The 248,694-nt window shown below is 40.9% G+C and overlaps 3 protein-coding genes, 2 non-coding genes and 3 pseudogenes across 9 annotated transcripts; 2 read left to right on the top strand and 6 right to left on the bottom strand.

Moving 5' to 3' along the window:
• The first annotated feature begins 11,671 nt into the window (after positions 1-11,671).
• On the top strand, positions 11,672-12,808 carry LOC127184970 (dnaJ homolog subfamily B member 1-like). The gene has a single exon (XM_051141457.1). The coding sequence runs from the start codon at positions 11,675-11,677 to the stop codon at positions 12,698-12,700; it is 1,026 nt and encodes a 341-aa protein (XP_050997414.1). The 5' UTR covers positions 11,672-11,674; the 3' UTR covers positions 12,701-12,808.
• A 22,670-nt stretch (positions 12,809-35,478) lies between these two features.
• Positions 35,479-177,725, top strand: Atrx (ATRX chromatin remodeler). 5 transcript variants are annotated; one of them, XM_051141285.1, is made up of 35 exons: positions 35,479-35,749; positions 62,658-62,770; positions 73,364-73,416; positions 75,042-75,094; positions 75,905-76,029; positions 78,869-78,982; positions 83,717-83,826; positions 85,666-85,733; positions 86,552-89,580; positions 95,784-95,856; positions 108,334-108,467; positions 108,908-109,081; positions 110,188-110,281; positions 111,989-112,091; positions 114,049-114,273; positions 117,320-117,461; positions 118,407-118,516; positions 119,212-119,358; positions 119,481-119,658; positions 125,021-125,158; positions 126,612-126,787; positions 129,027-129,144; positions 136,772-136,902; positions 138,475-138,563; positions 138,713-138,885; positions 147,293-147,446; positions 149,292-149,398; positions 152,721-152,829; positions 154,111-154,288; positions 155,356-155,550; positions 171,803-171,952; positions 173,028-173,153; positions 174,102-174,197; positions 174,680-174,808; positions 175,655-177,725. In XM_051141285.1, the coding sequence occupies exons 1-35, from the start codon at positions 35,730-35,732 to the stop codon at positions 175,931-175,933; spliced, it is 7,413 nt and encodes a 2,470-aa protein (XP_050997242.1). In that variant the 5' UTR covers positions 35,479-35,729; the 3' UTR covers positions 175,934-177,725. The 5 variants fall into 5 exon arrangements, with proteins under 5 accessions (XP_050997242.1, XP_050997238.1, XP_050997239.1 ...); XM_051141281.1 differs by lacking the exons at positions 35,479-35,749; positions 62,658-62,770; positions 73,364-73,416 and having other exon boundaries at positions 74,977-75,094; positions 83,720-83,826; XM_051141283.1 differs by lacking the exons at positions 35,479-35,749; positions 62,658-62,770; positions 73,364-73,416; positions 75,042-75,094 and adding an exon at positions 77,539-77,589.
• On the bottom strand, positions 43,784-44,131 carry LOC127184861 (small ubiquitin-related modifier 2-like; annotated as a pseudogene).
• Positions 90,288-90,371, bottom strand: LOC127186002 (uncharacterized; annotated as a pseudogene).
• LOC127186090 (U2 spliceosomal RNA) lies at positions 153,556-153,739 on the bottom strand. The gene has a single exon (XR_007830328.1). It is a non-coding gene; the product is annotated as a U2 spliceosomal RNA (small nuclear RNA).
• On the bottom strand, positions 166,383-166,489 carry LOC127186128 (U6 spliceosomal RNA). Its single transcript, XR_007830357.1, has one exon. It is a non-coding gene; the product is annotated as a U6 spliceosomal RNA (small nuclear RNA).
• A 17,156-nt stretch (positions 177,726-194,881) lies between the features above and the next one.
• Fgf16 (fibroblast growth factor 16) lies at positions 194,882-204,619 on the bottom strand. The gene is made up of 3 exons (XM_051142021.1): positions 204,272-204,619; positions 196,488-196,591; positions 194,882-195,127 (listed from the first exon to the last, which is right to left on the bottom strand). Exons 1-3 carry the CDS (start codon positions 204,543-204,545, stop codon positions 194,882-194,884), a joined length of 624 nt encoding a protein of 207 aa, XP_050997978.1. The 5' UTR covers positions 204,546-204,619.
• Positions 204,620-248,420: 43,801 nt separating this feature from the next.
• LOC127185288 (mitogen-activated protein kinase 3-like) overlaps positions 248,421-248,694 on the bottom strand; it is a 1,845-nt pseudogene continuing 1,571 nt past the window's right edge.

The raw sequence follows: 248,694 nt of genomic DNA, 5'->3' as shown, positions 1-248,694 counted from the left end.
CCTTTAATCCCAGCACTCAGGAGGCAGAGGCAGGGAAGATCTCTGTGAGTTCGAGACCAGCCTGGTTTATATAGAGTCCAGAACAGCCAGGGCTCTGTTACATAGAGAAATCCTGTTGCAACACCCACCCCCAAAGTCTTGCGTGCTGGCACTGTAGGTGACTGAAACCTAGACAAAACTGTATCTCCTGAAACCTCACTTGTGGTGCCCTGGTGATAAGCATCAGCGCCTTGTGTGTGTTAGGCAAGTGCTCTGTAAGCTAGACCTCAGGTATGCCTTCTGCCTTTCAAAACAGAAAGTAAAAAAAAAGAGTGTGAGGGGGCAGGGGAGGCAATGATAGGGCTGATTCAGATTGTCTGTAAGCTTTTTAACCTCTACTTTATTTGGGGTTCCTTAAGCCTCAACCTCCCTTCCAACACCCCAACCCTAGGTAGAAGAGAAAGAAGGTTAAAGGGAAAAGGGGACATAGGTCTCTTAGTTACTTTCTGCTAGTTAGGGTCGTTGGGGGGTCTTTGGGAAAATACCAACCTCAGTTTTTAGAATACCCAGCAGTCCAGCAACAGCAAATGGCAAACACAGAAGCAGGAAGAACCAGCAGCCTTCTTCCTCCTCCATCCCTCCATCCTCTCACCCCTGTGCTCACTGGGCTCTCATATTTTGACCCTCTCTGAGTCCTCAGAATTAAAATATCTCCATCTGGCAAAGACCATGCCTTGCAGGAGGCTGTGGATAAACTAAGGCAGTCTCATATCCCACATTTGGGATTAAAACAAAAACATGTTTACATAACCTAACTGACTTTTTATGGTTTTTTGTTTGTTTGTTTGTTTGTTTTTTGGTTTTTTGAGACAGGGTTTCTCTGTGTAGCCTTGACCATCCTGGACTCACTTTGTAGACCAGGCTGGCCTTGAACTCACAACGATCCGCCTGCCTCTGCCTCCCGAGTGCTGGGATTAAAGGCGTGCGCCACCACGCCCGGCCTAACTGACTTTTTAATGACACCAAAGCTTCCCCTGCATTACATATATTTTAAAATTAGATTTAAAAAAAATTATCTGGGGGGCTGGAGAGATGGCTCAGTGGTTAAGAGTGTCGCCTGCTCTTCCAGAGGTCCTGAGTTCAATTCTCAGCAACCACATGGTGGCTCGAAACCATCTATGATGTGATCTGATTCCCTCTTCTGCAGATAAAGCACTCATATACAATAAATAAATAAATCTTTAAAAAAATTATCTGTACTATTTTTAATTATGTTTACGTGGGGTGCGGTCTGTGTTGTATCTTCTTGGAGCTGGAGTTACAAGTGGTTGTGAACCGTCTGATGTGGGTGCTGAAAATTGAACTTGGGTCCTCTAGAAGACTAATATGTATTCATAACTCCTGAGCCATTTCTACAGCCCCTAAAATTAGACCAATAAAATAAGTGTAATTTAATTAAAGAACAAAAACAGACTTCAATGGAAAGAGTTCCAGTTTTTGGTTTTTCTTTTCTGCTTCTTTGGCTTTGATTTTTTTTTTTTTTTTTTTTTGAGAGCCAGTCTCCTGTAGCCCATACTGGCCTTCAGTTCCTGACTCTACCTCCCATAAACACACATGCTGGAGTTACAGACATGGCCACCATGGCCAGTTTATTTAGTGGTGTGGTTTGCAACAGGATTTCATGCATTGTAGACAAGTACTCTACTAACTGAATTAAATCTGTACCACAGGAAACATTAAGCTCTGTGACCATTGTCATCCATGTGAGTATATTTTAGAAATATTTTGCCATCTTCTGATTTTTTAAACTTATTTTATTTATTTATTTATCTATCTGTGTGCTTGTTTTTGTTTTTGAATTTACAGACAGGGTTTCTCTGTGTAGCCCTGGCTGTCCTGCACTCACTTTGTAGACCAGGCTGGGTCAAACTCAGAGAGATCTCCCTGCCTCTGCCTCCCAAGTGCTGGGATTAAATTGGTGTGCCACCACACCCAGCTTTGTATTGTTATTTATTTATTTATTTATTTATTTATTTATTTATTTTGAGACAGGGTCTCTCTGTATTAGCCTTGGCTGTCTTGGACTCACTTTGTAGACTAGGCTGGCCTCGAACTCACAGAGATCCGCCTGCCTCTGCCTCTGCCTCCCGAGTGCTGGGATTAAAGGCATGTGCCACCATGCTTGGCGTATTGTTTTTAAAATATATTTAATTTCAGTATCTGTATTCTGACTATCTTGCCTCCCCCTCTCCAGCACTGGATTACAGGTGTGTGCTCCCATGCCCAGTTTATATAGTGCTGGGAATCAAACCTAGGGCTTTGTGCATGGCAGGTAAGAACTCTACCAACTAAGATACATCCCTAGTCCCCAGCCCTATTTGCTATTTTAATTTTAAGATAATCAATCTGGATTGTCCAGGAAGGATTTGAACTTTCTCAGCATCCCAAATATTTGGAATTGCAGGCCTGTGTCACCAGGCCTAAGTAAAAAAGAAATTTTCTAAATACTAGTGCCTGGGTCACAAACCAATATTGGTTCATTTTTATTGCCATGATTTCGTGTTTGGCCTTCTGTTTACTTATTTAATTTCAGGGTGTTGTTGTTGTTATTGTTGTTGTTTTGAGTTATTCACTAATCTATAATGTAGACAGTGTTCTGCCTGCATATACACCAGTAGGCCACCAGAGGGCACCAGAGCTCATAGATGGTTATGAACCACTACGTGGTTGCTGGGAATTGAACTCAGGACCTCTGAAAGAGCAGCCAGTGCTCTTAACCTTTGAGCCATCTCTCTAGCCCTCGTTGTTTTTTTTTTTTAACAAGTTTTCATATGGTCCAGGTTGATCTCAGTCTCAATACCTAGCTAAGGATGACCTTCAACTCTTTTTTTTTTTTGGTTTTTCGAGACAAGGTTTCTCTGTGTAGCCTTGGCCATCCTGGACTCACTTTGTAGACCAGGCTGGCCTCGAACTCACAGCAATCTGCCTGCCTCTGCCTCCCGAGTGCTGGGATTAAAGGCGTGCGCAACCACGCCCAGCTGACCTTCAACTCTTGATACTTCTTCCTCTGTTGTTTTTTGTTTGTTTGTTTTTGTTTTGTTTTGGTTTGGTTTGGTTTTGGTTTTTTGGTTTTTCGAGACAAGGTTTCTCTGTGATAGCTTTGGCTGTACTAGACTCACTTTGTAGACCAGGCTGGCCTCGAACTCACAGTGACCCACCTGCCTCTGCCTCCCAAGTACTGGGGTTAAAGGCGCGCGCCACCACGCCCGGCCCTCCTCTGTTGTTAAAAAGAAAGAAAATCCCAAATTTTTCGATTTTACCAATGAAGACTCAGGAACCAGATGCTGGGGTGAAAACCTGCTAGCTCAGAAAGGCAGAGAAAGCACCCAGCTAATCTTCCTGAAGGAAATGTAGGGGCAAAACTAATGCCATATCCTATATGTAATTTATATTCTACAGTTAATGATGGTCTGTATGAGAACTTGTCTTCCAGGTCCCCTTCCCCCTGCATTCTAGGAATGACACCTGCCAGCACTCTCTAGAAACTGCACCGGACAATTAACGTCCGATTATCCTCTGAGATAAAACAACTTTCCTGGAGATTCAGCCTCCTGGACCCGACCTGCCTGAAGGTCTACATTCCTGAGACTTATAAAGTTCCTTGGAGAGCCCGCCTCCATCTAACCTGCCTGAAGGTCTACATTCCAGAGACTCACAAATTTCCCTCGAAGTCCGGCCTCCACCCAACCTGCCTGAAGGACTGCATTCCTGAGACTCACGACCTCCCACCCCTAATTACAGTTTTTCCTTATAAACCCGTTACCCTTGAAGCTCCGAGATCACTCTCCTATCCTCCTGCGTCAGAAAGGATTGTGATCCGAAGCTCTGAGCCGGTAACGCAGGACTCTGTTTGTTGCATTGGTATCGCGTCCTGGTGGTCTTTTGGGGGGGATGTTTCACCATCTGGCTAATCTCGGCATAACATTTGGGGGCTCGCCGGGATCCCCCAGACCCCCGGACCCTGAACCGAGGGTCCTAGACTGGCCGGTAAGAGGTGTGTGTGTGTGTGTGTGTGTGTGTGTGTCTATCCGTGCTGCGGCTCTGTGTTTTCAGACTTCTGTATCTGTGGCAGCTAGGAGTGACTTAGCGGACGCGCTGTATAGTCAGCGCTGCGGGAGCCTATGAAGACGTTCCAGGTCCCAGGAGGAGCGGGGTCTCTGACCTCCGTCAGGGAGGCCTTAGAGCCTCATGGGGGGGGGCTTCTGTCCCCATCAGGAGGGGGGTCTCTGACCCCCGTCAGGGAGGGCTCAGAGGCTCATATCTGTTTAGTACTAAATCCGGCCACTGAAAAGCTCTCCTGGGTGACCGAGCTGGTAGGTTCGTTTCCTATCAAATCAGCGAGCTGAACGTGTTTGTGTGTCTGACAACTGTTGTGTATGTGTGTAGTGGTGAGCATAGCTGCCTTCCAAGCAGTTGATCTGGGAAATGAAGCTTCATTTGAGAGTCTCGGAAGCTCCGGCTCGGAGGACTGCTTGAGCACCGATCAGGTACCATGGTTTGTCTTTGTTCTGTCAGGTCTTCTCTGTGCCAGCGCCTCTGTCTTGTGTGTCTTTTGGTTTGTTCGCGAACATCTGGGAGGGTTAGAGCCCTTCTGCCTGAAGTCAGGGTAGGGGTTCCCACCCGGGTTAGAGTCCCTGCCTGGGCAGCCGAGAGAGGCTGCAATGTCCTGGGGGGTGCTCCAGGATCGTCGCTGGGAGTGGCGGGCTACGAGGCCTCCTCCTGGTAAGTGGGTACCTTGTGTCTGGAGAGATTTGGGGCCTCTGCGCACTGGTCTGGTATTTTCCTTGCCAGTGGCCGTGGAGAATCTGTCTTTGTCTCTTTGAGTGGTTGGTTGATCCCGGGTTCGAGTCAGGACGGCCACCCCGTTTTCTGTTACTCCCTCACCAGTGGCAGCGGCGAGTTGTTCTGTGTCTGTTTTCTGTGTTTGGACTGAGCCTGTAATGCAGGACCCTGTGTTTGTTGCATTGGTATCGAGTCCTGGGAGTCTCGCGATCTGGGTAATCTTGACATAACAGAAAAAGCCAAAAACCAAATGCTCAAAGCTAAAAACCCCAAAAACCAAAAGGCCAAGCCTAAAAGCTCAATTGACAGCCCAGGAGGAAAAGGCCAAAAGCCGCTCGTTCTTCTCCATGCTGTATTAAATAATCTTCAACTCAAAGTCTCCCTTTTCTGTTTAATCCCTGTCATCTGGTTACTTGATCCACCTCTTTTTTTTTTTTTTTTTTTTTTTTTTTGAGATTAGATTTCTCTGTGTAGCCCTGGACTCATTCTGTAGACCAAGCTGGCCTCGAACTCACAGAGGCCTGCCTCTGCCTCCATGAGTGATGGGATTAAAGGTGTGTGCTGCCATGCAACTTCTGGCACCACCTCTTGACCTAGTGTTGACTTTAGTAAATCCTGTGTACAGAAAGCTGTTGGATTAAAGGTGTGTGCTAGGCTGAGCCCCACCATAATCACCTGTTTACAGTAAACAGAAAGTTTGAATCTGTTACACAGAGAAACCCTGTCTCAAAAAAAAAAAAAAAAAAAAAAAAAACACAAAAAAAAAAAGAAAAGAAAAGAAAAAAGAAAGAAGAAGAAAGAAAAAAAAAAAAGAAGCAAGGTCTCAATATATAGATAGCCCTGACTAGCTTGGCCTCAGACTTGTAGAGCTGCTCTTGTATCTGCCTCCACAGTACTGGAATTAAAGACACACACCACTGTTCCCAGCCCCTTCATGTTATTTAAACAAAAGTGAAATATTGGGGCCAGGAGAGATGGATCAGCAGTTAAGAGCACTAGCTGCTCTTCCAGAGGTTTTGAGTTCAATTCTCAGCCACCATACATTGGCTAACAACCATCTATAATGTGATCTGATGTCCTCTTCTGGAGTGCATGTGTAGCACAGGCAGAGCATTGTATACATAATGATAAATAAATAAATCTTTTAAGGTTTTTGTTTTGTTTTGTTTGAGACAGGGTCTCTTTGTCTAACAGCTCTGGCTGTTCTGCACTCACTTTGTAGACAAGGATGGCCTCAAATTCATAGAGATCTGACTGCCTCTGCATCCTGAGTGTTAAGATTTTGTTTATTTATTACATATACTGTGTTCTGCCTGCATGTACTCCTGCACACCAAAAGAGGGCAGGGCACTAAATCTCATTGTAGATGGTTGTGAGCCACCATGTGGTTGCTGGGAATTGAACTCAGGACCTCTGGAAGAAGACACAGTGCTGTTAACCGCTAAGCCATCTCTCCAGCCCTGAAATAAACCTTATTTTTTAAAATGAGATATTGTTTTCCCTAAGCTCAAATGTAGAAAGCTTTCCTGACTTCCCACTTTGAGTTCTATATGCTTCCTCTGTTCTTTTTTTTTTTTTGGTTTTTCGAGACAGGGTTTCTCTGTGTAGCCTTGGCCATCCGGGACTCACTTTGTAGACCAGGCTGGCCTCGAACTCACAGCGATCCGCCTGCCTCTGCCTCCCGAGTGCTGGGATTAAAGGTGTGCGCCACCACGCCCAGCTCTTCCTCTGTTCTTAAGTGCACACTGAAGTAATAGGGGGGATGCAGTTTGTGGTACAGAAGGCAGAGTTCTCTTGCCAATCTGATGCTCCTCTAGTAGGTTGGGCTGTATAAAATGTCAATTCAGGCGGACAGTGATGGCGCACACCTTTAATCCCAGCACTCAGGAGGCAGAGGCAAGCGGATCACTGTGAGTTCAAGGCCAGCCTGGTCTACAAAGATTAGGACAGTCAAGGCTACACAGAGAAACCCTGTCCCAAAAAACCAAAAAATACAAAAAAAAAAAAATCAATTCAGACTTTTCTGGCAAGAGATCACATCCAAAGACATAGGTCTGTGTGATCTGGCTAGAAAACACACATGGCTTTAATCCAGGAGACAGAGGCAAACGGATCTGAGTTCAAGGCCAGCCTGGTATAGAGCAAGTATCAGGTAATAAATAAATAAATAAATAAATAAATAAATAAACAAACAGACAGACAGACAGACAGACAGACAGACAGAAAAGGCTTGCGTCCCCGTGTGATGGTACATGCCTTTAATTCCAAATGAAGGTAAGGTTAGTTTGTAGAAGGAAGCACCCATGTTTGAAAGTGATTTTTAATTGAGTGGCAGAAAAGGTGACAAATCAGAGAAGATTTGACAGAATAGGATACACCCAACTCTCATGAGAAGAGAGAAGAAAGGGAAGCTATTTAAGAGGCAGTTTTACCAGGACAGTAATAGATTGGTTGCAGAGAGGGAACTCAAGTGAAGACAGAATGAGCCAGAAAATGTGAAGAAGCCAGAAGATTAGAGCAGATTGCTGAGTTAGTTTGAGGCCAAGCAGAGCAATTCCCAGTCAAAAGAGAAGTCAGATTAAATTAGTCATCTGGGAGAGGAGTTTGGGCCAGAACAGTTAAGGTGAACCAGCCAGCCCAGAGCTCAGAAAGAATAAGGGTGAGCTTATTACATCTCAGAGGCCAGGGGGCTGGAGAGATGGCTCAGAGGTTAAGGGAACTGGCTGCTCTTCCAAAGGTCCTGAGTTCAGGTCCCAGCAACCATTTAGTGGCTCACAAGCATCTATAATGAGACGTGATGCCTTCTTCTGGTGGGCAGGCCTACATGGAGGCAGAACACTGTATACATAATAAATAAATAATCTTTTTAAAAAAGTCTCAGAAGCTGAAAACATTCTAGGCCTAGTTTAGATTGTACGGAGGCTAGAAACTTCCAAAACTAGGCCTAGGCCTGCAGAAGGAGGCAGTAAGCCTTCCAGACAACAATTGAACCAGGAAAATAAAAGATATTTTTATAGTGTTGGCTGTCTAGCAAGCCTAAGGAACTCATCTGTCTCTGCTTCCACAGTGCTGGAACTACATCAATCACAGTCACTCATCCCCAGTTTTTGTTTGTTTGTTTGTTGCCATGGATTCTGGGAAATCAAACTCAGGCTTGTGCCCTTCACTGACTGAATCTTCTCCCCAGGCCTCAAGGCTCTAGCATTTGTCCTATCCCCATGAAACTGTAAAGCCAGTGCTATAGAGAGAGCTCATGTTTATTTTGTCTTGGTTTTTTTTTGTTTGTTTGTTTTTCAAGACAGCGTTTCTCTGTGTAGCCTTGGCCGTCCTGGACTCGCTTTGTAGACCAGGTTGGCCTCGAACTCACAGAGATCCGCCTGCCTCTGCCTCCCGAGTGCTGGGATTAAAGGTGTGTGCCACCGAGCCCAGCTGAGAGCTCATGTTTAAAAACCCTTGCTGCTCTTTCAGAGGACTGGAGTTGGTTTCTAGCACTCATATCACATAGCTAACAGCCATCTGTAATGCCAAAATAAAGACTAATCATAGAAGCTGTAACATATTTGAGAGAAATTAAATATTAGAGAAATAAAACTGCCAGTCAAGAAGTGGGCAAATGAAATTCATAAACAGTCTTTGAAAAAAAAGAAATTTAAAAAAATAAAAATTAAAAAATAAAAAACATAAAAAAAAAAGAAATACAAATAGTCAATAACTTTTTTAAAGATTTATTTGTTTGTTTGTTTAATGTATTTGAATTCTCTATCTATATGGCCACCTGCATTACAGAAGAGAGCATCAGATCATATTATAGATGGTTGTGAACCAACTTGTGGTTCCTGGGAATTGAACTCAGGACCTCTGGAAGCACAGCCAATGCTCTTAACCACAGAGCCATCTCTCCAGCTTGCCAATAACCATTTTAAACCAGTTCAATTCAATAGTTCTACTATCATGGAAATGAACATTAAAAACTACTTTAACAGCCTGGTCTACAAAGTGAATCCAGGATGGCCAAGGCTACACAGAGAAACCCTGTCTTGAAAAACCAAAAAAAAAAAAAAAAAACTACTTTAAAGTCTGGGCATAGTGGCACACACCTTTAATCTCAGCACTTGGGAGGCAGAGGCAGGCATATCGCTGTGAGTTCGAGGCCAGCTTGGTCTACAAAGTGAGTCTAGGACAGCCGAGGCTACACAGAGAAACCCTGTCTCGAAAAACCAAAAAAGAAAAAGAAAAAAAAACCACAACAACAAAAAGAAAGGATGTAGAAAGATAGAAAGACAGGAACCCTTATTCACTGTTAACAAGGTACAAATTAATAATACAACCATTGTAGAAATATATTTCTATATTTCTTTTGTTGTTGTTGTTGTTGTTTTGTTTTGTTTTTTGAGACAGGGTTTCTCTGTGTAGCCTTGGCTGTCCAGGCCTCACTCTGTAGACCAGGATGGCCCCAAACTCACTGAGATCTACCTGCCTCTGCCTCCCATGTGCTGGGATTAAAGGTGTGTGCCACCACAGCATTTTCTCAAGGTTCTTCTTCCTAGAGTAGTCTAGCTTGTATCTGTTGAATAAAAGAAGAACAAGAAGGCAGAAGGAAGAAAGAAAGAAAGAAAAAACAACCAGCACATGTTTTGAATGAAAATCCCTGCCGGGCATGGTGGTCCACAACTCTAATCCCAGTACTTGGGAGGCAGAGGCAGGAGGATATCTGTGAGTTTGAGGCCAGCCTGGTATACAAAATGAGTCCAGGACAACCAAGGCCACACAGAGGGAGCCTGTCTGGCAGGGCAGGGGTTGGAGGTGGGGAGATAAGAAAAAAAGAAAAAAATCCCCGGAAGTTGGAGAGATGGCTCAGAGGTTAAGGGCACCGACTGCTCCCTCTAAAGGTCATGAGTTCAATTCCCAGCAACCACATGGTGGGTTGGCCCACAACCATCTATAACGAAATCTGGTACTCTCTTCTAGCCTGTAGGCAGAATGCTGTATACATAATAAATAAATAAATATTTAAAAAAAAAGAGAGAGAGAGGAAAATCCTGCTGAGTGTGGTGGCGCATGCCTGGTCTATAAAGTGAGTCCAGGACAGTCAAGGCTACACAGAGAAACCCTGTCTTGAAAAAAGAAAAAAGAAAGCCCCAAACATTCTATTTTACCAATAAAGACTCACTAGCCAGATGCTGGGGTGAAAACCTGCTACCTCAGAGACACAGAGAAAGTACTCAGTTGATCTTCCTACTCAGCTCACCTCTGATGGAGAAGGCCCAAAAGACTCACTAGCTCAGCTGACAGCCCAGGAGAAAAAGGCCAAAGCCCAAGGCCAAAGGCTTGCTAGCTCAATGCTCAAAAAGGCAAAGGCCAAGGAGCTGAAAAGATAAAGAGCTAAAAGCCAAAGACCCCTTCTACTTCTACAGGCTGTCTTAAATACCCCTCAATTCAAAGGACCTCCTACTCTTTAATCTCCGTCAGCTGGTTTCTTGCTCCACCTCTTGACCTAGAGTTAACTTTATTAACTCCTGTGTGCAGATAACTCTTGGATTAAAGGCGTATAAGGCTGGCTGAACCATACTTTAATCACCTGTTTACAATAAAAAAGAAGTTCTTAGATTAAAGGTGTATGTTAGGGCTCAACCACAAGAAACAGGGATTTACAGTTCACAATCTGAAGGATCATGTTTTTTTCTAACATCAATAAATTATAGACTATTTGGTAAAAAAGTGCATTCATAATTTCTAGTCCGTTAGTATTTAGCAACCTTGAAGAATGTATTCTACAATCTATCCTATCTTGGTTAGCCCAAAGTTCTGTACCTAAATCATTTGTATGAAAACTTGCATTAACAATTAAAAACCATCTTTAAACCTAAAATATCTTCTTAAATCCTAAACAACTAAGTCTAATTGTAAGACTATAACTATTTAGGTTTCAACCCCATCAGAGACCTGAGGAGTATAAATATATCTGAATAAACAGGAAATACAAGCACCTTCCAAAACTATAGAAATGACAGAGACTGCTGGCCACCTGGACAGTCACTCAAGATTTCTCTATAATATTTGAGCATAATCTTCAGCCTTCTGGCTCAGAATATCTGACCAATTTTTGGTTGTATTTGGCAGTTTTAGGATTAAGTATTTTTTTAGTTCCTGTGCTCAGTTTGTCCAGTCTGAACCATATGCTGTCTGCAATTGAAATAAGGCAATTTTCTTGTGCAGTAGCTAGCTTGTCACATATGAAGCAAACCCCATTTAGAGCTTCTTCAATGCTCATCAATGCTCGAAACCCCCAATACACACACACACACACACACACACACACACACACACACACATATAATCTCCTAACTGTGTTTTTTTGTTTGTTTGTTTGTTTTTCGAGACAGAGTTTCTCTGTGTAGCCTTGGCCATCCTGGACTCACTTTGTAGACCAGGCTGGCCTCGAACTCACAGCGATCCGCCTGCCTCTGCCTCCCGAGTGCTGGGATTAAAGGCGTGCGCCACCACGCCCAGCTTCTAACTATGTTTTTAATAGCAAACAACACAAGTATCATTTTTTGTTTTATTTTTTGAGACAGGGTATCTCTGTGTAGCCTTGGCTGTCCTGGACTCACTTTGTAGACCAGGCTGACCTCAAACTCCCAGAGATCTGCCTGCCTCTGCCTCCCAAGTGCTGGGATTAAAAGCCCAAAATATCCTTTTTATTTACAAAGAAAACTCAGAAGCTCATCACCAAGATACCATGGGGCATATGGCATTCTACAGTGTAACATTCTAATATGGAATTAAGACGTGTGTTTTGAGAGACCGAGGCAGGGACAGCTGAGCAGCGGTGGTGGCGGCGGCGGCGGTGGCCATGGGCAAGGATTACTACCAGACGCTGGGCCTGGCCCACGGCGCTTCCGATGATGAGATCAAGCGGGCCTACCGCCGCCAGGCGCTGCGCTACCACCCTGACAAGAACAAGTTGCCCGGCTCGGAAGAAAAGTTCAAGGAGATCGCCGAGGCCTACGATGTGCTCAGTGACCCACTCAAGCGCGAGATCTTTGACTGCTATGGAGAAGAAGGCCTGAAGGGCTGTGGCCCCAGTGGTGGTGGCAGTGGTGGTACTAATAGTCCCTCTTTCAGCTACACATTCCATGGAGACCCTCATGCCATGTTTGCCGAACTCTTCAGTGGCAGAAACCCATTTGAAAGCTTTTTTGGTCAATGCAACGGGGAGGAAGACATGGACATCGATGACGACCCGTTCTCTGGCTTTCCAACGGACATGGGTGGCTTCACCAATGTGAACTTTGGACGTGCCTGCCATGTTCAAGGGCCCACTTGGAAGAGGCAAGATCCCCCAATCACCCACGACCTTCGGGTCTCCCTTGAAGATATCTACAGAGGCTGTACCAAGAAGATGAAAATCTCCCACAAGCGGCTGAACCCTGATGGCAAGAGCATTCGAAATGAAGATAAGATCCTGACCATCGAAGTGAAGAGGGGCTGGAAAGAAGGGACCAAAATCACCTTTCCCAAAGAAGGGGACCAGACCTATAACAACATTCCAGCTGACATCGTCTTTGTTTTAAAGGACAAGCCACACAATATCTTCAAGAGAGATGGTTCTGATGTCATTTATCCAGCCAGGATCAGCCTTCGAGAAGCTCTCTGTGGCTGCACTGTGAAAATCCCGACTCTAGATGGCAGGATCATCCCTGCTGTGTTCAAAGACGTCATCAGGCCTGGCATGCGGCAGAGAGTTCCTGGAGAAGGCCTCCCTCTCCCCAAAACACCTGAGAGGCGCGGGGACCTTGTTATCGAATTTGAAGTCATCTTCCCGGAAAGGGTTTCCGTGACATCCAAAGTCATCCTGGAGCAGGTTCTTCCCCAGTAGCTGCCTGCATTCCCCAAGGACTGAGCCAGGGACCTTTCCAGACCTGCAAGTTTCCGGACTGTTCCACTGGTTGCACACTGTGGGAGGGCACAGGGAGGGCTTTGGCTCTGCCAAATGTTTTCCGCAGAATATAATAAAATCTTTCAAAGATGCACACCAGACTCCAGTGGTTTTTCGAGCGATAGGCAGGCGGTGGGAACAGCAGCCCTCCTGGAACGGACCTACCTTCTGCACCCCAGCTCCTGCCCAAGGGTGTAAAGGCAGCCCTGCAGCTGGACTCACCCCCTTTACTGTCCCTTAGTTTCTGGCTGTCATGTGGCAGTGGCCCACCATCTTGGTTGCCCAACCCTGTGCACTAGTCAGTCTCCACTGTATGAGAGGTTCTTGTTTTGTTTGTTTGTTTGTTTTTGTTTTTTCCAGACAGAGTTTCTCTATGTAGCCTTGGCTGTCCTGGACTCACTCTGTAGACCAGACTGGCCTCGAACTCACAACGATTCTCCTGCCTCTGCCTCACGAGTGCTGGGATTAAAGGCTTGCACCACCACACCTGGCTGAAGTTCTTGTTTTATTCTGTATTTATCCCATGCCTTGTTCCTCCTCCCCAAAAGAATCCTGTCTTGTCTTGACCATCTCAAATTGAGACCGATTCTGTAGGACTGCCAGGCCAGCATCACAAGCAACACCTGGTTGCAGGACCACAGGGCCAGCCTCCCTCCAGGTTCTGGTGTCTGGCCAGCCAGGAGATCCCCTGGATCTCTGACTATTGGAGTCAGATGACTGGCTTACAGTCACAGTATTTGATGGTCCAAAGGTAGTCCTTGGCCACACCTGGGATTTCTCAGAGGCACAGGTGATTTGTGTGTGTGTGTGTGTGTGTGTGTGTGTGTGTGTAATGGACTTTGAACTCTCTCAAAATCCTTTTGAATTTTTCACAGCCTTAGATATAATCCCTTTTGATAAAAGGAACTTTGCTTCTGATGAAAGGAGCACTGTGGAACATCTGTAAATATGTTTTTGTTTTTCAAGGCAGGGTTCCTCTGTGTAGCCTTGGCTATCCTGGACTCACTTTGTAGACCAGGCTGGCCTCAAACTCACAGCAATCACCTGCCTCTGCCTCCCAAGTGCTGGGACTAAAGGGCTGTGCCACCACGCCCAGCTTGTAAATATGTTTTTATAACTCCTTTGAAGCTGGTATGCACTCAGATGAAAGCAGTCCCTGTCAGCTACTCCTGTTTATCTGACGCTTCCTGGAGTCAAACCTTGGGAGTGAAGGTGTCTGTCCTTTGAAGCTAACCTGGTGCTCTGGCCATTGGACTCATTGTAAGCTGCTACTACTAACACAAGACCAAAGTGTGTGACTTGTTATTTTGCAGTGTGACTACATTAAAGACTGATGCTAACTAAAAAAAAAAAAAAAAGCTATTTAAGAAAACCCATTTTTCATTTCATGACAGTAAGGAAGGTGTGCCTTTGGTAAATGATCAATTGAAATATTATTTTTTAGGCCGGGCGGTGGTGGCACACGCCTTTAATCCCAGCACTCGGGAGGCAAAGGCAGGCGGATTGCTGTGAGTTCGAGGCCAGCCTGGTCTACAAAGCGAATCCAGGACAGCCAAGGCTACACAGAGAAACCCTGTCTCGAAAAACAAAAACAAAACAACAAAAAAAGAAATATTGTTTTTTTTATTTTTATTGTTCATGCCTAGTTAACCATTTTAAAGTTAGGGCGGTTTAGCTAGGCATGATGACATGTGCCTTTAATCCCAGCACTTGGGAGGCAGAGGCAGGTAGATCTCTGTGAGTTTAAGGCCAGCCTGGTCTAAAAAGCCAGTCTAGGACAGCCAGGGCTGCTAAACAGAGAAACCCAGTCTCAAAAAGAAAAAAGAAAAAAATAGTTAGGGCAGTTGGTACATTTTTATTTTACTGATTTGTTTGTTTGTTTGTTTGTTGCTTTTTCAAGACAGGGTTTCTCTGAGTGGCCTTGGCTGTCCTAGACTCACTTTGTAGACCAGGCTGGCCTAGCTGCCTCTGCCTCCCAAGTGCTGGGATTAAAGGTGGGTTCCACCATTCCTAGACCGACATATTTATTTTTTGTTTTGTTGTTTCTTGTTTTTTCAAGACAGGGTTCTCTGTGTAACCTTTGGCTGTCCTGAACTCGCTCTATAGACAATGCTGGCCTCAAACTCACAGAGATCTACCTCCCTCTGCCTCCCAAGTGCTGGGATTACAGGTGTGTTACCAGTACTGCCTGGCCATTTTAATTTTTCTTAAAACTTTTAGAAATTAGTTTTCCTATCAGAGTATCATCAAAAACATGAGATCCAATATCAGCTATATTTCTAATCAATTCATGTATTGGACCTGATCTTGCCTTTAAGGGACTAATCAACCTATTGAATTCTGAATTAGCATTTTCTGTCTTTTTTTTTTTTGAATTAGCATTTTCAAAAGCCAAAGATTCGGTTAATATTTGTCTGACTTCTAAATCTGATATTATTTTATTTGCAACTGAAGTCAATCTTTGCAAAAAAAAATCATCATTGTCTCACTCATTTAAAGCTGCTAAATGACATAGCACCAAGGTTTGATCATTAAATTCAAGCTTCAGGAGCTGGAGAGATGGCTCAGAGGTTAAGATCACTGACTGTTCTTCCAGAGGTCATGAGTTCAATTCCCAGCAACCACATAGTGGCTCACAACCATCTATGATGTGATCTGGGGCCCTCTTCTGGCCTGCAGGTGTACATACATGCAGAGCACTGTATATATAATTAATTAATTAATTAATTAATTAATTAATTCAAGCTGCAGAAGCCAGGCATGGTGGTGCATACCTTTAATCCCAGCACTAGGGAGGCAGAGGTTGGCCTGGTCTACAAAGCAAGTACAGGATAGCCAAGGCTACACAGAGAAACCCTGTCTCAAAAACAAAACAAAAAATAAATTCAAGCTGCTTTTTTTTTTTTTTTTAGTTTTTGAGACAGGGTTTCTCTGTGTAGCCTTGGCTGTCCTGGACTCACTTTGTAGACCAGGCTGGCCTTGAACTCACAGCGATCCGCCTGCCTCTGCCTCCCGAGTGCTGGGATTAAAGGCGTGCGCCACCACGCCCGGTTGTCAAGCTGCCTTTTTAACTCAATATGTTAATGTTTACCTAGCATGTTATCTTGGGGAATATTAATACCTCTAGCACTGTTTTGTTGTCTTATGGCCCTAGCTTCCTCTTTCCACCATGTTTTCCATCGCAAATGAGGACCAACTTCCAATATTGCTGTTGCCCAATCTCTCCACTCTTGGGGAGCATAATTCTGTTCTGAGTTTCCCATGAATTTAATATCTGTTTCACATAGGGTGAGTGCACACCATACAAAATGATTCCTTCCCTAAATCTCCTCAAATCTAATATTTCTGTAGGATTCCATTTACCTTCCCCATAAGCTTGGGGATACCTATCATCTGCTGGTAAGTACTGTATAGTAAGTAGATAAACTAAGATTGATTTTCTTTTTGGGGGGGTTGAGACAGGGTTTCTCTGTGTAGCCTTGGCTGTCCTCGACTCGCTTTGTAGACCAGGCTGACCTCAAACTCCCAGAGATCTGCCTGCCTCTGCCTCCCAAGTGCTGGGATTAAAGGCATGCACTACCACACCCGGCTGATTTTCTTTCTTTCTTTTTTTCCTTCTGTGTTTCTTTCTTTCTTTCTTTCTTTTTCTTTTCGAAACAGGGTTTTTCTGTAGCCTTGGCTGTCCTGGTCTAGCTTTGTAGACCAGGCTGGCCTTGAACTCACAGCTACACAGCTGTCTGCCTGACTCTGCCTCCCTGAGTGCTGGGATTAAAGGCATACACCACCATGCCCAGATTAAGGTTGGTTTTCTAACAACCTTGGGCCACCCCTCTTCACTTTCATCAAACAGTGGCTCAGGAGGTTCTTGTCTAAATTCCTCTCTCTGTGACTGAGTATTATTCTTATTTTCATTTATAAGTCTTTCTAAAGCTTGTATCTTATCAATCCGCTTTTCATATTTGGCACAAAAAAACACTATGGCAATTAAGGATAAAATAAGAATTATCGAGCCGGGTGTGGTGGCGCACGTCTTTAATCCCAGCACTTGGGAGGCAGAGGCAGGTGGATCGCTGTGTGTTCGAGGCCAGCCTGGTCTACAAAGTGAGTTCCAGGACAGCCAAGGCTACACAAAGAGACCCCGTCTCAAAAAAAAAAATTACCAGACTGATAGTAATTATAATAGGCATTGTGTCAATCTCAGTTAAGTCATTTAATTTTTATTTTTTTAATAACATTTAAATGTTGCAGTGTTTTGTCTGCATGTACACATACATGCCAGAAGAGGGCATCATATCCTTTTATAGATGGCCTTGAACCACCATGCTGTTGCTAGGAATTGAACTCAGGACCTCTGGAAAAGCAGCTGGTGTTCTTAACCCCTGATCCAGCCCTCTGCTTCTATTTTCAAGCCACCTAAAGTAGTACCATACAGGGTCCTCTTAGCACCTTGTATTATGGTATTTCCCATCCTTAAGGGCTTTCCCTCCTTGAGGGTGTCACAGGTGACTTACCGAATCTGATGGCTTCTCAGTTTGTCCACAACTGGCATGGTTTCTCTGTCCTTGTGGTCATGCCACATGCAGGAGCACCAAATACTGGTTTTTATTAAAATCTCTTGTTCAGCTTTACCAATGAAGACCCAGAAGCCAGATGCTAGGGTGAACGCCTACTAGCTCAGAGAGGCAGAGAGAATACCCAGCTGACCTTCCTCCTCAGTTGATGTACTAAAAGAAAGACCTCCTGCCGGGCATGGTGGCGCACGCCTTTAATCCCAGCACTCGGGAGGCAGAGGCAGGCGGATCGCTGTGAGTTCGAGGCCAGCCTGGTCTAAAAAGTGAGTCCAGGATGGCCAAGGCTACACAGAGAAACCCTGTCTCGAAAAACAAACAAACAAACAAAAAACGCAAAAAAAAGAAAGACCTCCTTCCCTATGCCATCTCTAAAAATCCCTCAAACTGAATAGCCTTTATTTTTCTATTTCCTGTGTGTCTGTCTCTCTATCGATCCTCCTGACTTCCTCTTCCTCTCTCTGTTTTTTTCCTATCTCCATTTCCTGTCAACTGGTTGCTTGCTCTCCCTCTTGACCAATGGTTGACTTTATTTAATCATGTTTACAATATTCAAGCAGAAAGCTCTTGGAGTAAAGCTATGTGCTAGAGCTGAGCCACACTACAACTAGAAATGGGTTTTTTCAGTAAACAACACAATCTTGGGTTTCACAGTGTGATCAAGTATCTTACAACAACCACCAGGCAAATTATCTAGTTTTTAACAAAATTGATGAGGCATGCAAAGAAACAAGAAAGATGGATCAGTTATTAAAAGCATGTCCTTCTCTTGCAGAGGACCCAGGTGAGTTCCCATCACCCAAGATGGCTGCTCACAATGCCTGTGACCGCACCTCTGAACCTTAAAGGAACTTTTGCCCTCTTCTGGCATCCACACATAATTAAAAATAAAAATTAGCTGGGTGGTAGTGGCCCACACCTGTAGACCCAGCATTCACAGAGGCAGAGGCAGGTGGATCTCTGTGAGTTCAAGGCCAGCCTAGTGTATAGAGTGAGTTCTAGGATAGCCAGGGCTACACAGAGAAACACTGTTTTGAAAAACCAAAATAAATAAATTATAGAATTTTTTTTTTCTTTTCGACAGGGTTTCTCAGTGTAGCCTTAACTATCCTGGACTTGCTTTGTAGACCAGGGTGGCCTTGAATTCACAGCGATCTGCCTGCCTCTGCCTCCCAAGTGCATTGATGTTTTTTCCCTGTTTGTCTTTCTGTTTGTGTGAAGGTGACAGATCCTATGGAACTGTAGTTATAGACAGTTGTCAGCTGTCATATGGGTGCTGGGAATCAAATTCCAGTCCTTTGGAAGGATAGCCAGTGCTCTTATCCACTGAGCCATCTCTCCAGCCTAGCCCCCCTTATTTTTTCTGAGCCAGAATCTGGCTATTCTGGGGCTCATTATGTAGACCAGGCTAGCCTCAAACTCAAAAAGATCTGCCTGAGTCTGCCTCTCAAGTGTGAGTTTGCCTAGGTACAAACTCATTATCTTGAACTCCTTAAAAGGAAGGCCCAAATGGTAGGGGGGGGGGCGCTTCAGTATTTCCACCTATGATCCACCTCGCCCTTGGAGCCATTCTGATCGTTTTTATTGCTTTGTTTTAAATAAGGTTCCCTTGCTACTTCTGCAAATATGTGTGGAGTTTTCTTTCTTTCTTTCATTTTTCTTTTTCTTTTTTTCCGAGACAGGGTCTCTCTGTGTTAGCCTTGGCTGTCCTAGACTGGTTTGTAGACCAGGCTGTCCTCAAACTCACAGCAATCTGCCTGCCTCTCCCTCTCGAGCGCTGGGATTAAAGGTGTGCGCCACCACGCCTGGCTGTGTTTGTTTGTTTTTCTTTTCTTTCTTCTTCTTCTTCTTCTTCTTCTTCTTTTTTTTTTTTTTTTTTTTTTTTTTTTAGTTTTCGAGACAGGGTTTCTCTGTGTAGCCTTGGCTGTCCTGGACTCACTCTGTAGACCAGGCTGGCCTCAAACTCACAGCGATCCACCTGCCTCTGCCTCCCAAGTGCTGGGTTTGTTTGTTTTTCAAGACAGGGTTTCTCTGTGTAATCGCCTTGGCAGTCCTGGACTCATTTTGTAGACCAGGCTGGCCTCAATCTCACTGAGATCTGCCTGCCTCTGCCTCCTGGGTGCTGGAATTAAAGGCCTGCACCTTCGGTTTTCTTTTCTTTCTTTCTTTTTTTTTTTTTTTTTTGGTTTTTCGAGACAGGGTTTCTCTGTGTAGCCTTGGCCGTCTTGGACTCACTTTGTAGACCAGGCTGGCCTCGAACTCACAGCGATCCGCCTGCCTCTGCCTCCCTAGTGCTGGGATTAAAGGCGTGTGCCACCACGCCCGGCTCTTCGGTTTTCTTTTATTCTTGAATAAGAGACCAGAAATCTGAAAACATCTGACCCCAAACACTGGTAACTGCATTGTGTTAGACTAGGCAATAGAAAGCAGCCACCATTCCTTCTCAACCTCCACTGGCTCAGGTAGTCGCAAGACTCCACCCACTGAGGGGCAGGGAGAAAAAGGAGCACAGGATTTTTGCCTAGGATCTAAGAGCCAGAAATGAGATTAAATTGTGGGCCCCTCGGGACAAAGGGAAAAAGAGGTAGAGAGAGATGTGTCTCCATCTCTCCTTCTCTGCTTTAAGCTGCTCTTCTCTTGCTACCTCTCTCACAGTTATTATAACACTAAAAATGGGGGGGGGGTTGTTAAGGGCGAGAGGCTGCTTTTCTACCTGTGAGGTCTGCAACCCTTAGCAATGCAAGCCTTACCTGTAAAACATGTACATTTTGCAGAGCTGCCTTCCTGTCTTTTAAGTCATTAAGTGGTGGATTATTGGGCAACAATTTCCTCTCATTGAAACATTCCAAACTGCAGGGAAGCGCCTTGAATGGGTAGCAAAGAAATCAAAATGGCTTCGGGAAGTTCCTGAAGCTGACTAGATTCACTAGGCCCCTCTGTCCCCGAAAGTAAATAATAAAGACTGCTAAGAGTTGCTCTCAGCCAAGCCAAGCTACCTGGAAGAAGCAGAGACTAGCCAAACAGCTTGAAAAAGAAGCCAAGACCAAACTAGCCAAGCTGCAAAGAAGACGCTGAGACCAGCCAAGCTGCGTGAAAGAAGTAGAAATGAGCCAAGCGGCCTAGGGGGAAAAAAAAAAGCAGAGAGCAGCCAAGCTGCCTGGAAGAGGGTTAGACCAGCTGAGCCATCTGGAAAGGACATTCTCCAACCTGTTGAGTCGCTTGCAGTGTACCACAGTTGTGCTGCCTGCAGTGTGTGCCAGGTTCCCAGCTTTTGTGAGTTTTCAGCCAAGATCGGGTGGGCGGTAGTAATGCAATCGGTCTTTGAATAATTTCTGCTTCTGTAAGTAATCTCTCACCCATATTTCTATAAGTATTCCAGTAAAACCCATTGGTTCACCAAGTGGGATTTTGATGGTATCTGGATTTTGGAGTGTCACTGGTTCCCTATCTGGACCAAGGAGAGATATGTCTGTTCAGTCTCTCCATGAAGTTTGCCACACAACATGGAAAGAAAGGATGGTAAGACTTGATGCCTAGGAAAAACAGAAGGCCCAGTATGTAGGCCAGACACCTCAGATGGAACCTACAGACTGCTCCTTGCATTCGGTAGAGGTCAATGTGCCTCTTGGGGTGACTGCCTAGAAGTCTTGAGTGACTGTCCAGGGCCAAGAAGAATCCTGCAATACCTGGACCACAATTTGTAACTTTGGATAAGGCATTTGGACCAGGAACAGGCTTGTTGGGCCGGATTCCTCCCCCCTCATATATATGTGTGTGTGCGTAGGTGTGCAGACATGTTGGCTTTTGCAGAAGTATGTAGAGAGCCCAGGGTTGGCTTCAGCCCCATTTTTTGTTTTGTTTTGTTTTTAAGACAGGGTTTCTCAGCTGTATATGGTGGCGCATGCCTGTAATCGCAGCACTTGGGAGGCAAAGGCTGATGGATCACTGTGAGTTCAAGGCCAGCCCGATCTACAAAACCAGTCTAGGACAGCTAATGCTACACAGAGAATCCCTGTCCCGAAAAACAACAACAACAACAAAGACAGGGTTTCTCTGTGTAGCTCTAGCTGTTCTGGACTTCCATCTATAGACCAGACTGGCCTCGATTTGACAAAGTTCCACCTGCCTCAGCCTCCTGAGTGCTGGGATTTAAGGTAGGCACCACCATTGCCTGGCTTTCTCCCTACTTTCTTGAGACAGTCTCTCACTGCACATGGGGCCCACTGTTCCAGCTGGACTGACTGCTAGGAAGATTTGTATTTCTCTTCTCCCAGTGTTGGATTTACAGACACATGCCACCTCTACATCATTATTATTATTATTATTATTATTATTATTATTATTATTATTATTATTATTATTATTATGTTTTTCGAGACAGGATTTCTCTGTGTAGCTTTGGCTGTCCTGGACTCACTTTGTAGATCAGGCTGGCCTGGTACTCATAGCGATCCGCCTGCCTCTGCCTCTTGAGTGCTGGGATTAAAAGCGTGCGCCACCACACCCAGCTTCTACATGGTTTTTACATTGTTTGGACTCATACTGTATGGATTCTGCCTTCAACTCACTTTATAGCCTAGATGAACTTGAACTACTAGCTCTCCTGCCTCCTCCTCTTCCTCCACACTGGGATTTCAGGTGTGTCCCACTCTCTTTCACTGTTTTCTTTTAAACAATGTGTCAATAGTACAGTCAGACTAACTTGGGTTTTTATTGCTACAAGTGCTGAAATAGTAGCAACAAATTGGCATCCTGCTCCTGAGAAAATTGGAGGTGGTGCTAAAGTATGGGAGGTGACTATAGGCCCGAAGAAAACAAGTCCTGCTCAGAATTCCTGGAGACAGGCACAAAGCTAGATTAGGAAAGCCAGAATACCTAATTAATTATTCAATTCCTAAAGAATGTGTTACACCAAGAAGATATCAAGAGGCGCTAGAAGTTGGAGGATTTCTGTGAGTTGGAGGCCAGCCTAATCTATACAGCAAGTTGCAAGTTAGTCAGGATTACGCAGGGAAGTTTGTGTAGAAAAATAAAGCCACCCGTGGTGGCGCAGGCCTTTAATCCCAGTACTCAGGAGGCAGAGGCAGGAGGAGCTCTGTAAATTCGAGACCAGCCTGATTTACAAAGCTAGTCCAGGACAGCCAAGATTCCACAGAGAAATTCTGCCTGGAAAAACCAAAATAAATAAATAAATAAATAGGGGGCTGGAGAGATGGCTCAGTGGTTAAGAGCACTGGCTGCTCTTCCAGAGGTCCTGAGTTCAATTCCCAGCAACCACATGGTGGCTCAGAACCATCTATAATGAGATCTGGCGCCCGCTTCTGGTGTGCATGTAGACAAAGCACTCATATATGTAAAAGAAATAGTCTTAGTACTATGTAGGCTGAAACTGGAGGATCAAGGAAGTTCAAGTCCAGCCTGGCCTACATCCAGCAGGGCTGAGCTATGTAGGCATGAGGACTTGAATTTGGGTCCCCAGCAGCCTTACAGCTAGGTAAAGTGCTGTATGTCTGCAGCCCCAGCTCTTAGGGACTGCAGATGGGCATCCCTGGAGCTAAGTCAGCCAGCCTAGGCAAATTGATGAGCTCCAGTTTCAGTGAGAGAGCCTGCTCAAAAAATAAGAAGAGTGACTGAGGAAGACATTCTGCATCAACCTCTTGGCTTCATAGGTATGTGCACACAAGTGCACAAGCAACTGTATATGCACATATGTACCTACCCACATAGACACGTAAGCATACCTTACACACATACACACAACTACATTGAAATTCCACTTTGCCACCTCTTTAGAGTGCCTGGCACGAAGAAAATGAGCTACAGCAAATGCTAGAGTGAGTTCCCTGAAAAAAAAAAAAAAAAAAAAAAGCTATGTCTGGATTATATGGTACCTACATCTTTTTTAAAGCATTTAAAGTATTTATTTATTTATCATGTATATAGTGCTTTTGCCTGCATGTACACTTGTAGGTCAGAAGAGGGCACCAGATCTCATTATAGATGGTTGTGAGCCACCATGTGGTTGCTGGGAATTGAACTCAGGACCTCTGGGAGAACAGGCAGTGCTCTTAACCTCTGAGCCATCTCTCCAGCTCCTATCCCAAAGAATCTTAAGTCAGCAAAGCACAGAGCTACTTGCAGAGTCAGGTTGGGCCACCATGCCCACCTGGCTTTTATGTGGGTGCTTGGGATTCAAACTCTGGGCCTCATGCATGCACATCAAGCACTCCCCATTGCTTGCGCCTACCCCCACAGCTATATATTTAATTAGCCACAAACCATGAAAGTCTGTCTTAGGCAAGACTATGGATGGAACTGGGAATCTTTATTTTAAATAAAGTAAACCAGGCACAGAAAGACAAGTTCTACATGATGTCAGACTCCTCGTGCATTCAACAAAACCTGATGTTACAGAGAATGAACCTAGGATGGGTTGCCAGAGCTGAGGAATGTAATGAGGATGTATGCCTGGGGAAAGGTCAATCAATCAAAGTTCTGGAGTCAGTACAATGACTCGGTGGGTAACAGTGCTTTAATGTGTAATGCTGACAACCTCAATTTGACTCCTAGAACGCATGTAAAAGTGAAAGGAAAAAACTGATGCCATAAAGTTGTCTTCTGACCACCACATTTGTACTTTGGCATTTGTGTATCCTTGCATCCTTTCTCTCTCTCTCTCTCTCTCTCTCTCTCTCTCTCTCTCTCTCTCTCTCTCTCTCTCTCTCCTCCCCCTCCCTCCCTCCCTCTCTCCTTTTTAAAAAAATTTTTTTCGAGACAGGGTTTCTCTGTGTAGCCTTGGCTGTCCTGGACTCACTTTGTAGACCAGGCTGGCCTCGAACTCACAGAGATCCACCTGCCTCTGCCTCCAGAGCACTGGGATTAAAGGCGTGCACCACTGTGCCCATCTCATGTGACTGTCTCAAAAACTGAAAGCAAAGGAGCTGGAGAGATGGATCAGTGCCAAAAGCACTTGCTGTTCCTTCAGCGGACCTCAGTTTCTCACAACTGCCTGTAACTCCAGCTCCAGCAGAATCGCACATCTTCTGTCCTCTGAAAGTTCTCCACTTATGTGCGCATGTATACACATACACAAAGCAAATGTACGCACACATACACTGAAATAAAATTAATAAAATAAGGGTCAAGAGAGATGGCTCTGTGGTTAAGATCACTTCCTGCTCTTGCAGAGGACCCAGCATTCACATCAGGCAACTCACAATTGTTTATGACTCCAGTTCCAGGGCACCAAATGCCCTGTTGTATCTTTCACAAGCAAGCATGCAGTGCACATCCTTATAGTCCAGAACACATGCATACATATGAAATAAATAAATAATCTTTCTGAGATTAGACTTATTTATTTTATGTATCTGAATATTTTCTTCGCATGCATTAGGAGTTCAAAGGCAGTCTTGACTACATTGTGAGTTCAAGGCCAATGTTGGCTGCATGAAACCCTGTGTCAGAATAGCAGCAACAACAAAATTTCTGGAGAGCTGAAAAATACAATAACATAAAATATGCTATAGGGTGCCCAAAGCATATTGGGACATACAGTGGCACATGCTCCTGAGTCCAGCAATTAGAATCTAATTCGGATGCTCTCAACCACATAATGAGGCCTTTTCTTAAAAGTTTTTAAAAAATTAGCATATTTGGCAAGCAGAAAATTAAATAGCAAAGATGAATAGAAAGCAATCTATTGAAAGGACGTATTCAAGACTGGAAATGTAGCTTAGCTTTGTGGCATATGGTTGTACAGTGTGTGGTGGCACACGTCTTTAATCCCAGTACTCGGGAGGCAAGCAGATCTCTATGAGTTCATGGTCAGCCTGGTCTACAAAGGTAGTCCAGGACAGTCAAGGCTTTCTCAAAAAACAAAACAAGGGGGCTGGAGAGTTGGCTCAGTGGTTAAGTGCACAGTCTGCTCTTCCAAAGGTCCCGGGTTCAATTCCCAGTGCCCACACGGCAGCTCACAACTGTCTGTAACTCCATGATCTGACACCCTCACCAATGCACATAAATTTAAAAATTAAATAAAAATATTTTTAAAAAAAAGCAGTAGATGCTTTTAAAAATGCCGGGTGTGGTGGCGCACGCCTTTAGTCCCAGCACTCGGGAGGCAGAGGCAGGCGGATTGCTGTGAGTTTGAGGCCAGCCTGGTCTACAAAGTGAGTCCAGGATGGCCAAGGCTACACAGAGAAACCCTGTCTCGAAAAACCAAAAAAAAAAAAAAAAATATTATTGGTATATTTCAGCTATTCATGATAAAGGTCCTGGAGAGACTACAGATATAAAGGACATACATCCACATAATAAATACAATTTACAGCAAGCCTATAGCCAATATCAAATTAAATGGAGAAAAACCCATAGCAATTCCACTAAAACCAGGAGCAAGACAAGGCTGTCTACTCTCTCCATATCTATTCAGTATAGTACTTGAAGTAGCTACTGAAATAGCTGAAAGAGCTGGACAGTGGTGGCGCACGCCTTTAATCCCAGCACTCGGGAGGCAGAGGCAGGCGGATCGCTGTGAGTTCGAGGCCAGCCTGTTCTACAGAGTGAGTCCAGGACAGCCAAGGCTACACAGAGAATCCCTGTCTCAATAACAAAACAAAGAAAAAACCTAAAGTACTTGCAAAAACATTTGCATTCCTTGTCTTTTTAATTTTTTTATTTTTACATATACATTTATATGATTACACATATATAAAATAAACTATACACAGCAAGAATCACGAAACAGCATTTCTTGTCTTAAACACCAGTCTTCTTAATGTGTTTAATAGAAAATCAATAACTAATGTTTCTTATAATTGTTGTTTTTTTGTTTTGTTTTGTTTTGTTTTTTCGAGACAGGGTTTCTCTGTGTATCCTTGGCTGTGTTAGACTCACTTTGTAGACCAGGCTGGCCTTGAACTCACAATCTGCCTGCCTCTGCCTCCTGAGTGCTGGGATTAAAGTCCTGCGCCACCTCGCCCAGGTCAGTTTCTTATAATTAATACAACAAAATTCATGTTTTCTCATGTGCTTATCTAACTTAGACTCCACCATAAATTAGGTCACTGCTTTAAACCAGTTTCCTGGGAACTGAAACAGGTTCTGTAGGAAGGGGAGGGTTTTGAGACCAAAGAGGTAAACAAAAGGTTAAATGCCTGAGAAAGCAGAAACTTCCTTCAACAATTCTTGAAGGCCTCCCCACAGCTTTATAAAAAGAGTAAAAACAACTGCTAGGGGAGGGGACTGCTCTCCTGGGAGAGTCTTGGCGCCTTAGTTTCCTGTTAAGTCTTGTGGTAAACTGCAGGGATGCCTTTTTCCTGAGTCCTCCTCTGTATCCAAGTGGACTTTTTCGTGGCGCAATACAATGTGTTAGCAACCTCAATAATAATTCTGCTTCACCAAGGTAGGCATTGATGCAATCAGTACTTCATTTAGTCCTGGGTCCCTTTCAGGGGATGGTAGATGTGGTTGTGTTGTGTTTCCCTAAGAAAAGCCTCTGCCATGACAGTCACGAACAAGGCTCAATAAATAAAAAAGATGAAAATCCTATGTTGTGTTGCCCTCTGAGCACGACTGAATAAAACTAGCAGGATCTAAAGGGAATTCCCAAGTATATGGTAATTAAACTTCATATTCCTCCTCTTTTTAAAAAAAATTTGCAGCAGCAGCTCATGTAGCCCAGAGAAGCAAGGTAGCTGAGGGTGACCTTGACCTCCTGATCAGGTGTTCAAGGCTACCTTTTATTAATATCTAAAAAATAAGATGCCAGGCAACAGATATTATATGGAGAAATTTATTAAATGAGCATGAGGGGAGAAGGAAGGGGGTAGGGGTACCCCAGAGAGAGAGAGACAGAGACAGAGACAAAAGAAGAGAGGAGGAGGGAGAGAAGTGGTAAGTTGTAAAAGGGGAGAGGGGGAAAGAGGGGGAGGGGGAGGGGAGAGAGGGAGGGGGCCCGTTCTTTTATAGACTGAGCAGGGCCAAGCCCAGGTAGGCTATGACATCACAGGTAGGCAAACTGGGGGAGAATTCTAACAGAGATAGCACTCGCTGGTCGCTGGTCTTAAACTTGTGACAATTTTCCTGCCTCAGCAGATGCTGGTATTAAAGCATGGGTTGCCACATCCAGTAAACCCATTATTTTATATGCTAACTTTAAAAAGTAAAAGAAGTTAACAAAATAAAAATACAAGTCAACAAAAGTATTAAAATGTTACATCAAAGCCGGGCGTAGTGGCGCACGCCTTTAATCCCAGCACTCGGGAGGCAGAGGCAGGTGGATCGCTGTGAGTTCGAGGCCAGCCTGGTCTACAAAGTGAGTCCAGGACGGCCAAGACTACACAGAGAAACCCTGTCTCAAAAAAAAAAATGTTACATCAAAACATGTGGCTATTTTGCCAATTGACTAGTAAAGAGGGCTGGCTGGCTGTCGTGGCTATGGTAATAGTAGAAAACAAAAACTTCGAAACAGGACAGAAAAACCAAGAGGCACATTTTACAAAGAAGCTTGTCAATATAAATGGCAAGATACGGGCTGGAGAGGTGGCTCAGAGGTTAAGAGCACTGACTGCTCTTCCAGAGGTCCTGAGTTCAATTCCCAGCAACTGCATGGTGGCTCACAACTATCTATAATGAGATCTAATGCCCTCTTCTGGCCTGCAGGTATACATGCAGGCAGAGCACTGAGTACATAATAAATAAATAAATCTTCAAAAAAAATGGCAAGATACAATTCTAAATTCCTACACAAAACTGGGCATATAGCTCAATTGGTAGAGTGATTGATTGTCTAGTATGTACTAGGCTCTCAAACCAGTACTAACGAGAAGTAACAGTCATTACAGCAGGTATGTAAGACTGTTTAAAAACAAAAGACTTTCAATTCTTCTTCCCTATGAATGCCCAACCCACCTCAGCGACCAAAACAAAACTGTTAAGTTTTCAAACCTGGAACAAATGGCTGAGGTGTCTAATTAACATGCCAAAGCTGATGCTGGGGGACCCGGTTCTCCAGGCATCCCTCAGGCCCTAAGTGTTCAGGGCTCTGTTGGCTGGCATACCACACCTTCTACCCTGAACTCTACAGCCCAGGGGTGGGTTGCTGTTCCCTATATAATCCAACCATTTTGGTTATGGGATCTTTTCTTTTTGTACCTTTGGGCCTTCTGGCAGCTGGACCTGGCTCCTCCCTTCCCCTTCCCCCCCCCTGCCCCCTCCCCCATTCCTGACTTCCCCCACGGGGCGTGGCTGAGTCTGCTCAAAAGCACTCCGGGTGCTCTTCCTTTTATCTAAAATAAACCTTCTCCTACAACGGTACCTACAAGCATTCATGTTCCACCCCCTTCTGTCTCTCGTTTATTTGGTGCCCTAACTACCTATTTTCTATACAAACAACAAACATGATATCCCTAAGAGAAAACAAGTTACCAATAAATAAATGGTAGATGATCTGCCAACTGAATAGTAAAGACAACTGGAGTGGCTATTTTAATATTAGGAAACATAGACTTCGGTTATTTTTTATTTTTTATTTTTTGAGACAGGGTTTCTTTGTGTAGCCTTGGCTGTCCTGGACTCGCTGTGTAGATCAGGCTGGCCTCGAACTCACAGCGATCTGCCTGCCTCTGCCTCCCGAGTGCTGGGATTAAAGACGTGTGCCCACCACCACCACCAGGCTAGACTTTGTTTTTAAAACCTAAAATAAACCGGGTGGATACAGCGAGTCCAGGCCAGAGAAACCCTGTCTTGAAAAACACCAACAAGAGCCGGGCGTGGTGGCACACGCCTTTAATCCCAGCACTTGGGAGGCAGAGGCGGGCAGATCTCTGTGATTTCGAGGCCAGCCTGGTCTACAAAGTGAGTCCAGGATGGCCAAGGCTACACAGAGAAACCCTGTCTGAAAAAACCAAAAACCAAACCAAAACAAAACAAAACAAAAACCAACAAAACAAAACAAAAAACCCTAAACTAAAACGGAAATGTAAAAGAAACAAAGAAAGCACTCGGGAGGCAGAGGCAGGCGGATTGCTGTGAGTTCGAGGCCAGCCTGGTCTACAAAGTGAGTCCACGATGGCCAAGGCTACACAGAGAAACCCTGTCTTGAAAAACCAAAAAAAAAAAAAAAAAAAAAAAAAAAAGAAACAAAGAAAAGAAAACATTGCTATTTTGTGGTATTGGGGATGGAATCCAGCAACACTGAACTTTTAACCTTTATAGTTTCGGTTGTGCCTTCCAAGCTTTTTTGTTGTTGTTGTTGGTTTTCCAAGACAAGGTAGCCTTGATTGTCCTGGACTTGCTTTGTAGACCAGGCTGGCCTCGAACTCACAGCAATCCCCCTGCCACTGCCTCCCCAAGTGCTGGGATTAAAGGCGTATGCCACTACATCTCTTGAATTGTTTAAATATAATTTTTCTTTCTTTCCCTTTTGTATTGATTTTTAGGTTAACATACAAACTAACAAATGGATGTCACCATAGAATCTTCATACATATATGTCATTATATTTTGCTTTCACTCATTCCCATTCAACTGCCCTCCTAAGTTTTTCCTCTCACATTTTTTGGAGACAGGATCTCTCTTTTATGTAGCTCTTGCTAGCTTGGAACACCCTGTGTAGATCAGGCTATTGAGCTCATAGAGATCTACCTGTCTCCGTGTCTTCTCCAGTGATGGCCATTACATCCAGATACTCATTAGTTTCATTAGGGGTCTTGTGACATTTTGGCAAAGAATGTGGGTCCTTTTTGTCTTTTTCCTAAATATTTGCATAAGAATAAATTGAAGAGTTTCGGATCAATGCCAATTGCAGAGGACTTTTCAAGATAGCCTAGGATTGACCCCTATTGACCCAGTGTTGTGATTAGTAATCACTCTTATGCGTATCTATAATCAAAAGGAGCATTTCCAGCCCCAGCAAGCAGCAGAACTTGGCAGCTCTGGTCACATGGTTCTGGCTTTAGAGTCAAGGTTAGAAGAAAGAGGTTGAGGACTCTTCCTCCATGGCTAAGGAAAGCCACTAGGGCCAGGCACGTGTCAGGGGTGTCTCTGCATGGAAGTCCAGAGAGGCCATAGTGTGATGCTATGAAGGTGAAGCCTGGATTTTGTTAAAGATCCTGTGGTGGTTTAAATAGGTATGGCCCTCACAGACTCATGTGTTTGAAGGCTTGACCCATAGAGGAGTGGTGCTGTTAGGAGGTGTGGCCTTGTTAGAGTAGGGGTGGCCTTGTCTGAGGAAGTATGTCACTGTGGAGGTGGCCTTTGAGGTTTTATAAGCCCAAGTCTGGCCAGTGTATGCCAGTCTCCTTCTGCTACCTGCCATCAAGATGTAGAACTCTCAGCTCCTTCTGCAGCACCAGGGCACCATGTCTATCTGGATGCTGCCATGCTTCCTGTTATGATGGTAATGGACTGAGTATGAGGACTTTGGAAGTTGAATTGAATGCATTTTTGCATTATAATATGGCTACGAGCCTCTAGGGGTTAAAAATGGAATGTGGTGGTTTGAATACAAATGATGCCCACAGGGCTGGAGAGATGACTCAGAGGTTAAGGGCACTGGCTGTTCTTCCAGAGGAGCCCCAGCACTCGGGAGGCAGTGGCAGGTGGATCTCTGTGAGTTCGAGGCCAGCCTGGTCTACAAAGGGAGTCCAGGACAGCCAAGGCTACACAGAGAAACCCTTTCTTGAAAAACCAACCAACCAACCAACAAACAAAAAGATGCCCATAGGCTCATATATTTGAACGTTTAGTCACCAAGGAGTGGTACTATTTGAAAGGATTACCAGGATCAGAATGTGTGGCCTTGTTGGAGTAGGTGTGACTTTGTTGGAGGAAGTGTGTCACTTGAGCTTTGAGGTTTCAAAAGCCCCAGCCAGGCTCAGTGTCATGTCTCTCTGCCTAAGATATGGCCCCCACATACCTTAGGGCCCCCACATACCTTTCAGCTACTGTTCCAGGGTCTGCCTGGATACCGCCATAATGATAATGGACTAAACCTCTGATAATGTAAGCAGGCTCCCAGTCAAATGCTTTTTCTTATAATAGTTGCTTTGATCATAGTATCACTTCACAGAAATTAGAATAGTGTATGAGTAAGACAGAATGTGCCCTTGAGACTTAATAGAAGCTAAATTTCTGGGTTAAAAGCAATATTTTCACATGGAATAGAGTTTGTGAAGGTGCATATTAAAAACTACAAATACAGCTGGGTGGTGGTGGTGCCCTTTAATCCCAGCATGTGGGAGGCAGAGGCAGGCAGATCTCTATTTTTTTTATTTTTATTTATTTATTTATTTATTTTTGGTTTTTTGAGACAAGGTCTCTCTGTGTGTAGCCTTGGCTGTCCTGGACTCACTTTGTAGACCAGGCTGGCCTCGAACTCACAGTGATCTGCCTGCCTCTGCCTCTCAAGTGCTGGGATTAAAGGCGTGCGCCACCACTGCCTGGCTGCAGATCTCTATGACTTCAAAGCCAGCCTGGTCTACAAAGCGAGTCCAGGACAGTTGGGGCTGCTACACAGAGAAACCTTGTCTTGAAGAAAAACCAAAACCAAACCAAACCAAAGTGACAAAAACTACGAATACCTATCTGTTTATTTTACTTTTATTTTTGTTTTATAGGTAATTTACTTTGTGTTTTCCCGAAAATAAATAAATAAAAACTGACAAGTTTCCCATTTATGGATAAGCATCTGAGATAGATTTATGTGCTGATTTTTGTGGCTATTTGAAGGCAGTTATCAAGGAGTTATATACTGATAATTTTTTCTCTGAAGCACTGTGGTTGGAAAACTGTAGATAAGCATGGCTCAATGATAAGATTTACAAGTATATCAATAAAATTTTGTTAGCCATCTTTTAATAGAAAGGAAATGTTAGTTCTTTTTTTTTTCACTTTTTCATTTTTTGGTTTTTTGAGACAGGGTTTCTCTGTGTAGCCTTGGCTGTCCTGGACTTGCTTTATAGAATTCACGGCCATCTGCCTGGCCCTGCCTCCCTGAGTGCTGGGAGTAAAGGGACTGGTTTACACTTTCAGATGTTTAGTCCATTATCATTGTGGAGGGGAGCACGGCAGTGCCCAGGCAGGCATGGTGCTGGAGAAGACACCTAGAGTTCTACATCTTGATCCAAATTCAGTGGGAGACTGTGCCACACTGGGTGGAGTTTGAGCATAGCAGACCTCAAAGCCCACCTCCGCAGTGCACAGTGACACACTTCCTCCAATAAGGTCACACATACTCCACAAGGCCACACTTCTTTTATGATGATGATGATGTTTTTCGATACAGGGTTTTGCTGTGTAAAAGCTCTGGCTGTCCTGGACTCACTTTGTAGACCAGGCTGGCCTCGAACTCACAGCGATCCGCCTGCCTCTGCCTCCCGAGTGCTGGGATTAAAGGTGTGTGCCACCATGCCCAGCTCAAGGCCACGCCATATGGGCCAAGCATTCAAACACAGGTTTACGGGGGCCATATCTACTAAAACCACACACTGAACTATAGAGTAAAATCCTGTTTAAACAAAACAAAAAAACAAACAAACAAAAAAAAAGCAAAGGCCCCAAACAACACAGATTGTGGCAAATGCTGGGAATCCCTGTGCTCTTGTGTCTCAGCCATAGGATCAGGAGTTCGTGACCATCCTTTACAACTGTTTCAGTTCCTTTTCCAGTTGTTGCAATAAAGTACCTGGACAAAAGCAACTTAAACAAGAAAGGGTTTATTTGGTTCACAATTCTGGCCTACACAGTCCACCGTTGGTGGGCAGTCTAAGTGGCAGGAACTTGAGACAATTGGTCACATCACATCCTGCAGTCATGTGCAGAGAGAAATGCATGCATGAGTGCCAGTATTTCTTCATTCTTACATAGTTTACAATCCCCAGCTTTGGAAAATATGCTATCCACAGTACTTCCCATGTCAATTACCCCAATCAAGATAATTCCCTACACATGTCCTTAGAGGCCCTTCCCCCAGGTGCTATTAGATTGCATCAAGGTGATAATTAAAGCTAACCTTACAAGCCAGGCGTGGTGGCGCATGCCTTTAATCCCAGCACGGAGAGAAGCAGAGGCAAGCGGATCTCTGTGAGTTAGAGGCCAGCCTAGTCTACAACGCTAGGGCTACACAGAAAAATCCTGTCTCGAAAACAAAACAAAACAAAACAAAAAACAAAAAAGCCATCAAAAAAGTATGCTATCGAAGAGAACTCTAAAATTGTGTAAGGATGCTGAAGTAGGTCTCCAGAATTGATGGTTTCTGAGAGGGGTTCAGGTGGGTGGCTTAAACTCATGCTTTTTTTTTCTTGTGGGGGGAGGTCATAAGAGTACTGGGGGCAGACCTGGGAGGACCGGGAAGTGAGTGTGGTAGGAGTTCATCATGTGAAGTTTCTAAGTAATCAGTAAAAATATTATGAAAAGAGAACATTATGTTAGAGGCTGAGGAGATGGCTTATTGGTTATGAGCACTCTGTTGTCCACACCCACATCAGACAGCTCACAGCTACTTGTAACTCCAATTCCAGGGATCCAATAATCTTTTTTTTTTTTTTTTTTTTTTTTTTTTTTAGTTTTCGAGACAGGGTTTCTCTGTGTAGCCTTGGCTGTCCTGGACTCGCTTTGTAGACCAGGCTGGCCTTGAACTAGGATCCAATAATCTGTTCTGGAATATGAGAACTTTTTTTTGTTTGTTTTGTTTTTGAGACAAGGTTTCTCTGTGTAGTCTTGGCTGTCCTGGACTTGCTTTGTAGACCAGGCTGGCCTGGAACTCACAGAGATTTGCCTGTCTCTGCTTCTTGAGTGCTGGGATTACAAATGTGCAACACCGTGCCCAGTGACAAGTGTGAGAACTTGTGCACATACATACATACATACAGGCTCTAAACATACATACAAAAAAACAAAAAACAAAAAAACCTCCCCCAAACCCAAATCTTTAGAAAGGTATGTTAGTAAGCTGGGTGTGGTGGCATGAAAAAAAAAAGCTAGTCCAATTGTCAGAACGCATTACTAATACAAATGCCGTTCTAGTACAAAACTGCAACCCTAACATCTAAGCATGACCAAAGCTGTTGCATAGTTCAGAAACAATAAAAAGAACAAACAAAAATAAAACAATGAACACGTTGCAGAATAGATGGGGGCACAAAATTGAAAACGTCAAATCTAGAAAACTGATTTGTGATTTGTAGAGATTATGAATGAAGAATGCAATCAGGGAAAAAAAAAAAAACAGTTTTAGATCAGTTGGTTTGTGAAATATACCCCCGCCTCCCATCACATTAGACTGAAGTAATGACTGATCTCTGTGTGATAAATTCAGATTAGTTCAACATCAAAAGAATTGTATGCCAATGTCTGGCTGAACATACACATGTAAGTATCCATAAGTATGATTGGGTGCACTTGTGTTCTAAGCACTTGGAAGGCAGCAAGGTCACTGCAAGTTTGAGGCCAGCCTAGTCTTCAAGGTGAGCTGCAGCCTAGGCAGAACTGTATAGCTAGACTCCCTTCTACAAAAGGCAAAAATGCACGTACATGTAAGCATGTTGGCAAGCTGAGTATTACACATGAAATATTTAGGAGAAAAATCGAGGGCATTACAAAATAGGAAGGAAAATACTTATTTTGGATAGCTATAGGTATTAATGATTCAGAGTGTGGGTTTAAGGATATAGCTCACAATACAGGATTTACCTAACATGCACAAAGCCTTGGGTTCACCACATCACAAGGGTGTGTGTTTGCCCCAGCTCCCAAGGATGGATGCTCGGTTTAATGTGGATTTTGTACTTTGGCTTCCTCACCCAGAAAATGTTAGATCTGCCTACTTTGGAGGGTGCAAGCATTGAATGAGACAATTCAGATAAAGAATCTATATTGTGGTTGACATATAGTAAATTCTCAATAATGTAAATGGGGTGCTATTGTTTCACCAATTATATGGAAGAGGGTTGAACTAAGAGAGCATTTTCAGGATAAAGTCAAGATACACTTAGAGGCCTGCAGGGGCTGAAGTGGACCCTCTATGAAAAGGTGGAGGGGATCAAATGACGTCGGCCGCCTTAGCAACAGGCCCCCAAAGAAGGTGAATTTCCGTAGCCAATAAGACACTGAGCTCTGGCAGAGGTAGCCAATAGATGACGGAAAGAGGAAGAGGGAGGACGCGCCAATTCTCCTGCCTGAGCCTCGGCCCAACAAAATGGCGGCGGCGGCGGCGTCGCTTTGTTTCCGCGGCTCCTGCGGCGGCGGCAGCGGCAGCGGCCTTTGAGCGGTGGGGAGGATCCAGCACCAGCTGTGGTGACTACTAAGCTTCCAGTACTTTTCGTTCGGTAACGGGCGCTGGGGAACGCGGAACGGTACCCAAAGGTTGCCGAAGCCAAGCGGGCGTCCGAGCCAAAAACATGACCGCTGAGCCCATGAGGTAAAACGCAAGCCCTTGTCACGGGCCCCGGCGTTCTGCTCCCGGGCGCCTTCCCCTCGAGTGGGGTGTTTGCAAAGACGTGCGCTAGGTGCCCTAGGCCTGCGCGCGGCTTCGCGGTCAGCTGCATCGTTTCCCCTCTAGGTGAGCGGGGCTGGGGGAGCGCGGTGGGTAGCTCCAGTCGGGGCTAGGGGTGTGTGTCGGGGGCGGCCTGCGTCCTGCCGGGGCCTCCTCCACCTCCCGCCGCTGCGGACTCCGGAGCCCCTACTCGGCTTGTGCCTCCGTGCCTGCGGCGTCGTGGCGGAGGAGCCGGGGGGTGGGGGTGGGCCGCTGGGAGCTGGGCGCTTGCGGTCATTCTTCCCAATGTTGGGGCCTAGCGACTGCTTCGGGGGGAAGGAGGCGGGGGGGGGGGGAAGAGGGAGCGTGAAGGGGGAGGGGCGGCGGGAGGAAGTGAGATTCTGGGACCAGCCAGCTATTGCTAGAACGCTTGCTACCTTGGGAAGTCTTAGGGCTTCTTGCGACTCCCGGAGGAGAGCTTTCGAATTTGGGGGTGGAGGGGGTCTTTCTTTCTTTTTAATTTATTTAATTTTATATGCACTGGTATGAGAGTGTCAGATCTCTTAGAACTGGAGTTACAGACAGTTGTGAGGTGCCCTGTGGTTGCTGTGAATTGAACCCAGGTCCTTTGGAAGAGCAGACGGTGCTCTTAACCCCCGAGCCATATCTCTCCAGCCGCTAGTTTCTTTTTCCGCTACAACTCCCGGAGGGTATCTTGGGAATTCTTCCCGGCGGCGGTGGGGAAGGGGGGGGGGGCGGTGAGGCTAATGCCGGCTTTTGCTTTCTGAGAATCCCGGCATACTACTTTTGGCCAAGTCCAGTTTTTAATGGGACATAAGTTGTTTTTTTCCCCGCGTTTGGGGCACATTTCGTAAAGTACCTAGACCAGGTTTTTATTTATTTGTTCCACGAGGAATGGAGAGATTCGTCAGAAGATTTATTGCAAAGGTAGCTGTGTCCAGGCCCTAGCTTACCAATGGTTTATTAGATTGACGTTTTTCAAGGATCTCTGATTTGCTTTTTGACAGTTTAGGGTAGTTAATATGAAATGTATACCGCTTTTATGTAGAAACATTGCTTTTTTGGGGGGGGCAGTTTGGTATTTGACTTTTCATTCCAAGAGTAATTAAGTGATTTTTCTACTCAGATGAGATGCATGCTTGGTGTCTAGTGGCAAAACAAAATCAAAGACAGATAGCGTAGATCATAATTGCATTTGTAGTTGGCAAAATGGGCCGTTGAGTTACTACTAGGACCGCATGGTTTTAGAGCACTTTAGACTAAAATTTTGGAACGAGCCGGTCAGTTTATTTTTCTAGGTTAACAACACATAGATGCTCTCTTAGGGAAAATAAACTTTAGTTCTTTAAATATAGGCCCTTAGTTGTGTAAAGATCATTGCTTTGCTTTATGAGTTTGTGTTAATTGGCTCAAGTTAAAAAAAAATCTTAGCCCGGCTTGGTGGTGAACGCCTTTAATCCCAGCACCCGGGGGGCAGAGGCAGAGAGGCAGGGAGGCAGGGAGGCAGGGAGGCAGAGAGGCAGAGAGGCAGAGAGGCAGAGAGGCAGAGAGGCAGAGAGGCAGAGAGGCGCAGGGGCAGGGGCAGGTGTAGGTGTATCGCTGTGAGTTCGAGGCCAGCCTGGTCTACAGAGTGATTCTAGGACAGCCAGGGCTATTACACAGAGAAACCCTGTCCTGAAAAACAAAACAAAACAAAAATCTTTATGTGTGTGGTATTTGGTGGTATTGGTTGGTTAGTCATGTTCATTTATTTGAGTGGTCTACATTACCGTTCAATCTGACCTCTAGATTTTACTTGGTTCCTTATTTAGTTGTCTGTATTTAAAACCATAGTTGCAGCCGGGCCTGGTGGCGCACGCCTTTAATCCCAGCACTCGGGAGGCAGAGGCAGGTGGATCTCTGTGAGTTTAAGGACAGCCTGGTCTACAAAGGAAGTCCAGGACAGCCAGGGCTACACATGGAAACCCTGTCTTGAAAAACCAAACCAACCAACCAACCAACCAACCAAACAAAAAAACCACACAAAAAAAACAAAAACAAAAACCAAACCAAAACAAAAAACCATAGTAGCTCCTTTGTGAATGGTGAAGCTGGAGCCTCAAAGATTTGAAGCCAGCCTGAGTCCAAACTAAAAATCTTCAAACAGGAAACATAGGTGTTGCTGTAGCCTCTACCTGTCAGAAGGCAGAGGCAGAACAATCCAGGATCTCACAAATTCAAGATCAGCCTGGTCAACATCCTAAGACTGTCTCGAAAGGAAAAATACATAGGTTACACTTGGCTTTTCATCTTTTCTCCCCTCCCCGCCCCCCTTTTCTTTTCTGAGACAGGATCTCATGTAAACCAAACAGGCTTTGTACTGTGTAGGAAAGGATGATCATAAACTTACCAGCAGTCGCTTTACAGGTGCCAGTATTCTGGGCTTTGCTGGGCTGGAGACTGAACCCAGGACTTCTGTGCATGTTAGGCAAGCGTGCTTCCAGCTGAGTTATTCTCTAGCCCTTCTCGGTGCAGGACTGGGGATTGGAGCCAGAGCTTTGAGCATGCTGCTCTCTAACTGAGCTGCACCCCCAGCCCTGCCCTCTTTTTGCATTTTATGTTGAAACAGTTTCACTAAACTGACCAGGCTAGTCATTAATTCCTGTCTCAGGTTTTCCAGTATCTGGGACTGCTATACATAGTATTTGACACAGCCATCTCAGGAAACTCCTCTTCCTTTCTTTGGGATGAAGAAATGCATATTTATACATAGTTTATTTATTACTGGTCTTGTTTTTTTGGGGGGGTCTGGTTTTTAAAAAATTTTAATTTTTATTTAATTTTTTTTAAAGATCCTGGTGATGACTGATAATAATAACTAAAATTGAGTACTTACTGCCTTTGCATAATGAACAAAAATTTTTTAATGAACAAATTTTTAGATACGTTAGTGTGCATGTGTGTGCGTGCGTGCGTGCATGCATGCATGAGATGCGTGAGCTACAGGGGTCTGAGTGTTCTTCCCTTCTACCTTGTGGGTGCTGGGAATAGAACTCAGGTTCTCAGTATTGGCAACAAACACTTTTTCCCATTGAGCCAACCTCCCAGGTCACTTGTATACTTTATTACTTTTAAAGGTGCATCTTACTTCTGTTTATGTGTTTGTATGTGTGTATACATAGAAACTGTGCTGGAGGAGGCCTGTCTTAGTCACTTGTTCCATTACTGTGAAGAGAACCCATGACCACAGCAGCTCTTCTGATGTAAACGTTTGATTGGGAGCTTGCTTACAGTTTTAGAGGTTTAGTTCATCAGCACCTTCCTATCTCTAAGTCCTTTCAGCTTTGTTAACTGCGACACCCTTTTCTCTAATGGGCTGGTTCCACACGTGCTCTGCAGCTTTTCTTCACAGGTGTCCCACAACTCTGGCATTTCCAGCATCTTGGGGTCTCCAAGGCTTTCATCTTCACAGCTTCGTGCAGTTGCCTGTCTAGGTCTCCACGTAGGGACACCTCTGCCTCCTGCCTGGCTTCAGTGGCTTTCCCTAGTCATTGGACGAGATTCTATAACCTCTTTCTTGTATCCTTGACTCTGAAGCCAGAACCACTTACATGGCTAGTGCTGCCAACTTTTGCAGCTTTGCTGGAGCTGGAACTTGGTCCCCTGATTCAATTACATTTGCATCTGCTTTCTGTTGTTGATGTTTTCCTTCACTCCTAAGCTTTACAATTCTTTTTCACAAGTTGGAAGCTTATCAGGGTGAGGGTTTTGCCCTGAGAGCACCATTCCCTTTATTCCATTTAGCATCAGGGTTTTTTTTTTTTTCGAGATAGGGTCTCTCTGTGTAGCCTTGGCTGTCCTGGACTCACTTTGTAGACCAAGCTGGCCTCGAACTCACAGCGATCCGTCTGCTTCTGCCTCCCGAGTGCTGGGATTAAAGGCGTGAGCCACCACCGCCTGGCTAGCATCAGTTTTTAAAAAAAACTTTTTCCCACCTTGAACACTGGAGGACCGCTATTATACTTCCTGGTGCTCCCTTTCTCCTCAAACTGTACATTTTGTGTTTCTCTTTTTCCAGCTTGCTCCTTTTCATTACAGATCTGCTTAAGAATGATCACTAATAACCACACTAATTCAAAGCCCCAAAGTTAGTCTTCCACATTCCTCTAACAAGTAGCCTGGTCAGGTCTGTCACAGCAATAACTCAGTCTCAGGGACTAACTTCCTTTTTAAAAATTTTATTTACATTTCATGTGCATTGGTGTTTTACCTGTATGTAAGTCTCTGTGAGGGTGTCATTTCCCCTGGAACTGGACTTACAGACAGTTGTGAGATGTCATATGAGTGCTGGCAATTGAACCTAGGTCCTCTGGAAGAAAAGGCAGTGCTCTTAACTGCTGAGCTAACTCTCCATCTCCCTGGTACCAACTTCTGTCTTAGTCATTGTTCTGTTGCTGTGAAGAGACACTATGACCACAGAATCTCTTATAAAAGAAAACCTTTAATAGGAGCTTGTTTATACTTTCAGAGACTTAGCCCATTATCATGGTGGGAGCATGTCTGCTCTCATGGTGCTAGAGCAGTAGCAGAGCTGAAAGATATTATCTTGACCTGGAGGGAGGGAGGGAGGGAGGGAGAGAGTCATTTCCTAATTTAACAATCCAATATATGAGCCTTTGTGGGCCATTCTTATTCAAACCACAAGGCCACAAGAGGGTGTTGGGTCCCTTGAAATTGGAGTTGCAAGCAGTTGGGAACCACCTGGCTATGGGTGCTGCTGGTAACCACGCTCCGGTTTGTTTCAAGAGCTTTAATTGCTGAGCCATCTCTGCAGACTCAACTTGTATAGTTGGGATTAATTTTCAGAATACTACTCCTCTTCCCCATTTTGCAGATGAGGAAACATACATAATGTGATTGAAGTTTTATAACTTGTAATGGATGGAGCTGGGAATCTACCCAGCCTTGACTTAAGCTTGTATTCTGTTTTAATTTTTGGTTGAGACAGTCTCAGTATGTGGCCTGTGATAGCCTTAAACTCAGTTGGTAGTCCTGATTCAGCCTCCCAAGTGCTGGGACTATAGGTATGGGCCACCACTCTTGACTTCAGGGATTGAGCTCCTTTAATTAATTAATTAATACTTAATAATAATTATTATTTTTGGTTTTTCGATGAGTAGCTTTGGCTGTCCTGGACTGACCTTGTAGAACAGGCTGGCTTCAAACTCACAGAGACCCACCTGCCTTTGCCTCCTGAGTGCTGAGATTAAAGGCCTATGCCATCACCCCTGGCCCTTTAATTAGTTTAAAATTGTGTGTCTGTGTCTGTCTGGGTGCCTATGGAAGTCAGAAGAGGGTGATAGGTCTCTTGGAATTGGAGTTATAGGTAATGGTAAGCTGCGACAAAGGTACTGGGGATAGCAAGTAAGGCACCCTTGACTGCTGAGCCATCTCCAACCCCAGGAACTTTAACCACAAGACATTAATGCCTTTGTTTGCTTGTTTGTTTTGGTGTAGCCCTGGCTGTCCTGGAACTTGCTCTGTAGACCAGGCTGGCCTTGAACTCATAGAGATGGACCTGCCTCTGCCTCCCAAAGTGCTGAGATTAAAGGTGTGTGCCACCACACCCCTCTAACCATTTTTAAAAAATTTTATTGTTTTGGTTGTTGTTTTTCGTCTTTTTTCTTTCTTTCTTTTTTTTTTTTTTTTTTTTGAGACAAACGGGTTTCTCTGTGTAACAGAGCTCTGGGTGTCGTGGACTCTGTAGATCAGACTAGCCTCCAACTCACAGAGATCTGCCTGCCCCTGCCTCCTCAGTGCTGGGATTAAAGACATACCTGCCTCATCTCCATGTTTTATTTTAAAACATTGAATTGTTTCACGTTTTTGGCATTATGGAAAATGAACATCTGACCAACTAATAAACTTGTATATAAATATTGTGGTATTGAGAATTGATGGTGGAGAGTTGTTTTTTTTTTTTTTTCGTTTTTCGAGACAGGGTTTCTCTGTGTAGCCTTGGCCATCCTGGACTCACTTTGTAGACCAGGCTGGCCTCGAACTCACAGCGATCTGCCTGCCTCTGCCTCCCGAGTGCTGGGATTAAAGGCGTGTGCCACCACGCCCGGCTGGTAGAGAGGTTTGATGGAACTTGTCAGTCTAATCCTTAGAGCAGTTGATTATTTGAAGTGCTGACTGTTGAGTAATGTGTTATCCCCTCCATCTAGTCTTGGGGACCCAGCCCAGGGCCTTGTGTATGCTAGGCAAGCATTCTATCACTTAAATACATCCCCAGTGATAATAGCCTTTTCTTTTCTGTTTTATTCTTTTCTACTTTTTCCTTCCTTCCTTCCTTCCTTCCTTCCTTCCTTCCTTCCTTCCTTTGTTTGTTTCTTTATTATTTCAACATGAAGCTTATTTAAAGAAGATGCTTGAATCTAAAGGAAAACTGTCTTGGATTCATTTTTTTCTTTGTTATTTTGTCTTTTTTCTCTTTTGTAGCTGAGGACTGAACCTAGGGCCTTGCACTTGGCTAGCAAGTGCTCTACTGAGCTGAATCTCCAACCCTGATTTATTTTTTCGAGAACAGTTTACCACTACTAGAAGATAGATTACCATACATGTAACAGCTATATTTTAAAAAGTTATAAATTTGTCCTTGATTTGACAATGGCAAAGAAGAACATCAGCCCGGCTGTGGTGGTGCATACCTTTAATCCCAGCACTTGGGAGGTAGAGGCAGGTTGATGTCTGTGAGTTCCAGGCCAGCTTGGTCTACAGAGCTTGTTCTAGGAGAGCCAGGGCTACACACACACACACACACACACACACACACACACACACACACACACACACACACACACACACACACACACACACACACACACTCACACACCCCTACACACACCTGTCTTGTGTGTTTTTTTTATTTGTATTTTTGTAGTTTTTTGAGACAGGCTTTCTCTGTGTTATCTTGACTGTCCTGGACTCACTTTGTAGACCAGGCTGGCTTTAAACTCATTGATCCACCTGCCTCTTGTCTCCCAAGTACTGGGATTATAGGTGTGCACCACCACGCCCGTTGTACACACTCCTGTCTTGAAAACAACAAAATTTTTTTCTCCTATTGAACAAGGAGGTTTTTTTTTTTTGCTTGTTTGTTTTTTGAGATAGGGTTTCTCTGTGTAGCCCTGACTGTTCTGGACTCACACACAAGGAATTTAAAAAAAATTTTTTTTATTAATTTATTCTTGTTACATCTCAATGGTTATCCCATCCCTTGTATCCTCCCATTCTTCCCTCCCTCCCATTTTCCCCTTATTCCCCTCCCCTATGACTGTTCCTGAGGGGGATTACCGCCCCCCTGTATATGCTCATAGGGTATCAAGTCTCTTCTTGGTAACCTGCTGTCCTTCCTCTGAGTGCCACCAGGTCTCCCCCCTCCAGGGGACATGGTCAAATGTGAGGCACCAGAGTATGACGCACAAGGAATTTTAAGTTGCTGGTTTCATTTATTTTATGTATATGAGTGCTTTTTCTCCATGTACACCTACATGCCAGAAGAGGGCACCAGAACACATTATAGATGGTCATGAGCCACCATGTTGTTCCTGGGAATTGAACTCAGGACCTTTGGAAGAACAGCTAGTGCTCTTAACCTCTCAGCCACCTCCCCAGCCCTGCTGGATTCACTTGTTACTGGAATATAAAGATAAGAGCCTGCCACTGATGGATCAATGGGATATTTTCCTAGAGCCAGTACCTTCTTCCAGACTATCTCCATTTGACGTCAGCCAGCCAAAACAGAACATTGGCAGTTTATTATGCTTGTACACACACAGCAATTACTTTATGTACAATAAAGGAATGGGCATGGGGAATGAAATAATAGAGGAAATTGCTGTCAGAACGTGGTGGGGCCAAATTTTGGCTTTCTGTTGGAGAGTATATTCTGGAATAAATAAAGTAGCAGGTTCCTTTTTAGTAGACAGCTCCTGTCTGCTGCTGGAATGAGTCAATCCTATGTTCATCCTCTATTTCCAACTGTGCAGTTCTGTCTGTTTCATTGATTGATTATTCATTAGACCAGAAGCCGCTCTGCCACACTTATAAACTCTGCTGTTGATGAGAGGTGTAGGCCTCTTAATTTCTCACTGTACCACAGAACCACACTGCCCCAGACCACCTTCAGGTTAATATAATTGTTCTTCTCAGGCTTGACTCCTTCCATGGCTTTCTCGTCTGCCATGGGGAGAACCACCTCACAGAAAAGGCTCAGGTCCACACTGAAGTAACACACAAGCAGCATCAGCACTAGCAGAAGGAGGTGGTACCAGCAGACCACCAAACCTAACTTTTTGTTATTATCGTTTTATTTATTTATTTATTTTGGCTCTCAGCACTGAAGCCTTCTGTGTTAGCATAGGCCTTAATTACCTCTTCGCTAGAATCTTAAACTGTGGTTCTCATTCAATGTCTTGTTCCCCTCTAATCCATTCCAGGATGAAGTTGTCATGGTGACAGCACAGCTGCATTGTGCTAAAGCCCAGACCTAGCGTGGTACTTGATACCTCCAGTAGCATCCACCTTTCATGACTTCCTTTCTTCACTGGGCCAGGACTCACTTTCAAGGCCTGGAGGGTCAGTAGTTACTCAGAGAGGCTTTCGGAACCTTCTGCCTCCCGAGGGCTGGGATTAAAGGTATATGCCACCACCTCCCAGCCTATATTTATTTTTAATAATGTGCATTTGTGTGTATGACAGTGGGTGTTTGCTATGTTGGGACCTACATAGGCCAGAGGTGTTGGATCACAGTGAAACTGAAGTTAGAAGTGACTATGGGCCACCGGCTGTGGGTGCTGGGATTTGAAGTGAGGTCTTCTGAAAAAATATATGATGATGCTTTTAATCAATGAGCCACCTCTCTAACCCCATCCCCATTTTAGACAAGGTGTGTAACCCTGGATGGCTTGAAACTTGATCGAAAAAGGCTGGATTTAAAGTCACAGAGATCCGCCTCTTGCCTTCCAAATGCTGGGATTAAATGCATGTGCCACCATACTGGCTAGTCTTAAAAGTAGAAGTTGTCTGAATTGAGAGATGTTAGTTAATGCCTTAGAAAGTGTCTGGTAAGGTGATGGTTACCAAACAGGTGGATAAATTGAATGGTAACTCATTATCTGGGCAGTGTTTGTATTTCAACTGTGTGTTTATATTTCAACTGAGTGAACGCTGTCAAAATGATAGGGTAGTGGGGAGAGTGCGGAGAGAGGGAGGGAGGAGGTGGGGTGTGGGCAGGGAGAAGTTGGGGCGAGGGCAGACAAGGGCGGAGAGAAGGCAGGGCGAGGGCGGGGCGAGGGCAAGGAGAAGTCGGAGGGTGGGGAGATGGGGAGAGGGAGGGGAGAGGGCGGAGAGAAGGAAGGAGAGGGAGGAGAAAGAATAGCCAGCGCTCTTAACCTCTGAGCCATCTCTTCAATCCTACAGCTACTTTCTTGCTATGTGTTATGTATACATACAAGTGCAGCCACTTATTGGGAAGAACAAGCATTTTGCTGAAGATTTGGCCTGTAGCTTCTGTTTTCACATTCTGACTTGAGAAGTCAGTTTTGGCTTAAAATAGCTAGTCCTGTTCCTGTTCCTGGTATCTATAGTCCAGCTATTTTTTTTTTTTGTTCCTCATAAGTTTTGTTTAGGGTATTATTGGTATGATAGTAGTGTTGGCATATCAGTAAACTACCCTATATTTTGGGAGAATGCTCTGTTAGTTGCCCTAATATTTGAGTGTCAATGAACACAGCTGAGCACTGTTAGTGTGTGTAAAAGGTGACAAAATTGATGTGTTTCTATTCCCCCCCCAACCCCTCACACTTCACCTTTACTCAGCAAGATGGCTCAGCAGGTAAAGGTGTTTATTGCCATGTATGAGATTTGTCCCTGAGACACACATGGTGGGAAGGAGAGAACTGGCCCACAAGCCTCCCCGTGTACTGTAGCACATGCTGCCTCCCAGATAAATGTAAAAACAAAACCATTGCTGCCCTGGTAGATATTCTTGAGGGAGACAGGTGAGTATGGAATCCATTCCAGAGGATCACTGAAAGAGTGACAGTATTGGCTCTGCTAGGGATCAGAAATGGAGGGAATGCTGATTTTGGAGATGTCTAGTAAAGTTTCACAGACTAGACGGGGTTGCCATTGAGTCTAATAAGTCAGAATCTCATATCTAGGTTGGCCTTGAACTTGTAGAGGTTGGCTTTTAACTCCTGATGGATTCCAGGCATGGGCCACGAATCTAGCTTTCTGTTGAGTTTTGAATGTGTTGACATCTAAGATTTGACTGTGAGAGAGCAATCTAGGTGGAAAGATTAGTACGATTAACAATTAGTCTTATTTTACACATAGTAGAAGAAGTATAACATACATAAATATTTGGAGCAAGTTAAAAAAGGGGATCAAGGCTGGGCGTGGTAGCACACGCCTTTAATCCCAGCACTCGGGAGGCAAAGGCAGGCGGATAGTTGTGAGTTCAGGGCCAGCCTGGTCTACAAAGTGAGTCCAGGACAGCCAAGGCTACACAGAGAAACCCTGTCTCGAAAAAAAAAAAACCAAAAAACAAAAAAGGGGATCAAAATGCTATACAAGGGCTGGAGAAATGGCTCAGTGGTTAAAAGCACTAGCTGCTCTTCCAGAGGTCCCAAGTTCAATTCCCAGCCAAGACATGGTGGCTTACAACCATCTGTAAAGGGATCTGATTGCCTTTTCTGATGTGCATGTAGACAGATTACTCATGTACATAAAAAATTAAATATTTTAAAATGCTGTACAAGTGTTACTGTGGAAGTAGGGAGCTCCCCCACTCCCAGTTTTTGTAGTGCTGTGGCTATGCTAAGTATGCACCCTATGTTGGACTAACAAACACTTCAAGCCCAAGAAGGCATTTTATTCCCTGCACCCTTTTTTCTGCTACTCCTGTTGCTGCCTATTTCTCTCCCTTTTCTCTTCTTTTGGGATAGGGTGTTACTTTGTAGCTGACCTCTAATTTGCAGTAATTTTGCCTCAGCCTCTTGAGTGCTGGATTATAGGTGTGCATCACTACACCAACCTACTGGAAAGACATTTCTGATGGGAAGCAAGAAATATAGATAGATACTTCAATCTGGTCCTTAGAGGAGGGGCACAATTTTGACAAGACTGAGACTGTGAGAGCAGTTCAGATAGGCAGAATGTCAGTTTGAGCAAAGTAAAATCAGAACTGAACCAAACCAAATCAAACCACCACCACCGCTACCAGCAGATGTATATGTTTGAATTTTCTATTTGGAAGAAGGTCACCTTAGACTTTCTTTAACTTATGGGCAAATATTGTTGAACTGGTGTACAGTCTGCATCTTAGTTTTTTTTTTTTTATCGTTTTTTGAGACAGGGTTTCTCTGTGTAGCCTTGGCTGTCCTGGACTCACTTTGTAGACCAGGCTGGCCTCAAACTCACATGATCCACCTGCCTCTGCCTCTCGAGTGCTGGGATTAAAGGTGCGCGCCACCACTGCCCGGCTGCATCTTAGTTTTGTGGCTTGTGATTTTATAAACATTCTGCTCTTGTGAATGGGTCGGATGATCTCATTTCACAGCTACTAAAAGAAGTATTACCTTTTTCAAAACATCAGCATAGGTTTTAATCAACTATGATTCAAATATAGCACTAGTTGTCTTTATTGTGATCATTTGAAGTGACCACTTGACTCATGGGTAATTTTGGACTTCTAAACGATAGAGGCATGGAAGTTGTTTCCAGCATATTTAAGTAAGGTCTTGGGCTGGACCCAACACGACAAAGTAATGTAAAATAAAAACTAGTTTCAAGCCGGGCGTGGTGGCGCACGCCTTTAATCCCAGCACTCGGGAGGCAGAGGCAGGTGTATCACTGTGCGTTCGAGGCCAGCCTAGTCTACAAAGTGAGTCCAGGATGGCCAAGGCTACACAGAGAAACTCTGTCTCAAAAAACCAAAAAAAAAAAAAAAACCAAAAAAACCAAAAAACAAAACTAGTTCCAAGGGGCTGGAGAGATGGCTCAGAGGTTAAGAGGTCTGGCTGCTCTTCCAAAGGTCCTGAGTTCAATTCCCAGCAACCACATGGTGGCTCACAGCCATCTATAATGGGATCTGGTGCTCTCTCTGGCCTGCAGGTGAAACACTGTGTACACAATAATAAATAAATAAATCTTAAAAAAAAAAACTAGTTTCAAGCTGGGCATGGTGGCACCCGCTTTTATTCCTAGCGCTTAGGAGGCAGAGGTAAGTGGATCTCTGTGAGTTCGAGGCCAGCCTGGTGTACAAAGTGGATTCCATGAGAGCCAAGGCTACACAGAGAAACCCTGTTTCCAAAAACAAAACCAAGAAAAAAAAAAAAAAAGAAAAGAAAAAAATTCAAAGTAATACCAGCTGTTTTGTTTATATTAAACCTGTTCTGATTTATTTGATAGGTTCCAAATTTAATTTTGATGCTTGTTTTGAAAATGTGCCTCTTAATTTTCTTCAAAAGATTGATACATCAAAGAACTGTTTGAGCATAAAGCAGAATTTGAAATTTGACATTTGCTTATTCAGGATTTCCTCTGCAGACTCAGGGGTCAACAAAATTGTGATCTAGCTACCAGTTTGGAGCCCTTTTTTTGTAAAGTTTTACTGTAACACCCAAGCCCATTTGTGAATGCCACCTGGCTGCTTTGGTAGCAAACTACCAACTGTTGCAGAGTTGAATAGTTGCCCCTTCTGGTTTACAAAGCCTAAAGGAAGTGTTCTCTGGCCTTTATAGAAAGTCCACTGATTTCTACACTAGGTAAATGCAGGAAAACCACACCCAGCTGAGGAGAGTTGCATAAAAAAGGCTTGTATAAACATGTATTCATGCCAAACATTTATCTGCTACCTTGGTTCACCATGATAGGAGCCACACCTAACTGCATTGGTTAACAGTTTCCATTCAAATTCCATAGCCTGCCTTCTATCATTTCACAATAATTCATAAGCTGCAGATGTTTGAGACTGTCTTTGTAGGGCAAAAAGGCCTGAATCTCCCCTTGGAAAGCCTGTTCTGGCCTTACACTCAATACTACCCTCTTGTATTAGCTTCTTGTGAGTGCTAAGATGGCATATGCTGCCACACCGGGCTTCGGAAAGCAGCTTTTCTGAAGCCCACTTCCACAAGCAAATTCCAGGTCTCTTTTCAAGGCAAAGTGTCATGTGTACTGTGTTTGTGCATTTCTGGATCATGTGTAAATTGTGTTAAATTGCTATTATTTGGAGGCTGGAGTGATGGATCTGTTGTTAAGAGCACTGGCTGTTTTTCCAGAGGAGCCAGGTTCAATTCCCAGCACCCACATCCCAACTCATTGTAACCCCTGGTTTGCCATCTTCTGGCTTTTTTTTTTTTTTTTTTTTTGAGACAGGGTTTCTCTGTGTAGCCTTGGCCATCCTGGACTCACTTTGTAGACCAGGCTGGCCTCGAACTCACAGCGATCCGATCCGCCTGCCTCTGCCTCCCGAGTGCTGGAATTAAAGGTGTGCGCCACTACGCCCGGCTCATCTTCTGGCTTCTGCAGCATTGCTCAAGTGTGGTGCCTAGACATACAAATAGGCAAAACACTATATACAAAAGATAAAGGAAAAAAACTGCTATTGTCTGTCCATTCTATAGTCCCTCCCTCCCTCCCTTCCTGTGTCACTGTGTAGTCCAGCCTCCCTTCTTCATCACCTTTCACTCCTAGATTGTTTGTTTATTTAGACAGGTTCTCACTCTGTTGTCCAGGCTACCTGCTTTATCATCTTCCACTCCCAGTGCTGAGATTATAGGCATAAGCCTCCACATACCGTATTTTCTTGTAATTTTTCTTTTGGTTTTGATACAGGGTTTTAGGTGGCCAAGGCTGGCCTTGATCTTGCATGTAGTAAAGAATAGCTCTGGGCATATTGTTCTCTTCCTCAGTTTTCTGAGTGTCAGGGTTGCAGGTGTGCACTAATATGCTTGACTCTCTGGTAGGTGTTTTTGAGTGTTGTACTTTTAATCTCACTGTTTCTTATGAGTTCTGATGTTGATTGCACACATTTTCATGGACTGCTAATTTTGTTTTATTTTACTTTTTATACAGGATCTCATTATAATCCTGGCTGGCTTGGAACTTGCTTTGTAGACCAGGCTGGCCCCTTGGAGCTCTGCCTGCCTCTTCCTCCTAAGTGCTAGGATTAAGGGTTTGTTTCGCACCTGGTAGTTGGATGTGAACTCTTTACTGGCACACAGGCAACTTACTAGTAGCTCTATCACTGAAGAAAATGACACCTCCAATCTTTTGTTGGTTGTTATTTTTTTATTTTATTTTATTTTTGGTTTTATGAGACAGGATTTCTCTTGTGTAGCCTTGGCCTTGGTTGTCCTGGACTTGCTTTGTAGACCAGGCTGGCCTCAACTCAAGAACTCGTAGAGATCCGCCTGCCTTTGCCTCCAAGTGCTGGAATTAAAGGTGTGTGCTGCCATACTCGGCTCACTTGTTCAATTTTTGGGCTTACTGTGATTTTTATCCTGTCAAAAGTACTGATTCATCAGATATTTTAGGAGTATTGTAAAAGTCAAAAAATTTAATGGCTGTAAAGCAGATTAGTGTCGGACTTAATTTCTTGTATTAGTACTGATTATTATCTAAATGCCAGAAAATGTTCTAAGTACACTGAACAAGATGGATAGGAGCACGGTCCCAGAGTTCACATTGTGCTTGTACAAATCTCTTAGGATGTGCCCATTAAATTGCCATCTGAATAATTATGTTTAATACCCACAGATTAGTGCTCATGCCAGACGCCCCCACCTTTTCACAGTGAGTGATGCTAACTGTATACTCATGAATTTTCAAAAGTGCTGAAAATATGTGAATGTTGAGAGCACAGCCTACACGGGACTTGTGTATCACTTCCTGTAAGTTTTAGAGAATATCAGGGCAGACACAATGTAAGAACTAGAAGTAGGAGAATGCACACACACACATATGCACTTACACAGGCAAACACTCAGACACATACAAAGATGTTTAACAATTCGGCCTTGGTGGCCCACACCTACAATCCCAGCACCCGGGGCAGAAGGAGATGGATTTCCTTCTGTGTGATGAAAACTCAGAGGCAGAGGCAGGCAGATCACTGAGTTTGAGGCCAGCCTGGTGTACAAATACAAAGTGAGTCTAAGACAGCTAAAGCTCTACAGAGAAACAATGTCTCGAAAAACAAAAACAAAACGAAATAAAACAAAATCTTAAAATTCTCTGGAAGAAATGAAGTGAGATAGAACTGTCGTCAGAAAATAACATCACTGTTGTAGTTTTAGAAAAAGATTTGTTGTCGGGCATGGTGGCGCATGCCTTTAATCCCAGCACTTGGGAGGCAGAGGCAGGCAGATCTCTGTGATTTCGAGGCCAGCCTGGTCTACAAAGGGAGTCCAGGACAGCCAAGTTTACACAGAGAAACCCTGTCTTGAAAAACCAAAAAGAAAGGAAAAGATTCATTTTTACTTCTGTGTATGTTGTTCTTCAGTGGTGTGTAGCCATTGGTAAGATGGCTGCACTGCTATAAATAATCTTTCACCTAGGATCCTGTAAATAACCGTAATGAAACGGACTTGGCAGAGGAGAGAGAGGAGGAGGAATGGGAGGGGGGCTGGAAAGTAGAACAGGGACTAGGTTGGAGGATGAAGGGTATCGGTGGGAACTGAAAGGGAACAGGAGCTGTAGTGGAGATGAATATGATAAAAATATGTATATATGAAAAGGTCATAGAGTTGGAGAGATGGCTCAGTGGTTAAGAGCATGGACTGCTTTTCCAGAGGTCCTGAGTTCAATTCCCAGCAACCACATGGTAGCTCACAGCTATAATGTGATCTGATGCCCTCTTCTGGCGGGCAGCTGTACATGCAAGCAGAGCATTGTATACATAATAATAAATAAAGGTTAGAAAAAGATCTACAAGTAGCCAAGGCTACTCAGAGAAACCCTATCTTGTAAAACCAAAAAATAAAAATAAATTAAATAAAAAATAAATTTACTTCAAATGAGTGTTTTTGTTGGCATTGGTGGCACATGCCTGTAATCGAAGCTCTTGGGTGGTAGAGGCTGGAACACCAAGAGTTTAAGTTCAGTGTCTTGTTGACTTCATGCAATATTGTGTGTGTGTGTGTGTGTGTTTGCGCGCGTGCACGCACACACGTGTACACACTAGGGATTGAACCTTGGCCAGGGTGCCAGGGCTTTGTGCTAACCAGTGGCTGACCTGTCAGTATAGAGAACAATATTTTCGTACATATTGTTTCTCTCTCTCTCTCTCTCTCTCTCTCTCTCTCTCTCTCTCTCTCTCTCTCTCTCTCTTTATTTTTACATGTATGAGTGTGTGTTCATGTGTGTGGGAGGGTGGTAGATGCCTGCAGTGGCCAGGAGAGAGTGAAGCTGGAGGTAACAGGGGTTTGTGAGCTGCCTGCTGTGAGGGCAGGGAATCTAATTCTGGTTCTCTGGAAGAGCAGCAAGTACTCTTTTCATTTCTTTATTCTTGGTTTTTTTGTTTTGTTTTGTTTTGTTTTTTTTTTTTTGGTTTTTCGAGACAGGGTTTCTCTGTGTAGCCTTGGCTGTCCTGGACTCACTTTGTAGAGCAGGCTGGCCTCAAACTCACAGCGATCTGCCTGCTTCTGCCTCCCGAGTGCTGGGATTAAAGGCGTGCACCACCGCGCCCGGCTTATTTCTTTATTCTTAGAGTTTGGTTTATTTTTATTTTTATTTTTTTTATTTTTTTGAGACAAGGTTTCTCTGTGTAGCCTTGGCTGTCCGTGACTCCCTTTTTTTTTTTTTTTTTGTTTTTTCGAGACAGGGTTTCTCTGCGTAGCCTTGGCCATCTTGTACTCATTTTGTAGACCAAGCTGGCCTTGAGCTCACAGAGATCTGCCTGCCTCGCCCCCCCCCCCCCCCCAGTGCTGGGACTAAAGGCGTGTACCACCACGCCTGGCTCTTTTGTTTTTATATATGGCTCTATTTTGAGTGTATGCTACATGTGTGCTCATGTGTACAGAAACTAGAAGAGGGTTGGGTACCCTAGAACTGGAATTGCAAGTTGTTGTAAGATAGTGGATGTGGATGCTAGGGATTAAACTCAGGTCCTCTGGAAGAGCAGCCAATGTTCTTAACCACAGCAAGTACTCTTACCTGCTGAGCCATCATCTCATGTGTAGCCCTTTAAAACACTTTTTCCCCCTGAGGCAGGGTTTCTCTTTGTAGTGCTGGCTGTCTAGAACTTGTTTTGTATTTATTACTGTGCATATGTATGTATGTGTGTACCTCTTTCTCTGTGTGTGGGGTCTAGGGGAGCACATGCATCCTACTGTGTGCCTATGGAGGTCAGACAACAGCTTGGTGTTACTGGTTCTCTCCTGCTTTTACGTGTACCCTAGGAATTGAACTTGTTGAGTAGCCTTGTTGCTCTTCTCTTGTTTTTCTGAATGTTTCAGACTAAATGTGTTGCTCAAGCTGAGCTTGAATTTTTTTTTTTGAGACAGGGTTTCTCTGTGTAGTCTTGGCTGTCCTGGACTCACTTTGTAGACCAGGGTGGCCTCAAACCCAGAGATCTGCCTGTCTCTGCCTCCCAAAGTGCTGGGATTATAGGTGTGTGCTCGCCCCCTCCCCAGGTAAACTGAGCTCTTTTATAAAAATTATTTATTTTTAACTGGGTGTGATGGCACATGCCTGTAATCCCAGTGCTCACAGAGGCAGATGGATCTCTGTGATTTCGTGTCCAGCCTGATCTACAAAGCAAGTCCAGGACTGCCAAGGCTACACAGAGAAACCCTGTTTCAAAAAAAAATTACTTAATTTTATGTGCATTTGTGTTTTGCCTGCATATACATCTGTGTGAGGGTGCTGGATTCTGGAGTTACAGACAGTTGTAAGCTGCTATGTTGGTTCTGGGAATTGAACCCAGGTCCTCTGCAAGAGCAGTCCGTGCTCTTAACCCCTGAGCCATCTCTCCAGCTCCTGAACTTAGGTCTTCAGACTGGTGGCAAATGCCTTTATCTGCTGAGCCCTCTCATTGGTCCTTGTACTGTTTATTTAAGCGGGGTGATAGCTGTGGGAACTCAGATTGGAATGCTTTGAAGGGTTACTGAGAAGTGAGGAAAACAGACAACTTATGTGCAGATTTAATAAGTTTTGCCAGATAAACATCTGTACTTCCATCTGCTCTGGAGGCTGAGGCAAGAGGATATGAGTTTAAGAGCAGCCAGAGTTAAAATACCCAGGCCTTGTTTCAAAAACACATACATACACTCACCCTCACACTCACCACCTAAAAGAGAGAGTAACTATGAAGGTAAGTACAGAGAAATAGGGACTATAGAGAGGGACCTGGGTAACATGGGGTGAAGTAAACCCCTTGATTTTCTCAGATTTAGCAGTGCCAGTGTGGGGCATTTGCATTTAATTCTAAGTGTAAGTAGAGAGGACAGTAGAACACCTGCTTAAGTGGGTTGTTTTTTTTTTTCCCCTGAAATGTTAGGGGTGGAACCCAGCCTTGCTTCAGTAAGGTAATTACTCTGTCACTGAGTTACAGCCACATCCCAGAAAAGCAAACTCCCTCTGCTTTTGAGATAGGGCCTTATGTAACCCAGGCCAGGCTCACTCTTGCTCTGCAGCCAAGATTGGCTTTGAATTCCTCATCCTCTTGCTTTATCCTCCCAAGTTCTGAAACTATAGGTGTGCACTAGTGTGGCTCGTTCCAGAAAGCCTCTTTGAAGGGAAAGAAGGATGTAACCACGGGCCCATATAGAAGGAGGAATAAGGTTTTTTGTTTCTTTTGTTTTGTTTTGAGACAGGGTTTCTCTGTGTAGCCCTGGCTGTCCTGGACTCCCTTTGTAGACCAGGCTGGCCTCGAACTCACAGAGATCCACCTGCCTCTGCCTCCCGAGGGCTGGAATTAAAGGTCTGCACCACCATGCCCGGCTGGAGGAATAGTTTTTAATAAAGGGTTATTATTTAGGCAAAGCCAGCTAAGAGTGAGTGGTCAGAGAACTGCAGTTGTAAGATATTGGAGAGAAAATTATATGGAATAGTCATGTGAGGAATGGAAAAGAAAAAATCCAAGAGTTTTAAGGTTGCCAGGGAATGAGTGTGCCCCCTTTGAGGCAAAACTTCCTTTAGCCAGTAGTAGTAATAGTAGCTATCCTTTCACAATATTACCCTCCCTCCCTGAAATAATACTACTTCCAAGTCTATACCATATAATACAAATATGTAAAAAGTGTGAAAGGCGTCCAGGCTGTGGTAGCATACGCCTTTAATCCCAGCACTTGGGAGGTAGAGGCAGGCGGATCTCTCAAGTTTGAGGCCAGCCTGGTCTACAGAGCAAGTCCACGATAGCCAGAGCTACACAAAGAAACCCTGTCTCACTCCCCCAAACCCCCAATTTGGAGACAAAGTAGGCATGGCAGTGCTCAGTGCTAGTCTCAACATTCATGTGGTGGGAACAGGAGGGTCAGAGGTTCTAGGTTGTCCTCACCTACATAGTTGAGTTTGAGACCAACCTGGAGTATACTACTCTGTGTCTTAAAAACAGTGGTGACAATAATACCACCACAATCACCACAAAATAAAACAAACAAAAAGTCCCTTAAGCAAAACCCACAGACGATTTTGAATCAGTATGCTTTGTTAACTAGGGATGTGCTTGTCTCACTGTATCTTTAGTCTTTTTAAGCATGTAAGTATTGGGAGTTTTGAGGATTATCTATTAGCATAACTGCATTTTCACTTTTTTTTGTTTTGTTTTTTCGAGACAGGGTTTCTCTGTGTAGCCTTGGCTGCCCTAGACTCACTTTGTAGTCCAGGCTGGCCTCGAACTCACAGTGATCCGCCTGCCTCTGCCTCCCAAATGCTGGGATTAAAAGTGTGTGCCTCCATGCCCGGCTTTTTTTTTTTTTTTTAAAGATTTATCTATTTTATTTATTGCATATGAGTGCTTTGTCTGCAGAAGAGGGTATCAGATTACATTATAGATGGTTGTGAGCCACCATGTGGTTGCTGGGAATTGAACTCAGGACCTCTGGAAGAGCAGGCGGCGCTCTTAACCACTGAGCCATTTCTCCAGCCCATGCTTTTTCACTCTTTAAGAAAACATAGCCAGGCGTGGTGGCGCACGTCTTTAATCTCAGCACTCGGGAGGCAGAGGCAGGCGGATCGCTGTGAGTTCAAGGCCAGCCTGGTCTACAAAGCGAGTCCAGGACAGCCAGGGCTACACAGAGAAACCCTGTCTCGAAAACTAAAAAAACAAAAAAACAAACAAACAAACAACAACAACAACAACAACAACAAAAAAAAAGAAAACATATTTTGTGTAGTTAGTGGATTGAGCCCAGGGCCTTGTACATGTTAGGCATGCGCTCTGCTGGCTCTACTACTGAGCTTCATCCGCAGCCCTATTACTCATTAATATTTTAAAGATTTATTTATTTATTATGTATACAATGTTCTGCCTGCATATGTGCCTGAATGCCAGAAGAGAGCACCAGATCTCAATATAGATGGTTGTGAACTACCATGTGGTTGCTGGGAATTGAACTCCTCAGGACCTTTGGAAGAGCAGATGGGGCTCTTAACCTCTGAGTCATCTCTCCAGCCCTACTCATTAATTTTTATTAGTGACTGTTTTAAGGTTTTCTGAAGGGTACAGTACAGGATTGGATTTGTTTGGAGTTGTACATCCTGATTTTTTTCCCATTGAGTAATTAAAATTCGAAACTATAATTCTCTCAGTGCATTTTGTAAATAAGGATCTCTCTGAGTCTTAGTTTTCTGTAATAAGATTCTTTTTTTTTTTTGAGATAGGGTTTCTCTGTGTAGCCTTGGCTGTCCTGGACTTGCTTTGTAGACAAGGCTGGCCTTGAACTCACAGAGATCCACCTGCCTCTGCCTCCCTGAGTGCTGGGATAACAGGTGTGCATCACCACACCTGGCTATGATTCTTTTGGATTTAAAATCTGGTCAGTAGGTATAAAATTCACGTTAAATTTTGGCAAGGGGTTGGGAAGAACAATCTCCTGCATTTATCCTTTTTTTGTTTTGTTTTTCGAGACATGGTTTGTCTGCGTAGCCTTGGCTCTGTAGACCAGGCTGTTTTCAAACTCTGTCTTCTGAGTCCTGGGATTACAGGTGTGTGTCACCATGGCTGCCTGGGTAGCAGCTACTTGTTCAGTGGTTGGTATTCAGTGCTATAGAGAAAACCTGCATGGGCATCTGCCTTATTTGGTAGGAAAAATCAAAGCATTAGAAAATGTCTACAGATGGGTATGTATGTGTGTGGCTGGAGAAAAAAGTCTCAGCAGTTAAGAGCACTTACTCCCTGCTCTTGCAGAGGACACAGACTCACTTCCCAGCACCCACATTGCAGCTCACAACCTGTAACTCCAGTTCCAGGGGATTTGATGCCTCTTCTGACCTCCATGAGCTCCTGAATGCACATGTGTAAAATAAATATATTTGTAAAAATTAAAGGCTGGTTGAATGGCTAGGTGATTATGAGCACTTGTTCCTTCTGCAGAGGACTCAGGTTATAGTCCCATCACCCACATGGTGGCTCTTCTCTTTTGTTTTGTTTTATTATTTTTTAACTTTTCCTGAGACAGGGTTTCTGTGTGTAATAGCCCTGGCTGTTGTGGAACTGGCTTTGTAGACTGGGGTGGCCCCAAACTCAGATCTCCTTGCTTCTGCCTCCACCTGCACCTTCACACGAGGCCAATCTAATACTTCTTGATTCCTAGTAAAAACCTACAGTGTAAGAACATGGAAAAGTTGCTTTCTAAAAAGGCACCCCCCTCCCCCAAAGAAAGGGAGCAAATGCAGAAGTTAAGCCATACAGAGCCAGGTTTGGTGGTTTACACCTTTAATCCCAGCACTTGAGAGGCATAGGAAAGCGAATCTCTTGATTTTGACATCAGCTTAGTGTACAAAGTGAGTTCTAGGACCATTAGGGCTACACAAAGAAACCCAGCCTTGGGAAACCAAAACAAAGGAGTTGGGGAGATGGCTCAGTGGTTGAGCGCACTTGCTGCTCTTCCAGAGTTCCTGAGTTCAATTCCCAGCAACCATATGGTGGCTCACAACCATCTGTAATATGATCTGGTGTTTTCTTCTGGTGCGCATGTTCTCATATAGATAAAACAAATAAATCTTCTAAAAAACAAAAAACCAAAACCAACCACATAAAGTATGCAAGTTGTGCTTTTTAAAAAAATATTTATTTATTATGTATACAGTGTTTTTGACTTCATGTACTCTTGCATGCCAGAAGAGGGCACCAGTTCTCATTATGGATGGCTCTGAGCCACCATGTGTTTGCTGAGAATTGAACTTAGGATCTCTGGAAGAGTAGCCAGTGCTTGTAACCTCTGAGCCGTCTCTCCAGCCCGCTAGTTGTGCTTTTCAAATGGTTGTTAACTACATTGTCACTCTGCACGCTAATACAACACACCATCATTTATGGGACTGTTTTACAGTTACGAGTTTGACTAGGTTTGAAGGGCTCCCTTTATGTTCTGTCCTTTGTATCCTTTGATGGCTTGAAACTCATTATTTAGACCAGGTTGGTTTCCACCTGCTTCTGTTTCTCAACTGCTGATATTAAAGGCATATGATCCCCTGAAGCTGGAATGGTTGTGAGTTGCCTTACATGGATGCTAGGAACTGAGTTTCAATTCTCTGCAAGATCAGTAAGGACCCTTAACCACTGAGTCATTTCTGTAGCCCCATTCCCTATTTTCAATCAGTTCCACCTTCTTATCAAGAGGTTTGGGTTTCTTTTCCATTATTGATGGCTCTCTAGTGGCCCTATGACCTCTGAATACATTTTCCCCATGATTTATTTTTTTTCTGTGTGTACACGTGTGTTGTGTATACATGTGTTTGTGGGTGCCCTCAGAGGACAGAAGAGGGTGCCAGATTCCTTGGAACTGGAAATGCAAGCTGTTGTAAGCCACCTGCAGTGGGTGTCAGGAACTGAATGGGTCTTTTGCAAAATTAGTACAGACAGGTACACATGCTTCAATCACCGACCCACACCTTCAGTCCCTGGTTGCACACTTTGGTGCTGAATATGATTACAGGCTTACAGGCCCCGAGAAGGTGGCTGTGTGGTTATAGTATAAGTGAGGACAAGCACTGCTTCAAATCACTTGAGCTTCTAGTCCACAGCCCCAATCCTATCACTTTCTTTTTGTTTGTTTGGTTTTTTTTTTTTTTTTTTTTGAGACAGGGTTTTGCTGTGTAGCCCTGATGGTCCTGAAATTCTCTCTGTTGACCAGGCAGATTTTAAACTCACATGCATGCTAGGCAAGAGCCCTAGGAGTTCTTTTTTGGCCTGGTACTTAAATGTTTATATTTTTATGTAAAAATTTTATTTATTTAATTTTTTTTTGTAAAATTTTTAAAAAGATTTATTTATTATTATGTACACAGTGCTCTGCCTGCACATGACACCTGCAGGCCAGAAGAGGGGATCAGATCACATTATAGATGGTTGTGAGCCACCATGTGGTTGCTGGGAATTGAACTCAAGACCTTTGAAGAGGACAGATTTCTTTTTTCAAGACAGGGTTTCTCTGTGTCACCCTGGCTGTCCTGAACTTGCTTTGTAGACCAGGCTGGACTCAAACTCACAGTGATCCACCAGCCTCTGCCTCCCAAGTGCTGGGATTAAATGTGTGTGCCACCACTGCCTGGTTCCTTTACAAATTTTTGATGGATTAGCGTGTGGTTTCATTTCTCTTTGGGTGTATTTCTGGAAGTAAGATTGTTGGCTCATTTTGTTACTCTGCTTTCTTTTTTTCAGTGTGAGAGAACAAGCCCAGGGCCTTGTATATAACAGGCCAATTTTTTCGCATAGTGCCTGTACCATTTTGCATTCCTTTTAGTTTTTTGACACAAGGTCTCATAGCTCTGGCTGTCCTTGAGCTCCTTGAGCTTCTGATCTTCCTGCCTATACCTTTCCAGTGCTGGGATTATAAATCTGTGCCATTTTGCCCAATTTGTGTGATGCTAATGATCTAGCTAGGCAAGCACTTTACCAACTGAGCTATACCCCAGTCCCATTTCCAGGCAATGCGTAAGGATTCTAGTTTTTTTTGTAGTATCACCAGCAGTTGAAAAACGTTATTTTACTCATTTTTATTGAGCATCAAATGGTTTCTTGTGGCTGAGCATGGTGGTGCACCCCTTTAATCCCAGCATAGGGGAAGTAGGGACAGGCAGATCTCTGTAAGTTTGAGGACAGCCTGGTCTATAGAGAGAGTCCAGGACAGCCAGGGCTCTGTGTAACAGAGAAATCCTGTCTCAGAAAAACAAAAAACAAAACAACTCCCCCCAAAACAGAAAAAAACCCAAAAAACCTAAAACAACAACAAAAACAAAAAAGCCCCACAAAACCAAAAAAAGAACAAATGATTTCTTCTGTGATTTTGATTTGTGTTGTTACTTGTATATTATTTGTTAAGTTTTTTTACATTTGTGTTTCTTTTTGTCTTTTAGACATGGTTTCTCTGTGTAGTCCTTTCTGTCCTGGAACTTGCTTTGTAGACCAGGCCAATCTCAAACTCATGGAGACCTGCCTGCCTCTGCCTGCTGAATGCTGGAATTGCTGGGATTAAAGGCGTGCACTACCACGCCTGACCTACAAACCAAATTTTTAAGAGAGGGGTGTGTGTGTGTGGGCTCACATGAGAGAGAGAGAGAGAGAGAGAGAGAGAGAGAGGCAGAGACACAGAGACAGAGACACAGAGACAGAGACACACAGAGAGAGAATGAGAATATGAGAATATATGTATGTCACATGTGTGTCAGTACCCAAAGAAACCAGAATAGCGTGTCAGACCCCCTGGAGCTGGAGCTATAAACTGCCTGATGTCTGTGCTTGGAACTGTGTTGCGGAAGTCTAGAAGAACAGCAGGTGCTCCTTTTTTTTTTTTTTTTTAAAAGATAGTTTTTCGAATATCCTCTGTATTTAATAACAACTACTACTACTTCTTCCTCCTGCTCCTCCTCCTCTTCATTGTCTTCCTCTTCTTTTTCTTTAAAAAAAATTTATTTACTTAGTAAGTATACAGTATCCTACCTTCTTGTATACCAAAACACGGCATCAGATCTCATTATAGATGGTTGTGAGCCATCATGTGGTTGTTGGGAATTGAACTCAGAACCTTTGAAGAATAGCCAGTCTGCTTAGCCTCTGAGCCATCTCTCCAGCTCTGTGTTCTTCCTTGTCTCTTTCTTCTAATACTTTTTTTCTTGAAGCAGGGTTTCTCTGTGTAGCCCTGACTGTCCTGTACTTGCTTTGTAGACCAGGCTGGTTTTGAACTCACAGAGATCCGGTTGCCTCTGCCTCACGAATTCTGGGATTACAGCCATGCGCCACCATGCCCAGCTCTCTTCCTCCTCCTCCTCTTTGTCTTCTTCATTGTCTTCATCTTCATCTTCTTCTTCCTTCTTTGTTGTCTTCTTTTTCTTCATCTTCTTTCTTCATCTCCTCCTCCTCTGGTTTTTGAGACAGAGTCTTCCTATGTACCCTTGGCTGTTCTGGAACTTGCTCTGTTGACCAGGCTGGCCTCACCTAGATCTGCCTGCCTCTGTTTCCAGGCTGTGATTAAAGTGATATGACACTGTGTTTGGTAACCCTAGTCAGTTATTAAACAGCTTAATAGTTTATCCTGTAAATTATTATTCTATTATTGGTTTCCTAAAAGTTAGCATTCTTTCAAATCCTGTTCTATGTTTATTCATCTTGGTATCAGTCTGTTATACAAGTATTCTATGCCAAGCAGAAGATAGAATAATTACAAACTCATGAGATAGTTATGATAGTTGCTAAGTTATGATCTTCTTGTGTAAAGGAAGAAAAAATGGTCGGTATTTTGCATGTTGGAATGTTTTAGCTTTCTTGCAAAGGTGATCTACCAGTGTTCCAATTTCAGAGGCCAGTATTGATATAGTTTATGTATAAGAAGATAGTTAATAAAGTTGTTGATGATAGCAAGATAATATATGCAAAGATCAGCTAGACATTATGAAATAAAGGTGTATACATTTTTGTTTGTTTTTCGAGACAGGGTTTTTCTGTGTAGCACTAGTTGTCCTGGCTGGAACTAACTATGTAGACCGGGGCTGGTCTCAAACTCGCCTTTGCCTCCCGAGTCCTGGGATGAGAGATGGGGAGTGTTGAGAATTAAACTTGGTGCCTTGTGCATGCAAGGTAAATATTTTTGATGCCCAGCTCCGTTCCCAGTGGCTATGATGAGTTTTACTATGTGTTAAATTATTTTAAAATGTACCTTCTGTTTAAACTTACATATTCAGCACATCAAAAGTTTTATTTATTTTATTTATTTATTTATTTATTTTTTTTTTTGGTTTTTCGAGACTGGGTTTCTCTGTGTAGCCTTGGCTGTCCTGGACTCACTTTGTAGACCAGGCTGGCCTCGAACTCACAGCAATCCGCCTGCCTCTGCCTCCCGAGTGCTGGGATTAAAGGCGTGCACCACCACGCCTGGGTAAAAGTTTTAAATATCTTCGAAATGCTTAGTGGAGAGTATCAGCATTTTACTTAAGTGATATTTTGAGCCTATCCATGCACATGTGGGTAGATTGTGTTATTTGTATATTTATATGCTCAGCAAATTAAAATCATTGGCTTTAATTTTGTCTTTCAGCATGTATATCTTCATAAGACTCTTAAGATAGACTTTACAGTTTGTTAGAGATTTACATTTGTTATAAGGACATTGTTAACATTTTGTTTTGATAGTGAAAGCAAGTTAAATACATTGGTGCAGAAGCTTCATGACTTCCTAGCACATTCATCAGAAGAATCTGAGGAAACGTGTTCTTCTCCACGACTTACAATGAGCCAAAGCACAGGTGAGTCGAAGCTGACTACTGTGCGGTCTGTAGTCCTTTTTTGTTTATTTCTAGTCATGTGTTTTAAAGACTGCTTATTTTTATTTATGTGTGTGAGGCTGCATGAGTTTAAGTATGCTGTTGTCTAACAGGCCTGAGGCCTGGATTCCTCTGTAACATAGTTCCAGATTCCCTGGAACTGGACTTGGAGGTGGTTGTATGCTACTTGATGAAGGTGCTGGGAACTGAATCTGCAAGAACAGCCAGCATTCTTAATTGCTGAGACATCTCTGTAGTCCCTCATTTATTATTTTGGTATGGAGCAGCTACTTATTTTGTAGAAAATTTGATTACCAAGTTTATAGAAGTCCTTATTGAGCATGTTTGCTAGTATCTGCTTTGAGATTTTAATTTTGGAAGGAAAAATGTAAATTTGTAAACTAATGGATGCTTAGAGAGTGAAACTGTTATACTGTTTGATAGATACTGAAAGTTTCTGTTGGAGGACATGATAGATAAAATTTAGAGGTATGGGGCTGGAGAGATGGCTCAGAGGTTAAGAGCACTGGCTGCTCTTCCAAAGGTCCTGAGTTCAATTCCCAGCAACCACATGGTGGCTTACAACCATCTATAGTGAGATATGGTTCCCTCTTCTGGCTTGCAGGAGTACATGCAAGCAGAACACTGTGTACATAATAATAAATAAATAATCATTAAAAAAGAGAGTTCGAGGTATGAGTAGGAACATAGGATGTTAAGCAGGCTGGGCAAGTGCTCTACAACTCTCTCTCTCTAACCAAGTGTAGAAATGTTTTATTCCATGGCCACTTGTGCATTAGAATTTAAATTGTTATGTTGTTTAATAATGTCACTCACTGAAGCTGAACATGGTGCCTCACACCTAAAATTCCAGTTCTCAGTAGGCAAGTAGGCTATGACAGGAGGATGGCTTTGAATTCAAGGCCAACGTGGATTACACAGTAAGCTGTAGCCAGACTAGCTACAGTCAAACTCTCAAAAACAAGAAGAAAACCCAAACCAAAACAAAAACTCTAAATGGATTTGGTGAATAATATATTTTTATAAAACATTGATTGATATTTGTTCTTTTCCTCTTTTACTTACTTTTTTTTTTTTTTTTTGAGACAGGGACTCACTTTTTAGACCAGGCGTGGAACACACAAAGATCCACCTGCTACTTTTTTCGACCAGGCTGGCTTGGAACTCACAAAAATTCACCTGCTTTTGCCTCCCTGAGTGCTGGGATTAGAGGCATGTGCCACCACGCCTGGCTCTTAAGAAATGTGTTTTTAGACAGGATGTTGCTATATATCCCAGGCTCTCTTTGAACTTGTGATCATTCTACCTACCTAAGCCTCTTGAATGCTGACATTATACTAAACTCCTTGAAAAATAATCCTATATCCTATGTTTGCTGACTTAGGTAACTACATATATATAGCAAGCATAACACATGTATGTATATGCACATATATAATATAAATAATAATGTGAGGTAATAGTGAAAGACTTAACCATATATGCAGTTAGAATATTGTAAGTCACTGGCTAAGCATTTCCAAAAAACTTAGACTATCAAGCCATAGATTCATGCGGTTCTGATAGGATTCCTAGATACACCAGAAGACCTATACTAGAGCCAAACAGGTTGCTATTGCTGTGAAAACTTTATACCCTGAATTTGATCCCTGGAACTTCGGAAAATGGGAGGGTAAGAACCAATTCCACAGAGTTGCCCTCTGACCTTCATGTACATGTGTTCTGGGGTACATGTGACCACCCATGCACTCCACCCCCACCCCATGAAGACATTTTTAAAAAATATTTTTGAGACAGGGTCTCATTGTGTAACCCTGGCAGGCTTAGAACTTGCTATTGTAGACTAGGGTTGAAGTTTGGCCTACTATTTGCCTCCGGAGTGTTGAGACTAGAGGCACAGGCTATTAGCCAATAATCAAACTTTATTAAAGAGCAAAAATTGAAGAGAAAATTTCTAATCTTTCCAGAAGAAAAATGATATACCTTCCAAAGGAACAACAGTAGTACTGTAGTCCTCTTCCCAGATGGCCATAGCTTGTGTCAAGTTGACCTCCCCCTCAAAAAAAATCTAACCAGGAGAATTTGCTTCTGTGAATTTTATCACAAGGCATGTGGTTTCATTTGCCTCTTTAGTGATGATGTTAAATTTGGTTATTTGGTTATGTTGTAATGTTTGTAGTTGTTGATAACTCTAAAAGCAGGATTTATTTTTTTGTAGCTAGTAATGACACCAGGAAGGTTTTGAGATTATACTTTTTTGTCATAAAAATTTAGCTTCATGTGCCTTTTATTCCAAATGATGATGTTAGGTGCCTCAGACAACCTGTATTTGTTATCTCATAGTTCCTTTGGTCAGGGATCTGGTGGGCTCTGCTGAGCTTTCCTCAGGATAGCACAAGGCAAAGTCAAGGTGTCAGCAGCACAGTGTTCATTTATGGTATCTCTGTGGAAGACTGTTTCTAGATTTCTTTAAGGTTTGGGCAGAATTCAGTTCTCTATGATCATAAAAATGAGATCCTCCCTCTTCACTTCTTGTTGGCCAGGATCATTTCCCTAAGCTCCTCTTACCTGTCTGCGTTTCTTTTTGGCAAGGCCAGCATAGCACATGGTGTCTTTGTCATGTCTTGAAACTTTTTTTTAAAACCTCTTTTTGTTGTTGTTGTTGTTTTAAACAGGGTCTCTCTGTGTAGCTTTGGCTGTCCTGAACTCACTTTGTAGACCAGGCTGGCCTTGAACTCACAGAGATCCACCTGCCTCCCAAGTGCTGGGATTAAAGTGTGCAGTGCCACCACCTCCTTCCCCACCCCCCTCTTGTTTTTCAAGATAGGGGTTCTCTTTAAAGAGATCTGCCTGCCTTTGGTTCCCAAGTGCTGGGATTATAGGTGTGTGCCACAATGCCAGGCTTACCTCCCATTTTTAAAGTTAACTGTACCAACTTACATAAACAGCTGTGGCAGTGAAACCATAATCACAGATTGGGGAACTGTGGTTATTTAATCTTGTTTGCCATTTCTAGAAAGTCTGTGTATCACATGGTAATTTATTGCTGCCTTTATCGGTTGAAATATTACTAAGGTAGGGCTTTTTGAGTTATCTTCTATGCATTTATTAGTGTATACAATTCTGTTTCCAAAAAAAGGCCTGTTTCCTATGAATAGTTACTATCATTCACTTAAATTTATTATGTTTATTTAGTTTTCAAATGTGCATGTGCATACTTGTTTGCCAAAGCATACCTGTGGAGGTTCAGAGGACAACTTGTAGGAGTCAGTTTTCTCTTTCCTCTATTTGCTACCTGGATGCTTCCATTGCCATTTAAAAAAAATCTCCCGATCATTCCTTGGATGTTTCCTTGTTTTCTGTCTCTACAAGATGTTCAGGGCTTACTACAAATATCAGTGTGGGGCTGGAGAGATAGCTCAGTGCTTAAGAGCACTGTCTGCTCTATTAGAGGTCCTGAGTTCAATCCCCAGCAACCACATGGTGGCTCACAGTCATTTATACTGGGATCTGATGCCTCTTCGGGCATGCAGGTGACCTCCAAATAGAGTATTCATATAAGTAAAATAAATAAATTAATCTTAAAAACAAAATAAAACAAAACAAACACATATCAGTGTGCATTATATGCTCATTGTTACCAGGAAGGTATTGCTTTCTTTTACAGGGAAAGCTCATATGTATGTGTTAAATTTTTATGAGTTGCCATCAGCACTTGTAATTTGATACCGCACTTCTCAGTCTTCTCCTTTTTGTATTTGGAGCTAATGGGAACCCATTGTCTTTATTTTGTATAGTCATTTGCCTAGTCTTCTTTGTAGTCATATAGTTTCATTACAGTTGCTAAACACAGAAAAGAAATGAAATTGGAGGTTAGTGTTTGTTTGAAATTATCCACCCATCCAATTTTGTTTTAAGATAAGGCTTCTCTAGGTAGCCCTGGCTATCCTGAACTCACTCAGTAGGCCAAGCTGGACTTAAAGTCAGAGATCTGCTTGTCTCTGTCTCCTGAGTGCTGAGATTAAAGGTATGTACCGTTACTATGACAAGTTCCCCTCTAGCCCTGATGGTTTTGAATTGGTGAGCAGTCTTCATGCTTCAGTTTCCTAAATGATGGGATTATAGGCACGAACCATCATGGTCGACTCTTTATTCATTTAATTGCTGTGTTTTTGAGACAGGGTCTCTACTTACAGATCTGAACTATAATACCCAGCTAATTCCTTTGTTTTTGTTTTTTTCTCGAGACAGGGTTTCGCTGTGTAGCCTTAACTGTTCTGGACTTGCTTTGTAGACTAGGCTGGCCTTGAACTCACAGAGATCTGCCTGCGTCTGCTGGGATTAAAGGCATATGCTAACCCTGCCTCCTCCTCTTCCTCTTCCCTCTCTTTCTTTCTTTCTTTCTTTCTTTCTTTCTTTCTTTCTTTCTTTCTTTCTTTCTTTCTTCTTTCTTCTTGTTCTTTTTTAACAATGAAATTTATTGTCAGAGTCCAGTGTTGACTATTGGCTTGAGTTGGACACGTTAAGAGTCTGCTCCTTGTAGTGGCAGTGTGTGGCTTTGTTTGAATGAATCCTATTGCTCATAGGTACCAAATATATAGATTGCAGGCAGTACAAATAAGGAGGTAGAGGTAGATGGAAGGGGAGTCAAAGTCTAGAAAGGAAATGCCACTCACTGGCTTAATTCCCCATTGTTGAAGCTTATTTGCCTCAGAAAAGGTTGCAGTTAGCTTTTGTCTGATAAGACTTAAATAAAACCTGTAGTCTTAATTGGATACAGTGTCAAGGTAAAACTTGAAGAGCACAAGTAATTATAAAGTGAGCTACCACGTGGAAGCTCAAATTTTGCATAAAATAAAACCCTCAAGCAGGAAAACACACCTATCCACTTATCCTTCTGACTGAGTTGCCTAACTGTAGACAGTGTGGACAGTGGGAGTGGGACTGAAAGGACAGAACAAATCTCTGCCGTCTCCTTTGTGTAGAGTTTGGTTTTGGTTTCAGGTGAGTTAACTGTTTTTAGCTACCCATCCAGCAACTCTTTTCAAGAACGTAATAGAAGTATCTTGACTGACACTTTCACTGTGTCCAGTCCCGAATTTGAAATATTAGATAGACTGAAAGAGGAAATGTGACTCATCAACGGAAAGGGGATCATTAGAAACTAACTTACGTGCTGAAGTGAATAGATGAGTATTGTAACCATGTTCAAATACCCAAAGGCAGGTATACCTATGTAGAATGGACAGATAATCAAGTCCAGTAAGAAAGGAAAAAAACTGTAAAAAGAAAACCAATTTGAAGTTCTGCAGCTGAGAATTTATGAACAACAAAATAATATTTGACAGGATAGGATATTAGAGATACAATAGAAGTACTGATGAATTTGATGATACATTAATAGTAATTGTTTACCCCATAGTAGATATTAAAGACCATGGACAACAACTTGCTCATCATAGTTTTTTTTAAAGATTTATTTATTTATTATTATACAGTGCTCTGCATGCATGTACACCGGCACACTAGAAGAGGACATCAGATCACATTATAGATGGTTGTAAGGCACCATGTGGTTGCTGGGAGTTGAACTCAGGACCTTTAGAAGAGCAGGCGGCACTCCTAACCTCTGAACCATCTCTCCAGCCCCCTCATCATAGTTTTTATTAAAGAGAAAACTATAAAACTGCACAGTGCTGGGCGTGGTGGCGCATACCTTTAATCCCAGCACTTGGGACACAGATCTCTGTGAGTTCTAGGCCAGCCTGGTCTATACAGTGAGTCCAGGACAGCCAGTGCTCTGTTATACAGAGAAAACATGTCTCAAACAAACAAACAAAAACCAAACTGGACAGTTTTCATATACAGAATAAGAATGTTAGGCTGACTGGGTGTGGTGGTGCATGCCTTTAATCCCAGCACTCCGGGGGCAGAGGCAGGCAGATTGCTGTGAGTTGGAGGTCAGCCTGGTCTACAAAGCTAGTCTGGGACAGCCAAGGCTACACAGAGAAACGCTGTCTCCAAAAACCGAAAACCAAAACCAAACCAAACCAAAACAAACCAAAACAAAAGTTAGGCTGGCAATATAGCTTAGGAGAAGAGTGTTAGCCCTGGATTCAAGAACCAGCCTGGCAAGTGGGATGGTGGTAGTGGCTTTGGGTGGCAGCAGTGGTGGGTAGTCAGCCAAGTGTGGTAGGTGATGAAATCAAAGCTCTTGGGAGGTGGAGGCAGGAAGTTCTTGTTGGTTTGTTTTTATTTTTGAGACTGGCTCTCTTTGTAGCTCAGGCTTGAACTTGCTGTGTATTGGAGGATGACCCTAAATGCTTGCCTCTATTTCCTGTGTGTTGGAATTACAGATGTGGTGCCATGCCTGACCGAAAAAAGACAATGGCTGCACAGGGAGTCCCTTTAAAAAAACAAATAAGAATGTTTAATTAATAGGACATCTGTAGACATTCTTAGCTTTGTGTTTTTCAGAAACACATTCTGATTGTGTTTGTGGTGTGTGTGTGTGTATGTGTGTGTGTATTGTGATAACTGTGTTATCAGAATACTAATATATATTCTTAGCTAAATATGTCATGAGCTTTAATTTACAAATTCCTTTGTTTTTGAGATAAGGTCTCGGTCCCTCCCTCCCTCCCTCCCTCCCCCTCTGTCTCCTTCTCTCTCTAGCCATGGCTATCCTGGAACTTGCTCTTTAGTCCAGGCTGGCCTCAAACTCAGAGATTTATTTGCCTCTGATTGGGATTGTACTGGGTGTGGGAGTACTGGGATTGATGGTGTGGGCCATAATTGCTCGCTTAACTTTTTCTTATAATTTATTTCATTTCATTTCATTTCGTGTGCATTGGTGTAAGGGCATCAGATCCCCTGGAACTGGAGATACAGACAGTTGTGAGGTGCCATGTGGATGCTGGGGATTGAACCCTGGTCCTCTGGTAGAGCAGCAGCCAATGCTCTCAACCACCGAGCTATTTCTCCAGCCCTGCTCGAGTAGTTTTCTTTAAATTAGATTTAATTCATTTTTAAAATGTAAATATTTAGCTTGCATGTATGGGGAAGTCATAAGACAGTGTCATATATCCTAGAACTGGAGATACAGATGGTTGTTAACAACCATGTGGATGCTGAGACTCTTTTTTTTTTTTTTTTATTAATTTATTCTTGTTACATCTCAATGTTTATCCCATCCCTTGTATCCTCCCATTCCTCCCCCCCCCCCATTTTCCCATTATTCCCCTCCCCTATGACTGTTCCTGAGGGGGATTACGTCCCCCTATATATTCTCATAGGGTATCAAGTCTCTTCTTGGCTACTTGCTGTCCTTCCTCTGAGTGCCACCAGGTCTCCCCCTCCAGGGGACATGGTCAAATGTGAGGCACCAGAGTACGTGAGAAAGTCGTATCACACTCTCCACTCAACTGTGGAGAATATTCTGACTATTGGCTAGATCTGGGAAGGGGTTTAAAGTTTACCTCCTGTATTGTCCTTGGCTGGTGCCTTAGTTTGAGCGGGACCCCTGGGCCCAAATCTGCCTATCATATTGTTCTACTTGTAGATTTCTAGGACCCTCTGTATCCTTTTATTTTGCTATTCTCCCATGCGTCTCTCATTTAGAGTCCCAATAGGATGCCTTCCCCTCTGTCCCAGTTTCCTGGTAAGTGAAGACTTTCGTGGGACATGCCCCTTGGGCTAGTATGCAGATATAAGTGAGTATATACCATTTGATTCTTTCTGCTTCTGGGTTAACTCACTCATTATGATCATTTCTAGCTCAATCCATTTATCCACAAATTTCGGGAATTCCTTGTTTTTAATAGTTGAGTAGTATTCCATAGTGTATATGTACCACAGTTTCTTTATCCACTCTTCTACTGAGGGACACTTAGGCTGTTTCCATGTTCTGGCTATTATGAATAAGGCTGCTATGAACATGGTTGAACAAATTTTCTTGTTGTGTGCTGGAGCATCTTCTGGGTATATTCCAAGGAGTGGAATAGCTGGGTCTTGAGGAAGCCCTATTCCCATTTTTCTGAGATAGCACCAGATAGATTTCCAAAGTGGCTGTACTAGTTTGCATTCCCACCAGCAATGAAGGAGTGTACCTCTCTCCCCACATCCTTGCCAGCATGTGGTGTCGCTTGAGTTTTTGATCTTAGCCATTCTGATGGGTGTAAGATGGAATCTCAGAGTTGTTTTGATTTGCATTTCCCTGATGACTAAGGAGGGTGAGCATGATGCTGAGACTCTTAAAGCAACAAATGTGCTTTAACTGCTGAGCCTGGGCTAGCTATTGCCTGATCCTCCAGTTTTAGTTTCCCAAGTTTGACATTCTCCGCTTAGTTTTACACATAAAAACCTATTGTTTTGAAATGTTTAGGAACTCAACATTTCTATGTGGGATTTATATCCTCTGAACTCGTTAAAGTTGTTATAGTAATCCTTTACCCATGTTTTTGTAGATTCTTTGGAATATTCTACTTAAGACTGTCTAACTATGCAAACAAAGCTGATCTTAAATTCTCAGAGACCCCTCTTCCTCTGTTTCTCAAGTGCTGCTATTGAAGGCGAATGTTATCACTCCAGATCCTCTTGCCTCTATGTTCTTAGTGCTAGAATTATAGACATGTGCTACCAAATCTGCTTTATTCATGGGGTGCTGGGGAAAGAACTCAGGGCTTTGTTCATGCTAGTCAAGTACTCTGCCTACCAGTTGAGCTATGTACACTCCCAGCCCTGGACTTTGTTTTGTTATATTGAGTTTTCTAGTATTTTGCTAAAAAGCGTTTACATCACTATTCATAAGTAATAATAGTCTGTAGTTTTCACTTTTGCGATCTCTTACATTGATTTGATATCAGGGTAATAATGGCCTCATAAAATGTCTTGAGAAGTAGCCTCTCCTATTTTTAGAGAAGCTCTCAAAGAACTTAGCATTCCTTTTTTAAAAACCATGTTTGTTATAATTAGTGGTTAAACATCTGGATTTTTCTTTTGTGGGTCATTTTTGATGACTAATGTCTTCCTATTCCATGTTGTGTTCATTTTTCAAGAGTCAGTTTCATTAGTTTGCCTGCCACATGTCTCCCTTTTTTGGTGTTTGGTTCATAGAATTTCTTTATACTTTTTTTATTTTGTTAAGGTTGGTAGTAAGAATCCTCTCTTTTATTTCTAGATCAGTCTAGCTTAAAGTTTTCCCATTTTTTTGAACAATTACTTTTTTTTTTGAGACAGGATCTCTCTGGGTAGCCTTGGCTGTCCTGGACTCACTCTGTAGACCAGGCTGGCCTCAAACTCATAGTGATCTGCCTGCCTCTGCCTCCTGAGTGCTGGGATTAAAGGTGTGCACCACCACTGCCCGGCCTGAATAATTACTTCTGGCTTCTTTTCTTTTTCATTTCCTGTTTTATTAATCTCTTATCCGTCTATTTACTTTTGTTTAAATTTACTCTTACATCTTCAGTATTTTGATTTTAATTTATGTGTGTGGGTATTTTGCCTTATATGGCTATGTATCACTTGCCTGCTCAATTAGTGCCCACAGGCATTCGTTCACCAGGAACTATAGCTGTGGCTGGTTGTAAGGTGCCTTGTGGGTGTTGGGAGTTACCTGGGTTCTCTTACAAGAGCAGTGAATGTGCTTGCCAACTTTTTTTTGTGTATGTGTTTTGAGATGTGGTTTCTCTGTAGCTGTGGCTGTCCTGGAACTCACTATGTAGACCAGGCTGTCCTGGAACTCACAGAGATCTACCTGCCTCTGCCTCCTGAGTGCTGGGATTAAAGGTGTGCTGGCAAAATTTATTTATGCATTATTTTAATGTATAAGTGCTTTGTCTGCATGCCTACTTGCATGACAGAAGAGGACATCAGATCCTATTATAGATTACTGTGAGCTGCCATGTGGTTGCTGAGAATTGAACTCAGGACCTCTGGAAGGGTAGCCAGTGCTCGGCCATCTCTCCAGCTCCCCACTAACATTTTATAATGAGATGAAATATAGCTTGTTAATAGTCATCATATATATGAATATCTATATGTATAATATGCAGAGGTAGATGCAGGTGGATCTCTGTGAGTTCAAGACCACCTTGGTTTGTATAGTGGGTTCCATGACAACCAGAGCTACACAGAAAAACCCTGTCTCAAAAACCAAAACAAACAAACAAACAAACAAAACAAACAAACAAACAACAACAAAAAACAAAAACCACAAAACCTTTTAGTGTTATATTACCAATATCTCTATGTTTCATAATGTGCTTGGAAGATTATAGGTATTTGTATTCTCCTATTGGTTTTTGTTCTTGTTGTGTTTTTTGTTTTTGTTTTTTTGAGACAGGATCTTTCTCTGTATCCCTTGCTAACCTTTGACCTGCTCTGTAGGCCAGGTTGACCATAAATTTGTATTACGCCTTCTGCCGCCGCCTCAGATGTACTTGAATTATAGGCATGTGCCACACTTCCACTTTGGTGTTGTTTGATAATACATTGAAGAAATGGTGACTATTCATTCATTCATTCATTCATTCATTCATTCTTTTCTTTCTTTAGATAAAAACAGTGGTTCTGGAATTAATTCTGATACAATGGAAAATAAGGAAGAGGTAAGTAGAATTTGAAGCATTTTAAGGATTATTAATTATTAACAATCAACTTGAGTATTTGTCTTTAGTGCTTCCAGTTTTAATATGTACCAGCATTTAAAGCTACTGTTCTATGCCCTTACTGTTGTGAAGCTTTAGTTTGTTTGTTGTCCAGTTGGTGAATGTGTTCATTCAGAAAAGGCTTGCCAGTTAATAAGATTTAACCATCGTTATAGTGTAACATCTTGAGATACACATTGCCTAAATGGCTCTAGAACTTTTATATTCTTTTCCCTTTTTCTTAGGTTCTCTGTGTAGCCCTGGCTGTCCTGGAAATTCTCAGAGACCCACCTGCCTCTGCTCTCTGAGTGCTGTCACTAAGGGCTTGTACCACCATGCCCTACTGGGTTTAAGATTTTCTAAAGCACGATTGCTAGTATTCCCAATCACTATCTTAGTAATACATAGTAAGTACTGGGTCCCTTCATCTGTCATGCAGGCCTGTGCTTTTTTCTTTCCCAATTTTTAATTTAAAATTTTAAAATTAAAAATTTTTTTTTTGACAAAAGACAGGGTTTCTCTATGTAGCCTTGGCTGTCTTGGACTTGCTTTGTAGGCCAGGCTGGCCTCTGTCTCCCTGATTGCTGGGATTAAATGTGTGTAATGTCATGCTGGGCTCAGGCCTGCATTTTAAGAGAAATTATTTTGTGCCATTTATTAGAGAAGAATAATAACCTTTTTAAAAATTCCTAAAAACTCCTGGCTCTCATTAGTCTGATTAGTTCTGCCCCTTTGTTTTGTGTTTGTTGGATGAGAAAGAGATCATGGTAAGTATTGTGTTTTTCCTCATATCCTTACCTTGTAATTGTAATTATTTCAAGAGAATTAGCTCAGTGTTAAGAGTACTCTCATTTATACACATGCACACACACATGCACACACACACCCACACACCCAAAACCATGGACAAAAAATTCAGAAGGATCAGGCATGGTGGCAGGCCCAGTACTCAGGAGCTAGAGGTAGGCAAGTTCCAGGCCAAGTTTCCTTGAGACTCTGTCTCAAAGGAAAACAAAACTCAACATCAGTAAAAAGAAAAAGGAAAAGCCGGGGTGTAGGTCAATGTCAGAAGACATGCTGAAGCAGGTGGAGCCTCAGGATCTACTCCCCTGTCACTGCTGGGATTGATTTGTTAGATGGGTCCTGTGTTGGTGATCACAGATTTTGTGTGAGTTATTTAATATATGAAATTATTACATGTTTGAAACGTTCAACGAATAAAACAAACAGAAATAGAAAAACAATTGTCAGATGTCTTGAGTTAAATCTCCCCATGCCCCCCAGGAGACAAATTTTAATCTTTAGCCAGGGAAACTCACGAATGATGAGTGTGTGTGCGTCCCTGTATGCGTGAAGGTGCGCGTGAGTGTGTGTCAGCATGGTGGTGTTATGGCTGAATCCAGGACTTCTCAGTGTTACTACTGAGGTACATTCTCAACCTCAGATTTTGTTCTTGATGTTTTGTGAAAGAAAGATTTCAGGCATACAAAATAGTATCTCATTATACTACTGTATGAAAGTTCTTCTTTCCTATAGTGATTTTGGGAAGATCTCACCTTTGTGTTTTTGTCTTTTCTCATGTTTAGGGAACTAGCACCTCAGAAAAATCCAAGTCTTCAGGATCATCACGATCAAAGAGGTGGGTTGATGGTTAAAGGAATAAAATATTTTGTCTTTTTTTCTGGTTATTTGGTTTACTGTTTCTAAAAAATAGTCTTTTTCTGAGTTTACCTCATGTACCATTGTCTTAAATAGACCATTCTATGCAAATTGAAGTACTCAGAGATGAGTACTACAATGTAATGAATTCCACTAGATGTGCTGTGGTGTGCTGTTTCAATTGAAAGGCAATTTTAGAGAATGATTTATATAGCGACTCTTGTAATATATGGTTCTTTACAAAGAAAAGAAAGGAGAAGGGTTGGATTTCTTGTGCAGCAATGTGGGTTTTTTAAGAGTTATGTGATATAAGAATGGGAAGAAGGCTTGTATGTTATAACAAGTGCGAAGAGTGGGAAGATGACTTTTTTTCGTTTGAGTTGTCAAACTATCCATATAGACAGGAATTATTTTCCAGGTATACACAAGACCCAACATTCCGTGGGTGGGCAGTCCTTTCTTGAAAATTTGAATGTAGAACTACTTGCTTTTGCAGTCATTATACAGTAGAACTGCATCTTACTAAAAACAATTTACTTATTATTGATTTATTCTCTAAAGTAGTAATTTTTAAGAATTTCCGTAAAAATCCACTTACTACCAGAATACGTGAGTGTTCAGTCACCCTCTTTAGTGACATGATAAAGATATACTTGTTTCCATCAGTGACTCTGACGGCATCCTTGTGTGGGAGCCACTACTATATAGCTAAACATATTATTTATGGTCTTGCTGTATTATTCCAATTGTCAGAAATGTCCATAACTCTATGAACTTAACTCTTCCATAGGAAACCTTCAGTTGTGACAAAATATGTAGAATCTGATGATGAAAAACCCATGAATGAGAATGTAAATGAAAAAGCTGCTAATGAGAATTCAGAAAATGACATTACTATGCAAAGCTTGCCAAAAGGTAATCTGTGTTAATTTTTCACATGAGGTTAAATTGAAATGTATTTTGATATGATCATTGTTATACATTGCTAGTGGTCTGGGAATGTATTCGTTTGGAAATGGTATTATTCAGTTATGTGAGATAATTGTTATTTAGTTATGTGAGTTAGTTCACTTAGTTTAGAAAAGAACAGAATCAAACTTAAAATTTCCCATTGGGTTTTTAATAAGGGGTTGACAAACTTTCTAAATTCCATTTGAGTATAGAAGTAGGTTTTAAGGTTTAAGATTAAAAGTTAAAGTTTTGACTTAATAAATGACAGTGATGTTGCTAATTTAAAAATGTAATGGCTGTTCATGAAAACATAAAGAATTTTGTAGTCTACTGTAGTCTTACTGAATTTGTATTGTGTAATGCTGAGCATTAGGCCTTTCACATGCCAGGCAATTAATGCTGCCTATTGTCCTACATACCTTGTCCTATGTACTCTGATGATCCCTAAAAATGTTAACCATTCAATAGGGTTAGATAGATTTCTTGAAGTTATTCTTTAAACAAACCTTGTCACAGACCTTTGGACTGTTTGTAATCCTATCTGTGAAGCATCATTGATTAGATTGGAGAGAAAAAAAATGCCAGCTGGAAACTCTGGCCTGTTCATTGTTGAAAGAGCCAGAGTAGTGTGATTAGATGATAAGAGAATGATAAAGAAAGGTCTTGGTGATTTTTTTTTTTTCTGGTCTTTCAATTGGCAACTTTTTATAGTTTGTTTCCTTTGTTAAATAATATGTTATAGTCTCTGAGCAGATCTCTTATAACAGTATTTACTAAACCTGTTTATATTTATGGTTTATGACTTCTCAATTATGGAAGTTTGTTGAATGTGGGTATGACAGATTGGGCTTCACTTAACTAGGCTAAGTTAGGATAATTAGGCATTATAAAATAGGTAAAATGAAATGAGAATGATGGGAAGAAGAAAAGTAGGAGAAGAAATTGAGGACGACTATCGTTTACCTGGCTTTTACACATTATCTTTAGCAATCTTACATGTTAGTTTTGGTGGCTAACAGCAGAAACAACTAATGTGGGAACTTTAGTCTTAGTGGCAGTTACTTTTGATTCTTGACACTGGAGTGCTTCTGGTGTAAGAACTCGGAATCTAAATCTCTCTTTTAATGGTACTATACATGGAAGTTGATATATGATGTTACCAACTTGAGCTAAGCTTAATTCTCAAATTCAAACAACAAGAACTATCTCATAAGCTTATATCTGGGTGACTATTTTCATTGTTACAGTACTATTATCAAATACACATAGGTAGGCGACTGTCAGTGAATTACCTCATTTAATCCTCTAATCTAGTGCTTCTCAACCTTCCTAATGTTGTGACCTTTTAATACAGTTCCTCCTGTTGTGGTGACCCCAAACATAATTTTACTTTTGTTACTCCTTCATCACTGTAATTTTCCTACTGTTATGAATTGTAATGTCTATATAGCTTATGTTTTCTGATGGCCTTAGGTGACCCCTGTGAAGGTGTCGTTCGATCCCCAAAGGAGTGGTGACTCACAGGTTTGAGAACCGCTGTTCTAAACAAAGTGCAATATACTGTTAGAAGTTTACGAGCAAATTCAGGGCTCAAGGGGTTTTCTATGTATTAGGTTCAGAAGCACAGATTGCAGCTCAGGCCTGCCTTAATCCAGTGCTAGTGGGTAATCTTTCTACCACTACCTTGCTTTCACTTAGAATAATCTTCAGGAAGGAACACTTGAGTTATTTTTGAGTCTTGAGAGCTCCTTTTAAATGCTGGGGCATCTCTGAAAGTATATATATGAGACGATTGTTATTTATAACTAACAGTTTTGGGAATGCGAGTATTTAAATTTACTGCAGTCTGCTGTAAACTCTTCAATCTTCTGTGCCCTCCCATTCTTTTTACACCTTCCCCCATTAAATATTCACTTACCAACTAGATGGAAATAACTTGCCAACATCTGCTTGTTGAGTTACATATTCCTGTGTTTCAGGGGGAGCTCTGAGGGCTCCCTCTTTGACTTCCTTAATTGTTGTCAGTAATAGCCACTTTAGTGTTAAGCCCAGTAATGTAAGTAAATACTGAGGCTTGGACCTTTTTTATGAAGCTCTGCTTTATTTGTTCTCTCCTCAGCCTCGAAGTTGTAGAGTTATGGAGGGGTAGTCTTTCAAAAACATTTTAATAGACACCAACAAATGATCTCATTCTACAGTTTATTGGTTGACTACTTTAGTTTAAGTGTCTTAAAGTGACCTTCAGTTTAAAATTCTTGAAGGCCTTTGGAAGCTAGTGAAGCTTTGCTGTTCTGTGGGGCAAGTTGTGTAAACTAGTAATAGAATGAGTTTCATTGTTCCCTATTCTCCACAAGCCCCTCCCCACAAAGCAATGCAAGAGAACTCTTAACAACCTTTAAAATTTCTTTTCTTATTTAGACTATGAGAAAAATTGGATGTCCTCTCCTTCTGCCAGTTACTGTAGACTTTTTAGGGAACTTAGCTAGAACGTTTATTTCATAACACTGTTTGATAGGCACTATAAACATTGTGAACTGGGCTGAGGCTTTCTAGTTGAATGACACATTTCTTTTAGTTCATAATACCTCCCCCTCCTGTTTTTATGAACTAAAATTCAACAAGTAACTTGATTGTTGACACCTGGCTGGCCCTTTTACTAGTATCTTGTGGTCCTTATACAATTACTAAAGCTTGACAGAAACAAAGTATGTACCAGCAATGTTGGCTTTATCTGAACTGAAGTCTTGCACTTCACCTGCACATTTAATATGTGTAATTGGTTTTTTAAATGAAATCATTCTAGGTACAGTGATTGTACAACCAGAGCCAGTGCTGAATGAAGACAAAGATGATTTTAAAGGGCCTGAATTTAGAAGCAGAAGTAAAATGAAAACTGAAAATCTCAAAAAACGCGGAGGTAAATACAAGTGAAACTGAAACATGAGTTTAAATTGCTGTCTATGACCATATTGGAAAATCTGATATGCTTACTAAAAATACCTCCACTTTTCTGCCCATTGTTTATTAAAAGCACTACTTAAAAATAACTTCTGTTTCTCTTTGCGCTCTGAAGCAGAGAAGGTTAAAGTCCATTTTTTAAAAACACCTTTGCCTTCAGTGGCTACTAATTATTGCAAGAAGCTTAGTACTTCCTCTTCACATACTGGTTCTAGAGTACATATATGCCTGAAAAGCACGAGTGTGCTGTCCAGTGGAAGCAATTTCAGATTTGTGCACAAATTTGCCTGTGGCTTTCAGGTAACTTCATGCATACTCAGAACAATGCTATGCACAGTGATAGAGCACTACATTAGGTACCACCCTTTATTCATGGAAAGTTAGAATTTCTGGATGAGGTCAAGGATGTGCTCCAGTTAGTTCTTCATGGGCACCACAGTTGCATTGCAACAATAAGTAGAAGAGATGGGAGCTAGAGTTAATGTACCTCCTTCCATCTGTCGGTTGCTTCACTCTTTGTTCTTCCTCTTGTACACATCCAGATTGTCTGGCCCTCTACAGAAAGAGCATCAGGCGAATTGAGTTAGAAATCTATTACAGTTGAGTTTGTGTCCCACTTTTTGTGTGTGATTTTTAAATAGTGCCAATATATACTTTCTGGGCAGAATAACAGTCAGAATCTGCAGTTATAAAAGGAATGAATCTCACAGAAGTAGAACATGACACTAAATTTCCAAGTAGAAGTGTTATGGAAGTATCTCTTTAATATTGTTTATAGTATATAATTGTGAAGTAATATTGAAATACTTGAAGAAATTTTTTAGCTTTTCATTTTAGTGGTATGATTATCTCCATAGAACTAGTAAATATTCTCTGTTCTTAAATATTTTATTAAATAATTTGTTAGGTTGCAGGTGAGATCAAGGGATTGTTGTCTTTTGTCCACAAGAGGGTCATCAACCCCTTTTGAGCATAAAAATAATATTCTGAGATTCTTCAGAATCTTAGTAGGGAGCCTGCCTGCCATTTTAGTAGCATAGGTTAACAAAGCTAAGGTACTATTCTTCAGTCTTAATCATCACATAAAAAGTAATGGTAAGGATCAGTAATAGTTTATTTCTTTTGCTCATTCATCCTGTAGTGAAGACAGATAACGCTTACAGCATTGTATTAAGACTAGTGTTTGGTGGTGTCTTTTGGGAAGAGACTTTAGCGCAGTCAGTGTCTGAAGTGTGGATACAGCCTGAAAGCAGACTAAAGGAAGGAGCCACTGTTGCTGGGGAGGGGATTCCTAGTGCTATTTTTGTATGCTGCTGGTACTCGAGTTTAGCAGACATGTTGCTGGGATTTTTATTGGATACTTTGTCAAAGAATATTTATATCATGCTTAAGGGTCTATGTATTTTTGCAGTGATATGGTAGTACCTGGATATTTCATATTTATTTGCATCTCAGTGATTTGCATGTCTAAACTGTCAGAAATCTCATAGGAAATATAATTTTAGGATTACTAATATGTATAGTGTGAATAAACTAGTGGTTTGAGATAAAGAATGGCTATAGTTAGTATTCAGACAGTTTAGCAGATTAGTTATAAAATGGAACGTGACTTTAGAAAACTGTGAGGAATGTAAACTTTATATATAAAATAATCTTAAATTAATTTGCAGTAAAATTGTGGCATACTAACAACGCAAAAGTACAATAAAGGAATTTAAACAATTATAGCCTGTTTTGATATACTTTGTCTAGTTAAATTGTTTAAAATATTTATTACACAATTTTTCTACATGGCAAAAATAATTTTATTATCCTTAAAAACCACTAAAATATTTTGAGCTAATAAATGAAAATGCATCTTTTACATTTACACAGCTACATTCTTTAAGATGCTTCATAACTAAAAACAAAATTTAAACCGATATGTACAGAAACAAGTACATTAGTAAAGTAACGTTTCAACATTTTACCATATGTGCTTCAGATCTCCCTTAAATAAAATACTGACTCAGTCCTACTCTCATCCATTCCCCCTTCTTCCTACCCCACAGGTAATGATTATCTTAACGTTTTTATGCATGTGCATGTATATGCATGGTTTTCTATAACTATGTGAGTCAAAAACATTTTTCACTTAAAAATGTATAAAAAAATAGTATACTGTTTATATGCTTTGGAAGCCTTGGTTTTTGAAGTTTATCCATGGCAGTAAATGCATGGGTTTAGTCTCACTGCTCCATGCGATGTTGTACTAGTATAATAGGAAGTAGTGCTTATCCTCATGAATTCTTTTGCGTATGTCAGAAAAAAGTCTCCAAAGGCCCACCAAGTTTAAAAAACTGAAGTCATGTGTAATATACACACAAGAGCACATGGATGATTAATAAGTAGAATTTAACATTAGATGAATTTTTTTAGATAAACTGTAGCTTTTGTTTATCTTCTTTATCTTAAACTATTATTTAAAATGAGCAAGCACTTTGTATGCTTGTTCCTTAACATATAACAGATTACAAATATCTAAGATGAAAACTGTTGACATAGGACACTGATTTCATGTGAAATATTAGCAGCATATATAGTAAATTCTCATTTTCTGTAAAAGTGTGATTATGTCCTTCTACTCTTCCCCCACCCCCACCCACCCCCGAGACAGGGTTTCTTGTGTAATAGTCTTGGCTGTCCTGGACTCACTCTGTAGACCAGGCTGGCATTGGACTCACAGAGATCTGCCTGCCTCTGCCTCTCGAGTGCTGGGACTACAGGCATGCACCACTATGTCTGGCTTACTTTATTTTTTATTTTTTTATTTTTTTTGGGTTTGGAGACAGGGTTTCTCTGTGTAGCCTTGGCTGTACTAGACTCACTTTGTAGACAAGGCTGGCCTTGAACTCACAGCAATCCGCTTGCCTCTGCCTCCCGAGAGCTGGGATTAAAGGTGTGTGCCACTATGCCCGGTTCACTTTTAAAAACCTACAAATATATAGTAATATTTGGGCACTTTGGACCTTATACTAACAAAAATACACAATACAGGTTAAATAATGAGAAATATACATGACGTTTTATCTTTTGTTTAGGGAGAGAGACAGTCGCAACTATTTTTCGTTGTCATTTTTGAGTGTACACATTTGCACTGATTTACTTTGAAGGATAGTCTTACTATGTGATTTGGTTCAAGGTCTTGATTTCATATCAGGATCATCTGTAAAAATTGTCTTAGATTTAAATTTAGTGTTTAGAGATGGGAATTGCTGTCTATTGTCTGACTCTCTGTTTCTTAACTATCTCTGTTTATGTCTCTGTCTCCTTCCCCTCTGTCCCTCACCCCCTCCCTCCTTTCCCCCTCCCCCTCCCTCCCTTCCTCCTTGTCTGTCTCTCTCTCTCTCTTTTTCTCTTTGTTTCTTTGTTTCCTTTCTTGAGACAGGGAATCACTATGTAGCTCAGGTTAAACTCAACTTCCTGGGCTCAAGTGATCCTCCTGTCTCAGCCACCCAAGTTGCTGCATTCAGGTCTGTGCCTGCTTTTTTTTTTTTAATTCTTCCAATGATTAGATATTCTCAGCATGAGAACTGCCTTGGCATAACTAGGGATTAAGAATAAAGCAGGGGGGAGCGGGGAGATGGTTCAGTGATTAAAAGCACTGGTTGATCTTCCAGAGGACCTGAATTCAATTCCCAGTACCCATGTGGTTCACAACTATCTTCACCCCAGTTCTGAGGGATTTGATGTCCTCTTTTGGCCTTTGAGAGTACCAGATGAAGTACAGGCAAAACTCCTATACACATAAATAATAATAGAAAATTTATAAGGCGATAAAGTTTTCTGCTCAGTTTTTCCTTGAATAAGTAGTCTTCAACCCATTTTCCTGCAGTAAATACAAAATAGAGCCCACCTGCCTGCCCTCTACATCTTGCTTGCTTGCTGCTAAGAAGATGTCTTATTTGTATTTGTCCTAACGTCTTATTTGCAAACAGTAGACCTTATTGATAAGGAACAGGTTATCAAGTAAACAAGGTAATTGGTGGTTAATAACCTCGAAGTAAATGTTGCGAAGTGGTAACACCGTAAGTTACCCAGTTTTGCGTACCATATGTTAGGATCTGTGCCAAACCTTTATGGCATGTCTAGCTTAAGTGTAGAATTGAAGAAGAATCTGTTCCACCTTTGCCATTTACTTTTCCTTTCCTTAAGAACTGTTACTAAATTTGTTTGCACAGCAGTAACAAATGAAGGAGCTCTTGAATCTGGGTGTGATGATGTATGCCTATACCCCCAGCCTTGGGGAGATGGAGGCAGGAGGGTTGCTGTGAGTTTGAGACCAGCATGGGCTAAATTTCAAGTACCAGACCAGCCGGGCTACATAGCAAGAACCTGTCTCAAAAACAAAGAGTGGCTGAATTTCAAGGACTTTTTGATGATATCTATTTAGGTTATGTCAGCTTGTAATAGGCAGGTTTTACATCTGTATGATGAATGTAGTTAGCATTTATGTGTGAGAATCTGTCAAGTTTGTTATGGTCTTTTTAAAGGTCAATAAAATTAATCTTTTTAACCTGTGTCCAAACATCCTTTTCTCAAGGATTATGAAATACATTATTTCTAATACAAAGGTTGCAAAATTCTTGCTAAGGCAAATATCTTTTTCTCTATGGGTGTAAATATGTGAGCAATAATCACTCTTTCCTCCTAGAAGATGGACTCCATGGGATCGTGAGTTGCACAGCTTGTGGACAACAGGTCAATCATTTTCAAAAAGATTCCATTTATAGACATCCTTCACTGAAAGTCCTTATTTGTAAGGTATGTATAGATTTGGCGATAAGGCTTTGCCCTTTGGAGGGCTCAAAGGGTGTGAGGAACATAGACATATAGACATCCTGAAAGTGACCATTGTGTGAGAGATACTGTGCTTGTAGGCACACCGGGAGATAGTGTCATTACTAGATATACAGTGGTACCTACAATATGAATAAGAATTAGATTGGGTAAGTGGGGTTAGTTTCCCGTGTTATTCAGAGGTGGGGAGGTGAAGGCTGCAGTAGCCAGCCAGATGGTGGTGGTGCATGCCTTTAATCCGAACACTCTTTAACCCAGCACTCAAGAGGCAGAGGCAGGAGGCTCTCTGTGAGTTCGAGGCCAGCTTGGTCTACAGAGTGATTTCATGACAGCCGGGGCTACACAGGGAAACCCTGCCTCGAGCAAAACTAAACAAAAATCTTGGAGTTCCCTGTGTGGGCATATGTGCGGTTTATAACTTTGTCTCTTGTATATCCTACTTCTCCAAATCTCTGTTAAACATGGCTTTAATACATGATTAAGATATAAAAGATTTTAAAGTGTTTTATATATGTTATAGCTTTAACACTCTTTGTGTACTTTTTAAAATTGGGGAAACCCTGGACTTAATTTCAAATATCTATGATACTACGGTTAAAGGTTCTCCAGTTCATGTTAGATTAAGAATAATTTTGTGTTAACTTGTTTCCCAACAAAAAGCTACTTCAAGCAGGAGTGGTAGTGTACACCTTCATCTCAACACTTAGGAGGCAGAGGCAGCTAGATCTCTGTGGAATCTAGCCCAGACTGATTTACATAGTGAGTTCCAGGACAGCCAGAGGTCTACAGGCAGACCCTGTCTTTTTTTTTTTTTTCCTTCGAGACAGGATTTATCTGTGTTGCCTTGACTGTCCTGTCCTGGACTCACTTTGTAGACCAGGCTGGCCTCGAATTTACAATGATCAGCCTGCCTCTGCCTCCTGAGTACTGGGATTAAAGGCGTGCGCCACAGACCCTGCCTGTCTTTAAAAAAAAAAAAAAAGCCACCTTTAAAACGCAGAGGCACGCCATATTTCCCTTGATATGCTAGGTGTTTTTTGGTGTGCATGTTTGATAGATTCTCACTTTCTCAACTCTGCTTAACTGAATTTTGTTCCTTACAAGTTTTCTCCTTTTCTGGAATTCATTTGACCTGTTTGGCCTATCAGAGGCCTATCGTTCAGTTTTAAGTACGGACAGTCAAATCTTTCATCACTGGCTTCGCTACTTACTCTCTTTCCCTGTGTATGTGACTGATGTTTTCTATGTGGACTCTGTGTTGAGTACTGACATTTCATTAGTAACAGAGAACATTTCCCCTTCCCAGTTCCAGTGGAATGGAATTATATTCAAGAGACTTGAATTTGAATAATTGCTTTGCCTCTTCCTAGTTACATTAGGTATTGGATATTATTTACCTGTTACTGAGCCTCAGGCTTCCCCATCATGGTAGATGTTTTGAGATTTAAAAGTAGTGCATGTTGTTAATTATTTATCTGACTATTAAGCATTTTAAATAGCAGACACATACATTTTCCTGCAGAACTTCGGTAGCAAGTTGTATGAGATTAGAAATAGGATTACTTAGTAAGTGGTCTTTTGTGTACTTTTATGTAAAGGGTAGTGGTTGTTGATGACAAGTCCATTTCAAGGAGTCAGTTTCTTGACCAATTCTATGCTTAGAAAATAATTACTATTGGGCAGTACAGTTTTTGTTTTTGTTACCCAAAGTGTACACATCTCTTTTACATTTTAATAACCTCAAAGTAATATTTGTGACTTGTATATTTTGACTAATTTCCCCTTCCTTTTTTCTTTCAATAGAACTGCTTTAAGTATTATATGAGTGACGATATTAGCCGTGACTCAGATGGAATGGATGAACAATGTAGGTAGGTAATAAATTCTCACTTAATATTCATTGTTTTCTACTTTGGGGTACTTTTCGTAGCTATATCTTTCCTCCTGACTCCTAAGACAGGGTTAGTTTGTGTAGCAGCCCTGGCTGTTCCTGGAGCTCACTTTGTAGAAAAGGCTGGCTTTGAATTCACAGATCCACCTGCTTCTGCTTCCTGAGTGATGCCATTTAAAAGCATCTGGTTTGTTAGAGTCATCTTTTAAAATTATATTTTAAGTCATGTGTCTTTATGCACGTGTGTCTGTTTGTGGTTATGTGCAATTGTATTGGAAACCAGAGCTCGAGTTCCAGGTAGTTATGAGCTGTCTGATGTGGGTACTGGGAACCAAACTTTGTTCCTCTGCAAGAGCACCATGTTTTCTTTTTTTCTTTTCACTTTTCTTTTTTTCTTATCTTTTTTTTGGTTTTTCGAGACAGGGTTTCTCTGTGTGACCTTGGCTGTCCTGGACTCACTTTGTAGACCAGGCTGGCCTTGAACTCACAGCAATCCGCCTGCCTCTGCCTCCCGAGTGCTGAGATTAAAGGCATGTGCCACCACGCCCGACTGCACCGTGTTTTCTTAACTCCCGAGCCTACATCCATCTTTTGTAATGTTACCATTACCGTGTATGTCTGCTGGTTGTCCTTTCCCATAAAACCTTGTTTGTCTAGTTTTACATTTCTGATAGAAGTAAGTAGGTGATCTAAGTTACTACTTAAAAATGCTGGTAGGAAAATTTAAATTCTTTTTATCAACAAAGACATTAAAATTATTTCACTGGAAATAACGTTTTAATCCTTAAACCATTTCAGATGGTGTGCAGAAGGTGGGAACTTGATTTGTTGTGATTTTTGCCATAATGCCTTCTGTAAGAAGTGCATCCTGCGCAACCTTGGTCGAAAGGAATTATCTACAATAATGGATGAAAATAATCAATGGTATTGCTACATTTGTCAGCCAGAGCCTCTATTGGACTTGGTTACAGCATGTAACAGTGTATTTGAAAATTTAGAACAATTGTTGCAACAAAATAAGAAGAAGATAAAAGTTGATGGTGAAAAGAGTAGTAAAGTATGTGACCAACCATCCAAATTTTCTCCAAAGAAGAATAGCTGCAGTTTTAATGGAGAAGAAAAGAAAGTAGATGAAGCATGTTCTGGTTCTGTAACTTGTACTTACTCAGCACTAAGTGTGCCTAAAGAGATGCTTAAGAAGACAAAAAAACTAATTGAGACTACATCCAACATGAATTCCAGTTACATTAAGTTTCTAAAGCAGGCTGCAGATAATTCAGAAATGAGTTCTGCTGTGAAGTTGCGTCAGCTGAAAGCTTTTAAATCTGTGTTGGCTGATATCAAGAAGGCTCATCTTGCATTAGAAGAAGATTTGAATTCAGAGATCCGAGCTTTGGATGCTGCACACAAAGAAAAAAATACCAAAGAGCTTAAAATCACAGATGCTAAGTCTGAAACAAAAATGCGAAAGGGGGAAAAATCCTATAATACAGAAAAGAAAGATTTTTTAAAGTTAGATGCTAGATCATCCTTAAAGGGTACAGACAGTGATCGCATCCCAGAAGAAGAGCACAAAGCACATAAAAGTTCTGGTGCTGAACATAAGGGTTCTGGTAGGAAAGATGGACCTCAGTATGAACCCACTAACACATCTGAAGACTTAGACATGGATATTGTATCTGTTCCTTCCTCAGTTCCAGAAGACATTTTTGAGAGCCTTGAGAGTGCTATGGAAGTTCAGAGTTCAGCTGATTATCAAGGAGATGGCACCAGTGGGACCGAGCCAGAGCTCGAGAGCTCATCTATAAAATTAAACACGTCTTCAAAAGACAGCAGAGGAAGTATTAAGCCAAAAGCTACAGGGAAAGTAAGAAAAGAATTATATGTTAAACTCACTCCAGTTTCTCTTTCTAATTCCCCAATTAAAGGTATCGACCATCAGGAAGTTTCACAAGAGAAAGATGGCCGTAAAAGTTCTGGGGGGACCCCCAGCTCAGAGAAGTGTGGATCCAGAGAGGAAAACACTGATAATGAGCATTCAGTTGAAAATGATGTTGCATTACTCTTAGAAGACTCTGATCTTCGAAGATCCCCACGTGTAAAAACTACACCCTTGAGGCGACAGACAGAAACCAACCCTGCAATATCAAATTCAGATGAAGAAAGCAATGAAACTATTAAGGAGAAACAAAAGTTGTCAGTTCCAATAAGAAAAAAGGATAAGCGAAATTCTTCTGACTGTGCTGTTGGTAATCCTAAACCTCATAAGGTGCCCAAAGCTAGACAAGTGGGCACTGGGGATCAAAATTCAGATTCTGATGAAATGCTAGCAGTCCTCAAAGAAGTAAGCCAGATCTGTCACAGTTCTTCTTCAGACACCGACATTAATGACACACAGATAAATCATAAAAATCAAGCAGGAAAAGATGATAATGGAAAAAGGAAACGGAAAAATTCTACTTCGGGGTCAGATTTTGACATTGAAAAAGGAAAACTGACCGAAACCTCCATTATCTCTAAAAAGAAACGCCAGAGCTACTCAGAATCATCTAACTATGACTCAGAGTTAGAAAGAGAGATAAAAATCATGAGCAGAATTGGTTCTGCCAAAAAAAGTGTTTCAGATAAAAAAGAACATGACTTTTCAGAAGATGAAAAACAAAGCAAAAATGTAGTGGATAATGAAAGGCACACCAGCGTGAAGACTGTACAAGAAGGATCGTCTGGTGATGACACTGAAGGCAGACACGGAGAGGATTTCTCTTCAGCAGAAGGTTCAATTGAGAAAGGCAAGAGTGAAGTGGAACTGCTTTGTAAGAGGCAGCAGCCAGGCATTTCCTCTGATGGTGCAGAAAAGCCTTCAGGGAAACAGGAGGAGGTAAATTCTCCTGAGGACAGAAGAGTTGCTAAAACTAAAGAAAAGAGTAAACACCTGAGAAGCAGAACAGGCAGAAAAGGAAGGAGGACTTCATCTGATGTTACTGACTGCTTTCCAAAGAAAGAGCAGAGTGATGACAACTCTTCTGAAGGTGAAAAAAAGCAGAGCAGACGGGAGACTGGAGCCAGAGGGAAAAAAAGGTTAGACTTCAAGGAAGAAGCGCTAAAGCGAGAGCAGCAGTACGAGTCTTCATCTGATGGTACTGAGAAGTTGCCCGAGGGAGAAGAAATTGCTCATTTCCCTAAAGGCATAAAGCAAAACAAGAATGACACCACAGATGGAGAAAAGAAAGGCAAAAAGTGGAAAAATAAGTTATCAGAAAAGAAGGAAGAATTGTCTGATAGTGTTGATAAGTTGCCAGGAAAAGGAGATAGTTGTGACTCTTCAGAAGATAAGAACAGGAATAGAGTGTCTCTGAGACAGAAGAAAAGATTTTGCTTGCCTGCAAAGAGGTCAGGAAAGAGGCCAGAGTGCTCATCCTCAGACACTGAGAAGTACTCCTTGAAAGCAGAGCCTTGCGACTCTACCGATAAGAGACCCAAAAGAACGGAGTTGAGAGAAAGAAGAAATTTAAATTCAAAGAGAAACACCAAGGTAATAAAGAGTGGTTCATCATCTTCTGATGCTGAGGGAAGTTCAGAAGATAATAAAAAGCAGAAGAAACAAAGAACTTCAGCCAAAAAGAAGACAGGCAATGCCAAGGAGAAAAGAAGAAACTCCTTAAAACCAAGTAATAAAAGGAAGCAAGCAGACATTACTACTTCATCTTCTGATATAGGAGATGATGATCAGAATTCTGCTGGTGCGGAAAGCAGCGATGAGCAAAAAATACAGCCTGTGACTGAAAATTTAGTGCTGCCTTCACACACTGGATTTTGTCAGTCTTCAGGTATGCAAGAATAAATTTCACATTTAGAATTTATAGTCTGTCTCTCAGATAATAAGATGATTTAATTTTTCCCTGAGGTGAAATGTCGAGTTAATGTTGAGGAAATGTCTATTTAAAATTTATTTAGATATTTACTGTAAATGGTTTTCTATTTATTTGAACTCCATTATTGGAGGGCATTTCAAGCATTGTCAGTATGTTTTGTCAGGGATACCAAATTTTTGGGTAAACAACAGAATTATTTTGTCACTGTTGAGTGTGTTTCTCTGAATAATATTCAGTAGTTTATAAAGGAGAATGAAGTGGATGCCATTATCAAACCTAGGGTATCCCAAGAAGCCAAATTTGGCTATCTGTTGTTTGTTTCCCAGAGGCCAACTAAAACAGCCAGATTTATAGTAAAAAGGTAAAATATCTTTATTCCCTGTGGCCACATTGGGAGGACGGATAGAGATTTAGTGATCCCCCTTTCCCAGGGGTCATGTTAATGTGTCTTGAAGTGAGATTGAAGTTTGTAGAGGACCAGGGATTTATGTACATCTCAGTATTCTTGGTTAAGGTCTAGTCCCACCCACTGTTGACCTATCAATTAGACTTCAGCTAGTCTTAGCTTACAAGGAGGTTTTTTTTTTTGTAAATATTGACGTGCTTCATGAGTGTGTGTGTGTGTGTGTGTGTGTGTGTGTGTGTGTGTGTGTGTGTGTGTGTGTGTATGTTTTCCTTGTGCAGGGGTGATGTTAATTTTCTCTGCATCATTCTAATTTTACTATATGTGTTCCTGCTGTGAGCACCTGCGCAATGTTTTGACAAGTTCTTAGACCTGTGAAACTTCTTTTCCTAAAGACAGGTTCTCCTTTTTGCTAACTCCAGGCTCCCAGCTCTTTTCTTCTCCTAGTATTAGATTCCTAGGGAAATTGGAGATTCCTGAGGAAATTCCCATTTCTTGAGATCTGCTGTTCAGTAGTCAGCTTGAGGAGCAAACATCTCCATGTTTATTCTGCCAGGCTGGTTATGATGTCAGTAGTTTAGTGGGTATTTATTCACACAATGGTGGTAAGCGCTTGATACTGGTATAGCATAACATGAAAGTTCTGACTGCTGGGTTGGAGAGATGGCTCAGTGGTTAAGAGCGCCTGTTGCTCTTCCAAAGGTCCTGAGTTCAGTTCCTAGCAACCATATGGTGGTTCACAACCATATGTAATGTGATCTGATGCCCTCTTCTGGCATGCAGGTGTACATGCAGGAAGAGCAGTGTATACATAATAATAATAAAAAAAAAGTTTTGACTGCTTTGGTATGCGATTTTGGGTTTTAAATCAAAGCAGACAATTTTGTGTCCCACCAAATATCTTGAAATTTTTTTAGTATTTGTTGTTGTTGTTTTAAATATTATATTGAATTTTAATTTATGTGCGTTGGTGTGAGGGTGTCAGATCTTGGAGTTAAAGTTGTGAGCTGCCATGTGGGTGCTGGGAATTGAACCTGGGTCCTTTGGAAGAGCAGGCGGTGCTCTTAACTACTGAGCCATCTCTCTAGCCCCATGTTGTTGTTTCTTGAGACAGAGTTTTTCCTGTGTAACAGTTATGGCTGTCCTGGAACTAGCTCTGTAGGGCAGGCTGACCTCAAACTCACAAAGATCTACCTGCCTTTGATTCCTGAGTGCTAGGATTAAAAGTGTGAGCCACCACCACTCTGCTCCTTGATTATTATTTTTTTTAAAGATGAGTTCATATATACAAAACTGGCCTTGAGCTCAGTCTAATCAAATTAGCGGAGACTGGTCACTTCCCAAGCTCTCCTAGTCACCACATCTGGCTCTCTGAAAGATTTCAATTCATTTTGCTCTTCAGTGATGATCATTCCCGGGGCCTTATATACTAGACAAATGCTTTAGCACTGACATTTACTTTATTATACTCCCTTTCTACTAGTATCTAATGATATTAACAGATGTTTCTCTTTTAAAACCACTATCAAAGGAAGAAAGCAATCCTGAAGTTACCTCACCCTGATGAATTAGACCTGGACGAACTTGTCCTTAATACCAGGAAAAATAATTTTTAGTATTTAATTTTTCTTACAGTTTTAAGAAAATCACTTCAATAGTGTATGTACATTGGTTGATAGTATTGTTTATTTTTTAATTAGTTAAAACACTATCAATTAGCTAAGACTTCTTAGAACTATCAAATACATAAGTAGTATAAATAGGTTTTGTAGAAAACTATTTCCAGTATAGACAAAATTAGAATTTTCCTTTAATTCCTCATGAGTTTCTTATTTATCCCAACTTAAAAAAAAAAAACTAACTTCAATCCTGTTTTTGAAAAAAGAATCTTTGATTTATGGGCATTTGATAAAGCTCTGGAGGGGTTTCATGTGATGCCACAAAATTCAAACAATATTCCTAGTGATTTGTCGTATATGTTTCTCTCTTTAATTATTAGTTCATGAGTGTTTTGCCTACATGTATATCTATGTACCATGTGTGTGCTTAGTGCTCTTAGGGGCTAGAAGGAGGCTTTAGATTCCTTTTACCTGACATTATAGAAGTTTATATGCTACTGTGTGGGTACTGGGAATCAAGCTCAGGTCTTATGCAAGAACAGTGAGAACATCAAGTGCCCTTAACTGCTGAGCCGTATCTCCATTTTCATCATTTATGTATTTATTTATTATTTCATTTTTGATGTTGTTTAAGACAAGGCCTTGCTGTGTAGCTCTGGATGACCTAAAACTCTCTGGAGACTAGAGCAACCTCAAACTTGCAGTAATCTTCCTGTCTCTACCACTGGAGTACTGAGTTTATGGGTTTGTGCCACTGTGTCCATCAGAGAGTTTCTGTATTATGTTTGGAGTTATTAATACTTTGTTTGATAAGCAATACTGTTCATTAGACCTTAAAAGATGGCAACATGGCAAACACCCACTGACTGGGTTTCCCAGTAACCCCATAATTCAGTTCTACCCTAATCATTGTGTTCCAGTTTGGCTGAGGGGCATGCAGGATCAGTGGGCTGATTAGGTGGTAACCTTTTTCTAGGGTTATAGATCCAAAGAGGCTTGAGTATCTGTCACTTAATCAAATCCTTCAACAGTTTGATGAACCAAACCTTATTGCTTATGAATTGCTTAGGACCAAAGGGAGATTCTTGGGAAGAAAAGTGGAAGGTAAATTTGTTAGGGGATTTATCCCACTAAAACCTGGGCTTCGTCAATAGGAATATGCAAATAGGATAGAATATAAAAGGTCTTCAAGATAAAAACTATACACAAAATATGGTTTTTTGAAAGTAAACTCAGGTATGAGCCAACAATAAAAAATATTGCTTAAGAATTCACTTGCATGATCAACATAATACAACTATGTTGAACTAATGTATTCATTTCCTATGTCCTGTTTAATTTTAGACAAATTTAGAGCATTGTAAAAATGCCCCTTCCCTTAATGAGCTTGGAAGATTCCAGTTTATTCACATCCTTAATTTTGGCACAGCATTTTCTTAGAAATTGGACTCAAGAATGGCATGAACGAAGAAGATGAAGGGCATAGCTCTAGGAGGTTATAGTCTAATGCATGTAGATTTGCTCAGTATTTAAGAGCCCTTGCTGCTTTTGGGGAGGATCTAAGTTTGGTACCCAGTACAACCACCTGTGACTCCCAATCCAAAGGAAAATAAAAATGTTCTTTAAAAATAGCTCCTCATGGGCACGGTGGCTCATTCTTGTAATCTCATCACTTGGGACGATGAGGACAACCTGACTACATAATAAGTTCCAGGGAAGCCTAAGCCACAGAGTAAGACTTTGACCTTTAAAAGATAAATCAAACAAAAAATAAAATTGAGAAATTGAGCATGGAGTAGTAGAACCTGACTTTGAAGTTTAGGTCATTTAGACAGTAGTGGGGATGACATCAGCTGGTCTATGGGTTTATGTAATCCCAGCACTACAGAGGCAGAGGTAGGATCACTGCAAGTGATCTGACATTGCTCTGGGCTACCTTGCAAATTATTGATTAAGCAGGGCTAAATAGTGAGACCCTGTCTCAAAAAAAAAAAAAAAAAAAAAAAAAAAAGAGGGAATGAAGGTAATAATGTTTCAGTATTGTCTGTTCAAGTGGAATGTTTTACTGGGTACTCTGAGAGTGATTTTTGCCTTTAGGCATTTAGCATATTTCTATCCTGAACCCATAGGTTTCCGTCCACCCCGCATTGACCCGTCCTGCACACACTAAGCAAGTGCTGTGTCACTGAGCTCCATCCTCAGCCCTGTGCCTGTGTTCTTTATAGATATTGTCCTCCATTCCCTCCTATCATTTTGTAATGGAAAAATAGCAATGAAAAGGGGAAAAAGGATATCAGATATCCCTTTTACTCAGTTAACCTCACCAGAGATAACAGTGTCAAATCCAGGAAACTGAAGATCTATTTAGATTTTAGTGTTTTAAAAAATTAATATTTATATCTATGTTGGTGTTTCTGTGGACTATGTGAGTGTCCATAGAGATAAAAAGAGAGTGTTGGATCCCCTGGAGCTGGAGTTAACTGCCTCACAAGGGTGCTGGAAACTGGACTCAGATCCTATTAAGTAAAGAGCAGCGAGAGATTTTTTAAAAAAAGATTTATTTATTATTCATACAGTATTCTGCCTGTATGTGTGCCTGAATGCCAGAAGAGGGCACCAGACCTCATTCTAGATGGTTATGAACCACCACGTGGTTGCTGGGAGTTGAACTCCAGACATTTGGAAGAGCAGCCAGTGTTCTTAACCTCTGAGCCATCTCTCCAGCTCCTTAAATGGTTTTTCTTTTTCTTTTTCTTCCTTCTTTTTGAGACAGGTATCATTGCTGTATAATCCTACCTAGCCTGAAACTTACTATGTAGACCAGGTTGGTCTTGAACTCAGCGATCCTTCAGTGTCTCCTTCCTGAGTGCTGGCAGTAAAGGAATGTACCACCATGCCCAGCCTTTTGATAGCCCAAGCTGGTCTCAAATTTATGATCCTCTGCTTCTGCCTGTCTAAGACTACTGCTGTAAACCAACCTATCTGGCTTAAATTCAGTAGTTATATATATGCATTTCCCTAGCCACACCTGTGTGTGTGCGCACGTGTGTGCATGTGTGTGCGTGCGCGCAGATTTGTCTAGTGTGTAGCTGTGTATAACCTCATCACAACAAAGGTGCCCAAATGTTTCATTATTATAATCTCCTTCATGCCTCACTGTAGATTTTCCTTTTCTTTTCTAATTAATGGCAGCTAGTAATTTGCCTTTATAATTTGGTTAGTTTAAGATTGGTATTTATTGTGATCATTCCCTTCTCTTTGTAATTTCAGAATTAAAAGTGAACATCAGCATAAGTAACTCTTGGAATGTAGAATATTTACTAGAATTTGATAGTAAATTTGTTCATTTGAGGCAAAATTTTTATACAATGAAATGTGCAAATTCTAGTCCTGGCTTTTTTACTTTTCTGGATTGGGGATAGACTCTGGGACCATGTAAATAATTGGCTAGTGCTATACAACTGAAATATAACCTCAGCCATCTCCTTAAATTTTAAATAAAAAAAATAGATCTTTGGAAAATGAAATGTCTCAGTGCACTTGAATGTCTTTCTGGGTGCTTTAAGTCACTGGTTTTGTATGGATTCAAATGTGTTTTTAAATTACTTGTCACTACCAAAATAGTAGAAGCGGCTTTGTTATTCTTTTGTTGTACCAGATAAAACTAGATACCTGTTAACTTCAAACTTTCAGTAGACCAATACAATCAGATTAACAAGAAACCACTGGTAACGATGGCAATTAAAAATTGTTTCTATGGCTGGAGAGGTGGCTCAGAGGTTAAGAGCACTGTCTGCTCTTCCAGAGGTCCTGAGTTCAATTCCCAGCAACCACATGGTGGCTCACAGCCATCTAGAATGAGATCTGGTGCCCTCTTCTGACGTGTAGGCAGAACATTGTATATGTAATAAATCTTTTAAAACATTTTTTTTTGTTTCTAAAATGGCTTCATTTTAAAATTCTTGTACTTTGAAAGGAACCCTGGCACATATAAAATCAACTGTTATATTCCTGCTGGTCCTTGATAAACTTCTTTTTATGCTTTCTGTCAACATTCCTTGTACTTATTTTAGATTTCAGCAGTTTTATATACAACCTACTAGTTTGCTAATTTTAAGTACACTTTTTCCCCTAAGGAGATGAAGCCTTATCTAAATCAGTGCCTGTCACAGTGGATGATGATGACGACGACAATGATCCTGAGAATAGGTATGAATGATTCCATCTGTAAGGACTTAAGATTATAACACACCCTAGGCGTGGGCGCAAACAGCAACAACGCAACAGCAACCAGGTTGTAAAAGCCAGGAGTTCCTGCCTTAGAAAGACTCACGCACAGTCTTCTTGCAAGTTTGAAAGAAAGGCCAGAAAATGGGCTAAAGCTCAGAAACATTAAGAGAAAGTAAATATCATTATTAACACACCTAGCATAGGGTGTGCTATAAATAAAGAACTGTCAATTTTATGTTTCCGTGTAAACTGTGATAATTTTGAGACTTTCAATTTTGACAGATTAATTTTTGATGCAAGTGAATCATAATAAATGGCAATAACAGACATTTATACTTGATTATTGTTTCGTCATTCAGAGTACATAAAGATTATTCATATATTTAAGATTAGGAAATATATTCATATATTTAAGATTAGGAAATTGAGATATCTAAACCGATTGAAATTTTAACTTTTTCCCCCAAAATAAACTGCAAGTAGATAATATGACATTATTAACTTCACTAAACATTGGTTTAAATGTGATCAATGAAGCTTATATTCACTGAAGGGATGGCTGAGAGAAGGAGAAAAGACACCCCTGTCACAACATGTCAACATGGTTCTGTGTACAGTTTACACATTTCCTTTTCTTTAGTATAATAGTCATAACCTTCAAAGAAAAGATAGCTTGGTATATATAGTGGGTGGACCACTTCTAACCTCAGTAGTTGTGTGATCTTGGGCTCTTTAACTTCTTTTGCCATAGTTTTTAATTTCTAACATTGAAAAGTAGATAGTGTTTTCTCTAGTATGTTCTGATACCAAAAATATGAGCTAGTCTGGAGATAATTTTACTAAAGAGCACTAAAATGATCATCTATTCTTAATATAAAGCTCTAGTATTAAGAAACTGGAAATACTTCGTGCCTGTTCTCACAATTTGGTGAGATATGAACCAAGTGCTCTCAGGGCATCTGTTACTCTAGCCCTGTTTTATGTCTTGCTGATGCTGACAGGTTTCTTCTGTTTCAGCCATTGGCATTCTGTAAGTAGACAGAATCCTTTAATTAGGGTGAAAGATCATGTTTACATTTATAATTAAGTAGAGCTCAGTTGTAAACCCAAAGCCTCAGCCTCTGTTTTCCTATTTACTTTTTTTCTTACAAATGTCTGTCCAAGTTGTTTGATGGGATAATATGGATGAGACCCACAATGGAATGATGAAAGCACACAGTGTTTTGTCAGGAATATTATAGTATACCATCATGACTAGATTATGAAAGCATTTAGAACTTGATTGTCTTTCATAATCTCAATTTTCAGTTACATGTGCTACTGATTTCCTATAAATTACAAGTCCTCACACATCACTAGCTATTACTAGTACTTCCTAAGTATGAAAGATGTGCTTTTACATTTAGCCACCTACTAAGAATTTTGTTAAGGTATCATTTTTATCAAAAGTGAAGTGACATTTTTACTTTTTAAAATGATTGGATTCTGTTTCTCTGTAACTGATAAATTTTATTGGAAAGTAACTTCAATTTCATCTTGTATTTGTGATTAAAAAAATGCAACCCTTCTGGGTACTTTGGAGAGGAATTGAATTTTATCTCGAAGATGTTTTTATATTTATTTTAATGTGCATTTATAAAATTTATATTTTATAACTTGTTTAATATTCACTATACCAAAGAAGTATATTAATAATGCATGGGTTATCTACTCCTAATATCCCTGATGGGAACACAGGTATACTCTTTGCACTATTTTAGTACAGACCAAGTATATGAGCATCTTTCAATATGCACTAAGCAACCCTTAAAATTTGTTTGCAGATCATGATTAAATCTTGGCATTTTTTAAAAATTTCATATTTTTTGAGTGAGATGTATCTTGCTAGAGAGCATATTGTAATTGCAAATTTGTACACAATTGTATAATTGCGTGTAAATTGTGTATAAATTTTATATGCTTTGCTTTTTTGGTAGTATTGTAACACATGTCCAGTGTTGGTGTTTATGAAGAGGCAAATAGTGTATTGTTTCAAATGCTTAACTTTGGATGCAATAAATTTCTATGAAACTTTTTCTTGTTCAAGCATTTAATTTTAATTATGATGTATCTTTCATTAATGTTCATAAGACTTTGCTAGAATAAAGTTATTTGGCCTAGTTTGGAATCCAAAGAAGTTTTCTTATTCCTGAAATTATGGCAGTCAATACTTTAAATTTCTAAAATGCGTATGCTTGTATTTTTGTGAAGGCTTAACAAACAGTTCCTGTTTTCATTTAAAGCTGTGATATTAAGAAAAAATTTTAAAGATCCTTTTAAGGTCACTAAGAAAGTTCTATGTATAACCTGGTCTACAAGATCGAGTTCCAGGAGAGCCAGGGCTACAAAGAGGAAATCCTGTCTCAAAAAAGAAAACAAAGCAAAAGTCCCATCTTCAATATTTTACTGTAAATAAATAACTTCCTGTTTAACATTTGAAAATAAACATATTTGCCACTGTGAGTCCTATTTATACATTTTATATTTACTTGACCAAATATAGTTTGATTGAAACAGATTGCTATCATTTTTTCTGATTGGCCTTTTTAAGAAAAAAATTAGTGATATTATATTTTGAAATGTATGCGATTTAAGAATTTACCTCAGATTTTCTATCTTAGGCATATGCCACCATGTTCAGATAGATTTTTGCCTTTTAAACTAGGAAATACACAAGTTTTTTCCTCTCTGTTTGTATGATGTGGATATTCTATTAATGAAGGATTTGTATTATTAATACTTTAAAAAGATAAGATAATAGTAATGCCAAGTACCTTGCTGTTGCCTTTTTTTTTTTTTTTTAAGACAAGGTCTTACTATATATAGCCCAGGCTGGAACACAAATATATCCACCTGCCCCTGCTACCTAAGTGCTGGGATTAAAGGAGTGTCCTGCTCACCGTGCCCCATGGCTGCTCAGAGTTTTTTTAAGTTACAGCTTATTTCATTTATGCCATTACGTTAAGGTTTCATTTGCCCTTTGAATACTTAGTTTAGTTTTAAATTGGTTCTTGCTTTGAACAGATATGCCATGTAACTGAAAAAAAAAAAGTATGCAATTCTTAGCTCAAATTCTTAGGAGTAGAAGTGTTTGAGAATTTCGAGTTTTAAAGACGTTACCATTTGAATGTCCCAGCTCTACAAAGCCAAAGGATTTCAGCACATAATAGCAGATTTGGGGGATTAGGAATGTTCAGTGCATACATATAGTGGGATTTCTTTGTTTTCATCAGTATACCTGGAGACTTTTTAACCAAACGTTTTCTCATTGTATATTTTTTAAAACTTGTGCTGTTAATGAGCCTCAGTGATAGATGTGTTCATCTTATTAGTGAATACACATAAGCATGTAAATGCAAATTCTGGTGTGGAGATTGTTGATAAAGATTTTTACTACACTTGGAGAATTGGACTCTTGTTTTATTTGGAAATAGGTTTTTGCCATTCATTCATTCATTCATTCATTCATTCATTTGTTCATTTGTTTCTCAGTGTAGCCTTGGCTGTTTTAGACTCGCTTTGTAGACCAGGCTGGTGTCGAACTCAAGTGATCCGCCTGCCTCTGCCTCCCTAGTGCTGGGATTATTTTGAATCTTTATTGTGCTTAAAAAAACAGACAGCATTGAAGTAAATAATTTCATTTCTCTTTCTCTTTGAGTAAAGGTTTTAAGTATTTAGCAGTTTTAAAGTAAATCTTTTCAATGACATTGTTGATATGGTTCTGGTAAGTATAGTCAATTAAGTCTAATTGAGTCATCAAAAGCTATAGATATGATCCACTGGCCAATTACTAAACTGATTGCAGTTGTCACCACCTTTCTTTTTTGTACTAGACAATTCAACAAAGAAAGAAACACAGTATTGGTGACCCTGCTCCTTCTTTGGGTAGGGCATAGATATTCTTCTAAGTAGCCCTTCTTGTTTCCGTTCTTTGGTGATATTAGGACTTGGAGCAAATGAGGAATAGTCTGCCATGAGAAAGTTTGCAAGTTACTGTTAGCTCATTTTTCTGACTTGATATCCTTTGTTTAAACGTTGATATGTTAAAATCATGATTTTTAATTTAATTCCGTTTTCATTTTCAGTATAAGAATATTACATAAAGAGTGAATTCTTTAATATAACTAAATATCCTATTTTGATGTTAATATAGTTTTTCTTAATATTCCTTGAAAAGCTCAGGTTCTTTTAAAATATAAAGCCAGCAAATACTCAGCTTCTTTCTTTCTTTTCTCTTATTTCCTTTTCTTTTTCTTTTTTTCTTTTTTTTTTTTTTTTTTCTCACTTTTTTGAGACAGGGCTTCTCTTTGTAGCCCTGGGTGATCTGGAGCTTTGTAGGCCAGGCTCGCCTTGAACTCACAGATTCACCTGCCTTTGCTTCCCAAGTGCTGGGATTAAAGGTGTGCACCACCATGCCCAGCTGAAATACTCATTTTCTAATTCAGTGTGATTTAAGCAGAAGAGCCCGTGTGTAAAATATTAATAACCATGGATTCTTGCTTTTGTTTTTTTAAACAGTTCTTACAGACCTGGAGCTTACTATTTAGACCAGGATAGCCTTACTCAAAGATCTACCTGCCTCTGCTGTTGGAGTGCAGGATAAAAGGCATGCACCATCACCTTGGGCTCTATCTATAAGTTCGTAATTTCATACAACTTTTACTTTGCTCGTCCTGATTTTGTTTTTAAAGAAAATATTTGGAACTGGGCACAGCAGCACAAGCCTTTTTAATCCCAGCACTTGGGAGGCAGAGGCAGGCAGATCACTGAGTTCAAGGCCAGCCTGGTCTACAAAGTGAGTCCTGGACTGCCAGGACTACGAGAAACCCTGTTTCGGAAAGGAAAAGAAAAAAAAAAAAAAAGAAATAATTTGGATATTTATTTCCCAGGTACTCAAGAAACAGGCCATAAACTTCAAACCCCTACCCAGATCTAGCCAATGGACAGGACATTCTCCACAGTTGAGTGGAAAGTGGGGACTAACTTTCACACGTACTCTCGTGCCCCATATTTGACCAAGTCCCCTGGATGGGGAGACCTGGTGGCACTCAGAGGAAGGATAGCAGGCTACCAAGAAGAGACTTGATACCCTCTGAGCATATCCAGGGGGAGGTAATCCCCCTCAGTCACAGTCATAGGGGAGGGGAATAAGGGGAAAATGGGAGGGAGGGAGGAATGGGAGGATACAAGGGAGGGGATAACCATTGAGATATAATATGAATAAATTAATAAAATAAAATAAAAAAGAAAAGAGGGCTGCTTGTCACTGATTACAGACTCGATGGGACATGTGATTGAAGAAGTGATTGGAACTGTTGGTTCGCGTTTGATTATTTACTGAATTCCTCCTGAATTCTATGATTTTTGCGTATAGATTATCATGTCTTACCTTTTTGATAGAAAAGTTCATATCAGCTGGGCATGGTGGTGCACACCTGTAATCCTAGCACTTGGGAGGCAGAGACAGGCAAATCTCTGTGAGTTCGTGGCCAGCCTGGTCAACAAAGTGAGTCTAGGACAGCCAGGGCTATACAGAGAAACCCTGTCTCCAAAAACCAAAAACCGAAATCAAAACAGAAAACTTCTTATCAGTTTTGAACTAGAGTTAAAATATTAAACTAGTATAAAATTTGACAGTTTCTACACTACCTATGAAAAAATTCAACCTTTGAAGAGCATGATGACATTGATTAAAATAATGCCTTACACTCTACTGGAAGGGTGTGTGTTTACCATTGCTTTCTTACTGAAAGTAGTTAACGTTCCATAGCTTTCTGCCTTTGAATTGTTTTACAAACTTGAAAAGTATAATGTGGTTTTGTGTTAAATATACTTAGAAACTATGTTGTGTAAATAACATGTATTTGAGGCAGTGCTCTTACTTTGTTAATTCTATGTTCTATTGTGATACTTTGTGCAGAATATAGAAAAACAATTCTTAATACGTTTGTTGCTTTTATATAGGGAAAGATAGTTTATTGGCCTTTTGGTTTGTTTTTCGAGACAGGGTTTCTCTATGTTACCTTGGCTGTCCTGGACTCGATTTGTAGACCAGGCTGGCCTTGAACTCATAGCGATCCACCGGCCTCTACTCCTGCGTGCTGGGATTAAAGGTGTGCGCCACCACGCCCAGCTCTTGACAGTTTTTTGAAACCTGTTTTCAGAGCTTCCTAAATAATAAAATAGTCATTATAGAATGCATTGCTTGATGTCTTGTCACTCTAATTTAGAGATCAAAAGCATACTGGAGTATAGATATTTAGAGCTCTTTTAAAATAGAAAATCTTTAAAAGGCAAAACTTAGATTCTTTAATTTATAAAGATATAAAATTTGAATGTCCATGGAATGCATGTATATGTGTACTCATACATTTATCTTTTAGAATTGGCTATGATGTGTTTGTCTAGGCAATCATTAGCACAGAAGTACTTAATCACTAGAGAGTATAGCATTGGCACATGGAAACTGGGATGTAGGATCTTAGGCTTTCCTTTGGCTTTGTCACACTATCTTTGTTTACTTGGTTGTGTCATTTGTCATCTCTAACTGGATTGTGAGGTCCTGACTTCTGCCTCTAACATTTTGTGTCACTTTTGTTACGGCTTTCTCTAAAGCTCTCTGGTGCAGAGCTTCCTTTTAAAGAAACTCACTGTTTTCATTTACTGATTTATATACCAGCAAGAGGCAGTTTCCTTTCCTTTCCTATTTGAGCACTTTAACAAGGCATTTCTTTTCTATATAGGATCATAATTTCTAATAGCTTTTAGCTTTTTAATTTTGCTTTTCTGATTGCTTGTTTGTGTTATTAGGCTCATTTCCTATCATTTTTGCTTTCTTTTTAGTAGATGAGGTGTAATAAGGCATTATTATCTTGGCGTTCACTGTGTAATTTAGAAAACTTCATTCCTATGGATTTGGGGGTCCTGTTTTCTCATGCATCAGCCTGATCATTGTTTGTGAGGTTTTACCCTCCCTCCATATTGTTTTGCTTTCTCCCCTTTCCCTTCCATCCCTTTCAGGAAAATGGAGGCCCTTTTACCTGGGGCTCTTCCCAGGTTTGCTTCCATAAGAGTGGCATAGCCTATGCCTTCTAATACTTCTATTAAGAGTCCTGACTGCTTTGGATGCTCTGCCTGTCCCAAGATGTAATTTTGATCATTGAGATTCCAGGGCCAGTACCTTGTTGCCTGGATATGAAAAGCCTCAAGAAAGAAAACTTCTGAGCAAACAGAATCAACTAGGGATCATGACTATATATCCATTACATGCATACCAGCATGGGTCCAGCCGAGGCCTCCAAAATGATGCTTTGCCAGCCTCAGCTGGTTATCAAGTGATGATGTCTTTGAAGTCTCTGTGACCTGTGACTCCAGAGTTAAGGTAGTGGAGTTTCCCTTTAAAACATCTCACAGTGGGCTTTGTAGGTGGGACACATCTCACCACAGCGTGGTTGCTGACTCCTCATGTTGAAGGTTGGCTTCAGCCCTTAGGTCATTTATATTATAATTTTCATATGTAGCAGGTTATGTTACAGGTTCAGATTATAGCTGTCATTCTTTGACATATTCGGCTTGAACCTTCAGTCATTGATTTTTGCCTTTTAAATTTACTTTTACTTTTACTTTTTTATTTTTTACTTTTATTTTTAGTAATGTATATGTCTGTGTGGGTATGTGTGCACAACAAGTACACATGTCCGCAGAGGCCAGCGGTGGTGGATGCTCCTGGTGCTAGAGTTACAGATGGTTGTGAAGTGCCCACAGAGGCCAGCGATGGTGGATGCTCCTGGTGCTAGAGTTACAGATGTTTGTGAGGTGCTCACAGCGGCCAGCGATGGTGGATGCCCGTGGTACTAGAGTTACAGATGGTTGTGAGGTGCCCACAAGGCCAGCGATGGTGGATGCCCCTGGTGCTAGTTTTGCAGATGGTTGTGGGCCACCTGATGTTGGTGCTTGGGATTAAACTGTTGTCCAGTGGAAGAGCAGTGCATGTGCTTAGCCATATTGCCACCTCTCTAGTTCTCCATCAGTCATAATTTATGTGAAATGATTCAATTTTATTATTAACCTTGGCTATAAATAAGATTTTCCTTTGGTAAAATAATGTTCCAGGCACCTTTAGAATGCCTGTGTCTTATAAAATTTAAAGAGTCTCCACTACTTTATATTTCACTAATTAGTGATTTGGAGAACAACAACCATTCTTTGAAATTTGTGATTTATTTGCTTCTAAAGTGACTAATTATTCCCTATATTACAGCGTTACTAAAGGTTGTTGGCAAGTTGTAATTCTGTAATACGTGGATCTGATTTCATTTTCTGTGATTTATTGAATAATTTATTAGTTAATATTTCTTAGTTATTTGACAATCTAGAACTTGAGAATAAATTAGATAGATTTATTCTGACTTCCCATTTAGGCATATTGGTAAGAATCTAGAATCTAAAAGAAAAAAGTTATGTCGTTGTTTACAATTAACAATAAAGTTTTTATAGTTAGCATGAACTTTTGAGGCTTTTTGAATTTGGGTTACAAACTGAAGTCAGGGTACTGCATTGACATTTAGAGTAAGTAGATTAAGAATATAGTTTTGTTGGCTCTTTATTGTCTTATCCAAATGATGTTATAAATTTTGTAGCATCTAGTGAAATACATTTTTCCATTTCTAGTCTGATACTCAACACTTCATGTACACATTTTATACATATAGACACATTTATCTAGAATGCATTACCTAACTTAGCCTGTGATAGATTTTCTTATTTCATGAGAAATATTGACATAGTATGTAACTTTTCCATAAAGATCCTTTCATTGAGTTTTAAAGGACTTCCCTTTATTCTGTAGTATATAGATATTCTTTATTTTATTTAAAAAGTTTATTTATTTTTTGCATATACATTTATATTATTACACATATATAAAATAGACTACCTATAGCAAGAAGGACCATGACACAATCAGGAATTATATAAATGTTACATTCTTAGTGTTTTGGCTATTTGTATTTGACAGCATTGAAGAAAACATCTTTCCTATCTTGGTGTGTCTAAAATTTTGAATGTAAATCAATCTCCATCACATCTTGTCATTACCAACTTAAAACATCTATCTAGACCTAAGAACGCCTTAACCCCTAAACAACTAAGCTTCATTGTAAAACTAAGCTACCTGGTGTTCAACTCCATCAGAGACTTGAGGGAATAAACTTGATTACCTGAGTATGCCGGGAGTGCAGGTTAGTAGCTTTCCAAATGAGAAGATGACAGAGACAGTTTGCTACCTGAATAGTCACCCAAAACTTTCTATAAATTTGGAGCATCTTCTTCAGCCTTCTGACCCAATATATCTGACAGACATATTTGTGAGGCAGGAACTACTGAGGACTTGCTTACCCTGTCTAGGCCGAGATTGGCCATCAACTCTACCTGCATCCAAGCTTGCCCTTTTTTAGGCAGAATTCTGTCTGTGGTAGAAATGAGGACATTTTGCCCAGTGACTTGTTTGCTACATTTGAAGACATCTCCATAAGGAGGTTCTTTGATGCTCATCATCCTCTTTGAGGTAGGCTGGGTATTGCCAGGAGTTAACCTGTCTCATTGCCAGTGAATCTTTAAAATAATAAAAACATTTTGAGTGCCATATTCTGCATGTCTGTGAGGTTTTTTGAAGACCTTGTCTAACTCTCCTACCTCATCTTTCTATAAGATCATATCTATCTGCTGCACCTAAGATGTATATTCTTGTGATAAAAGTAGACTAGTAATTGATATGACCATGATTTGATCAACTAACATTTAATTTGTATAACATTTATTCTAAACAGCCTGTAATAGCACTTTCAAAGATTGGAAGTAAACTTGTATTATAATTGAGTTCTATGGGTACAATACCTCATATAAGAGTACATATATATATATATATATATATATATATATATATATATGTATTATGTACATATACATATATAATGTATTGAAGAATAATGTTAAAAATGAATTTTTACCAGTGTATCTAGAATTAAACTTATTTTGCATCTATATACAAAATTTTATGCCAGTGAATTTAAAATAACCTCATGAATGACAATTGAGGCATTAAGTTGAGGAGTAGATTCACTAATCTACTTTTTGTTCTATCTTCCCTATATATTTCTATATTCCTCCTTCTTTCTTTTCAACCCCCTTTTCCAAACCTAAGAATGTAAAATAAAGGAGAAGAGAGACATCGCTGAGTCTTTTTCTCTCTAAACAAGACCAATAATTACTTGTAACCAACTCTCATTGGTAATAAGCCTCTATATATAGCCCAAGAAAGCAACCAAAACTCTACCTGACCCTCTTTAAAGGAAGTGGGGGATTGTTCTCTTAACATTTCTTCCAGCTGATTTGGGACGAATAAAACCTTTGTAGGGGCCCAAATAAATTAGGGAAATGGTGGTCCAGTTTCTAAATGTTGAGAGATTCCAGGCTTAGAGTCTTGTGTGGGACAGTCTGAAATGCTGGACCAATTGGGATTGGAAGGTTCATTTTATAAACTGATGAGAGTAAATGATAGTTGTTACTTTTTTTCTTAGCAAAATAAAATATTTTGACCCTTAATTAGTCTACTGTTTGTAAAATGCTTTCTATTTGCAGTACAAACCAGCACCAAATTAGTTAAGACTTAGTTTGAGGGGACTGGAGAGATGGCTCAGAGGTTAAGAGCACTGTCTGCTCTTCCAGAGGTCCTGAGTTCAGTTCCCAGCAACCACATGGTGGCTCATAATCATCTATAATGTGATCTGGTGCCCTCTTCTTGCATCCAGCTGTCCATACAGATAGAGTACTCATATACATAAAAATAAGTAATAAATACATACATATTTTTAAAAATACTTAATTTGAGGTGATTTATTCTGTACTTAATTGAAATATAAAGCAGAGCAGAAACCAACAGAAAAGCAAAGCTTCATTCATCTACTGGTGTTTTTCTTCTGATCCATCTGTGTGGAGAAAAGTACAAAATTGCATATAATAAACATTTATGGAAGTTCGTCCCTATTTTGCTGCTGCCTAGGTATGTTTGCATCTTTGAATGTAAATAGCAGTGAATAAATATCCTATCTGTCAAAACTGAAGTCTTAACTTACATTACTATCTCTTACCATGGAGTGACTTATTGATTGAAATGAAACTGCTTGTTAAGAAAGGGAGAGAAGGTTTCAAATTAAGAGATGACAAAGGTGGCCCAGGCCTTGTGGCACATGCTTTCAATCTCAGCACTTGGGACACAGAGGCAGGCCTCTGAGTTCAAAGCTAGCCAGGGTTACATAGTGATACTCTGTCTTAAAAGACATAAAACAAAGAAACATCAGAAAAACCCAACAAAGCTTCCATAGTCTCTACAACATCATCATCACTGAATCGGTCAGTCTTGATTGCTGAATGCATGTTTATCTCATAAACGATAAATTATGGTAAGCTGTTAGGCTTGTGCTAGCTTTTTTGTGACCTTTTCTACCAGGTTTCCTTTTATTTATTAATGATTTATGAATTTATGTTAAAAGGAGACTCGGACTGATCCATGAACATACCTTTTATAAAAAACACTTCATTATTGCTTTCATTTTACACTTTCATATAATTTTCTTTAGTGCCAACTTAGAAATTTCCTAGGGGTGTGTTTTCAGGATATTATTAAGAGTTTTGTTTTCTCATTAAGCAGTTAATTTTTTATTAGAAAATTAGTTGAGAAATTGTGTGAGGAAAGCTGTGCATTATATTTTTTCTGAAACTGAAAATTTCTGACTGTTTTTCACCATGTAATAAGTAGCACATACATCCCTTCTCTGCCCCAGCAGAGAATGATTGATGGTTGCTTCAGTACTTAATATTATGGCTAATATTATGGTGTTACTTTCATATGGCTAACCTATTTATGAGGAAAAGTGAACTTAAGGTCCAAACATATTACCTGTAGTTAGAGATGCTGTTTCCTGCTAGAGAATGATTTGTTATATATTTTGCTGAGAATTTGTTCTCCTGTTGAATAATACCTCTTCTTTGGCATTTTATATTGGAATGCCATTTGTTTGGACAAGGAGATTTACTGTTGTTACCCTATTTCCCCATGGTAGTTACTTGAGAATGGCAGTATCAACTTTTAATTGGTCAAAATAATTAAGAAACTACGTCCCTGAGAGCTTTCAGTGTAGGAAAGAATTTTAATGGAATTGAGAAATGATTAGTGCAGAACATTTTCAAGCATGTTTATTGACAGCCTGTGTTAAAACATGGCTTCTGTCAGTCTCTTGAGGATAAAGTCTATTGTCAACAGTTATTACTATTTTGATAGAGATGTTGTTTTTAATTTGGTGTACTTCACACCCTTGCCCCGTACAGTTTTTTAATTGTTTTTTTTTTTTTTCTCTAAAGAATTGCCAAGAAGATGCTTTTAGAAGAAATTAAAGCCAATCTTTCCTCTGAGGAGGGTGGATCTTCAGATGATGAACCTGAAGGAGAGAAAAAAAGAACTGGAAAGCAAAGTGAAGAAACACCAGGAGATGAGGGTAAGCTCCCCAAGTAGAAGCTATATATTGGGTTTATAGTTTGACTTCTTAGCCATTCAATCTGTGAAGAATATCTGACTAAGAAATCTCTATATGTGCATTTGAGATTTTAAAAAATGTTTAGGTCTTTATTATCTCAACTCCTTTGAGTGTCTTATAATTGTGGAAGTTAATTGTATTTGTTTTGCTTACTACCAATAAATTGTAAGTAAAGCATTTTATACTTTAAAATGATAAACACTGGTGATGGTCAGTCCATATTCAGTAAGGCTGATAAATGGTCACCTGCTTTCTCCAGTGATACCAAGGTGCACAGCTTGTTGATACCGGGGAGCTTTTCCATAAATTATGGGAATTGTGTATAGACAGAATAGTTTTTTAAAAGCTTTTAAAAGAAAGTTCGTGAAGAGTGCTTTATTAATGTTTTCTTTATTTAAAAGCCCCAAACCAAGTCAATTCTGAATCAGATTCAGATTCTGAAGAATCTAAGAAGCCAAGATACAGACATAGACTTTTGAGGTATAAACTGACTATGAGTGATGGAGAATCTGGAGAAGAAAAAAAGACAAAACCTAAAGAGCATAAAGAAGGCAAAGGAAGAAATATAAGGAAGGGTAAGGTATTTTAACTCTGAATGTAAAGAAAACTCTGGTTCTGTAAATGAGTTCTAGTGCTGACGTTTGAGTATATCTACTCAGACCCTTTACCACTGCTCCTAAGACAGTGGCAGTGCATTGGTAACAACTGCTCTTTTATGAGGTAAGGAAAGAGTTTAAAGTATGACAGTCACACAGTGCTTGAAACTGGAAGTCACTGTACACTTTTTTTCACTGTACACTTTTAAGGTAATGAACAGACGTGAATTTGAATTAATAAGCAAAATATTCTTAAAGGCCATATAGATAATATAAGATTGCATAAAAATGCAAGTAGCTGAGGTGATTTCCTATGGAAGGATGACAGAACAAATAACTAATTTGGGTAGATTTTCTGGGTTTATATGTAAAATGACTCAGGGAGTATTTTCTTTATATTGGAAATCCAAGTCCTTTGTTATTTCTGTCTGTTTTTGAGACAGGGTCTTGTCCTATAGCCCGATCTGGTACCAAATTGATGACCATAGCCTTCTGAATACTGGGATTATGGTTTATGCCACTGTGCCCTACTACATTTCAGGAGGTTGCCTGTGTCTAGCAACACATTAAGTATTATGGGTACAAAAATGAATATAGAAATAATTGGTATAATAGTTTTCAATTTAGAGATACGAGTATACATGTGAATGATTAATATCTATGTCTAGGACACAGAAATCATTGACTTTAGGACTCTAAAAGGAAAACAATAGTAGCAGATTGATGGTTGAAAACAAGAGCCAAATAATGACTTCTGTGATGGGAGGAACACATAAGATAGAACAGCAGTTGGGTGTTGAGGGTCATTTTCTTCCTTGGTCTTCTTGTCCTTGTTAGATTTGTTGTTGTGGTGGTGGTTGATTTGAGTTCTTGCCTCCAGGTTCTGCCAGCCTCTGCCTCCTGAGTGCTGGGATTAATGGTGTGTTGCCACCATGGTGGCCTTGAATGGTCTACCCTAGGTAATAATGCATGAATATATATTCCTGATGGTCTTCATATAAATCTAAGGCGTAAATGTGAGGTTACTTAGTGGATTTTATTTCTTTTGAAAAGTGTTTAGTAATTCATTGTTTTCTAAATTGAAGTGAGCAGTGAGGAGTCAGAAGACACTGACTTTCAGGAGTCAGGTGTTAGTGAAGAAGTCAGTGAGTCTGAGGATGAACAGCGGCCTAGAACAAGGTCAGTAGTACACAGCTGTTTCCTTTGTTTGCTTTGCTTTGTTTTTCAGTGTTAGAAATTGAGCCAATGAGATGGCCCAATAAGTAAAGCTGCCCACTGCTGAGCCTAGGACCCATATGGTGGAAGGAGAGAACCAAATCTGGCAGGTTCTTCTCTTATCTCTGCACATTTGCTGTGGCCCCCTCCCTCTGCATAAAGTTAGGAATTAACCTGAATACTTTCAAATTGTTTGAAAAGTAGGTACAATTGCAAATAAAGTTAAATAAATACAACATATAATATTTTGATTTTAAATTAATTTTTAAAAGAGGAAGGAGGGCCAGTGAGAAAGCTCACTGGGTAAAGATACTTGCTGATAAGCCTGATCTTGTGACCAAATTGATGGAAAGAGAGAACTGACAAGTTCCTTACATGTCACACATGTAGCCTGGCACAGGTGTGCATGCACACATACTCACACATACAAATAGAATAAAGAGGAAATCAGGACAAGAATGGGGAAGGAATTTGGTCAAAGTACATGATACACTTGAATAAAATTGTCTTTATGAAACCCATCATGTTGTACAAATGAATACATTAATAAAAGTTAACAACATGCAGTTATACCTACCTGGCCTGTATAGTGCTGATGATGAACCCAGGGCTCTGTGTGCTCTCTGCAAAGGCTCTGCCAGTCGAAGTATAGACCTAGACCTTCCTCTTTTTCTGTCCTCCTTTCCTTCCCATCCTTCCTTCCTTCTTTTTTTCTTTTCTTTTAAAATTATTTTTAGTTTAATACAGTTGAGGCTTCCGGCCTTAAACTTAACTATGTAGCCGTGGATGACCTTGAACTTTTAGGTTTTTGTTTTGTTTTATTTTCGAGACAGAGTTTCTTTGTGTAACCACCGTGGCTGTCCTGGACCTCACTTTGTAGACCAGGCTGGCCTCAAACTTACAGAGATCCATTTGCTTTTGCTTCCTGTGTGCTGGGATTAAGGCATATGCCAACGCTGTTTGGTAATTTTTTTTGACCTTGAATTTTTGTTACTCTTATTTTCACCTCTTGGGTACTGAGATTATAGATGTTTACCACCATGCCCAATTTACCCTGTAGTAGGGCTTGGATCTAGGGCTTTATGTCTTGGAGTTATATACAACTTAAGCTATAATCCTCACCCCTCAGTCTTACTTTTTCATTGCCTGATTTTGTAGTTCTAGGAATGAAACACCATTGTCTTTTGCATGTTGTGCACATGCTATGCCATTTATCAGTTCCTAAAAAGGAGAGTGCTATTAACACTAAACTATACACTTAGAAATGGTTAAGATGGCCAGGTGCAGGTGGCTCATGCCTGTAATTTCAGTACTCAGGGAGGCAGAGGCAGAGGCAGGTGGAGCTCTGTGAGTTTGAGGCCAGCCTGGTCTACAAAGTGAGTCCAGGACAGCCAAGGCTACACAGAGAAACCCTGTTTTGAAAAGCAAAACCAAATAAAACAAAAATGAAAAGGAAAGAAGAAAAATAGACGTGGTTAAGATGGTCATTTTATGCTATGTACGTTTTATCATTACTGAAACAATAACATGTTCTATCTATATCTATGTATGCTGCTACAGCATATGTGCAGCATACATATGATCCTGGCATGGTATTTCCAAAGTAGTACACAACTCCTTTGAGGAAACTCATCTGGAAGTAGTTTATTTTACATGTACAATTTTCTTCAGGTCTGCAAAGAAGGCAGAATTGGAAGAAAATCAGCGGAGTTATAAACAGAAGAAGAAAAGACGACGCATTAAGGTTCAAGAGGATTCATCCAGTGAAAATAAGGCAATAATGGCATTTATTGTTTGATTGAATTATAATTGACATACTTAGTAATAGTAAATTCACTATTTTTTCTTTGAATGCCATTCCATAATTGAATTTTATTTTCTTATTTAAATTTTACACTTATGGGAAAAATATCTTTCTGCTTTCTTGTTTTTTTTTTTTGTTTTTTTTTTTTTTAGCAAGAAAGTTTTTAATTCACTTTTAATGCATCATCATATTTACATTTAAAAGATTACAATATAACTCAAACATATCATTTATATACACTAGAAAATTAGACACTTCGTATAGCTACCTTTTTTTTTTCTCTTTTAAAATTGAAAATATGTTTTTTTTCATACAGTGTAATCTGATCATGGTTTCTATTTTTTGAGACAGTGCTTACTATGTAGTCTGGCTGTCCTGTAACTCAGTCCACCTGAGATAGGGTTCATGTAGCACAGCCTGACTTTGAACTAACTCTGTACCTGAGGCTGGCTTGGAACTCCTGATCCTCCTGTCTTAGCCTCTGAGTGCTGATATGACAGGTATGTGCCATGAGAGGGTTTTGTTTTTAAATGCGTGGTGCTGAGTATTTAATATAGGGCCTCACTCATTAGGTAAGTGCCCTACAATTGAGAAAATTCTCTAGCTCAGAAGAGTTCACTTTTTTAAAAAAACCAGCTTTGGAAACATTAAAATATGCTATTTAATGGCCTCTATTGCTTTCACAAGCAGAAATTCCAGATTCACTGGACTTTTTAAAAGTTTAAAAATATATTCCTTGTGTGTGTCTTTATGCCAAATGAGCATAGGTATCTAAGGAGGCCAAAACAGGGCAATGAATGCCCTAGAGCTGGAATCAAATAGGCCACTATGATCTACAGAATGTAGGTGCTGGAAACTGATCTCAGGCCTTTTGGAAGAGTAGCAATCTGCCTTAACCACCGAGCCATCACTTCAGGCCATCAATACTGTCTATTCTTTAGCCCCTGGTGGGCTCTGTTTTTTATGAACTTGACACTTTTAAGTACATTGTACATAAAACATTCATGGTTTTCTTCCTCTTTCATTTCCCTGATGAATTGTTTTCAAGTTTAATTCATGTTGTAGCGTATATGAGCATTTCATTTTCACTTCTGGATAAACTATTGCATGTGTTTATCTCATTGTTTATTCATTCATCTGTTGATGGCCATGATCTCTTTTCTTTTAATTGCTTTGAGCCATGCAAATATGAACATGACTGTTCAAATGTTTTGCTCCTGCTTTTAGTTGTTTTTGATATGTATACAAGCTGTAATTGCCGAGACATACAGTAATTATATGTTACTTTCTTAAAGGATTTTCATATACGTTTTCTATGTTGGTTATATCATTTAGCATTCTTATTTATTTATTCACTTTACTTTATCCTTCTTAAAAGACTTGTACTACCTTACAGGTTCACTGATTTTTGTTTCTTATATTGTCTCATTTTTCAATAATAGCAGTTACAATGTATATAAAATGGTATCTTATTAAGGTGTTGGATTTTATTTTCTACTGGCCTGTCAGTTTGGACATCTTTTCATGTTCTTGTTAGCCATTGTACACATTTTTAAAATAAATGCTTATTTGATTTCTTTGCCCTGATTGTTTTTCTTTGTCAAGGTTTACTTGAGTTTTTATTCAACTCTTTTTCTTTCTTTCTTTCTTTTTTTCCCCAAGACAGGGTTTCTCTGTGTAACCCTGGCTGTCCTGGACTCACTCTGTGGACCAGGCTGTCCTGGAACTCACAGAGATCCGCCTGCTTCTGCCTCCCAAGTGCTGTGATTAAAGGTGTGCGCCACCACACCTGGCTACAAGTCTTTATTTCTACATATATTTAATAAAGCCTTTCTGCTACCCCTTGTTGGTGCATTACATACATAGTACAACATGAAATGAGTGAACTAGAACATTTTTACTATTTTTTTGTATTTAAATTTCACAGAGCCATTCTGAAGAAGAAAAAAAGGAAGAAGAAGATGATGATGAGGATGAGGAAGAGGAAGATGAAAATGATGATTCTAAGTCACCTGGAAAAGGCAGAAAGAAAATTCGGAAGATTCTTAAAGATGATAAACTAAGAACAGAGACCCAGAATGCCCTTAAAGAAGAGGAAGAGAGGCGAAAACGTATTGCAGAGAGGGAACGTGAGAGAGAGAAATTAAGAGAGGTAACCAACATTTCAGTCTGATCTATAACTTTCATAGACATGTCACAGGTGTATATAGTTTTTCAAGAGTTGAATGCTTTAATAAACTACAGATTCCTAGATAAAAGTGTTTTAACCAGTGGCAGATATTATGCTTATTAGGCTATGCTTGCATAACTAGGTACTTGGAAACAGTTGAGACTCTTGTATAATCACCAAAATTATTTTAGTATAATTAGTTAGAAAAAAGATTTCTCTTTTAAACTTTTCTTTCATTTTATAGAATTGAATGTGTTGGGGTGCATATGTGCCATGGTGCACATGTGTCTATCAGAGGGTTCTTTGCAGTTGGTTTTTTCCTTTTGCCCTTATGTTGGCCCTGGAGATCTTACTTAGTTGTTAGGCTTGTAGAAATAGTACCTTTATCTGCTGAGCTATCTTGCCAGCTCTGAAATTGATTTATTAAATTTTAAGAGAGTTCTGCTTTTTAAAAAGATTGTTTTATTTTTAATTATAAGCATATAGATGTATGTTTGCATTTGGGTTTGTTTCACATGTGTGGCTTGTTGCTCATTAAGGCCCAAAGATGGTGTCAGATCTGCTGGAACTATAGTGCTTGGAGTTACAGTCATTAGAGCTGCCAGACAAGGGGGCTAGGACCTGAATGTTTTTCTTCTGCAAGAGCAGTCATCACTCCATTATCCCAGCTTCATCCATACTAACAGTGCCAGACTTGTTTGATATATTTACCTACTTTTAGATCATTTTGGGATAGTTCCCAGAAAAGGTATCATCATCTATCAATGGTTGAGATTATAACATATATCCTTACAAACATAAGGATCTTTTAAACATTACTATAAGATCATATTACACATTAGTCCTTCAAGTAATAGGAGTTTGAGGAATTTTTTAAGCTGTGTTGCTGTGCATTTTCATGATGATCATTTTTCTGTGTCAGGACCTGAACATCTCTTGGGATGGATACCCTTGTTGGCTTTTTACAGGGGTCTTTGTGAGTAGCCTTCTTTTGTGAGCTCATTCCTTAGTAGCACTCAGAGATTAGTGTAATAGCAACACAACAAACCAGCTATAGGAAGGCATTTAAAATCTGTTATAGCCCCTGGGCATGGTGTCACATGCCTGTAATCCCAATACTCAGGAGGCTGAGGCAGGCGGATTTCTGAGTTTGAGACTAGCCTGGTCTACAAAGTGAGTCCAGGACAGCCAGGAATGTTACACAGAGGAACCCTGTCTCAAACAAACAAACAAACAAACAAAACAAAACAAAACAAATTTTATTTAAGCCAAGTACCACTTTACCAAGAATCACGGCAATAAAAATAGTAAAAATAATGAATTAGAGTAAAATTTTAACTTAAGAAATAATGTAAAAGTAATATTAATGAATACATTTAGAAAGAGGCAGAGAAAGGGACAAAGAAAGCTTTCTATATGATGGACATTTACTTTCCATTAGGAGGTGCTGCTAATGGCCACAGGGAGCTTTCCTCCTGTGGCTTGATAAATTCTTACTCCAGTGACCAGTTTCTGTGTGTGTGCAGGGCTGGCAAGGGTCCAAGATGAAGAGTGTTCTCTCTGTGTACTGTGTTTTCTGCTTGAATCAGAGCGTAGGAGAAGCATGCAAAGAAAGCATTGGGACATATGGTGGAGGGGGAGTACCCACATTCCCCTGGTACTTTGCATACTGCTCTAATTGGTTTCAGATGTGCCTGAGGGAAGAGGTTGCAGGCATCAGGGGCTTTCTCCCCATATATGAAAACGTTAGCACAGATTTAATCTCTTTGAAGAAAATAAATTTATTATCATCTTAACAATTATTTGAGGTCGGAGTGACTTAGCTGTGTAGAACTCTACCGAATCCTCTGCGTAGTGTTTCACTAAGGTTAACAAATTAACGAGGGCTGTGCTTTCATCAAGAGTTTGTATTATTTTTTCCAACTTGTTTTACAGAACTTTTTAGCTTTTTGCAGTTAGAATACAAAGACCTTATCTATGTGCTTCCCTCTACTACGTGGCGATTTGCTTTCACTTTTGCAGCCCAATTGAATCTCGGGCCTGGCCTGTATTAGGCAAGTTTTCTACTACCAAACCACACCCCACCCTGACAGTTTTTAAATCAATAGTCTTTGCTTCAGTTTTTTTCAGTGAGCAATAAAACTATTCACATAAACATTTCTTTTGTTAAAACACTATTGGTTTTGCTTAATACCATGTGTTATATGGAAGAAGTTCATTCTCTAGGTCTAAATCTATTTCTTAGTTCCCATCTGTAACCTGTGAATTAGGAATAGCAAGTGTATACACACACTTGTGCTTCTGTGTATGTTCAGCTATTTTTTTGTTAGCGTATGTGTATTTGTGTGTGTGGTGCATGTGTATGTTGAGGCCAGAATTCAGCCTTGAGTGTAATTCTTTAGGAACCCTCAAATTACTTTTGATACAGACTCTCCCTGATTTTAATCTAGCCCGGTAGGTTGTGCTAGCTGGCCACTGAGTCATAGGAATGTACCTTCCTGTACCTCTGCAAGGGCTAGTTTGCTTCTTCTTTCCTTTTTTCCTCTTTCCTCCCCTTTTCTGCCTTCCAACCAGCCTATAGCCTCCCTCCCTGCCTGCCTTGCCTGTCTGTGGTCTATCCATCTGTCTGTTCATCTGTCCGTCGTCCAATCCATCCGTCTGTCCATCCGTCCGTCCATCCATCCATCCATCCATCCATCCTTCCATGCATTCTGGGAATTGGGCTCAGGTCCACATGCTTGCACAGCTAGTACTGTAATGACTGTACAGCATTCTACCTAATACAACTGTATTGGCAATATCTTGTGTGAAAGGCATTATACTAATTCCTGGTGTTACTATAGTGATTTCAAGTCTACATAAGGGTTTTTCCTCTGGAAAACATAAACCTGCACCTTCTCATATTTCATGTTTTCTATGGGAACTGGTGAGTCTGCATTTTGGAAGATCTACCTTATTAAGATTGATATTCCACTATTGCTTGAAAGATTTCTTTGAGCTTAAGTATCAACAACTTCCTTTTTTGTAGGTAATAGAAATTGAGGATGCTTCACCTACCAAGTGTCCAATAACAACTAAATTGGTTTTAGATGAAGATGAAGAAACCAAAGAACCTTTAGTGCAGGTTCATAGAAACATGGTTATAAAATTGAAACCCCATCAAGTAGATGGTAAGAAGTTATTAAATGATTCAATCATTGTTAGCTAAAGTTTTACCTACATTTTGTTTTCTTCTGTTTGCCTAGTATTTTGCCAATCATTGGAGATACTTGGTCGAATAAAAATAATATGTTTCTAGCTGTTACAGATCTCACAAGGAAGTAAGGAAGAACATGTTTGGGTGACTCAAGCATAGCATTTTAAATAGGCAAGAGGTGCTACTTAGAAGTGGGAATCTATATAGCAAGTAGCATTCTAGTACATTGTGCTTGACAGTTAGGAGGAAGCATAGCTAATCAAGTACTTTCAAGTAAGTGTTTAATTGATTTTTGCTACATTCTCTATTACAAAGTTATTCAAATGTGCTTACTCTTCTGCTGTTTTAGTATTCCACTACTGAGTTAGTTTTAAATGTCTATATGAACTGTCCATAGGGGAAATTGAACAGTTCCTACTTATTGGATTACCAGCTCCATTTACTGCTCCGTTTCTACTCCTAGACAAGTAGTTTTCTCTCAGGATTTCTTTTCTGGCTGGTTCAATAAACCTGAAAGTGTATTTGATAGGAAACTGTACCCTCTTTGGCTAAAGTTTCTGTTTTTCAGTATTCTTCTGTCTCTTTGGAACATCCTAAGGTATAGAGAAATCTAGTGGGATGGGTTAAGATAACTGAACAGATACCCCCATGTTGTTTGCTTGTGTCTTATTTCTGATTTACTTTAGCAGAATAAACAATTCTAATTGCATTTTAAGAATTTCTTTAGCTCTAAGTGTTTTTTGATTTTTGAATGCTGTTTCTTGGGTGCTGGAGAAGTGGCTCATTTAATGGCTAAGAGTACTCCAGGGAACCTTGGTTCGATTCCCAGCACTTATAAGGTATACATTCATACACATAAAATAAATCTTAAAAAGCAAAACTCTGCTGTTTCTTAGACATTTTGGTTTCTCATTCTTAGGTGTTCAGTTTATGTGGGATTGCTGCTGTGAGTCTGTGAAAAAGACAAAGAAATCTCCAGGTTCTGGGTGTATTCTTGCCCACTGCATGGGCCTTGGTAAGACCTTGCAGGTAAGTGATATAGGAAATAAACCTACCCATTTTTGCATGTGTATTGGATTTTGCTGTGTTTTGGGCAAGTTGTATAGATACAGCAATAAAGAATGACAAGATTCCTTCTAAAGTATTATATATTATGTTGGTGAGAGGGCAAGCATCTTTAAAGAGATGGTGTTTGTATATGCACATGCATATATCTGTATAATAATTTTAAAAGAGGCTATGTATTAGAAAGGGCAAGGAGAGGTATATGTAAAAGTTTGGAGGGCATAAACAGAAGGAAGAAATGATACAAGTATCTTTATTGTAATTTCAAATAAAAGGAAAAAAAAACCAACAACCATTCCTGGTAGCACTACAAGAATAGAGTGATGTTTGTGCAAAGTTGCTGCTGTAGTTGAGGCAGTGGTTGCAGATGTGACTACCTCCAACTTCAGGCACATGATGAATTTAACTTACTTTTCAACTTAATAGTCTATGGTGGTAATATGGATGTAAAGTCTTTTTTCTATTAAAACCGCTTCATTTCTTAGGATGAGATTATTACTATCTTTTCTGTACTTGTATTTTATATGGGTTAGAAATTACGACCTTGCTTGTTTGGCTGGCTTATTGCTTAATGCAATAGTATTAAGTCATGAGTGCTTGAGTTTCCTATTTTTTGTGGTTATTTTAATGAAAATGTAATGATATTTACTTTCTTGTAGGTGGTCAGTTTTCTTCACACAGTTCTTTTGTGTGACAAACTGGATTTCAGTACAGCTTTAGTGGTTTGTCCTCTTAACACTGCTTTGAATTGGATGAATGAATTTGAGAAGTGGCAGGAGGGATTAAATGATGATGAAAAGCTTGAGGTAACATTTAATGTTTTTTATAGAAACAATAGCATGAGATTCATATATGGAAAGAGGATTCGGGAGGTTTTAGAGCTCATTCATTTTAATAGCTCCTGTTAAGCATCTTTATTTTTATAAAGGTCTCTGAATTAGCAACTGTGAAACGTCCTCAAGAGAGAAGTTATATGTTACAGAGATGGCAAGAAGATGGTGGTGTTATGATCATTGGATATGAAATGTACAGAAATCTTGCTCAAGGAAGGAATGTGAAGAGTCGGAAACTTAAAGAAATATTTAATAAAGCTCTAGTTGACCCAGGTAAGGTACTTCTAGCACTGACATTATTAAGCAAGCTGAAAATTTGTATTTATCTTACTTATTTGAGCCAAGTGCTGGAAGTGGTGCACACCTTTAATCTCAGCACTAAAGAGGTGGATCTCTGTGAGTTCAAGGCCAGCCTAGTCTACAGAGTGAGTCCAGGACAGCCAAGGCTACACATTAAAAAAAAAATCATATATTGAACACATTAAGTAGATGGTATTTGTTTTCTTTGTCCTTTAGGTTTTATTTTTTATTATTAATACTAGTATAATTTAAATAATATTAAATAATCCTTAATGCTATTAGCTGTTTAGAGTTCTGATGTTTGGGGATGTGTGGTTAGTATCTTATTAGAGAATTGTGAACTAGGGAATGGCAGCATTTCAGCAGGTTTTTTTTTCCACAAGGTTTCTTGGGAACAGTTTCAAGCAATATTTTTAAAACCTAGGCATACTGGTGTGTGCCTATAATCATAGCACTCCTTACCTATTTGACTGGGTATGACAGAGGTAGAGGAGCACCTTAGCCTTCTGATCTTTCTCCCTCCACTTCCTGAGTGATAGAAATACATAAATGAGGTGTCAAGGCATGTACCATGACACCTGGTTTATGTGGTGATGTGGAACTACAGATTGAACCCAAGCCTCATCCATGTTAGGTCACATCCCCAACCCTCAATATAATGTGTAAGTAAGACTTATATTCTGGGCGAGTGAGTTATTTCTGTAATTGTAACACTTCTGAAACGGAGGCAATAAGGTCCTATGTGCATCTAAAACAGGGAGTGGGCATTCACCAAGATAGATTTGTGGGCGAAAGCTGTTACTGTGCATGCCTGATGATTGGGATTCAATGTTGGAATCCATGATGCAAGAGCAGAATGGATTCCAGAATCAATGTAATACGCTATGTTTTATTTTTTAAATTTCATCTTAGTGTGTATGTGTGTGTGTGTTGGGGGGCACATGCATGTGTGCTATGGGAATAAGTGGAATGAATGAATGAGCGTGAGCATGTGTGTGCCATGGTGTGTATGTAGAGGTCAGAACACACCTTTGGCAGTCTTCTTCCACCACTGTAGGCTCTGGCCTAGAGCTCAGATATTTGCAGTAAGACATGAGTACTTTGACCCATTGAATCAGCTCTCTGGCCCCTTTGTATTTTAGAGACTAGCATTTAGAGTGGTCTGAATGCTGTTGGAAATTGGAAGCTGGCATAGAATGCCAATATATGTCTGCTTTTTTAACTTTGTCCTTTACCTTTTGCTGTTCTTCAGCCTTCTCTTTGCCTCCTAATTGGTGCATCTTAGCTAACAATTTACTAATTACTTCATTTGACTTATGAGCACATTCTACCTCTGCTGACACTTACTTCATCAGTAACTTTTTTGAATTTTTCCTTTCTTAACCACCAGAGACGTCGACACAATTTTAAGTAAGAAGATGAATCTAAGAGAAGGTATTCAAAAGATTCAGAAACAAGACAGTATTATGTGATAGAAACTGGGGGTCAAAATCAAACCATAAAACCAAGATTTAAAAAAAATATTCTATGAGAAGCTAGTGGCAGTTCAGAGGATAGCTGGAGCTCTTAGGAGCATGAAACAGAGGAGAACTAGTTAGCCATGGCAATGCCTTCAATTCTAAGTCTTCTATAGAGTTAAGTATATCTGTTTAGCTTTCAGAGAACAGTTCTAGGCACCAGCCTGCCAGGCTAGATGTACAGTATCCAGCTTGATCTGAAATGAATGTGGATTTTTTTTTTTTTGATGTAGTCTAAAACTATGTAAGTTCTGGTGAGTATACAATAAAATTCTAAATGTAGTTTTATCTGATAAGGTGCTGATCCTATTTTTAAAATCTGTTTATTTAGTTTAAATTTTAAGTTATTTTAAAATACTGTTTCTGTGTATAAGTGTTTTGTCTACATGTATATCTGTCCATCATGTGTGTGCCTGTTGCCTGAATAGGATGTTAGTTCTCTTATCACTGCAATTACAGATAGCTATGATCTGGTATATGGGTTCTAGTAACTGAACCCAGGTCCTTTGCAAAAGTAACATGTGCTCTTAGCCTTTGAGTAATCTCTCCAGCCCCCTTCTTCGTTAAGTTTTAAAATTAATTGCAAGATTATCCTTTGGTTTCTCTATTAGTGTTTTGTTATGTTGTTTTTGGTTTGTGACAGGGTGTTTTTATGTAGTCTAGGCTGGCTTTGAGTGCTTGATCTTCCTTCTGTCACTGTCCTCTTTTCTTAAGATTAGATAATTTGAAGTATCAAACTATTTGTATTGCAATGAATATCTTATAATATCTGCCATGAATAACATATACCAAAAGTAGTGTATTAAATCATAAAGTCTAAGAGTTCATGGTAATAATAACCTTTATATGTAAGATTTTCTATCAGTATCAGAATTTAAGTTCTGCGCCCCTCCCCCCCAGTGGTTTCTATGGTTTAATGTAAATTGGTTGCACCAAAGATTTTTATGACAGTTGGGTGTTTGCAAACCTGGGTTTGTGTTATGTAGAAGAATATCCTAACTCAGGCCTTGGATAAAAGCTAGATGTCAGGGCCAGACAAGCAGTTTTGAGGTCTCCTAGTCTTAGGGAGGAGGTTGTAAAGTGGGAGAAGCAGGTACTAGCATGGCAGCTGTAAACTAGGTAGAGTGGTTAGATAATAACCTCCTCCCCAGCTCAGCGTCCCTGCTTCTGTATTGCTACGTAATGGTCTCTACAAGTGGCACGGAGTGACTGCAGTCATTTAATCCTGTTCTCAGTGGTGAGTATTGAACCTAGGGCACTCTACCACTGTGTTGCATCCCTAGCCCTGACTCCGAGGTTTCAAAATAATACCAATAGGTGGCATTGTAGCATACATCCTGAAAAAGAAACATTAACTGTAACACTATAGAATGATATATTTATTTGGCTTTTGTTTTTGAAAAGCATTTTCCTATTTAATGTATTTAAATTGGTCTGGTGGAGTGTTCTTATTTATTTTAGTGTTTTATCAAGGATAATTTTAAGTTTTTTAGCTTCAGAAGACAAAAAATCTATGTCTCTGTGTATGGACTGTTGTATTTGGGCAATAAAGTCTGCCCCCTTCAGGTTTAGTAGTGCGGTGGAATGACATAGGAAAACCTTGTGTCCTTATACTGATGCTTCTGACTTCTTATACCGAAAAAATACAAACTAAGGTTAACAACAGGAAAAGACACACAGGGCAGGATTCAGGAGATTCTCGGTTGGCGCAGGTACTGATCTTCTAGTAGAGGCGTCTCCCAGTAATGATATATAACTGTGTGCATGGAGTATTGTCAGCTTTTTGGCTTGCTTTGGATTTGGTTATGTAGGTCTGGTTAACCTCTTCTCTGTATGATCTAAGTCTCCATTCCTGTAGATGTCTAAAAGATTCTTAAGCACCCTTACCATAAACCACATTATTAGCCTAGACTATGTAAATATTCTGAGGTTTCTAGATGAAACTCCTGTCAGACAGTGTAAAACGTTCCTTGAGCAAAATCAGTCTCAACTCCCCCCCCCCAATTGTGTGTGTGCACATAACATTTTAACAGTGAGGTATTACTAAAGATGTGTCCAATGCATTTGAAGTAGCTATTTAAATGCAAATGATTTTAATAATGTAATAGCAATAGACTTATAGGTTTTTTGGGTTCATTTCCTTTCTGACTTCATGGTTCTGAGAAAGTCATGCATTTGATATGAACTGTTATTTCAAATTTGGAATTTTTATGGGCTGATGATGCTCATCAAGATACTGCCTTAAAAGCCGGGCGTGGTGGTGCACGTCTTTAATCCCAGCACTCGGGAGGCAGAGGCAGGCGGATCGCTGTGAGTTCGAGGCCAGCCTGGTCTACAAAGTGAGTCCAGGATAGCCAGGGCTACACAGAGAAACCCTGTCTCGAAAAACCAAAAAAAAAAAAAAAAAAAAAAAAAAAAAAAGATACTGCCTTAAAGTGGAAACTTTAATACTGGGTTTGGTGGCACATTCCTGCAGTCCCAGGACTTGGGAGACAGATGAAGGCGAACCAGAAATCAAGGTCATTCTTGTGTATGTAGTTGATTCCAGGTCTCTCTGGTACATAGGAAATTCTGTTTGAGGAAAAAAAAAAAAAAGAGTCCTCTAAAAAAAATACGAAGTATAATAACTTCCACTCATTCATGTGCTCACAAGAGTAAACCAATATTATACAATAAGTTTTGTTGTTAAGCTATGATATTCAGTAGAATTTAGTAGGTTTAGGTCTATTAAATGAATTTTCAACTTAGAATAGGTTGATCAGAAATGTATTTCTTTGTCAAGTGAGGGATGTTTCTGTTGCAACTATTAAATAGTGTATTTGGCATGTACATAGAGATGTACATCATTAATTCCAGCTCTATAAATTACTCCATTAAACCAAATTTGAACTCACTCTCTTGGGTAGGTCTCCTTTCACAGCTTTCAGGATATTTCCAATCCCTCCCCCTAATACACAAACAGTATAGAAACGTTCCTTGTTTGTTTGTTTTAACATATGGGCGTGTTTAGCCTGCGTGTAGTTTTGTGCACCAGGTTCGTGCTTGTTGCTCATGGATACCTGAAGAGTGTCCTATCCCTTGGCACCAGAGTTGTGGATAGTTGTAGCAAATGTTTATATAACCACTGAGCCACCTTCATTCAGCCCCTATATTATTTTATATTTGTCTTTTCATGTCTATCGAAACTCTTTGGCGATAATTTTAATGAATTCTAATACTAAATACTATCTTTTAAGATATTTTCCTTCTATTGTTAAAAGTGCTGTATAATCATTCTGACATACCTTAGTTCTAAAAGTTTTCTTTCTTTCTCAAAACCTATTGCTTTTATGAAATACCTAAATCTCTTGGGGATAAGTATATATCTCTCTTTTCTGTTGGAAAATTATTTGTTTTTGTTTTGTCTTTGTTTCTTTTTGTTTTTTTTCAAGACAGACTTTGTCTGTGTAGTCTTGGCTGTCCTGGAACTCTATAGGCCAGGCTGGCCTCAGACTCAGAGGTCTGTCTGCTTCTGCCTCCTAAGTGCTGTGTTGGTAAAATCTTTTAAGCTGACCTCACAAGGCTTGTAGCTCTGAAATACTATTTATAGTAGTACTTTAATACTTATAGGGATTTGATTAATACTAAAAATGCCATTTCAGCCATACACAATAGCACATAAAATGATTGTGCTTCTAATGATGTTGTTTTACTTCTTTTAATATCAGCAGTGTAAAATTATTAAGTGTAGATACTTCCATGAACAGCCTTTTTAGTTTTATTGCTTCTTTTAGTTTTGTTGTTTTTAAAATAAGTGTTGTTTTGTGTATATTTAATAGGCCCTGATTTTGTTGTTTGTGATGAAGGCCACATTCTAAAAAATGAAGCATCTGCTGTTTCAAAAGCTATGAACTCTATACGATCAAGAAGGAGGATTATTTTAACAGGAACACCACTTCAAAATAACCTAATTGAATGTGAGTTGATATATGGCATTGTGCTGGGGAATGTTGTTGTTGGCTCATATATTTCTGTAACTTTGGCCATCTCCCTTTCTTTTGTTGTAAGTTTCTAACCATAATCTATAGTGGTAGAGTGGATTCTTCTGTAAAAGAACAATGTGCTTTTCAAGTGAAATGCTGTCAAAGTATGAGTAGCAAACCACTGTCAAGACAGAGGCAGTTCTCATTGTTCACATATAAGCAAAGGCATTGAAATACATGGAAAGTATCAGAATTCCTTAATGATTGCCTTAAAATATACAAAATATATATGTCCTTATTCAAGATCTTTTTTTTTCCTGAGACAGGGTTTCACTGTGTAATAGCCCTCGCTGTCCTGGACTCAATTTGTAGACCAGGCTGGCCTTGTACTTAACAAAGATCCGCCTGCCTGTGCCTCCCAAGTGCTGGGATTAAAGGTGTTCATCACCACTGCCCGGCTTATTCAAGATCTTATAAGGATATATATACAGTTTGGAAAAAGTACCAGTAAGGAAACAAAAAAAGGACTGGGTGTGATAGTTCACACCTCTAATCTCATTCCCAAGGAGGCAGAAACAGGTGTATTTCTCTAAGTTCAAGAATAGCCAGTAATACGTAGTGACACTTTGTCTCCTCCTGGGGAAAAAAAAAGAAAATTATATATATATAATGAAATGCCAATTTTGGAACATTTTTGGGAAGTAGAGATGAGGGACAGAAAAAAGAACTCTACCAAATCTTTGCCAGAGTAACATTTGCTCAGACTGAAGACGGATGGAAACACATAGAGAAGTGCCTGCTTTGTGAGTTTCCCTCATTTTCATGTGATACAACAGGTGCGTATTTACCAAATTGCAATCAGCTTTATAGAGTACCACATTTTCCATTGTGTTAGGCTTTTTACTTGTTCATTTCCCCCATTTTTCTTTTATTCTCCTTTTTATAGAAATGCTATTTTACATTGTGATGCTGATACATACAGGACAATTGATGGTACATTTAAAGCCTTCTGCAGCTGAATCAGGAACTGAATTCGCTATATAACTTAGCCACAGTAGCTTATTATCTTTTTATTATTTTTATGTGGTGCTTAATATTTTCTTTACAAGGTGCCCTCACTGACCACCACTACAGTTATATATACTTATTTTATATTTTAAATGTTATGAGTAGTAATTTTGAATCAACTGTTTTATTAAAAAAAAGTCTAGGATTTATGTATGGACTTTCAATTTCTCATATGATATATCTAGTTCTAGATGAGATTTATGAACAGTTTTTTATACTATGCTTAGCTTTTCCCTTTCCCCTCCCCTCCTGTCTCCCATTTCCCTTACTTATAACACTTCTATGAGATGAGCGTTTGGCATGAGCAATATATTGGGGAGTTTTTCTAGTTTTTTTTTTATCATTGATGTTATTAATGAATTAATGTCTTGTCTCTTAGATCATTGCATGGTTAACTTTATCAAGGAAAATTTGCTTGGATCCATCAAGGAGTTTAGGAATAGATTTATAAATCCAATCCAAAATGGACAGTGTGCAGATTCTACCATGGTAGATGTGAGAGTGATGAAAAAGCGTGCTCATATTCTCTATGAGATGTTAGCCGGCTGTGTTCAGGTACAGATATGTTCCACAATAACAATGTAATGCAGTCCCAAGTCATTTTCTGAGTGTAAGCTTGAACTACTTGTTTTCTTTTTTTCATTTTGTAACTATATCTCTTTGCATTGATTTAAAGGTCCTCCAACCATTCACATTTGTAGTACACTTCACAGTTTAAGAACACAGTTGATCAATACACTTGCTATGTTCATGTTTAGAATCATTGTCTTAGAACAGGGAGGTCTGAAGAACAGTACAGCTGTTAATGATTAAGAAATTCCTATCTATAGGGCCAGGCGTGGTGGCGCACGCTTTTAATCCCAGCACTAGGAAGGCAGAGGCAGGAGGATCACTGTGAGTTCGAGGCCAGCCTGGTCTACAAAGCGAGTCCGGGACAGCCAAGGCTACACAGAGAGACCTTGTCTCAGAAAACAAAACAAAAAAGAAAGAAAGAAATTCCTATCTATACTATGGCATGGTATTTAGAACCTCACTGTTTGAAATAGGTGTAGTACAGGCTAGTATGAATTAAGAGAGAAACTATTTTTAAAGCAATCTTTATGAAATGATTAGTCAGGCACTGTGGCACACCTGTAATCCCACCACTCAGAGAGGCAGAGGAATCTCTATGAGTTGAAGGTTAGCCTGGTCTATAAAGCAAATCCAGGACAGCCAGGACTACACAGAGAAACCCTGCCTCAAACAACCAACACAAAACAACAAAAAAGAACTGATTTTAGTATCTGGCAAGATGGACTAGAGAGTAAAGGTGCTTGTTACACAATCCTGCCAATGAGAGTTTAATCTCTGGAATCAGTGTAAAGGTGGAAAGAGAAAACCTGCTCCACCAGAGTTGTCCTCTAGGCTCCACATGTATGCTGTGACACATATAGCATTCATACATTCATTTACCCTTATTCAGACATACTTTTATAGTCACACGTATTCACTTGTGCATAAACCATTTTTATTGCTTTTGGGTATGTACTGAGCAGGTTAATAGTGTTACTTAAAATTAGACTTGGTGAATCTACATTTATAGATAAGTATGTAGAGATAGAACTGTCAATTCAGAGATTTCATGGTCTACATTCTGTCTTAAGACACTAGACACTAAAAGCAGCTACAAAAATATTCCACAGTGGCACAGCCTGTCCTTTAGGGTGGCTATAGTGCTGTCATAGATGATAGTCATGTTTAATCAGGTTAGTTACATGTATTATTAAGTACTTCACTTCTGTATTGATATTACTCCTCAAGCTGGTCAGAAGTTGGTTTTTCTGGTTAAGTAGTTATTTGTATTTAGTGATTATTAGTATTTTTGTGTTTTTTCTATACTCATAATAAAATGGTTTCATTAGTGTTTTGTACACAGCTTCTTTTCTCAGAGGGGCACACATTGCTTCAGAAGTTACGTGTTTTTGTTTGACATACAAATGAGATTGCATTAGGAATAAACTTAAAGCAACAATTTTTTGATGTTTTTCAAGGCAGGGTTTTTCTGTGTAGCTCTGGCTGTCCTGGAACTCTCTATATAGACCATGCTGGCCTCAAACTGGCTTGAATTTTTTTCCTTTTTCCTGTTTTTTTTTTTTTTTTCTCCTTTGAAATGAGTTTTCTTTCTTTCTTTTTTTAAAGATTTGTTTATTATTATATATACAGTGCTCTACCTGCATGTACACCTGCAGGCCAGAAGATGGCATCAGATCACATTATAGATGGTTGTGAGCCACCATGTGGTTGTTGGGAATTGAATTCAGGACCTCTGTAAGAGCAGTCTGTACTCCTAACCTCTAAACTATCTCTCCAGCCCTGAAATTTTTTTTAATGCAACACTTGGCTACATGAAACTCTTGATTCTTATGATTTACTATGTGAAAAGCAAGTTATTTTTGATAGTATTATCGTTCATATGACTACATGATGTCTCCAATTTGTCATACTTTTTTTTTTTATTACAGGGAAGAACATCTTGAAAGCTTTCATTTTGCTAAGTGATCATACCACCACTTGAATTTAAAACCTGATAGGCATGTTGCAGTATCTATTTTTACCAATGTATTATATTATCTAGTCATATGAAGTAATTCAGTATAATCATTGTGGTCTCTGTTATGATTTGAAAGGGCAAAAAACTTTCAGAAAATATTGACTCTGTGTCTTTTGACTCTAAAAAACTGACGGTTTGCCAAGCAATTCATTCTTGTTATCTATTTAGATAATTGATTTGCATTCTTTGTCTTGTTAATTGCAGAGGAAAGATTATACAGCATTAACAAAGTTCTTGCCTCCAAAACATGAATATGTGTTAGCTGTGAGAATGACCGCAATTCAGTGCAAGCTCTATCAGTACTACTTAGATCACTTAACAGGTAACAAATACATTCAGTTGTTTTAATCTTCTCTATGAATATATTCTTTTTCTGAAGAATATGGTCTTAGTAATTTTGCCATGCTTTTTATGTTTTTTGTTTATTCTTTTTAGTTTTACATCTGAACAAAATAACAGTGCCTAAAATTGCAATGCTTATTATCGGTGCTAAACTCAATGGACAAACTTAAAGCAATAATACTTCTTTGTTTTGTTTTGTTGAGTCAGGGTTTCCTTGTGTAGTCCTGGCTATTCTGGAACTTGCTTTGTAGACCAGGCAGGCTGGCCTCAAACTCAAAGATACCTGCCTGTATCTGCTTCCTGAGCGCTGGCTTTAAAAGAATGCACTACCACCACCTGGCTAAAGCAATAATGGTTAGTGGCAATGCCTTCTTACATATATTGGGACTTTGCTTGATTTAAATACACAAACCCCCCAGAAATCTCTGTGTATCATGTGTGAATAAATCCTTTAATAAGAGCTAGCTCATGCCAGGTGTAGTGGCTCATTGCTGTTAGTCCCAGCACTTGGGAGTCAGAGGCAGGTGGATCTCTGAGTTCAAGGTCTGCCTAGTCTACAGAGTGATTTCCAGGACAGCCAGGGTTACACAAAGAAACACTGTCTTGAACAAAACAAAAGCAGTTCAGAAGAATTATGCATGTGGAATCAATCTGTAAAAGAAAACAAAGAAATCCAGAGTAGTTTTTAAAATATTCAGCTACAAGACAGGTGGTGGTGGCACATGTCTTTAATTGCAGCACTTGGGAGGCAGAGGCAGGCAGATCTCCATGAGTTTGAGGTCAGTCTGGACTACAAAGTGAGTTCCTGGACAGACAGACCTCTTACACAGAAAAACACTGTCTTGGAAAAAAAAGTTAGCTACATTGGTATTGAAAGGTATATAAATTAAATCCATGAGATTGTTTCTTTGTTACCAAGTTCACAAAGTTTGAAGGCAAAATACAAGGCAAAGCATGTAAAATCCTCCCCATGTTATAATAAAAAACTTAGAAATACTTAAGATACCCTAAATGTTGACTGATGCTATTTTCTGTGAAGTACTGTTAGTTTATTTTATCAGTGTCCTTTTAAAAAATAGAATGCACAGGTATTGTTCATCCATGTGTCTTACCCTGTGTACTTAATATTATACTGCCTTACATAATATAACCAAGACTCTGGTTGGAGTTAAGTTTCTTACTCATTGGTCACCTTTTGTGGTACCTTTCCCCAGCTGATGAGTACATACAGGGTTAGTAGATATAGGCAAGAAGTTGCCCTTCAGCCCACCTGGATACAGTTATTGATTTAAAAAAAGGAAGCCAGACTTGATGGCACATACCTATAATCTCAGCAGCTAGGGAGTGGAAGCTGCAGTACTGGGAGTTCAAGGCCATTCTCAACTACATAGGCAGTTTGATGCTTCCTCAGACATAGGCATCTTAAGAGATTCTTAGCTGGGTATGGTAGCAGGCAGATCTCTGTGAGTTCAAAACCATAGGGAATTCCAGGAGGTTGGGGGACTGGGCAGGCAGAGAGGGAGAGATAGATAGAAGGAAAAGGAGTGGTGGGGTAGGCGTGACTGAGTAAGAAAACATAGTAAATGTCTTAAAAAATATAAATAAAACTGAGCATGAACCACCTTCCTTCTTGCCCCCTTCCATCTTCTTCTCAGCCTCTCCTGCCTTCCCTTTTCTTTTCCTTCCCCTTCTCTTCTCCCATTCTTCCCCTTTCTTTTTCAGGTAAGGTCTCACCATTTTCAGCAGGCTTTCTTGTACTTCTAGGTTTAAGCAAGCAATCTTTTTTGTTTGTTTGTTTTTTGAGACAGGGTTTCTCTGTGTAGCCTTGGCTGTTCTAGACCAGGCTGGCCTTGAACTCAGAGACATCCTCCTGCTTCTGCCTCTCTGAGTCCTGGGATTACAGGCATGTGCCATCATGCCTGCACAGCAGTCATGCACAACCTCATTTGGTTAATTAATAAAACAAGGGAAGCTCTCCATTTAAGAACTAAAACTAACTTGGCATGATGACGCATGGCTTATGATCCCAGTACTCAATGGGCTGAGGCAGGAGGATCTGAAGTTTGATGCCAACCCCTGCTTTGTAGCAAGTTCTGTGCAAGCCTGTGTTACACAGTAAAACCCTGTCTTGATTAAAAGAGACAACTAATGATAAGAAATATATGTGAATCACATCTAATAAGGCACTTACATGTAGAAAATATAGAAAGGACTTTTACAACTGATAAATGGACATCGGTAGCGTGATAGTCCACACATGTACTCCTGACACTGGGGAGGCTAGGGTAGGAGGATCAGCTTTAGGCCAGCCTGGGTTATATAGTGAAAAGAATCTCAAACTCCCCCTCCCTGCAAACCTAAGTTAATTAAAGAGGCAGCTGTTAAGGAATTGAGAAGACATTTCTCCAGAGAACATAAACAAATGCCATTTATTCATATTATTACTCAGGAAAATGAATGCGAGGCAAACCCATAGTGATGTGCCACAAACTAGGAAAGATATGATAAAAGCAAAGTAAAAAGTGGCCAAATAACTAGTGGAAAATAACTAGCCAATTTCTCACAAAGTTCAACACAGAGTTATTAGCATGTGACCTACCAGTTCTGTATCAAAATGAAGTTTGTATTTCAGTCTTGATGGCAACCTTTTTTCATTCATTTTATTTATTTAATCACTTTTTAAATTTATTTATTTAATCACTGGGATCACTCTGATCCCAGCCCCATCCCTCCTCTCCTCTCAGTCCTACCCTCAACAGGGTCAGAGACAACTCCCGCTCCAATTGTTGGGGGACCCACTTGAAGACCAAGCTGCATATCTGCTCCATATGTGTAGGGAGTCTAGGTCCAGTTCATGCATGCTCTTTGGTTGATGGTTCAGGCTCTGTGAAACCCCCATGGACCCAGGTTAGTTTTCTCTGTATGTCTTCTTGTAATGTTCCTGACCCCTCCATCCTTTAATCCTTCCCCTCAACTCTTCCACAAGACTCCCTGAGCTGCACCTATTGTTTGGCTGTGGGTCCCTGCATCTGTTTTCATCAGCCACTGGATGAAGCCTCTCAGAGGACAGTTATGCTAGGCTCTTGTCTGCAAGCATAGCAGAGTTTCATTAATAGTGTCAGGTTGATTATCTCCCATGGGGTGGGTCTCAGGTTGGGCCAAGTATTGGTGCAGTCCCTCAATCTCTGCTCCATTTTTATTCCAACACTGATTTCTTTATCCCCACTGATTTCTGTTCTCTCTCCAGGTCCTTTCCTCCCACTTGATTCCCACCACAGTTACCCACCCCACCCCATTTCCCACCTAGTTCCCTCCCTCCATCATACTTTAGATTTCTATTTTATTTCCCCTTCAGAGTGAGATTCAAGCATCCTCCCTTGGGCCCTCCTTGGCTTCTGTGGATTGTAGCATGGTTATCCTGATATTATTGCTAATGTCTACTTATAAGTGATTACATACTATGAATATTCTTTCTGGGTCTGGGTTACCTCACTCAGGATATTTTCTAGTTCCATTCATTGATGTCATCATTTTTTATAGATAGTCAAAATCCAGAAATAATTTGTGTCTGTTAACAAAGTGATTGGATGAAGAAATATGGAATAATTCCATAATAATGGGTATTATTGGCATTAGGGAGTTTGCTGTTACATGCTAGCATGTCTCACCCTTGTAAATATGAAAGGCAAGACATAACTGACCACGCTTATGATTCTGTTTATATGAAATGTCCAGTGTTAGCAAATCTACAGATTTTGTTAGAGTTAAGTATGGCTAAAGGTATAGAATGGGAGGTATTGGGGCATGGACGCTAAGTAGTGTAGGGCTTTGCAGGGGTAGTGAAAGTATTTTGAAGCTCAGTTGTGGGACAGAAAAGTCAGAGGTGTGATGCTTAGCCAGCATGTATGAAACACTGTAAAAACAACAGTTGCTCCAAACTCAGAGTCTCTCAATTGTGACCATGTATTCACATTTCTGTGACTAGAATAGAGGTCACTGGATATTACATGCTTTTTTTTTTTTAAGATAGCATTTCTCTGTACAGTTTTAACTGTCCTGGAACTTGCTCGGTAGACCAGGATGGCCTCAAACTCAAAGATCTGCCTGCCTCTGCCTTCCAAGTTCTGGGATTAAATACGGGTGTCACCACTGGCCAGCTTGGACTTCATACTCCTTATTTATGGATTTTAGACCATGTATATTCTATCTCCATAAAACTTTTTAAGGGAGAAACAAGGTTTCACTGTGTATCTTGGGCTGATTCTCTGGCTCTCTCTGCCTCTTGATTTCTGGAATTACAGGCATACACCACTATTCCCTATTTTAATAAATCTTTAAAAGAGCAATGCAGTGACTTCTTTTCAAAAGTTATGTTCAGTTATTCTGTTATTCTTTATAATTTGTGTCTTGTATAATTTCAAATTTCTTTCTGTAGCATTTCTTAAACTTCAGATGATTTCATCATTTCACTTTCTAAGCCCCAATAGTTTTTTCACATTTCTATTTGTTTTTAATCATGCTTTCTTGTTACCCTGTGTACTGAAGCACTCTGATCACAGTTCCTGATATTCCTTTGACTATTAATGAATATATTAGAGGTTGAGACCAAGGATTAATTTTCCTCTAAGAATTACAGCCTGCAGATTTTATTATTCTGTGATCCTCTTGTAATACAGTTAACACTAGAGTCTTTTAACCCCCCCCCCTTTTTTGAGACAGGGTTTCTCTGTGTGGCTTTGGCTGTCCTGAACTCACTTTGTAGACCAGGCTGGCCTTTAACACACAGCCACCTGCCTGGCTGTGCCTCCTGAGTACTGGGCTTTTGTAAACTCTTTAAATTACATAGAACAAAGACTTGTGCTGAACTGTTTCATATGTGAACAAGACTTCTGTATTATGTATAATCTTACTTATTTCTTCGCCTTTCATCCAGTATCAAAGTAAGCATATTCTAATGTTTACCACGATTTCCTTTGCAGGACTTAAGTAAAGGTAGTTGTCATGTATAATGCCTGGCTAGTGAAGCCCATGAGAATGTGATGGAAAAAGAGGATAAAATTGAAAAAGGTTTCAATTTTAAGTGTTGTAAAACATGTTTACACATGATAAGTAAGCCCCTTTCTTCAACTTCATAGAGCCTGCATTGTTGAGATAATTTAGTATCAGATATTCTTTCCATTTCTTGTTGATTAGAATTCACTTGGCACTTTGTGTTAGAAGTGTGATGGCTTGTGTTGTCAGGTTGTCCTAAGTGCTTATTATAAAAAAATTCTCTTGAATCCTACTAATTAAATCGTAAGAAATATTACAGACTATAAAATCAGATTTTCATGTTAAAAGTGGATTATTTTATTAGGACATATTTTGAGATAAACTAAGTGTTGAACTACCACCCATAAAGTGTTTGAACATTTTTTTGGTGGTTTGTTTTTTGACATAAGGTCTCACATAGCCCAAGCTGGCCTAGATGTGCCATCTAGCCAGAGCTGGCCTTAAACTTAAGGTCCGCTTGCCTCTGCGTCTCATGTGCTGGGATCATAGGGTTCTGCCACCACATTGTTTCTTAGTTCTGTTTTCAGATAATCTTGTTGGCCTGAAACTCACTATGTGGACCAGGCTGACCTCCAACTTGCAGAGATCTACTTCAGCTTCCTGAGTGCTGGGAATAAAGGCATGCACCACCCTATGTTGACTTGATTTTTTTATTACAATTATTTATTTTGTATGTGTACACATGAAGACCATGACACTCATGTGGAGGTTAGAGAACAGCCTGAAAGACTCGGTTCTCTCCTACCATATGTGGGTCGCAAGAATCAAATTTAGCTTGTCAGCCTCAGTAACAGGTGTCTTTTTCAGACTCCCATTGGCCCCAAATTTTCTTGTTTTTAATGCCTTTCATTTTTTCTTCTTTAGCCAGTAATGCTGGAGAAACACAGAAGGCTTCAGTGATGTCTAGAACAGCTAAGCAGATCTTCAATGGACTTAAATGACTTGAATAACATTATAAACTAGACTTAAGACACCCTTATTGAACACAGTCCAGCATCATAGAACACTCATTCGAGTGCATGTGGAACATCATCCGAAATGACTTTCTAAATATATTAGTAAATAAGACAAGCCTCAGTCAGCTTAGAGGATAAAATAACACAAAATTTTTTCTTTTTATTGTATGTATTTTAAGGTGTGCAGTATATTTTAATGTGTACATCTGCTTAGCAAGATAATTAATATAGCTGATTGTGTGACTACTCTTTTCTCATGTTTTGTGTATGTAAAATACCTCAAATGTATTCAGCCATTTACCATATACAGAATATTAACTATAGCCCTTATGTTCATTATCATGTTTGTAGAGTATGTATCCTACACGACTGAAAATTTGTACCCGTTGCTTTCTGTCTCTTCATTCTCTCCAACACCCTGTTTCTTGAATTAGTCTATATTTCTATGGATTTCACCTCTTTGGTTTTGTTGGTGGTGTTTTTACTTCCCCTGGTAGTAAGATCATTATTATTTATGTTTGTGCTGGGTACATTCTCTTCCCCTTCCTTCATTTACACTTTGTACATCAGAAGCCAGGTGTGGTGGCGCACGCCGTTAATCCCAACACTTGGGAGACAGAGGCAAGCAGATCGCCATGAGTTCAAAGCCAGCCTGGTCTACAGAGTTGAGTCCAGGACAGCCAAGGCTACACAGAGAAACTCTGTCTTGAAAAACAGGAAAAAAAAAAGAATAAATTTTGAAAGTAGCCTTTTGTGTCCTAATAGTTGTAAAGAATTGTTGGAAGCTTATCCATATGGAGCAATCCTTTATTTGTCTGTAATAAATGAAGGAACTATGGATGGATACAGTTTAGGAGATTTCAACAATCTTAGGAAAAAAATACCTATTTTTAGTGACCCTTAATTAAAATACAGTGCCCCTCCCATTATGTATTAGGCAACAGATTATAGTTGTATTAATAATTATTACTTTGTTGTGAATAAAATCATATAATGTTTTATATATTATTGTTACTAATGTCTCTAAATATACTTTATTGCTTAATACATTACTTTTCCAAATTGCATATATTGCTGAGTTTGGTAGTGTACACTTCTATTCTCAGCACTTGTTGGTAGAAGTAGGAGGATCAGGATTTGAAGGCAGCTTAGACTATATGGGGTTCTGCCTCAAAAGGGGGAAAAAACCCAAATCACATATATTTCTTTACTATATATTTGTTCTTCAATATTCTAATCATTTCTGTAAAGTGGGTTTCTCCTACAATCTTATTTACTTCATGTGTTTCAAAACATTAATAGAAATAAGATGTTATAAGCCTTTTTTTGTTTGTTTGTTTGGTTTTTTTCGAGACAGGGTTTCTCTGTGTAGCCTTGGCCATCCTGGACTCACTTTGTAGACCAGGCTGGCCTCGAACTCACAGCGATCCGCCTGCCTCTGCCTCCCGAGTGCTGGGATTAAAGGCGTGCGCCACCACGCCCGGCTTATAAGCCTTTTTACACTTAGAAAGGAATCTGTGGCCTAGGTAATCTAATACAGAATCAATGTTTTGGAAATGGAGTATTCTTGTGTCTTCAACTACAGTTTCTTTTGGTCAGGTGTAGGCAATAGCACTGAAGGCGGAAGAGGAAAGGCAGGTGCAAAGCTCTTCCAAGATTTCCAGATGTTAAGTAGAATCTGGACTCATCCTTGGTGTTTGCAGCTGGACTACATTAGCAAAGAAAATAAGGTAAATCAAGTACCTCAAATTATTTAACTGTTACTTTTTACATTCTCTATACCTGAAGGAACTTTCTATTTTATTAATTCAGTTTCTTTTATTTTTAGTTAATTTACATTCCTTTTTGTTGTCATTGAGATGGCTTTTTACTCTGTATCCCTGGGTGGCCTGAAACTTACTTTGAGTCCATGTTAGCCTTCAACTTGTAACAATTCTCTTTCTCTCTGCCCTCTGAGTATTGGTACTACAGGTGTATGCCACCATGCCTAGGTTATTTCTGTGTCTTGAATTCAGTATGCTTAAGGGGTGTTTGTTTTTTTTTAATTGAATTTATTTATTTATTCACTTTATACTTGTAACAATTCTCTTTCTCTCTGCCCTCTGAGTATTGGTACTACAGGTGTATGCCACCATGCCTAGGTTATTTCTGTGTCTTGAATTCAGTATGCTTAAGGGGTGTTTGTTTTTTTTTTAATTGAATTTATTTATTTATTCACTTTATTTGAACCTAAGAGGGCTACATCCTCAGTTCTAAATGTTCTTGTGTTGGGCCCTTTTAACCTTTTTAAAGGAGTAGCAGCATATGTCTCTCTCACTAATTGAATGCTTGCCTATTAAGCACAAGGCCCTTAGTTTTGATCCCCAATGACATATGTACATATACACTGAAGAGATGTAAAAATGTATAAATTGGGCGGGGAATGTGGCTCAATAGGTAGAATGTCTAGCATACTTGATGCACTGCTTTGATCTCCAAGACCACACAAACCAGGCAAGGCACATGCATCTATAGTCTGAGCACTTGGGAGGTAGAAGTATGGGCATGTGAATTTCAATCATACTTGACCACCATAGGGAGTTCATGGCCAGTCCATAATATAAGAAACCTTGTCTCCAGAAAAACAAATAAGTGCCTTGCTGGGTATGGTGGCACACATTTGTACTCTTAGCACTTAGAAGGCTGAGGCAGTAAGAGCCAGTATTGGGAGGCCAGCTTTGGCTGAGAATTTGTCTTAATTATTATTATTATTTTTTAGTTTGAAATAATTTTATGCTTATAGAAAGATTAGAAAAATGGCTCAAGAGCCAGGCACGGTGCCGCACAGCTGTAATCTCAGCACTTAGGGAGGCAGAGGCAGGCAGATCACTGTGAATTCAAGGCCAGCCTGGTCTACAGAGTGAGTCCAGGACAGCCAAGGCTACACAGAGAAACTCTGTCTTGAAAAACCACCCCCCCCCCCCAAAAAAAGAAAAGAAAAATGGTTTAAGGAGTTCTTTTATACTTCAATTCAGTTTCTCTTAATTTTAATATCATGTTTACCCATAGTAACTTACCAGAGTCAATAGATTAACTTTGCTACACTACAACAGACTTTGGATGCCTTCATTTTTACTTTTTCATCATCCCAGTCATGATCTCCTGTTTTATAGTCTTGTTAAATAGCTATTGTTTCTTCCAATCTTTAATAGTTCCTTGGTCCTTATTTATATTCTGTCTGTCAAGTGAAATGAAACCTTTGAATTTCCAATATATATTGAAATTGGCTACTAAAATGTGTTTTTTGTTTTTTTTTTGTCTAGGGTTATTTTGATGAAGATAGTATGGATGAATTTATAGCTTCAGATTCTGATGAAACCTCCATGAGCTTAAGCTCAGATGAGTATGCAAAGTAAATTGAGTACTTTTGTTACCTATGCTGGTACATTCAAAAGCCTGTACTTATTGGTTGTCTTCCGATAATTGGCCTTCTAACCTTAATATGCTTTCCTAACGTGGAATTTTCTTTCTTCCTTCCTTTTTTTTTTTTTTTTTTTTTAGAAAGAAGAAAACAAAGGGCAAAAAAGGGAAAAAGGACAGCAACTCCAGTGGAAGTGGTAGTGACAATGATGTTGAAGTGATCAAGGTCTGGAATTCAAGATCTCGAGGAGGTGGAGAAGGCAATGCGGATGAAACAGGGAACAACCCTTCAGTTTCTCTGAAGCTGGATGAGAGTGAGTGTGCTTCCCGTCGCCCTTATTGTGGAGCACTGCCTTAGAGCACAGCAGCTCCTCAGTGCTCGGTTTTATCCTTTGTTATCCTAGCAAGCTGATGGAAAGGAATCCCTTTGCTTGGGTACTTAGAGGCTAGAAGGAAAGAGGACCACAGAGTTATAGCAAATATTCCTTTAATGTTTAATTGTAGGCAGGTCATTTTGCTGTCTTGTACTTTGGAGGAAAGAAAAAGAAAAGCTAGTTGTTTATTTAAATGTTATATCTGTACTCAGTTCGTGTATAGCTAACCGTTCTTAAGTGATGTTGAACTATATAGTCGGTAAATTCAGTGTTATAACTGAATAGTAAAACTGGAATTTAGGCCAGATTGTGTCTAATCTCAAGGCCTCCATGGGCTTTCCACCTAGCTACATAGGAAAACTGGAAGCATTTCAGGTAATGAATTGTATACATTAGAACAGATTTTAATCATTGAGTCTTTTTGCTTTCTAAGTCTTCATAATCTATAATTACCTGTTTTGGTTTCCTCCTCCCTGTAACATGGACAATTCACTGCCATTTTTCTCTCCTTTGCATGAAAGTAAAAGTCTTACAGTTTTTCCTAAGAGTTAGTGCTTAGCCTTTCTATGTTCTTAGTACTTGCTGACTGTGTTAGGACCTTTAAAGCTGGGACCAAAAATCACACTTGTAAATGGCTCTAAATGTTTAGCATTGGGGAGGTATAGAGCAAAACAGCATCTGTGAGGAGGAAAGCAATTTGGGTGGCAGCCGAATGCTCTTGTGATCAGCTAAGCTTGAGTAAGCTCAGGTCTGCAGCTGACTAACTTAGTGATCCTCTATACACGCTTCTCTTTTCAGTACCTCTGTGGAGTAGACAGGTGGCATCCTAACCACAAACCCTGGATTCTCCAAATCAGGGGAGTCATGACATTTAAACCAAAAAATTTCCCTCTTTCTTCTTCTCTTTGGCTACTCCATCCATTAAAACAGCTTTATCAGCATTCATCTTCCAGATAGAATTAAAGAGTATGTTCATCAAAACAGCAAAGCTGTGATTATAGAGTTAAAGCAATAGAAAGCTTCTGTTATCTCCTCTGCTCTCTTCTTCCACGCTTTCTACTTAAGAGTTCTGCAGTCTCTCGCTATGTATTTGTGGTCCTGAGAATAATTATGTTACATTTCTTTTTTTCTGTTATGGCTGAAAAGAGAATGAACTGTTCAGTGCTGCAAATAAGTTACATGATAGAGGACTAGGGAGGAGTTGAAGGGGAGGCAGTGGGGGTAGAGGTGATGCATGTATGAAATTCTCAAGAAATAAAATATTAATTAATTTTAAAAGTTCACTGAACATTCCTTTTATCACCAGGAAGTGCAAGTGGGATATATAGCTTGATTGTTTTCTAGAAATGTCTAGCTGTTTCCATTTTTTTCTGGTGTGCTTCTGAAGTCTCCTACTTTTTATATGCCATAATGTGAAGGGCTTGGAAAGCACTAGACCAAATTGTGGAAGGCAGTATGTTGTGTGCTTGAAATCAGGCAGAAAAAGTCATGAGTTCCAAAAGACAGGCTTTGACTGCTTGTCTAGGACTTCGTTTTTTTAGTGTTTGTGTCAAGTAAAGGAGAAGTTATTTATATATAGGTGTATTGTATTTTTGTAGCTTATATACACGCATATTTTATCATTCTTTAGAATAGATGGTAAAAATATGATTTTGTTCTTTAGATTTATTTTATTTTATTTTTTGGTTTTTTGAGACAGGGTTTCTCTGTGTAGCCTTAGCTGTCCTGGACTCCCTTTGTAAACCAGGCTGGCCTCGAACTCACAGCGATCTTCCCGAGTGCTGGGATTAAAGGTGTGCACCACCACACTTGGCATGTTCTTTACATTTAAATGCTCTCCATATATCATATTGGGGCTAGAGAAATGGCTCAGTGGTTACAAGCACTGGTTGCTTTTCCAGAAGACCAGAGTTAGATTCCCAGCATCTACATAATGTCTTACAACTGTCTGTAATCTCAGTTTCAGAGAATCGAAAGCCTTCCTCAGGCACTACATACACATGACACAACACACACACACATAACATAAAATAAATGAAAAATTTTATTATAATTTATTCAGATTACATCCCGATTGTTATCCCCTCACTTGTATATTCCCGTTCCCTCCCTCCCTCTTCTGCCCTACTCCCCTCCCCTAGACCTCTGACAGAAGGGGACCTCTTCCCCTACCATATGACCACAGCCTATCAGGTCTCATCCAGATAGCCTGCTTCCCCTTCCTCTGTGTGCCCACCTGGCCTCCCCACTAAAGGGAAGTGATCAAATTGAGGGCACCCAAATTCATGTCAGAAGCATTTTTAAAAAAAGAATATACTATATGAGCTTACTTAGCTGTCACTTGGTAACTAAAATGAAATCACTTTCTTAGAATGGAACGCTAAGGATCCAGAATGTTGCTGCATATGGACTATGGGTGGATGTTAAGTTTAATTCTCTTGTAGTAGTTTTCTAAGTAGCATCATGTTTAAGTATGTTATTAAGTTTACAGCATCATTTTGTATTTTATTATAAAGAAAGTTTATGGTAAAGAATAGCTATAGAGCTAAATGTTTTTCTAAAATTTATTCATCTGTGAATGGCTATATGCTATGTTTCTTTAGGTTGGTTGAGTGGGTGGGTTTTTGGACACAGTCTTTCTTACTTAGTAGCTCAGGCCTGAAATTCACTTTGTATGCCAGGCTTTCCACAAATTTTTGGTAATCCTGCCTCAACTTCCTGACACATTTTTCAATGTATCCCATTTCATATATGAATATAAACTTTGTGACAGAATTCTTGTGTTTGATGTGGGGCCATATAATATTAGCCCAAATGCACCATCTGTTTTCATTCAACAAATATATTTATTGAGTTCTTAGCATGTACTAGGTTCTAAACAAACAAAAACACATTGATGGAGCTTACTGTTTGTCTTTGTCCAACTGATGGTGTAGTCTATAAAGGAGAAAGTTCTATTGGGTCTCACAATACTAGAGGCTGAGAAGCCCATAGTTGGGCATCTGTATGTGGTGAGTGCCTTGTGCTGTTCACCTTGTAGAAAATCAGAGGACAAATCATAAGTGCAATTCTCATAATCATTCTCACAGGAAAGTCCCCTCATTTAAGGCCACTGCCTTTAAACTCACGGCCTCTCTGCCCCAGTCTCCTGAGTTCTACTGGTGTGCACCATTATTCTAGTTTATTTATCACTGTTAATAACCTAACCATCTCTTGGGAATCAAAATGTAACATGAATTTCAGTGAGGACAAACCTTGTCCCAACCCACAGCACCATGCTGCTGCTGCTTTTGCTGCCCCTGTGCACACATACGCGCTCATTTTCTGTCTCTCTCCCCTTTTCCTTCTTCCCTGTGTTATTTATACGTGTTTTGCCAACATGATACGCTTTTCCCCCTTTAAAATGTACAGTGAATGTTACTCCACATGCAGTAGTAGGCCATTTACTTAATTATAGAAGGTATCAAGAAGTTTCGAGTGAGTGTATTGCTTTCTAATTGTATCATAGTTTGTGTCTTCTAAGATTCTTGTGGGGTCCAGAATGTATATAAAGTAGTAGTTGGATTCATTCAGTTACTGTTTACGTGCCATGCATCTCTACACTGCAGAGTCGTGACAGAAGTTACAGTTAAATGATATGGATGATAAAATAAGAAAATTAGCATAAATGTTCTTGCAAGCTTTATTTTCACACATTGCTAAGGATTTGTTTGTTTTTTGAGACAAGGTCTCTGTGTAGTCTATGCTGGTCTGGAACTTTATATGTTGGACACTGAACTTGTGATATGCCTTCCTTGGCCTCCCTGCTGCTGGGATTATAGACATGGCCCACCAGCCTGGCTAGAATATATAGTAATTGGAGTAGCACAGAGGTTTCTGGATTATTATTTTTTAAAGAGAGGGTCTCATGTAGTCCAGGTTGTTGATAATAGCTGAAAAATTCCTCCTGAATTTGTCATCATCCTGTTTCTACCTCTAGGGTGCTAGGATTGAAGATGCATGCCACAATACTTTGTTTTTACAGTGCTGGGGATGGAATCCAGGGGTTCGCCTATGCTAGGGAAGCATCCTACCAGCTGAGCTACAGTCCCAGCCCCATATTTTGTTCTTTTAGATTTTACTTTAAAGTACTGTTATTATACTTAGGAGGATCAAAATTAGAATGGAAGTAATAAAGTCATAGCTCATTGGTAGATGATTTAACATCCAGGATTCCGTGGGTTTGATTCCCAGCCACACATACATAAAAGACTGGAATCTATTATGTTTGCATAGAAATTATCACTTGTTTTGAGCTTAGACATTTCCTATGTAGCTTCACATTTTTACTTCCAGTACTTTTCAGTTCTCATATTTTCATGTTAATTTATTGCTTTATGGTTTGTTTTGTTTTGTTTTGTTTTTTTGAGACAGGGTTTCTCTGTGTAGCCTTAGCTATCCTAGACTTGCTTTGTAGACCAGTTTGGCCTCGAACTCACAGTGATCCACCTGCCTCTACTTCCAGAGTGCTGGGATTAAAGGCATGTGCCACCATTGCTTAGCCATATTAAATTATTTTACTGTACTATTCTCTAGAAGCAATGGCGCTTTGCCAGGTGACTAATTATAAAAAGGTACTTAATTATATAAAGGTGTTTAAATAAGTTATATGCCAGGGTCCTCAAGACCACATACATGCTCAGCAATTGACTAGAAAGACTCAGAGGCTCTAGAGTATAGTCCTATTCAAGGTTATGTGTTATTATAACCAAGTTATAGCACAGAGTCAAAAAAGAGAAAAGGCCCATGGAATGAAGTCCAAAGGAAACTTCCAAAAGTCACTTTCCATGGAGTCGTCTAGAGTGCACTTCTCTAGCATCCTATTACCACATGTGCAATGTGTTGTCTACCAAAGAAGCTCACTAGAGTTTTATTAGGAGCTGGTTACTATGCGCCTAGTTCGTTCCAAGTTTTATATATTCCCACAAAGAGGATTTCCCCCTAAATTACCTGTGTGTGATGAGTTGTGGTTACCAGGCAATGTTTTCATGTCAACGAAGAGGACTATTTACCATTCATGTTCCCAGACTAGCCAAGAGCCAGTAATTTCAGGGAAACTTTTCTGAAATGAAAGGACTAGTAGGGTGTGAATAGAATGTCCTGTGCAATATTACAGAGCCAAAAGTGTATGCCTATAATCTCAGCACTCCAGATGATAAGGTCAGAGGATTGTAAATTTAAGTCTAGCCTTGACTGTGTAGTGCATTTGAGGTCAGCCTAGGCTACAGAGTATGACCTTGTCTCAGAAAATAAGCAAAAGTCTTTTAGAGAAAGATGAAGTTTTATAAATATGTGGCATGCCTAAAGAATAGCTCATTGTGGTTTCAATGCAAATACACAATGACTGCTGTAAAAGTAATGGAACCACCAGGGATCAGACACAAAGAGAGCCTTGTTACATCTAAAAAGCAAGTTCAAGAATGAGAAAAGAAGCTCTAGCAATATTTGAGTCTTGAGACTAACGAGCTTTGTTATTGCTGTTGCTTTTTTTCTTCATACTCAGGGACAGAATACAAGGCTTTGAGCCTTCTGTATTTTGTCGAGTTCTTAGATTATTTTCTCAAAGCAGAATCCTTTTAAAGGGTATACATTTTGTAAGTAAATAGTATGTCTCTTCTCCCTCCTCCCTGCCCCTACCCTTTGACCCCCACTCCTGCCCGACTAAAAAAAACCCTGCCAGTTAATCAGAGAATATTATAGGAAGCTTGTATGTCTCAATGTTGGCCTTCGGTTTGTAGAAATTTATTATTAGCTTTACAGCATTAGCTTGGAATCCAGGTATGATGGCACACGACTGTAATCCCAAATGGATACAGAGGATCAGAAGTTCAGAGCCAGCCTTGGAGACAGTGAATTCAAGAAAAGTTTGGGGTACATGAAACCCTGTCCAAAAGCAAAACAAAATAAAACAAAGAAGTAATTGTGTATTAATGATTGTTTGGGGTAGCTTACAGAAACAGGTATAGAATCAGCCAGCAGATGTGCGCCTTCATCTCAGTCATGTTTACAGCTTTCAGCTACACTGAAGATGAGTTTAGACAGGCCTCTTTCACAGTGAGCAGTGGTAGATACAGAGACTTGTGGCTGCCTAAAATGCAGAAAATGATAGAAGAGGGACCTGTATCTCTGTTAAGAGTTGGAAGCTAACGGTGAAGGGCAACGAAACACCATTCACTATTTGATACTACTGCCGTAGCCATTAACTTATACGAACTGCAGTTACCTGCATTGAGCGCACAGCAGACCAGCTCTATCAACAGCAGGGCAAGGCAATAGGGTCCTACTCTTTATCTCTGAACTATTGGCAGTCATTAGATTTGGGGGCAGGGGGTGACTGTCTTAGTTATGTACCCTCCACTGTTCCAACTACCTTCAGTTGATAACTCCAAACCCACAATTACACAGGTGGCCCTGGTTAATCTTGGTGGATCGCAGAAGAAAATGAACACAGAAATGACTAAGAGAGATTGTTTTTTGTTTGGTTTTTGTTGTTGTTTGTTTGTTTTTGTTTTTCAAGACAGGGTTTCTCAGTGTAGCCTTGGCTGTCCTGGACTAACTTTGTAGCCCAGCCTGGCCTCCAACTCAAATTGATCCACCTACCTCTGCTTCCCAAGTGCTGGGATTAAAGGCGTGCGCCACCACGCCTGGCTGAATAAGAGAGAATTTAAGGGAGGTTAAATGGTGGAGAGACCTGGTAGGAAGTTGGAGGTGAGGATATGTGGGAAGTATACACATATGAAATTGATAAAAGCAAAATAGAAATAATTTTCAGTGGTTGGCAAGATGCTTCAATGCATGTCTGGCACGCAAGCTTGCAGACATGAGTTAGTTCCTAGGGACCTACATAAAGGTGGAAGAAGAGAATGGGCCTCACATGGTTGGCCTCTGACTTCCGCGTGCGTGCCTTCCACATCACACACAATAAGAATAAATACAATTTTGAGTTAATAAAAGAAAAATAATTATGGAATAATAGAAATAACCTTAGAAAAATGTAGTGACAGAAAAAAGCTAGTAAGCAGCATGAGGAAAGTTAGCTCACAAAGCAAGCAATGTGGTCAGATGCTCAAGAGAACAAGATTATATCAATATTGATTATGAAGTCGGTATGTTGAACTGTTGTAAAAGTTATACTGTGTCTCTTATAAAATTTAAAGCTTAGATAAAAATGTATGGTTTTTGAGAAAATATAGCAGCAAGCATTGGGTGTTCATTGTGATGCTTTCGTAGAGAAACATTTTTTATCTTACAAACAGAAAGCTAATAACTGATGACAAGATCATGTAGTGGCATACTACATGGCAATATATCTGAATGAGAGTTAAAGACAAACAAATAATCACATTTTGAATGGAAAACCACTCTGAGCAAAGTTTTCAGAGTGATATAAGCAATATAATACTATTTATGCATGGCTTAGAATGCCAAGATGATGCACAGGTTAGGGGTATACTTGCAGTAAAATAGAAATGGCAAATATAGAAAGCAGGGGGTTAGTTAGGTCTTAAAAAAAAGAAGGCGAGAATGGACCAGAGTTTAGACTTCACTTGAATCCAGTATAGTTACAATTTTGCTGAATGTGAGCTCTGGAAGCACAGCTGTTCATTATACTTTATGCTTTTTATAACATTAAAATTGTAAATACTTTTCCATGTAAGACAATTGTGAGAAATTATAGAGGCCTATGAGGCATAATTTTTTAAACATTGAGTCAAATTGTATTTATGTCATCTAATAGATTATTTCCTGTATATTTTATTTAATAGTCAAATATTTTGTTAAAATAGTGACAAAATAGTGCAGTATGATTGGGTGATTTTTTTTTTTTTTCCATGTCAGCCTTTGGGTTTAGTAGCCAGTGAAAAGATTTTTTTTTTTCCCCTTGATCTCTCTGTTTTTGTTGCCTCGTGTCTCTTATAGTGTATTTGCAGGGTTTTAGTTTTTTGTTTTGTTTTGTTTTGTTTTTTGTAATCTGGGGAATTTTTGTTTTTTATGGTCTTTTTCTGAACTCCTCAGCCCTGCTTGTAGAGTCTGTCTTACTGCATTCTGTCAGAATCCATCTTTTGCTTGCTATCACCTTTCATTTCTCCGAACCTTCATCTCTCTCCATTCTATGCCTTTCCCTCGGTAGAGAGCTCTTGCTCCTGTGATGGTCTTTCTCTCTTTGTGTTCATCTGCCTGTCCTTTCCCTATCCTGAATAGCCATTCGTTTCTTAGCTGTCTTACTCTGGCTTGTTCTGCTTCTTTTGGTGTCAACCAGTTTTCTCCTGATTATTATAATTACTTATGTTCTATTTATTTTATTTAGGTAAAACTGCTTCCACTTCTAACCCAAGTAGCCCAGCTCCAGATTGGTACAAAGATTTTGTTACAGATGCTGATGCTGAGGTTTTAGAGCATTCTGGAAAAATGGTACTTCTTTTTGAAATTCTTCGAATGGCAGAAGAAATTGGGGATAAAGTGTAAGCTTTTTTATATAGCTATTATATAAATTAACTTTTTGTAATCATACCATTGTTTATAAAGTTTACTTAAACAAACCTGATATGTTTTTCCCATATGAAGTTATAATTTCTTTAATTCTTATAAGGCCATGCTAGTACAAACAGTTACTTTCCTTATAAGCAGCTGTTCCTGAGTAAATAATCAAGTTTTTTCTTCAGTGCTTCAGGGTTTCACTGTAGAGTTCAGGGTGGTCTTAAAATGAGCAGTCTTTCTGCCTTTATCTCCCAGCTATTGGGATTAATTAGTAAAAACCACATTTTGAGCAGAAACAATAGAAATTAATAGATTAAATGAGGCAATAATCAATCAAAGAGTACTACTAGATCTGCAACTTAAATGACTAGTGGATTATGTTATTAATTACTAAAACGAGAAGGCAAAAGAGTAAAGAAATGCTTTAGAAGAAACGAGTTTTCGTTGGACTGTTAAATTTCAGTAGCATCTTAGTTATTCACGAAAGATGAAAAATGGGAAGTAGATATTTGAGTTTAGAGCTTGTGCAAGGGGAAAATGATTCTTACTGCAGATATCTGTGTTGTTGCTTGTTTTTCTGTTATCAACTTGAATGGTTTAAAGTTAATTTGAGAGCTTGGGAGATGTCTGTAGCTTGTAGAGCACTTAGCGTGTCTATGACTACTAGGCTTGATCATCAGCACTTTCAATTTGTTATTTAGCTATCATCTGTATTAGTTACTTTCTCATCATTGGAACAAAATACCTGATAGAAACAACTTAAAGGAGGAGAGGTTTACTTTGGCCCATGGTTCAGCAGGATATTAGTTCATCCCTCAAAGAGGGGTAAACGCGGCAGAGGGAGTGTGCAGTGGCCATTGTTCATAGGCCCCAGGAAGTAGATAAAGCCCATCCACCTCCAGTGATCCATCTCTGTGGGCATTGCTTTAAAAAGTTCCTAATTACATGTGTGCGTGTACATGGGCATGTACACATGTGTAGGTGTGTGTTGCCTGTGCCATGCACATGGGACAAGGCACAAGGAAACTTTTGGAGTTGGTTCTTTGTTTCCATCATGTGGGACCCTGGGATTGAATTCAAGCTTTCCGGTCTGATGACAAGCACTCGTACCTACTGAGCCATCTTGCCAGCCTTGTATTACTTATTTTGTATTTTCATGTGAAATGCTAATAAAGCAGGTGAAACTAAATTAGCTTATCAATTAGTATACAGCTTTTCTTTATGTTACTTGCAACTAGGAGCCATTAGTATATTGACATTTGGTTCCAATGACTGTTAACTTCTCTCCATGATACATAGCTCAGTAGTTTGTAGACTAGTGTTAGTTGCTAATGATTCAGGCTGACCTCTTTTCCAGCTTAATAATTCAAATTCCACATGAATATCAATTAAATAGCACATATAAACAGGAACGTAAATTCCTGTTTATAGGAACCATCAAGAAGAACTTAGTTTGTAGTTTAGGGTTAATTGCTTTAGTGACTTCCTGCAGTTTGTTTGTTTGATTCTGGGGAAGACAACTGAGACAAGCAAACTATGGCTGTGTCTAGATTGTTCCATCGATGTTCTCCTATCCCTTCAGTGACGCATTACCTTTTAGAATTAATTGATTTGCCTGTTTTTTTTTCTGTTTGTTTTCGTTGTTGTCCCATGCCTACCATTCATACGAATCTTAGAGTCAGCTTATTAATTTCTTCAATGTATGTATTGTTGAAGCTTTTGGAGTTTGATTATAAAATTTTGTGTTACATTTATAGATATTTAGGAAAAATAATAACTTTACTGGAGTCATCTTCTAATTTGTGAACACTAATCATTTTTTTTTAAAGTCTTGTTTTTAGCCAGTCGCTCATATCTCTGGACTTGATTGAAGATTTTCTGGAATTGGCTAGTAGGGAGAAAACAGAAGATAAAGATAAACCTCTTATTTATAAAGGTGAGTTATAAGCATGTCTACATTATGATAATTTTTTAAACACTTGCTTGAACACATACAAACATTTTAAGGATAAGGGAAATCAGATCACTCAGTGTCTCACCACCCTGACATGCCAAAATCCTGTCTTTTTCCACAGACATCTGGTTGTCTGCCTTTGTTTCTTTTCTTGTCTCTGTCCCCCTCCTCCTTTCCCCCTTATTTTGATGTTCAGCTAGGATAGCCCCAAACTCATGATCTTCTTGCCTCCACTTCATGCATGATAGATTACAGCACTGGTTATTATAATTGGCTTGGTTTGTTTGGTTTGTTTAAATCTTTCTTGTATATATTCGCGGTTTTCAATGTGACATTCTGGGAAACAATTAGTAACGTGACTACTACAGTGAGGTGTGTTACTGTGTCTCTTATCCTATTGTTTACCCCTTTGTTGCAAGATTTACTAAAATTCATTTAACAAAAATTTGTTAACAGTAATATTACAATCGTAGAGCAATTTAATTTAGCATGAACATTAGTTTATTAATACACAGTTCATATATTGTATATTTTACTCACTTAATGTAGAACATTCACTGGCTTTAAGATATTCAGATATGTGAAACTAGCACCACGGTCAAATTTTAAGCATTTTAATCAATTCTGTATGAAGCCCTATATCTTTAGTTATTACTTCCCTGGCCTACGCCTCAGCTTCTTTATAGCTAAGTAAGAAGAAATCTGCATGCCTTGTACAAGAGACTTAGTCTGGACTACTGTGAGAATTTATAATACGATGTTCTTTGTTACTTGCTTCTTTTGCTTTGTGAACTAATTTCAATGTTAATCTATTAATGGCAGGTGTTACTATCTTATACTTGCATTTGATAATGGAAGTGTTTTCACCCTTGGGCTGTTGTAAATGGTGATGTTGACTATTTTGAGTTTTCATGTGTGTAAAAACTAATTTTATTTTATTTTCTTTTTATTTTGTTTTGTTTTTTGAGACAGGTTTTCTCTTGTAGCCTTGGCTGACTGTCTTGGGACTCACTTTGTAGACCAGGGTAGGCTTGAACTCAGAGAAATCCATCTGCCTCTGCCTTCTTGAGTGCTGGGATTACAGGTGTGCACCACTGTGCCCAGTAAAACATTAACTTTCAAATCCTTTGAATAAATCTTCAGACTGTAAAGTAATTTCTATAAGGCAGTTTTCTGCTAAATTTATTGAAGCATCTGGAGATGTAGCTCACTGATAGAACAGTTAACTTGGATGTACAAATCCCACAAGAAGAAAAAAAACCAGCCAGTTTAGTAGCATACCACACATAACAGGAAAGCATCTCTTGGAGGCTAAGCTGTGATCTTAGGCTGTGCGCTGCTTCCCACATTTTTCTATGTAACCTTTCTGTTTCTCTGCTTTTTAGTGGTCCTACCTACTTTTTCATAGTTTTCAATGCTTTCCCTCGCTTCTCTCTTCAAAATAAAGTCCTTGGTTTCTCTGATTATTATAGTTCAGAAACAGCTTGTAAATCAGAGTCCTTGACTTTGTTTTGAGCGGTTTTTTTGTTTAGTTTGATTTGATTGTTGCTTCAGCTTCCTACCATACTTGGTTAATTTATATTTTTCTGATCACTAGTTAAACCTGGTTTTGTTCTTACATGCTTACCAGTTTACTTACACTTTTATAAATTATCTTTGGCAAGTATTGGCTTTAACTACCCATCCAGTCTTTGAAGTGCTATGACTACCACTGGACACCACAGTAAAATATGCTGTAGAGCTTGAGTAAACACATATAGCCCTAATTGTAAAATATGGAATATTCAGGAATCTAAAATTTTTAATCAGAATTTAGAACAGTGTGAATTTTAATTCAGGTTATCAGATTCAAATTAGGAATTATTATCTAGTAGTATATGTAGTATGCCAAAATTCAGAGAACTCTAGAATTTTAGAGGTTTAGGTACTGACCAGTTTGGTGAAGTTGTAGGTGAGTTGGGGTAGAGGATAGCCTTGGGAACACCTTTTGTTTGAGCAAGGTACTGGGATTACAGGCATGAGACAGTGTGGTAAATTATCCCTTGGTTAAGAAAGGACTATTTTTCTGCTCTGTGTAGTAACAGAGTACTATCATTACAGAAACAAGAAGGATCATGGGTTCAGTTGGCAGCCTTGGCTATGGAGTGAAACCCTGTCTCAATAAAATACTGAAAATAAAATAAAACCCTGAAAAGGTGGGGGAGAAGTATGTTTTGTACATGCTAGAAAGGAGGTTTTTTTTTTTAACTGAGTTTTCTCTATAGTAATAGAGCCCACCATTTTGATTTGGCTTTATATCTGTGTGTATATGTGCCTGTAAGTAAACATGTGCCTCTGAGTACATGGAGGACAGAGGTCAGCCCCAGGTATCTTCTTCAGTCACTTTCTGTCTTATTTGGCCGCTAACTGAATTCTCACTCACACTTCCAGCTAGGCTGCCTGACTAGTGAGCCCCTGGCATCAGGTGCCTACCACCATGCCCCACTTTTCTCTGCATACTGGGGATCCGAACTCAGGTCCTCCTATTTGCACAGCAGATACTGAGTCATTACCCAGTTTGTTTTTGTTCCTAATACAGAGTCTTGAATTCACTTTGTATCTGAGCCTGGCCTTGAAGCTCTGATCCTCCTGCACCTCCCAAATGGTGCTAGAATTATGTGTATACAACCTCCACCATCTGGTTTTATTTCACCTTCAGGATCCAGGGCTTCATTGCATTCTGTCAACTGAGCTGCATTTCTAGCTTGTATTTTGAATTTTGAGAGTGTCTAGTTATGGACTCCTAGACTTGCCTGGTCCTTGAAGTTCTCCATCAATCCTCTTAGTGCTGGGATTATAGGCATGCACTATTATACCTTGCTTAGCACCCCCCTCAAACTGTTCTGTTGTGTTTAGTTAGTATGTGTAAGTGTTTGGGCAGATGAGTATAGGTTAGAGAACAGCTTGCATAGCTTTCTCTTTCCACCTCATAGCTCCTGGGGATCAAATTCAAGTTGTCAAATTGTTTTGTTTTGGTTTTTGGTTTTTCGAGACAGGGTTTCTCTGTGTAGCCTTGGCTGTCCTGGACTCCTTTTGTAGACCAGGCTGTCCTCGAACTCACAATGATCCATGTGCCTCTGCCTCCTGAGTACTGGGATTAAAGGCGTGTGCCACCACGGCAGGCTTCAAGTTGTCAAGCTTTGTGGCAAGAACCCTTACCCATTCAGCCTCCTTGCTCTTAAGTGATACTCAAGGAAGAAAATCTACCAATATAATAGAGTAACACATCAACTTCTTCTTTGAGTTTTCTTATTTACATTTTCAGGTGAAGGGAAGTGGCTCCGAAATATTGACTACTACCGCTTGGATGGTTCTACTAATGCACAGTCAAGGAAGAAGTGGGCTGAAGAATTTAATGATGAAACTAATGTGAGGTATGAAGTATTTTCTGTATTTTTAATTTAGGTTTAGTAAAATTTGCTTTTTAATGTATTCTCTCATTTTTAATAATTGATATAATCAAGGCTAAATCCAGCTCAATCACAGCCTTCACCTCAAAATTTGCTCTTGGAATCCTATATACTATAGCCATATGAGTCTCAAATTTTTTCACTTACTAAATGCATTTGAGCCAGACAAGGTAGCACATGTTTTAATTCCAGCATTTAAGAGGTAGAGGCAGGTGGGTCTTTGTAAGTTCATTGCTAGCCTGGTTCAAATTACAGATCAGCCAGGGCAATATTGTGCAATTATGTCGCAAAAAATGTATTTGTGATTCATGCTTAATTCCTTTTTATTTTTCAGTTCTAGGGCATCATAAGGATATAGACAGTTTGTGTAGCCATTGCCTACTCAGGGGCATTTGGATTGTCCCCAGGTTTTGGAATTAAAATTAAAGCTATTTTAAATGTTCTAGTACACATTTTTTTGTCATCAGTGGTATTCTCCTTATTATGATACAGTCTAAGGATCATGGTTGCTGGTTTGTATGATGATTTTATACTTGTCTGTGAGATTGTCAGTTTTCCAGAGCGACTCTATGGTCTTGCATTCCTTTCAGTAATGTAGAGAGTTCTGCATTCTTCTTGGGACGTAGCATTGTCATTTTTTTAAAAACAAAAGCTAGTTTGTTTGTTTGTTCATTCATTCATGTTCTCCAAAGGTGGTGCACTGTTCTTGGAGGAACTGAAGTACCAGGTCGATGCGTGGAGTGGACAGAAACTGCTCCTATTCCATCTCTTAGCTCCAAAACTCCATGTAACATACTGTCCTTAGAGGATACATCGGATATTACACTGATAACAGACACTACACTTGATTTTAGCCAAAAGGCTGAGAAACAATCCTCATAAGATTTTTAATTTGCTCTTCTCCAGTCATAAATGATATAGAATAGATGCTAATGTGTATAGTAGTAACTTTTTTATTTAAAAGAATGTTTACATAAACTACATTTTGATCATATCTTTCCTCTCTCCTAACTCCTCTTAATCTTAAGTCCTCTTTAATTACAAATTATTGGATGCTTTAAAGTTAACAATATAATTAAATTAATATAATAATAATAATACAATTGAGGATTTCTGATTTCTTTGTTGTGGGAAGCTGTTTCATCTTATTTAAACCACTATAGATAATGTGTACTTTGTGTGTATACGTTTGTAATATTAAAGTCATGTCATAACTAAGCATTTGTTTTATATTTGCATTTTTAGAGGGCGATTGTTCATCATTTCCACCAAAGCAGGATCTCTTGGAATTAACCTGGTAGCTGCTAATAGAGTGATTATATTTGATGCTTCTTGGAATCCATCTTACGATATCCAGAGTATATTCAGAGTTTATCGTTTTGGACAAACTAAGCCTGTTTATGTATATAGGTTCTTAGCTCAGGTAGGTTTGTCTTTTACAATTTTTTTTTCATAGTAAAAAGTTGGAAGAAACGGATATTCTTGAGGTGCAGAACATTTATAGATGAACTGACAATACTTTAGATATTCACAACAGAGGTCTCTTGGAAAGAGACAGAGTTAGAAATATTCTGTAAATTTATTAAATAAAGCAGAAGCCAAGTTATCCCCAAAGAAGCCAAGCGTGGTAGCACACAGCTGTGATCCCAGCACATGGAATGGGTAGGCAGGAGGGTAGCAGTTTTAAGCATAGTTTGGGTACATAGTAAGACCTCTGTTTAAAAACAAAATCAACTCTCTTTCAGAATTTAGATGTGAGAAAATAAAAATGAAGGAGTTGTTGCATTTCCAGGTCGTTTGTGTGTGTAGAGTCAAGTTGTCTTTTTAAGTAGTAGCACATCTGCTGTAGGAGCAGGTATACCTGCACCTAACTTGGGCTTTTCTCAGTTACAACTTTGATCTTCCCGGGAGTTCCCTACATACTTGATATTCCTTAGTGTGTGTGGTATGATTATAAACTTTTTCCTGTCACTTAAATGTATAGCTTCTATATATTTTAGTTGATGAAGTGATGAATACTACATGTCAATATGCTAGCTTGTACTGAGCTAAAGAAAGCTACATTTGACCTAAAGGAAGTTTTGGTAATGGTTAGCTCATTATATATTATACTAAAATACTGCTTTCTTGCATTCTAATTTCAGTACCTATGTAAATTCTTATTTCACGTACCTTTTCTTTTTGTTTATGCTGATTTCTGCCTGCTCTTTGACTTTCACCAAGTACATCCTATCTCAAGATTCATTTTGGTCAGATAATTTAGAGTGACTCTCCATAGTCTGGTTTTCTTAATTTGATAATAAATTAAGATGATAAGTTTTCTTGAACAGATGAGCTCTGTCATGAATGGAACAACACTGCTAGGTATTCTTTATGGCAGCGTACAACCTTGAAGTTTTACCTTTTTGTATGAAATAGTAGTTAGATTTATCTGTAAGTTTCATGTTGACTAATTTTTTATTTGTATATTGTTCCACCTGTTTTACAAAGGGAACCATGGAAGATAAGATTTATGACCGTCAGGTAACAAAGCAGTCATTGTCTTTCCGAGTTGTTGATCAACAGCAGGTTGAGCGTCATTTTACCATGAATGAGCTTACTGAACTTTATACTTTTGAGCCAGACTTATTAGATGACCCTAATTCAGAGAAGAAGAAAAAAAGGGATACCCCCATGCTGCCGAAGGTATGTGTATTCAGATTATTAGGTTAACTAACAAACCAAATGCCAACAGGGCATTTGGAAAGTATACTACTACAATGAAAATGAGACTTCTCATTAAGGCTGTACTTCATAGATTTTTCAGAGATTAATCTATATTTAATAAGCTTTAATCTATATGATTATAAATTATAGGATGCCTAATTGCTTCTCCATATAGCACCATTAAAAAGATACTATTTCTGAAAAGCATGCTTTATGTCAAATAACACAACAGAGAGAAGCCTGAGCAGCAATCATTAATACTATATTTTCCTAAGCTTCCAATTGAGGACATGCATGTCTAATTAACTGTACTAGTAAGTTGGCTGATTCTTATCTAACTTTTTTCTCTGTCATAGAACAATTAAGAATCAGCAAATTGGTCTATGAAAAATTTCCCATCATTTCTAGTCATTAGGGAACTGCAAATCACAAGCATAGTGAGATACTACCTTATACCTGTTAGGGTTACTATTAAAGGAACAAAAAAATCTTAAGTATTGGTGAGGATGTGGGTAAAGGGAACCCTTATGCACTCTTGGTACAAGTGTAAATTAGTGCAGCCACAATTCAGAACAATATGCGTGTTCTTCCAAAAATTAACATAGAATTACCATCTATTCCAAGTGTCATTTCTAGATACATGTCAAAAGGAATCAAAGTTTGGATATTGAGCTATCTAAAATCTTATGTTTGTGTTTATTGACCATTAGTTGCAGTAGCTAAAACATGAATCTCAAATGTTTATCAGTAGATGAGTGGGTAAAAATCTACTATTGAATATTATCCTGCCTTGAAAAACAAGGAATCTTGCTATTTGCAACAATAAAAAGGGCAATATGCAAAGTAAAATCAACCAGACATAAGAGTGTTCCCCTTATAAGAGCTTTCTAAAATATCCTGCTTGGATAGCCTTAAAAGAGAAGTAAGTGATGGTTGCTAGGACAGGGGGATGGATGAAATAGGGGAAGTTTTCATCAAAGGACACAAAGCTTCAGTTAGGAAGATAAAATAGTTGTAGAGATGTATCTACATCATAGTATCTACTGTTAAAAGTACTGACTATAAAGTTAAACCATTGCCAGCAGGGTAGATCTTAAATGATCTTATCATCAAAGGATAGTAATAGAGTTGGATGAAGCTTTTTGAAGTAAAGGGTATGATCATGACATTGACTCTAGTGATACTTTCTTTCATGGGTATGTCCATATCTGCAAAGTCCGAGTTAGATACATTAATTATGTACAGCTACATAATAAACTACATACAAATGTATGCCAAAAGAAATGGAGTTCATAAATTGCTAAGAATTTTGACTTTGTCTGTTTAGTACTTAAAAGTTTTTAAGTATTTTCACATATTACCTCAAGTTGGTTAGTGAAAGAATTTCTTCAGTTGGTCAGAAATTCATTGAATTAGCACTGTAATTCACATTTCTTCACTCTACATGTATACTGTCTATGTACTATCACATGCTTATAAGACACAAATGATCTTTTATCCATCTGTTTAAAAATGTTTTAGCACGTTAGGTGTGTTAGTACCAACTGGAATCCCAGCCAGCACTAAGAAGGCAGAGATAAGAGGGTGGAACGTTTAAGACCAGGGCTACTTCTTGAGTTCTAGATCACCCTGACTTACACTTTCCTCCAAAAATGAATCAGTAAATAAAATAGTATCTCACTAGGAAAGAGCCCCAAAGAGGTCATGTCGTGACTTGGCCTCTTGTTTTATGGGAAGCTGGATCATAGCTCAAGCTGGATCATAGCTCGTAAGTGGTTAAACCAAGGCACACACCTTGTAATATCAGTTACCTGGGAGACTGAAGCAGGAGAGTCTTGAGTTTGAAGCCAGCTTGGGTTACATACTGTATTTAAAGACAAAGTAGAAAGTGAATAGAGGCCATTTTGTTTATTATATGATGGATTTCTCATTACAGAAAATTTGTTTAACTGGATGAACCTTATTTGCTGACTTTAGAGGTATATACTATGAGCATGTGCTAAGAAGAACAAATTTTTATATGTTTGAAAGATTTTCAACCAGTGTTATCATTGTTCAGGTCATGTTTAGGCTATCATAGCGTTGAGATCTTCCCTGTCCTATATGAAAGACATCCTGGTCTTCTGGCTCTCTTCCATAATATTTCCTCAGCCTTGGGTTCAAGGCCAACCTCTAGATGAACAGGTTATATTTATATATTCATGTATACATATAAATAATAACTAAAGGAAGAAAAGGGAAATCCAGAAATAAAACAGGAAAGTTAGAAGTGGAGCTTGGAAGTATAATAGAAAGTATATATATGTAACAAGTGTCATAATGAAATTCATTATGTTGTGTAGTTAACAAGTGGTAATGAAAATGAAAAAAATAAATGTAAAAAATCCAGTAGGAAAGTAATGTTGTCCAATTGCTACAGGCTGTCAGGAATAAAACTATATGTACTGTACTTGATAGTGGAATGCTCACTTACAGAATTAGGTATTTGTTACATTTTATTCTTTAACTCTTCTCATAAAGCAGAAAAGGAAAGGGAATATTGATGGCTGTAGTAACACAGGTATTTCAAACCTCTCAAAGTTGTGCAGTAAAGAAAAATAAGCATTTATTTCTCAAAGGGTTGTATTCTAGGCTACAGATTGCTCAGACAGTGTCCTCAGTCCAGCAATTGAAAGCTGTAGTGGGTTTTGGTTTTTTGTTTGGGGATTTTTTTTTTTGTTGTTGTTGTTGTTGTTTTTTGAGACAGGGTCTCTCTGTGTAGTCTTGGCTGTCCTGGACTCACTTTGTAGACCAGGCTGGCCTCGAACTCACAGAGATCCACCTCCCTCTGCCTCTTGAGTGCTGGGATTATGGGCTTGTACCACCATGCCTGGTTGTTTTCATTTTTAAGATGAAGAATCCAGGCCTGGTGGTACAAGCCTGCAGTTCAAACTACTCGGGAGGCTCAACTTAGCCCTTATCTCCAAATAAGAGAAAGCAAAATGAAGAGCTAGGGCTGTAATTCAGAAGAATAGCTCCTGCTTAGCATACATAAGGCCCTGGGATCAAAACACAGAAATTCAAAAGAAATACGAAAAATCAAGGCCTAGTGAGATTATGTTACTTAGCCAGATTTATGTTGTCTTGAAGCTGGCCTTCAGATCTGGTCTGCTGAGTACCAGAGCAAATGTTTTCCACTTTTTCTATGCTGGGGATTGAATTCTGTAACTTTATGCATATTAGGCAAACTGTACTATTGACCTATAAGTCTGAGACCTCTTAATATTATATTTTATTGTCATCCCTGCCCTGTAAAAATTATAAAGTTGTTACCAAATACAGGAAACATAGCAAAGGGCCCCTGGGTTTTTTTTTTAATTCAGTGATTTGAGATAGGGTTTCCCTGTATATACTTGGCTATCCAGAACTAGTTATGTAAGCCAGGCTGCCCTCAAACTCAGAGATCTACCTCCTAAGCCTCCCTAGTGCTGGGATTAAAGGCATATACCATCACTGTCTGATTTAGGATGCTTTATTTTAATAAATAAATATTAAATTAAAATTATTAATTCTATTTATTTATTATATTAAATTTATTAATTTATACATTTATAAATAAATTTAAATATATATTAAATTTATTATGATTAATAATTAAAATTAAATTTAAATCCAAAATTAAAATTCAGAATGCTTTCACAGTCAATAATTTCATGTGGAAAGACTAAGATTTATCTTATGGCTTGTGATGTTTAAATTCTTTATGTGTGTGCAAAGCTTTAAGGTTCACGAAGTTTATTTCATACATACTAATTATCTCAGGAAACTGGGGTTTAGAGAGTTTATGTGGCCGACAAGGTTTTCACAATTGTGTTTGATATTGCACAGTGATGATTCAGGGTTGGCACTATGTGCCTAAATGAGATCAGGTATAATAAATAAAACAGCAGCAAGTGAAGTGCCCATGCCTTTTCAACTAGAGCCCCTCTGCTTTCTATACTTTTTATGTATTGGGCTTCAACGTAAGCTCAGTAAATCTTTTTATCTTACCTCAAGTGAACAGAATAAATGTTATGGGTTGTGAAACAAATCTGTACAGACACATAAGAGGACTACCTAATTCGTTGGGAAAATTGAGGGACTTGCTTGAAGGAGGCTTGAAGAAATGTTAAAAATAGGAGTGGTTATGGCATTGGGGAGACCATAGGGAGAACAGGAAAAAGAAATAGTAATAAAATCACACAAGTTGGAGGAACCTGAAGAAATCATACTGCAAGGTTACAGTGGCCAAAAAGGTATGGGAGGTGAAGAAAAAAATGCTTCAAAGTGGGCAGGAAATGCAATCATAGAACTTAGATTAGGAATCATAGTATGACTGGGATCTATGAAGAATTTTGAAGTAAACATTTTTCATCTTAGAAAAATCATTTTGTATATCAGTGTGAATGGATATTAAAACATTTGTTAGGATGCTCTTAAGATGAAGTAGGTAAGAGGTCAAAAGCAAGATGGTGACAGTAGAGGGGCATACAGTAAGTACAGTTAATAAATGTTCCTTAGTTAATTTCATCTGGCCAGTATTTTGTTAGGATTTATTTTTGTATTTTCAGTGAAACATTTCCTGTCATTTGAACCTAATTTTATTCACTAAATTTTTTCATATGATATATTTTGATCCAACTCCCAGATCTCTGCCACCTCCCTACCCACCTAACTTTATGTTTTTTTCTATCTCTCTTGTTTTGGTTTTTAATTTTGTGGTTTTTATTATCCTTAATTTTTAAAAGATTTATTTATTATAGAGTGCTCTGCCTGCATGTATGCCTACGCGCCAGAAGAGGGCACCAGATCTCATTATAGATGGTTGTGAGCCACCATGTGGTTGCTGGGAATTGAACTCAGGACCTCTGGAAGAACAGACAATGTCTAACCTCTGAGCCATCTCTCCAGCTCTTGTTATCCTTAATTTTTAAGACGACCAAAAAATGATACATCTTCATTCCTTTCATCAATTAATACCATCTTAATAGTTATTAAGTTGCATGCCTTTTGTATGTTAATTTTTAATTTACCTGATCTGATTGTATGTCTTTCTGCCTCATTATGTCCTCTTTATTGCATAATTCTTGTTCTTATATTTCTGTTACTTAGTTTTACTTCTCAACCTTCTAATGAGATTTGATGTCTCAGACGTAGTGTATTAGTCACGTGACTGTGGCTTTGTCTCTCTTTTAAAATACTTTTTTAAAGGCAAGAACTACATTCTTCCTTTGCTGTTCTTCCATAGTGAGCAATGTAACACTGGGCACTTGGATCTAGCCTTTAAAACAAAATGAAACTTCCCCTGAGCAGTGGTGGAACCTCGCCTTTAATCCTAGCACTCTGGAGGCAGAGAGAGGAGGCTCTCTGAGTTTGAGACCAGCCTGGTCTACAGAGCAGGTTCCAGAACAGCCAGGGTTATGCAGAGAGACCCTGTCTCAAAAAGAAACAAAACAGATTGTAGAAGAATGTCACTGAACATGTGCTATTCCTCAATGATCTATTGTTATTGAAAAGTGGTTACAGTTGACTGAGTACTTAGTCTTGCTCTGTTAGTCTTCCAAGGTAGATTTCTGAAAGGAAGATAATTGATTAGTTTTATGGTTGATCTGGTTTTGTTTGGGTCTTTTTGTGCTCTACTGCTAAGCCACACACCAGCCCTTTGTATTGTGCCTTCAGTTCCTTCTTGAATCTGCTGTATTAGTCAACTTGGTTCACCACCATAAGATGTTAACTTATATTTTCTTAAATGTGCACGTAGGATTCTTAGTTGTTGTTGCCAATGAGATTTTCCTCTTTTTGAAATTCACTAGCTTTTTAAACCTGTGAACACTTTTTTCTTTTAGTGAGTTAATTTCAGGATCTTCTGAATCATGTCTGCTAAGTGTCTGTCTCTTTTGGTTTGTTCTTGTTTTTGTTGTATAGCTTAAATTCACCTTGAATTCACTATGTAGCTTAGGCTGTCCTTGAACATTTTAGCATTCCTCCTACTACTTCAGTGTCCTCAAGGCTGGGGTTACAGGTATGAGTCATCATACACAGCTATCTAGGTGGAGGTTGTTTTTTATTTTGTTGTTGTTGTTGTTTGTTTGTTTTTCATGGATAAAACATCATGACTAAAACAGTTTGGCAGTGGAAGGGTTATGGGTTACAGTAGTCCATAATCAAGGGAAGTCAAGTCAAGAACTAAAGGCAGAAACTAAGATGCAGAAACTGAAACCGAGACTATGAGTGCTGCTTACTGGCTTGCTCCCTCTGGTCTGCTCAGTTTGCTTTCTTATGCATCCCTGGATCACTTGTCCCTGTGGGCTGGTCCATCCCACATCAATATCTAAATTTTCTCTGGGAAAATCCTTTTTTGGCAATAACTTATAGATTACATAGATTTTAGTGATAAGATCTTGTCCAGGGCCACGTTCCATAGTACATTTAAGTAGGTGTTTGGTTCCTCTTAAGTACAGTGTACACAGTCTAAGTTCCGTACCCTTTATTAAGAAAACAAAAGCCAGTAGAACTGGCATGGAAGCGTCTCTGCACTTCTCTTTTCCAGCACTGTACCACTTATGTCTCTTTAAATGTGGACTGCATGTAGGTGATTATAGGGAGCACAAAATGGGGATTTAAGCTAAAGTACCCTAAGTGAGGCTTTAGCTTGGCTTTCTCCACCCTGATTTTGTGAACAATTTTCTCTCCTAGTCTTTAGTCCTTTATTCAAGCTCTAATACCTCAAAGCATAGTTTACTGAACAGAGATATTAGTGTACAGTTTTATTAGCCAGCACATGATAATATAAGGTTTTTCCTTTGTCATTTTTAACACAAGAGTACAGTACCATTAAAATAATTTGATGTAAAGCATGGAATAGCTAATCAGCCTACTTCGGCAACTTTGTCTGAGGTTGTATACATTAACTTTTGAGACATAAGAACCACATGGTGGCATATGAGCCCAATTTTTGCTGGCATCCACTTCTAAGAAGCCTAGTTTATGATTGAAATATGAAGCTTAATGCCATTGTCTTTATTTTTTCTGCCTGTTTTATTACAAGTTTAGTCATTTTTTGTTAAATAGAAGAATTCAGTATTATTTACATGTGTTTTCTATACAAAAATACTTACAATTTATCTGAAAAAAAAATAGAATGCCAGACCATGCATTGGTTATGCACACCTTTAATCCCAGCACTTGGGAGGCAGAGGCAGGCAGATCACTGTGAGTTCAAGGCCAGCCTGGTCTACAGAGTGAGTTCCAGGACAGCCAGGGCTGTTACACAGAGAAACTCTGTCTCAAAAAAAAAAAAAAAAAAAAAAAAAAAAAAATCAAAACGACAAAAAGAATACCAGGAAAGACAACAAGCTTAAGAGAAGTTATTTTGCTTCTAGCATACCTTTGTAGCTTATTAAAGTCTCTTATTTGATATTTATTGGGTAGTTGATGCCAGGTAGAAGGAACAACTGGTTTGGATCTTCTCCTTATTCTAGGTCATCTGCTCAACATCCTTTTGGAGGTTATCTTGTTGGTTTTTTTCCTTTAATAATTAAAATGTATTTAGTGATAGGGAAACACCACAGTATGGGCATCTGGACAACCTGGAGGAGCCGACTGAATGGCAGGTACCTTTGTTGACTGAGCCGTCTCACTAGCCCCTTTGTTCATTTTGAGACAGTCTTACTCTGTAGTTGAAAACTGACATGGAAGTCACTATATAGCTACACTAGGCTGGCATAAATTTATGGCATAGCTCCTGTGTTAGACTCTATGGTGCTAAGATGGCAGAAATGAAGTCTCAGACCTGGCTCTTGGTAGATAACCCTAAGTAAGCCACATACGCTCTGTGAACCTTAAAATTCTTAAGAAAATATCGGTTGTATGGTAGAGCATCTTTCGGGTATATACCCAGAAGTGGTATAGCTTTCTGAGAAAGTGAGAGGGGAATAGGGAAGGAGGGTGGGAATGGGAAGATAAAAGCAAAAGCGAGGGGATAACAATCTGGATATAATGTGAATAAATTATAATAAATAAAATAACAAAAAAAACTTTAAGAAAGAAAACAGTACCTACACCTTATAGAGACAATGGGGGCAGGGATGACAGCTCATTTTCTTCCCCTTTTCTTGGATAATACATGAGAAAAATGATATTTTAGCTACCTGATGCATCTCTAGTGTTTGGGTTTTGGTATTTAGACTAATTTAATAAGGAATCTCACTTTTCAATCAGCTTTGTAGTAATTCTTTAAAATAGAAGAGTATTTCTGGTATCTTCTACAAACTACACAAAATATACTTGATATTAGTGCCTTCTAATGCTGCTTTGTGTCTTTTCTTTTTCTCTTTGTTTCCCTCCCTCCCTCTCTCCCTCCCTCCCCTTTTTTCCTTTTCTCTTCATAACAAGAAAAACTAGTAAGAAGCCAAGGCCACCAAGTCTTTCTTTAAGTTACAGAGACCATGGTGCCAGTGATACCCCTAGATAGCATGCATATTCCCAAACTCTGGCACACTAAGCTGCCTTAGAAATTATTGCCCGTGAAAATTACATCATATATAATGTATCCTTGCTATCCAGGCTGTTTTGCAAGATTGCAGAAAGATCGAGTAGGCCTTCATAAATTGTTTCCTTATGCAGAGTTTGATACACTACAAATATTTACTGCTTGCTCAACCTAGTGATGCATGCTTATGGTCCTAGCTTGAGAAGCCAAAGTAGCACGGGCACACGTCCAAGGTCCATGCGGGTACATTTCAGTAGTGTGATTCATAATACGGATTTAATGACAGACTTAAAAAAGATATGAACATGGGATGTTCCATGTGACGTTCTTATAGTAGTGCTGCCATACAGGTGTACATTTTGTTTAGCTCAGAAAGTTCTACAGTGGGCTGACTTGGTGGGGTCACATCTCAAATTTCTAACACTATACTATTTTGATATGCTAAAATACAGCCTACAGAGTGAATATACTGACCCACTCTTAGAGATCAAGCTCTCCTAATATTAATTCCCTTTGTAAAATTTTTGTCTTTTTTGAGACAAGATCTTACTATATAGCCCTGGCTGGTCTTGAACTTGCTATGTAGACCCAGCTGGCCTTTAAGCCCAAAGAGATCTGCCTATCCCTGCCTTTCAAGTACTCTAGGATTAGAGATACGCATGATGGCTCCTGGCTCATGAAAAATTTCAAACCAGAAAAATATAATATCCACAAAGCAATCGTATAGATTTGTTAATTGTTAGTATTTTGCTATATTGACTTTAACTATTTCAGTGAGAAATTTTGCATCACAAGCATTATGGTGTTTGATTTTGATTTGTAAAAATTTAATCATGGAGGTCTGTTGAGATGACTCCGTTTCTACAGTGCCTGCACAACTAGTATAAGGATCTGAGTTCAGATCCCCAGCACTCATGTAAAAGCTAGTCATGGTGGCACATATCCTTAACCCAGGGCCGGGAAATGCGTGGAGGTAGGGGGAACGCTGGAGATCTTTGACTAGCCAGTCCAGCCAGGTCACTGAACTCCATTTCAGTGAGAGATCTTGTCTCTAGAAATATGCTGGGAAGGAGTCAGGAAGACATTTGTCATCAGCTTCTGGCCATATATGACTTAAGCATGCATCTCTAAAGTGTTAAGACATTTCTTATATAGCAGCCATACTATAACATGAATAAGTTCTTAATTCTGTAACATCCAATAGCCAACGATTTATATATAACCAGCTGTCTCTAAGTGTCTTAACTATTTTGTTAATATCAGGGTCTATTCAGGTTGCACATACATACTACATTTGGTAATTGGGACTTTTGCTATACCTTTCCTTAAAATCTCTTTATTATATACAGTCTTCTCTGTCCATTCTGTGTTTGTTTATTTACTGGTGGTGTGGGGGGGGGGGGACAAGTTCACACACAGACACAGAAAGACAGTGTCTCTCTCTCTCTCTCTCTCTCTCTCTCTCTCTCTCTCTCTCTCTCTCTCTCTCTCACACACACACACACACACACACACACACACACACACACACTTTGCACAAACTAGATCATGGGCATTAGGTGTAAAAGCTTTAGTATATTTGTGGCAGATGCTCTGAGCAAGAGTATTTGAGGGGATGCTTGGGCTGTTACTGGTAGACTTGCCCAACATGTACAAGGCCCTGTGTTCCATCCCCAGTGCTGAAACATAAAAAAAGTTAATAAAAGGAGAAAGTTTGTGGGTTGTATTTAGAGATAGCATTCCCCCGCCCAAAACAGAACAAGACATATGTTTACGATTTTCTTGGAAATGGTGTTAACGAAAAACTGATAAATAGCACCTGTGAAGTTTTCCTAGTAGGTTACCAAGAGAAGGAAATACTTTGGCAAAGAGAACAGTTCAGTTCTTTCCTATATTATTGAAGGATAAGCTACAGTTCTGTCTGAGAACTGGCCATTGCGTAAGTAAATGCATAAATAAACTGGTTCCTGTGTCAAGCTTCATATGTGGCATTGTCAACAGTAATGCTATAGGTACTTACTAGGTCCACTTTATTTTTTTTTAATTTTTTTATTAATTTATTCTTGTTACATCTCAATGGTTATTCCATCCCTTGTATCCTTCCATTCTTCCCTCCCTCCCACTTTCCCCTTTACTCCCCTCCCCTATGACTGTTCCTGAGGGGGATTACCTCCCCCTGTATATGCTCATAGGGTATCAAGTCTCTTCTTGGTAGCCTGCTATCCTTCCTCTGAGTGCCACCAGGTCTCCCCCTCCAGGGGACATGGTCAAATGTGAGGCACCAGAGTACATGAGAAAGTCAAAAAATATGGAATGCTTCACGAATTTGCGTGTCATCCTTGTACAGGGGCCATGCTAATCTTCTCTGTATCATTCCAATTTCAGTATATGTGCTGCCGAAGCGAGCACTAGGTCCATTTTATATACCCTGAAACTGAGGCTTAAGGAAGGTAACAGGCTTGAACTTAGAGCTAGTAAGTGGTAGAAACTAGACTAGAAATGCACTTATTACCATATGCACTGCACTGTCCAGTACAAGCGCTGCAAGCTACTTGTAGTTATTTATACTAAAATTTAAAACCTGTTTTTCAGAGCTACTACTCTGGTTTGCATGTGAAATTCAGATAGCTAACACAGGTTTTCTTTTATAAAATATAAATAAATAAATAAAAGATTACACGATTTTATGTTGGTATTTATATTTTGAGCCTTTTAGTTGTGGAGTCTTATTAGAGAGAAAAGCCTATGAAGCGGTTTTCCTTTTGCATTCTTGGGAGTTGACGACACAACTAACACATTGTCAGCTCCTTAGGGTCAACCCTGCATTGCTACAGGGCTTCGAATAGCACAGTTTCTGTGTGCTAATAGAGTGATTTCTATTGGCTGGTTTAGCTAATTCAAATCTGGTCTTTCAGCATGGTGGAGGGAGAACAGTGGCAGAAGCTGCCGCTTTTAGGGGAATTTCTAGATTCAGCTCCTAGATTGCATGGCTAAGCTTTTGTATTATGCTTAGTATTTTGAACCTGTAAAAGAACAGAAGTTGCAGAAGAGATGTATTTGCTCAACATAGCTAATTAGGCTTAGAGGATAAGAATGTTTGCCAGAACACAGCAGCTGGTCATGGAAACTACAGATTGTGTAGGATGATGATTTCCATTTTAGGCCCTGCTTGGAAAACTGTAATCTGCTCTTCATCTCACAGTGGCAAGAATGTAACACATGTAATCATTGTAATTCCATGATTAAAGAAAAAAATGATGTGAAAGAAAAAAACCTATCCCTTTTCTGTTTTGTTTTGTTTTTGGATTTTCAAAACAAGGTCTCTCTGTGTAGCCCTGGCTGTCCTGGACTCACTTTGTAGACCAGGCTGGCCTTGAACTCACAGAGATCCGCCTGCCTCTGCCTCCCAAGTGCTGGAACTAAAGGCGTGCACCACCACGCCCAGTGAAATAAACCTATTCTTATCAAAAGTTTTGCCTTCTGCTAATGTCAGCTTGACAGACATGCCTTTTCTTTCACTGAAAGCAACAAGTTCTATGGTTGTCACTAATTCACATCAATAGTCTGGGAATCTGGGCCTGTTTCTAATGCCCACAAAGGTTGTATGCTCCAAACACAGAAGCCTAATACGATGTTCAGTCAGTAAGCTCTCTGCTCACTTACTGCACACACTACAGCTTTTCTCTCATTGTAGTCTGAGGGAAGAAAGCGGCTTCAAATGTGAAAGTAAAAGCTTTTGGATCAGGATTATTAAATTCCTCCCTAAAATGCTAGACATCTTCAAGTAATAAAAAGAACTTTTTTCATAGCCTTTTGAGTAGGTCATATGGCAGTTAAGTATTCTAGTGACCTTTTATTTCCAGATATTATAAAACTCAAATTCAAAGTGATAGTAAGCAAAATATTTTTGAAATATGGCAAACCTCCTACCCTACCCCGAGGCAAAGCCTTGATTATTTTTTAACAATTTTATTTTCAAGGTTGGACTTCAGAACTAATTAGATGGGAACTTTTGTCAACTTGCCAAATACTCTAAACTTCTAAATAAATTAATTTAAACTTTTAATTTATCATTAATTTTGTTTTATTAATTGAACTAGTTGTTTTTAAAGCTTAAACTAATTTAAGTGGTTAGCTGAAATACAGACCATGCGTTTTTTCAGTTTGTAGGCATTTTTAAAAAACTTATCTAAGCAAAAATAAAGTTTAAACAAAGAAAAGTAAAGGTACACATTTGGATGTAATTTAAAGCTCATTTTGATGACTGTTGGCTTAGTGATTATAGATTCTGTTCCAGTATTGTTTTCAATAATAGTGTTACTATAGCAACAAATATGAATGCTGCTTTAAAGGGGAAAACAAAAACCTTTCCACTGATTGTATCTTATACGGGATGAAAACTTGAACTTTCATAGTTTATTCTGGATTTGCAAGACTGTTTTTCCTGAAGAAGTAGCCTGAGGATCTTGTTACAAATACTTTTTGACCTTCTTAATCTCATTATTCATTTCTTGTATTGATTGAATGCTACAATTAATTTAAAAGCCAAAGATGTGGGAACAGTGTCTGCTTTCCTGCTTCTGAACTATATTATTTTCTGTTTTTTAAGACAGTGGCTTAATTTGTGTGTGCTGTATTTTTATTTTTAAAAAAGAGAGAAGGTATGTGGGGGTTAAATGCATGGATGTGCGTGAGTGAGTGCTCATCTGACTAGAGGTTGACACTTTCCATCTTGATTCTTTGAGATAGGGCCTCTCAGCTGCACCTGGGGCTAACAGATTTGACTAAGCTAGCTGGCCAGTGAGCACTAGAGTTACCCCTTTCTCTCCTTCCTAGACACTTAAGGCCATGCCTAGCCTCCCCCCCCCCCCCCCATTTCTTTTCTGTAGGCTTTCTCCCCCTTTTTGCTTGTTAGTTATTCTTTTCTCATATATTACATCCCAAATACAGCCCCCCCACCCCCACCCCCAGCCTCTCTCCCACCTCTCCTTTCCCCCTGGGACATCAGCCAGATACCAAGCTTTTTATGTATATGCTGGAGATATAAACTCAGGCTCTTATGCTTGCAAAGCAAGCGCTTTAGCAATGGAGCCATCCCCCCAGGGCCTTAATGTAGCCCACACATTTGGGTAAGGACTTGTGTATTATCAGCATAACTAATAATATGAGGGAATTAGAAAGTATATCCACTAATTCATGTCATTTTAGGTGTTATAATAACACAAAACAGTTTTAATGTCTTTCTTATGTAAAGGAATAGTGACCTTTCCTAATGCTCCTCATGTTGTGCTGACCCCCAACCATAAATTTATTTTCGTTGCTACTTTATAACTGTAATTTTTCTACTATGAATCACAACATAAATAATTTTGGAGACAGAGTTTTGCCAAAGGGTTGCAACTCACAGGTTATGATATACACTGATATAATGTAAGCTCTATGCACCCATCAAAAAAACGATGGTTTGTATTTGGTATAAAATGATGCCCATGCAAAGATAGCAAAGGAGAAATGTAGGTTTCAACTAACAATAGTGCATTTCCATTTTTATGCAAAGCTGCATGTATAAATATATAGAAGAGTACATACCATGTTGTTGGTTGCTGTCCCCAGGTTATATAGTTTGATATCAGTATTACTTTCATTAGAAACAATAGAAAGAATTTCTGGTTTGTTTTTGAGTTTTGCCTTGATGGAATGAGGAAGGTACTATGTTAGTAAGGCTCCAAATTTATTAATGATAGAAATCAAAGTAATGTGAAGTTTCCTGTGACTTACTGGTATTTCAGTTGGCTATGAATCAAAGGGAACAGCATTACCTGGCTTCAATTATGTGATCATGTTTCATTTTAATAGACTAAATCTTGAATCTGGAATGAAAATGATACAGTAGTGCATGTCAGGTTTGGTATGAACATGAACTACTCATTCACAAGTTTGGGATTTTTGCTTTGGCTTTTATAATTTCTTTCATTAAATTAACTTATACTGAGGCTGGAGGGGTAGCTGCTCTTCTAAGGGACCTGGGTTCGATTCCAGGCACACAGGCACATAGTGGCTTACAACCATCTATAATTCCAGTTCTTCTGGCCTTTGTAGGCACTAGGTACACACATGGTGCACACAAATGCACATAGTCCAAACGCCTGTATACAGAAAGTAACAATAAATAAATCTTTTTTAAAATTGTCATAATACTTGTTAAGGAAAAGAAAGCTCAAAAGTTACAAGTGTTAAAAGTAAAGAAAAACAGTCATAGTAAATATTTAATACATTTTATTATCACTCTTAAAAAAAAAATGAAAGACTTTGGCGGCCCAGAATCCCTCAAGGGATTATGTTTTTTATCTAAAAAGTAGATCTAGGAAATGGAGGAGCTATGCCTCATGAAAACAAGCATTCTCTGCAGTGTGATATAATAATAATAACCACTGGATAAGAGTTAGGAAATTCAGTTGCTTGTCCCTGCTAGTAGCTTGTGCAATTGGAAAAGACACTTTCCTGGTCTCCAATTTCTCCTAATTTCAAGTCAGCAAATTTGGGTTTTGAAATTATAGGCTGCTAAGGACTAACCTATTAACACTTGCTGCTGTCTGAGGGTTTTTACTGTGTGTGTATACATGTATTTCTGGACAGGTTTGTCCTTCACAGTAAACAATAATATCTGAGTTGGGTTGTGATAGAGAAATTAATATTATACTCAATTGACATGGTGTTTAATTTTTTAAAATCGGCTGTTTCCATTTCTTCTGCTAGTCTTGTAGCATCTTGTTATACCTGAGAGCAAGTAGTATTTCATCCACACTTACCTTCTGTTGAGAGCCAGAGCTGTGGAGTTGTCTTGGTCCCTGGAGCTTTGTGAGAGAAATGAACTGGTAGTAATTTTGGTTACAATTATCACGTAACTGTGAGGCAGAAGTAAACTAGGTCCTATTTTAACCTTTGAGTAGTATGATTTATATGGTGTCTAAGAGAACAACCATGCTAGTTCTAGTTGACATGTTCACCTGTGAACCTATTAGAAGCTGGGTGTGCTGTTGAGACCTGTCATCTCAGAACCCCAGAGGCTGAGGCAGGAGGATGGTGTGTTTCAGGGCAGCTCATAGTACATTGCAAAACTCTTGTCAAAAAAAGAATCTTGAGTATCGTATCGTGGTTCATGTTGATCCCAGCGAGCACGTGGGAACTCAAAGCCAGTCTGGGCTATATGAGACGCTTTCATGAAAACAAACCAAAATACATAAATTTAAAAAAAAAGTGTTACCTGCTTTCTTTTAGTCTTTCACATTTTCTTTTATTAAATTATATCTTTTCAGTTGTGCTTGGGGTGGTCATGGGAGTTCCATTATCTTTGTAGATGAGTTCATAAAGACAGGTACATCTCTTTGCCTGCTAGTCCTGGAGATTGAGCAAGTGATGATAAACTTGTTTAGTGGGATACAGAAACTAAGATTTGGGTGGAAGATTTTTACACTAGACAGTAACTTTCATAGCATCTCTCTGTTCTACCAGAAAATTTCTTGAAATCCTCTCCTTGTGTGGTCTTTTAAAAGCTTTCTCAGGAAGTAGCATACACTGCATTTTACAGTGAGTTGTGAAGTCCTAGTTGCAACTATAACTTTAAAAAGTCAGGTCTGTTTCCTTTTTGAAAGGAAATAATTATTTCAAGTGAAGATATGATCCAGAAACAGGAAATATTATGATTTCATCTCCCCCAAACAGGATACCATACTTGCAGAACTTCTTCAGATACATAAAGAGCACATTGTTGGATATCATGAACATGATTCTCTTTTGGACCACAAAGAAGAAGAAGAGCTGACAGAAGAAGAAAGAAAAGCAGCCTGGGCTGAATATGAAGCAGAGAAGAAGGTATTTCATTCAGAATGCTTTTTCCTAGAGATGTTTGGGGAAAGGAGGAAGCTTAATAGGACTGACAGCGATCCTTGTCCATTATCTACATGTATGAGGATGCCACAGTGAACTTTATTATTTTTATATCGTAAAGATATGCTGATAAAGTGCACGCCTGTAACCCCAGCACTCAGGGAGGCAGAGGCAGGTGGATCTCTGTGAGTTCGAGGCCAGCCTTGTCTACAAATGGAGTCCAGGACAGTCAGGGCTACACAGAGAAACCTTGTCTCGGGGAAAAAAAGATATGCTAATAATTAAAAATATTTTTGGAACTAGATGCAGAGTCTGTGGTCCCAGCTACTTGAATGGCTGAGACAGGGAGATTATTTGAGTTCAACATTTGGAGACTGGTCTGGTTTACAAACTAGAAACAAACAGAGGTTTTTTTGTCTCTGTTTTATGTCAGTCATTGGACAGAGCAATGAAGAAGAGAGGAGTCATTTGAAGGAAGACATTAATGTAATTATCCTCAGGTATAGGCTCCCAGTTAGGAATCTCAATCTAAGGTGTTTGGCTGCACTCAGTAGTAAAGTGGGGAGAAGAAAGCAGTTTATACTTTAAAAAAGCCACTCCATTTCTGCTTAGCCTTTGCTAAGTTAAGAGCTATACATTTAATGTCAACCCCAGCAGCAACTATATTTAAAATGATCTGATTTAAACAGTAGCTCACTTGAGCAGAAATGTGCCTGAGCATGGAAACCTTATCCTAATACCTGAATCATTTTCAAACTCCCAATTCATTGTACCAGATTTCTTTAACGTTAATATGATGTTAGGAGTTGCCTTGCAATCCACTGAGTTCTCTCAGTGTGTGGAAATTACCGGAAAAAAAGAATACACCTTTAGGGGTTAAACCTTTCTATGTAATAAGATCTTGGTTTCAGGTAAAAGGGTGTTTTGTTTGTGTGTGAAAGAGTGTTAATAATTTCCTAGATCTGAGAAAGTATATTCTTTACTAAACCAGTAGGGGATGTAGAATTTCAAGTTTTTAATCACAATGTGAAAAGTGCATACTTTTTTTTTTGTTTTTTAGGGTCTGACCATGCGTTTCAACATACCGACTGGGACCAATTTACCCCCTGTCACTTTCAGCTCTCAAACTCCGTATATTCCTTTCAATTTGGGAGCCCTGTCAGCAATGAGTAATCAACAGCTGGAGGTGAGTTGTAAAGGACAAAGGTAGTTTAATGTGAATTAAAGGCAATTCCAACTGCCTTGTTGCAGGTTCCCTGTGTAGGAATATCACATTCTCTAAAAGATTACCCTGAATAGACCAAGACATTTTTCTTTTATTTGTTGACCTTTTTGACCAAACTAATATAGTAAAATGGAGTTTGTGCAGAGCACAAAGGAATCAATCTTTGAATTAATGTAGTTTGAATTATTTTAATTAAGGAATAATAGGGCAGCTGTGTGGCTAGGTAAATAGCACTTTGGTCACTTATAAAATACTTGGAAAAAAACAAAGCTCTTGCTTAATGTTTACGAGTGTGTTAAATGCATCCATGAGCTCACATGCAATGTAGACATGCCATTAGATGTATGCTGCTGTGCATCATTATGAAGTATGTGATTTAAATCTAAGCTATGAATTAAGTAGGGAATATTAGAATATATTATATTAATAGTTTAATAACTGTTCATTTTAATTTATTTTGATTTTGTGTGCATTGGTGGTTTGCTTACATGTATGTCTGTGTGAAGGCATTAGATTCCCAGCAACTAGCATTACAGGCAGTTGTGAGCTAACATATGGGTGCTAGGAGTTGAACCGGGGTCCCTGGGTCCTCTGGAAGAGCAGCCAATGCTCTTTACTACTGACCCATCTCTCCAGCCCATAGTTTAATAATTTAATTGAATCTATGGTTTCATTTTTAAAATTTGCTCATGGGTTTACTTAAATTTATTGGTTCAATAAGCCTCAAATTTTATTTTCCTAAAATGTCTCTTGTACTTTGAGTTTTACTTTACTTATAGATGGTGATTTTTATATTCTCTTGAATTGTTAAAGTCAAATGCTGTATAAATTGGCAAGAGGAATGAGCTGTACACGTTAAAGCTATGCTGTCTTTCTGCCCTATGTACCTTATTTCTCATATCATTCTAGGACCTTATTAATCAAGGAAGAGAAAAAGTTGTAGAAGCAACAAACAGTGTGACAGCAGTGAGGATTCAGCCCCTTGAAGACATCATTTCAACTGTAGTAAGCAAAATGACAGCCATCTTATTTCAACCTCCTATATATATGCACTTCACCGCATTTAACTTTTGTTCACTGCTCTAGTTTCTGTAGGAAAAATAATTAATCCTTATAATTTGATTCAAAATAGTAAAGCACCAGTTAGCTGGGTAACAATCTCAAACTGTACTCCATCCATTTTGCATAGATAAAAGAGAAATGAGTAAAATACAAGAATTCAGACATGAAGCCTAGAAATGTATGCATTGTTTGTTTGTAGAAGCACATTTTAATGTAGCAGTTACACAAGTTCAATGCAAATAGTTCTTACTCCAGAGGAAGTCAAGCCACATGCAATGATAGACAGCTGAGTACCCTGCTCTCCTAACATTGGATTTTTGGAAACAAATAAAGGAAGGGGATAGTGTTAAAAAAGTTGGTATTTTAATAATTCCCCCTCAATTGTACAGTTATAAGGAGTAAATAGAAATGTCTTTTTCTTTTAGTGGAAAGAAAACATGAATCTCTCTGAGGCCCAAGTGCAAGCACTAGCATTAAGTAGACAAGCCAGCCAGGAGCTTGATGTGAAACGAAGAGAAGCAATCTACAATGATGTATTGACAAAACAACAGATGGTAAGATTATTTTCTCAAATTTTGCTAAAGTTTAGTAGTGTCAAGGGATATTTGGCTGAAAGAACGATGGCACAATTGTTTCTCCCAGTTATTTTTATGAGACCTACTTCTTTATAATTTTATTTTGTATCTATTCTGCACATTTAAAACTGTCTCAAGACTTTTGCTGCTTCTTTTATTTTCTAATATCTTCTAAAAGGAAACTTTTCAGTATGTTTATCTGGAGACTGTGGTACCCTGAATGAAGTATAAGCACCTACTAAATTGCTGAACCTTCTGAAAGCTGCCATACTCCATAATCCTTGATCATCTTTCCCAGCACAGTTTTGCCACCAGGGAATTGAGATTTATGGCATGACTTTACTTAGAAAGCACTGTGGAATCGTGCTGTGTTAAACTATCTTAGGGAATCTGAGACCTTTATGTAGGAATTATTCCTACTAAAAATGCTTTTCCCTTTGGTGTTAGTCACTAAAATGTTTATGTGTCATCATGTGAAATATTCAAGAGAATGGCAAAGAAAGGAGAGTTGACAAAAAGTGCTGTAACTAAATCTTGAGACTAATCACAGTACAGGACAGGTTACTATGGCAACTGACCTATATGTTGCCTGCAATATAATAGTCAAGTCATTAAGAGAATTTAGTACTAAAATGGTGTTACTAACTGGTTTCTACAGTAATGGTCCTGTGGATGCCATCAAATTAGTAATGGTGATAACAATAATGTGTTTTCCTTTTGGTATGGTACTCCCTTAACAAATTGATTTTAACTCAAAATTTGATACTTGCCTCTTTGGGGCAGGACATACACTTGTATATATACAACTCCCTTTTCTCTCTCCAGTTAATCAGCTGCGTTCAGCGAATACTTATGAACAGAAGGCTCCAACAACAGTACAATCAGCAGCAACAGCAACAAATGACTTATCAGCAAGCAACACTGGGCCACCTCATGATGCCAAAGCCTCCAAATTTAATCTTGACTCCTCCTAATTACCAGCAGATTGATATGAGAGGAATGTATCAGTCAGTAGCTGGTGGTATGCAGCCACCACCCTTACAGCGTGCACCACCCCCCATGAGAAGCAAAAATCCAGGACCTTCCCCAGGGAAATCAATGTGATTTTGCACTAAAAATTTAAAGGATTATTAAAATCATAGAAAGATCTTTTATTTTTTTAGGAATCAATGACTTAACAGAACTCAACTGTATAAATAGTTTGGACCCCTTAAATGCCAATCTTCCATATTAGTTTTAAATTTTTTAAAATAGGGCATACCATTTCTCTCTGACATTTGTCAGTGATGTTGCCTACAATCTTCTTACACACATTGAGTACAGAAGATATCTCAAATTGTTTTCAGTGAAAACAAATCCTTCCATAACAGTAACAGCTCCACAGATTTCCTCTAAATTTTTATGCCTGCTTTTAGCAACCATAAAATTGTCATAAAATTAATAAATTTAGAAATTAATAAAGATTTATATATTCGCTCTTTACATATAAAAACACACAGCTGAGTTCTTAGAGTTGATTCCTCAAGTTATGAAATACTTTTGTACTTAATCCATTTCTTGATTAGAGTGATTGAAATGGTCTTACTATTCTTTTGACTGAAGTCTGAAACTGGGCTCCTGCTATATTGTCTCTGTGATTAAAAGTTAGATCTAAGGATTATCTTAAACACAAAAGTGTGCAATATTCTTAAGCAGCACTACTCTAAAGTTGGAGGAGTCTTACAGTTATCTTAGCATTGTATAAACAGCCTTAAGTGCGGTCTAAGACGAGAAAATTCCTTTTTCTTATTTAGTCTTTCTGCCATTTTTTATTTTCAGTTGTATGTGCTGAAATAATTACTTGTAAGATTTCAGGGTTGTGGATTATCCTCTGCACATGAGTTTCCTGTCTCCTGGCACTAATGGAAGCACATCTGTCAGCCATGGTGCCAGTGCTGGTGCTTCATCCTGTTGCTGGCAGTGGGATGCAAACCAAGAAAATCAAGTTAGAGCGCTTGAAGAGGTTAGCGCCAAAATTGTGGTTTTAGGCTCACACCCTGTTTTGTAAACAACATCAAAATGGCAGAACCTTTGCTGACTTTAGGTTCACATGAGGAATGTGCTTTAACAGTACCCAGTACTGTCAGTATTGTGAAATAATTCCTCTTAAAGATAAGGATCACTGGCTTCTATGCTCTTCTTTTTACTCATCACCTTGCTCCTTTCCCCAAGTTCCTTTACATCTTAGTAAATTGTTTTCAAGTTTGACTTTTCCCCAGGTGTGATCTCTGGGTTGATTATTATGATGATGATCTTCCTCTTCCTCCTCTTCCTCCTTTTCCTCCTCCTCTTCTTCTTCTTCTCTCTTAAGGAAGATTTTTACTAGAAAAATATTGTATTTCTTTTTCTAGATCCAGGTTTGTGAAAAACAACCGAATTATGTTCAATTTGATTGCTTGGGTTTCTTCAATAAAAAGACTGTGTTTGACTATGGAAGACAACTCATCATGGCAATGCCATTTTTTTAAATCATGTAAAACAAGTAGTAGGAACAGCTAAAGAAAGCTGGGTGGAGTGTTTGTTCTAGGCATCACTGGACTTGATTGAATTGAACATGAGTTGTTTGGATAATAAGAGATTTCCATTTTTGTCTTGTAAGAACCAGTGGCTAAAATATCCACACACTCTGGGTTTATGATGGAGAATATGAGGTTTAGTGGCTCCACCTTCCCATGATAAGACATACTAATGAACTCCATGCCTTTGGATATTGTGCCATCCATATAATCAAGTTTATTTAATTGGGGGGGGGGTCAGATGTGTGTTTACTTTGGATGAAATGAAAGAAGCGAGATTTGTGAGATAAATATTTGAAAGCAGTATGCTCTGGCCAATTGTTACCAGAATAGTTTAAAACTGATTTACTAGACCTGAGATTTTCAATATGGTCTAATTATTAACTCAAAGACATAGATATGAAAATTTTAGGCAACCTTTTAGTCCATTTTCACAATGAATTAAGCTGTAAGTTGAAGAATAATTATTAGAAGGACTAATTGGAAATCAGAGTTTAAAATAAATCTTGGACCACTTTGCATACTTTTCTCACTTGACATTTTAGCAACATGTTATATTATGTACTTTGAGTATAACATCAAGTTTTAACAAACATTTAAAGACAAAAAAACTACATAAGATACTAAAAAGTTCATTTTTATATTTGTTTTAGATGTTTTAAATAGTTGCAATGGCTTAAAATGACGACTTAAAATGTTGCTTGTAATCCAGTTTTGCCTGCTAAATTCTCCACATTTTGTAACCTGTGTTCTTTCCTTGGGTGTAAAGCGTTTGGCCTAGAATCGTGATATTGTACATGTCTGTCCCAGTTGTATAGTAACGTTTCAGTCCATCATCCAGCTCTGGCTGCTGAAGTCATCCAGCTGTGAAGACTTGCCTTGGTTTCTGTTAGACTGCTTCTCAGTTCTGTATCAAGTACCTTAAGTACTGTAGAAAGACGTCACTTCTTCCTTTAAGGCTGTTTTGTAATATATATATAAGGACTGGAATTGTGTTTTTAAAGAAAAGCATTCAAGTATGACAATATACTATCTGTGTTTTCACCATTCAAAGTGCTGTTTAGTAGTTGAAACTTAAACTATTTAATGTCATTTAATAAAGTGACCAAAATGTGTTGTGCTCTTTATTGCATTTTCACAGCTTTGAAAAATCTGTGCACATACTGTTTCATAGAAAATGTATAGCTTTTGATGTCCTATTTAATGGTGGTTCTTTTGCACATTTAGTTGTTCACTATTTGGGAGGTCAAGAAGGTTGGTTTTTGAATCTGTTATATACTAAATTCTGTAACAGGAGATCTCTAACCTCAAAAAGAATTTACATACCAGGAAGCCTGTGTGTGTTGTTTCAGTTTTGGTTGTCTCTGTGTAAGTCCAGCACCATCCCCTGCTTCCCCACAACTATGCCACTCGTTTAAGTCAAGCAGGGCCACTTCCCACCCTTGTTTTGGGGTGATTACTGCCCAGAAGCCCTAGCAGATGCATGGAAACCACAGTGCCATCACCTCCAAAGTAGTCCATTTTCAGACTAACTGAGCATTGGCCCACCCCAACCCTCCCTTTTTTTCATAAATTCAGTTTCTTCCAGACAGAACATTAAAAGGAATTAATTACTTGTCTTATTAACCAGGATTTCCTCAGAGGATGATACCACATGTTTGTGTTTCTTCAAGTAAGACAGGGTAGTTCTTTTAGGTATTTGTTTCATTCAAAGTTATATCCAGGTCTTTGCCAGTGTGGGATTATCAGACTCAGTCTCAGGTGTCTTTTGACTGTCTTCAAAGTCAAATCTGTGCTTAGAGAATTAAATCCACCATTGTTCCACGACCCCTAAGTCTATAGCTGAGCCAATCCCAGAAGAGTTAATAGGCTACAGAAGCGCTTTCATCGAACATGCAATTTACAATGCCTACAATACTGTGTTTGATATCTGCCAAGTAATTAAACTCCTTACCACTGGTGTTGGGTCTAAACATGCGGTAATATCTCAATCCAAGAATGTCCATTTCCAGTGTATGCACTACCACAATCTTTTTGGGATACATATTACTGTCTCTGGGATTACCTACCTACCTGACACCCTAGTTCTCAGCTAAGGGAATTGCCCCGTAGAGGGTGATTGTGTGGCGGTGGCCACTACATACATTACTTTGCCAAGCAAGAGAGCATATAATGGAAGCTTTTATTAGTAAGAGAAAATACAATCTTAATTCCCAGGGTACATCACAATCTGTTTGGCAAGGCAATGCTTTACATTTTCCTTGACAGTGTGTCTGTACTGCCCTTCACTGCCAGAGGAACCAGGAGAGGGTAAGAGTTTGGCTGTCATCTCTGAGGGATTAGATGACTAAGAGACCTCTACCTGTTCCGGTGTGCCGGGCTCCATTCCTGTAGTCCTCCTACTAAATAGGTGTTGGCTTTCAACAACGATGAAGAGAGATGGCTTATCAGATGGGGAGATGGTGGGCTTTGTTTCAGGTATATGAAGAGAAAGTATAGTATTGAAAGAAAGGGACCAAAGGTCAGGGAGGATGGAGAAAGACGCTAAAGTAAATTGAGGGCCTTGAAATAATGACTAAGTAATTTAATATAAAGGATAACTAGGGTTTGTAAAGCAGGTGAAGTGTTCAAAGTAGCAGGTAAAGATGGGTGGGGTAATTTGCATGAGTTAGAATGCAAAGTGAAGAAAGATTGGAGACTAGGAGAGGGGAGTCCTAGTAGTCAGTGACCAGACTACAGATCATTTGAGATGAAGGCCAGAGAGAACCACCATTAAGGGATTGTGTAGGGTAGAGACTTAAATGGTGTTTGCAAGGAAAAAAAAAAAAACCTGCTACTTTTTACCTATGTCTCCAGGAAGCTATGTCTGGATTTCCAATTTTGCACGTAACATTTCACTTACTGTTTGATATTCTTTCAAAATGACTACGTTGGTGACATCTTTGTTCCCATGCAAAGAGCTTTTCTTGAGCAAAGTCTCTTTTGGTCTTTGGATACAGGGCGTCAATGTGTAACTTTGGCTGGCCTCAAGACAGCCTTGGAGTGCCAGGGTTACAAGTGTGAGCCGCCATGCCCTTTTTGAAGGCACTCCTTCAAAAAGCCTGCTCCATTACTTTCCTTCGAGACCAATTCATACAAGGTTCGCTGAAAATTTTCTAAGTGCTTTGGAGTTGTAAGGTGTTAACCTATACAATATCTGTGAGACTTGTGAGGGAAGTAATCACATTCTTTTCATGATAAACAAAAAATGAGCCCAAAGTCAAATCCATTGCATAGAAGACACACAAGATAGATTCCAGTTAGTCTCTGTCCTTCATGTCGCCTTTGGAAAGGGGGCGGGGCTTTCAGGTCTCTTGAGTTAGGAGTTTTAACAGTGAGCAAAGCACTGTGAAGCAAAAAAAGGTTATGTGTTTGTCTAAGGTTACAGGCTGAGTTTGTGAACAGCGTTGGAAATCCTTTCCCTTTGGCTAACCCTCTCCCTAACTAAGCTATACCTTTTCTTTATCTCTTGTTTAGAAAAATGAGAGGTCTGACAGGCATTTTAATGACAAAGCAGATAAGTCACATTGTAATTGGCTCTAATTACCGCTTCCACTAGTTATAACCTCCTTTATCTTTTGCCCAGAGGCACTCCCAGAGCTGTGTGGTTCTTTTCTTACTGCCTCTGGAACTCATTGCAGAAAATAGAAAAAACGTTTCCAAGGAGCTGATTCTTAGAGGAATGAGTGTAAGAAAACATTGAGGTAAATATAAATGGGCCCTTTCAAAGCCAGCTTTTAAAGCAAATAATTGATAACTTCCCATTTCATTGTTTACAAGTGGAAAAAAACACAGTGATGCATAAGAAGTTTATAGTGAGCGGGAGGCAATATTTACATGGACACTAACAGCATGTACCTTCTTTTGAGGTGTAGGGTCATAGTCCAATTGTGTGACAAGCATGAAACAAACAGTGAAATCGTGATCATTTTTTTCTGTAGATGCTTGTTCTGGCATGCTAGCAGGAAGGCAGGTAGAAGCCTGTGTTGAGCCTGCTGAATAAATTTCAATGAAAACAAAACCAAACTTAAGAAAAGGAGGCGGGAACTGCTTGAGATCCACCAGAGGTCTTATTAGTTCATCCTTAGAGCTTAGTTTTACAAGAATACAGCTGGGAGAGATTGGGCTTCAAAGGCTTTAGTGAAGTGGTGCTTTGTTGGGTGTCTCCTACTCAACAAAGGAAGCAGTTTGTTCTATTTGTAGATTTTTCACCCTTCTTACCTCTTGCTCACACTATTCCTGGGTTAGTGTCAGACTCCAATTTTTACCCTTTCCTTCTCCGTGCACAGTCCCCTTATAATGCTTAAGAGGAGACCTTCTCTTAGAATCAAAGGATGCTGCAAGGAAGGCTTGTAGGCCAGTCTCCCTTTACAAGCAGGAAAACAAAGGAAAGAAGGGAATGCGACACCTGCCACACCTATGTGTCTTTCCTAATCCAGTTCCCTTTTGACTCCCTTCAGATGCGTTTACTACACTTAATTTCACTTGCTCCCCCCCCCCCCCGCCCCCAGTCTGTTAAGACAATGTTTGGTACATTTTCAGAGTAATTTTTACTGAGCTAACATTTCAAAATGAGCGCTGCTCTTGGGAAGTGGAAGAATATGTGAGCCAAAACGAAGGGGCAGGGGTGTGAACTGCAAACAATGCACACGGCATGAAAGGGGAAGACCCTAGTATATCCCCTAAGCCTTTAATTTGGCATCCAGCCCATTGGCCTCAGGATTTAGTTTCAGAGGGATATTTAATTTGTTTAAAAGGTTTTTCTTTCACCACACTTAGCATCAGCTAAACTGATAGGATCTGAGAGCTTTGTGCATCTCTGTGTCAGGTGCCCAGGATGGAGTCAATCAGCCTTCCTTGGGCCAGTCAGGTCTCTTTAGCAAAGTACTTCAGAAACCTGTTTAGAATGAGAAATGTCGATGCAGTTACAGGAACAAAATAGAAAGCTCAATGTTAAGAAAATTTAAGTGGGCTACAGGGTTGGCTCAGTGGTAAAGAACAGTTGTTGCTCTTGCTGAAGACTGGGGTTACATTCCCAGCACCCACACAGTGGTTCACAACCCTCTGTAACTAACTCGTTCCAGGTGACCTGACACCCTCTTCTGACTCCCGTGCCACACATAAATTCATGCAGGTGAACCACTCATAAACTAAATCTATTTTTTAAAAAATATCAGTATGTAGCACTGTTCTTGAGTTACAGACATGGGCAGGAAGGACCATGAATAGCTTCTATATTTGCAAAAAATGTAGACTGCCAAACAATTTTAATACATTACAATCATCTCCACCCGGTTTTCTGTCACGTCACCCCTCAGAATCTTCTCTCACACAACAAAAAGGTGTTATTAAATGCTTTGAATGTCACAGGCATTATGTTCAGTTGCTTTTTGTTTTCCTTGTTTTACAGGCGAGGAAATGGGCTTAAAACAATAGAATTCTATACACAGTGTCACTCTAACTAGAAGAGGCAGGTTTCAGAGTGAATGGTTAACTTTGTGGCTTAGCAAGACAGAGACTTTTCCTGGCACTACCACGTAAGACCTGTTCACAGTCCTTTACCATTTTGATCTTTTCTCTGAAGCAAGGCCTTAAAAACTAGACCCCCCCCCCCACCATGGGTATTTTCGAGGTATTCTTTTGTGTCCCCCTGCAAGCAGCACACAGGATATGTGATGCTTTCTCCTTTCACATCCTTTCTAGATCAAAAACAGGTGTCTAAAAAAGCCAGTAGGAAGACTAAAACATTTTCATATGTCACAACTCATTGCTTTGGACATAGAAGTCTTCTTTGTTGCCCAGGCTAGCCTGGAGCTCCTGGTTTAAGTAATCTTCCTTCCTATGTTTAATACTTCCTCATAAGCTCAGTTAGTCACCAAAAGAGATGCCTAAAGCCTTAAGGATTCTGAAAAAAAAAATGATAATTTATGGTTCTGCCTGATAAAGCTCACTCTTGTGAGAGACCTGGATTCACTATAGCAAGTAGGCTGAAACAGGAGAGTCCTGAGTGCAGAGACCTGCCTGGCTACACAAGACTCGGTCTCAAACCCAGACAGGGCTGGAGAGATGACACAATAATTAAGAGCACATATTGTTCTCACAGTAGATCTGGGTTTGGTTCCTAGCCTTCATGTTAACACGAGCCCCAAGATACCCAGTACCCTCTTCTGGCAGCTGTGGAAACCTGCACACACTGTAGCATACATTAACATAGGCAGGCAGACATACACACACATACACAAACATAAGTAAAAAATCTGTTAAAATTCATTGAAGTAAATAGTCAGCTCAAATCAGCATAAAAAGACTACTGGCTCAGGACTGGGGAGATGGCTCAGTGGTTAAGAGCACTAACTACTCTTCCAGAGGGCCTGAGTTCAATTCCCAGCAACCACATGGTGGCTCACAACCATTTATAATGTCATCTGGTGCATACTGTATACATAATAAATAAATCTTTTTTTAAAAAAAGACTACTGGCTGGGTCTGTGAAACAAAAGGAAGAACCTCAAAATAGACCCATACAAATGTAAAACTTAACAAAACATCAAATAAATTGCCAGGCATTGGTGGTACACACCTTTAATCTGGAGGCAGAGGCAGGTGGATCTCTGAGTTCAAAGCCAGCCTGGTCTACAGAGGGAGTTCCAGGACAGCCAAGGATACACAGAGAAACCATCTCAAAATCCTAAATAAATAAATACGTAAAGTAAGTACATGGCTAAGTAGAGGGCTCCGACTGTAACAGAGTGGTAGAGCCTGGTCTAGCACATGCAGGGCTCCAGATTCCATTCCCATAGCACAAACAAAGACAACTAGGGTGGCATCTAGAATATGAACATGCAGAGATTAAGGAGGGAGTCAGTAAAACAAGTGCAGGCAGCAAAGAACAGAACTCGGCAATGGCATATTATACTTCTGCACAAGAGATCATAGCCCTACTTAAGTCAATAGTTGTCACAGTACAGCATGCATAATTAAATGGTGGAACAGGAAGAATGGGAACCTACAGGGCAAGCCTAAATGTTGCTTTCTGAGGCATCGGAAAATTTGGGTTGGGGATGGGACTTAGGGTGCTAATCAATTGACTCTATGTGGAGGTGGGTGGTCCAAATAATCATAAAGGCCCTTGAAAATGGAAGCAGAAACATACAGAAGACAAGCATTTATTGCAGACAGCTTCTAAGGTTTGTCCTATTTATCACTATTCCCTTTTCCTATACATGTTTGCATGTATGGTATATTACAGTGCAATGCAATTTCCATCCTGCTTTCCCCTCTAAATTATCCTGGCATAGTTTAATTCCATTGTCATTCAAGATACTCATGAATCTCATTTTAAGTTTTGCTACATTTTTAGTCAAGCTAGCCTCAAACGTGGCAATCCTTCTGCCTAGCCTCTTTGGTGCAGGTTTTAGGCATAGGTCATCACACATTGTAATACCATTTTACTTTTTTTCTGTTTCTTTTTGTTTCTTTCAAGACAGGGTTTCTCTGTGTACTCTTGGCTGTCCTGGACTCACTTTTTAGACCAGGCTGGCTTGAAACTCACAGAGATCCTCCTGCCTCTGCTTACTAGAGTGCTGGGATTACAGGTGTGAGCCTCTATGCCCAGTTTACTTTTTTTTTCTTTTAAACTGGGGCTCACTGTGTAGCCTGGGCTGGCTTGGAGCTTGCTGTGATTCTCCTGCCTCTGCCTCCTAAGTGCTATGATTATAGGCCTGTGTTGACACAGCTGGCTGTTTTATGTGGATTCTGGGGACTGAACTCAAATCCTTATTCTTGCAAAGCAACTTGCAAGCTGAGCTATCCACTTAGCCTCATCCTCTTTTTTGTTATTGAAAGCAATGGAGAGCACCCATACAAGAAGCCTGGCCCAGGACTGGGGAGGTGGAGACCGGTAGATCTCTGGAGGTTGATAGCCAGTCAGCCTAGCTTAATTGGCAAGTCCCGGATCCCAAAAAACAAGGTTGCTTTTCCTCGTGGGGCTTTTGTGACTTCTACCTCAGACAAGGTGCAGAAAGGGATGGAACAGTATCAACTTCATCTTCAGACACTTGCACAGTACATCTCACACTCAGGTAGACTTTATGAGCAAGTGCATGGGTAGAGGGGTTGATTATTGGTTTTGGTGAGTCCACCAGCCTCATACTAGATGATACAGAAGAGACTTGCTCTAAAACAAAGTCAAGAAAACACCTGGGTCAGATAGTGCTACAAGGAGCTATTACTCTGCTATAGAGAATTCCCAACAAGAAATTACCAAGGGTACCAAAGGTTGGGAAGATACTACAGTGGACTTTTGTTATTATTGGTTGGTTGTTTTGTTTTCCTTTAAGGTTTCTTCTGCTGGCAGCAGAGCTGGAAACATTTATCTATATGATTTTGGTGGCCCTTGTTTTTATTATCAGGTAATAATAAATGTTGTGAGATTTCGTTACAATTAAAACAAAGGAAAGGTAGACAGACCCACTTGGACAAGCTGGACCACCTGCCTCCATTTTTTTTCTTTTTGGATTTTTGAGACAGGGTTTCTCTGTGTAATAGCCTGGCTGTCCTGGAACTCTCTTTGTAGACCAGGCTGGCCTTGAACTTACAGAGATCTGCCTGACTCTGCCTCCTGAGTGCTGGGATTAAAGGCGTGTACCACCATGCCTGGCTTCCTCCTCCATCTTAAAGTTGGCTAATTAGCAACCTGCTTTCCATCCACTTTGTCTATTTTTTTTGCCAAGTAAAAATCAAGGAATGAACCAGGTGTGGTGGCACTCATACCCTTGGATACAAGCATACCCTTGAATCTATGTGAATACAACCCCCGACAAAAGGTAATACTCAACTTTAAAACTAAACAGCTAAGTAAACAGCATGGTGCCTGGCCATAGTGATACACCATAACTTACAGCTATTTTCCTGTTACTAAAAGTTAGTGTGGGTTTTTATGCACAATGATTCGTTGAGATTCTTTATGAATCTCTGCATTCTCAGATGTCATTTTACTGGTTTAAAGACGATCATTTTTAAGCTCTTTCCTCCCTGCAGTACTTGAGATTGAACCCAGGTTCTCCTGCATGCTAAGCAGATGTTCTACCACTGGGTTGTATCTGCAGTCCCAAGATAAACTCTTATAAAACTGGGGCCTTGCTTCCAGCTTCAGAGGCTTACTTAGTCCACTGTCATCATAGTGGGAAGTATTGCAGCATGCAGGCAGTCACTAGAGCAGTAGCTGAAAACTACATCCTGATCTGTAGGCAGAAAGAGAGCCATTGCTGGACCTGGCATGGGCTTTATAAACCTCAAAACCTATCCCCAGTGACACACTTCCTCCAGCCAGGCCACACCTCCTAATTCAAATAGTGCCACTCCCTGGTGACTAAGCACTTAAATATATGAGCCTATGGAGGCCATTCTTATTCAAAGCACCACAACTAGAGAGAAACTTGAACATACTATAAGGAAAGTTCATGTAGAATCACAGGAAAAAGACATTGGTGTTAAGAGGGAAGGGCAATCATGTGTGGGACAAAGATATACACATCTGTTTTTTACCCTCTCAAGTGTGTATATCTTTGGTCCATTGAATTTTTAAAAGATTTATTTGTATTTTATGTATATGGGCAAGAGCAGGAAGTTGAGTCCAGTCCCTGTTCCACTGATTTTTGTGTGTGCGTTGCTGGAGATCACATGAACAATCTTGAGCATGCTAGGCAAACACTGCAGCTGAGTTTTCATCACCTTGTCTATAAGGATGCCACTATTAGCTGGGTGTGGTGGTGCACGCCTTTAATCTCAGCACTGGGGAGGCAGAGGCAGGTGGATCTCTGTGAGTTCAAGGCCAGCCTGGTCTACAAAGTGAGTTCCAGGACAGCCAAGGCTACACAGAGAAACTCTGTCTCTAAAAAACAAACAAACAAAACTCAAAACAAACAGATGCCACTCCTGATCAATGGGAAAAATGTTCAACACATGATTTGAAGCTATCTAGATATACACAGACAAAAGAATGAAGTTGGATCTCCACCTCACACCATATACAACAATCTACTCAAAATGATCAGTGACCCGAATATAAAGCCAGAAGATCCTGAGTTAACTTACAGTTTCTTATATATGATACTGGAAATATAAGCCATAAGAGAAGAAAAATAGACAGGACTTCATTAAAATTCAAACTTTTGTGCACTACATAACATTGTTAAGGTCAAGGATTATATAGAGCTCACACACATAAACCTAGTACTTGAGTGGATGAGACATAAACATTGCCACAAATCTGAGGCTAGCCTGACCTACATAGTGAGCTCCAGGACAGCCTGTTGCTACATTGTGAGATCCTGTTTCAATCCTCTCCTCCAAAACTGACATTATCAAGAAAGTGATTGGGCTGGGCATTTAGTTCTGTGGCAGAGTGCAAAGCCTTGAATTAGATACTGGCATGGGGAGAGAAGAAAGAGAAAGATAGGGAAAGAAGAAATGGAAAGGAAGGAAGGAAGGAGAAGAGAGAGAGAGAGAGAGAGAGAGAGAGACTAAATGGAAGAAAATGTTTACAAATCGTATAGCTAATAATACTGTACTTACATAAACAGGAGACAAGTTTACACCTACTACTCTGGAGGCTGAGGCCAGAGGATTGTGAGCTCAAGGTCAGTCCAGCCTACATAATGAGACCTTGTCTCAAAAATTAAGAGTGTATATAAACAAACTTGACAACAAAAGACAAACCATTTAAAAATGCACCAAGAGCTGAATGGGGGTGGCACACACTTGCCACCTGAGCACTTCAGAGACATAGGTAGGAAGGTCACAAATTTGAGTCGTGCATGGGCTACATAGTGAAACCTTGTCTTTGAAAGCCATATAAAAATCAGTAAAAATTTCTATATGCTAATAACAATCTATAAAAAAGACTATAGAAGACAATTCTACAAATAACAGCAATGAAATGTAGGTAGGTGTGATCACATGTAAATCATTGATGACAAAAGATAAATGAGGAAAATACAAACAAGTGTATATATATCCTATGCCCATGGATTGAAAGAACTAATACTGCCAGACTGCCAAATTACTCCAAGTGGTCTATATATGCAATACAACCTCTATCAAAATTCCAATTCTACTTCTTTTGTTTTTGAGATAGCATCTCACTGGCCTGGAACTATGTAGAGCAGGCTAGAATCAAACTCATGGAGATTGGCCTGCTTTTTCTTCCCAAGTTCTGGGACAAAATGCCTTTTTTTTTTTCAAAGAAAGAGTAAAAACAATCTTTAAATGTGTATGGAACCACAAAAAAATTCAAATAGCAGATAGATATAGGTTGATGGTAGGTAGATGGATAGATAGATAGATAGATGATAGATAGATGGATTAGGGATGGAATCCAGTGCCTTGCTCATGCTAGGCAAGTGCTCTACCACTGACCTACATCTCCAGACCCTGAAGTCAAGGCAATTTTGACACAAAGAACAAAGTTGGAGACATGACACTCTTTGATTTGAAGACAAATTTAATTGAAACAGCATTGTACTAGCATAAAAACAAACATATTGACCATCCTGGAGCAGAATTTGAAAAGCCAGGAATAAATTCATGGATTGATGGTCAATTTGTTTTCAGAAAAGTTGCCAAGAATACAAATTGGAGAAAGGATGGTCCCTTCAATAAATGTGTTGGGGAAACTGGATATCCATATGCAAAAGAATGAAATTTGATCTTTATTTCACACCATCTGCAAAATCAACTCAAAGTGGATTAAGAAACTAAATGTATGACTTGAAACTGTAAAATTACTAGATGAAAACATAGGAAAAATGTTTCACATTGAACTAGATGAGGGTTCTTTGGATATGATCCAGAAAGCACAGGATCCAAAGGGAAAGGAGAGAGAGAGAGAGAGAGAGAGAGAGAGAGAGAGAGAGAGAGAGAGAGAGAGAGAGAGAGAAACACCATAATCCCAGCAATTGGATCAGGAGTGTCATAGTGAGGAGCTTTGTCTCTTCCAAACTAAAACTCAGTTGGAGTTTAAGATCACACTCAACTATATAGCTAGTTCAAGCTTGGGCTGCTTGAGACTTTGTCTATAAAAAGAAAGGAAGGAAGGAAGAAGGAAAGAAAGGAAGGAAGAGCAGTGAAGGAAGGGAAGAGGTAAACAAGGGAAAGGACAGGAGAAATGAAGAAAGAAGGAATAGTTCCATATGGAGGAAGAGAAAACATTTGCAAACAATTTTTCTGCTAAAAGGTTAATATCCAAAACATGTAAGGAACTCAAACAGCTCAATAGGAGGAAAATAAACAATTCAATTTAAAAATGAGCAAAGGAAGCTGGGGAGCACAAGGCTTTGGGTTCTGTTTCTGGCATTGCCAAACAGAATAAAGCAAACAAAGGGGGATAACCAGATGGACAGGTGCTTCTCAGAAGACCATGTGCCAATGGCCAAAAGGTATAGGAAAATGCTGAGCTGAGCATCATTAACTGTCAGGGAATACAAATACAAACCTGAAAACCACAATGTGTCTGGCCACAATACAATGGCTATGAAAAAGAGCAAGTCTTCCTTAGACCCTGGACTTTATACCAACACAAGTGAAGTGGGCTGGGTGGGATGACTTATACATCTGTGCAAACATGAAAACTAAGTTTGGATGTCTAGTACTCACATTAAAATAATGAGCAGTGCCCCTGCCCCCAGGAATCCCAAGACTGGGCAGACAGAAACAGGAGGATTCTCTGGGGCTCATTGGCCAGCCAGACTAGCACAATCGGTGAATAGAGGTTTGGTAAGAGACAGTATCGCAAAAACAAAACAAACAAAAAACAAAATAAAACAAGACAGGATGGAAAGCATCTGAGGCAGACACCCAAAGTCAACCCCTGGCTTCCAGATATATGTTCATAGATGGGCACATACCCAGAAGAATATAAACACACACCAGACTAGGTTCTAGTGAGGCTGCGAAGGAAAGCAAATCATTGCACATGGCACATTTTTGGTGAGAATGGACATTAGTATAGCCATTTGAGAAAGCAGTATGGTGAACGCTTAAAACAGAGCTAGAGGTGGTATCACACACCTTTTAATCCTAGCACTTGGGAAGCAGAGGCAGGTAGATCTTTGGGAGGTTGAGGCCAGCCTGGTCTACAGAGTGAGTTTCAGGCTAGGCAGAACTACACAGTGAGATCCTGTCTCAAAACAACAACAGCAACAATTACAATTATTGGCTATGTGTGGTTTGCCACATCTATAATCCCAGCATATAGGAAATTGAGGCAGGAAGAATGTGAGTTTGAGACCAGACTGAGTTATCTGTCAAGAAAGACTCCTTCTCAGACAGACAGACACACACACACATACACATACACAAGAACCCTCTCCTATAACCCAGGACTATAGCTATAACTATAGTAATAACTGATAGTTATTCCTATAACATCAGGAATCCATTTAGCCTCCATCTCCCTACACACTTATACTACCTTGTCTGGTTTTATGTGAAGGAACATGCCCTGTTAGGCAAGTAGTCTACTACCTGACCCACATTCCTAACCCCAAGAATATTAGTTTGTAGAAAAAAACTATCCTTTTGTTGAGGGGTGTTTGTTTGTTTGAACAGGATCTTACTATGTAGCTTGACTGGCCTAGAACTAGCTATGTAGACCAGACTGGCCTCAAATTCTTATAGATATCTGCCTGCTTCTGCCTCCATTATAGGCATGTGCCACCACACCCAATCTTAAAAAAAGAAATCTTCATGTTTGTGACAACATGATGAACTTGTGCTAAGTGCAATAAGGCAGACGAAAAGAGACAAATACCACTTGGTTTTGCTTCTATGTACCATCTCAAAAAACCAAAAAAAGTTGCAAGGTGCAGAGAGTTAGAGTGACAGTTACCAGGAGTGGTAGTGGGGGGTGGGGAATTGGTGCAAGGATACAAACATTTAAGCAGACTTTTTGAAATCTATTGTACAGTAGGGTGATAATAATGAACAATAAATATATTTCAGAACAACACTTAGAGCTGGAGAGATGACTCAGCAGTTAAGAGTATTCATTGCTCTTGCTGAGGACCTGGATTTGCTTTCCAGCACTAACATTGTGGCTCAGGACCATCAGATGCCCCACTTTGATCTCCTCAGGCACCAGCCACACATTTGGAATCTTTCTCTGTTTCACTGCTATGACATTTTTTGCATATCCTCTGTACAATATGGTGCCTATGGTCTTTCCAAGCCAGAGCTAATGGATCCATTTAAGTAACAATAGGCCTGCTTGCAGAGAAATGCTAGTTTCTTCTTGGTTACAACAGATTCCATGACGTTCATAAGACCTCATAAGCTGTGGCTGAATATAAAAAGTTCTAGATAAATAGTTCTGATGGAGATAGCTTAGGCAAAGTTTTGGTTTTAAAACCACGGTGTAGTAGGGCCAGTGAGATGGCCCTGTGGTAAAGGTACTTGCTTTCTAGCCTGACAGTTTTGGTTACATTTCCAGGTCCTACATGGAAGACTCTGGCAAATTGTTCTTTGACTTTTACACATGGTACATGCATACCTGCAGATACACACATATACATGTACACAGTAAGTTAAAAGTGGGTAAAAAAAGTGAATTAAAAAAATAAAATCAAGGTGCAGCTAGTCGTGATGGTGCATGCCTGTAATTTCAGCACTTATGAAGTAGAGAAGAGAGATTCAAATGTTCAAAGTCATCCTCAGCTAGAAATCAAAGTCAAGGCAAGCCTGGGCTATATAAAGCTCTGTTTAAAAAACAACAAACAAACAAACCAAATGAAACAAAAAACAATTACAAAACTCACAGTTATTAAGGTATAAAACTGGGTGTGCTATTAGACATCTGCAGTCTTAGCACTTAGAAGGTTGAAACAGGAAGATCACCTGATCAAAGGAGTCAGAGGATAATATACCAAAACCCTGTCTCAAAACAAACAAACAAACAAACAACAAGATAAACAAGAAAACTGTCAGGCTCTGATGCTCATTACTGACATGGTAATCCAGGTGGGGTGCTACATACTCATAAAGTCAGCACTGATGCAGATGAATTGGGAGTTTGAGGCTAGCCTGGGATATAGAGACATCCTGTTTCAAAAGTACGTAACATTTTTTTTTTTGTTTGTTTTTGTTTTTCGAAACAGGGTCTCTCTGTGTAGCCTTGGCTATCCTGGACTCACTTTGTAGACCAGGCTGGCCTTGAACTCACAGTGATCCGCCTGCCTCTGCCTCCCGAGTGCTGGGATTAAAGGCATGCGCCACCACGCCCGGCTGTACATAACATTTTTTAAATGTAGCTGGTTTTGAATCTTGGAGAATTTTATACACGGTGTCTCTTTTCCATAGCTCAATATAAACAACAGCTTTTTGTTGGCCTTAATCCTGTTGGTTCTTTAAAACAGACATTATGTCTGTTAGAAAATACCCTATTACACCTAGTCCACTGAAAAGTTCACTTTGGGTATTCCACTGATCAGCTTGCTAGTCAGTGATCACGCATCATGCAATAAACTTTTTTTTTTTTGCAGCACTAGGAACTGAACCATGCGTGGGAGGTAAGTGTTCTACTGCACAATATTCCTTTTTTTTTTTCTTTTGGTGCTGGGAATGGTGTTGGAGATCTAGGCCCTGGCCCAGTATCTATACCACTTTGCAAATGAGCTGGTATCTAATCAGTTTGACTCACAGGTACAATTAGAAGAATAGTGGATGCTTACATGATGGCCAGGATGAGGAAGAACTATCCTAGATTCCAAACCTTTGCCCAGCAGGCCTTCATACTGTTTGTGTGCTCAACAAGACTTGCTATCACTTTGATTCCAATCTCTTGTACCCCTACCTTTGGAAATACCAGTCAAGAGTGCAGGGATTTGAAGCCAAGATACCTTAGAGCTGATCTGGGAGAGAAAGAGAGCTTTGAGGTACGCCACAACTCCTCCTTCATTGTTGGGATTAGCACTAACCCACCAATCCACTTAGGAACCATTTGGTTGCAAAAAAACCATTAACAAAAATCTCTGTAGGGTGTTAGTTTTCAAACTGTATCATGATGTGCTTAGGAATTTCCTGGAAAGCTTGATACCATCCAAGGTGCCAGGCCCTGTCCCAAATGTCTGCTGATTTTTATCCTTGAGCAGTTTCCAGGTGATGCTACTGGCCAAGAAGAGACCTTGTGCTCTGAGCTCTAAGGGAATGTGCTGACAGTTTCCCAGAATCTTCTAGGAGAAGCCCTAGCAAGAGATGCTGGGGGTGATCACAGCCAGTAGGATAATGTCTTCTAGCAGAGACTTTGGTTGACTAGATTAAAAACTCCTCTCCTTGCTGACTACAATTTTAAATTGCTTTACCCTCGTTATCTGAAGTAAAAGTCCACTAATTAGGTCTCTGCCCTTACAACTCTGGTCCCTCATCAAGTCCCAAGGAAGGTTCCTTTATGCCCAAGCCTTAACATTTACAAATGGGAGCTTCAGTAAGAGCTATTGGTTGAGGCTTCCCTAGAGCAATGATATGTCATGAGGACCAGGAAAGAGCATTAGGCCTTGAAGGAGGCCCCTAGATAATGCTGGATGATGGAATCACCCAGCTCAAGCTGCATGAGCCTGCCGTTAGGAATTCTAATGACATGGAGAGAAAGAAGCTGGCCAGACTCTTCATTCTACTGAACATACAAATCAATAGAATTAGACACTGGTTTATAATATAAAGACAATTTTATTGCCAATAAAAGCCTTTAATAACTCATTTTTTTCCTGTTTCAGTAGGACCTTATTCTTTCTGATGAAAATCCAGTCATAGCATCTCTCATTAAAAATAAAATTATTTCGAAATAAATAAATATATAAAATAAATAGCATATACATTTCATAAATAGTTTGTCCTTATGCACAGTATCCATGCTTACATCTTAATATCATTTCCTTGCAACCTACCCCATATCTCCCACTTCTGGTGGCCGGAAAACTGCATGTCAGGACGAATGAGAGCTCTGCAGAGCCAGGGCGGGGATGGCCTGCAGCAGGCCTGGAGCCCCTAAGATTTTCCAGACGAGGCTTTCCCAAAGCTTCTTAGGTAGCATTTGTGGCAGATTTCTTGGTCTTTCACTTGCACCTCATCTCAAGGTATCTGGGTAGATTGTGAGGCAGGACAGCCTTGGCCCTTAGTCGGGGCCACCCATTCTTGTCATGCCAGCTCACGGGAAAGAACATGAGTAAAGCAAAAAAGTATATACAAGATTCCCTCTGAACCACCCCTCCCCCCCTGTCCCTCCCCAAAATAACCCAACCTTGATATACACTTTGAACAAGGGGACAGCTGGGTCAAGTTGAACAGTAAGTGCTTCTCTGTTATCTAATTGATAGGAAAGAAGGATTGAAAAGCTACGAGTATAATGTTTGCAGAGCCAACCATGGCCACAGAGTACATGGGTGACAGAGGTGGCGGCAGAGGTCCATTACCTATAGCGGAAGAGGTCTCTGGACATGGAGGGCAACTTAGAAGGATCTACTGGCCTGGGTAAAAAGTGAGTAAATTTCTGGTGTCGTTTAGTCCTGTATCCCTCCCGGGGTGAGCCGTCTTTATTCAGGGCCACATAATACTGTCTCTCCGAGTCCGAGTGTTTGTACAAGGTGGAGGCATAGGTGTTGTACCAGTTTTCTTCAAACTGTTCCCGGAAAACACATTCACGTGTGAGTTTCTTCTGTGAGGGTGAGAAAATAAAGCAGAGTCCATTATATGACTATTCCTCCCATCTCGGCTTCTTGATGGAGAAATCCCGAAATAGCAATAGCACACTGAGATTAGAAAATTTCAGTCCTGTCTCCCTGTGTGACCAAGGCGTCTTTCTTCTGAGCAGCACAAGCTCCTCCCAATTGTATCTTTTTCATCCCCTTTCATGAGCCACACAAAAATGTTTTGGGTATGATTTTCCCTGAAGGGAAGAGATTTGGAGGGGCTTAACTTGGCTGGCTCTTTAAACCCCAGAATTTCCATTACTGTGGCCTTCCAATACCCCATCTGGCACCCACCAAGCTCACTTCCTACTTAGGGCTAATAATGTTTGAATGCATCGAGATTACAGTCACCCACATCAACTGGCAAGCAAAGGCCATGGGTCTATATAAAGCTGCATGGGAGGTGAACTGTGATCTCTCCTAATGAGCAGCCTGTCAGCTGGCAAGCTCAGAAAAGATCTCCTCGAAAAGCTCCTCCAATCTGGCTACTTCAAGCTGGCAGCTTCTGGGTCTCTTGCTCCTGGACCTTCTCATATGTGATCCCGCCGCCATACTGCTTGCTGTGGGTACCCGATACTGAGTGCTGGGGACAGGCCTATCTCCAAGGTGTCAGGGAAAAATGTGTTCTGATTTCATGGGGGGTGTAGCCAGCCAGAAAGTATGCTATGTGACTCAAAAGTCCAAGCCAGAATACTGGGATCCCCTGAAAGGTTTAAGGCCAGCCAAGTCACCTACCATGCCCAGGGCTGGGCTAGCTTCCAGAACACAGAAAATGTATTGCAGCCAGCCCATTCCTAGCTAGGGGTTGGGGCTGTCACCAGTTCCTGGAACCCTCATTCTCCCTTTGTTGGTGCTATTTGCCCTTTGGGGCTCCATTGACGCAATCAGGGAAGTTGGAGGCTGCGTTATTAACTTTAGAACCCTTACTGGAAGGCTGGCTCTTTCACTGTCTATTATTTTGTGTCTGTTCATCAGCTACTGCTCTGGGTACCTACTGAAACTAAGATGTACTATCTAGACGTGTTAATACCCCAAACCCTGAGCATCTACTGACAAGCCAGCATGGCTTCTTGTTATCATGGCACTAGCGGGCCCTCTAATGGAAAATAGGAAAGCAGACACATCACTGAAAACCTTGTTTGGAGGGAGGGCTGACCAGGTGAAGAGGTATTGTGGAGTGAGGCCCTGAACAGCCAGGAACAAGAAGATGCCAATCCTTTACAGTCAGAAAAGGACTTTCAAGGATAAACGATTTTATCCTTTGCTTTAGGCTGTCTAAACACTGGTGGGAATAGCGTTTGATAACACAGAAAAGCTGCAACTTACTGATCCATATAGCTCTCCTCGCTCATTCATTCCTAGGTACAGGCCAGAGTCCACTCCCCGGATGCTGATCAGCCCCACAGCCAAGCTGATAAATTCCAGAATTCCTGGCACAAGAAGTAGAATACCATTCTGTTACTGACATGGAGCTGAGAGAAAGCTGTTCAGGTGATTGACGTGCTACCACTCACTTACCCCCAACGGAAAGGCATCCATGGGGAATCATCTGATGAACCCATCTTTTGCAGCAAAAAAAAAAAAAAAACAAAAACCAAAAAAAAAACAAAAAAAAAAAAAAACAAAAAAAAAACAAAACCCAAAACAAACAAAACAAAACAAAAAAAAACTCAGTGAAGGTGTTCTATCTCTCCAAGCCTCTCTTTTTCCATGTGTAGAGTGGGAAAGCAATCCCTTCCTCCACTTAATACTCTTAGATGTGTAATTTTCTTCTTTATTTTGTGGTGCTGTGGTTGAAACGTGGGGCCCTGAGCATGCTGGGAAAGAGCTCTATGACTAGGCTGTACCCCCAAGCCTCTTAAGCATGCTAGAGTCAAGAAACCATTGGAAGGCATTCTAATAAATGTTCCTCCATAATCACGGCATTAGTGTAGTGGAAGACCACACATTACAAGAAATGGCCAAGCAGTGTTCTCGATGCCAGGTTACCCTGCTCTTCCCTGGCACCCACCTGCATTGCTTTTCTGTCCTCTAGGCTGAGTATATTTTTCACCCTCTCAGCTCTCATGTCCTTAAAAAACAACATGAAGCTGTCAACTGCCTGGAACTGCCGCTAACGAATGCCACACAGGCCATGCGCTAGGTTTGTTCGTCCTGTCTATGGCAGGAGGGAGAAGTTGGCCTGAAAAGCATTCTCAGCCTCTTCAGCCCCAGCTGACAAGCCTGTCACTCTCCTCCTTTCTCTTGAGAACTGGAAGCTGAGCCACAACTGAGTTGGCAGGTAGCGTTGGACCCCATACTGATGTGACATGTTGCAACTTCAAGGGGAAAGGGAAGAAATTAGAAATGTCCCTTTAACTGACAAGGCTAGAGGTGAGGACTTGAAAATGTCTTTACTTACCCCATGAGAAAAATCAAAACAAAACAACCAATCAATTATGAAGTGGGTAAAGGGACACAAACTAAATCATGGGGTGCTGAAGACTTCATAATTTAGTTCTATTAGCTAGATGTTAACAGTCAGCTCCGTTCTTTGTTGGTATCCCTCCCTCTAGCCACATTTTCAGCAGAGACCAAAAACCCAACACAACTGAAACACACGCTGAGCTCACACACCTAAGCTATCTGTCATGCCAAAAGTACAATTAGTAAGAGTAATATTTTGAATATTCTTCAGAGGAGTGGTAGAGCTGAGCCCACAAAATAAGACATTTGAGGCTGTTGGGATGGCTCAGAGGGTAGTAAAGGTGCTTGCTACCATGCCTGCTGATTTGAGTTTGATTCTTGGGACGTACAGGGTAGAAGGAGAGAACTGACTCCTTAAGTTGTCCTCTGACCTTCATATGTGTGCCATGGCACATGCATCACGTCAAATCTCTCTCTCAGGCTCACTCTCTATCTCAGACTCACACAAAAAGAAAAATACATAAATGTAATAAAGATTTTGGGGTGTGAGTTTTTTTGTTTGTTTGTTTTGTTTTGTGTTTGGAGACAGGGTTTCTCTGTGTAGCCTTGGCTGGCCTCGAACTCACAGCAATCCACCTGCCTTGGCCTCCCTGAGTGCTGGGATTACAGGTGTGTGCCACTGCGCCCAACTGAAGATCTCTCAAAAATAAAAGAGAAAGTGTCTGGCAATGTGGCCCAGGCTAACCTTCTGCTTCTGTTCTCTCATGTGTTAAAGTCAAAACTTAGAAGCACTGTGTTCTGCAATCCCGTTGAAAACTCCAATGGGAAGTTTCCTGTGAGGCTCTAACAGTTAGGCTGCCAATGGGTAGGTACTCATTCAATCATGGTAGCTTTCAGGGTACCTATTTGCATGGCTCACTCAGCTCTATCTGAAGGAACTACAGTTCTGCCACTAGTCTTTGGGAAATTTGAGGGTGGGTTATTCGGTCATCACTTTCCAATACTCTGAGTCTTATCTTTATTCTGATTTTTTTAAAAAAAGTGATTGTTGTTGTTGTTGCTGTGTGTGTTTGTGTGTGTGTGTGTGTGTGTGTGTGTGTGTGTGTGTGTGTGTGTGTGTGTGTGTAGTATGCATGGCACTTGTGTAGTAATCAGAGGACAATTTTGGCGCACCACTTCTCTCTGTTTATCATGGCTTTCCAGGACTGACCTCTAGCTCTCAAGCATGTGCGGCAAGTGCTTTGACTTCTGGGCTCTCATCTCTTCAGGCTTTTACTTAGTAGCTCTTATAGCACAGTGTGGATGGCTTTGGGAAGAGAATGCCATATGATAGGAAGGAAGGAAGACAGGAAGAAAGAAAGGACGGCAGGGAAGAAGGAAAGAAGGGGTGGCATCACAGTGGTGATGGGGGGCTGCTAATCAAGCACTGACTTAATGAACACAAATCATAGATTGTCTGGAGGAGGCTCTGCTCTTCTTAGCTCCAGCTGAGAGGGATGAGAATCAAGATCCAAAGAGCTTTCAAAGGCTTGGAAAATGGGCTGCTTCCAACAGAATAAGCATAATTACAGCCAATAGCAAGTCCCCAAAATCAGCTTCTCAAGACAATCATGCTTGGGGTTTTGTTGAGGAGCAGTGAGCCTCACATGCACACAGTTAACCTTGCTCCGTAGTTCTGGCTTCTTACCGTAGTTGTTCTGTTCAAGGGCTTTTCCATCATCTATCTCCCTTTTTATTTCTCTGTATCTTACTCCCATACACCTGCCATTTCAGACCTGAACTCAGGGCCTTGTACATGCCAGGTAAGTAGTCTACCACTATGCTCTACCCTAACCCCTGTGTGTTTTATGGAGAGTGTGTGCACTTTTGTATGTCTGTGCACTTTTAAAAAGTTTTAGTTTTGGTGCTAGAGATTGAGCCCAGTACCCAGAGTATGTTACATGTATTTTAATTATATGTAAGGCTGCCTGTTTCTACAATGGGGGGATGCAGCCTGGGTAAACTTAAATAGCTATGGTTTCCAGGATTTCATTGAACAATTAGCTCATTATGATGGTGAGTAGCAGGATCATTAAAAAGCTAACATAGGGTTGACATGTGGCTCTGCAGGTAAAGGCACCTGCTTAGAAGCCTTCCCACTTGAATTCAATTCTAGGGACCCACATGGTAGAAGGCAAGAACCTTCGTAAGCTATCCTTTTGACCTCCACATGTGCTGTTGTGGGTGGCAGACATGCCTTTGTCCAACACCCTCTCACTCATTCATATTCTCTCTCTCTCTCAGACACACACACACACACACACACACACACACACACACACACACAAGAAATAAAAATGTAATCATTTTTAAAGCTTAAGGTAGGACTAGCAAGGTGACTCAGTGGATAGAGTGGGTGGCTTCCTGGCCTCCAATCTGAGTTTGATTCCCTGGGACGGGACTCACATGATGGAAGAAAAGACGTGCCTCCTGAAAGGTGTCCTCTGATCTCCACACATGACTGGTGCCTCTCCCTTCCTTCCCAGCCTACACATTGCAAATAAAATTTCAAAAAGCTAATGCAAAACATAGCTAATACATGGGAGTCAGAGGCAGGAAGATAGGTAACTCAAGGCCAGCCTGGGGTACATAGGGAGATCCTGTCTGGAAAACACAAAACCACAACAAAATCAAAGAACAACCAACCAGGGAAATGGACACAGGCCTGTAATCCCAGGAATTAGGAGACTGAAAGACAAAGATCCGAAGTTTGAGGCCAGCCTGGGCTACATAGTGAAATACTGCCTTAAATCGTTTAAATTTGTTTTCGTTTTTTTTTTTTTTTTTTTTTTTGAGACAGGGTCTTATATAGTTCAGGCTGGTCTTGAAATTGAGCTCTCTATGTAGCTAAAGGCGACTTTGAACTCCTGATCTTCTTGCTTCTGTCTCCTAGGTATTGGGATTACAAACTGTGCCCCTTGATGCTTTTTAAAAAATTAAAATAAGTTAAACCCTAGTGTGAAAATAGGGGAAAAAAAGTGGTGGTAGGCTGTATTTGGAGAGATCTAGTTTACTAACGTTAGAGAAACAACTACCTTACCACTGTGTTCTGTCCTGACAGGATCACGCTGGGGTTCTGTGTCTGGCTCTACTGTGTCTAGAGAGGGCTGTGGAAAAACAGAAGCATGCTCAAAGTAGAGTGGCCTGGCTGCCAGCGATCCCATGCCATGTCTTGATTCTGCTCTGGGTGTTAAACTCGGAGGGACACCAATCCTTGTTCCTAAAGATCTTCGCTTTGCTAAGGCAGGTTGCCTTTGCGCCTCTAATCACAGCTGTTGCCCTTCTCTCTAAGTATCCCGTGTCTCAGACCACTCTGAGCTCATTAAGTAGCAGAGGGCAGCCTGTGATCTCACTGTGAGAGACCTGGTGTGAGAGCAAAATCATGAAACCCAAGAGGTGTGGCCATTTGAGTCACCACAGTTTTTTTTCTCCCTCCAACTCTCTGTGAACCCCAATGCCAAAGGACAGATCATACAGGATGTCACTTGGGTTGTGTCCAGTAACAGGGGTCTCCAACAGCTGGAATCATCTCTGCCCAGCTGTCTTTGGGCATCACTTGCTTTTGCCAACTTTCCTATTAGTTGGATTCAGACTGTGGGAACCCGGTGGCAATGATGATGGAACAGATATTTCTAAACCTTCTCCTGAATCCCAGCCAGCATGAAAGGGGAGAGAAAACAAGCCATTTTCATAGTTTCCCAGCTACAGCTGGACAGGGGTGTTAACAGAAAAGCACCGAGGCAAAGTGTTAAGTAGACAAAGTTTGTTGTCAGTTCTCTCACCCCTTCAGGGCCCAGGACCTCCATCTCTTCTGCCTCATCTTGACCTGCCCACCTCGTGCTCTGGCATTTTTTTTTTTTTTTTGACAGTTTCCAGACTCTTCTCTTCTTACACCTCTCTCCCCAGGGCCTCAATCAAAACGGATCTGTCCTGGGCCCAACTGTTTCAGAACCTAGCTAGATGACTGGCTAATGTGTCATTTAATCTGGTTCCCTCAGCCATCCTGTCAGACCTTCAGGGCCAAGACAGTGCTGCACTGGCCCTTTGCCAAATAAGAACCAGATCGCTCAAAACCCAAAGCAGCTGCAGCAGCCTGCACCATCCCACCTGGCAGGAGGCCTTTCCTCCAGTCTGGCTTGCAAGCCCTGCTCTGTCGTCCACAGGTGCCCCGCAGGAATGTCAAGCTCTCTGTGAACCTCATGTAAATGCCACCAGCCAGGAGGGGACTGAAACACTCCTGGCTACCGACTGCAGATGGAGAGCCGGGAGCATGCGCGATGCCAACAGGTTATTATTTGGAGTCGGGGCTGCACTTGGGCTCTGCCTGCCTTGTTTAGAACACATGGATTCCAGGGTAATCCTTGGGGGCCCTGCTCTCCAATTACAACAAATAGCTATTTACTTTACATGGCCTTCGGAGACTCCTTCCTTCCCCCCAAGCAGAAATCTATAATATTTTATATCTTAAGTCTGGCCTACTTTACCCTGCTGGAATGCTGACTGCTAAAGCACTTATGGAATGTTAAAGTTTCGATTTATTGAATACTCTGGCTGATTAACTCAAATGTGGAGGGCGGAGAGTGTGAGCGAACTCAGCCACCACCTCGTCCTGTGCCAAAAGCTAAACTGAGTGAGAGTGTGTTTGAAAGTTGGCAGGGGAGGTTATGAAGAGACAGCTTTGACCAGTTATCATTTCCTTTACAGGAAATACAGGGAATTGCCAAGAAGTCAGGGATGGGGGTAAAGGGAAAAGGGAAAGGGGCAGCTTGTTTTTTTTTTTTTTTTTCCCTAAAAGGCCAAACCCAGGTGGAGCAAGCCAGTTAAGCAGCAGCGCGCAAACATCCCTTCCTCAGCCAGCTTTACTTCCTTTGGTTTCTCCTTAAACTTAACACCCCTAGCAGGTCTGGGAGATGAAAAGAAATCAAGATGTGTCTTTAGGGAGGCAATTAAAGACCACTTATCCCAAGAGCCTATTACTGATTTCTGTTGACCTTGTAGATTATTGGGCTCAACTCAGGCACAGAGTCAGACAAACACTCCTTAGCAGCTGGGAGCAGTGCACACAACCTCACCAATTTCAGTGACCCCCCCCCCCCCGCCCCACATTTCACCATCATTTCATGACTTTGCTCTTAGACTTATACATACAAATGCACGCACATAAATGCTTTGTTTATATGTGAGCCAGTTCAGTATCTTTAGGCCATTTCTGGGAGCCTCTGGGTTCAGGGTGGGAGTCTCATTCCGCGTGAAGAGGAACAAAAAGGGACTGCAAAATCACAAGCGATGGAAGGGAAGGAGGCCAAGCTAACACGCCCTCTCCTCCCACCCCACCTCATCACCCTTTTGAGGACCTGCTGCAAGTTTATACAGACACCTGCACCCCTCCATTACCCCTCCCAACCTACTGTACTCCAGCTCTGAGTGCATTTTTCCAGGATGACATAGACCTCATTAGGGTTCCTGCCTGCTCCTAGCAAGGAAGACCAACCCTGGTCCTAGCTGTTTGCTAGGCTTGGCCTTAAGCTGGCCCTCGTCTGCCCTTCCTCCGCCCCCATTTTCTTTCTTTCTTTTTTCTTTTCTACTGAGTACTCCATACGAAGCTCTAGAAAAGCATGTAGAAAGGGAAGATGGGAAGGATGGGGAAACATGCCCCATGTCCTGTTTAAGAGTGGCTTGGGAGTAGAAAGCGCCCTCCCTGCATTACAAGGACCTTGGGAGGAAGCAGAGGGCATTGAGAGATGGAGGAGAAGAAAGGGTAGCTGTCTTAGCACCTTTTTGATGGCTTAATAAAGGATAGGAAATAGAAAAAAAATTTTAAAAAAGGCAAATTACTGAAGAGGGAGCACATTTGCTTAGAAACCTAAAGATTTCCGTTGCCGATCAAGGTTTTTATTAATCGTGTAATTAGTTCTGTATGTGGCGAAGGCAGCTTGGTGCACTGAACAACCAGTATAGTTGTAGGCAGCCAGAGTCAATCCTGCTGGGAGATTAGACATTTCCTGTCCTGGGCCCAAGGGACACCTGTTTCTGGGGCTGGCAGTGGGCTCCAGAGAGTTTCCTCATGTGGAGAAGGAGTTAGTTCTGAGCAAAAGATGCCCAAGACTTGCTCTTAAGCGAAGGGCACCGCGAATTTTTCCTAGATTCTCAGATACTCGGCTTATGCCTTACTGCCTGGATTGGCTCCTGCCGGGGTCAGAGCTACCCAGTGGATGACCAGTGCTATGGCTGCCAATCCCCGCCAGATAAAAGGATTTGGGTGCGAGCTACTGGCCCACCATGCCCGTGGCCCGGGAAGGCTCCTGTAGTCCCCTGCCTCCTAGGCGAGGACTCCTACTCCTCTCCTGGCTCCACCTGCTTCCATCCGAGGCCCGACGTAGGGCTCTCACAAGGAACCCTTAGCTCCAGGAGGAGGGAGGGTGGAGCGGCTGGAAGAGGCCGCACCGTGAGGCGCCTCCGCCCCCTCCGGGGAGCGTCGCGGGGCGCGGGGGGTCCCCGGGGCACCGCAAGGCTTAGGGCCCTGCCACCACGTCCCGCCCCGACGGGCCCGGACCGCACCCGACCCGGGTAGGCTCGGCGGGCCCCTGCGCGGCAGCCCGGTGCCGTCGGCTCCCCAGTCCGCGGTCCACCCACACCTCCCTCTTCCAACCCAGCTGCGTCCTCACCAAAGCGGCTGTGGTCGTGGCGGGTGCCGTGCACCGTGCCGTTGGGGAAGATCTCCAGGTGGAAGCCCGTGCGGCAGTAGAGCTGGCGGCGCCTTAGGATCCCCTTCAGGTGGGCGAAGTCTGTAGGCGAGCCGCGCTGCAGCTTCCCCTCGATCTGGCCCAGGCGCTCGGTCAGGAAACCCGGGGAGTCAGCTAAGGGCAAGTTCCCCAGAGACGAGGAGAAGCCGTGCAGGTCCCAATCCAAGGAGGCAAAGACGCCCCCCACCTCCGCCATGGCTGGGCCGAGCCGGGGCCGCGGGGCGCGAACTGCCTCTCCCCGCGGCGGGCGCAGGCGGGTCGGTGGCGGCGCTCGCTCTCTCGCTGCTGGGCTCCCCGCTCTGCCTAGCTGGAGCACACGTCTGTTAGCGTCCAAAGAACTTCTCAGTGGCGGGGAGCGTGGGGCAGCGCGCTCCTGACCTTGTTCTCAGTTAAAGTGCGGCTTCCCCTCCACATCCATCTCTTCTGGCCTCTCATAGTTGGCTTCGTGGAGCTATCAGATGCAAACAGCACTTTATATACGTACCCACTCCCCTTCCATTGACATATTGGATATTTAAATACAAGCCACACCTCACTGGCATCCCCTCAGAGATTGGTGTGTGGGTTCTTTCCCTTTTTCCCCCTTCTTGTATCCATTTGGCTCTTTTTGGGAGAGGGGGGTGGAGTGGGGAGCGAGCAAGCGAGCAAGCGAGCAAGCGAGCTTCACTCCCTCTTTTATTATGAAAAAAAAAATGGCAGGAAAAAGCTACACATTGCAGTGAGGCATAACTGTTTTTGGCAGGTTTTCTTAAACTGCTGATGAAATAACGGAGCCCAGTACGTGGAGGCCATCGGCGCCCACGGCCACGCAGGCTGGGTCCTCGGGGGTCTGCCTGTCGGTCTGCTGCAAGGACCAACCCCACCTCCCAAGCATCCTCTGGTTGCTCCCCTCTGGAAAGTGCCTGAGACTGGGGCGGGGGTTGGGGGCGGGAGGGCATCCTCGCGCTGCTGAGCCCCTCTTCTCAGGCCGAAAAGAGGCTGCGGAATGGGTGCCTGGCTAGGGGCTAGGTTGCTCCTGTTCCTTTGTTCTGCTGTTCCCCCTAGTCCCACTCCCCACCTGTAGATCCACAGGGGGCTGAGGAAGCTGAAAAAGATCTGGAAGCCCAGTGCAGTTGCAACAGTAAGAACCGAGAGGCCGTGGAGGTCCCAGTAGATGCCAAGGCGAGGTCGGGAGGGGGGGGGAGTTTAAGGGGTCTGGGAGGAGCGGGGAAACTACAGAGGGGAAAGAAGACTTTTAAAAGGGACGCTGTGGCTTAGGCGCAGGTGTGTGTGTGTGTGTGTGTGTGTGTGTGTGTGTGTGTGTGTGTGTGTGTGTAAGAAATAGAAAGCGATCTTTTTGAAAAATGATATCTTTGGCTTTCTGGGCATGCTTTTACAAGGCTCAGGAGAGTAAGCTCGATGAGAAGCCATTGGAAGCCTGGTGGGGGCTTTCCCCCCCACTTTTCTTGTTGGAAACAGGTGTTTCCTTGCTCTGTCCTGTGCCCTGTTCCAAGATACTCTATCAGGAAGAGCGGCAGTCAGGAGTGGGGACTGGCGACTGCCGGGACGAGAGGCTGGGTGGAGTGGACCTGGCGAGCAGGTGCCTGCCTGCCTGCGGTGAGCCCCTGCACCTCTGCCCCGCACCTGAACTCCGTGGTCTCTCTGGGGCTCTGGCGCTCGGCCTCCTCCTTGATTATTAAATGGCATTGTTGCTTGCAGTTTTCACACACAGCAGGCACTGGCCATCTTCCCAGGTTCCGGTTGTGACTGAACCCCCAATCCTACCCTTCCGTGCCTTTGCTGCGCCTCCTGCTGGAGACCCCGCCGAGCTGCAAGTTCAAATTCAGGGTTACCATAAAAAACGAGTAAACAAGATTCCCCACAACTCAGTGCCATTTGAGGCCCCACTCTTAGGCTCCCATGTGCACCCTGTGTTCACTTCCTGGAACTGTAGCAATTCTTAGTTTGGAACAACATTGTGGCTTGGCCCTGCTGTGCCTCTTTAGCTCAGGAGGAAGCTACACGACCAAGCACAATGCACACGTAGGCACTCAAAAATAACGTTATGTTGCACTCAGCAGCAGAGAACATAGATGAAAGTTATCATCCAGTTGTAATGGGTCCACAAATGCTAAAGGTGGATCAAGAGCCTGGATAGATGGCTCAGCGCTGCAAAGGGAGCAGTTCTCTTCTAGAGGACCCAAGTTCTGTTCCTATCACTCACTTTGGCTCACATATGCCTGCAGTTCCAGGACCAGAGGATCTGATACCCTCTTCTGGTGTCCACAGGCACCCATACACCCCCACCCCTGCCCCATCACATACTTTGAAAAATTAAAAAAAAGCATTTAAATGGTGAAGTCCTTATTAGAATATGTATAAATGAAACTACAGATTGTCTTGGATTTACTTTAAAAGTATCCCAAGTAAGAGCCTGTTGTGGTATCACCTACCTGTAATTCCAGCACTTGTAGGACGTAGAGTATGAGGCCAGCCTGAGCTGCATAGCAAAAATGTGTCTCAAATGAAGGAATGAGCAAACAAAAAAGACATCACCCAAAATGCTGGGCACAGTTACTCACATTTGCAATCTCAACACTTTGGAGGTGGAGGCAGGAGGATCAGGAGTTCAAGAGTAGACTGGACTAAATGAGACCCTGTCCCAACAACAACAACAACAACAACAACAACAACAGCAACAACAACAAGGTGATGTGTGGATTCATGGAGTGGAGAGAGAAAGCTGATCTAGGTAAGGGTCCTGGACCCATTCTGAGCTAAGGCGATTTTTGTAATGAATGTGTGCCCTGAGGCAAAGATGGGAAGATTTTTTTTTTTTTTTTTTTTTTTTTTTGCAGAGTCAGAAGAATCGTTTCTAAAAAGGAGAAAATAGTGACAAAGAAAATGGAAAAAAAATTATTTGTTAAAGTCTAATTCTTGACGATTTTAATATGAGTAAAAATACATAGATGAAACTACTTTGAGAAGGATGCACTATAAAGGACGCAAATGTCTGTGATGAAAGAAATCACACATTTCTTCTTTTTTGTTTGTTTTTTTTTCTTTTGTTTTTTGAGACAGGTTTTCTCTGTGTAGCCTTGGCTGTCCTGCACTCACTTTGTAGACCAGGCTGACCTCACAGAGATCCACCTGCCTCTGCCTCCCTGAGTTCTGGGATTACAGGTGTGCGCCACCACGCCCAGTGAGGCAAATTTTCATATTAAAGTTGGACACTGTAAACCAACAGTAGGAAAAGAGTCCCAAGAACAGGCAAAAGAGTCAGAGGCCCTACTACTAAGCTAATAACTATAATACATATGCAGAGGACCTGGTGTAGACCAGTGCAGACCCCATGCTTGCTGCTTCAGTCTCTGTGAGCTCATATGTGCCTTGCTTAGTTGATTCAGAGGGCCTTGTTCTCCTGGTGTGCATCGTCTTTGGCTCTTACACTCTTTCCACTTTCTCTTCAATGGGATTCTGAGCTCTGAGGGGAAGTATTTGATGCAGACCATCTCTCTCTCTCTCTCTCTCTCTCTCTCTCTCTCTCTCTCTCACACACACACACACACACACACACACACACACTTCTGACTATGGGTCTCTGTATGTGTTCCCATCTACTGCCAGAGGAAGCCTCTCTGATGATGACTGCACATGTAGACTATTGTCAGGAATCATTTTATTGTTCGGTTTTACCCTATGTTTCTTGGTTATCTAGTCTTTGGTTCTTGGTTATGACTTCCTTGGGTATGACTTCCTTTTTATCGAGTGGCCCTTTGGTCAAATCTAACATTTGTGGGCTACTCCTACAAGTTTTATGCCACCATTGCCCTAGCATATTTTGTAGGCAGGGGAGACTGTAGGTGAAAGGTTTAAGGTTTTGTGGCAGAGTTGGCATCCGCGTTTCTCTTTTGGTAGGCTACAAAGTGTCTTCCCAAACCAAAGAGACTAGACTGTAGAGGCACTTCTCCATGTTCAATGAGTTGTATAAGTATTGTCCTGTGCAATGGGAGCCCCCTGTCAGTTTGCAGAGAACAACCTTTTGTTTTAGCAACAGCCTGGGTTGTTTGGTGATCTCCATGGGAACCCCTTGGCCAACAACTCAATTGATGGCAATCTAGTCCCACCACTGGAAGATTTTCCTGGAGACTAGAGATGGCTAGTGGAGACTCTGTAGTCCCCATTACTAGGAGTCCTCATTAAGCTCACCATAGACTCTAGGATGTTTCCACTGCACTAGGTTTCAGTACTACCCTCTATGTGCATCCCCAATTTCAGCCACCTCTTCCCATATTCTATTCACCCCATCTCACTCACCACCTGATCCCCTACTACCATCCTGGACCACATCCAATCTACTTGTAAAATCTATTTTATTTTCCCCTCCTAGGTCTATGCCCAAGAGTCTCCCCTGTAGTTCTCATCTTTACCTTATCTATTTACAGATTGCAGCTTGGTTAGCATTTACTTAGTGGCTAGTATCCCCTCAGAAGTGAATACATGTCTTTCTGAGTCTGGGTTACTTCACTCAGGATGATTTTTTTCTAGTTCTACCTATTTGCCTGCAAATTTCATAACACCATCTTTTTAACAGCTAAATAATACTCCATTGTGTAAATATACCATGATTTCTTTATCCATTCTTCAGCTGAGGGACAACTAGGTTGTTTCCAGTTTCTGGATATTATGAATAAAGCTGCAATGAACATAGTTGAGCAAGTGTCCTTGTGGTAGGATAGAGTGCCCTTTGGGTATATGCCCAAGAGTAGTTGATACCTTGAGGTAGACTGATTCTTAGCTTTGTAAGGAACTGCCTTATTGAATTCCAAAGGGCTGTACAAGTTTGCATTCCCACCAGCAGTGGAGGAGTGCTCCGCTTTCTCCACATCCTAGCCAGCATGAACTGTCACTTGTGTTATTGATCTTAGCCATTCTGACAGATGTAAGATTGGATCTCACAGTTGTTTTGACTTCCATTTCCCTGTTGGCTTAGGATATTGAACATTTCTTTAAAAGCTTCTTGGTCTTTCAAGAATCCTCTGTTGAGAGTTCTGTTTAGATCTGTTCCCCATTTAAAATTATTTATTCATTTTTATTTTACATGTATTGGTGTTATTCGTGCATGTGTGCATGTGTAGGGGTGTCAGATTCCCTGGACCCAGATTTATAGACAGTTGTGAGATGCCATGTAGATGCTGGAAATTGAACCTGGGTTCTTTGGAATAGTAGCCAGTGCTTTTAACCACTGAGGCATTCCTCATTTTAAAATTATTTGGATTTTTGATATCTAGTTTTTGAGTTCTTTATATATTTCAGATATTAGTCCTTTATTGAATGTGAAGTTGGTAAAAAAAAAATCTTTTCCCGTTGTGTAGGATTCTGATTTGTCCAAATGATGATGTTCTTGGCCTTACAGAAAAATTTCAGTTTCATGAGGTCCCGTTTATTAATTGCTGATCTTAATGCTTGCACTATCAGTGTTCTATCCAGGAAGCTGTCTCCTGTGCCAATGCATTCAAAGGTATTCCCTACTTTCTTTTCTATTAGGTTCAGTATATCTGGTTTTAGGTTGAGTCTTTGATCCACTTGGACTTGAGTTTTGTGCAGGGTGATAGATATAGATCTATTTGCATTCTTCTACATACAACCATCTAGTATGACCAACACCATTTGTTGAAGATGCTGTCTTTCTTCCAATGTGTATTTCTGCCTTCTTTATCAGAAATCAGATATCCATGTGAGTGTGGATTTATGTCTGGGTCTTCCTGTTAATTCCATTGATCAGCATGTCTGTTTCTATGCCAGTACTATTCAGTTTTTATTACAGTTGCTCTACAGTACAACTTGAGATCAGGGATGGAGATTCCTCTGGAAAATCTTTTATTGTACAGGATTGTTTTAGCTATCTTGTTTTTTTTGTTTGTTTGTTTGTTTTGTTTTTCTCCTATGAGGTTGAGAATTGTCCTTTCAGAATCTGTAAAGAATTGTGCTGACATTTTGATGGGGATTGCATTGAATCTGTAGATGGCTTTTGGTAGGATGGTCATTTTTACTATGTTATTACTATTGATCCATGAGCATGGGAGATCCTTCCATCTTCTGAAATCTTCAATTTTTTTCTTCAGGGACTTAAAATTTTTGCCATATATGTCTTTTTAAAGGTCTTATTTATTATGTCTACAGTGTTTGAAGGACAGAAGAGGGCATAGATCACATTATAGATGGTTGCGAGCCACCATGTGGTTGCTGGGAATTGAACTCAGGACCTTTGGAAGAAGAGCAGAACAGTCAGTGCTCTTAACCTCTGAGCCATCTCTCCAGCCCCCCATCAAAAATATCTTTCACTTGCTTGGTTAGAGTTACACCAAGATATTTTCTATTATGTGTGGTTATTGTGAAGGGTGTTGCTTCCCTAAGTTCTTTCTCAGCCTGTTTGTCTTTTGTATAAAGGAGGGCTACTGATTATTTTTTGAGGTGATTTTGTATCAAGCCACTGGGTGCTGAAGGTGTTTATCAGCTGTAGGAGTTTCTCTGGTACAATTTTGGGTTCCTTAATGTATACTACCATTTCATCTGCAAATAAAGATAATTTGACTTCTTCCTTCCTAATTTGTATAACCTTGATCTCCTTCAGTTGTCTTATTGCTCTAGCTAGAGCTTCAAGTACTGTATTGAAGAGGGATGAAGGGAGTGGACAGCCTTGTCTTGTTCCTGATTTAAGTGGAATTGCTTTGAGTTTCTTCCCATTTAATTTGATGTTGGCTCTAGGCTTGCCTTTATTATGCCTTTATTATGTTTCAGAAAGTCTATTGCATCCATAATTGCGACAGGACTTTTATCATAAAGGGGTGTTGGATTTTGTCAAAGGCATTTTTGCATGCCATGAAAAGATCAGTTGTTTTTTCTATTAGTTTATTTATATGGTGGATTATATTTACTGATTTTTTTGTATGTTGAATCATCCTTCCATGTATGGAATGAAGCCTATTTAACAATGATGGGTGATCTTTTTGATGTGTTCTTGGATTCAGTTCACAAGTAATTTAATGAGTATTTTTGTATTTATGTTCATAAAGAAAATTGGTCAGTTTTGGAGAATATTCTATGAGGTACTAAGAAGGTATATTCTTTTGTGTTTGGGTAAAATGTTCTGTAAATATCTGTTAGGTCCATTTGGTTTATGATGTCAACTAACACCAGTATTTCTCCCTTTAGTTTTTGGCTGGATAATTTGTCCACTGGTGAGAGTGTGTGGGTCAATGTGTAATTTTAGCTGTAGTGGTGTTTGTTTTACAAAAGGGGGTGCCCTTGTGTTTGAGGCATAGATGTTAAGAACTGAAATCATCTTGGTGCATTTTTCCTTTGATGAGTATGTAGTATCCTTCCTTATCTCTTTTTGTTTGAAGTCTATTTTGTTAGACATTAAAATGGCTATACTAGCTCGCTTCTTAGGTCCATTTGTGTGGAATATCTTTTTCCAACCCTTTACTCTGATGGAATGCCTATCCTTGATTTTGAGGTGTTTTTTTTGGATGTAGCAGAAGGAGGGAGCCTGTTTTTGCACCCATTCTGTTATTCTGTGCCTTTTTATTGGGTAATTGAGGCCATTAATATTGAGAGATATCAATGACAAATAATTATTGATTCTTATTATCTTGTTGTTGTTGGTGGTGGTATGAATGTGTGTGTGTGTGCATATGCCCGCACACATGCAAATACGTGCACAAGCACACATGCTTCCCTTCTTTTGGTGTGAGATTATTTCCTGTGTTTTCATGGTTGTAGTTAACCTCATTGGGTTGGAGTTTTATTTTTAGCACTTTCTGTAGGGCTGGATTCATAGATAGATATTGTTTAAATCTGACTTTATCATTGAATATTTTATTTTCTCCATCTATCGTGATTGAAATTTTGCTCGGTATAGTAGTCTGGGCTGACATCTGTGGTCTCTTAGGGTCTGCAAGACATCTTCCCAGGTCTTTCTAGTTTTTAGAGTCTCTGTTGAGAAGTCAGCTTGTAATTCTAACAGGTCTGCATTTATATGTTACTTGGTTTTTTTCCCTTGCAGTTTTTTTTTGACACAGGGTTTCTCTGTGTAACAATAGCCTTGGCTGTCCTGGACTCACTTTGTAGACCTGGCTGGCCTTGAACTCACAACGATCTGCCTGCCTCTGCCTCCCGAGTGCTGGGATTAAAGGCATGCCCCATCTTGCCCAGCTTTCCCTTGCAATATTCTTTCTTTCTTCTGTATGTGTAACGTTTTGATTATTTGGTGAAGAGACTTTCTTTTCTAGTCCAATCTATTTAGTGTTCTGTAAGTTTCTTTTACCTTTCTTTATAGGTATCTCCTTTTGTAGGTTAGGATATTTTTCTTCTATGATTTTGTTACAAATATTTTCTGGGCCTTTGAGCTGAGATTTTTTTCCTTCTATTCCTTTCATTTTTAGATTTGGTCTTTTTATAGTGTCCCAGATTTCCTGGATGTTTTGTGTCAGGAGTTTTTTAGTTCTGACATTATTTTGACTGATTTATCCATTTCTCTTATCATATCTTCAATGGCTGAGATTCTTTCTTCCATCTTTTGTATTCTGTTGGTGAAGCTTGCTTCTGTGGTTCTGATTCAAATTCCTAATTTTTTCATTTCCAGAATTCCTTCATTTTGGTTTTTCTTTATTTCCAAATTCATGTCTTGAACAGTTTTATTCATTTTCTTACACTGTTTGTGCTTTCCTGGATTTCTTTAAGGAATTTATTCATTTCATTATTACCGACCTCTATGATATTATGAAAGTAGCTTTAAGGCCTTTTTCTTATGCTTCAGCTATGTTGCAGTATTCAGGGCTTGCTGTGGTAGGAGAGCTGGGCTCTGGTGGAGACACATTGCTCTGGCTGTGATTGTGTTCTTACACTGGTGTTTCAGCATCTGGATTTGGGATGATTAAGGATCTAGGTGCTGATTTCTGGGCTTGTCTTTGTTGAGTGGGTAATTTGTTCCTTGGTATCAGCTTCCTCTTTGTATTTTCATAGAATGGCTGTGTGTTGCCTGTTTTATTGGCTTGTTCAGCTGATGTTTTCACAGGGAATGCCTTGCTGGTATTAGATGCTGGGTAACTAGGATGAGTTAAGGAGGGAAATTTGAGGGAGAAAGTCTTTGTGATCCCTTTGCGTTGGAGGTCATAGAGGAAAGGGAGATCATACCAGAATTTTAGCTACAGAGCTAGGGATGAGACTGGGGGAAATTGGATCTCAGGAGCAGTAGGAGAGGTGTGGATTTGTCTTCAGCCTACTTGTTGTCCTGGGAAGAGCTGTACTTGGGTTAGCAAGGGGTGCCTGCTGGCGCTGGGACATGAGATACAGTAGAAAGAGAAGGAAGATTGAAAGGGATGGTCTGTGGAATCCACAAGAGATGTGGGCAAGGAGCAAGGAAGGCTGCAGCTGGGGTTCTATTGAAGTGCTGCAGGTGAGACTTAGGGATTGACTGTGGTGGGAGAGGGAGAGAGAGAGAGAGAGAGAGAGAGAGAGAGAGAGAGAGAGAGAGAGAGAGAGAGAGAGAGAGAGAGAGAGAAGATCTGTGGGCAGCCTACCTGATTTTCTAGCAGGTGTGGCCTGTATTTTAAGCAGGAGGGTACCTGGTGGAGATGGGGGCTGGGATGCAGTGGTGAGTGAGTGGAGGGAGGGAAGTTAGGAAGGGGATACTTTGTGGCATCTGCAGGAGATGGGGAGGGCTGCAGCTGATGTTTAGGGAAACTGCAGCATTGGGTTTAGGGAAACAGAATCACACATTTCAAGAAGGTTGTATAGTATTTATCCTTCAGTGTTTTTTTTTTTTTTTTTTTTTTAAGGCGGGGTTTCTCTGGCTGTCCTGGAACTCACTCTGTAGACAAGGCTGGTCTTAAGCTCAAAGATCCTCCAGAGTGTGGCATGCATTACCACACTCAAAAAGTCCTTCAGCAAGCATTCTCAGTGTCACCAATTGTTATTGAACTTGGAGGTCACAGTCTGTGTTCCAATTCAGGTGAGGCCACCTATCCTCAATAAGCCAATTAAAAGAACCAAATTAACAGTGAGAGACAGAGGGATTGGAGAGATGACTCCCTGGTTACGAGCACTGGATGCTCTTTCAGAGGACTACACCCTTCAGAGGATGACTCTGTGACTCCAGTCCCTTTTCTTGCACTGCATGCACATGATGTATAAACATACATGCAGGCAAAACACTCATACACATTAAATAAATGTAAAATTTAAAATTTTTACTGATTATTTTTATTAATGGGGGAGCTGAAGAGATAGTTCAGTGGTTCAGTGGTTGACAGCACTGACTTCTCTTCCAGAGGACCTGTGTTCGATTTCCAGCACCCACATCGAGGCTTACAACTGTCTGTAAATCCAGTTCTAGAGGATCTGAGACTGTCAACATAGACATACATGCAGGCAAAACACCAAGGCACATAAAAATTACTAAGTCAATTATAAAAATTAATGGAAAGCATAGAAAGGAGATTTATTTAATTTGACCATGTGTGCTAGCTCTTTCTGATCTTCTTCCTAATGTGACAACATTGAATAAATCTCCTTTATTTGGTTTCTACTTTTTTCTTTTCTAAGACAGAGTCTCACTATGTAGCTCTGGATGTCTTGGAATTCTCTATGTAGACCAAGCTGGTCTGGAACTCACAGATCCACCTACTTCTGCCTCCTGAGTGCTGGTATTAAGGGCGGGTGCCACTCTGCCTGGATTCTGCTTTCCACTTTTAATTTGGCTCTTCTGATTGACTTACTGAGGATAGGTTGTTGAACCTGACTTGGGACAAAGGCTCTTGTTACTCTGAAGTTCAATAATACAACCACAGTTGTAAGATCTGCAGCCGTAACTGATTGAATTTCAGAGATTGAAGCCACATTTGGTGCTCTTTTGAGATTAAGATGACTGATGCTTATATTTTAAGAAAAAAAAATTAAGCTGGGTGTGGTGGCTCAAGCCTGTAGTCCAAGTACTCAGGAGGCAGAGGCAGAGGCAGGCGGATCTCTATGAGTTCGAGGCCAGCCTGGTCTACAAAGTGAGTCCAGGACAGTCAAGGCTACACAGAGAAACCCTGTCTCAAAAAACAAAACAAAACAAAAACAGCAACAAAAACAGAGAGAGAGAGAGGAGAGAGGGGTTATAATTGTGTGCACATGTGCTGTGTGCACAGTTAGAGTATGGCTTTGTAGAGTCAGTTCTCTCTCTCCCACTTCACATGGGTTCTGGGGATTGAAGCCCAGTCATCAAGTGTTTGAGGCGAGCAATTTACCCATTTGCTGTCTGTGTTTTAAGTAATATTTCTATGAAGGATTTTAATCCATAGAACTTTCATGAAAGTATTTTAACAACCTTGTAGAGTAGGAGGTGCCACTATATTTCAGAGGTGAGAAAAGTGGGGGAGGTCAAGTGAGTAGCATGCCATTTGTAGGTAGCAGAGTCAGAATCTGATCTCAGATCCACTAGGGACAGATTATTGTCAATTTATGGATTTGGTGATTACGCAAACATGGGCACATTTCAGCCTAGTGCAATTTCATGTTAAGTCACGGTCTAGGAAGCCCTCACTAGGACACAGCTTTAGGCGGCTGCTGGGCTAGATGAATGGGATACAAAGAAAATGCACATTATAAAAAGAAGCCATCAGTCTCAGTGGCACAGGCCAGTAATACCAGCTACTTTCGAACCTGACGTGGGAGATTTCTGTAGAATAAGTGCCAAGGAAACCTCCAGAAACCTTCACTGGATTCAGGATATCATTTATAAAGTGCTGATAAGTGCATGTATTCTAAGAGGCTGAATGATGGAAAGTGTTCAGCATGGTCCAGCACATGGAAAACTTTCAACCTCTACTCCAACTTCCTTCTTTCTTAATATCTCTCAAGGCTGTGAAAAGGACATGGAAAAACCCCTGTAACCTCACTATTCAGAGGTTTGCCAGGTCAAGTCCAGCCTAGGCTACAAAATGAAGAAAGAAAGAAAGAAAGATAGATAGATAGATAGATAGATAGATAGATAGATAGAAAGGCAACCCTTTTTCACCCTTTGTACCTATAGGGATTGAACCTAGGGCCTTGCTCTTGACAGATTGTCACTGAGCTACACTCACAATCCACAAAAGAAGGTTCTTCCACTTGAATCTGGGAACAGGGCCTAGAAACAAGCTGCCAGCCTGTTCCTATAGAAAGGCGAAGGTGTTGCAGAAAGAAAAAAAAAAAAAAACTGGTCTCACCAGCCCATCATCCACAAACCACCACTCGGAAGTAGGAAAGCATGCCAAACACTGTTAACCAACAACTCATAAATGTTTTCTCCTTTGTGGTTAGGTAAAGGGTCAGAAAGAGCTGCATAGGGGAGAGACATCAAAAGCTCCTGTTTGCAGACCATGTGTTAAACACTGGCCTGGAAGATTTGCATACATTAGAGATAATGTGAGCTTATCACAACTGTAAGAAATCGTTTGAGTTTCAACTTGCACATACGGAAACAGATCCAAAGGGACTCAATACCTAGTAGCAGTGATAAGACTTAAATCCTGGTGTATTTCTTCTTTGTGGGAGTGGAGATTGAAGTCAGGGCATGACACATGATAGGCAAGACCCCCCCCTCTCTCTCTGTGTGTGTGTGTGTGTGTGTAATTCATGTGAGAATCAGAGAACAGACTTTAGGAGTTGATTCTCTGCTTCCACCATGTGGGTCCCGTGGATTAAACTCAGGATCTCAGCTTTGGTGGCAAGTGTCTTTACTTGCTGACCCATCTCTCTCACTGTCATTATTTACATTTTCCCCAGCTTCAGCTATGGGGTTTTTTTTTTTTTGTCCAGTTTCTTTACATTTTGGTTTTGGAGTGGGGGGGGGGGCAGGAAGGCACAAAGAACACTGCCTACTTTTCTAGAGGTCCTGGGTTGCATTCCCAACACTCAAGGCCAGTAGCTCACAACCACCACAGAGATCCGTTATCTCTGGTCCTTAGGCACCTGTACTCATGTACATATAGTCACAGGGCAACATATAATTAAAATTAATAAAAATAAATATTTAAAGACAGCATGTTCCTTTTTCCACCTAGGCAACAATTGAAGCATGCAAGAAGGCTGGAGTCATTCTGAAGCAAGCAGCTGTAGCCTTGCTCATCTTTCTGTGGTATCTGAGTCCCTCTTATTCTCTTCTGTCTTTAGAAGATCTGTCTTTCAGAAAGCAGAGCAACTACACTCTCAGCCCTGAGTGGGCAAGCAAACAGTAAGGCAGTGGAAGCCTGGGGAAAATGGAGAGTTGCTCATTGCATGAGCATTCTCAGCTCCAGGCCTCATACCAGGAAGTAGATGCTATTAAAACTGAGGGTCGAGAGGTTAAGAGTAGTTGCTTAATGTTATATAACTATGTCATACTGTAGGGGTGCAGTTTCAACCTGGAGTCTGGCATCAGTGATTGCTAAAGATAAAGCCACTATCTGTAGAATGTTGAGGCTGTATTCAAAAGAGGAAGTAGCATCCTGACAAGGATGGATGGATACATTAGTCTTTGGTGGGATGTGACAGAACGGCAGCCTGGAGTGCTTGAGGATGGGCTCCATTCCTAGCAGTGCAGTAAAGGAGGCAACATTTGCTTCTCACCTTTCCTCTTCTTTTCTCTTTTGTTTTAGGTACCCAGAGCTTGAGAAGTCTTCAAAAAGTCAAACTACCTCCAGTCTCCCCACCCCCAATACTAGAGTCCTGAGACGGGCGAGGAGCCCCCTTCTTACCTTTCTGCTCAGTCTCCTGCAGTGACATTGAGGAACAAGTCCCCTTTGTCCCTGCTGTCTGTCTGTCTTTGTCATTTTCTTGTGGACCTACCTGTAATGGGGGAGGTAATGGACCATTTACTCTGGCTGTAACTTAACATCAGTCGACAGGTGATGACATCTCTGTGAAACGATCTGTTAGTTTGCTGAGAGGAACGGGACACTATGGAATGTGGCTCGAAATCTGGCAACCTACACCACATCTCAGGCTGGTGTGTGTAACTCTAAATGCTGGCTGTGTGCACATAGGGCTGGGTGTCAAGGGAGATGTGTGGGCAGAGACTATGCTTTGCTTTGCTTTCCCCAACATGACATGCACTTCTGTTTGTACTGTGACAGCATGCAGACATCTGCATATGGCTGTGTGGAGTTGTAACTTTAAGGCGTTCATAAGTGTGTGTAAGTCTATATATTTAGGGATGCCTCTGGTAATTTAAAATAGACCTGATGGCTGTAAAGCTGGTAGCAGGGGCTCAGTGTCACTGCAGGAGACTGTGCAGAAAGGTGCCATGAAGGGCTCATGTCAGCCAGAGAGATTTCCTTTCTTCTCTGGATCCTAGAATGGAGGTGGGGAGATTGAACATAGTTTGATCTTTTTTTTTTTTTAAAGAATTTTTATTATTTATTTATTTTTAAGATTTATTTATTATGTATACAGTGCACATCAGATCACATTATAGATGGTTGTCAGCCACCATGTGGTTGCTGGGAATTGAACTCATGACCTCTGGAATAGCAGTCAGTGCTCTTAACCGCTGAGCCATCTCTCCAGCCCCTCTGCCTACAACCTCGGACCGTCTTGCTGTGTGGCTGTCTTTCCTGCCTCTGCCTCCTTGAGAGCTTAGCTCCCAGAACACCCAGATCAAATTCACTTTATTTTTATATGAAGTGAATATTTTAGCCTAACAATCTGAGGGAAGTAGAGATGCCAGACATGGGATGAAGTGGCCTTATAGCATCTCTTTGTATAAATAAAGAGGGAAATTCGTTTAGCTTGAACTTTGTGTGTATGTGTGTGTATGTGTGTGTGTGTGTGTGTGTGTGTGTGTGTGTGTGTGTGTGTGCATATGTGTGCCTGGGCATACCACAGCACATATATGGAGATTAGAGGACAACTTTCAAGCATTAGTTCCTTCCACCTTGTTAAGGCAGTTTCTCCTGTTTGCACTGGGCTGCCTGTACTGTGGTCTAGGTAAAGTAGTCCATAAATTTCAGGTGATTCTCTTGTCTCCATTCCTGGTCTACCCATAGGAATTCTGAGATTACGGATGTATACCACTGCATCAGTCTTTTTAATGTGAGTTCCAGGAACTGAAAGTCAGGCTGTCAGGTTTGCACTGTGAACACTTTTACCCTCTGAGCTAGTTCACCAGTCCTGAGCTGAAGGTCCTGGGACTTTGCCCTGTTTGTAAGGCACTCCAGCTTTCCCTCAGAACAGGTTGTAGGAGCCTCAGTAAAGCGAATAGGGCCAAAGCAGACAACACTCAGCAGTGGCATACAGTTAAGATGGCGCATACACATGACAATGAACTAGCTGGGGAGAAACTGACATTCTGAGAGAAGTGGGTTATAATTCTAGCTGTTGCCACCAAAGCACCAGTATGTGGCTTTGGCTAAATTACTCATTGCCTGTGGGCCCCGCTGTTCTACCTGTGAAAACAGAGGATTGAGCTAGATCTGTCTATTTCTGACCTTTCTTTCTTTCTTTCTTTCTTTCTTTCTTTCTTTCTTTCTTTCTTTCTTTTAGCTGAAGTAACCAAAAAATGAAATCTCCAGTGCCTGGTATGTAATCTCAGTACTTGGAGGCTAAAACAGAAGGATTGCAGTGAATTCCAGAGCAGCTTGGGCATATTGGGTAGAATTCTATCTCAAAATACAAAAGCAAGGCCTGGGAGATGGCTCGATGGGAAAAGTGCCTGTCAGGAGAGCGTGGGGACTTGAGCTTGGACCTCAAGCATTGATGTAAAAACCTGGATCCTGAGAGAATGAGACAGGCTGTTCCTTGGAACTCACTTGCTAAATGGTGAGCTCCGAGTTCAGTGAGAGACTATGTCTCAAAATAAGGTAGAAAGGGGAGCTGGAGAGATGACTCAGCAGTTAAGAGCACTGGTTGCTGTGGCAGAGGACCCAGGTTTGGTTCCCAGCATCCACGTGATGGCTCACAAATGGTTGTAGTTTGAGCTCTAGGAGTGTCCAATGTCCTTTTCTGGCCTCCTGTACACGTACATATATGTGGTCAAAACAGTCTATGCATAGACTCTTACAAAAATAAGTGGACAGTGATTAAAGAAGACACATGATGTTGATCTCTGGCCTCCACATGCATGTGCATACATGTGAATGTTTGTTGGCATACATCTGCATGAACATACATATGCACACCACAGACATAAACAAAACAAAACAAAAATAAAAGAATGTCCACTTTAGATAGAGGAGCAGATAACTCAAAGCGGCCTACTGCAAACTCTAAGTATAGTTGAGGCTTTATTCTTTATTCTAAAAACATAGCCAAAGCTTACAGTCTCCTTTATGACACAGCTGTATTTGGTTTGTTTGTTTTTTTTTTTTTTGTATTTTATGTTTTTGGTTTTTCAAGACAAGGTCTCTCTGTGTAGCCCTGGCTATCCTAGACTCACTTTCTAGACCAGGTTGGCCTCGAACTCACAGAGATCTGCCTGCCTCTACCTTTCTGAGTGCTGGGATTAAAGACGTGCGTCACTGAGCCTGGCTTGTATTTGTTCTTGATATTGAAGAAGTATTTTTAAATGTCTTCCATTATAGTAAAATGGACAGTTGAAGAAATCATGCTGCATTCATCCTGTGGCTTTACAAAACCCCTTGGCACCCTGCCATGGATCTCAAGGTGTGTTTGCACCCCAGGTTAAAAGTTTGGGGGACAATGACTGAGAGTCCTTTCAGTTCTAACAGTCTTCTCTAATGTCATGGGAAGGCCTGTGCTGTCCTTGGTAGTTGCTCCCCAGGATGGTGGAGGGGGATTTGTATGGCTATGTCCAAGTACCCCACTTTCTTTGTTCTTTTGGGACAGGATCTCATTTAGGCAAGACTGGTTTTGAAGTCATGATCCTTCTGCTTCTGCCTCCCTGGAGCTGGGGGGTTCAGGTAGGAGCTACCATGCCTAGCTCTTTTTACTATTTTTGCTGTGCTGGGTGTTGAGTATGCAGCCTTGTGCACACTACCTAAACACTCTACTATTGAGATGCACATACACTCCCTCAGATTTCATTTTCTAACTAGCTATGTTAAAAAAAAAAAAAAGAAACTCCAAAGCCGTGTATAGTGCTATCACTCTGAAATCCCAGCACTGAGGAAGTACTGGATGATCATGAGTTCAAAACCAGCCTCGACTGCATAGTGAGACACTGACTCTACCAAAGCAAATAATAACATATCTTCTCAAAAGAATGGGAGCCTTGGGCTAGAGAGATGGCTCAGTGGTTAAGAGGATTGGTTGCTCTTCCAGGGGTCCTGAGTTCAATTCCCAGCAACCACATGGTGGCTCACAACCATCTTTAATGAGATCTGGTGCCCTCTTCCTGGTGTGCAGGTGTACATGCAAGCAGAACACTGTATATGTAATAAATCTTAAAAAAAAAAAAGAATGGGAGCCTTAGCTTTATTTCTAGGAGAGGCGTCTTCAGTATGTCTTTGCTGACCTTTTATATAATATACAGCTTGGCTATTTTCTCACCATTCTCCCCAAAAGGTCAAGTAGAATTCGTACAGGAATCAATATGCAGCTTCAAGTAGCTTACATATAACAGGGGAGGTTCAGAGTTGACCAGGTGAAAGTGATAAATTATTAGTGGTGTAGGAGGTAGAGAAGAGAGAGCCTTAAGTGTTTGCTCGAGGAGGTGTAACTCAGGTTGGACAAGGGCTTGAAATCCTCAGGCCTCGGCTTCCAAGTGCTGCGGCTACAGGTGTACACCACTGGATCGACAGATTGGCCTCCTCCCCACGCCCTGCATTGCTGCAGATGGAACCTGGGGCATCATGCCTGCTAGGTAACCACAATTGCAGCACTTTTTAAATAGTCAACTGTGAGGAGAGCCCCCCTCTCTCCCTCCCTCCCTCCTTCTCTCTCTCCCCCCCCTACCTTTCTCCCTCTTTCTCTTTCCCTCTCCCCCTCTGTCTGGGTAGCCATGGCTGTCCGGGAACTTGCTCTATAAACCAGGATAACCTAGAACTCTTATAGATCCATCTGCCTCCCACGTGCACCACTACTGCACTCCTCTCTTTTAGGGAGTAGGAAATTCCTGCAATGAAGTAAAGTAACCCTCAAAAAGGGCATTTGAGGTGGGTGGACAGAGTGGAGGAAATAAAATATCTTAAAGGCCCTATATGCTGCCATCTGATTGAGTGTGATTAGATACAGACACATTGTGTAAGTGATTAGATTTCTGGTATTCTGAACACATGCTATTTCTTCCGGTTTTCTCTAACTCATTGGTAGATGTCAATTTTTCCAGACATAATGGGCACCCCTATCATCTCAGCACTAGGGAGACTGAGCTAGGAGGATTTCAAATTTGAGGCCAGCCTGGGCTACATAGCAAGTTCTTCTATTAAAAGCCTAAAACTGAGAGCGAGAGAGAGAGAGAGAGAGAGAGCGAGAGAGAGAGAGAGAGAGAGAGAGAGAGAGAGAGAGAGAGAGAGAGAGAGAGAGAGAGAGAGAGAGAGAGAGAGAGAGAGAGAGAGAGAGAGAGAGAGAGAGAGAGAGAGAGAGAGAGAGAGAGAGAGAGAGAGAGAGCCCTCCTTAATTTAAGCAACCAACAACAAAATCCCCCAAACTCTAACTTTCTCCTAGAGGGATAGGAAATATTGAGAGCAAGATTGGTTAAAGGTGTTAGCGTGCCCCTGGCTGCCTGGTGACATGATGTTCAAACTGCCTTAAAACAGGTGGAGTCTAAGGAGAGTTTCACAAACAGGGAGCAGAGACAATGAGAACAGGCTTCTGGGCCAAGCCCCAGGACAAGTCACTCCTAGGCCAGCAGTGGTGCCATGGTTTCTGGGAAGAAGAGCGACATTGGCCTCTGCAGAGTCCCACAGCTTACTGGAGATGAGTGTCTAGGATGGGACCCAGCCTCAGGGAAGAGTAGCAGGGCATGTTATCAGTGTGTTAGAAATGGGCGATGTGAACATATTGACATGACTAAATAGAAAGTAGAAAATGTTAGCATGCATAAAGCATCAAGTCCTGATGTCTAAAAAGGAAAAGAGGTGGTGACAAGAGAGTGAAAGGCAGCGAATGGATGTATGCTGATTACTTTTTTTCTATAGGAAACCAACAAGTAATACTTGAAATTGAAACACATAAAAATTTAAAATTCCAAAAGGACTCCACCATAAAGTTCCTAGTTGGGTGTGGATTGGAGGGGTTGGCAGGGAAGCCTTCCTCTACCTTCTGGGTGAATTTGGGTATCTAAGGAAATATACAGGGCATCAGATACTGAGGGAAGAAGATGAGAGCCCAATTATAGGGACCAAAACAGGCACACATCCATGAAGGAAGGGACAAGAGTCCAGCTCCTGGAACTAAAATTCTTTGTTTTTTTTTCTTTGAGGCAGCATCTCATCATGCAGCCGAGCTGGTCAGGAATGCTGTATGTTGAACAGGCTGGTCTCAAATTCATGAAGGTCCACTTGCCTCTGCCTATCAAGTGCTGAGACTGAAGATGTGAGTCACCACGTCTGGCTGAAATTAGAGATCAACTCAGAGCTAGTAGCAGGGGACTTGGCTAGCATGAATAAAGATTGAGGTTGTTGCTCTTTAGCCCCAAAAGGAAATAAAATAAAACAAAAATATTTTAAAAAATTAACTAAAAATATTAGTTTTAGTTGGTGAGTTAGATGGAGATCTCAGGCTTCCCTCTGATTCTTAACAGAAGGCTATAGTTTGGATTTTTAAATGTCTCCCAAAGGCTTGTGTGCTGGATGGGCACTGTGGAGAAGTGGTAGTGCCTAATCAGAGGAAGGTAGGTTATTGGCAGTAAACCCCTGAAGGGGACCGTGGGACTTCAGTGTCCCTGCCATGTGCTTTCTGGTTCTTTTTAAATGTAAATTAAAATTATTATCATTATTGTTTGTATGTGTAGTGGGTAGTTAGCACACATCATAGTGTGTGGAAATCAGAGGACAACTTTCAGGAGTCAGTTCTCTCCTTCTACTTTGGTTTTCATGCAGACTCTCTCTTGTTTCTCTGATGCTGAGTACCAACAAGCTGGGCTAAGAGCTTTCAGGTGATGCTCTTGTTACTGCCTTCCACCTCTTTACATGAATGCTGGCATTACAGCTTTATGCTACTGTGTCTAGGTTTTTCTGTAGGATCTAGGAATTGGACTTAGGTCACTAGGTTTGTGGGGAGAGTGCTTTGGCCCTACTTACTGAACCATCTTGCCCATCTGCTTTTTGAATTTTTGAAAGTCTTGTTTTTATTTTAAGATTATACTTTTACTTATTTATTTGTGTGGACACATGTGTGCCATAGTGTGTATATGAAGGGTAGAGAACAAGTTTCCAGAGTTGGGCATCTCTCCATCTCCTATGTGCATGCTGGCTAGTTTTATGTCAACTTAACACAAGCTAGAGTTATCTGAATGTAGGGAACCTCAGTTAAGAAAATGCCTCCATATATTTCTGCTATAGGGCATTTTCTTAATTAGTGATTGATGTGGGAGGGCCTAGCCCGTCGTGGGTGGTGCAATCCGTGGGCTGGTGATCCTGAGTTCTATAAGAAAGCAGGCTGAGCAAGCCATGAGGAGCAAGCAGCACCAATCCGTGGCCTCTGCATCAGCTCCTGCTTCTAAGTTCCTGCTCTGTTTGAGTTCCTGTCCTGACTTCCTTCAATAGTGCAAAGTGATATGAAAGTATAAGCATTTCTTCCTCAAGTTACTTTGGTCATGGTGTTTTATCACAGCAGTTGTAACCACAACTGAGACAATGTAGGCCCCAGGGATCAAAGTTGGATCATCAGGGTTGGCAGCAAGGCTGCGCCATCTTGCCAGCCCTGACTTCTGACTCTTGATGAGATAAGAGGTTTCCTACCACCATGTGCTTTCATGTCATTGTCATTTGGCACATACACCAAAGACCAAAAGGCCATGAGTCTGCCTGGTCATGGACTGGAACCTCTCAAACAATGAGCTGAAATAGTCCTTTTCTTTTTGTAAGTTAATCATCACAGGAAATTTGATGTCCTGAGGGGAACTTGATAAATACACCTAGTATCTGGGTTTTGTAAAGATGGAGAACATCAGTAGTAACAGGTAGCCCTAGGTCAATGGGACATATTGCTGGACAAATCATCATAGTGCCACCAAACCAGTGCTCATAGGCACACTTATTGCTTCAAATTGACAGAGCAGAGTTCCTCAGCTCCTTGGTCTTCCCCATGGCCCCAGGAAGGGAATATAAAACTGTCCTTTCAGGGCGTTAACTTCACTGGCTCTTGACTGTCTGTACTACTCCAAGGCCAGGCCTTTGTTGATTAGCATCTGAGGCCCACAGTGGAGGATGAGGTCAGCCTGGTGTGAGATGAGATGACAGTGTCACGACTTGGCTGCCCATAAAACAACTGTATTTAAAGCTAGATTTTGTAATCTCATGGTTTTCCCAAAAGGTTAGGTAATAGAAAGCCTCGGCCATGAAGCTATTTGTAAAACTGCAACTTTCTTCTGAACTGAGTGTGAGGAATGGGAAGGTTGAGCACTAAGGAGGCAAGCGTGGTCCACATGGTGTGAGGGGGGGGCGGCTCTGACAGTTTCTCTTTATGTGAGAGTGGTCAAATCTTCTGCACATATGAAAAGCTTTGTCTTCTCAAGATTTCTAAAGTCAAGGGTGCTTAACCTACTGACTTTGACCTGAAAAAATAATAGCAGAGAGAGAGAGAGAGAGAGAGAGAGAGAGAGAGAGAGAGAGAGAGAGAGAGAGAGAGAGAGAGAGAGAGAGAGAGAATCCCAGGGGAAATTGTTCAGCTTCTTAAACCATAACTAGGCCAGCTGGCTGCTTACTTGAGGTGGGATAACTTGCCCTTAAGCAAGGGCTTGGAGCTTGGCCATTCAGAAGAGTGACAGTCTTGGAATTAGATACCATAATTGGTATACTTCAGGCTCTCTTGGAGTCCGTGAGAGAATTTGTAGAAGGCATTATCTATCAGATAAAGACTTGATAAGTACTGAATGTGGCATGCTTGTAGGCTTGGCTACTTGGGAGGCAAGGGTAGGAGGATCTCTGGAGCCCAGGAATTTGAGACTAGCCTGGGCAACACAGTGGGACCTACCCCAGCTCAAACAACAACAATAACAATGACAAGAAGAAATCAGGCCAAGTGCTGCAGTACATGTTTATAATCCTAGCACATGGGATCAAAGACAGGAGACTCAAGAGTCCAAAGCTAGCCTATCTACATAGCAAGACCTTGTCTTAAAAGTCCAAACAAAGAGACGCTGGACAGATCTCAGTGTGGATCTAGCACTCATTAGCTCTGTGACTTTAGGCAAACCACTGAATCCTTCCAATTGTCTCTTTGGCTGTAAAATTGAAACAATATTTCAAATTAACTCATAGGCTAAAATACGACAATATATGATATGTTTGTTATATGGACCATATAAGCTACATACATGATCTTGTAGTCTCATAGTGACTCAGAAGAGGGTGTTGGATCCTCTGTGACTGGAGTTACAGAAGGTTGTGAATGGCCAGGTAGGTGCTGAAAATTGTACCATGTTCTCTGAAAGATCAACCAGTGTCCTTAATTGCTGAGCCACCTCTTTAGTGACTCCACTTCTTTTTAGACAAGGTCTTGCTATTGATAGAGTCCTTTGATTCTTTTTCATTCCCACAATTGCTCAAGATAAGGAAGTGGGAATATTGGTTGTTGAGACAGAAGCTCTCTACTTAGCCCAGGTTGGCCTCAAATTAGCAATCCTCTTGATTCAACCTCCCAAATGCTGGCATTACACACACACACCATGGCAGGTTTCTGACATACTTCTTGAAGGCATGGCCTGTACTTTTGTTTCTAGCTTCTCTTTAACGCTTGTTCACACATAGGGTCCTCTTGTCAGGAATGCTTTCTGAACCAACCACATCCTGTTTGTTTTCTTAGAAAAATCCTATAACCGTACAGGATGGAGCCATAAAGAAGCCATGCTAACTCCTGCTACATGTGCCTGATCAAGCTGCAGGAGTGTCTTTTACTTTTTTAAGGTTTATTTATTTTATGTGCATGAGCATTTTGCCTGTATATATGTATTGTGCATCATGTGTGTCCCTTGTACCTGCAGAAATCAGAATAGGGTGTTGGATCCTTTAGAACTGGCATTATATATGGTTGTGAGCCATCGTGTGTGTGTGAGTGTGTGTGTGTGAATTCAAGTCCTCTGGAAGAGCAGCAAGTGCTCCTAACTGCTAAGTCATCTCTCTAGCTCTTGCAGGGGCTTATTTTTTGGGAGGGATTTGAGACAGGGTTTCTCTATGTAGCCCTGGCTGTCCTGGAACGCATCCTGTAGACCAGGCTAGCCTCAAACTCAGAGATTTACCTGCCTCTGCCTCCCGAGTGCTGGGATTACAGATATGAAAAGGGATTCCCGGATTGTAGGAGCTTCTTTATTGGCCTTCCTGCCTATATCATGGTCCTTCTGTGCTGCAGCCAGAGTGGCAATTCATCCATTACTCGCCATAATATAGCAGCGCAGATGATGGAATATAATGATGAATTTCATTTCATTCAATTTCTGAACATCATCCAAACTGCTAGCGATATCATGTGCTGAAGGCGGGGATAGAACTCTGCCTCAAGATGATCTTCCTTGGGGAGTAGTGCTGGGGCCGGATGGATTTCAGTCAGCTGCAGAGTTTTGAGTCATTACTGTGTAGTCAGTTTCTGGGCTTGGGGGCCAAGATCCAAGCCAAGAGGACGCAAAGCTACAGGGAACAGGACATCTCTCTGTCTTTGTGTTGTTTCTAATTTTGCGTTTATGAAATATGGTCTTGCTATGGAGGCCAGGCTGGCCTTGAGCTGACCACACTCCTGCCTCATCTCTGAGGTGCTGCTACCACTATTAGAGTGTACCCCTCACTTGGCTTTTTCCTGGAGTTTGGAATCTCTATTGTACTGTGGGACTCTCCTGTGGTGAGGCCAATGAACATCTATCAGGTAATGAGTTCCCCTCTTGTGACAGAGAAAGAGATTGAGCAGCAGGACCCAGGGTTTAATCCCCCACATGCTCCCCCCCTTCAAAGGTTCTGGAGAACTTGCTTATATTGATCCTGGTGTTATGAATTTTACATGCATGTGCATATCTCATATATGAAATTCCTGTTTTCTTTTGAGATAGGCTCTCATGTAGCCTAGGCTGGCTTTAAACTTACAATGTAACCAAGGACTGATATGGTTTATTTGAGAGCGACCTAGCCTTTCTCAGCTTTTGGTGAGCTTAACCTAGCAAGCTATGGTACCAGATGGTCATGGCTACCAAAGCCACCCCAAAGCTGGCTTCTGCATTCGTTGTTTCATCCCCAAGAAGAGCCACAGAGTGAGCAGAGACAATGTAGATTAAGGAAAAGTGAGAAAGAACTCCATGTTGCTCCACCTGGCGGTCTTTTATGGATCTTACCGGGGCAACTGGATGGAGAGTGAGGTCATCTTCATGAAGATTGGTTATTTTTTAGTGTGTTGTGAGCTGAACTCATGAGGACTCAATAGTCTCTCTGCATGTTCTCTTGGCCCAGCTGGGCAGGTGGTCCCTTGTTACTTGTCAGGGGAGTGGCCAGTCATGTGTACTATATGACTAGCTCATGATCCACCATGAGTACTGCTCTGACTTCCTGCAGAAAGCCAGCTACTGTTAAAGGATGACCTTAAACTTGAGGTCTTCCTTTCTTCACCTGTTCATTGCTGGGATTACAGGTGTGTGCCCCAGTGCCTGGTTTATGTGGTGTTGAGAACCAAACCCAAAGCTTCCTGCATGTTAGGTAGGTGCTCCATCATCTGTGTGCCACCCACTATCTTAGAATATATGTACCCCCTCTGTAACACTCAGTCCTGTATTATTTGACACTATTTTATAGATGAGCCAGCTGAGACTTGCCAAGAGGTCACACAAAAACCACAGGCCACCAGGTTTAAACCCTAGTGTGCCACTTCTGGGGCCTTCCAATTGTAGACCTCTTGTAATCTGTTTGAAAAGATAGGGTTAAGTTCCCTCTCCCCCTTTTACTTCCTTCAATTCCCCCCTCCCTTCCTACTGCCCTCCCTTCCTCTTTTCCATTCATTTTTTTGGGGGAGGCATGGAGCTGTGGAGGAAACTCAAGACCACATAAGTACCAAGTGTGTACTCAAAGAGTGCTATCTCTAGCTGGGTGTCATGGCACACAGCTTTAATCCCAGAACTTGGAAGACAGAGGCAGGTGAGGCGGGCTTGCTCTATGCAACAAGCTCCAGGTCAGCCAGAGCTATGTAGTGAGAACCTGTCTTTGAAAAGGAAGCAAGGAAGGAAGGAAGAGTGCCATCTTTAGAGGGATGCTGAGATTTTTATACTTTAGTCAATTAAAATTATTTGAGTCCATCACATATTTTTTATATCACTAATTCAGTTTAATAAAACTATTTTAGGGGCTGGAGAGATGGCTCAGTGGTTAAGAGTACTTGCCGCTCTTCTAGACCTGGGTTCAGCTCCCTACACCCATGCTGGGCAGCTTGCAAGGTATCTGTCATCTTCTTCTGGCCCACAAAAGCACTGAACACACACACACATGGTTCATATACATACACTCAGGCGCGCGCGCACACACACACACACACACACACACACACTAAATAATCCCATCTAAACACCTGTTGTATATTTTTCTTTTAAAAGCCATTATTATGACAATTTATTTGGTTAGCAGGAAGAACAGGGACAAGCATGGGTATATAGAAGTCAGATGACCTCATGTGGGAGTTAGTTTTTTTTTTTTTTTTTTTCACCATGTGATTCTGGAGGTTGAACTCAGGTAGTCATACTTGGTAGCAGGCACACTGAGCTGTGGAGCTATCTCATCCATCTCTATTTTATAAATTAACAAGCCTCTGTTTTTGTCACTCAAAGTATATTGCCAGCATCAGTCATGGTGATGATCACGGCCAATGGAAATGGTGAGAGTGAAGGGGCTGGGATCATCTTTTTAGGCGAGAGGTAAGGCAACAGACTGCATACTAAAACGGTCATGCTGAGCACCATTCCCTGAGCTTTGGCCATGGTCTGGCCCGAGGTCTATCTGCTCACCCACATTAAAAGAGGATATTATAAAAATGTGAGAGTGAAAAATGAACTTGACAGTTTTGAACAAATTTGGGGAGAAAGAATTGCTCAATGGGTCTTTAACTTTTCTTTAGCAGGGTTACTGCGTATGGAAAAGATGTAACAATTAGAAAAAAAATGAAACAGTAGCCTGGAGTATACATATGGAAAATTAGATGTTGGTTCCTTCATGGAACTGAGAGATGAGTACTTCCCCTAACCCAAGGAACATCTTTGCTTCCAGCATAGGATTTCCTATAGGTAGCCTAACTCCAAGAGACCCTTAAAATATCACTGTGCTGGCTAGTTATGTCAACTTGACACAAGTTATAGTTATTTGAGATCAGGGAAACCTCGATTGAGAAAGTTCCTCCAGAAGATTGGGCTGTAGGCCAGTCTGTAGAAAGTATTTTCTTAGTTATTGATTGTTGAGGGGAGGACCCAGCCCATTGTGGGTGGTGCCATCCCTGGGATGGTGGTCCTGGATTTTATAAGAAAGAAGGCTGAGCAAGCCATGGGGAGGAAGTCAGTAAGCAGCACTCCTTCATGGCCTCTGCATCAGCTCCTGCCTCCTGGTTCCTGTCCTGTTTGAGTTCCTGTCTTGACTTCCTTCGGTGATGAACAGCAATATGGAAGTGTAAGCTGAATAAACCCTTTCGTCCCCAAGTTGTTTTGCTCATGGTGTTTCATCACAGCAATGCAACCCTGACTAAGACAATCACTGCGTCTTAGGAAACTTTTGGAGACATGTTCTATTTATGTAGCCCAGCACTAGTATTTTGGTAAGTTATTGATAATATAAGAGGTGTCTCATTCTGATGATCCTGGGGATCAAGAGTAGTTGAAGGAGCAGAAGTCGTCAGGCTTTTGTTTCTCCTTTTTGAGGCAGGATTGTGTTGTGTTGCACCCTGGCCTTGAACTCCTGGGGCTCACATGATCATCCATCTGACAGCATCTGGGGACCCAGGGGCTCCCCATTCCCTAGGTTTCAGTGAGTAAAAGAGTAAGGATGAATGCAGCTGCTGGTATGTCCTCCCCGCCGCAACCACTCTAAACACAATGTGAGAACCTTTGGCTTTCCTGAGGCCCCTTGGCTACTATAGTGGGTTTTTCTTCCCTCAAAGACAACTGCTGCTCAGTATGCAGACAGTTTCTGGAATGCTACATACTCTATGGTTGGGCTGTGCTATAATGAATGATTTCTTACCTCTGAGGCTTCTCCTCTAGAGAGTGGGTCTGACATGGGTGGAGTCCCCAAATGCCAGATGTCTTGTGGTGACAAATGTTGGCGTCTGATTCCTCAGGAACTCGGTTTCACACTTCGACAAAAGGGGTGGTGGTGGTATGTGTTTAAGTGCAGTTCAAGACTCCAGGAACATCTCCAAGATGGAAGGGTTATGCTGAGCCTGTGCCCCCTACTTCTGCAGTTCCTTCAGTATGTTTCAGCCTCTCTAAGCCCTCTCAGTATGTTCCCCTCCTCCAATAGATACAAGGAAACTCAGAGAAATCAGAGAAGGCCAGTGTGTGTGTGTGTGTGTGTGTGTGTGTGTGTGTGTGTGTGTGTACTGGTGGAGGCCAGAGGTCAACTACTGGTGATGTTCCTCAGGAGCTTGTAGATTAGGCTAGGCAGCTGGCCAGTGAGCCCCAGAGTTGACTGTCTTCAGCTCCCCAACACTGGGTTAACAAGTGCTGCTTAGCCATAATGCCTAGTTTTCCATGTGGTGCTGGGCATTGAACCCAGGTTTGCATGCTTACAAGGACTTTTCCAGCTGAGCTATTGCTTCAATCTGAGTTTTCTTTCTTTCCTTTCTTCCTTCCCTCCCTCCCTCCCTTCCCCCTTCTTTACTTCCTTCCTTCCTTCGGCTCTTTCTTTTGTTCTTTCATTCTTCTCTCCTTCCCTCCCTCCCTTCCATCTTTTCTTTTTTGACACAAGGCCTCACTATGTAGTCCTGGCTGTCTTGGAACTCACTAAGTAGACTAAGCTGGCCTGGAACTCACATAGATCTGGTTGCTTCTGTCTCCCAAGTGCTGGGATTAAAGGCATGCACTACCACATCTGGCCCCTGCATTGTTTCTTATAAATGCATATGAGTCTACAAATGCTAAAATTAAAATGTAACTTACAAATGGGTGACTGTGGGGCTGGAGAACACTTGTTTATCTTCTGGGGATTCTGAGTTGGGTTTCCTGTACCAAGGCCTATCAGCTTACAGCCATCTATAACTCTAGCTGCAAGGGATCTGTTGCCCTCTCTGGACTCTGCACACATATGGCGCGTGCGCGCGCGCGCACACACACACACACACACACACACACACACACACACACACACACACACAAGGGGGCTGGGGAGAGATGGGGCACAGATTAATTCAGTGTGTTTGTGTATGCATAGGGTATGTGTGTATGTACTACATATGTACTGGAGCCCACGGAGGTCAGAGAGGCGTTGGATTCCACAGACACTGGAGTGACAGGAGGTTGTGTGCCACCATGTGGGTGCTGGGAATTGTACCTGAGTCTTTCGCAAGAGCAGTAAGTGCTCTTAACCGCTGAGTGATCTTTCCAGTCTAACAGACATAATTTTTAATTAAAATAAAATGTAAAAAGATTGATTATATATTTAGTAACAAATATAATCTGTACATCTTTTGAGACAGGGTCTTCCTATATAATTGAAGCTGGCCTTGAACTTGGAACCTCCAAAATGCAAGGATTATAGGTGGTTTCTAACAAGCTTGACAAATTATACACTTTAAATGCATAAATTGTGTGGTATGTGAAATACATCTTTACAAATCTGTTGTTTTTTTAATTTTTAATTAAAAAGTTTCAATACAGTTTATCATATTCTTTCCTTTTCTCCCTCTCCTCCGAGATCTCCTACCAGTCCATCTACCAAACTTTGTTTTTTCTTTCTCTAAACAAAACCAAAACAAATATATTTTTAAAAAGAACACACACACACACACACGCATGCGCATTATACATGGAGTCTATTTTGTGTTCTTCAACCACTCCTGAGCACAAGGCCTGTCCTGAAGTGGCTGACATACCCAGTGTCACTCCATTGGAGAGAAGTGCTTCTGCCTCTCCCAGCAGCTGCCAATTGCAGATGGCTTACTGGCTAGGGCTGGGACTTCCTGTCTACTCCTTCTCACCAGTGAAGTTTGCTTTGGTTTGACTCTGTTTCAGTCTTATTGGTGCTTTCAGTGTCTGAGTTCACACGTTCATCCTCAGTCCCATTGTCTATGGAATACACTGTTTCATTTCCTTAGTCACCCACCACCTCTGGCTCTTACAATCTTTTCACCTCCTTTTCTGCATCGGTCCATGCAGCTTGAGGGGAGTGCTGTGCTAAATGTGTACCACTTGGGACCAACTTCTCCAAACTTTCCCTCTCTCTGCATAGGGTCCATTTGCTGATCTCTTGGTTAATTGCCACCTGCCAAAAGAAGGAAGCTTCTCTGATGAGGGCTGACTGAGGCACTGATCTGAAGCTCTGGGTGGAAGTCTCAGCTCAGATTCGAAGCCATCTCAGATCAGCGAAGTGGGAGAGGCAGGTATCAGGCTACTGGGCAAGGGAGTATACTTCCACCTTAGCAATACAGTCTTCTAGTCCGTGAATATAGACCCCTATAAACTTGTTTTTTTTTTAAAGTGGATTTAACGATCATAAAAGAACCATACTAAATAAGACAAGGTGTGTTAGTTCCTGGCCTACAAAGTGACCTTGATAGTGGACTGCACGCCATACCTTTCTCAGTCTTTTTGCAGTTCCTATACTTGAGCCAGTTCTGTAGGGAGATGAGACACCTTCAGCTGCTTCAGGCGCTTGGCGGCTGGCTGGAGAATAAAAGCTGTTCCTCTCACTGTGCGGTTCAGCTCCTGTGCAGGAGTGCCTGCTCTCTGCTCGGACTAAGCATGCTACGGTCCTCCTTTTGAAACAATGGCGGAGACATGGTTGTGAATGAGACTTCTATAGCCATATGTTTAATTGGGAGAACTTTGGCTGCCTGCCACCTAAATTCTCTGGCTTTGGTGGTAGGTGACAGCCACTGTGCCTGCCTGCCATCTGGGATCCTGTGTCCCTATTCCTAACTGACTTCTGAGCCCCATATGACTGTTAGTCAAGGCACATGTTTCCTATGACAGTACTTCTTGCTTCAGGGCCCAGCCAAAATGATCATGAGAGTGACTCAGCCCCCATGTCTCCTAGGGCTAACACTGCTCTCCTCCCTACGCAGCTACACTGTATGGTTCACAGCCAGATGTACTGAAGGGGATAGTGAGCGTGGCAACCCTATCTATCAGCTTGTCTTTACTGCAGAGACCACATCCAGGAACTGTTGACACACTGAGCCTGGTGGGGCCTGGCAATGTGGACAGGGGAGTGTGAAGGAGGAGTCTACCACAGCCTCCTTAAATTACCTTCTTCCCAGCGAAGTGTCTGAGAGGCTTTGGTTAAGGATTCCCAAAAGGAGTTGGGAATGTGACTCAATAGTTGATAGAGAACTTGTCTACCACACAGGAGGCCCTATGGACCAGGCACAGCCGCATCCCACCACTAAAACAAAACAAAACAAAAATGACAGAAAAATCTCCAGTGACTTGGTGACCTGTTCTGAAAGAGTCTCTTTTTTGTGGCAGCCTCGTTTAAATCCCGCCCCAGACACTGCTGCTGCAGTCCCACCTGTGGGCTGCTTAGAATACACCACTGGCTGCACTGTCATGTCTGATGAATTCATAAGGACTGGGTTTACCTTAGTATAACCGAAGGGGGAAAATCCCCTTAATTTAATTTTGTTTCTTAAATTTAGAAAGAAGCCTTACAAATGGCCATCATCGGAACTCACTACCCTAAAGCAAGCGCCCAGGCTGGAAAGATAGTTGAGAAGCAATCGAGAGCACCCTGAAGCAGGCCGCTAGGATGGCTGGCTGGGTAAGATTTGCCACCTTTCTCATTGTTGGCAAACTGTTCCCGAGTCTGATTCTCTATCTTTGATTCACTGTCTATATGTATAAAATGGGCATCAGCATTTGTGACTCATAATCTGCCTTACTGTTGTTGTTTTGTTTTGAGACAGGGTTTCTCTGTGTAACAGCCCTGGCTGTCCTGGAACTCTCTTTGTAGACCAGGCTGGCCTCGAATTCACAGAGATCCACTTGCCTCTGCCTCCTGAGTGCTGGGATTAAAGGTACACATCACCACACTTGGCTCTAGTTTGTCAACTTCTATGGTTATGGAAACAGCAAATCATTTGCAAGGATTTAGTCTCAAGTAAAAAAAAAAAATAGACCTGGGAAAATTCCTTCTTGACTGAAGACTGCAATGCTTAGAGTATGACTGCTGACATCTCTTTAGGCTTCCCAGAGGCCCTTTCCCCTTCTATTTTGTGGTGCTGGGGATTGAACGTAAGTCCCAAACATGCTAGGCAAGCATTCTACCACAGAGCTACATGTACAATCTTAGCTGCTACCTTAGTAGCCCAGGCTGCTTATGGTCAACCTTATGGAGGTCTTCCGGTCTCTGCTTCCTGAGCAGATGACAGTGTGAGGCACGGAACCTGGCTTTCCTAGTTTTGTTCCAGATCTGAGTTTTCCAGGCAAGTTTATTTCAGATGAGTGAAGTGGTGTTTATTTGAATTCCACGTTTTTTTTTTTTTTCTGGATGGTTTGCACCTTTTTAGTCTCTGGGACCAGTAAAGCCCACTGCTATGGTCAGAGAGGTGTGTGTGTGTGTGTGTGTGTGTGTGTGTGTTGGGGTTAGTTGTAGAGGTTTAGGCCTAGTCATAGCCAGACTGTTTTAGTAGTTCTGTTCTCTAAGGGACATTGAGAGGGGGCATCTTTTTGTTGTGGTGGTGGATATAAAAGTCAGGAAATATGCCATTTTCCTCACTGAATATAAGGTAAGGAGACTACTTGGAACAAATATTTTCCTGCTATCATTACTTAGGCTCCCTAAGGAGTTACAGAGGGAACTAACATCTGTTAAATATATAGGTCAGGCAGCATATAGGTTGATCTGGCCCAGAAATTCCTTCAAAAACAGTTGAAGTCTAGAGGCTTTGGAACCCAAGGCAGACACCTGGGAAGAAAAGACTGTGATCCTAGGTAAGGACAGAGAAAGAACCTTATCTTCTCCCGGGACATCGAATCATCCTGTGATAGCATCTTACTCATTTTCAAACATTGGGCCACCTTCCCCCATCCAAATCTTTGTCCTAGCTTCTTTTCTTTCTTTTTTCTTATGCCTCACTCTTTCCCCACCCCTCTGTCAACATAGTGAGGGACATGTGTGTAGAGCGAGTGGCCCAGTACTGGAGCAGTGCCTTTAAAAAAAAGAAAATATATATATATATATATATATATATATATATATATATATATTATTAATTTATTCTTGTTACATCTCAATTGTTATCCCATCCCTTGTATCCTCCCATTCTTCCCTCCCTCCCATTTTTCCCTTACTCCCCTCCCCTATGACTGTTCCTGAGGGGGACCTCCTCCCCCTGTATATGCTCATAGGGTATCAAGTCTCTTCTTGGTAGCCTGCTATCCTTCCTCTGAGTGCCACCAGGCCTCCCCTTCCAGGGCATATCCTGCTCAAACTATGACACCAGCCAAGGACAATACATGCAGTAAACTTTGAACCCCTACCGAGATCTAGCCAATAGACAGGACACTCTCCACAGTTGAGTGGAGAGTAGGGACTGACTTTCATATGAACTCTGGTGCCCCATATTTGACCATGGAGCAGTACCTTTGAAAGCAGATCATGTCACTGCCTCTTCTGTTCTGCAAACTGAGCCTTCCTGGGTGATTCATTGAGGCCATATTTGTCTCTCTCTATCCTGCTTGTTTTAGGAGGCTGAATGAAAGCACACAGAATGCAAACCTCTCCTCTGATAACCCTGTCTCTCTGCAGTTTCGCTGACTCACTGGGGAGAATCACACATCTTTTTGGATGGAGCTCTTGGCTGCAGTCAGCAGGCCTGGATAATGAACTCAAAAGTGATGCTACTTAGAACACTTGGGCTTCTCAGATTTTGCCTCTCCCCGCAACCCCATCCTTTTCCACCTCTACTCCTCTGGCAGGTACCTGAAAAGCCACACCCAAGGCTACATAGTTTTAGCAGAGGAGCTAAGTTATTGCTTTGTTTCTTAACATAAAATATACAATTACAGAGTCCCCAAGAAAGGTGAGGGTGTCTGTTGGGGTACGGTTCTGGAAGTATAGAATGTTGTAGGAAAGGACAAATATGACCCCCTCAGCTTTTACAAGTCCTTCCACTGAAGCTATAATGGTGCCTGAAGTGCCATTAAATGTTCAGTTTGGTCCAGAAGCAGCCTGGATGGCAGCTGGTGGTGGAAAGGGTATGGCTTTCATTTTACCATTCTTCGCTTAAGGCTGAGCACTTAGCACCGGCATTCCATCCAGCCGACTTTGTCTGGTCTGACCATGAAAGGTGCCAGGATGTGAGCTGTGTGGAGGCCCCAGCTGCCTTCCCAGGAATACCGGTGATATCTGGGAACATGGAGGCTGAGTCATATTTTGGGAGAGAACTGTGTTTTTATACCCGCAATGTAGGGTGTTGCCATAATATTAATCATTATTATGGTCAAAAACAAATAAACTCACCCTGCAGTTATGACAAATCTGGGTTTTGGCTCTTTCTTGTTCCTACATTGTCTTTCTTTTAGCTTCTGCCTCTCAGAACCATAGTTTAACTCAATATTGTCAGAATGGGCATTGTTCTTTCTTTTAGTAAAATAACAAGAAGAATTTCCACAGTGTCTTACTGTTACTCAGGCTCGCTCAAGCCCCTTGATCCTCTTGTCTCAACTTCCCAAGTAACTGTGACACAGGTGTGCCACCACACCCAGGAGCCAATTGTCTACTATTATTTTAGGGATGCAGACGAAGCACCCAATTTTATTTTATTTGGCTTTATTCTATTTTTGTCATGCAGAGAATGGAACCTATTGCTTCACTTATAGTAGGTAAGTTTTCTGCCATAAGCTACATGCCCCATTCCAAAGTATGTAATTTAGTTTTAAACTAATTTTTTTGCCTGTATGGATATTTTGCCTGCAAGAATGTCTGTGTACTATATGCATGCCAGAAAACGGGGTCAGAGTCTCTGGAATTGGACTTACACATGGTTGTTAGCCACCGTGTGTGTGCCTGGTACCTGTGAAGGCCAGTAGAAGGTATTGGATCCTCTAGAGCTGGAATTACCAATGATCATGATCCACAGTGTGAGTGCTCAGAATAAAACCTGGGCCCTCTGGTAGAACTGTCAGTACTCTTGACTCTCTCCAGCCTCCAATGCACCTAATTTAAGAAAGTGGGGTAGGAGGCTAGCCAGCAGGGCATGGTACTGTTTGCATGTAGTGCTAGTGCTCAGGAGAGTGAGGGAAAAGGGGTTGTGAATTTGAGGCCAGTATGTGATACACAGCAAGACCTATCTCAAAAACCAAACCAAACCATGTAGACTCAACAAGGTGTGGTGGTATACACCTACAATACTAGTTCTTAGGGGGCAGAGAGTTCAAGGCCAGCCTTCAGCAACATGGCAACACCTTGTCTCCATCCTCCTCATCTCCCCCTCCCTCTCAACCAACAAGCCCAAAAGACCTTCCATATCTCGTCACTAAAACCTAAAATTCTACCCAGTCAATACACAAATGATCCACAGCCACAAAGCTCATTGTTCACTTTGAACTTTTGTTTGCTTTTGGGATAAGGCATGTAGTTCGGACTGGCTTTGAATTCTCCATCTCTTTGTGCAACCTTTTACTATGTAGGACTATAGGTGCATGTTATCATTACCCATTGGCTACCTCAGTCTTCATAGTAATGAGCTTTTATTATTATTCCTGCCAGAGAAGGAGATGAGGTGAACACAGAGACACAAAAGTGAAGCATACATAATGATGGGGGAAAAAAAGCATCAACAGAAGGCAACCTGATGGCTTTGCCATAAAGCAGTTTTGGTCCTATGTCATGGTTATGGGTACAGCTGCTGTAGGATTAGGATGTTGGGTAATAAAAGGGCACGGAAGAAAAAGGTTGAAAACAGAATCTTTTTCTGTAGTCCAGGCTGGCCTTGAATTTGAGAGTCCTGACCCAATCTCCTGTGTGCTGGAATTACAGCTGTGGCAGGTACAAGGCAAGTTACTGAAATTTAATGAGCCATTTTGCAGCATGAGGCTCAAGCTTTGGCTGTAGAATGGGAGTCTGAGTTTAAAAAAGAGAGGGATGGAGGCTGGAGAGATGGCTCAGCAGTTAAGAGCACTGGCTGCTCTTCCAGAAGTCCTTAGTTCATTTCCCAGCACCTACATGGTGTCTCACAACTGTCCATAACTCCGGTTCCAGGAAATCTGACTCCCTCCTACAAAACAAGAAAAACATCAATGCACATGAGAGAGAAAGAGAGAGAGAGAGAGAGAGAGAGAGAGAGAGAGAGAGAGAGAGAGAGAGAGAGAGAGAGAGAGAGAGAGAGAACAAATTGCTCATTTCAGGCTGAGTGAGCCCTGCGCAGGTTCCATGGGCCAGTCCTTGGCTACAAGGCCTTTGGGCCCTGCAGAGCCAGGAAGCTTTAGGTTCAGTGAGAGGCCTGACCGCTGGGGGCAAGTGTGCCTTTAGATAGTACCTACTCTTCTGGGCTAGGCCCCACCCCACTGGATCTTGAACAAATGAGGAAACAGGGCAAATGCGGCCCAACCTGTCCATTAGCTGGGCTTAGAGGGAAGCAGGTTAAGCAGCAGAAAAATCCCTAGTTCCGGTCTCAGTAACTGTTTTTTTCCCCCCGCATCTACCATCATTTGAATGATGGCAAAAATGACACCTCAGAGGATGTCCTTCTGTCTCCCTTGTTAGGCAGCGTCTCTGAGCACGGCCATTTCGCCGTTTATTGTCATTTTGAAAGCCATCACTGGCTCAGCTCAGGTGTCCTGGTTGTTCTTTTCCCATGCCCCCTGTCCTCTGTGAGCTCATGAGAGAAGCCCCTTTAACTTTATGGCCTGCATGTGGCAGCACTGGGCAAGCCCTTTCTCTCCCTTTGCTCTGTATCTTTGTTCAGAATACTTCCCCTCCCGGTGCTGTATTCTGTCCTGTCCATCTCCTCTTCCTTGGCCTGCAATGCTGGAGTCAGCGTTGCTTCCCCGAGGAAGGTCTCCGGACAATATCAGCACGGCATGAAATTCTTTAACTGCAGCTTCATTGGCTATGCTTTGCATTGTGTCCTCGCTCCCTTATTTTCTCCTTAGTTTTGTTTCTCTTTTCTTTCCTCTACCCCTTCCCTGTCCTTCCTTCCTTTTTTCCCCATCCCACCCTTGAGACAGGATTTCGCTATATATCCCAAACTGGCCTGGAGCTCTCTATATAGGTCCAGGCTGGCCTGGAATTTGTGGCAATCCTCCGGCCTGAGTGTGGGGAGTTCTGGGAGCCATCAAATCAGGAGATGACATATGCAGTTTAAATTAGATGCCTCGGGAGCCATCAAAGCTTGAGAGCCTTGTTCAGCCCCTCCCCACCCCCTCCCCAGGCCCTCCCCTCTCCCTTGTGCATGACGGGATTCTACTTCCTTGTAGGAAAGATGAAGAGGTTTGGCCAGGTGACCTCTGGAGCTTTCAACACTGGCAAGTTTATGTTCTGGAAAGTCCTGGAAGATAATGTCTTTGTCTTGTCTAACTCAGAATCTCTACTGCAGCCTAGTCAAGAATAGTATCTTTGGTGTAATGGCGCTTAATGGATGAGCGAGTGGATGGAATGGGTAGCCGAAGGGCAAAGGTTACAGAAGGCTGCTGACTCACAACAAGCCAGAGACAATAGCTTGGTCAGCCACGCTTCAGAGGCCTGGGTTAGAATCCCAGTCTCTGCCAAATTGGAGCTTGCCAAAGCTTCGTTTCCTCAATCTGTCAACCTGTGGTGTTAACTGGTACCTACTGCTCTGGGCTGCCGGAGGACGAAATGAGATAATGTCTACAAAAAAAGTCTGGCATGCAGGTTTTCCCTCACCTTTCTTTTTAATTAGGTCACCCCAATAAGGAACAAATAGTTGGGGTTTTCAGTGCGACAGAACCTGAACTTCAATCACATCCCTGCCTCCTAGAGTGCTAGCAAGCCTGGCTGACCTGATGCAGGGCTTGGGAGCAGGGTGCTTTCTTCTTAGGACACTTTCTCACATAAACACTGGTGGTGGTGAGGACCCTCCGGCATGGAGGCAGGGGAAGCTTATCAGTAGACAAGGAGACTATTTGGAGAATGTCTCTCTTTCAAGCCTCAGGTGCCGCAGCAAGACTTCTCCACCTATAAATTTTCACACGGAGGCCTTTGCTTCCTGTAGTCACCTGCAGGACATTCGCTGCTGTCCTGAAAGTGAGGATGATGTCTTGACCGCCTCTGGATCCTCAATAAAGAACTCATGGCCTGAGTGGAGCAGAAGGTCCCAGAAGCATTTGTGCAGCGAAATCAGTTGATGGTGCCGATTAGCTTTAGGAAAGTCAATTAACCTCTGCAAGCCCAGATACATTGTTGCTCCTTTCAGGCCTCGTCCTTCACCCAAACGTGTTTATCACCCCTTTCAGCACTGGACTTTCTGTTCCCTAGACTGTTTTGTCACCAAAGCTGGAAAAAGACATCCAAGCAGATGTGTTAATAGGTGTTAATTGGACGATGTATTTACATTTCAACAGGGAGCTTTCCCAGGGTGGGCAGGAATGAGTAATGGTGGAGGCCAGGTGCTTGGGGGACGGTTGAGGGGGGGCTGGGTTTGCTGTTTTGGAGGGAGGGGGCTTCTGAAGCAGTTCTCAAGTAGCTCTCGTAGGGGCCCTCTGCTTTTTAATGCAGACAGCAGATGCAGTGACTTTCTTTTTAGGAATCGCCTGAGGCTTTGGAAGCTGTGCAAAGAAAGTTCCATCCTGCTTGGCCTCTAAGAGCAAATGGAAGGCAGGCTGACAATTTACCTGCTTCCTCCCTGAGCCCTGAGTCACACTGACTCAACAGGCCACTCTCCTGGAAAGATTATTTCTGTTAACCCCTTCTAGGCAGGCCCTGAGGCGTTTCCCATGCTCACAGAGCCTGGGGCCTTTGCTGGGATCCAGTGTTAAACTCTGTTGGAAAGAGGTGTAATTCTGGGTTAAAAGTTCCTCTGGTGCTATTAATGTTGAGCAGAAGTAAGCTTTGTGCCCGTAATGTCAATGCATGTGTTGAAAACAGAGGAGGGAAAGGGAAGGCTTTACCGGGAGCTAAGGCTAGCTGGAGTGTACAGGTGTGGGCATGGACACGCGTAGGCCTGTACTTGTGAGCATAGCAAGTTTCTGAGTGCTCGTGTGCTGTAGTTTGTCCTTCGGTTCTTTTCTGGAGTTGGTTGTGGAAATATCCTGTTTCTCCCTGTGCTGTTAGGGTTAGGATCTGTACTTCATACATGCTAAGCAAGTACTCCATCACTGGACTCCTCTCTAGCCCTGGTTATGAAAATAAATGAACTTTTCTTTGCTGTCTGCCATGTAAATAAAGCTATCACCTAGGCTCCTCCTCCAAGCATTCGTTCCTAATGCTCTTGAGGCTTGAACTACTCATGGCAGGATGCGGCCACTCTGGGTCTTCCTGTTCTCCACTCAGAAAAAAATGACATTCTTGAATACATTTTGGACACGCACTCCCTGTTTATATTCCTCTGGCTTTTGCCCACTGGCCCCTGAAGAAATGTGAAGAAGAGGAACCTCGTGCCCCTTCCATTTGAAAATGATTTCTTTCCCAGCCTTTAGAGGGAGAGTCAGTTCTAGGGGTTGTAGATAAAGCCCCTGCTCATGAGTACATGGGAATGTGTACTTTGTGAGAGACCTGCATGGATCTGGTCTGTGACTGGAGCTGGTTTCACGGACAAATGCAGTGTCCACTAGGTGATCAACAGATGCTTTCCTTGCAGTACAGTAGACCTGCAGCCTCCTTGCTGGGACTAGACGTCAGAACCGCTACTCTGAGCACCTTTGGCAAGTGGGGTGGAGAGCAAGCAGAGACAGGCCGTCCTTCTTGGGGATGGGAGTAGAAGAAGCTGCCCAGTAGGACCCAACAGGCTCAAGCCAGCATCTATTCTCCTGTGTGACCTACACTGTTTTTGAAATAGTTTCTATTGGTTGCCCACGTGTAAAAATGCAGAACGCTGAAAATAGTAGGATTAGATAACACTGGGCAGGTTGCCTGCTTGGCAATGATCAGGGCTACTGAATAGTGACTGCCACACTGAGGCAGGAACTGCACTTGCATATGTCATGGTCCCCACACCTCTTGGTCTTCTATACCCTGCATATTTCCCTCATGTTGACTATCTGGTCTCCTTTGGGCCAATTTGTATCCCTGGGCTTTTAATACTTATCCTGGTGGGGTAGGCCCTAGGCTGAGGTTCTGCTGCAGAGGATAGGAGACCAGCTGAGTAGTAGGGTCTAAAAATAGGCAAGAAGCCCGAGACAGGCAGCCCAAGGTCCTCCGGGGTCATCCTGTCAGGCACCGGCATTGTAGCAATGATGAACCTGGATTGCAGTGTTCAGTGATGACCCAGGTAGGAATCTTGGTGAGTAGAGAGTTAGATAAGTCGCAGGATACAGCAGACTGTCTGAGCTCAAGTGACCATGCCATAGTCGTACTCACATCATCAGTGCCTTCATGTTGTTTTTTATGAAAATGAACAAAGAGCCTTATTATGGTGGTCAGCAAGGTGTTCCATAGTTTACTGTGGCACGGGTACACTTCATCTTGTGCCTTGTACACTTGGAAAAGCAGCAATAATCAAGAGGCTCCCTACCCTTGTGTGAAGCTAACAGCAATGGACCGTCCTGTGGAAGGCAAGAGCCCACTCCAAAGCACCACATTTGGTGGGCCACACACTTGGGATCTCAGCACCAGCGAGGAGAAGGCAGGAGGCTGCTGCTTTAGTTTGCTTTCTGTGACTGTGCTAAACATAACGGCCAAAAGCATCTTGGAGAGGAAAAGGTTTCTTTGGTACACTTCCTGGTCACACAGTCCATCATCAAGGGAAGTTGAGGCGGGAGCTCAAGCAGGAACTGGAGCAGAAACTGTGGAGGATCACTGCTTACTGGCTTGCTCTCACTGGCTTGCTCAGCTAACTTTTTTATATAGCCCGGGGGCCCACCTGCCTAGGGCTGGCAGTGCCCTCAGTTAGCGATTAAGAAAGCTGATCACAAACGTGCCAATATGACCAATGGAGATCGTCTCAGATAACGCTCAGCTGTGTCATACTGACAGCTGAAGAAAGCTTGGAGAGTGAGTTTAAAGTCAGCCTGGGCTGCAAAGACCCTGGCTCAAAAGACAAAAGAACTCAACCAACAAAATAAACAAAGGCCCAAATGGAAAATAGTAGGGGGAAAAAAACCCCACAACAATAATAAAAGAAGCCATGCCCACTAGAAAGAAAGGAGTGAGTTTTAGAATTCTGTGTTTACACTTGCTCCAGGAATAACATTTCAGAACCAAAGCCACAAGCTCCTCTGTTTCCCTGCTGCCTTGAGGTGAACAGCTTTGCTGAATGGCAGGCAGTAATTGAATCATTTGCGAATTTCCAGGGGAAAAGGTCACAGGAGCCAATTAGTAGCTCTCTGAAGCCAGCTACCAAATCCCCTTCAGTCTGGCCTTCCCACCTGCCCACCATTGCACAAAGTTGTTAGCAGAATGTGGAGTTCGCTGTTTGTTTTAAACAACAAACAAACAAACAAACAAACAAAAAACCAACCAAAAAACCCAAAGCAACCAACAACCAACCAACCAACCAACCAACCAAACAAACAAACAAAAACCAAAAAATCCCCAAAACCACGTGACAGGAGTTGGTAGAAGGAAATGAATGTATTTACAGTTTGGGCCACAAGTGAGGAGAGACAACCTCCCAGAGTCTCTCTGCCTTGCCTGTAGCAGTGTTACAATTTGTAGACAAGACGAACAGAGCCAACAGACATGTATCTGTAGACTTGGCCATAAGGTAAGTTATCAGAACTGTGAAATTGTTCTTTTCCTAGGGCATAGTGCCTCCTTTGGCAGATCTTCCTGGCACAAAGGACTTTCCAGGGATGTCCTGGAGAAATTTTCTTCTGGGTCCCCGTGACACCATTCTACATGATGGGATTCTCTCTTTGCTCTTCGGTCTTTTTTACCCATGATGTTTGTCTCAGCAGGGAAAGCCTGTCTCTGCTACACACTGTCCATATGCCTCCAGGAACTCTTTTATAAACTGGATGCATCTGAATCCAGATGACAGCCAGTTGTGTTCCCCGTTCTGGCTGGGGTTCCCACATGCTCAGCCACTGTGTCTGAGAAGAACACCCAATGGGGAGGATGAGGAGGTCTGCAGCCAGATGGGACTTTGCCAGGTTCCTACTTTTGTTTCCTTCCCGTGCTTCCCTTTAAAGGCTTCTCTTAGATCAGAGGTTCTCAACCCTCTTAATGCTGTGGCCTTTAAATACATTTCCTCATGGTGTGGTGACCTCCAACCATAGAATTACTTTGTGGCAACTTCATAACTGTAATGTTGCTACTTTTATTAGTTGTCATGGAAACCTCTGATCTGCAAGGTATCTGACACGCAACACCCTGTGAAAGAGCCGCGTGACCCCCAGGTTGAGAACCACTGTCTTAGCCCTTCTAAGGCTGCTGAGCGGTGGAAGGCAAGCAGCTCCTCTCAGCGATGACTGACCTTTGCTTTTGATATTTCTTTTGTGTGATGCAAAGGCAATGCCTATAAATGGCTGCATCCAGCAAATTGCTCAGAGCAGTCACTAGTATCATCTTAGAACTTGGTTGGCTACAGGAAGACTGTTGTGAGACAAACTAAGGGTGGGAGGGAAGTTCTACATCCAGGGAGTATGGCTATACAAAATAGCTCCTTGGCTTTAAAGGTATCATAGTCTGAAGGGAAAAGACTCAAGTAAGAGGCTCACCTGGTAACCCATTCCCCTGGTTACCACTTGACTTTTTCAAGTGCCATCCAACTGGGGCACCCAGCAGATCCTTTGCACATATGCACTCTAGACATTTACAGTACTACACCAGGGATGCAGACAGCTTGGGGAGTGGGCAGTTAAAAGTGACTAGGCCCACTTCAATGTATGTGCTAGAATGGTAAGATGAATTCCTGGTAACGTGGATGGCTCTTCACAAATTAGGACGCAAGACTATTAATGTAAACTGACAATAGCTGCCAAATGGGGTGACAGAAGTCAGAAAATGCCTGTTTCTGGGTTGGAGAGGTAGTTATGGAAACTTCTGGGAAGCCAGGCACTTGGGAGGCAGAGGCAGGCAGATCTCTGTGAGTTCGAGGCCAGCCTGGTCTACAAAGAGAGTCCCAGGACAGCCAGGGCTGCACAGAGAAAGTCTGTCTTGAAAAAAAAAAAAAAAAAAAGAACCTTCTGGAAGGTGGAAGTTTCTTGCTTCCTGAACTGGTAGAGTGTCTAGACATGTGAGGCCCATCAAGAAATACATTTAAGACGTATCTTACATGTGTTTAGGCATAAAAATCAATGCTAAATATAAATAACTAATACATTTAAACCTTTATTAAAGAAAATGTTTATCAAGACACATAATGAGATAAATCAGGAATCCCATAACAGCATAGCAAGGATCTGTCCCCACAAGAGTCTGTTTTTTGAGAAGGGCATAGGTAATGAATAAAGGGAAAAAGTCATAAAGCACTCCTAAAATTAAAAAAGTAAAATAAAACACCCACAAACATGTATTAGTTAGGGTTAAGTGTCATTCCTAAAGAAATGCCAACCAGGAACTTAGGCTCTTTCCTTGTAAGGCTTAACCCCTGCAAAAGTTGGCTTTCCAGGCTGGGCATCTAGCTCAGTGGTAGAGTGCTTCCCAACATACAAGAGGATGCCCAAGGCCTCAGGTTCGATCACCAGCATTGCACAAAAGAGTGGACTTTCTTATTTACCTGTGGTGTAGGATGCATGGCAGGCTTTCAGATCACTTAGCAGGCCCTTGCTTGTACCACTGGGTGAAAAGAGCCATGGTTTTTCTGTTGAGGAACCCCACCCTCCAACCTAGAATCAGAGCCATTTTCAAACATAAACATTGGCAGTAGCTAACATTACAAGTGGCCTCCTCTAGTCTCAGGGCATGTCCATTGTCCTGGAGGATCCAGACAGTATCTAAGAAATCTGTCCCCTTTCTGTAGTTGCTAAATAGAAACCTGACATTTTCTTTGTAGTTTAGAGGCTTGGACTGGTTATTTTGCATTTAACATCCAGTGCAGTGCCATCAAGTGCATTACAAATGAGAGGGGAGATTCCATTTCAGTCCAATGTGTCCTGCATAGGAGAGGCCCACTCCTCATTGCACTTCTCATAGATTATATATATGCTGGCCTTACCCTGCATTATTAATTAATTATAGTTGATATTATTATACCTCTCTATTTGTATATTAGATACAGGCATGAGGAGGTGGGTAGGGGCACAGCCTTTCACTCACCCCTACACAGAAGCAGCAAGGCACATGGCAGCTCTGAGAAAGAGAGGGTTTAGTCTGGGCCTTGAGAATTAGGGAAAATGGTATGCCCTTACTCCAATGAAGAGAGCATGGTATAGCTTACCCTAAGTCCCTCCATATTCAGTGTCCTCCCTGGCCGAGTAGCATAGGTTTTAGAGCCGTCAGAGCCCTACCAGAGCCTGGGCTAGCAGGGGTAGATATGGGCAGATCAGCAGAGATAGGTCCTGAGACCAGGGAGGTGAAGGCAGGGGTGAGGGGTGAGAGGGGCCTGTCTGAAGCAGGAGACCTCAGTAGAGTGAGAGAAGGTGGTCAGGCTCACCCTTTGTCCAACTGGGGCTGCCAGGGTTGGGGTTAAGTAACATTCATTTTCTAACAATCTTCAGAGAAGGGGCAGGTAGGATCAGGGCCAGGTCCCAAGTGGCATTCTTCTCTCCTTAGGGGGCTTTTGGTGCCATTGGATGGAACTAGTCTGTTTCTTGGATGATCAGCTCCTTCAGCTGCATCTTGGGGAGATAATCAAGCTCCATGTCAAAAGTGAACTGCTGGCTGGGCATGGTGGTGCATACTTTTAATCCCAGCACTTGGGAGGTTGAGGTAGGTATAGTTCTGTGAGTTCAAGACCAGCCTGGTCAAAAGAGTGAGTTCCAGTCCCCTAAAGACAAGCCTAAGTAAACCAAACAATAGAAAACCAAAACAGTGAAGGGCTTCTTGGATGCTGACTCATATGTCAGGTCACAT

Source organism: Acomys russatus, chromosome X (genome assembly GCF_903995435.1).
Source record: "Acomys russatus chromosome X, mAcoRus1.1, whole genome shotgun sequence".
NCBI lineage: Eukaryota > Metazoa > Chordata > Mammalia > Rodentia > Muridae > Acomys > Acomys russatus.
This window is presented reverse-complemented; position numbering and strand designations above follow the sequence as displayed.

Coding starts and splice junctions, on each gene's coding strand:
- LOC127184970 (XM_051141457.1), top strand. CDS start 11,675: ATGGGCAAGGATTACTACCAGACGCTGGGCCTGGCCCACGGCGCTTCC.
- Atrx (XM_051141285.1), top strand. CDS start 35,730: ATGACCGCTGAGCCCATGAG. Junction 85,734..86,551: donor GGAATGGATGAACAATGTAG/GTAGGTAATAAA, acceptor AAACCATTTCAG/ATGGTGTGCAGAAGGTGGGA. Junction 174,198..174,679: donor AAGACATCATTTCAACTGTA/GTAAGCAAAATG, acceptor TTTTTCTTTTAG/TGGAAAGAAAACATGAATCT.
- Fgf16 (XM_051142021.1), bottom strand. CDS start 204,545: ATGGCGGAGGTGGGGGGCGTCTTTGCCTCCTTGGATTGGGACCTGCAC. Junction 196,592..204,271: donor CCACGACCACAGCCGCTTTG/GTGAGGACGCAG, acceptor TTCTTGTGCCAG/GAATTCTGGAATTTATCAGC. Junction 195,128..196,487: donor GAGGAGAGCTATATGGATCA/GTAAGTTGCAGC, acceptor TCACCCTCACAG/AAGAAACTCACACGTGAATG.